The following is a 230,968-nucleotide window of genomic DNA, read 5'->3' on the forward strand; positions in this document are numbered from 1 at the left end:
AATAAACAAAAACACTGAAGCACCAATGAGATTTTGAGATTTTGAGATTTTGAGATTCCCTGATGCAATTCGCAGAACGCACTGTGTTTTTTGTTTGCTGGCGCATCAACTAAAAAACAAAAAAGCTATCAGAGAGCTTTCTCCAAATTGAGGTGCCGGGTTGCGTTTCCAGCCAAAATGGAAGGAAATCAGTCACATGTCTTTGCCTCGAGAGCAGATTAATTTCCTTCCCCAGGGCAGGTGCAGTAAGAAAGGAGGCAAAAGCTTTAAATGAAAGATTTTAATGTGTCATCGTCACAAGTATCTTTAAGGTGAGAGGCGTCACTGTCATCGTTTCACATCCTGGCATCTTCAATGACATTATACCGACACTGTGGACACAGAAACATACGTCACTCAACACGAGAGAAGACGTTGAGATGGGAAATCAAAAGTGACTGTGCGACAGAGGAGGAAAGAGAAAGAAAAAAAAAGATGAAGTTTCATGGATTATCACAACCACCAACTTAGGTGCACCGTGTAAAATATGCCATGTCATTCTCTGTGGCTCTCAGCGAGACGAGGACACACACACACACACACACACACACACACACACACACAGACACACAGACACACACACACACACACACACACAAACTTCTCTCTCTTAGTCTTTGAGAGCGGACACTGCCTGATTCTCTAGGTCAACAAGAACAAACTGAAGAGGAAGATTACACAACAGACACACACACAAAAATATACGTATATATATATATATATTCACAACACGCACACGTACTGGCCTCTGCCTGTTCTCGCTCTGACAGACTGAACTGGGGAGGGCGAGGATGTGTCATCACCTGACCTCTGACCTTTTGTGTCCCAGAGGGCATTGGGGATATCTCTGTCGGGCCCAGTCCTATACCTCAGCTTCTCATTCTTAGGGACTGTATACTTTTGTAAAGGAATGTACCTATGAAGAAAAAAAAGAGTGTTATTAAGTTGTCCCCTTGTTTTTTCATTTGATAGTGGATGTGTATATTGTATGTTCATAACCAAGAGTATATTTATTTGTATTTTTTTTTCCTCTTTAGGGGGAAAAGAGAAAAACTTCAAATGGTGCAAAATTAATGCTATGATTGTTGTTCTTCTGATAACTCCTGTATTCTTTTAAAAAAAAAAAAAGTCTACGAGGCAAAAATCCCCTGGTTTGTTAGGTGACCACCAATGACTCAGCTCAGTTGATTTTATAAATCACTAGTGCTTTACAAAATAAGCCATAGAAAGAACTAACTAGAGAGGGCAAAAAGTAGAGGGAAGGGTTAGAAACCTGCTGGTAGAAAATAATTTCATCATCGTGAATGTTCCACAGCAGTAGTTTTATGTAGCTGGACTCGTTATTGATACTTGTTTGTGGTCGATGCAGCTTCATTCTCCCCCCCCCGCACCGTGCGGACGCCTCGCTGCAGTTCATCCCTTCGCTTCTAACAAATTATAGACGGGGCTCCTGTCGTACATCAACTTCAGTTTGATCCCAGCTTTTGGAAAAAAGCCGAGGCGAGGAGAGCAATTACACTTACTCATGCTACATTCCATATTTCTGTCTTTCAATCGATAACTCATTTGAATGTCCACTGGCTGCCTGGGGGGGTTAAAATAAATTATGCATCTGCCAATTTTGATAGTTGGTCATAAATACAGTCCTCAGCATTTGCTTCCACGTGTAAGTGTCAGTAGCAACAGAAAAGTTCTTGCTTAATGGGGGAATCAGGAGGAAATAGCCAGAAAAGAAGCCATTTTCAGGTACATTAAAAACAGAGAAGACCAGCCAATACGAGGCAGTAATGTAACCTTGATGGAAACCTGTGTGTGTACTAGGGAATATTATTGCTCGGGATAGCAAAGATACATTGATGAATAATGCATACATACCCCATAGCCTATAATGAAGATAAAGTGGAGGTTAATGTGCCTCTTTCACTTAAGATTCATAGGAACCCAGAAGGGTTATAAAAAAAAAAAGGGCTAGTAAATAGCTATTCTTTTGTAACACATCAACTGTGAATATGACACCTCCTGGAAGAACTCGCAGGACTACTGTGGAAGGCTGGTGAGTTCTTGTCGCCCCTGAACCTGGAAACAGCGATTCTTGTCCGAGTTCTCCTTGTGCAAAGTGTTCAGTGTTTTATTTTACACTAAAAAGCAGACAAGAGAAAATAACATCTGAGGCAGTAGTTTGTCATTTTCCTGCAAGCCAAATCTCCATGGCCCTGAGCCCAAAGGAATGTCCACACACAAGTAGATGTTCCCACAAGCATTTTATTGTACCTCCTAGGTAGGTAACGTTTCGGGCACAAACCACTTGCCTGAAACGTTATAACCATAACATTATTAGTCCTCTTCGTCCCTTAATGGGGCATAAGGCATCAACTACTTCTCTCCTTGTCAGACTTGGGGCAATCCTTGGTATGTGGTTCTGGTACATTGTACATAATGCATATTTATACACCGTCGGAAGAAAGGCCTGTGCCCAAAAAGTTAACTACAATGTAAAATAAGAAGTTTGTGGGAGCATCAACTGGCGTGTGAGGATAGTTCTCGTCTTCGGGTTTTGTCGCTTCTGTCCACCACCTGTATTGTTTATCAGGTTTTGAATGTGCTCGGTTTTGTATATTTCCTGAGCCCGATCCAGCCATGGCAGCAACACACCTTCAAACAAACTCAAGTCCTCTCCGAGAAAAGCCTCTCGTCCTCTCAAGCATGCAGCTCATGACAGAGAGACAGAGGCCTGACTCTCATCCCCTCGCTCGAACAACACGTGAAGGTTTAGTTTTTTGTGAGGGAGGGAGGCGCCCACACCCTTCACATTAAAAACCTCAACGTGCTTCACCATCCTGTCGCGCTCATGTCCCATCAGTGTCAGGATGATGCATGGCTGTGGCGAGGAAACGCCATTAACGGGATATCTTCCTTTAACAAGGGGATCTGACAGGTTGCATGATGTTTAATTGAAATGAGTGAAATGTTTTCTACAGTGTATAAGGAAGGCATGTGATCCATCACTTTGGGTTGACACGCTCCCCTCGATAGGCTCCACTATAGACCCGACTGTTGTAGGAGATGATGTTTAAAGGTTTAGTGCCAACTCGGAGCAAAATTCACTGATACACGGATCATTGTCGGTGGGACTGTGCCCGTATAATAATAATATTGTTCATATCTGTGCTCGTGCCATTCCAACTTGCAGCGTACTTGACATTTCTGCCGCTTCTTATTTCCTGCTCCTGCGTTTTTATCATGAGCTGTCTTTTTATTTTTTGCACTTATTATATTGTAGTCGACTGACATGTTGTCGTGTGCCATATTTTCTACTGCCATTACCCATTCTGTGATGCTTTTGTACCTCCCTATGCCAATCTATTGTGCTGTTATGCCCTATGCCTTGTTATATATATATACTGTATATATATGCAAGCTCAAGTTTGATCGCCCGGCAGAAAGGCTGCTTTGCTGTTATTTATTCGTCATAATCACACACAGGATCCATGAGAAAAGGAGGTTGGGCTGCAAAAACAACTTTATATCCAGTAGCTGCTCTCAACTGCTGCTTGCCAACAAGCCGGCCAGGTTGCCCTTTCTTAGTGTTTAGTGCCACTTGGATTTGGGTGACAGTCGCTGTAACGGTGCACATCTGGAGCTCCAGAGATGGATTTTACAACAGGAGTCGTGAGGTGCTGACCAGTGCATAAATTCTCACTTGTGGTTTAAGTGAAACCTGCAGAGTTGGTCTATAGGGAACGTAAGGTCCTTTAAATGTACGGGCATTTGGCTTGAGTTCCCAAATTATACCGGCTATTGATACTGGATATCGTCACAATGTCAGATTTGTCATTTGTGCAGATCTGCAAATAAAAATTGTCTTCTGCACAAAAACCCAACATGCATCTATGAAACCCAAAACCTGAGGATTGTGATCAAGTCAACAATCGATCCAAACTTACATGTTTAGAGGAGGAAAGAGTGTTTTGGTTGTCATGTGGATTCTCTTGAAATAAGAGTTTGACTTTTCTAAGAGCAGCTGCAAACCTCCTCCAACGGTTCATAACATCGCTCAGAGATTCTCCCTATGTTCACAAATACTGCCTGAGCCACTCGAGGTCACGGAGATATCACAGGTGGTTTCTTTAAGTGCGAGCCGTTTCCCTCTGTAGCTTTAGAATTAAAAAAAAAAAAAAAAGAAAAAAGTCATATCTGTGCTGCTGTGGTAGTTTTTCATGAGCTGCTTACTTGTATTGACAACATGGTGCCAAGCTTCAGAGGTTCGACCTCTCACGACCCGACAGGAGGTCGGACCGACGCAGCGTTTACAAAAAGAAAAAAAGCAGAAGAGCCTATTTTTCTCTCGGTCATGAGGAAACTAAAGGAAAACTAAATTTACATATGGATAATTTATATCAAAGTCCTCATTAATTATTTCACAATCTATTGTACTTTTTAAATGTTCTGAACGGAACCATTTTATATTGTATATATATGAATATATTTTGTTTTATTTTGTACTGTTCATTGTACTTTGCTTTAATTTAGAAACAATATAAATAAAGAACAATACTGTGGCAACATCCCACTGTTTTTCATGTGTTTCAGCACAAAGACATCATCATCATCAATCATCACATAGTAAAGTAACAGAAAATAGATCAGCAACAATTCTCATAATTTTTAGGTAAATAACCAAAAATTTGTATTTCCTTAAATGTAGATATTTCCTGGTTGTTGTATTATCTTGACATCCCTGGCTAGACTATTGGTTGAATGAAAAAGATATTTGAGGAAGCACCTTGGAAATTTTTATAGATCATATTTGAAGCTGTATGTTAAGATTCAATTAGTCAATCCACAAAATATGAAATGAAAGCAATCGTTTGTTGCATCCTTGATTATCACCATTAACAATAACCCCTCAAGAAATGCATGGTAAACTAAATTTAAGTCTTTATTACATTGGAAAAATACAAAAACTGACAAACATCCAAGATTAATACTAAAATCTTTCATTTTGTTTTGAGCTTCTTCTTTGGTCTGTGGTCAGTGTCGGAGTCCGAGCCCTTTGCCGCCGTGGCACCACCTCCCTTCACATCGACTTCCTTGATTAGTGGGAGCTGCAGCTGAGTGGCGACGCGCATCGCCCACAAACACAGCTCCAGCCTGTGGGGCGTCCAGTCCCGCTGCGGATCCACTGAGGAGAAGAGGAGGGCAGATGGCGTCAGTGCAGAATATTAAGGCAAGTTTATTTATACACAACCTGGCGGTGAAAAGCGTCCAGTAGTAGGAGTGTCTTGATTTGTGTATTAAATCTTCCCGTCATGACCTCACCTTTGTTTAGTTTTTTTGTTCTCTCGACCATCTTGCCCAGGTACAGCGCGTAATGCTTGGCTGTGTACTGGATGGGCTTCAGTCCCGGCACACTCTCCATGGCTTCATCAGACATGAATGCAGTCTGTTCTGGAGCTCCTGCAGCCAACACAGCTGGAACCAAAATTCACAGGTCAGCAACAAGCTATGCTGAATGAAGCTGAACTTAGCTTTGCTTGTCCAAACAGTGAGTCCCAGTTACCAGGGCCACCAGTATGAACACTCATAAACTCAAGCTGCTTTCAAAAGTGCACCGGAAACTTTCCTTTAACGTTCCTGCCAGTGCCCTGGTAAAATGTCAATTAAAATGTACGAGTGAGCCTATGTGAGAATACAGAAGGAAAAAGTTCGGGAGAATTCACAGCATGAGAGTGGGCGTGTTAACAGAAAAGACAAAAAGAAGACCAATATGTCTGGATGAAGAAGAGGCGCCATATAAGATGCAGATAATGAATTGGGTCAATTGGGAAGACAGTGAGATTTAATAGCTTTTGGTGATAAAAGCTGACAAAGTGTCGACGTGCTGTGATTTAATGTCAGAACTCTTGTCCTGCCTCCCGCATGCTCTACCTACACCTAACTGTTCCAGACATTTTCTCGACTTCGTGTCTGAAAACGTCTTTATTGATCACAGAAACCTTTTTGTTAGAATGAATTCTTAGACTTTCTCAATTGGCTGGATCCAGGTTTTGCACAGCGAGACAATCAGAGACAGAAACTAGACGCTGTGCTAACCTGAAGCAGTGGCTGGCCCGACTCCTTTGAGGGAGCTGAGCTCTGCGATCGCTGCCTGCACATCAGGCAGGAGGCTGAAGGCCTGTCTGGAACATTTCTCCACGGTATCCTCCCCGTTGGACGCCACCAGCTGCTGCAGCCTCGGCCTGAACTTCCCTCTCTGCAGAAGAGAACACGGAGCCACTCAAGGACACGGCTGAGTGCTGTTAAGACTATCGGTGCACACCCACACTAAGGAGAAAATCTCTCGTGTGGGCGTATTTTCTGTTTCTTGGGAATGTTATGATTTAGTGTCTAGACTCGACTTACTGTGAGCTTCCACTCCATCAGCTTCACCAGCTCTGACAGAGTGACATGTTTGTCAGATCGACCTGAAATGAGCATGGGCAGCTCCTCTTGGTACCTTACCAGGGACACACAGAGATTAGAATCAGTTAGCTTTAATCCCATATCCATAGCAAGGGTAACATAACTCAATTCATATCTTAGACGTCATATACAAGAAAGACAACAGATAGTCTGTACTGTGCAAACTTGATGTTTAGAGACTTGTACATGAGGGAAGTGGCTAAAACTGTATTGAATTAATTCTGCCGCCTGAAACAGTGAGTGCAAACATACAAGTAGATAAGAGGAAGTCAATATATAATATTCAGGGCAACACTGTTGTGTTCAGGTCCGGATCAGGGGGGTGGACCTAGCAATTATATATTTTTACCGCTGCAAGATGGGGTATTTTGTTTAACATTTTCACAATACTCCTGAAGAATAATACATAGATCTTGATCAAAATAATTTGGCACATTAATGGAATTGATATCTCAGAGTGGGTGAAGTCTGCTGCGGCTTGAGTGATCTTGAATTTTATTTAATTTGTGCTAATGGAGATATTGACAATACAAGTATTTTAAGTATAAGAGGCTTGAAAGATACAAGTAACCGAGGCAGATTATAGAAGCCAAATATAAATACAGATTTAAAGATAAATAACTAAAGCATTACAAAGTTTTAACCTCCATTTTTCTCTCTGTTAAGCACTTTGTAACCTTGTCGCGAAAAGTGCTGTATATAAATCAAGTTGATCACTAAGTGTGGTGTTGTTACTGTAACTCTAAGATGGAGGAGGACAGGGGAGGAGGATCACCACTTCTCCAGGATCAGCAGTTTTCCAGGTTTCTTGCTTTTGGACTTAGCCTCCACTACATCCCAGTACTTGTCTTGCACACTCCTCCATGCAGCTGGCTCCTCACAGGAAAACAGATCACTCATAGTGGAGGAGAGAGCTCACACACCAATAACCTGTGAACACATGAAAAACACTGTGTGAAGGACCTGCCACTTAGGAAAAGCTGATTTAAATGAATGGACTCGAACATTTAACACCTTAAACTGCCTCTGTGTGGTGTAATCCTTTAAATCCAGCTTTCAGCCACGTTTGAAGGACACACACTATAAAACAGCACATGGGAGTGAGCAGAATTCCTGAATGAACTGTAGTGTCTTGATGCTTCCGCTGTTTCCACCCACTCAGAGCATCATGGTCCCGGAGCCACGAGGTTTCTGAAATCTCGCGATATCACGCTGCAAAACTACTACTTCCGGTACCTCGGGCTGCGAGCAACAGTTTCTCAAGGTTCGTCCCCCGTCACTCTTTGTTGTTTTTCTTCACGTGGAAGCGTTTTCTATCAAAACACCGCATTCACGACAGATCGCGAATCTTCTGACACGCCTGGAAACTTGGCGTCATGCGCGTTTCGCCTGTGGGAGGAAGGGTGCTCGGGAAGCTATGCTAGTTAGCATTAGCATCACATTCCAGGGATGTTTATGGTGCAGCTCCAGTAAAGTGTGTGTGTGTGTGTGTAGCAGATGAACACAGCTGACGGACGTTCAGCTGGTGGAGTTTAACCGGAGATTTGACTTTAACGAAACGCCATCGAAGCACGAAAGCAGTGGTGCACGTGGTGTTAGGGTTGAAGCGCCCACCTCTGTGTGAAGTCACATGGGTTGGCTTGTTTTCCTCTCAACTGTCATTGTTTACTCACGTGAATATTAGGCAGAGATGAGTCAATCGAACGCTCGCGGAGGTGAACGAATCAAACCAACCCGTTTTAAGCAGCTTTTCAATGCTGGAGAGAGAAGGGAGCGTTTGATACATGATACACCAGCAAGTCTGCAATCGTTTGTTTGATGCATTATGATGGTTTATGTTTAGAAAGAAAATCAAATGCGGATTTCTCATATTTAAATCTGTGAAAGATGAAGCATAACCTCATATTAATCACTGTTAAATAATAATTTATACTTATTGATATCTGTGCACTTCAATAGTGAAAATTGTATAGATTTATTTGTCATATATGAAATATTTGCCCTAACAATAAATGCAGATAGTTTCACTTTGTCCATTGCATTTGTCTCTCTCCAGCTAACAAGCAAGTTGTCTCTCATGGGAGCACATGAGGAAGACTCTGTGCTGCTGCAGATACTGAAGAGGCCGGTGGTTCTTCATCAAGTAAGTACTGTAGATCCTTCATTGTCTGAAGTGTTTAAGTTTGCATGAAACTGTTCATTAACTCTGTTTGATACAGTGCCATCCCTCCTGCATCTGTAAGGACTGTATGAAGTTAAGGTTTTATTTAGCTATAGTGCCACCCTCTGGTGGATATCAGGAGTTTCACATGTCTTTTTCAGCTGGCACTAGGGCAGACGTAACCACAGCAAGTAACAAGTGACGGTGTTGTTTTCCTGATGGTTCTGGCACTCAATTTTATTTTTATTCTGTCTACACCAGGAACGTGGAGAAGATGTCACGTGTTACCACAGCCCTCAGCAGCAATGCCATCACCGGCCGAACAATGTTCTGCCACTTGGACGCGTCGGCCAACGCCATCAGCGTGTGCCGCGACGCCTCGCAGGTGGTGGTGGCCGGCCGCAACATCTTCAAGATCTACGCGCTTGAGGAGGAGCAGTTTGTGGAGAAGCTGAATCTCCGTGTCGGTCGAAAACCCTCGCTCAACTTCAGCTGCGCCGATGTGATGTGGCACCAGATGGAGGAGAACCTGCTGGCCACAGCCGCCACCAACGGGGCGGTGGTCACCTGGAACCTGGGGAAACCGTCTCGTAACAAGCAGGACCAGCTGTTTACCGAGCACAAGCGCACCGTCAACAAGGTGTGCTTCCACCCCACAGAGGTGTACATGCTGCTGAGCGGCTCGCAGGACGGCTTCATGAAGTGCTTCGACCTGCGCAAGAAGGAATCTGTCAGCACGTTCTCAGGTAGTGATATGAGGCCGTCAAGGGGATCTAATGCTAATAATCTAATCTAATGAAGCATTGGATTGTAATTATTTCTTTACTGCAAGTATAACTTAACTTTTCTATGCCTGAAAAAGAACAGAGAAGCAGTGATATAAAGAAAATCCTCTTAATGTCTTTTCAGTGTGTGATCCTATGGAACCTGGTTAAGGTTAATAATATATATTTCAGTAATTTTCCAGTGTTAGCCATCAGGAATACATTTTCTCTATATATATATACAGCTATATATATATATATATATATATATATATATATATCGTATAAAGTTTGTATTTAAATAGTGCTTTTCTTGTCTTGATGACCACTCGCTTTACAGCACAGTTTTCCATTCACACAATCATACAGTACATCTATTAGCAGTACCTTTTTTCTATGAGAGGCAATTCAGGGTTCAGGACCTTGCCAAAGGGGGATCAAACTGCCGACCTTCTGGTTGGAGGACGACCGCTCTACCCTTCAGCCACTGCCGCCCCATACATCCATAAATCCCATCCTTCCATACCTCTGGTTTAGTGGAATGTTAATTTCCAGGGGTGTCATAGCACTGCTGCTTGTTTTATACAAAGAGTCACATTTCTGCCGGTGCAACATATGAACTGTGTAATTCTCTTCCAAGAAAAGAGCGACTTAATTAATACAAGTGAAAATATACGTACTTTAAGATTTAAACTATTGACACCGAATTTATGAGGTAATTCTTACTGATCCATTAATGTCCTCTCGCTACACTCCGACTCATTAAATGTGTAGTTCTCCGAATCAGTAATAACACTTAATCATCCGCTAATGTCCCTGTGGATTTTTTTATAACCCTTTTTATGCGCTCTCCTCCAGGTCAGTCAGAAAGTGTCAGGGACGTCCAGTTCAGCATGAAGGATTATTTCACCTTTGCTGCGTCCTTCGAGAACGGCAACGTCCAGCTGTGGGACATCAGACGACCCGACCGCTACGAGCGGATGTTCACTGCCCACACCGGCCCTGTGTTCTGCTGCGACTGGCACCCTGACGACAGGTCAGACCGATGACCATGATAAATGAGACCTGTGCTTGATGCGCTGTTTTGGTGTTTGAGGAGTTTGTATTCAAGCATGATTTCTATTTTAGGGGATGGCTGGCCACAGGGGGCAGAGACAAGATGGTGAAGGTTTGGGACATGACTACTAACCGGGCCAAGGAGATCTACTGCGTCCAGACCATCGCCTCCGTCGCACGAGTCAAGTGGCGGCCTGAGAGGAAGTACCATCTGGCCACCTGCTCCATGATGGTGGACCACAACATCTACGTGTGGGACATTCGCAGACCTTTCATTCCCTTTGCCACCTTCGAGGAACACAAAGACGTGACCACAGGGATCGTGTGGCGCCACCAGCACGACCCTCATTTCCTGCTCTCTGGCTCAAAGGACAGCACGCTCTACCAGCACATGTTCAAGGACGCCACCCGTCCAGTGGACAAGGCCAACCCCGAGGGTCTGTGCTTTGGACTGTTGGGTGACTTGGCTTTCGCAGCCAAGGAGAGTCTGATCAGCAGTGACCCCAGCAGAAAGCCTTACCCCGGAGGAGACCGCCGCTACCCCATCTTTTTCTTCAAGAAGCCCGACCCGACGGAACAGTTTGCCCACGTGTCCAGTGCTCTCAGCGTCTTCGAGACAGACTTGGCCAGCAACCGCATGGACTGGTTTGTCAAGACCGCACAACTCTACCTCCTCTGTGGGAAGCCATTTGCTGAGCTGTGTGATCACAATGCCAAGGTGGCCCAGGAGCTCAAGAGACCTCAGGTGAGACCTCAGTGCGATTGGTCAACAAATTGTAAATTTTAATACAGATTTAACAGATTATGACCTGTGACTGCAGTACACTACGATCAATTCTTGAAGTACTAATTTGCACTAGGGCTGCAACCAGCAATTGTGATGCTCAATAATGTATTAATCAATTGATTGGTCTATGCTGGAGCCCAAGGTGACAGACCAACAACTCAAAGATATAAATCTATTCAGTAACAATCATAGGAAACTACAGTCAGAATACATTTAGATTTGAGAAGCAGTGAATCCTTGTTGGGGTTACTTACATGAGATGATTCAATAAACTGATCGATTAAATCCTACCCACAATTCAGCAGTAACACAGGAATGCAAACTCTTCCTTTTAAGGTTTGACAGTAAACAGAGCGCCTGGAGTATTTTAATCCAATTTTCTCAATCATGTTATATAAACATTTCACATAATCTTTAGTATTTTCTACATCGTTTAAATGCAAGACAAGAAAAGTATATTTTATTTGTTAATAACTAAAAAGGTCACAATCCATCGATCTGTAACTATATTGTGATACTGGAAGTGTCCTGCAGCCATATTTTATTTATTGTATTTTTTTCTTAACTCACAGGTTTCCACAACTTGGACCATGCTGAGAATCATGTTCTCTGACCCTGCAAACCTCACAGCGTCCGGTCAAAACCTCAACCTGAGTAAACTTGGCACCTTGCCTTTAATGAACAGGTAAATTTACTTTTTATTGTATATCATTACAAAATATTAATAATAAATAAGTAATGCAACTCATTTACAGCCTAATCCTGGTCAACGTTATGTTTTCAGCTTCAATTTGAAGGAGATTGGCGCCGGGATGGGCCCAGAGAGCAGACTGGAGCGCAGTAAAGGTGAGAGCAGGCAGGACAACAGCCACCTGGAGCCTGGAAACCTGCACATCAGCAATAATAATGAAGGTAAGAATAGTTATTAAACATCTTAGAAGCCGAATGAAACATTGACAAGATCTTGGTCTTTGTGTTTCTACAATATTCATCGCTTATATACGTTCAATTTCAGAAAATGAGGAGACGGAGGGCAGTGAGGGCCAGGCTGAGTACATGTTCGGTGATGCTGAGTTAGATGATGACGACCTCTATTCTATGGAACATGACAACCCAACAGGTCAGTCCCAGTCTCATCACAGAGGAAGCTAAGGGCTTACCCACATCAGAACCTGCTATTTATAAGTCTCTCTGCGCTCAGCACTCTTTTGTCTAATATTATCTCTGCTCCCTTTCTAACAACAGAAGAGCTCGAGTACACGCTGCCCCAGGAGGCCTTCCCGCTGCGCCACGAGATCATGGACAACCCCGCCGCTCCCGAGCACCTTCAACAGGACAAGTCGGACTCCCCGCACGTCAGTGGCAACGAGGCCGAGGTCACCTGCCTGACGCCCATCGAGTCCTTCTCCCTCATCTCCATCTCCCAGCCCCTGTTCAGCCCAAGTCTACCGGCCAGCTTCTTCTGCCCCATAGTGCGGGAGATGCTGAGCTACTACGCTGAGCAGGGCGACGTGCAGATGGCCGTATCCGTGCTCATCGTCATGGGGGACCGGATACGTAAAGAGATTGATGACCTAACCCAGGTCAGTGAGGAAAAAAATTGTGTCTTCATCAGTTTTCTAAAATGTGTGTTTCAATGGGTCTCGGGCAAGGAACTTCAATTTTGTTGGCTGAGGCAAAAAGCAAGTAAAAATGCTTTTACTGTGGTAATTTTAAATATTTGAAAGATGTTATATTTGTTTTCTGAACAGATATCAACTATGTCAGGTCTTATATATTTACTCTGATTTATGGGGTATCATTCATGGTGATCAATTTAAAGAGATACTGAGATACCTAAATGTGACTATAAGTTTTAAATATTTTGTCTATAACTAAAACATTTGAATAATGGAATTTTAATAGATAGATAGATTAAGAAACACTGACCGAGATGTGTTTCCGTTTCAGGAGCACTGGTACATGTCCTACATAGACCTGCTGCAGAGATTTGAGTTGTGGAACGTCTCCAACGAGGTCATCAAGCTGAGCACGTGCAGCGCCATCACCTGCCTGAACCAGGCGTCCACAACACTACACATCAACTGCAGCAACTGCAAGCGGCCAATGAGTAACAAGGGCTGGATCTGTGACAGGTATGAACACTTCACCACCATTTCATATTAAAGAGTAAGGTTTGTGTGTTCAGTTCAGTGTGATACCCTTGTGTAATAGCCATAAGGTGCTCGGGCCTCTTTCATGGTAAATGACCCTGTTAACATAAGGATTGGTAAAATGATAAAATAACACCACTAAATCCATACGACCACCTTTTAAAGTTAATCGTTTACATGTATCTTGTGTGTTTTACCTCGACAACAATCAATCGCACAAATCGTTGGACAAACATAGATGTAAATTGTTATTTTATTGGCTGGCAGAGTCATACAATTGCAAAGGAGAAATTCTAGTTGTGTGTTCTTCCTTCGTCTCTTGCTTCACATGTGTTATTAAATACAACTGAATGCTTCTTTAACTCTGACATGAAAACAGATTCTGACAAGCGCCCTGTGTATCTCTTCTAGGTGCCACCAGTGTGCCAGTGTGTGTGCAGTGTGCCACCACGTGGTAAAGGGACTGTTTGTGTGGTGTCAGGGCTGCAGCCACGGTGGACATCTGGAGCACATAATGAACTGGCTGAAAAGCAGCACTCACTGCCCCGCCGGCTGCGGTCACCTGTGTGAGTACACCTGAGCCCATCACAGCTGCTGCTCATGCAGGTACTTCTCTGTGGGAGTGGGAATCTGTCCACACACAGACCTGTATCATCATCAACTCACCAGAGTAACATGAGACCTCTTCATCCCTCTGTGAGGATCAGACTCCTCAGGCTGCGGAGTCTGAAGGAGGATTCGTTTTCTGTATGTTCCATGTTCTCTTCCGGACAGCTACTCACAAGAAACACAATCATGAATGGATTCACTTTTGAACTTGAATCAATTTTTTAACCTGTCATATTATTTTTTTGTCCGTGAACAGATGTTACGATACATATACATAGAATTCAACAACATATTACTTGAATTCACATTTGCTGCATTTTCCATACATTTTAAACCTCTCAGTAAAACATTGAAGGCTGTACAGGGAGAATTGTTTGTCTCATCCGACGTGGATTGTCAATGTTTGTACATAATGTCTAAAAACCTATTTTTTAAAAACTGTAGAAATTAATTTATGAAAGATTGCTCTTTATTCAAGAAGTGCATTAAAGCAATAACCAGACTAGACCCGTTCAGTTGTCCTTGATGTAACGCCTGTTGTGTCCACTGCATTCGCCAAAGAAACCCTTCACTACATTCACATGTATGGTGGTTAAAATGGTGGTTTTCCTCTACTACACTTTACATGGGCCCAGAAATCCAAACTGGCAGCCTCTAATCCACCAGCCAGACACAGTGTGTGCTGGTCAGAGTAACCTTCATTGGCTTGTCACAGTTTATATGTGATGCTGCTGGTGAGAAACACCACAGAAAAACGTAGAAGCCAACAGAGACGTCTTCTGTTCACATAAAGCTCAAAAGAACAGCTTCGGCTCGGGTGAAATTTGACAGAGTCTTGTCCCATCAGGCTCTGCACGGCCTGATGGCGACTGGTTGGAGGATTTTACAGCCTAGTTGTCAGTTTCACTGGCGGTCTTTCAGGAGATGAGTAAATCATCACTGAAAGATGTCGAATATTTTATCAGTTCTGTCTCAACAGATGCTGCTCAGCTTCACAAGTGCCGGTCTCTCCCTCCTGTTTGCCATCAGCAGGAGAACATAACTACTAGAGTGAGAGTCGGGACACATGGGTCATTTTAAAGCTACGGAGTAAGTGCAGTTAGTGGACATCACTTCTTACCCCTATGGCAGCTTAACGTAACATTAGTGCAGTAATCCATATTTCCTGGTAATCAATGTCATAAATCAATATTTCACTTTAAGTAAAAGGATGTTCTGTCTATTACGACGGCTGCGCTGGTTGGAGTTTGTGCTGATTTTAAAAACCTGCGAGCTGGAGGCTGTTGTGTCTGGATCAGCTGCTGCAGCCAACAGCCGCATCGTGCCAAGGTTGTTACTGAACATAAACTGTCATCACATCAATTTGCAGCCAAGGCCCTGGGCACAGTAGCTGAGTTCCAGATGTACTCCCTAAGAGGACATCCCAACTACCAGCAGGGGGATTCCTGACCTCCAGGCTCAGTCAAAGATATGAAGATCTATTCAGTGGTGGTTGAAGAAGCAAATATTTAAAACATTCACAGACTCTTATATTCCACAAATCTGCCGCAGTATAATGCAAAGCTCAGTGAGCACTGTAAATCCAAAGTGGTCTTGGAGAGTCGGTTTGTTTAATTTCTATGTAAAGTACATGTATGTGTCAATTTAAAACAAACCCGAAAAATGACAGAATCCATCTTTACTGTAAGGAAACTGGGATTTATTTGAGTTTAAATACATCCACGGATATCCAGCATTGAAAAGACTTTGACGGAGTTCAGGGTAAAACAGGGTCTTGCTATAGAAGACACAATGAATCCACAAGATGAACTACTTGACAGCATCACTGAGTGAAATCTGAAACTGCTCTATTATTTGTGCTTTGAAAAAGAATTAAAACTTGTATTTTGCACAGATAAAAGTCTCAGCTCCGGGGTTATTTGACTCCTAACTGTCCACAGTAGGGTGGGCATCGAAAAAGCGATTCTAGATTTCCAATTCAAATGGAATCATTAAGAAATGTAAGTTCTGATTCTGCTTATCGGTTCCTGAAAGCATCACTGCATCTCCCAAGCTACACTGGCCCTGGCGCTCTCTCTGGACTGGACAATTCTGCCCTAAGCAGAACTATTTGAAGATAACTTACAGGCAAGTACAAAACTCTGGGATAAGCCGCCCATGAGCATCATGATGGACCCAGGAAGTGTTCAAAAGACGAGGGGGTCTGCACAGTGCCAACTTATTTTGTGCAACTAACATGACCACACACCAGTCTCCCTCTCCCTCACAAACCCAGTCATCCTCCTCAGTCAACAGCCAGGACCTTGTTGCAATCAGGTAAGTGAAAATTAAGTAACATTTGTCTTAACCTTATTTGGTCCAATTGCAAGCACCACTCACAGACGTTCCTCCTCCTCTCTCATAAACACCCACACACTGCTCTCTGTAAAGTGGAAATGAATGGACTGTTGCTTGCTGGAAAAAAATTTAAAAAAAGATTGAATCATATCATTTAATAATCTAAGCAAAAACAATAGGATCCTCCCACTGTCAGTGCTCCGAGCCCTAATAACAGAAACTGTTTGAAATTCATTTCCAGGTTCCCTGCACTGAAGTCAGTTGAGAAGGTGACTTGTGCAAAGGTTTTTAAAAACGGTTTCTGTTAAAGCATCACGTAAAATGTTTTGACCCCATCCTTTAATGAATTGGAATCGAGAATCATTAAGGACCCGAACTGGATTCATTCAAATACTACGATACCTAACCCTAGACCACACATGGATTGAAAAGTGTCTAAATTGCTGTAACTTTAACGTCTTTATCTCCAGCTCCTTGAAATGCATTCAGCAGGACATTATATTCAAACAGCATACAAATGAGAAGATTTCATTCCAATCACGAAGTTTCACTGCAGAACTTATTCGAACTGAACTGACTTCTCTACTTTTAAGAAATGTACCTCTTCCCCTGGTGGCATATTCAAACCACATTTCATATTCAGGAGAGAGAAATGTTTCACAGTATTTCAGCCACTGATCCATGATCAGCTCCTCCTCCTCCTCTCTGTGCATTTTCACAACGCAACTAGCGGGGTCAGGTGCCCTGCCTGCCTGTCATTTCCCTGCAGCAGCTGCAGTTAACCGTGGCCTTGTCCACATCCGTCGTGCTCGGGTCTATCAGCCTTAAACAGACGGCGGCAGGTCTGCTGTGTCAAGCCCATGGGTATGGGGGGTTGGGGGGGGCTGTCCTCATCTTTGGCCTTCTCCCATTGCAGTGCGCTTGTACAGGGTGGTGGTGAGATCACCCTCCGTCGAATAATGTCAGAGATCCCTGAAGAGAACAGCGAGTTACTTTGTCGTCTTTAAGCAGCTGTTGAATTCTTCCCGCAATGTCGTGTCCATCCAGTCCAGACTCACCTGGACATGTTAAGGCCGCTCCCAGCTGTCGGACACTTTTTCAGGGGCACTCAGTCGCCTCAGGCTCTGCTGCACTGTTTTCAGGGTCCCTTCTGTTATGATGAACCAAGCAGCAGCATTAACAACAGCCCCAATAACACGCAACACATTCAAATCACTGAGCATTACAGCATCTTACCGAGCTGATCTTCATAGGAATCCAGCTTCTTGATTAGCTCGACAACACTGGAGCATTTCAGGCTGTCCGCGGCTACCAGGAAAAAAAGAATCACAAATCGGAGAGAATCAAAAGTGTTATTCAGTCACTCGCACACAACTGGAAGGGAGCTCTGAAAGTGCATCCCTCCACCAAGACTAATGCCCTATCTCATCAAAGAAGAATTTTCCATTAAGAATCTGGCCTGTGGCGGCTCGCCATATTTAAATTTGTCCTGCCACCTTTTCATAATGAACCAAAACATAGATTGAATGAATTCTGTGGGAAACGTTGCAGAGAATGTGAAATAAAATTCCTGGATCGGCACTAAAATGTCATTGGTTCTTTCCTGAGTCATACCTTCCACCAGGTTTAATGGTAATCTGTCCCGTAGTTATTGCGTAACCCTGCGACCTCACTTGCCTGGGGGGGGTAATTCCTCACCTTTAACACTGACATCATCCTTTGCTTTATCTTCCACACCAGTATAAGCGCTGCCATTGCCATCAGTGGTAAAGCAGGAGAGCAGGTCAGCACAGCAGGTCCTAGCCTTCGCTAGTGTGGCGCTCATGTCCTGAGTCAGCCGGTGATTCTCCACCAGCTCAGTATGGACCCTCCTCCAGGCCATCTTGTCCTCCATCAGGCATCCCTCCATCACAGTGCGCAGCTCCTTCTCCTGAGACACCTGGCTCTGCAGGCTCTCGGCCTCCTCGCAGTGCTACAGAAGGGAGAGGGAGTCGGTCAGATGTGGATCAAAGTGTTTGTCTGGCTGTTACATTGTGTTTACTCTGTCGTTACCTTGTGTAGTTGAATTGCCATCTCTTGCATCTCAGCCTCAAGTTGGTCGGCGTAAGCCTGTTCCAGAGCATCACTGGGGGGTCGAGCGCTGCTGTGCCACCTTGCAATACCCGAGGTCATCTTACGCTTGGGTCCAAACAATCTTGACGAAAGGAATGGATATTACTCCCTGCCATATATACACATACTGCATGTGCAGGAGTATATATGAAAGCCTGAGGTCTCTTACGTGATTCCTATTTCTTTGAGATCGTTTTCAGTTAGGGTGAGAAATATCCTCAGATCAATGTCTTGCTCCACAAGTAACGGTAGATACTTTGAGAAGCCGATTTGCTCCAAAAATTCTGCCAGATCCTGCATTAACAAGAGAAGAAGAGAACGTCCTGAATAAACTTGACATGAACCACCAATTCAGGTCTCATTATGAATCAATCAAACCCACACATGCCTTTGGGCCGGAGTAGGAAGGTGGAGGGACAACATGAGGGCGGATCCCACAGTTCCCTGCAGCACTGGACTGAGCTGCCTCGCTGATTCCATGTCTCTTGCCTTTTGAGTGGTATCCCTTATTTACCCGACGCGAGCTGCTCTTTTTGCACTGGTCGGAGTCCTGGTGGACAAAGGCACATCTGTCTGTCACAGCGCATCAATACACAAACACAAATCTGGTGTTTGCCTCCATAACAGTGGGATTTCTGTGTTCACCTCGTTGCTTTCCACAGAGCCTTCCCACTTCAGGCCGATCACGTGGGGCAGGCCTTCGCTGCTGCTACTGCTGCTCCTCATGGTGGGCATGTCATTGTCAAAGAATGGACTATCATCTGCAGCGGCAACAGAGAAAAGTATTTACATCTCCAGAGTTCATGTCTGAAAATGGCTTATTGCAGATGTTTTTCGGAGGCCACAAAACACTTGTAGCTACGCTTCTCACCTCTGCTGCTGTTGCTCTGGCCATCCAGCTCATTGATAGGCGAGGTAACGTCCCGGTAGCAGAGGCCCTCAGTCTGTTCACCAATATCACGGAAGGTCACGTAGCCTGGTGGAACAGCAGGAGGCTCTGTGAGGAGGAGACGCACATTAACAAACTGTCAATCCACCTCTGTAATTCACAGAAGCACCACACTCTTAACATGGCTACCGGCTGGCAGACTGGGTAATATTACGTGACGTTACCACACGGTTTGCTGGGGCCTCCTACTCGAAACTTGGCGATGGCCTGGGGCCCATCGTGGATGCTAATGCCTTTAGCTCGGTTTCGACTGGGCCTTATCCTCGGGGGTGCACTGTCCGAGTCTTCAGAGGAGCTCAGGTCTTCAAAGTGTCCTGTCGGGTTGGATCGGATAATGACAGAGAAAAGATTATTACAACTCATTCTGTAAAAATAAACGGTGTGATGTTGGTGGAGAAAGGCACCTGGTTTGCTTCTGGGAGAACGTGAGTCAATGAGGCTGACGATCTTGGTGTAGCCGTACATCATGGCTAGGGCACGGGCAGTCTCTCCCTTAGCGTTGCGGTCATCTACTTTAACTTTCTGTAAATGAATAAAACCACATAAGGCATTACCGCTATATCAGCAGAAGGACAATTTGGTCATCACACATTCCCAACGAGCAGGCAAGTCCATGAGAGCCTGTTTTATAAATGGACACCCACTCACGTGATCAAGCAGGTACTGAAGTATGATTTCATGTCCAGAAGCAGCAGCCTCCATCAGGGGAGTGAAACCAGACCCTGGCTCCCTGTTATTGAAAGAAAACAACATTAAAAAGAACGTTTCTTTGTCTGGATCGAGGTGTTGGGAGGAAGGAGGAGGCTCACTTGACATTGGCGTCGGCATTGTTGTCCAGCAGGAACTTGACCATCTGCTGGTGGCCGGTGCTCGTGCAATGTAACAGAGCCGTCCAGCCCAGAGAGTCCCTCAGCTCCAACTGCGCACCATGCTGTTTGAGGTAAGAGAAAACAAAAGTCTAAGTGGTAAAACATTAAATTAAATAAACGGAATTTGTATTTCATTCATTTTATACTGTGAAAATCAACTTGAAGATTTGAAACTTCTTGGAGACGGATACAAATTCTGTTCTTATGTGTTAATTTGTCCTCAGCTGTCCTTGTCTAACATTTGTTTCCTTCCGTGTCTCGCGCTGCATCACTACAGTTAACTGATGCAACGCTTCTCACAAACAAACGATCCAATCACAGTGAAAGATTTTATTTTCTCCTGTGCAGCGGTGGCTCTCAAACTTCCAAACTCCAAGGACCCGGTAACCGACACTAACTAGACCACAATACAGGAAGTGAATGAAAATCAGGACCAAAATCTTCATACATCCTAACATTTGTGCTACTTATGGTGAAAATAAATAATTCCCCTTTTTGCCAGGGACCCTCACAACCCCTGAAGGACCAGTGGATGTCCCCTGACCATGCCTGCTGCTGTATGCATGAACCGATACTATCCGGGGATCATGTTGTACCTGAAGCAGGAAGTAGGCGATGCTTTCATTGCCACAGCTGGCTGCCAGCATCAGTGGGGTTAGACCTTTGTCCGTGGTGGCGTTGACGTTCACTCCCGCCTCCAGCAGGAGATTTGCGATGTTGTCGTGTCCGATGTACGCTGCATACATGAGCGGCGTCCATCCTCCAATGTTCTTGCCGTCCAGATTCACCTCACGTCTGCAAACAAACCACACATTTTGATTAATATGTGTGTATATATAAGGAAGTGGACATCCCAGGAGAGTGTGTGTGTGGGGGGTGGAGGATAGTGAGACACCCACTTCTTGATGCCCTCTGCCACCACGTCGTACTGGCCGATGGAGCAGGCGGTGTGGAGGTCCAGGGGCACGTCCAGCTCCTCGGGTCGCACCAGGGACTCTCCCAGCCACAGGGAGAGGCTGACCCCCAGCTGCTCGGACTCACTGGCCTCGTCGCTCAGCTCAGACATGTTTCCTCAGACTCTTCTTCTCCTCCTTCTCCTTCTTCTTCTCTCGTGCCTCCTCACACCTGATAACAGAGGGGATCCTGTGGCTCAGCGTCGCCATGACATGTTCACAACCGCTGGATTCACTCTCTCAATGTGTGTTTCCGGAGCCGCAGAAAGCAGGAGTCACAGCTGGTGCAGCTTCAGTTTGTAATAAACACACAAATAAAAGCCTCCCTCAGACTTGCGGTTCCTTTAAAAATACTTTTAGGCTAAGCTAAACTGTAACTTCTTTCTCATCCGTCTCCAGCTAACTCCAACTTTGCTCTTTTAGCTACTTTCACGTTAGCTTAGCGAGAACACGTCAAGCCCAGTTTAGACTTTACCCCATCTTCAATCAACACAACAAGTAAACAACAAACTTACTCGCATTAGAACAGCGGATGTAAACACAATGGGTTCAACACTTACAGGCAGCAGGAGTTTGTTTTCTCAGCGGATCTAACTTTTTGGTGTTGGGTGTCACACTCAACTGTGTCCGTGTTGAACCACGCCCCACCTTTTCCTGTTTGAAAGGCACTGGTGAACCTTTTTTTAAGCTGCACCGGTGTAAGTCAGTGCCTGTACATGCATCTACTGTAATCTTATCCTAAACCTGCAGCCCTAGGATTTTGGGGGAAAGTTTGTTTGTTTAAGATTTTAGTTTCCGTCTTAGACACTCGTTCCAAACCCCGGAAACAAATCTCTACCCAATAACAGAGGGTCTCACCCCCCAGTGCCTTTAAGAAATATAAAGTATTTAAGAAAAGAAGATAACAGTTAGACGTCTCACAGCTCCTGTCCACACTAAAACATCCAAGAAAAGGTCTCAAGTACACATAACTTTATTTTGAGTCACAGGCCAAAAAAATGGAGCGACACTATGTACAAACATAATTTTTCTGTCAAGGAAAGCATTGGCTGATTTTTGCTGAATAAGGAATCAATAGGTGATGCACATTATCAATAGATATTTCAGTAGTCTGCTGCTGATGTTGGACCAAAGCAGCTTTTTATATCTTCCACATCCAAGAAAAGGAATCTAGCTGAATTTATGAGTTTAGCGAACGGCTGTAAGCTTCTGTCATTACAGCCTGGTTACGCCACCATGACATTCCTGATAAATAAAAACAATGCAAACAAAAATACAAATTTATTTATTCAGACCAGAACAGCAATGAGTAAATGTATTTGTTTTAAATAACATTGCGATTGTAATATTCAGTTTTCTGCGGTTATCTCCGTATTTTTCTTTCCACAAAGAATGTCCAGCTCAGATCAGACTGTTCAGTCACAGTCTGCTCACACGTTGTGAAAAGTCAGTTTTTAGAGTTTAAAAATGAAATCAAAGAAAATCAAAGCGAAACTCTTCCTTCGAGGGAGTGAAGACAAAAGCTGCTGTCTCCTCCTGAGTCTTTGCCTTCCGGTCTGTGTCCAGGGCTTCAGCTTGCTGCGGGCCGTCCTCTGTGGTGGGGGTCTGTGTTTTGTCTTTAGCCCTCTGGCGAAACACAGACTTCTTCGGGGAATCTGCCACAACTTTGACCTGAGCTGATGCAATTTCTGTTGGGAACAGAGAAACATGGCGTGTTTTGAGTGCACAGCAACCAAACACTTCCACAGTCCCAAAGCAGACCTTTTCACACGAGTAAAATGTTTTACCTCTGCCAGGGAGGTTGTGTTTTAACCCCTTTCTGTTTGTTTTTCAGTGAGATTATGTACAAACTACAGAAAGAATATCCATGAAACAGTGAATGGAAGGGACATGAAAGAACCCATTTAATTTTGGCATGAATCTGGACAAAGACCAGACGAGCCATTGTCGTTACTGTTCACATTATTCTACTTCTACAATCCACACTCACCACTCTGAATGAGTTTGAACTGCTTGTTCTTCTCCTCGTCCATTTTTTTCCTGTACTCTCCATTCATGGCCCTCATCACCTGCCTCTTCTTGGCCAGGGGAGCTTTGGAGCTACGCAGAGTCTTCAGGGCCCGAGAGGCCTCGTCCTCTACGGAGACAGAACACATGCACGGGGTCACACCTCAAACACAGCACAATAAGCTGTGTTTTAATGTAAAAGGTTAAAATCACACCAACTCTGTTTCGGTGTTCCTTTTGGGGATCTCATTCCCAGCTCCAGCTGCTCGATGCACCAGTCCAGCTGTCTGTTCAGCTGCTCCTCTGCACTCTGTAACACAAAGTCACATAAACATTTAATCAACTCCTCAACCAGAACCCAGCATGACTACTCTAGAGAACAAACACTAGAGTTCAACTGATATTTAGGGGCCGACAGGTTTTGGGGGACTGATCCCAAAACCGATACATATGCTGTTAAATATGTATTTAGAAGTAAAAAATGTAATTATCAAACTCTTAAGGCAAAGAAATGCAACTAAGCTTTGATATTTTACAGTTTAAATGTTACTATATTATGAATAGCAAATAAAGAAATACAAACTTGAATTAATAAAAAAAAGATGTGTTCTTAACCTAAGAAACAAACAAATGCAGAATTATTTCTGCATTGTTTATTGTGTAGTGAATGTCCATTAAAGTCTCATATTGATCGTTGTTTAATCAGCTTAGTGATAAATCAACCAGGCTCTGAAGAAGTATTCACACTGACCAGCTCTGTGTCTCCAGCTCCTTGACTCCCTTCAGCTGGCTTCTGTTGTGCCTCCTTGCTTTCTAAGACTTTTTTCGGTCCAGATTTCTTCTTCTTCTTCTTTGTTTTGGCTTGCAGCTCAGATTGAGAGTTGACCTCCTGCAGCGAGGAAGGCTTTTCCTCCTGGAGGCCGCCCTGGCCTCCTGCAGAACTTGCACCTGGGGTCTCTCCTGTCTCCATGTCTTCTACGGGTGTAACAGCAGGGATTTGGAAGTCAAAGGCAAAGGCAGAGCCCCCTCCGGTGAAGGATACCTGGCTCGGTGCTGGCTCTGCCCTGTGTGGTGAGGAGTTCTCCTGAAGTGCTGGAGCGTTGTCAGGGAGGAAGTTGAACTTGAAGGGTGGGTCGCTGCGAGTCCAGAGGGTTCTCTCAGTCGGAGCGGAGCCGCTTGACTGCGGTTCAATATCTGTAGAATGAACACACACACAAAGAGGGAGACAAATTACTTTGCAAGGTACTGTATTGACTTTGAATTGCAATAATTACCTTTAATTCTTAATCATAAACATTTATCTAACTCCAGGTGTTCTTGTTTGAGTTTATATATATGCTTTAAATTGAATTTAAGGGAATGCTCTGCTTTTACTTTTGCTCTTGCATTTGCTATTTAGCTAATTTTACTGTTTCTAATTTGTGTTTTCTTGGTTTCTTCAATGTTTTGTGTATTGATTCTCCCTCAATGAATTCCCGAGTTAAAATACATGTTTAATAAATTATGACAGATAAAAATTATGAGTTTATTCAGCTAAATCAGTTCCGCACTTAAACCAAGTAAATCCACATGTTGTCACTGAAAACCATCGGTAACGTGATGAACTGGTGAAGTACCTATAAACTGCAGCCTCTGTTCGGCCATGTTGTTCAACTATTCAACTCGTCGTCTCGAGGGATGAAGACATGTTCAGCGGAGTAAGCCCATTTTTTAAATACTCATATGTTCTCAGTCTTCTTTAATGTTTGGAGCGACTTACCTCCGGTTGCTCTGGAGAAGGGGTCCGTCTGGTAATATCCCTACAACGCCACTAGTTCCGCTTGAAGATCGTTCCCCTGAATGATTAGATTGACAGACAGACACCAAACTTCTCCGTTTGAATTAAATAACATTATCATATTAACTTGATAAAATATATTTTAATTAATAGATTGAGAAAAAAAAAACTTTAAACACATAGAAACGTGGTTTTAAGTTAGAAGAGCAGGAAAGCAGAATAAATCCATCAAGTGCAACAGGAAGAGGTTGGGGGCTGCTCTCTGCTTCCCGCTCTGCCCTCCTCATTCAAAATCAACACAAAGGCTGAGACTTTGTTTCCTCGCTCCTTTGTTTAATGGCTGAATACCAGAAACATCCAGGTTCTGTCTAAGGGAACGTGGTGATTGATTTGTTGTATGTTGTTCTTCTCACAAACACTTGTGGAGGTCCAGAGGTTTGGTTATACAGCCTAGGCTGGTTACAATGGGTTTTAACAAAACAAGACAAACATGGCTTCCTCCCTTTGGTTAAAAAAACACCAAACTGTGTTCTCTCATCAGTTTACATATATTTATAATGTGATTGAGATGTTGCAGTAGAAGTGCACACAACCAGAATACCCCCCCACCCTGTGTTAACATAAACTCTAACTTCTTCTCTTACATCATAACCACATGTTTCCTCTTCTTTTTGCAATGAGAGAGAGATTTGTCCCTTTCTCCCACAGTGTCACCTTACAATCATTTTAAGGAAGTGTCATTTCAGAGATCACTTCATAATAACGCGGAACTAAAAGCTGATGATTGTATAAAGAGTAGATGTATTTTATGAATGATGCTTATGAATAAATCATTCTTGCTGCTCAATATAAACAAAGCCATTTTCTTCTTCTTCTCTTTTTACTTCAAATGCAGAGGCGCCCAGACCAGTTTTTCGTCTTCCACCAATCAGACTCGGAGAGGGGTTATCGTCAGGGCGGGACTTCAGGCGGCGCTCCTCTCACACTATAAATAGCAGCCCCGTCCTCCTCCTCAGGCAACACAGTCTGCTACTACAGGAGAGGATCTACCCTTTAAACCCGAGAATCAACACAAAAGGTAACATGTCGCTTCTTACTCTTTTAATCATGTTTATCTGCCTCGTTTGTTGATGATTATTCGTCAAATGACTGATTTTATCATCAGTTGGTCGTTTTAGGCTGAAACACGGTTTGTCGCTGCTCGCCAGTCAATTGACAACAACGGAGCGCGCCATAGCTAGTGAGCTAACATTAGCCGCACCGGAGCCGCTCTTTGCTAACTTTAAACACTAAAACTCTACTTCAGCACAACTACACGGCACATTACAGGTCGCTCCTTTTTACGTGGTTGTGTATTTATTGTGTTTAGGCGCCGGAGGGACTGTACAATTAACGCAACCCTCTGTGGTGGCTAACTGGCGCCATTTTGCAACCGTCTCTGCTATCTTTAAATTTGCTCGCCAACGGCAGAGAGGAAACGTGTGTGTGTCTGGGAGCTTAATGGTGGCGGCTCCTCGGAGCTGTTTTTAATTAAAACCGCGCTTTCCCACCGCGCTACACCGCACCGACCCACTGGGAACCATCACATCTACTAATATCGAGCTGTTGATGTTAACGATGCTGGATTTATCCTCATTTGTTGTAATATCCGAGATAAATACCGTGTATTTATATTCTGTGAGGGGGGGCGGGGACTCCTGACAGTCATCGGTGGAACAGCTTAGTGTGCGGTGTACTTCCCCCCCCGAGGCAGGGACTCGAACCAGTCATTACCAGGGTTTCATCTGAGAGTATTGAGTGAGAACTGTTTGCCAACCCGGTGTTTTGTGTGTTTTTCCCGATCTGCAGGTGAAGCATGGCTCGTACCAAGCAGACCGCTCGTAAATCCACCGGAGGAAAGGCGCCGAGGAAGCAGCTGGCCACCAAGGCTGCCAGGAAAAGCGCGCCCTCCACCGGCGGAGTGAAGAAGCCCCACAGATACAGGTATGTTTGGTCAGAAGGAAAAGTTTCTCTTGTGTTGGGCAAGTTGTGGTTTTGGTGTTTTTAACGAAGCATTTTGTCTTCCTAGGCCCGGAACCGTCGCCCTGCGTGAGATCCGTCGTTACCAGAAGTCGACCGAGCTGCTTATCAGGAAGCTGCCCTTCCAGCGTCTCGTCAGGGAAATCGCTCAGGATTTCAAGACAGACCTGCGTTTCCAGAGTGCGGCCATCGGTGCTCTGCAGGTGGGATACCTTGCCCACATGTTGCCTGATTGTGGATGTAAAGCTTAATTATGTAGGTGACATGTTTGTAATATGCCTCTTTTTGTTCTCCTGTAGGAAGCCAGCGAGGCCTACTTGGTGGGACTCTTCGAGGACACCAACTTGTGCGCCATCCACGCGAAGAGGGTCACCATCATGCCCAAGGACATTCAGCTGGCCAGGCGAATTAGAGGGGAGCGTGCATAAATGATTGGATTTTATATTTTTACCATATGGGGGTGGGAGGGGCTGTCTGGGGTTTTGTTTTGTAAATCTTGAACTCTTACCAGCATGTGTATCACCTGACTTGTCGTCTGTAGTTTCAGGCATGTTTTCTTTTTTTTGTACTTCATTTGTCATTAAACTCTACTTTATTCTCACTTGTCCTGTTAACTGTAGAATAGAGCTTCATATCTGTAAATTCTGAAACCATATTTCACTGCCTCTCAGGTTTGCAAGTCTATTTTAGAATCTGTACCTGTAACCCTGTGTGTGCATGTCATAGGGTTTCTCGTGCTGTAAATAAACTATCCGCTACCTCAAATTATTGGCAAGAGTTTTTATTTTATTACTATAAAGATTTGCTTTAGTAGCTTCTTTAAGTGCTTGCAGAGGTACTGAATAACACTTGTTCGGTCGGCTTAAAATCATGCTGGGCATCTGACTCATAACAAACGTGCTGCAGCTTGTTAATGTTGACAGTCCTAAGACAAGTGCAATTGTCAAAAGATGTATCTGAGATTGGCAAATTAATTCTCACTTTGCTCGGAATCTGGAGAAACGGCAGGCAGTGTTATTCATAAGCTTGTACATCAAGAGGCTTGGAGTTCAGAAAGTCAGGCCAAACTTAATCAAATCATAATTTTAATCCACACTGATCACTCAAAGAAACTTGACAAAGCCATATATGGTCATATCCACAAGAGCCATAATTGATTTCATTGACGCTGGACGGCTTTATGACTGCACTTCAGACATTCTCAGAACAATGATTTGGGCCCCACCGCCTACAGAACCCCATTTCTCATTAAATAGGACCAAAAATATATATATATACACCATGTTCAACATTTGTTAACTTGATTTATTGACTTGCTCCTCATCCTCCTCCTCCTCCTCATCTGAAAGCAAACCAGGTAGGTGCTCATACAGCTGCTTCTCCAACCGTACATCAATGTCCGTCTCCGACCTCAAAACACACCACAGGAGGAAGCCGGTTAAAACCAGGCTGACGGGAAGGACTTTCCACCAGGGCCGCTCATACTGACTGCCCAGGCCGCGGTCGACCTTCCAGGTCCTGTGACTGGCTTTACTGGTAGAGAACTTGATAGGCTCATTTTTCACCTCCTCGTCTTCATCTGTAGGTGTCTTTGTTTTGGCTGGCCTCGGGGAGCTCAGAGCTACTGACCGCACACTGTTCAATCTGTAAAAGAAAATGACATAAGTATTTATTTACTAATAAAATAAAACTGAATGGCAAATAGAAAATGTCATCAAGGGAAAGAAAATATCCTTCAAGGTGAATTGAACTGGAGCCAGATGCTATTCTTAATATGGAGGAGGAGCTCTGATAATGTGGTGCTTTTCACACTATGTCTATAAAGTTGTGACTCTTCACAGCTTTAGAATTAGACCAATCAGAATGTGTGTATATATGGATCAAATAATTTTTTTTATAAAACCATCACCATTGCTATACAATAATGGCAAATATTTCACTTATGCTACATATACATCAGTCAATAAGAAATTCCAGCACTGAAAAAGGCAAAGAAAACATTTGATTTGTAATCCAATCTAATTAAAAAAAATCCACTGACATCACGTTAAAATTTAAAAATGTTCTAACTCACAAATGTTTATATAAGTACCAAAAAATACTGATGAGGGCTATGCTGATTTTTCTTTTAAAAACGATCTACCACAGTATCGGTTTGTCTCCTGTAGGTAGCCAGGAAGTAGACAAGACCATTCAATAATATATAAAAGGACAGGGCACAGTTATATCATCTATAGACTAATCCTACACAGGTAAAGAAATTAACACACACATAATATATTAACATAGTGATAATTCCATCAAACAACGGTTTCAGGGATACAGGTCTCTATGGTTAGTTGGTGTTGCGTTCAGTGACCAGGACAAGAGGAAGTGATTTAGAGGTTAAATCAGGTCCTGGTTCAGGAAGCGGCTCGTCAGAAAGGCACCTTCTCTTCAAGCTGTAACAGGCCGATAACTAGATAATAAATCAATACATTCTGAGCTCAAACGTAGTTTACACGCTGTTGCCTGTGAGGTTAAAAACACTGTCATTGAGCCACAGAGTCAACACGCTGTCTGTCTATCCATCCTCCATCCACCGACACTCACCTCACACCGGAACTGTGGCTGAGAAACACGCGTGTCACACCGGAGAGAACTCGTCCTGCTGCTGAAGACATCTCGAGCGAATGACCATCTTACGGCACACGATCGTTAGGTCATTGAATCTGGAAGTTTCCTTACCAAACACTCTTTGGTTAGGTCATGTAACACGACGGTGTGCAACCGCTATTTCACTCCGGTGCAGCCGCGGAACGCTGCCGGGGAACGTTCCGCTGAAACGTAGACGAGGGATATGACGTCACGTATAGATTTGGATGTTTCACGCTCACATGTTAATTACCTCATTATTAATGCCCTAGCACTGATAGGCACTGAGAGACAGTGAGGCCCTATTGAAATTGTAAGGATTTTTATTATTATTCAGGCAAATGAATTGGCTTTTCGAGGGCTACAACATGCTCAAATTCTTACCAAATTTGCAGAAAATTAGAAAGTGGTGAAAATGTAGGTATTCTGAAAGAATTTCCATTTTATACTATTATTTTAATAATATGCAGACAAACTAAATAACAAAACAATAAGACGTCTTTCACTGCAACATTATTATATACTATTTAGGTGCCTCGAAAATAATTAGCACATTAATATATCATTAAAAAAAAAATATTTGCAGCCCAAGTTGCTACTATTTAGTTTTTATCGTACAACTCTATATTCATAAGCAGACGGAGCTTGTTATGGAAATATAGATAATACAACTTCTTCTCAGAGTTAGTAAATGCACTATTGCTGTCATTTAATAGATTTTGACCCTTAAAATATATAATGTTATTTATTTTACTAGATAATATCCATTGTATGATAATAATACAAGATCCTACATTACATTGATTCCAAATCCCCGTAACTTAAGTCATTTAATATAAATAAATAAATTATCATAATTTGTTCAATTTAAATAATTTTATAGAAATACATGAATGATCATAATTTAGGAAATTTCACTCAGTTTTAGATTTGAAAGGCTTCATATATCCTAGGGTCCTTGAATCCCTCACTGCCATCGACCAATCAAACAGCACGGACAGATATTCGTCCAATCACGCGTCACCTCGGCGACTTCACTTCCCGTTTGAGTTCCCATGCTTGTTTGGTGGTTTTTCGGGAGGCTAACACGTCCCTGTCGCATTTCAAGTAAGTTTTTACAGATGTGTATTTAATAAAATAACAATATGATACAATTATCTATTGGTCGAAAAGCTTTTAACAAGTTTTACCATAAGACATTAAGCGTATGTTTTTATCTTGTCCTGATCAGTTGCACAGGTCGTCAGAATAAACGCAGCCCAGTTAGACATTCTTCCACAGTTCTGCTTGAGTGTGTTCATCTTTTTCTCAGTGTTAGTGTCATGTGATGTTTACTACAAACAGGTGTCTGTCTCTACGGCTCATGATCTGTGCATCTATTACTTCCTACAGTATTACTATTTATCTGAATGAATGTGTTCCTGTTCTTTCTAACATGCAAAGGGTTTTTTAGTTTGTTGCAGTAAATCGGATCATGGCCAAAGATAAATCTCTGAAATCAGCCTCAGATCTTTCTAAGAAGAAGAAGAAGAAGCTAGGTTCAAATGAGGTCGATGTAAATATAGAAGACACAATGGATGTTGAGGTAAAGGGGAAAAGAAGAAAGAAGGAGGTAGAGGTGAGTGGCACAGTGTCTTGTACGTGTGTTTAGACGACACAACCCTGAAAGGACTCACAAAATACTGAACGTGTTTATTTCACCCAGGAGGCTCCGGAAGAAATTCCTCAGGAAACCATCACAGATGAGAAAAAACAGAAGAAGAAGAAGAAGAAGCTGAGTTTAAATGAGGTCGATGTAAATATAAAAGACACAATGGATGTTGAGGTAAAGAGGAAAATAAGAAAGAAGGAGGTAGAGGTGAGTGGCACAGTGTCTTGTACTTGTGTTAGACGACACAACCTTAAAGGACTCACAAAATACTGAACGTGTTTACCTCACCCAGGAGGCTCCGGAAGAGAATCCTCAGGAAACCATCACAGATGAGAAAAAACAGAAGGGGAAAAGAAGAAAAAAGAAGGAGGTAGAGGTGAGTGGCACAGTCTCTTGTACGTGTGTTTAGACGACACAACCTGAAAGGTCTCACAAAATACTGAACGTGTTTACTTCACCCAGGAGGCTCCGGAAGAGATTCCTCAGGAAATCACAGATGAGAAAAAACAGAAGAAGGAGAAGAAACGCAAAAAGAAACGAGCGGCCGAGGAAGCACAGGTACAAGGTTAACTGCTGAAGATGTGTCCTGTAAAGGGGTCTGTGAGGGGTCAGCTGAACTGGGACAGCAGATTTTTTATGCTGATAACTGAATATTTATCATAAAAGTTAGCAATCCTTTAAAACAAGGAGCCAAGATTTTTGGAAAACCTCATTTAAAGCAGTTGTTCAGTGCATAAGGTTTTTTATTTTCATTCTAATGAGAAAAGAGATCAATGTTAAAATCTGAGATCTAAGTTTTCGTTTGACAAGACACCATGTAAAAATAACTGATACCACATTTCCAAGACGACTACTTCTAACAGTCACTTTTTATAACTTATTTTTAAAACCTTACCGCCCCAGACTGCAGAAGAAACAGTTTTTACTGGTTTAAATTCTCTGGTCGGATGGTTTTGGAGAGGAGAGATCCTCTGTGGACAATTCAGCTCCTGGTAAAAACGTCTTGAAGGATGAAATCTGAAGGAAACTTATAAATACGATTTATTAAAAAAAAAAAAAAAATGAAGAAAACAACTCAAGTGAATTTTTTCAATCAAAAGAAATGTTAGATTTTATGCATTATAGTTGAACACCCCGTTGCTCGCTTTCTTCTTTGTACAATGTCCATCACTTAATGTCTTTGAACTCAGCACAAATGTCTGTGAAGCTACCATGTGCAGCTGGTTTTGATTTAAAGGGACAGTTTATAACAGTTTGTGAGAAGAGGTCAGAGCTGATTGACCGGCGTGGTCTGTCACACGCTGCATGGCCGCAGTCGTTTGCAGCGGGAGCATAGGTGGACCTTTCTGTGGGGGACCTTTGCAGGTTGACCCGCATGCTCTTCTGCTGGAGGAAAACTCTCATTTTATCCTGGAACGTCTCCCCGAGGAAGCTGTAGATGAGCGGGTTCAGGCAGCTGTTAGAGAAGGCCGCCAGCCTGACTGTGTGACCCGTCAGCGGGTAGTCCTGCCAGAGCGCGTCCCCGCTTGTGCCCCCTCTCAGCAGGTGGACGCATATAAAGACGTTCTCTGGGAGCCAGCAGAGGAAGAAGACTAACACCGCCGCCGAGATCATCCGCAGGGCTTTCTGCCTGCGAGGCCTCCGCTGTCTGACCCTTTGGTCTTTCTGGCTGTGCCAGAGAACCTTTGCTATTCTCCAGTAGCACAGGCCCAGGGTGCAGAAAGGCAGAAGGAAACCCAGCATCATCTCCAGCCACTGGACCTGGGTCACATTAGCGAAACAGAAAGTGAGTTCTCCGGCGTGCTGAGCTTGAGCTATGACGAAAGGCAGCAGGGTGAGCAGGGAGGAGGACACCCAGACGAAGCAGCAGCTGAGGCGCGCGTGCGCCATGCTGCGACCCACGCTGCTGGTCAGTGCCACGAACCGATCAAAGCTCATCCAGGTCAAGAAGAAGACACTGCTGTACATGTTAACCTGCTGGAACAGGTTCATGAAGGTGCAGAGGCCGGGCTTGTCATAGTAGCCCTTCTTCAGGTTGAACACCTCGATTAGAGAGTCGGCCACGAGGAAGAGGTCGGCCACGGCCAGGTTCACAAAGTAGAGGTCCGGGGCTGTCATGCGGCCCCTGTGTTCCAGGTTGATGACTAAGATGAGGATGTTCCCAATGAAGCCAACGGGGCAGAGGAAAATGGCGTAAAGACAGGAGAGGACGAGGCTGATGATGTAACGCCGTTGATTCTCTAGGACCGTCTGCAGAAAATCAGGGACGACTCCCTGTGTGTCATTTACAGTGATGTTAAACTCGGTGATGAAGCTGACGCCCAAATACATTGTCATGTCATATTACACTTCTGTTTTGAGCCGCTGGTGGTGGTGGTTGTTGTAAGCCATTATTTTGTCATGGTCCTTTGTTGGGTGAGGTTGTTCGGCCCCTGTGGAGTCTGTGGTGCCATCTGCTTCTTCTCTCTGGTCTTCTTGGACGTGTAGTGGAGTTGGTGCCTAATGTGGTCTCTATAGAGAGAAGAGAACAGCTTGATTTCAACATTTCCATTTCTAGATTTAATGTTGAAATTTCTGTACAGAGAAGAATTAAAATATATGTGTATACATTTGACAACGCAGAAAATGCATCAATGGATAGTCAGTTTGGAAGTTACATCAGAAAATTGCTTTTGTACATTTTTTTGCTGCTGCTTTTGAAAATGAGTTCAGTTAAAGATTAAGATTGAATGTGAAATGAGAGGGAAGACACTTTATGACTTTTGTAGCATTGTTTGATTCATCTGTATGAGGAAATAATAATGACAATAATGTGCCCAAAAGAAGCTAAATAAAAAGAAATAATCTCGTGGCTGCAAGAATGCCATTATATAAAAGGGTTTAGGAATATAAGTTTACTTAAAGGTTCAGATCCCAAGCCCAGTAAAAGCACATTTATAAAATAAAATCTTTTAGAGGATAAGGAGTCAGTCAGTCTGATCTCTACAGGGTGTTTGTTGCATCGCGCCGGCGCCTTAGTTGAAACGGATACAGATATACAATTGTGATTCTGAAATTCCTCCTGGGATGTCTCTGGTGTTAATTTAATGTGCTCTATGAACTTCTTGGAATTTACTGTTTTAGTACCATGTTTAAGTTCTAGTATATGTGATCTTTTTCATGCTTCTTCTGTCACTCAAATTTACGGTACGTTTGACAGCAATAATGGTTTTATTCGAACACCAAAAGACAATGCAAGTCTGTCATAAACTGAATTGTAATAACTAATGTAAAATGGCTCGAACTTACCGTCAGTTTCTTTTCACTGCACGTAGTCTGTCAAATGGTCTCTGTCCTTCGGTTGCGACTATGAAAGCAGATGTCAAAGTAAATCTGGCGGAGTGTGGCGGTGGCTCGCACAACAACTTGGACGGCATATTTACACAAAACAAGACAAAGGACAGACGGGGATAGACTCACAAATCTTTGTTTTTACACCTCTGCCCTTTTGTTTGGGTTTACAACCACGACTTTCTGACCTTCTCTTAAAGAGTGAAAATGCATTTTAGATTTACTTAACGTCTTGTTACTGTGATTTTTTTACCTCAGTGTAGCTCGGGTCTGACATTTCACATGATGCCAACTTATGCAACACAGCTCCTGTATTCGTTTTCCTGCTGGTGCCTGGTTTTGGTGCCACTCTGTGTTGGCACTGACACAATGCAGGTCAGTTATTCGTAGAACTGGTGTCAGGTTCCTTGGAAAGCCGTGGAAAGGTACTGGTCTGAGTCCTTTGTAGTTTAACAGATTTATACATAAAAATACAAAAGAAAATGAAGAATGTTAGCAATGAATTTGGCATCTGACTTGTATTTTCCCAAGACTTAATATTTCCTCTGTGGGAGGAGGTTTTTCCAGAGAGCTTGTCTAAATGGGCCTCTGTGCAAATCCCGTCTCTGTGAGCAGAGGCGGTTTTCCAGAGGGTAGATTGTCTCATTCTGGGTTGTTGATTTAGAACAACTTTATAAACACAAAAACACACTTGGTTGAAGTGCATCCTGGACTCAAATAGAGTTCTCTTTACAGTTGCTCTTTGGATCAAACTCATGAAAACATGTAAACAGAATACTACAAGGAATTTTCTTTCAAAAGAAAAGTTAAATGCCTTTATTGTACCTTTATTATCCTGGCGTGGTCGTGTGTAAACTGAAAACAAACTCCTCAGGGTTGGTGGCGAGACTTGTTGACGTTTGTTATGAGGTCAAACACGAGCATGTATTGTACAATGGCATTTTAATTTCTTTATTTCCTAAAGAGTAAACTGTATAAAATGCAAATATGTTTTATAGTTCCAAGGATGTATAGCAACACATTTATTTTTTGTAAAATACACATGTACAGAAAATAGCTTTGTAAACACATGCATGTACATAGTCGCACAATTACAATGCAGAACTACAATGGCCCTCAGTAGAGTGCTTACGTCTGCCAAGGCCCATCCGTCCCCCAATTCAAGCTGAACAAATTTATACACACTCATAGATATCAGTTCCCTGAATATACCTGATGATGAAATGTCCCAAAAAAGCACTTAAAAGTACATTCGTTCCTCCCTGATCCATAACACATGCTTCCACCAAGTTTCATGGAAATGTCTTCAAACAAACGGACAGGGGTGGAAAGCTCCTTGGTGGAAGTAAAGAAAGAAAATGTCTAATACATCATATGAGAGGTCGTTCGTTTATTGCAAAAGAGAGAGAGTTTTTTGTGGCCTATCACTCAATGTCCTGCAGGGTGTCTGTGATCTCTATATGTGGAGCAATGATGTTTCTGTTGGGCTGCGTGCGCCCTGGGTTTCGACAGCAGTCACTCAGTTGCCTCAACGCCCCGTGGAGACTCTCCCGACTGGGCCGGTGCATGAAGAGTACGAGCATCAGGCTGGCACTGCTCCCCGAGAACAGCACAAACTCGGCCACGTTCAGAAACGCCTGCTCGTGGTGGCTCAGCCCCCCCTCGCTCTGCAGCCGTGCTCCCCTGACCAGCGCCACGCTGTAGAACAGCAGGCAGAGAAACGTGACCACGGTGACAGCCAGGAACACGGGACCCTCCTCGGAGCCGGAGAGGAAGCGACCTTTAGATTTCCACTGCCGGACGCCGCCGCATATCAGAAGTCCTAATTGGAGGATGTAGGGAATCAGAAAAGCCAGACACACCTTAGAGGCTGCATACGAAACCCCAGCTTGGACTGGATCCATAAAACACTCTGTTGTTTCCTGCAGGCCCTCGCTGGGCCCTCGAATCGCAGCCAGCATCAGGGAGATGAGGACAGAAGTCAGGATCACCAGAGCCACACAGGCCCCGGGCTTCCTCAGCAGGGCGTTGGATGGCGGATCGAGGGTCAGCACATAGACCATGAGCACTAACACAAACAGGCCGCACAGGGAGGCCGTGTTGATGACGAAGGAGAGAGCAGCGCAGCCCAGAGCCGTGGTCTCCAGGTAGTCGGGTCTGTAGGCCACAGCATGGAGAGAGAGGAGCAGGAGCAGCAGCTGGACGCCACAGAAGGCCCAGAGCAGACAGTCGAGCCAGGCCAGCCGCCTGTGTGCCCTGTACGTCTGGACCAAGCCGTAGAGCAGAAAGCAGCCGGCCACGAATCCCAGACCTGCAAAGAAACTGTAGACATAGTTCGCTCTGGAGGTTATGTCGCTGGCTGCGATTTTGTCCAGCACAGAGGTGTCGGGGGAGCTGTCGACTGGGATGGCAGAGCTGTTGGAGAATGGAGATGAGGTGCTTTCCTCAGCGGAGGCTGCGCTTTGAGACTGGAAGAGAAAAGAGAAAGCACCCACTGACGAATTGTTGTCCATCACTCGCCGCTTTTAGTCAAGAGTTTCCTCACATCCGAGGATAAACAGGAACTGAGTAAACTACCAGCAAAGGTCAGTTGATTCTGAATGTTTATCACCATCTGTCATCAGAAACACTCTTCACAGCTGCCTTGCTTTGGTTATTCTCAGTAGGGCTGATCAAACAATAATAAATATCACAGTATGAGTTCAATAATAATACATACAAAATTCTATGTATATCGATATATTGTTTAGGCATTGTGCAGACGGACTTGATCCAGCTCAGAATTTGTTTCCCTCCGTATAATTTGTCTATATTGCCCAGCCCCTTACTATTGCACAGCCGACGCATCGTTAAATGGGTTTGCCCCAGGAACAAACTGTGACAACACGTCCTGCACTTCCTTCCTAAAGTAACTGAAGTCTCAATTTATCTGTAGGACTCCTATATCTTGAAATATGTGTAAAGAGAGAGCGAGAGGGAGCACGAAACGCTAACAGTTATGTTTGTCTTTTCCTGAACTTTATGTCCCTGAGATTCCCTCTTTGTCTGCTTTAATTTGGGGGAGCTGCCTGCTCAGTTAAAAACACACACACACACACACACACATCTCCACGTACCATTTCTGCTGTCGTCACCCGCTCGCCTCCTGTTTCGAATCCACCGGCCAGATGTTGCCGATTGACTCCGGGCTGTGAAAACGATGCTCGCTGCGTGGACGCGGCCGCTCACTGTGAAGGGCTTTCACATTTCTGTGGGCAGTACCCCCACCAGCATACTTTCAGAATGACTGCGTGGCCATGTGACCAAAATCTTTTCCTCCCCTCCCTCTTTTTTGTTTTTTTCTTTATCACTGTGCTGACTGGAACCGTTAAATCAGAGAACATACTGTGTCCCTTGTTTAACTTCCCCCAAGAGTAGAGTGCAGTATGGAGGCTGTGCTGTGGCCCCTGGAATGAAAAGGCTTCTATAATGACTTTAAATTCTAAGTTTTAGTAAATGGTACTATTTATTCTGCAGACAAATGTGGAGGGGGAGATACTCCATTACCTCCAACATGGAGGTAATGGGTTCACCCCTATCTGTTTGTTGTGTGTTTGGGAGGAGCCCATTCAATTTGAACTTGTTTTCACTTTCTTCCCATATTGAGGTGAATCTTACATAATAGAGTGTGAAATTCTGTGCAGTTTGTTTGAGTTTAAAGAGACTGTTGGGCCTTGGATGGATATTTGCTCTACCGAGTGACCTTCTGTTTTCATGCTGTTGTAAAAAGATTTTATTGCACTTTGGTTTTTCCCAGAAACGTTTCTCTGTCACGTCAAAAGTCCAAATTTGGTTGTTCTATTCTAAAGTCACTCTTGTCACTTGTGTTTTTTTCTAACTCCTGACAGGAAACTAAATGAACAGATGGTTATTTTTAAAACATGCAAGCATGTTCTGTAAACTGAGCGTGCACCACCTCAAACGCAGCACTGTAAGGATGCAGCACAACATGGAAGTGATACAACCACAATATGCATTTAGCTTTCCTTTGTCTTGTAGCACAACAAAAGGTCACAATCATTTTACACAGTCAAATTCAAACTGGAGCGACGATAACAGAAACTTGTATAAATACAAAAGTGGCAGGAACGTACACAAAAAGTGAAATCATTGTTTCAACTTCTCTTATCATTCAGTCTCGGCTATTTATGGATGATTGAGAATCGTTTTATACAAACACCGACTATAATAAGGGTCTAAAAAGGAAGCTCTGCTAATGTAGATAACTCCCGGGATCCTTTGTTTTTGCTCTGGTATGACAGATTTCAGATCCACCCAGTCCCGCCGAGCCGACACTTGAGCTGGAGGGTGAGGAGGACCTGAGTCCCGAAGAGAAGCGGGTGATGGAGAGGAAGATGAAGAAGATCCTGAAAAAGGAGGAGAAGAAGAAGCTAAAAGCTGAGGGAGAGACCGAGAAGAGAACTGAAGAATCTGGACCCACGGCTCCTCAGCAAGCTTTACTTTACCTCACCTGGTAAGAGCCACTCTCATTTGGTACCAGACAGATGAATCCACATGCATCAGAGATTCTAATTCCAAACCATCCCCATATATCTCTCCTCATAACAAGAGGAAAGGAGTAAATTACTGAAAAACAATACACACAGGCAGTTTCAACATTTTCTCTTCAGTCTTTTCACCCATTGTTTGTATCCAAAGGATCAAAAAGAAAGATCCATCGATTCCTTCCCGCGAATTTGGTTGAAAACAAAATCCTAGATCTGAAATTAAATTAAAGGTGTGCTTTCTTGGCCCAGGCTCCTTTCTGCCACCATGTTTCGTGAAAGTCTGTTGCTTAGTTTTTGCATAATCAAATAAACAATCGGACCGACATGGGTGAAAACATAACCTGTTGTTGTGTTAGTTGTGAGGCTGCACTTTTTAATGGGTGGTGAGTTGAATTCTATCTTTGAGGAAAACAGTTGTATAGTTTCCCCTCTGAACTTTTCTCTGTGTGAGAAAAAATATCCCTGGTGTGGTCATCAGGCTCATCTCAGCTCGAGACAGAACATTTTGAACAAAGAGATTGTGATTCATCAGGAGGGCCTGCTCAAATAAAAGGCCCAGGTTGCATCATGAGAAGAGTTGTGTGTAGTGTTATATTCCTATATAAGGGATATTCTTAATTTCTATAAGTAATCAAAAATAAATAGTAACACATTTTGGTTGTTGTACTATACACTAGAATACCTTTCAATGGGGTTGCTATTCGTTTGCTTTGTGTATATAGAAGGACAACATACAGCAATCATTATGAAACAAATTCCCCCTTTTGAGCAGTACAAGATTTTTTGTATTATTTACCATTTCCACTCCCTGTACACACAATGTCGGCTTTTTGCAGTCGTTCACTGTGGAAATGCTGCAGCATACACCTACACAACACTCTGTCTTTGTATCTGCAGCTGGGCTGAGAAGCGAGGAGAGTGGAAGTTCCAGAAGACCAGGCAGACGTGGCTGCTGCAGCACATGTTCGACTCCGACAAGGTAAAATTAAACAGTGTTGAGTTACATCAACTCTTTAATCTCCGTTTTACAGAACAGTTTGATCACCTTTTTATTTGTATTTTGTGAAATACATTGTGAAAAGGTACAGAGAGATACCCGCTCTAAGGGCTCTTTTAAAATGACTTGATCATAGAATTACAAAATACATTACTACTTCTCTCAGATATGTACATTGCTGGACAGAAAAGAGAAAAATGACACAATCCCTTGTAAACACTTGTCCCCAGATTCCAGATGAGAATTTCTCCGTGCTGCTTCAGTACCTGGAGGGGCTTCGTGGAGGATCGAAGGACATGACCGTGAAGAAGGCCTTAGCACTGGTAGAAGAGTCGGGACAAGCACCAGAGGACGAGGCTGTCCAGCAGAGGGCGCACAGAGCCAGAGAAGCTATCCAGCTACTAACCTGACCCCGGACTACTCACATTAAACAGAGATAAGACTCAAGTCTGTTGATCTATGGACTGATGATTGGCTTTGAACTGTTGCTTTATATGTATAAGTATGTAATTGTCCTTAGGGGGAAAGTTTTGATTTAATCACATCAATCGTTTATATTTGGAAATAAGAAATCCAATAAGTTCAGTTATGTACTTAAAATACAAGTATACCCTGGGGGGCAAAAGTGTATTGTTTTTCTACCCTAGATGTTAAGAATTCAGAAGATATTGTCCAGTTTCACGAGTGCGTACAGGTGTAAACCCCAGAGGATGAAACAAAAAGCTGAGAAACCTCAGGAGTTAGTGTGTCAGGAATGTTTGTAGTCAAGACATGTTTTTGCATGCTGAGACGCTCAGCCAGTGGAGCCACTGATGAGAGTAACTGCTTACACATATGCTTGGTATAAACATATTGAGCCTATTATGTTTTTACAAATCTCCTGTAACAAAAAATCTGTACCTTTTTAGTCCCTGTTCAAAGTTTGTGCATTTGAGGTTTGTCATTTTTTTTACAATGTTGTAAAACCTTTCCTAAATGTATAACATTACACCCAAATACAGTACGATTGACATTTAAATGCTTTTCGCCCACTTTATTCAGCCGCAAAAATAAACTAGAAGTGCAGTACTTATCGCTTCCAAAGTCCAACAGTCTGCTCAAACTCAATCAAGCTCCAACAGATTACACAAGAAACCAGCTCCGTAAAGATCCTTGCATTATCCCCTGGGAAAGAGTGAGAATGTTAGAAAATGTCCTGTCTCACAATGTCAAAGAAAAATAATCCAAGATCCGACTCTAATCCGGATCCTCACAAAAATGCAATGGGTTCTTCCATGACCCATATCACACTTTTCCACCAAGTTAGTTTCTTTTCATAGAGTCACTTATTTAAATAAACCTTCAGTGCCCCCACCAGTGACAGCAATGGTCATAGTGTCTCTGCCGCTCAATAAAATCCAGCCGGGTGCTTGTAAATGCCACAAAGCCATGATTTGCTCCGGTTGATGATTTTACTGCAGATCGATGGGACCGTTGTCTCCTCTTAGTTGTTGATCCTTAACTGTCACACTCACTGTACCTTTTGCTTCATCTGTAATAGATGTAGACAGGAAATATTACACACAGGATTGTAACTATAGTGTGTTTAAAACAAGTGAAATTTGTGGGTTTAACTTACTTGGCTCCGAATCAAAGGGAATGTTGTGTAGAGTGAGGAGGGCGCGCAGTCTCTCCATCTCTTCTCTCTGCTTTTCAAAGTCCTGATGTAGACGAAGCAGTTTTGTAAAAATAAATTTTCTGTGGGCTATCATTTAGAAGAGTGTGTAAATCTCTGTATAAACGCACGTACCTCAGTGCATTTCTGTAAGGGGCTGTGTGTGTCGGAACTGGCTGCAGCCTCTGGCAGCTTGACCTTCACTTTGTGGCTCTTCAGGAGACCAGCATCTTCAAAAATGTCCCTCAAAAGATTGGCATAACCCTGCGGCAAACATACACATGCATTTATGTACTAGACTTAGATAAATTACTCAAACTGGAATAGAAAAGTACATTTCAAACGAGCAGATATTCCAGAAAGAAACTCTGGGGTTTTTGGAATATGCATCTGTATCATCATCATCTTGCACGTGACCTAAACTGTCAGTGACAAGGATCAAACCAATCATGTGGTGTCCTCTCTCTGCCCAACTGCTCCTTACCTGCTCAGTAATGAGACCTTCATACCGAGCCTGCTCAATTTCATCCCACTCCCTCTGCAGTTTCTCAGTCAGTGTTGGATACACTTTAAAAAAAAAAAGCAGTCAGAATGATGAAAAAGAACCACTATTATCACTGATTTACTCCAATGATTTCTGCTGTAAGATTGTTCTAGAGTCTTACCTAAAAGAGAATGTGGATGGCAAACAAGCGGCGTCTCAAAGGTCAGCAAGTACTCACAAGTACTCGGCTCTGAGACTTTAGCAAGCTTGCTACTTGCACTGCAGACGAAGACCACCTACAAAACAATGTCAAAGTCTTAGTTACACAAATCAGACTGTTGATTTAATCATGACGATGTCTTTGAGTTGATGTGTTGTTAGTCATGTGTCCCAGGGGGGACAGTTTGGTAGTGGGAAATTAAACCTGTAGACTTGTAGGTTAATATTAACTAATTTCAGTCATTATCTCCACAGACTCACAGACACTGAAAAAGGCCAATAGGAGCTCCTGCATCCTGCAACATGAGGACCAGAATATGCGCACATTTCTTTTAACCATCCTTACCTTAGTTTCTCTGTTTCTGGTTCCACAAGTGTCCCCGTCTCTCATCCACATTGCTGTAAAAGTGTTGTTTGCCATTTCCCACTCGTTCCAGATCCTGTTAGGAACACAACATATGATGCTCTCACAACAAACCCACCTCACACTGCCAATTATTCACATCGTGACATCTGCAAGAAAAGGTTCCTCTGGGTAAGGGCAAGGTAACTAAAGATGCTAATCAATGAGCACTGAAATCTATGTACCGATCTGATAACAGGTCTTAAAGTATTTTAGTTTCACTCAGATAAAACTGCTATTTTTAAAACAGCAGTTTGCTGTATTTATTTGTGTTTCAATGTCTTTAAACCAAAGCCAGGCCATACAGCAATGATCCCTTTCATATAGGGTTAGAAGCATACAGCTGTTAAAATATATCATATAGAATTACATATATTTTTTTAATTAACTCAAAGTCCAGGTATCGAAGGTAAAAAGGGTATCACAGTATCTCTTAAGGTAACAGCATCTTACCCCAGTATCCCACTGTAGGCATTCCACCGGAAGGCCTGCTCGTGCTGGGTGATGTTGTGAAATGGACAGAATTCATATTTATACCTGTAAAGTGAGCCAGACAGTCCAGTTTATTGCAACAGTCCAGCAATCAGCGTCCTGATTGGTTAGTAGGAGAAAGCCTGAGGAAAACACAAATGCCAACCTCGGGATGATTTGTAACATACTCACGTCGACTCTGTGAGACTGAAGCACTTTCCTGCGAGCCCATGCAAATGCACGGGGCCTAGAGGATAAACATTAATGTTGACATGATGAGAGAAGTAGGTGATTACATTAAATGACGGGTTTACGCTGAGTCACGCTGAATTACCAGACACTGGAGAAGGGGTCGCTTTGGGTTGAAGTCTGCTTCCTTGGGCCAGAACATGATTGTTCAAGCTGCACACAGAAGAAGCTCAGTCACACAGGAGCTCATGTCAACAACACGATACAAAGATGTGATCTGCTCAACGAACCCAAATGTGTTCGGCTCCTCGACTATCTTCATTTTACCGGCGGACACATGGTTAACTGTGTGAAAACAGACTCAGTTTGATCAACACACAGCAGCACGGCAGCGGCGTCTGACACATCTGGCTTGGTTTGACTCTTATAAACCGAAATATATTCAATAATATAATAAATATATTCAGGTACTTACTGAAGAGAGACACATAGATTGTCCACAGCTTTATTAAACCACGTGTTCCGTGACACAAACCGTGCATGGCGAGTCTCTGGATGTTTAAAATCTCACATCGGTTTGTTTTCTCGATGCACTTCCTGCTTCGCTGGTCGCTCGTCACGTGGCGCGTCAGGTGTGAAATCTGAGCATGCGCAGTGAGCTCGTTGGGCAACGGCGTGTTCTCCACGATACGAGCATAACAAACTAAACCGGATTTAAAACGTTATTAAATGTAGTCCAGGCTCAGTGAAGACGAAGGCTAGTTGTGCGGTGACATCGCCTGTGAGCTGGTAAAGGATATACAGACGGATTCAACACGAAATATTAGTTGTATTGTCAGAAATGTTGGTGGTGTTGTTAGCTAGCTCATGTGAAAGCATGTAAACAGCAGCTGGATCGTTTTAACACAGGCTGTAATCTGACTGTGATCTGGTGCAACATGGGGAAGAAGAAGCAGGGCAAGTTTGTGCGCCCTGACCACACGGGCAAAGACAAACGACACAAAATGAAGGGGAAGTCCTTGGAGGCCTTCACAGAGGAGATGCACACAGCTTTAGAAGGTAACTGTTTATAATTCAAATTCACGTCTCAGTTGATTTGTGCTCGACTTCTGTTTTATATATTGGCAAGTGCAATATGTCCAAAATGCCTAATGAAATACTGAAGGATACATACTTAAAAAAAACAAAAACTCTACCTTAGTTTCTACGATGAAGCATTTGCATGACAGTCATGTGTTTTAATGTAGAGACACACGATCTTAATCTAACCAACTTCTAAGGTTGTGTTTAAATGATTTTTTGTTATGTAGGTGAATTAGTTTGTATATATATGAACAAATATATATATAGCAATATTTTTATTACATTATATAGAATATACAGCACAGGCGAACAACCTATTTATAGATGTAAAGGAAACTGGTTAAGTATAAGCTAATTATTAATTAAAGACTTATGCAGACTTCTCACTCTTTTTCGAATATGTAGATTAAGTCGTTAAGTGTTTGATTTTTTTATTTACGCTCATCACTGTCTGTAAATAATACTTTTTTGTGTTTCACTTGTTTCATGATTTCTCTGTTTTTATTTTTATGTTCGAAATAAATAAAAAGGAACTGTAATAATAATTGCCAGTCGCGCTTATTTATTTTTTTGCCGACGTGAAAGAGGATCACACTCAACTTTGTTACCTTGCAATTTGTATTTTTTATTTGATTATTTGTGTCGTCAATGTGCCTACTTTATGTCTTAATAACAATTGGTCCATGACAAATGTATTTAAGTGGAATTTTTTTTAGAATCTATATTTGGTATAATATTCGCCTTTCATGCTCTTTTCAATGTCAAATTATCGCACACCAATGTTGTCAACCACTGCTATGGTGATATACAATAAATAACGTAATTGTATTGTTGAAGATCGGTGTGGTTGAAGGAGAGCTGCAATAGACACCTTGAACTTGAGTGAGTTTGTTGACACTCACATAATAATGTGCCCTATGTCCTCTGTCACTGTCCTTTTTTTCCAGCCAGTCTTCACGTCGTAGAGGAAGGAGCGGAGGCCCCTCAGGTGAAAATGCCATGTCCACTCGCCATGTGGGAGTTGGGTCACTGTGATCCTAAACGCTGCACTGGCAGAAAGTTGGTACGCAAAGGGTTCGTACGCAACCTGCGTCTCAACCAGAGGTTTAATGGACTCGTACTGAGTCCGATGGGCACAAAGTATGTTACGCCGGCAGACAGGTGTGTTGAGTCTTCTACTGCATCAACTACAATGATCAAAATAAATGCAGGCCTGCAAATGATCTGTATGGTTTATTATAGTAAAAACACATGAGTATGATATATAAGATCAACAGTCAGACCGAAAATAGATAATTTATCCCATAAACAATTATTTACACTTGTGATAGTATGAAAGTAATTGTCTTTGATTTAAAAGAAACCATGTTGCCCCTTAATGCACAGAGAGATTGTGGCTCAACATGGTTTAGCGGTGATTGACTGCTCCTGGGCCAAACTGGAAGAGACGCCCTTCAGCAAGATGGTCGGAACTCACCCCAGGTTACTGCCGTTCCTCGTGGCTGCAAACCCCGTCAACTACGGCAAGCCTTGCAAGTTATCTTGTGTTGAAGCTTTTGCTGCAACATTCTGCATTGTAGGTGAGTGTGTGGCTTCACTTAACCAGGATTTCTGTTATGCATTGACAGCTTTTTGTATTCAGTTTTGACGGTGAAACTCAGCCACACCTTTTTGGATTTTGCAGGTTTTGAAGAACTTGCAGTGCTCGTATTGCAGAAATTCAAATGGGGGAGAGGGTTCCTGGAGCTGAATAAAGTTCTGCTGGAGCGCTATGCTGCTTGCCAGTCAGAGGAAGAGCTGCTCGCTGCAGAGAAGGATTATCTCACATCCAAACCAGAGGAGGACGACTTTGGTAAAATCAGGAATAAATATATTGATTTACATATTTATGTTGCAGTGGTAGCTGTATTTCTTTTTTTTCTTTTTTCTTCAATATGTGCTGGGTTTTTTGTGATGTTCTTCCTTCATGTAAAATTCATAGCCCTCAAATGTTTTTTCAAACATTATAATAATGAAAGCTGTCTCTCAGAACAATTACAGCTGGATCATGAGTAACTGCATTTTATGGAAACTGAGCGTACTGACTCAGTCTTTTTATTTTGAAGGTTCTCCAACATTGGTTTTAGTTTTTTAACTGTAGTGACTCACCACTGTAAAGTTATTTTTGGGAAAAACCCTGGTTTCATTCCTTTTAGGGATGTAGAATCCTAAACACAATTTTAGTCAATAATTTCGGTTATCTATGAGTAAAATAATTAATTAAAAACTAAAGGTCATTGTTAGTTGCAGCATCTGACTCATGATTTTATCAACAATAATGTGTTCCTTGCATTGTTTCCTCTAATGATGATCAATAATCCGATGTAATTAACTGCTATGCTGTACTTCCTTAATTTGTTTTTGATTAATGTGATTATATTTGGCTTGCCGAACAAATCAGAGATGTGGGCAGTGATTCTGGGACAAGGGTGATTGTTTCCTTCATGTCTGGAAAATTGCCCCACATGGAGAAAGCTGCATGCTATTGCCTAATGTTGACACAATTTTCTATTGAATGAAATCATCTCCCTTGTCCACAGATCCTTTCGATGTTGATTCAGGAGTAGAGTGTAGGAATCTCAACAGACACCAGTGGTAAGTATTTCTCATGAAGGCATTAAATGTATAACATCTATCAGAAAAAGGCAATCCCTTATACTTACTGCAAAATCTTGTCGTGATGTACTTGCCTTTAAATGAGCAATTACTTCTGATCCAGTCATTTTAAAGCTGTCAAACTGTATTTTTTTTTACTTGACACAACTTCTAATTTACAACAGAAAGTGACCAAAAATAAAAAAAAAATCTATAAACTAAGATATAGCTGGTTTTCCATGAGTATGTTTACTTAGCTCATTGACCTGTCATGTCTGTTTTCAGTGAACCTGAAGACGATGATTCTGATGAGGACACCGACACCTCTGAGGAGGACGAAGATGAGGCTAAAGATGAGGACGAAGATGAGGCGGAAGATGAGAAAAAGGAAAGCAACGACGAGTCAGGAACCTCCTCGCAACACAAAGAAGAGGAGAAAAGAGAACCAGGCTCATCACAATAAAGCATCTTCTAACCATGGGGGATTCTTTCTAACACAAGAACTGGCTGATCTCGTTTTACTCCTAAATGAATTGATTGCAATTTTGTGTCAGTTTTGTATTAAATCATGACAATAATCCAAATAAATATATTTCTTGGAATCAAATGAGTGCCTGCAGTCGTCATTCAATTTAAGGTGCATGGATTCCTTTTTACACATTAAAGTTAAAATAGTACAAAAAGACGTGTAGATAAATCTCTGTGTGGTGAATTAAGATCACATCTAAAACACTGGCGCAAACGCAGCCTCGTTGCGTTTGAACGTGACGAGCTGCGGCCGTGCGGCTCCAGGTCTCTGAGGAGGAGAAGTTGAGTCGGTTGTAAATGTGGCGAGGGGGGCGGACACAGCGGGACTCTCCTCTGCTGTCCTGCGTTAACATTGTTGTGGAACGACGTCACAGCTCGAAAATGAAGGCGCAGAGGCAGCCATTACTGGAGCTTCTCTAATTATTTTATTCCAAATAAATACTCGAGGGAAACTCCCATGGCAAGAGCTACAAGTCAGTTGGTGAGTGTTGCAGCTTCGACGCGAACGACGACTCGAAGCCGGTGTTGAAAATGTTGAGCGCGGCGGCTGTTTGACAACAAATAGTTCGGCGGGGCCTTCATCTGGAGAGCGGTGCTAGCCGCAGAGGACCCTTCAGCGTTACGAGTCACTAGCCAGCAGCGCTAGCTCGCTAATGTTTGCTAACACAACACAGAATGATTGCTGCGTTCATCGGGTCCGTCTAACACTTGGCTTGTTTCACGATTACTGCTCATCGGGAACATTTGGTGCTGACTTGTTATTTAAATACACTTGCTATAAGTTTTATGATCCGCAGAGCCATTCCCCATGGCCAGCATTTGTCGGCTAGCGTTAGCTACACGGGTTCGCGCTTTCGAACGATGATGCTACTTGCTAACGAGCTAGCTTTAGCCTCATCGCGTTCCACCTTTAGTTGGTAGGTAGCATTTTAAGGTTATCGTGCTGTGGCTCGACTGTCAACCCATTAACTCTCACACTTTGACATTAGCCTCAGCACACAGACTTTGAACGAGACTCAGTGATGTTCCGTGGGAACTGCAGCATGTTTAGAAGTGACTTATGTTACCTGGCTTGCTAACGTTAGCTAATTGCCTGGCTGTTAGCGGTAAGTTTGTAACTCGCTGTCAGCGATGGCCGGCATTATTTGACAAGGCAGCAGGAGCTAGCGTTAGCCGGCTAGCATCCCTTAGTTAGCTAGGAAAGTTCGCTCGGGCCTGCTGCTCCCAGAGTACGGGCGATCACGTTAATGCTACGTATGGTTTTCTGTCAGCATTTCCATGTTTTACCAATGGCAGTGGATCAGTAGATAGTTATGTGGCGAGTTGTCAACCCTACAGTCTAGTCCGGATAAGGCAGCTAAATGGCCACACCTTGGTTTTGAATGAGAAGAAGCTAGGCCAACTGTACTAACTAACGCTAACTGAGTTGTACGATGAATAACACAATCGCTGACTGTGTAAATAGTCCAATAAGTTAAAATAACGAAGGTTGGTAGAAGCCACTAACTATAAGAAAGTCCAACCTGTCGCTGTGTGTTATGTTTGAGACCTAAGCTATACATTGGTGGGTGTCTTGTCAGTGTTTGTTTGGCAACTGGATCATTTACATACAAATCAGATTGAGTTCAGTGAGTACACCTGTCACATGAAGGCTGTAACTTTGACGCTGTTTTTACTACTTTAGCCCTGGTGGGTGGGACCACCAGGCTCAGGAGCTGCTTCTTCCAATGGGTGTTCCACGTCCATATCAGTTCCAGACTTTGCTCCTCAAGTGGTCTCCCTTGAAATTATTTATTTAAGTCATTATATTCTACAAAGTATTGCGCGGTTTAATTTGTATTGGTCGACCTTGGAAAGTGAATTTAACCTACATGACACAGATACTATGTTCCATCTCTTCTAGAGTCATTTACTGATTTTTTTTTTTTATGGATGAGTTTTTCAAACTTTTTGTTTTGTTGATTATGTTCTATAGTCTTTAGCTTTATATTGTATCAATATTTGCTGTTCTTTTTCTGAGTGTTATTGTCTTCTCTTGTTTTAGGAAGTTAGAAATGTTGTGTAGTATAACCAAACATTGCTCGCAGTTCAAAGGGCCCAACAGCAATACATGTCAATTTCCATAAACAGTTATTCTTTAAACAAATTGTCCTAAATAGCTGTGGTCACTGACACACTTAGGCCTAAACTTTGCAGCATATTTAAAGCTAATCTTTGTGAAGAACAGTATCTTGACTTGTAGTTTCGAGTTCATTAAAAGGTGTGTTTTGACAGTTTTAGACTAGGAAGTTCCCCAGATTTGAAGAAACTATTTAAACCACATATCTATGTGGCAACAAGCTAAAACCGCAATACTCTCACGAATATATTCTCATGCTTCCTTTTCTTGTTTCAGTATGATGTTGTGCCCATTCAGCCCAGTGTTGTCATCTGTTCCTGCTCGCATCCATCAATGGTAAGAAACCACCCTGACTCCTGCTCGCCACTTGCTATCCCAGGCGCAAGCAGTAGCCACTGTCCCAGCATGGAGGGCTCAGCCTCAGATGCTCGAGCTGTGGGAACGTCTGCCAGCAGCCAGGTCTCAGACGTCCGCGCACAGCCGGCTGTGCAGACCCCTCAGCCACGCAAGAAGAAGCCAGAGGACTTCAGATTCGGCAAGATACTGGGAGAGGGCTCCTTCTCAACGGTATGTAACTTGCATTCCATTTAGTGTTTGAATTATACTTGGGTAGATGTTGCTACATGCTAGCATTCTTTTTATTAATATACCTGGATGAGTCATCCTCAGTTCAGCTGTGGTGTAATGACAAAACAGGGCCTAAGATTTACTAGATTCTGGCATAAGCTGCTTTCTTCCGTATTGTCTCTGCAGGAGGTGCTTGTGAGAAAGCAAATGTCTGAGGGAGACGCTCCAGTTTCTGTGGATTTTATCCACCGCGCCTCCTAGTATAATGTTTGTTGAAATTCAGTAGAAGTCTATGTAAGAACACAGTAGGGGATCCCTGCAGGATTCACCGCAAGTGAGTTAGGGGGGTTGATGACGCTTCTAACATGCGACAGAGGTAAAATTTCAAAAAAGAAAAACAAATATCTCCTGGTGACAAACATGTGGAAAACCCTGACAAATGTGTCAAGAGAGTTTGCGGTGACGAGCTCACACCGGTGTCTGTTGTCGAGAAAATCAAGTGATCGCCGCACCGGACTTAATACATCGCCTCCTGCTACACAATCCCTCGTCTGAAAAATGCAGAGGATTTGTTGCTGTTGTGAACACGTCTGTGCTGAGAACCTGCTGCTGTGTTGTGCATGTGTGAAAGTCAGACTGTGGGTAACCTCTGTTGCCAATTCTCCAGATTTTACCTGCAGGTCATGTCTGAAAACAGCTTAAGTAACATGCTGTGTTTTCCGTTTTTTTATCTTAAGGTTGTCCTGGCAAGAGAGCAGGTAACGGGGAAAGAATATGCAAGTAAGTAATGCTGCAGCAGTTTTCAATGAATGCAGACAATTGTACTTCATTAACAATATGAACAAATTACTGTTTGTTTTTACTAATATACTGAAATTCTATATTCTCTCCTCCAGTTAAGATTTTAGAGAAGCGCCATATTATGAAGGAGAACAAGGCCCAGTACGTGAAAAGAGAAAGGGATTTGATGTCAAATCTAGATCACCCATTCTTCGTCAAACTCTACTTCACATTTCAAGATGATGAGAAGTTGTGTATCCTTTTAACATGTACAATTTGACAAGTCGTGTTTTTATATAAGCAACATAACTGAATATGAAAAAAGTTGTGTTCCAACATTTTATTAACATTGATTAAAGTGATCCTTAACTCGCTGTTCTTAGATTTTGGTCTCAGCTACGCCAAGAATGGAGAGCTCCTCAAATACATTCGCAAAATTGGTTCATTTGATGAAACCTGTACTAGATTCTACTCGGCTGAAATAGTTTGTGCTCTAGAATACTTGCACAATAAGGGGATAATACACAGGTAAGACTTTCTGTTTGTTTTCATCTGTAATGATAGTTATGTCCTGCTTGCTGTTTCCCTAATATAGTTGTTCAAACAATATTAACTGTTTGTTTTCCCACCATAACCTAATCCTTTAAGAGATCTGAAACCAGAGAATATTCTTCTGAGCGAAGAGATGCACATCCAGATAACAGATTTTGGGACAGCAAAACAGTTATCATCAGACAGTAAACAAGGTATATTCACATCAATGATTTTATATATGCCATGAGTTTGCAGTTTACTTTCTGTGAGCAGTATAAATGTATTCATGTCTTAAAATGATTTATTGCATTGTTTGGCAGCAAGAGCAAACTCCTTTGTTGGAACAGCACAGTATGTGTCTCCAGAGCTGCTAACAGAGAAATCCGCCTGCAAGAGGTAACTAGAATTGATCATCCTGCAGCTCGTACACTTGCTATTCACAGTTCTTTTTTAACGTTTGTCAGATAAAAATGGCTTTACGTCTTAACTTTATTTATCTTTTTCTTCTCGTAGCTCGGACCTCTGGGCTTTGGGATGTATTATCTATCAACTGGTGGCTGGTTTACCACCGTTCAGAGCTGGGTAAGTACTGAGGGGATGTTGCTTTCACAGTTCAGTTCATTCTCATTAATTCCTGCTTCAATAATTGCTGATCATGTTCTATTGCTGTTTTTCCCCATTTAAGTTAACTGTTAATGATTATTTCAAGTGCAACAAATGCTAAGTGAGAGAATAACCTTGCCTCAGCAAACAATATCTCACTTATGGCACTCTTCCCTACAGGCTTGTTAATGTTGTTTTCCCCTTGTGTTTTATTTATGTAGAAATGAGTACCTTATATTCCAGAAGATAATCAAGCTGGAGTATGAATTTCCAGAAAAATTCTTCCCCAAAGCCAAGGATCTCGTCAGACAGCTCTTGGTGAGTTGTCAAATAAAATATGTAAACGGCGACCAAAGGTTACTGAAATTAATTTTTCATGTTAGTAGTCTTTGCTGGTCATATAATTTAAAGAGCATTGTTTTTCTAGTGAATGAAAACATTTGTTTCTCTCTTACCATCAGTCACTGGACCCTTCCAAGCGGATTGGCTGCGAAGAGATGGGAGGGTACGACCCTTTGAAACAGCACCCTTTTTTCGATACCATCTCCTGGAGTGACCTACACCTACAGACGCCCCCCAAGCTCACCCCCTATCTGCCAGCCATGTCCGAGGATGATGAGGACTGCTACGGAAATGTAAGATTCCAGTGTTATTTTTTATGATTGTCACGATTGGTGCCTTAGGTGTGAAACCTCGTACAAACCCACTTTATCTTCTCTCTATCTCATTTCCAACCTTAGTACGATGATCTCCTGAGCCAGTTCAGCAACATGCAGGTGGCCCAGTCCAGCTCATCACACTCCCTGTCGCCACATGAATCCACGCCCCCAAAGAGGTCCAGCAGCAACATCGAGCAGTACATCCACGACCTGGACAACAACTCCTTTGAGCTTGACCTTCAGTTCACTGAGGAGGAGAAGCAACTACTGCTGGATAAACAGACCACTGGAAACCTCTGGTAAACTCTTCTCTACATGTTTCACCCGTATAGACCTGTTTGCATGTATGTAACAGTGGCTCATGTTTAGTATTTGAAGGAAAAGTTGTCACTAATCTGGTTTTGCTTCTTTACTCAGGCACCAGTTTGTGGAGAATAACCTGATCCTCAAAATGGGTCCAGTCGATAAACGAAAGGTGTGTAAAATCAAGCCTGTATTAGTTTTATTTTGCATTATTGTAGTGTTATACAGCAGTCCAACATCATTCACCTTAGTGAATGGTCAAAGTCATCTCAGATGTTTGGACCCCACCGTAGTCATAAGTAATTAAATGTACATTTTCTTAGAAGATCAAATCTGTCCAACCTTTGTATGAGGTAACTGTATTTCTCAGCAGAGTGACTTCATATAACATTGCTCAGCCTTGTGGCAGTCAGGAAGTGAAGGGGAATTCCCTGCTGTGGTGTGGAAAATCTATTTGGCCTAACAGCCCCCTCTGTTGGTGATATAATGTTCTGATCTGTGTGGCATTCCATTGCAGGGTCTGTTTGCTCGGCGGAGACAGCTGCTTCTTACGGAGGGACCACACCTGTACTACGTGGATCCTGTTAACAAGGTCCTGAAAGGGGAGATTCCATGGTCCCTAGAGTTACGCCCTGAGGCCAAGAACTTCAAAACCTTCTTTGTTCACACGGTAATTGATTGTTTATTTCTGATGTCTGTGCTGTACACTTCCCTCCTGCGATATGTTGACACTTCCCCCTTTAAAAAGTTATCAGGTTAAGATCACTTTTTAAAATATTTGTCTTCCTCTTCTTCACGTTTTCAGCCTAACCGAACATACTATTTGATGGACCCCAGCGGAAATGCTGACCGATGGTGCAAGAAGATCCAGGAAGTGTGGAGAAAGATCTATCAAAGGCACCAAAACCCTGGCCTATAGGAGTACAGTTCCTCCTGTGGCCACTCCTCTTTAGCTCTGAGGCCAATCACTGAGCAGAGTAACACCCTCTTTAGTGCCCTTCATCACCGCAGTGTAAACAAACTCTTAGAGACGCTGGCATCTAGACCTTGTTTGTTTTCCTGAGTAGAACCATGGGAAAAATACAACTTTGGATTCAGGGTTGCTTTGCTTGTTCTTTGTGCTCTCTGTGAGGCTTCTATTGCATTTTTTCCATGTATGGATGATAAGACTGCCACCACGCACATCTGCTTTTTGTACAGTCTGCAGGAGGAATAAGAAGGGCAAGCTTGTCCTGTAGAGTGAAACAAGCTTGGGTACTGCTAGGACTATCTCAAATGCAAGGACTGGTTTCCTGCTTCAATGATACCATAACACAAAATCTAGCTTTTGTGAACCAGAGCCTATCCTGTTATCTTAATTAAAACCATATCCTAATCCTACATCGTATGTGCAAGCTGTAGACAGGCCCCACTTCTAGTGCATATACTCCATAGTTGTAACTAATAGTGTAAGCTGATTCAGTCTCACACATTTACCAAACTCAAATCCTACACATATACATACATATATATTTTTTTGTCAGAGCCCAAATGTTCCCACGGTATTTGAGTTGTTTTTTTTGTCTCTTGGTACTTGCTTATTGCAGTCCAGTTAAGGTCTCTAGGTAACAAAGCAGAGTGCTGGTCTGCAGTGAGACATGGGTCTGAATAAGTCTCTGTACAAGTGTGAGCCTTCCGTAGCTGTTACTGAGGATGTATTGCTAACAGGGGGTGGGTAAACATGCCACTAGCTTGTACTTTCTAATCATAACTTGCTTATCTTTCCTGCATGGCCAGTTTTGTAGCTCAGCTTTGTCCGCTTCTCTCTCCTAGGGCACTGGAGTTATAGGTTATTCAAGTTTAAAGGTGGGTATTTTTGACTGCATTGGCAACCATTGCGAATATTATTGGATGATTTGGCTGTTCTGTACCATTCACTGGCTATTTCTTTGTGGTGTGAATTCTTTCAATTTCCTTCTTTTTTTTCCCCGGTGGGATAGTCGGCTCATCTTCAGTACGTCCTATTGAAAACAAAATCTTATGTGCTGACCACCCCATGCTGAACAGAAAACTTTCATCAACAGAGATACATACACATACTATCATTCTCGGAAGCAATCACAATAAAGCTGTCGTCCCTGGACAAGGTGGCAGAACTGCCTCGTTGGGCTTCTTAGCCCATATTTTTGTTTTGTTTTTGTTTTCATTCTGACGTTTGGCCCAATAGAAATTAAAGCGATTGATTTAACTTGTGCTCTTGTTTTAGCAATATGTATTATCATGATGCTTTTAATTTTTGACATAATACCTTAAGGTCCTTCCCAAAGGTCCTCTTCCTTCAGCTGAGTCTGTTTGTGCAGTGTGTGACTGGAGTATAGGTGAATAGGACCCTCAGGCCCTGGGGCCCGGGGCTCGATGTGGTTGGATGTCAGTTAAAGGATATCTATCTGATCCAAATAACCGATGAAAATTGCTGTATCTGTCTATAAAGTTGAGAAAGCACTAGAGAAGTGTTTTCCTCTAGTTAGAGAAATTGTTTGAATCAAGTCGATGGCAGTCGGTTACATTGTGTATGGAAAACTCTACCTGGCTTGTAACTGACTAGAACTGTGATGTACAGATGATGTATTATTAAAATCTGAAGCAAGTAATGCAATGATATTAGGATACAGTTTTTGTATTTTTATTCTTGTATAAGGTTATTTGATGGCTATTGTTTAGCCTCTAGTTCATTCTGTGTTATTTAAATTCTAATATATGAATCATATTTGGATTGAAGTCATGTTCAGGGGCCATGTTGTGTATGTATTGAGATGTAAAGCCTTTGAATGTGAATAATTATTGTAAACTATAATATTTTACAGCTTTTTTCTTACTATATCATACATTTTCTATTTGCTCAGTGATTTAATCATATTCTGATAATTTAATGAATCTGTTCATTCTCTCTCTGATTATTTGTGCGCTAGGTCAGTAGATGTTGAATGATGAATTTTCCACTTAATGCTTGGTAGTCCAGTAATTAAAGCATGTAGGGATTTAGGCAAACAAATAAAGCCATGTGTCCTGTCTTCTGTTAACAACCACAGTCAATGACACGGAAATCAGTGGCAATGGCATCTCACGTTTTTTTGTTTTTTGTTGCAGCATGTAAATAAAGTACCGGCCCCGTTCTCAGTGCTCGTGTCGTGGAAATGACTTAAATGCACTTTAACCCTGCGTGGTCTAAATCCATGATCTGTGTAACAATCATAAAACCCTGCACACTCGACATAATGGTCTCAGCAGCAGGGGATCAGTGCTCCATATAGAAGTGGCTCAATCCAGGGAGGACCCGTTTCTTCTGGAATAATTTATGCATCTGTCAGTGCTGGTGGAGTGTGTCAGTAGGAGTGGCCCAGGCGCTGGCTGCCTGCTTTGCATGAACCGTGGACTCCCCAAGTCAGCGGCTGCAGCTCGGATATTTCCTGTCAGACAGATCCGAGCCGAGCCGAGGCAAGGGCGGAGGAGAGAGAGTGAGGGATGGCAGAGAGTAGCTCCGAGACGAGCGGCTCCGTTCACCGGAGATGTGTGGCCCATTCCTCGGCGGCGGAGAGGAACATGTCACCGGGCGTCGGGGCTTCGAAGTGGATCCGCCTGAACGTCGGGGGCACGTATTTCCTAACGACGAGACAGACGCTGTGTCGGGATCCCAAATCGTTTCTGTACAGACTGAGCCAGGCTGACCCCGAGCTCGACTCCGACAAGGTAAATGCTAAGCTAGTTAGCACGGTAGTTGGGAGCCTTACTAAGTTAACTGCATTTTATCTTCCGTGAAACCAGCTTTTTATACCTCACCTCGTCCTCAAGCGACTAGACTTGTTAATAACTGCGTCTACCAACTACTTTAGCAACACAACGACCCTTGTGGAAACAAGGGTTTATTCAAATATTCAGCGTTAACTCGTTTCTTTTGTCGCTAGCTAGCATTAGCTGTCTAAGCTAGCTAGATTCCGACAGTCACCACATGACATGCGATGTTGCCTCTAGCCTGGTGAGCGTTGCTTAGTCTTTATGTTTTAATGATATAAGATACCAGCTGTTGTGGTCACCAGAGTCTGGGGTTTAAAGTGTAAAGTGTTGGGGAAATAACTATTGTCTCTTATTTAACATTAGTTTTGCATGTAATTAGCAAGTAGCCACAGTAATTGGAAACTTTCCCCATCTGAAAACCGATTAAATGCGAGTTGTCAGATAGTGACAGTAAAAACGATTATCTCATTATCAGCGTATTAATGATATGAGCTACTTCCAACCAGTTACTGGTCAGTTCCGTGTAAATAGTTTTTCAATATTTAAACGAAGGGTTGGTTAATTTATTCAGTTTACAATTGTAGCTTCAACTTTATTTTGGCTGGATACCAATAAACCAAATCTCCCCCCAAATAATTCAATATTATATCATATGGTATTTGTCCATCTATGTCTTTTATTCCACTGATCACAGCATCTACTAGCCTTGTTCCAATAATTAACCAACCTTCACGTAACAAGAGTGTGTGTGTGTGTGTGTGTGTGTGTGTGTGTGTGTGTGTGTGTGTGTGTGTGTGTGTGTGTGTGTGTGTGTGTGTGTGTGTGTGTGTGTGTGTGTGTGTGTGTGTGTGTGTGTGTGTGTGTGTGTGTGTGTGTGTGTCTTCATCTCCTGAGGTTCGCCTGTTTCTTGGCTCTGTTTGCTGTGTAGTAATCGGCCTCTGTGCTGGTGATGAGGCTCCCCTAATGAGTACATAAGTCACTGCCAAGTGGGGTGAGCTGCTGCTGAGAGCTGGGGGGGGGGGGGGGTTGGTGAAGTCACTCATCTCCCTGTGAACGGCCTCAATATCTCCAGAATCAGACGTCTCTCTGTTCGTCCATCTGCCTCGCTTAAAAGCAGCGTGCCTGCTTGCAAGGCCCCCCCAGCTCTGTCAAAAACAATTTGTTAGTGTCTGTATACATAGTGGAACGTGCCCTGGTTTTCACGGCTCATTTGACTGCCCCATTACTCATTGTTTTTTCATTTACTTAATCTTCACCCCTGCCACCCCTTCACGTTGAGCTGAAAGCAAAGCTCGTCTCATATTTTCATGCAAATATCTTAATCTCTGAATAATCAGCTTGCTTTTTTGCTGCTTTATCCTCCCGTGAGCTACGGATCAGTCCATCTCAATCCCTTGTCTTAAGTACGCATCAGTCACTCAAGCCATTACTGTACCTTTCTCCGGCAGACAGCCTGGTTTAGGATTTATCCCAGTAAACGACAGGTTATTATTGGGCATTATATTTCTTGTCCCTGGGTCTCAAACTATATACTTTGACCTTATTTCCTCTTATTTGCAAGTGAGCCATGTTTTTTCATATAACACTGCTTGTGAATAGGAAGCTCAGCAGAGTGACAGATCAGTGGAGAGCTCTGTTTTGGGGGGATGCAGTATTGTGTTTCCCAGCCAAAGAAACGAGTGGTTCAGCTCTCAGTCACGCAGGCTGACGTGCTTCAGCAGGACTCTTGAGGAGAACTGCATTATTCATGCTGTTGACTGGAGCCTGTTTTGCACATTGGGGTAGACCAGGGCGAAAGTGGAGGAAGTGCTGTCACGTGCTAAGCCTTAACAGCTTATAAGTCTTTCTAGGTTGGTTATCCTAAAATTGACTAATGCTACCTCTTGCTGTTGTGCGAGTGATATTGTTTGTAAGTTTACAAAGGTTTGGTCACTAATTTATGAGCTGGAATTGCTCGTAAAATTGTCAGCTGTCAAGTCACCAAGCTTGAGAGATGCACACCAGTGGGCATTTATCCCTTTGGCAGACTTCTGCTCTCAAACTACTCAACTCGGGGCCACTCAAGTATAGACCCGGCTTTCCAGCTCTCAGAGCCGCATACATTTTTCAAGTGCTCCCATCACAAAGAATCCTTGTTTCCTCAACTTATTCTTTTCATATTCATATCCATTTGCTGCCTGAGCCCCTCCGCAGCATGTGTGAAAAAAATATGGCCATATTTAATACCGGATTCAGGTTGTATGTCATGCCTGAGGACACTGTGGGAGGCAACGTAAATATTTAACGGTAATATCGTCTCCTACTGCTCCTCTTGCAGTAAGTGCTCAACAGGACACTGCAGAGTGCTGCTGGCAAATTAGATGCGATTTAAGCCTCTATCATTCTAAAGAAACTTTACTTACACAAGCCAGGCACCTTCAATTGATTATTGCCTTGTTGCAAGACATTAAAATGATGATTGTTTGAATTTCTGCACAATCTTATTAATCAGTCAGTGCATCTCTTTCACTTTAAACTTCTGTTTCTCTATTTCACGTCACATTTCTCCTTTTGCCATCAGAGAGCTCCAGGTTGCAGTGACTTGTCAGCTTAGCTACCAAACTGCTTCTCATCATGACAGCAAAGCTTTTAGGGGACTTTGAAAATGAGCTGTTCATTTAGCAACCGAAACACTGTGTCCTACGGAACTCACCAATGATGCTGCTTTGCCGTGCTGAAAATGTTAGAAAGGCGAGTAGCTCCTCTCAGCCTCGGTGAAAGGTCAGGCACACGTTCAAATGATGGTGTTAAATATTGTAAAAAATACGAGAGTTTCACACAATATAGCCCTGCTGTGATGTGTGTGTGTGTGTGTGTGTATTATTTAGAAGATGAAGGCCTGTTTGACTATGCCATTACTGCCTGTACTCCAGAGAGACTCCTGGCTCCCACTCTACAAGGATCCGACTTCCACTTGGCTAAGTAGCTACAGTCATGTGACTTCAAAGATCTACTGCAACATCTTTACTCACTGTTTTCTGCAAGGGGCTTGTGTTCCGGCTCATCTGCAGTGAAGGCCGAGCTGCACTTGATAAAGCTCTCATTCTTTTTCTCCTTGGCCTGAGCAAATTGGAATGCCCTCACGTGATAGTGTCATGTTTTTGTATCACGTTGTTGTCGTTTGCTTTATAATTACAATTAGCCATCTGTCCCACTATAAGAGAGCCTATGACATTTTGCAAAGTTCTGTTCTTCACCTTTTGTTGTAATCAGAAGGAAGTGTGTTACGTCTTGTGAATTTTGTTGAATTAAGGATTGACTTTCAGTGTTAATGTGACTGCAGACAGCCTCATTGGACGTCATGTGCTTGGAGGGTGGGTCGCCATGGTATTTCCTGTTGGAGGATATGTAATGCATGTAGGAGAAGAAAGATAACGTTAATTCACTGCTCTTTCCTCTGGTGTGAAGGCCGCCCTTCTAGTTTGCTTTTGTTTATGTAGATTTATAGTTGTCTTCAGTTTAAACTTAGTCATGGCCTGGCCTCAGGTTTCCATCGGCCTAGTTACTGTGTACGGAATGAAACAGCAAAACGCCATAAAGCAAGCCTTACTGACACTGAACTGACCTATTTCTGGTGGTCATTGTAGCCAGTGTTGAAACTTTTCCGTGTATTTTTTTTGTCTGTGATAATAGTTTGTTGCTTTTCAATTTCATTGTGATGCAGACCTGTTTTGTGACTCGTTAAAAAATTCATATTTCTAGATTGTTGGTTTGGGGCCAATGCTGAAATGTTCATTCAGCCACCATCAGCCCAACAACCACAGATTGACGATAAGTTCACCCACGCATGCGCAGGGGCATTCACCAGTATCGGCTGATGCAATTCTGTAAGAGCTGTGTCCCCTTGTGATGGGATCTCACTTCACTGACCTGAGTGCAACTAAACACAACATTTGTGCCCATGAAGACCAAATTATGTCTTCAGGCAGTCTCCGTTGTGTGATGATATCTGCTTTCAGACATGCACTGAGTTCCCCAGTTCCTCTGTATTTTCTCTGGAGTTTCATGTGTGAACCTTGGGACGCCAACTAAGATGCCAACTAGGGAAGATGAGATTCAAGAGGTTTTAGTGGTAACAGCTGTTGCCAGTGTGATGTGGTGTAAACAAAAAAACAATTTTATATGTAGCCTCCTGCATGCTGCACCCATCTCTTGAACAATTGGATGTGTGAAAGGCAAAATACCAAGAAAGTGCAACATGTTCCGGACTTTGTATCTGATAACAGCTTATTAGTAGTTTTGTTGTTTGCCATCCCTTTTGCTGTCTGTGTACGGTTAATCCCAGCAGCGGCCCTTCTCTTATTCCCTGACTGTCCCCACTCGTCTGTTGCCCAGTGCTTCCCAGCTGGGGCCCCTAGAGACATAGCCTTTTGTTTTTAATTAAATACACTGTTCCCTTTGTGCATGCTAGTCCACATCAGAGCCCCAACAATCATCTCTCTGTAAATGAGGGACTGTCGCCCCAAGTTCCCCATATGAGCCTAGAGGACCAGCTACAGGCTTGTTGGCACAACAGGGCAGGAGGTAGAAAGTTTACAGAAGTGTACAGTTTAAATACGTTAGCTTTCTGTGTTTGTACAGTGGGAGTTTTTTTTTAAGCAGTATGCAATAGTATATTTACGTAGTGCACTTGATCTTTTTCACCGCTGACATTTTGACTTTTATCATTGTAGTAGGATGAGCAAAGATATTAATAATAACACAAACAATGACCCTGTTATTCTGGTTTGATAGTGAGGTGGTATGCACTTTACCAGGAACTCTGAAACCAACCTACTTACTAATTGTCAAGTATGATCTGAGAAAATGACATATGGTCTCTTAGCGCTTCCGCAAAAAACGCTAAACATATTTCTCAGAAAACCGGTCGAGGGATGGGGCAGGGACCATGAAAGAACCCATTAAATTTTGACATGTGTCTGGACAATGAGGCAGATCCAGGATGTTTTTTTTTCTTTCACTCTATAATGGCTCGCCAGGGCATTTTTCCCCAATTTCCCAGAAATTAATGGATCTTAATTACAAACAAAAGCAAGCATATTTAGAAGACTGATATTGGACTGTCAGAGTTATGCAGCTTTGGCTTTGTCTGTCTCCTCATGCAGGCCCACCTGCACCTGTCCCTAAACTCTAGCAACTATAGAAGTGTAAGGAACTGACACAGGGCAATGGGACCAGAATAGTCCTCCACTGGGCTCCAGTTTAATATTTTTGCCTCAGAAAGGAGGTCAACCAGCCAAGAGGGTTCTGAAATTCATTACAACAGAAATGCACTGGGAGCTTCTCTCATTATTGGAAACATTAATGGGTTTTGAGTTGAATCCATCCTCTTATTTGCGAACGGGAGCTGTATGAATGCACATATGGTTGTCTGTGAAGACTAAGCTTTCAGTTTAGTTTTGGTCATGGCCTGGAGTGTGACAATACTGCTCTGTTCATGTGTAAATATTGTCAGACATTGCAGCAAAGTGCTATGCTGCTATTTTACCAAGATTGCACCGGTAGGAAAACACTCATGCAAAGTTAAACATCCTGTCAAATATGAGCTTTTTACACATCGTCAGTATCCATGTTAATATTTGCCAATATGCACCTGTATGAAACCTACCAAACTTTATTTTACAGACTAAACGATACAAAAACAATTTCCATTTAGGTTTACATTTATTGTAAAATATGTATTTTCTTGATTCAAGTTCTCTATTAATTGTTTTGTATTTGTTTTATTTTTAATTGCAGTTATTTATAATAAAGTGTATGGTTAAACTGTAAAAATGTCAAGCCTCCGTCACATTTCTTTATCAAAGGTTTGATACCAATAAGAAACTATTCCCATATTCCCCATCTACTTTAAAATGGTTAAAATGCTATTAGGCTCGTAACACATGGTAAAGCTGTTTGCTTTGAGCAGCAGGTCCCTGGTTCAATTCCTGGCTGTTGAACCATTTACTATGTGTTATTCCCCTGTAAGTCCCCTTATTTTTAGTCTCTACTTTACTTTTTAGATTCAAGTAAAAGCAAAGGCCAAAATATACTTCAAACTAATGCTGAAATTGACTGAATTGTATGTACGAGGCCAACTATGTAATAGAGCCGACGAGGCTGCACATCGGTTCTAAGCCAAGGTGCTTTCTCATGTGCCCCTTGATGGATTCAGCCTACTGTTCCAAATCTTTTTCTGTTCTGCTCTAATTGTTATATCCTCCTGTTTCCCCACGAGACAAAGACGGTCTAATCACAGTACTTATAGAAATAGGGGAATACCCAGCGGTTGTGATAGAATCAAGATCAAACCCAAGGCCTGTGGGAGTAGTGAGATGATCTCCCAGAGCTGCTGTGTGCGTGTGTGTGTGACTCCGTGTGCACATCTCTTGTCAACCTCTGTAGAGATTATCGGCATTGGAGCTGACCTCATAATGATCTTCCCTTGAGTATTATTCATGGCTGCACAGTGTTGGGTTTTTGTCCCCAGATTAGGTTTCGATGAAAGTATACGCCTGCTCATTGACCTTCTTGTTTTAAAGGAATCCACTGAGTCGGTTGAGAGGATCAAATTCACTTGTGTCACCTTCTGTCCACAACTAAATCCAAATAAATCAAATATTATGTGGGAAATAAATTATTATTGTCATCCTCCTCTTTTGTTTTTCAGGATGAAACTGGTGCCTATCTCATAGACAGAGACCCAACATACTTTGGACCAGTGCTTAACTACTTGAGGCATGGCAAACTGGTGCTCAACACGGACTTGGCAGAGGAAGGTATTGTCTTAAACTATTCCAAATCAAAATATTTGTGCATTGCAAGTTTTTAATCCATTGCAAATCTGTTAACATCTTCTGATTTGATGCTTTAATATCTGAAAAGACTGTGATAGCAATAAATGAACATCCATATTTAAATAACCTAGATGACATTGTTTACATATTTTTTTCCATTAGTATCTCTGTTAAACTCTATCGTTGATGCCATTGTTTTCATTCAATCTTTAGTGGTATTTGAAGCAGCAGCATGATAATTCCTCCAAAAAAGCATAATTGTTTATTTTCTTACAATTTAAAGGTGTGTTGGAAGAAGCCGAATTCTACAACATTACATCATTAATAAAGCTCCTCAAGGACAAGATCAGGGAACGCGACTGCAAAACATCACAGGTATAATTTTGTGAAGATGAGCGATTTTCTTCCTTTTCTTTATATCTGTTCCGTGAATTGAGGGAACGGTTTATCTCTCTCTCCATCTCATTTCTCTCATGTGTCTGTTTGTGCTCTCAGGTTCCGGTGAAACATGTGTATCGGGTGCTGCAGTGCCAGGAGGAGGAGCTGACACAGATGGTTTCTACCATGTCGGACGGCTGGAAGTTTGAACAGGTAAATCTTCTTCTTCCTGCGAGCTCACAGCAGCATTCCTCCTATTCATGTGCTTCACCCACTGCGCTATGCTCAAAATGCAAGGGGGTCTAATCCTCTATGTTGGAAATGGCAAAAAAAAAGCCAGCAAACAGCAAATCATATCTTTCTCAATGTCCGCATACGTGATCCGGGCATCCCTTCTGTGCTCTGATTGGTTGTTACAGTTTGTCAGTATAGGTTACGGGCGAGCCCGCCAGTCAGAGTTTCTGCTGATTGTGTCAAGGGAGGTGGAGGGAGAGGAGTCTGCTTTGCCAAACAACAGCGGAGAGGTGTGTCCCACAAATTTCTGTCCACGGGCTGGTCACTGCATGGTCCCCTTGTCAGCCATTTTTTATCCCAAGTAGCCACTGAGCTGTTTATCGTTTTCTTTTCAGTTGATTCCTTTTCAGTGTTCATTTGTACCGCTTACTCACCAGTGAGGCTTAAAGAACACAACACCTTTTTCTTGTTTGTGAATTGATGATTATATTATATTTTTATTCATACCGCATTCACAGTCTGTAAGCTTTCTGTGTTCTGCTGCGATGTCGCCACTTGGCTGTTTTGGGGGCTGTGCTGTAACATAGTGGTGGTTCTTTTTTGAGAAAAATGTTTTTGATCTATCAAATAGGTACATTTTCAAATGAGAATACACATTTCTTGAATGTGTGATTGAATCTTTCTTTCTGAGACGACAAACCGCATTAATCTCCTTACACTAGTCAGATGTGGAAACTGAGAGAAACACTCCTGCAAAGCCTAGAGCCCGGTCCAGAGAAGATACGCTTTAATGACCTACTGTCATCCTAAGGACTTAATATAGAGCATTTACCAAATATCCATGATTAGATTCAGTTGAAAGTCATATTAAGTGTGTTTTGAATCCTCTGCAGTGTGACAGTTTAGAATCCACGGTAGCCAGTTGAACTTATTTCTCTTTTTAGCTGCGTTGATAATGTAAGCTAAATCATTTAACAACAACAAGTCTCCGGCAGCAGTGGCTAATGAGGCCATGCGTGTCTGAACATGCACACCTGGCTACTGAGGGTATACATCTAGCCTGCAGTATGTACACACACTCTTAACATTCAGCAGTAAAAGCAGGAAGAGGAATTCTTCAGGAAGAGGAATGACTGTTTTCTTTTGAAGGTGTGCGCGCAGATTATTTATAAACTTGTGTGCTCTGTGTCTCTTTGATTTTGTGATTTGACTGGCAACAGGAAGCGTAGAAGTCACTATGATAATTTCCGCAACAACATTTGTAGGAGCTTCTCACACCACTCCTCTTTTGTGTCTGACATTACCACCTAGCTTTCTGGTGATTCCATCTGGTTGAATTTGGATTGCCCCCTATTTCAAGTAAACACTTGTAATATACTGGTAGTTAAACAGTAGGTGCACACAATAAGAAACTTACAGAAACCACTGTAGAAATTTCAGCTCCATCAATACCGAGCCAGTTATATAGATCTCAAATTATGTGCTAATTGAAGCATTTGATAAAATCCTCCACACTCCCTCTGTGTCATGGTAACACTGAAACTAAACAATGAATGGATGTGCCGTACTTTGTGGTTTTCTCCGTTATTTGCTTTGTGGAAGATTATGTTTTTCACTTTTACTTTTATTATGTAAACCAAGTCAACTCCACCAGTCCCTGTTGATTTTCAACCAGCACGTATGCTTCCTGTTGTCCCTGCACTTGTAATCTGTCAGTGACTATCTGCTGATCATGTATTTTTCTTTTATAGTGTCTTTGTACTCTTTCCCTTTTATTAATTAGTTTATTTGTGTCGACCCCAGATTATTTTATTTCTGTGTCTTTGCCTCGGTCAACCCTTGGAGTTTTTTTATCAGTAATTTAAATCAGCGTTCTGACTTTGGATTTTCATGTTGACATGTCTGCAGGTCCTGAAAAAACAGCCATTTTGTAGCACACCTCCATGAAACATTCAGGTTGATCTTGTTAAGGTGGGGATCCCTGTTTGCCTAGTTGCCTCATTTAAATTATATCTATTCAATCTTGGCAAAACATGTGTGGTAACATGTTCAAAAGGGGAAAAATTTCCAAATTAAATATATACAGGCAATAATTAGATTGATCTTTGTAAAAGGCCATTTTTAATGTAATACGGAATATAATTTGCAGGAACCTGTCGACTTTCTTAGCCTCTTGTTTGGTCATTAACCTCTTTACTTTAAACGTTCTCTCTACCTGTTTTCCCACCATAACAAACCCCGTTTTTTTTCTACTTCCCTACTACTTTCTACTCGTTGAAGGCTTAATCTCCCCATGTACTCTGCTCTTGTTTCTCCGTAGCTGGTCAGCATAGGCTCCTCTTACAACTACGGAAACGAAGACCAAGCCGAGTTCCTGTGTGTAGTCTCCAAGGAGCTGCACAATCAATCATACGGGACAAACAGTGAGCCCAGTGAGAAGGCTAAGGTAAGTGTGCTTGTGTGTGTGTGTGTGTATTTCAGAGTGAGAGTGAGGGTGTGCAGAGGCCGTTTGAAAATCTAGCCACAGCAAACATGTGTGAATGATGGCCTGTGCTGGAGGTTTTAAAATTGCTGCATTTATGAACATGCCACCAGGGGACTGAGAGCACCTCTAGTTTATTGATGAGAGATCTCTATGAAGGAGAACATTGTAAATATTTAGAGCTTCGGTTAAAACTAGACTGCCTGTACCACAAGTGATAAAAAAGAGGGTGGGAAAGGGGAAACAAACTCAGTATAAACCAAGCTAGGAGGGTTAGAAGAGCCCAGGTCTGCATATTAGCGGAGTACGGTCTGTCATTTTCTCCAGGGCTTTGGGAGCGAAGCAGGAGGCACGCCCTGAGGAATTCAAACTCCCATCAGCGTGTCCCCGCGGGGGCCTCACTCCTTGAAGGCAGCTACACATGAAGAAGCACACCGCCAAACCTGTATTCACTCTGCTGTTTATTTTAAGAGGATGATGAAAAGCTACCAGTGCATCTTTTGAAGTGGAAGACTGTTTTGGTTTCCAGCGGCTCTCTGCCCAAACACACTGATTTCCAGCTTTACTAAAAAAAATGAATTGAATTCTAAATTGCCTTAGTCCTTCGTATATGCTATGTAGAAGATATAGGGGATTGTAGTGCATGAGAAAGGTGCCGTTGTATAACTGGTCCTTGTTTTTCTGTGTTCTGCACTAGATGAAGATGTAAATCCCCTCTGAATATGACCCATTAGTTGTAATTTTCTCCCCTTCTGTGCTAATTCTTCTCCTCTATTCATTTCCATCATTTTACAACGTGCCTTTCTTGTCTTCCTCTGTGCCGTCTGCATGCCGCATGTTGCTCAGAGCGAGGACGAAGAGACGGATTATGAAATGAATGACTCTGATTAGGGTTGAGCACTTATGACTCACTGGTGAGCGCTCAACTGCTCGTAGTGCCTCTTCCTCACCTCCCGAGCTTGTCCTCCTCTTCCTCTCCCGTGCCTCCTTGCTGCATTTAGCTAGAATCTGATAGCCGAAGCCAGATGCAAAATCCAGATGGTTCTTGCTAAGAGAGGTTGAGTATGTCTTTGCAAGTGCCGCTGCCTCTTTGAAACTAGATGAGACAAACTCTGTTTCAGTAGTGTAAATAAGCCCTGTGCAATTATTTTCATGCTCACAGCCTTAGTTAATGGAGGGCTATGCCGAATCATCAGTCGCTGCACTTTGACCCTTGTTCTTCATTCAGTGACATTGTAAAGGACGGGAGGGGTACACCACTCGGCTATTGTTAAAAGTAGTGGTAGTTGTAGTTTTGCTGGACAATAGTGATAGAAATTGATGCAATAGTAACTAGAATCTAGCTTCTACAAATTATTTAACATGCATCACATGTTTTTTGTGTTTTAAATAAATTAAACTGAGTTGCTGCTATTCCAGTTGGATCAGTTTAAGATTTAACTGACGCTAAAACAGTATTTACCGCTCAGTGTTTGTGTGCGTGCATGCATGCCAGTGACTAATGGATAAAAGCAAAGAGCCAGGAGAGAAGGAGCGCATGCAATATAAAATGAACTGTCTTTTGAGTGAGGGAGGATAAACGCAGGCAGCTTGTGTGGACTGTAAATTGTAGTGAAGTATTAAAGTAAAACCCTTCGACAGATGTGGACAGCTGCAGAGATTTTCAGATGCACGATACAGTTAATAAAGACCAGTCTTTAAAAATAAAAAAGAAGCTAAAACATGATCACATTCATGCATCCTGTTCTCTACCCTCATTCTTTTCTTCTTTCCCTCTTTCTTTTCCCTTCTCTCTTTCACGGTCCATCTTTCACACTGCTGTGACATGAGCCATGAATGTAGCCCGAAACCACCGTTACATTGATACACAACGTAGTGGTGCACTCAGGTCCTGGTAAATGTAGCTTTTGTTTGTAATTTCATTAGCAATTGTTTTTGGAAACTAATAAGCAGAAATTCAGCTATTGAATTTTGTTCAATTCCTGAAATTCTGATATTTATCTATTTGGATAATATTGTTTCAATTTGAAAATAGTAATCTTAAAATAAATTGAGGAATATGGCTCATCTGCAAGATTTAAATTGTATTTAAAACATCATGTTACAAAAAGCTTTTCAGGTAAAAACCTTTTTTTTCTAGCGGGGCATTAGTACCCGGCTGATGACTCCTATATTGTCTGTATGTGATTGCCACAAAAGTAAATGAGAATATGTGAACTAGCAATAAACTAAGGAAAAAAGTATGAAATTTAGTGTTTTGGAAAACCCAGATAAAAAGTTGCATGAAAAGAAAACCTAAAGGTTTCCATCATAATTCCATCGTGTTGCCTTGATAAGACCCTCAGGTTGAACTTTGCTCTTCCTCGTGTCTCAGAGAGTTCAGGGTCATTGAGGGCTCTGTGGTTGTCTTTACGGCATCAAGGTTTATGGCAACACTGGGTGCATGTGTGCAGCATGTGAGGGGTCGGCTGGGGGACTTCTGCGAAGCGGCTACGTGAGGTTTCTGGTATAACTGCTGTATTTCCTGGAATAAAAGTGGAGCTATGGCAGAAATACCTAGCCTGGATGCCAGACGAATTTAGCCCCGCCCACAACAGATTTGGTCGGGCAGTTCGGTCTGGAGTCGCTCCATTGGGAAAAAATTATGGCCGGACCGGGCCAATCAGATTGTCAGGGCGGGCTTTATACGATGATTGACAGATGATCAACGGTAACGTAATCAACCACGTCATCACAGTGCCCTCGGGTTGAATTCGTTTTCAACAAACATGCCTGCCGCTGGCGAGCTGAGATGTGTAGATGCTGCCATTGAGTCTGTTTTAGAAGACATCGACAGCGCATTCATTTTGAAAGAGGAACACAGAACGTGGAGGCGACGCCAAAGCACCGCGCTAATCCCTATCGCCCCGGCGCTTGGCTGTTCACAACGGACTCTGAAGCGACGCTGAACCGCCGGGCAGCGCTAATAATATCACCCGTTGATCCAGTAGATCGCCGCACGGCTTTGTGCCAGTCACACCGGAGGCTGAAGCACCGCGCTGCGCCAAGGCTGCCTCGCGTTGCTTCAGCCTCCGGTGTGACCGGCACAAAGTTTTAACATGGGAGTGGATGGGAGCCAGCTGTTATTTAAGGCTTGGCGCTGCGCTGAAGCGTCCGGTGTGAACCCGGGTTAGTAAATAACTCACAATGCGTTGCTTAGCATACGTCACATACTACGTTGCTCTGATTGGTTGTAGGTCTATCCAATTGAGCGAAGAGGAATTTTACTTCCTGGTCAGTTGAAACACGCCCCATAATTTTTTCCCAATGGAGCGACTCCAGACCGAACTGCCCGACCAAAATGTTGTGGGCGGGGCTAAATTCGTCTGGCATCCAGGCTAAGAAATACCAGAAAATAGAGTCAGAACTCTATGAAGCTGAGCATTCTCCAAATCCTGCAATAATGATAATAAAAACCTGTAGATGGATTCCTTCAACAGAAACACTAGAGTGAATTTACTTTAAAGCGGATACAGGAAGTGTTGCAAATATTTGTATGTGACGTATTCCACAGATATAAACATTGAAACTGTGGTAAAAGATTATTTCCACGGTCTGATTTGCTGTGAACCGATGCGTGGAGGAAATGGGCGAGACCCCGACCCTCTAGATAAGCATTGCGGCTCATGAGCAGGAAACGTGCCTGAGACATGCGTCTCAATCAGGCAGTGTGGTTGCTCTTACCTGAGAAATGAAAAGCAAGACGTTCCGTGATGCACCCCCGCCGCTCACTCATCCAGTGTAGCCCCAACCGTTCATGTGAGCTCACCCACAATTTGCTCAACAGTCACGTACTGCATAGTTTCTGGCACTGCTTTTAGTTTTCTTTACCCATGCAAGCATTTCCCCTTTTCTCTGCTCTGCATCCAGTATGTTTGAACCAGCACATAGACTTAAAACGTATGAGTGCGACTGATTGAGTATGTGGGAACTTTAGTAAAAGAAAAATGTCGGCTCCTAAGGCAGAGGGAGCTGTAGAGATTGTGGAGAGCAAATAACTTTCTAAGCACGTTGTATTGTGTGTTTGTCTCTGCAGATTCTTCAGGAAAGGGGTTCCCGGATGTGAAGAGGACTTAGTATTATGAGCTCCAGGTGTTATGAGGAAAACATATCACCTCCGTGGAAGAACGTCGGGCACAATGGAGATTTAAAGGGGGGGTGTACATTTATGTTGTTTTCCCCTCCACCCTTATTTTTATTTCTTGATGTAAATAAGTCTGTTTACTGACAATTTGTGCCTGTACACTTAAACTGGACGTTTTTGAATTTGCAGTCAGTTTTTTTTTTTTTCTTCTTTTCTAATCGAGATTATGGAATAGCAATCTACAAATTTTTTATGCTATAAAAATGGCCGTCATCATATAAGGCCAATGATTCACTCAGGGTCATCTGTTGAGTTAATTCTCCTCTCCAGCTACAGGGTCTGGTAAGGGATCAGTATGGTCTTTATAACTCAAAAGTATCAACTCAAAATTCATTGTTTAAAGATGTTAAGAAGGGAATTGTGCATTTCTTTAGTGCATGTTTGAGAGTCCTGCTATTAAATGTGAACTTCCCCCCGAAAACCAGTTGACATGTCTTTTCCAGAGATTCAGAACCGTTACACTGAGAATTGTGATCATGAGGATCCCAACCACACGTCCCGCATTTTGTCGGCTGTAGTTGAGAGGTGGCATTTTACTTTGAATTTGAATAATTTCTTTCCTCAGTAACTGTTAATGGTCAGAAAAATATGTCCCTGTGATCTGACTGCAATGCTGAAGGGGCATTAGGTCATTTATCACGTACAGGTCCTTTTATTGGTGATGAGAAAATGACCTTGAATGAAGAGACCTCCTGTTTTCACAGATTAAATAAGCTCACCTGAGAGGGACGGCAGATGCAGGACACTTCTTTTTTTCATTCACTTTCTTCATTGCAACCTTAGTAACCCAACTACCCGCTGATAAGGTCATTGTGAGGTCATCCAATTATTACATTTCCAGGAAGTCCACTTATTTGTACTATAAAGGTCAAACCTTTTTTTAAGAATTGGAGACGCAAATTCAAAATATTGCTTTCAGATCCTGCAAATGCAGAATTTTCGGTCGTGTAAAGAGCGAAAGATTTAATGTTGTAAAAGTGCAAGTTTATATCAATCTTCCGAGCCTGTAGTTTGGTTTGAGACCTCATGTTCATAAATTTAAAGTTAACAGCCAAAAACAAATATCAAAGGTGTTTTCATAAAAAAAATTGGTTTTAATGTGAGTTTTTTTTTTAATTTTTTTTTTTTTACATAATAGTCCACCAATAATTTCCTGTTTACTGTGTGGTTGGAAAAAACATCCTAGAGATGGAGGTGTTTTTTAGATTTTTGCCACTGACCTCAGCGTTTTCCTTTTTTAATGGCTTGTTTCATATGTTTGGGGAACATCTTGTTTGTGATTTCTTTTTCTTTTCCGAGGGGAAGTATTTGTTTTGTTTGAGGGTTTGGGGACTGGAACTGTTTGACGGCAGTGGCGAAGGACTCTCTGTTCATATCCAGAGGATTTTTCTTGTTTTGATGTAAATAATCCAAATTCAATATTAATATTTAACTCTTAACAGAAAAACTGCACGTTTTGTACACTGTATAGAAACCACAACTTAAAAATGGAAGTTGTTTATACTGGATCTTTAAAAAAAAAAATAGAGAAAATCTGAATAATGTTAACTTCTGTTTTGCATTGTTTGTACAGCACTAGAGATTTCCAAGTTTAGGGTTGAAACGGCTGATGCTGACTACGGTGTCTTTCACTGAGAACATACCTGGAACATGTTTGATAACCAATAACAAAGCTATACTTGGCTGGCTATGAAGTTGACTGTTACATTTAAAAAAAAAAAAAGAAAGAAAACATGTATTTTTTTCCTGCAGTGGTATAGATTCTTCTAAGCATTTTGAATTGTGTAGATTTCGTACACAGCATTACATCCACTACAGTGAAAACCCCACTGTGCACATTGCTTACAGCCTGTAATGTTAATGTAAATATTGCATTTTAGAACACTTCTTTTTTTTTATATAGAAAGTTGTTTTCAGGTTTGATGTGTTTATTTTATTTTTTTTGATAGGTTGGATATTTCATTCACAAATAATCATTTAGTGTTGCCTTTATCCCGACGACCAAAATCCAATGTCTTATGTGTATTGCGCACATTGATCTTAGTGTCAGGGACGAGGTAACTTTTCTTAATGCTGGCACACTTTGTACATATAGACTTGTTAACGACACACAAACCTCCATTTACTCACATATACATTTGACTAAAACGATTTTTATATTGTCGGGTAAACTAGTATGGATGCATGTTTTTGATATAGACTCACACACACACAAACACACACACACACACACACAAGGGCTTTTAAAGTGCAAAATTTGAGATCTGCAAAGAGAGTAGACTGGATTTCCTGCCAGGGCTAGGCTATGTTTACATTTGCTATGGTGTTTTAAAGCCTTCCAAATTTGTACCGTCTTGCACTCCCTCACACACGTTAACATACTTGTGTGACCGCACCAGGGGCGACTCGTGCGCCCCGCTCCACGTGACCTGATCCCCACGCAGACATTTTTAAAGATACTCCATCCAGATCTGACAGCCTGTTCTTGAGCGTTGCAGACAATCTTGCTTTTTCGCCCTCTCCGACGGCAAAGTTGCTCACTTTTAATAGGATGAAACTTTCCCTGTGTTGTTTCACGGCTCAGATTTATCTGGGTCTTGTTTAGACTTCTTTTTTTTTCCTGCAATGGGATTTTAAGTGTTACATGTTTTAATTTGCTTGTTTTACTGGTAAAAACAAGTTGTCTGGATGAGCATTCGGCATTGGTAATCATTTCACGTGATGGACAAACTTATCAAAACTGTAGCCTAATACTTTTCAAAGTGCCCAGTTTGTTTTCCAATCAAGTTACTAGCCACAGACCACTGTCATGCATGATTGAAGAAGATCACACTTGTCATCAGAGGGAATGATTGTCATTTTTCCTCAATCTAACAGATACATCAATGAATAAGGTTCTCATATCACACATGGATCACTTCTATACGATCTTATGCAATGTTAGAAATGTATAAACTAAGTATGAGATTAAGGGGGTAGATCTATATGGTCATGCATAAGGTAAACAATAAAAAATGTTGTCATTCAAGCCTCTGTGTATATTTTTTTTTTTTGAGAAGTTACAATTTTTTATTATAACAGTTTGGTTTATACAGAATATTAAAAGATGAGGTTTATTATAAGAAGTTTCCATATTATCCATGTGACATGTGAATAACACGTTTACACCTGAAGAGACTTAAGTCGTGACAGCAAATATCATTTTTTGTTAATTCGCGACCTCTTGTGTTAACTCGATGCTACGACGTAGTTGCCTGAAGACTTGCCTGTTCAAATGTACTCCTAAAATTACATTTTTAACCTGCATTGGATTATGACGGCAACATTTATAACGTGTGTTTTACAGCCAAAAACCTAATGTCGGTTTGATATTAGTTATTTTGTAATTTTGAACAACTTTTGTTTTATTCGTCTGAAGTCGCCGTTTGGGTTAACGGCCTTCAGTGTGGCCAAAGATGTTTCATTCAACAAGATAGAAATCTCCCGGCCTTCCTGTTGTATGAAATCAAACTTATTTCGCATCTTTAAAAAAGGTTTCATATGAAGAGGGCGAATCAAATCGAGAAAGAAACACAACGAGCCTCAGGTGAATTTCAAACACGTAAATACAAATTGTTCTGATTTCTAGACACGCAACCCACTAAGCCACGGCGCGCATGCGCGATGAGCAACAACCGCAAAGGGCAAGATTAACGGCTGTTTTCAACGGGACGGGCGCTTTTAGCAGAGGCTATGCTAATCCACTAGCATATAAATTAATGAACGGTTCAGCAGGTGGAGTCTTTCTGCTGACTCCACGACAGCTGGAGAGATTCACCCAGGAACCCGACGATCGACTCGTACTCCGCTCTTCCTATGGGTATTTAAACGAAGACGGAAGTGAAGGACGGATGACCATGTCGCTGCGTTGTGTGTGTGTCTAGCTGGAGTCGGAGCGGCTGGTTTTTCAGGAGGGAAACTTTACGAGGTTTAACGGGATCTGAGCACGATTAATTCATTTCGCTTACTAACCCGAGCAAGTGCAGCCATTCTGAAAGGTAGGAGCGCGCCTCCGCAGCCCAGCGGGCCCCTTTTGTCGTGTATTGGGACATTTTACCCGCTTCAGTTTGCGCCATTTTCGCTAGTTTGGTAATGCACAAATGTGCGCCTTTTAGCTGTGGCGTTCTTTGTCTCTATTCTTAAATGGCTTGTGGTCTGGGTCCCCCCCCGAGCCGCATCTCACACCCCCGTTTGTTGTTTCGGAAGATTCGCCGTGAAGCGCCAGTCGAAAAGCAGCCATCACCTTTTCTCACCCCCCCAAAAAAACTGCGTTCAAATCAAGTGCATTTGCGCAATTTTGTGCTGCATCAGGCCGTGTCCGCCGCTAACAGCGCCAGCGCCCGTCGGGATGTAGCACGATTCTGGCGCACATGAGTTAGCTCGCCCGGCTAACCGGCTAGCCCGCTGATCAGTTAGCTTTGATAGTTAAGTGTTGACAGCGAGTTTGCACCAATCGCCCAGAGACCGCGATACAAACCTGAAGCTAACGGTGTCGCCTCCCGGGCCCATGTGGGTTTTAAAAGGGGCGCGTAAAGAGCGGAGCGAGCGGCTTGTGTGGGCATGTAATCACCGCTTGCTAGCTTGATTAGCCCGCATAGCTTTACAGAAATGTCCCTACAAACCCACTTAAAGGCGCATTCACAACGTGGTTGGTGGACAGTAGTTAGCATTCTGCCCTGAATATAACACTGTGTCCAAATTAAAGCTGCAACCCTCCTGTTGAAAAGTCGGTTAATGAGGGACCAGTAACTAGTTGTTGCTTGTTTTGTTGTTTCCACTCGGGACATCACACCCAGAGCATCGTTACTGTCGAGATCTTTATCATCACAGAGAATTCATAATAAAGTTCCATATACTCAAGGATAGTGTATTTGATTTACTTGTGGATCCCTGTATATGAAGATCTTTATCGTTTACATGTGTCACAAGGATAATGTCAGGTTTCATCCTCATGTGTCATGTCGCCGCATGAAATCACTATCATCACAGTGAAGAAGAAAGCACGTACCTTTCACCGTTATAGCGAAACCAAACCTTGTCTGGGAACTTCTCCACAAATTAGAACTGCGATTGTCTATAATGAAAATGAAATCATGCACTGCCGCTACCAATTACATTGTTTTATTAATGATCAAAAAGCCCAAATGTTTGTCTTTCATTGATATAATGCCGAGAAAAGCCCCAAACATGTATATGAAGGAAACCATGGCCGGCAAATGTTTATGATTTTGATTTCATTCTGACCAGTGTTTCCATTGAATTGACCTGGTCTCTTTTGTCGTTACAGGAGTCCACACATCATGTCAGGCATTGCATTGAGCCGGCTTGCCCAGGAGCGCAAGGCATGGCGGAAGGACCATCCTTTTGTAAGTGGTGTATTTCTGACTTCTCTATGAAAGTCTTCTTCCAATTTCCATTCTTCTATAAATACCGGTGTCCTAACTGTTTGCACTCGTCTGTTTAATTTTTCCAGGGATTTGTTGCTGTACCAACAAAAAATCCAGATGGAACCATGAATCTCATGAATTGGGAATGTGCTATTCCTGGCAAGAAGGGGGTAACGTTTTTTGAATGTGTTTGCATTTGGAAAATATTTGTCTTGCAGAGCAGCTACTGCTAAATGAGCTTGATAAAACAATGACTTTCCTGCAGCTGATGCAAAGAGTATGTATAGTTTGAAACCGGCTCTAGTACAGAACAATCACAGCTGTAGAGGTGTGTCTCGCATTTCTTAATGTGTCAGCAACATTGGTAGTGAATAGGAAACCAATTCAAATTTATAAGGAACAGAAGAGAGTGATAGTTCATGTTGTTTAAGTTAAACAGGTTATTAGTATAACAAGGTCATCTTTTGTGTTTTTGTGTGTTTCCTCAGACTCCGTGGGAAGGAGGCCTGTTCAAACTGCGCATGTTGTTCAAGGATGACTATCCTTCTTCACCGCCGAAATGTGAGTTGCACTGCCGGACCTCTGTCCACCGGTATCACAACGTTTAGCATTTTTTTAATCTCTATCCTTCAGATTGAACAATTAACAATCTGGTTTGTTAGTTTGCTAATTGACAATCACAAATATGAAAATGAGCAGACCTGGAGTTTGAAATGGCCCAGGTACAGTCAACCCTGTCACAACAGACCCTAACTCTAATGGCAGAACGAGACTGTCTGTGATGAAGAAAATGTATATCCACGGCTTTAATAGATTTTGCTAAAGGGTTACTATAATAATAATGAGGTAAAACTGTAGTAATAATTGTTGTTGATGTTTAGGATTTCATAATTAACATGAGCAGTGTCTGATCTGCTCCTTTTCATTTTAGTAGCAAATCATTTTCCTTAACTCATTGTTGCTTGATTTGTCGAGCTCAATGGATCATTTCTAATGGACCTGGATGCTTTTTGTTATTATGTTTCAGGTAAATTTGAGCCTCCGCTCTTCCATCCAAATGTGTATCCATCAGGCACAGTATGCCTATCTATTCTAGAGGAGGACAAAGACTGGAGACCGGCCATCACAATAAAGCAGGTTTGGATTGCCCAGCACACATTATTTACACCACTCTGCTTTTCCCTAAGTCTTTTTTTCTGTGGTTTCACTCTTCAAATCTAAACACCCACTTGTATTTCTGGATGCTCATATGACACACTTCAACAATTCTTGAAGAAAAATTGAATAATACAGTTAAGTGTTTATAAATAGTTTTGGATACCTCATTTATGTTTTCATAATCTGCTAAATCTTAGAAGAAATTACTGAATACGTGATATATTAAGCAGTAAACTACATTTATTGATATTCAACTTGAATTACGTTCAAGTGAAACATTGATTATTTTCAGCTTATTATTCCATTTATTCAACTCTTTAATGTAACCTACTGGAAAATTAAGATAGAAAAAAAAGAGACCTGACCCCATAACAAAATTAATAAATCATTTTATTATGACATAAATGCATCTCTTTGGTTTATGTATCCTTTAGATCTTATTAGGTATCCAGGAACTCCTAAATGAGCCAAATATCCAGGATCCAGCTCAAGCAGAGGCTTACACAATCTACTGGTAAGTGACGCTGGAGCTCATATCTTTTCAAACATGGTGCTGACAAAGTGAAGTGTGTGTGAACTGCTGATCTCTTGTGTACAGTACCACACAGACACAATTCAATTGTATTTGTACAGTGTCGAATCAAAACATCTTTAAGATGGAGAGCTCACAGTTATAGAGAGAAACCTATGCGGCATGATGTTGCATGACAGTAGGCAGATTAGTAAACATTCATTCAGTCAAGTGAACACCGCAGCTTGTGGGATACAGTCATGTTTTGAGTGAACTTTCTGGTGAGTGCACAGCAATTTGGATTTGGGACACTACCATGTCTGAATTTACACAGTACCCCGTTAGAGTACTATGTGTCCACAGTATACTGCATGTGAGAGAACTGATGAAGACAGAGTACAAATCTATAAGGTGAATTAAATCCCGACACTAGGCTAAACTAGGAAAGTTATATAAGTTAATAAATTAAACTTGCAGATCTACTTTTATCATTATTGAAGTACATTTATTTCTATGTCACTTGAAATGTGTTTTCCTCCGCTAACCAGTCCTGTTGGCAATGAATCTCCTTCCTGATGAGAACACATTGGTAAATGTGACCAGGATGATTAGTAATCAGTTTGACGAGAGTCTTAAAACATGCCTCACATTTAAAACCTACAGAGCCTGTGTATGTTTATCTGAACCTAAGGATGCTTTTATTTTGTGTGTTCAATATCTTAAGTCTTTCCCTGTTTAACACCCATCTAAAAAATGTGTCCTGCTTTACAGCATGAAAAGTAATATTTACAAAAAATATGACGCCTGGCTTTTGGTTTCATTGGTCAAAGCTGATAGTTTCATTTTTTTGTATAAATATAAGAATATATTATTATTTTTGAATAAAAGATTATAACATCATTATAACCTTATTTTTTTTTAAACTCCTTTGCAGCCAAAACAGAGTAGAATATGAAAAAAGAGTCCGAGCACAAGCCAAAAAGTTCTCCCCATCGTAAAGGAGAAGACTTGCTCCGCTGCAGCAGAAGGAATGGGTTTAACAAGAATCACCTCCCCTCTCAGTCTCTCGATGAATGTGCTCCTCTCACACCGGGACTTGCTTAAAGACTTCTATTTAAACTCCACACATTCTGTGCCATCCGCTCTCTTCTGACCTATCATTTTTTTGTCCTTAATTGCCGGTTGGCGCATAATGCTGGGAGGGGATGGGTGCTTCAGCACCCTGGTTATTTCTTTTTAAACAATAATTGTCTTATGTGATGCAAGGGACACAGCTCGGTACCAGTTTCATCAACACAATGCAAACTGGCTGTCATCAGTGTTCAAGGAAGAAAATGTCCCTTGTTTATTTTGCTCTTTCACAGGGTCTATTCCTTTGTTTTCCCCTTTTATTTTCCATCAAATTAATGTAAAATTAGCTTATTTCATTGTCAGTATTTCAACTGCTGTATAATGAATGGCACTTTTATACTGTTGTATCTCACTAGTGTCTCTAGATGGCTCTGTCTAATTCTCTTTCCCAGGTTTTCTATTCAGCATGCTGTAATATATGATAGAATCTGCTGCCTTGGCTGTCTTTTTGTTATTCAGAGTGTTTGCTATGGAATAAATAAAAATGGCCACAACGACTGAGGCAGGTAGGCTTACTTCTGTATCAGACTTTAAGGTTATATGGTGCTTTGTTCATGTATGTGTTGGCGTAAATAAAACTTTCTACAAAATGTTTGCAGTATCTTTATTACACAAGGAAAATACAATAAGATTGTTGCCGGTAGGAACAAAGCAAAATATTCAATCATGTACAATTAGTCTAAAAAATAGTTTTGCCTCAAATCTGTGAAAGCTATTTTTGCAAGTGCTTAACAAAGGTTATACATTGATATATTTACATTTAACATAATGCTGTAGCATCTTATAATAGCTGATTGGCATAATGGCTTCTCACCACTGGACTATGAACAGTTATAAAGCATTTAAAGTAGCCGTTTGCAGCGTTGTGAAGCACTACATGTCTGGAGGTTAAACTTATGGGCCAGCTTGGTTTACAACTAGATTTGTAACTATTATCCTGCCCTAGTTACTTCACACACACTAATCACTGTGTTTCCCCAGTGGCCTCCATGCTGATGATCCGCTGTGAGGAACATTTTGTTGACAAGTGGCCATCATGCTCTGCTGTGAGTGGATTAGACTGCGTGAGGCTGTCCAGGGTGCAGTATTTACTAAAGTACCAAAGAGAGTCCTTCTGCAGGGAGGAGTCGCTGCAGAGCCAGCACCCTGAGTCCCCCTCAGCTGGGCTGCCAGACTGATAACAAAGGGTCAGACTCCCTGGAGCTGACAGTGGCCCCATGGTGTTCACAGCATACGGGACGCCCAGGCAAGAGGTATCACACTCTGGGTTGATTAGGTTACTGTACACGCTGCCTTCCATCAGCCGGTGGGGAAGGTGGGGGTGGAGCTCGTCCTCTGGGACCTCTGCACACTGGGTCAGGGTGTCCATTTGGAGCGAGGCCTCTGCTTTCGGCGTGTCTGCTGTGCCTTCTTGTGTGATCACCCATCTCTACATTTAAAATCATGGTTAAAGGTCCAGTGTGTGAGATTTAGGCTAAAGGGATCTATTGGCAGGAAAGTGAATATGAAATAATCCTAGTGATGTTTTTACTGTTGTGTTTCATCTAAACTAGGAATTGTTTTCTTTATCCGAGAATGGGCCCTTTATATTCAAATACTTTATATTTACATCAGGAGTGGATCCTCTCTACGGAAGCTGCCATGTTTTTTTACTTTTGGAGTTTTTCTGACAACTGAAGGCTTCCACTGGTTCTCTCTCATGTTTTGGAAAGGGGGGCTTTGAGGTGAGGGGGATTCAGCTGCAACATTCAACTTCACCACTAGGTGGCAATATATTCTACACACTGCACTTTTAGGCACACTCTCAAGACATGAATATTATTATTATTACTATATGGCAGGCTTAATTTACCTTAAAATCTCCTTGACAGTCGGAGTACAGGGTGTGGAAATAGGGAGCTGGACTTGGGATGAAGGCCCTCTGCCTCCACCTGTAAGTATGAGGGATATAAAGATAGTATATAGTTTATTGATCTCTAAAAGTGCCATTTGCTATCGTGTGGTTCAGGATTTGAGGAGGAGGAGCTTGAAGAGGGACTTGCCTCTTTACAGGAGCATAGCACACAAGGAGGATGAGTGGCACCAGCACACATAAGGTGAGGAACACCTTCATCCCCAGCCTCGTAAAAAATGTGTTTCTGGGAAGTTCTGCAGTGAGACAGGGAAAGGAGGAAAGTCGTCGGTTGAAATGCATGCAGAGACATTTTGAAGGTTAGAATTCTTGAAATGCAAAATTGAAAATGCAGCTTTCTCACCAGGTTTCCTCCAAAACGATGGCAACAAAGAAACTCACTGGTTAATAAAAAAAGAAGACAATATACTCTGTGCTTTGCAGGGGATTTGTTGATGACAATGGGACTCACCAGTGATGGCCGACCCCGTCCTCCAATGAACCTCAGCGGACCAGTCGCTCCACTGTCCCTGGTAAAAAACCAGGTTGGGACTGGACCGTACACTGGCAGTGTACTCTGCGTTCAGCATGAACACGTCATCGTCCACAGAATAGTTTGTTCTTTCTGTGTAGATATCATGAGAGATCACCTGCAAGAAAAGAAGAAGTGGGTAGGATCTTATTGGAAATTAGATAAATGTCCTGCACAGGGCCCTACTTTATTGTATAGCATATACTAAACTATTACTGTGCTTGAAACTATAGTATTTTATCTTATTCTGTTTTGGATTGTACTACTTGCATTGTTCCTTTTCAGATGTGACAGGCTATTGTTAATATTGGAAATTGGAGATTAGATCATTTTACTCACAAATACCATGAGAGGATTAGTGAGTGAAAGTGTTTGACTGAATCAATAATGGGATTGAAAAAGGTTTAATCCTACAAAATTCTACAATAATAATTTCACAATTGACAATATTCTTTTTGCTCTTTGAAACGCGGTGGAAAGGAGGCGTGTGGGTCAAGAAGGAAGCTTTGCATTATTCTCTATGTTTACCTCATTGTCGTCGTGTTCGACTCCTCTTCTGAAATAATGAAGCTGATACTTGAAGTCTTGGACCAAAGCCATGTAAGGCTCATATTCCTCATAGGTGCTGCTCCAGGTGAAGTGGTATTGACTTGAGTTCCGGCTGAGCGTGAGGCAGCACGGTGCGTTTGGTTTAACTGTGGAGAGGACTCGTATCAGACAAACATCATGCACACACATGTGACAACCCAAAATCTGTGGGGTCCTTACTGTTGGTTTGAGGTGTGTATTCGCCATCCAGCTCCTCGCACATTTCAGATCCATCAGTGTGGTTGCGACAGAGTGAGATTTTAAAAGTATCTGTGTCTGAGAACGTCTCTGGAGAATCGTCGTCAGGCGTCATATCGTAGGTTTTAACAGAGCAGAAATAATCCCTGTCGGTGTTTGTCAGCATGCACTGAAACATCCTCCTGCAGGAGGAGGAGAGGAGAATCAGAAACTAGAGAGACAACATCGTCTCATTTAAATTAAAGCCACGCTGTGTAACTTTTACAGAGCAACAGCGCCCTCTGCAGAAACCCGGGGGGATTCATTCTGTTGGACGCCCACAATCACCTGCAGCCTCTTAAATAGAGGTAATTCAATCAACGGGGAACAGGACCGGGGGTGCACGCCCTTATATTTAAAGGTAAAGGAGTTGCATAGTGTCGCTTTATGGTCATTTATCATTATTATGTTTCAGTTGAAAGTGACTCACGGTTCAAATGTTTCTGTGAAATTGAGCCAGTAGGAGCTGTCGCTGCCGGATGTGTCTTCTGATGGTCTGAGGCTCATGGTGCAGTTGACCGTGAACAAGTAATCATTCACACAGTGAAGATCGTGGTCGTCTACAGAGTAATTATACAAGCACACAAGTAAATATAGAAGCATGTGTTGTATTTGGTCTGTCAGGTGCCAAAAATGAGTTGTGTCGCTTTGAGGAAAGGTCAGTTTTTCTTAAACATTAGTTTATCGCATTAATATAATTTGTATTATTATTAGATTATGTTTTTAATCTTATTATATAATATTACTTTTTATTGACTTTTTTCTTCTAGCTATTGAATCGTTCTATTAGTTTTCTAATTGTTCTTTAGCTTTTCAAATCTATTGTATGTTTTTATTTTCATCAGCATTTAGATTTGTTTCTGTCTTATTCTGGCTCATCAGTCAATTATGAAACACTTTGATCTGCGCTGATCTGAGTGAAAGTGACTGGCTCCAATTAGGGCCATTTTTAGAAGTGTTGCATGAATGTGAGTGTGACTTGTATTGTAAAGTGCTTGGGTGGGAAATAACACCAGAAAAGTGCTGTATAGACACAATCCATTTACCGTCAGTTAAATCTGGTAGACAGTGATTATCCTTTTTTCTTTGTCTATTTTTAATGCTGTTCGACTTTGTTCCAGAAGATGACTTTACACCTTCCAGTCCAAGAAGAATTACTGTTATTATCATTACTTGTTATAAGATTTTAAACTTTGAATAAAAGATTGTTACAGTTTTTAACACATTAGGAGTCACCATGAATTCACTGGTTACAAATACTGATCAAAGGACATCAATACAAAGACTTTCCCCACAATTTAAAAGCTTGTCAGCCTTTGCCCGAAGGTCAATGGTCATGTAACCCATACCTGAGGTCCCTTCAAAATCAGAGTCAGCGAAAGAGATGTTAACATTTTAAAGAATATTGGAAGAGATATCACCTGAGATAGGATTCCCATGCAGACAGATGATGCTGGCGGACAGGAGCAGAACCACGTTCAGCCGAATCATCCTCAGTCTCAATGTCGAGCTCCGATCCATCACATCACCTCGGCCCCCAGGCGTCTGAACTGAGCCAACCTGTCAGGACGCTCTGGTAAAACCTGTGTTTATCAACGACTGAGAGAGGCAGAGTTGTTTTTTTTTCAGTTTTTTTTTTTCTTACCCTGATAGCTATCACTCACATGTTGGTGATAGAGGATGTGCTTTTTTAAGAGCAGTCGGGGTTAAGGCTGCAGTTTGACAAAGGTAGTCTCACGGCAACACAGTCTCAGAACAATGAGTCTGGTGCCTTTTTATAAAACGTGGTTAAGCCATAGAACACTTTCACCAGTGGCTGACCCCGTTTTAAACACCATTTGCAATACATCTGAAATGTTGCCAGTTTCAGATGTATTCGATGCTTCATAATAAAACTGGAGGTGCATGCAAATTCATTCCCTCGAACTTGTATTTACCAAACAGGCACAAAGCTGGAGGACATTCACATCAGCACTGTTGTGGGATTCGTTTTGATTGGTTGGTAAGACGCCGAAAGAACGTGCAAATACACATGCAACAGTGAAGGAAAGGTTCTGCTCCGGTTCTATACGTCCTTTATAATCACTCATCTAAAATAAATCTGCAGTTTAGGCCTATTCTATTTATTATATGTCTGCTAAATGTCAAACTAATTTGAAATTCATAAACAACAATTGCACTCAAGTGTCCAAAATATCACATTCTTAACTATTGCACAAAAACATTATGATAAGGTTTTTAAGAATACAAATTTTGCTTCACCAGTCCAGGAGTTTCCTCTTTGAATTAAATTGAGTATGATTTATACACTTATAGTAAGTAGGCATGTACATGTCCTACGGCTCTTAAAGTTATTCGAAGTTGTCTACTTTGTCAAAAAGTTCTAAAACCTGACACTTGAATCTACTCCTCACTGTGCAGCCGACAGGTGGGTTGAGCAATGTGTTGTGTACCAACATGAGAGTGCTACAGAGATTCCGTCCTAAGATAAGGGTTTGAAAGCAAAGCCTATGCCTTCCTCTGAGGTTAGTGATTTCGTTGATTGAGAGATTGTAAACCCACCAATGTGCACGTACGTACGCTGATGTTCGATCAGGGCCTGGAGTCATGCAGGGACAGATAAGCAGGAAGTTGACGCCGTGCCAGTTTGGTGTTGCTCAGGCTTTTTGCAGTATTTTTAGAAGAAAACACAAATCATACTTAAGTCCAATTTGCAAGACTGTTCACTTGTGGTTCAAGAGCGCGATGCATTACCTTTCCTCACGTGTGCAGTGTGTACCTGTGAGGCCGGGCAAAGAAACATATCAGTAGGAAGTAAACACAGCATAGGAACATGCAGGTGGTCCTGTCATTGTGAGAATTGAGGTTTCAGTGGGTTTTTGAGATCCAAAATAGCTGTGCACCCAGAGAGCCTATTTTCATGAGTTGTAGCTGGGCCCCACTCAGTGTGCAACAGGGTGAGCTTGTGGTGAAAGAGTGAGCGAGATGAGCTGATGAAGAATTTTACAAGTTTCTATATTGCGCAAGAGCAAACATCCTGATGCGGCTGGCAGCGTTATCTGCATCTGATACAAGTGAACACCTGAAGATATAGGAAACAGCCAGATATGCTACTTTAGGTTACAAATAGTGAAGACATCTGATGGAGATTGCAGCTGCATGAATTTGTATTTTTCATTAGATTTTTTAAAAATTGATTCAGATTTGAAAATTAAACAGACACGAGAGAAAACATGTGTATATTGTAATTCAATAACTGGAGCAGAGGAACACATAGAACTGAGCCACCCTTGAGATTTTAAGAAAGAACAACTCACAGACAGAAACTTGTATCATTATTATAATTTAATATTTCACTGGTAGTGTTGACACGGTTGTCCTCCATATTTTATTGCACGACTCCTTTACGCCGATATAAAAAAGACCATTAAATTCACCTGTACTAACTTACACCACTTCAATATAAAGTGAGTGGTTAAATAATTCGGGTTCTCCTCAGAAATCCAAGTCTATACATTTATTGTGGACACGTGAAAAGTGATCCCGCGAGGAAAACGATGGGTAAAGTTTTAGTGCAGATCTCTACGTAGATGGAGAATCTAGTTGAGCACTTGAGGCGCACACCAGCGCCGGTCACTCACAGGCCAGTTTGCCATCGAACGACGACAGGGTGATGGCAAAGGCCTGCAGGGCACACAAGGGGAAACTGTAGTCCATGGAGAAGACGTCCTCGGCCACACGGCCAAACTGCATCACTATGTAGTCGTCTGGGAGAGACAGCAGAGGGAAGAGAGAGAGAGAGAGAGAGGAGAAGGAGAACAAAGACAGCTGTTCAACTCGTGGTTGTTTCGAGGAGAGAGAGAGAGAGAGAGAGAGAGAGAGAGAGAGAGAGAGAGAGAGAGAGAGAGAGAAGAAGAACAAAGACAGCTGTTCATCTCCTGGTTTTTCAGAGGAGAGAGAGAGAGAGAGAGAGAGAGAGAGAGAGAGAGAGAGAGAGAGAGAGAGAGAGAGAGACAGAGAGAAGAAGAACAAAGACAGCTGTTCATCTCCTGGTTTTTCAGAGGAGAGAGAGAGAGAGAGAGAGAGAGAGAGAGAGAGAGAGAGGAGAAGTCAGTCTCATCGTTTACCGTTGTCAGGGTGGATGATCTGGAAGTTCTTCACTGAGGCCTGGGTGACGCGCCCATGGAAGTTGAGCACGTAGGACTGAGTCTCCTCCTTCCAGCTCGGGGATTTGTTCACCAGTGTGACCAGTTTGTCCGTCTTGCCGTTCGCGTGGCATCCCAGGAGAGTTTCGAGCTCCTGAGGAAAAAGAAAGAAGACGTTTCAGATCTATTTCAAACTTTCACCACAGGTTTTTAAAAGTTTAGGATCTGTTTTCTAAATGATCGTACATTCTTTGGTAAGACGGAGACCCGTTCGTCATTTCCCAGCATGCCGGGGATGACCACTGTCATTTTCCTTGGACCCTTGAAACCCAGCACATTCGTCTCCTGGAATGTGATAAACAAAGTGTGTTTAATTATTTTGGATATGACCTTGATATGACCCTAAACATGGGATGTACATTTGGACTCACATAGCAAATTGCTGCCAGCTCTTGCCGCACTGATTCACTCTCTTTAATGAAGGGCTTCTTCTCTGGGTTTTCTCCTCCGTCATAGACTGTGAACTTTGTACCCAGGACATTGGACCTATAGACAGACTGATCTTATTAGTTCTTGCAGGGTCAGGGTTAGGGTTAGGGGGGAAAGATACATGATGCTGGGGCCAAAGCTGGATACGTCTACTTTGCCAAAATTAAAGATAAGAAGCTCTGGGTTTGATTTATTTCTTGGCCAATAATATCAGCCCATATGAGCCTTTCATAGACATACCAGTATCTGTGTTTTTATTTGCTGATATGAAAACCTTTATTTTACAGAATAAAAAAAGCAGAAATGTAAAGATCATCTGAATTCAAGTTTTAAAAATTGGGTTGTATTTGTGTTTCCTTCTCATTCATAATTATTTATGATAAAGTAAGATCCATAAAATAATAAACCTCAATTAGATTTATTTTTTCAGATAATCAATGCCAAATCAGCCAACATCTCGGTGTTGGATTTTCTTTTACTACATAATATAATAACACCTAAAATCTTAATCTAATAATTCCTAAAATACCCTACTGTCTTAATCGGGCACAATTCATTTCTAAATCAAATTATTACATCTGTCAATGAATGAATCCCAAAAGAATATGTTTTCCAATTCTAGTTTATTTAAGAAGGTTCCCTTGTCTTTCCTCTCCATTTAATGCTATTGTACATATGCTTTACTTCAGTATGAATTTCATACCAGAATGAAAAGTTTAATGTAGTATGATGAGAAATATCCGATCCAAATGTTGAAATTGAAAAGTTAGGGGTCAGGGACTTGGTTGTGTTTACTCAGGGACGAGAGGAACAGAAACTTTAGGCTTCTGGAGGCTGTATTTTTAATTCTGTCTAAGATGCCAAAAAGGGAGGCCATGTAATCTCTATTCCGCTTTGACAAAATAGCATTTGAGATTAAACCAGGGACAAATCAGCATCGCCAACTGAATATTTTCACAGGGTAGAAATAAAATGATCATACCTTAGTTTTCCTATGTAGCAGTTTGTGTCTCTGGACAGATTTGTCGGATCCGTGGAAATGAGGTAGTTGGATGTTTTACACTTCTTCCGTTTTCTACCCGCCATTAGAAAAACCTTGGAGGTGGCGGCGCAGGGAAAAACACATTGTGCAAGAAGCAGAAGGGAAGTTTGATAGAGAAATGAAAGGATCCTCATATTATCAGAGCTCAGATCTACATGCGCAATGACTCGGTTCGGATTGTGTGAGCGCACTTACCCTCTTTCCATCCTCCTTCTCCATGTGGAGGTAGTACGTCGGATAAATGCCCTTCTCCATACCTCGCCGGTCCCTGGTGACCCTGCACTGGATGGTTACGTCCCTGGGAGCAGGACGCAAAGCAAACTTCTCCAGATCCTCCACTGACATTGGAGAGGTGGACTGAAATGAGAAAAAAAGTAACAATGACCTGACAAAACAAACACAATAGGAATGTTCTCCCAAACAAGGACTCACTCTTTCATTCGATTCGCTGCCTGAAGATGAGCTCGCTCTGTAGTTGGAGTTCAGCGACGCCAGACTCGGCGTAGTTTTCTCCGTTTCCTTTGTCTTTTTCTCCTTTTTCTCTTTTTTCTCCTTTTTCTCCTTTTTCTCAGATTTCTCAGATTTCTCCTTTTTCTCCTTTTCCTGGACTTCGTCGTCTCTGCTCTCGTCACTTATTTGGCACCTGGCTGTGGAGTTCAAACATGCAGTGATGCTCTTTACCACGACTCTACTGTTCAGTTGATCATCAGAACAATGGGGCCACACTCACATGTGTCCAGTTGTTTTTTCTTCTTGGACGACTCAGGGACCGGCCTGTTTGACCTGTCGTCCTCTTCATCGTCACTCTCATCACATTTCTTCTTCTTCTTCGCCTCCTCCACCACCGACTCTGCCTCTTGAGTCGAGGCCTCCTGCAAATGCGTCTCTGAAAAAGACATTAGATCTTAATGCAGAGCCTTCAATGAGTGAAAAAAAGTTTTTCTGTCTTTAAGAACCTTGACATTGTTTTTGTCTAAATGATAAAGTCACAAACACTGATGTTACTTTTTGGTTCTTTGCTCGTCTTGTTTGTCTTCTGGGAGTCTTCAGATTCTTTCACTTTGTCCTTCGTCTTTGTTTTTCTCTCCTTTTTCTCCAGGTCTTTGTCTTTTTCTTTCTCCTTCTCGTCGTTCTGTTCCACCTCTGTAAATAGCAGTAATTTGCAGATCAATCATTAATCAGTAATTTATGTCATTTCCAGACCGTCTAAGCGCCAAAGTGAACACGTACCTGTAGTTCGTTTCGCTTTTTCTTTTTTCCCATCTTTCTTCTTTGTCTTTTTCCCCTCCGCCTGGGCGTCGCTGTCCACCTCACACTTCACCTCAGACTCTTTGTCGGTTTCCAAGTTCGTTTTTTGCGGAGTAGCCGGCATCTCTGAAAGAGTTTCCTCTAAAGTCTCACTGGCTGTCAAGTTGCATTCACCCAACGTGATCACATCCATTGGGTTATCATGGGCGTGCTCCACTTGATCTCCAGGATAAAAAGAAACAAAGAAAAATCTCTTCAATATTATTAAAGAAAGTGAACATTACTAAGCGGTAATTTATAAAAAAGTACCTGATATTGATATGCTTGATAAAATAATTAATTATTCAAATACCAACCACTCAGGGAAGCGCTGCTCAGGGATTGGCTGATCAACAGAGGGGTCTCATCAGATTGGGAGGCTTTGAGCTTCAGGTTCTTTTTGCGAGTGTCCCAGTTGGCCGTCACCATTTGGGAGTCCGCCCTCTTCTTTTGCTGCTTTTTGATCAGAAGGGTTCGCTGTGGCAGAATGAAGATTCGATTTCATTAGACCTCTTGTCTCTACACGAGGAAAACTGTGTAATTGTATCTCTTTACATTCAGCACAACAGTAAAATCTTAAATTTATGTTGCTCTGAACAAATTTTAATTTCAGAAAAAGACAATGTACAGTTAAACTGATAGTGTGTGCTCTTTCCTCTTTCAGGGCGTTTTCTCATACCTGTTTAAAGTGTTTGGTAAAAGCTATAGAAACGTTCATTGCATTTGAAGATACCGCCAAGGCCTGTCAGACACGCATTTAAATTCACTAGATCTGGATTTTTGTTGTTGTTGCATATGCACCAAATTGAACACACTCATATCAGTCTCTTAAACATGCCTGATTTGTTTCATCAAGATCCGTGTATTATTGTCTGAGAAATATTGAGAACGACCCTCTCACGATGCTGAAGAAAGGGGGGAAATAATATCTGGATCCACCCTCTGATCCAGATCAACACCATGATTTAAAGGGTCTTTTCCGGACCACATCCTCCCACCCAGTTTCACAGTTATCTGCCCAGGAGCTGTTGCAATAAACTGACTTAATGACAACATTACTTCCTTGATGGAGGTGATGACATAGGTTTAGCTAATTTAACTTTACTCACAACTTTAAAAGAAACAACTGGTGTAAGGTATTATCACGGCACTCTAAAGGATATAAGCCAGGAGCTGACATACGGTGGAGTATAGTAGCTCTACACAGCAGGTGGTTCTGACACAAGCAGCCATGATGTCATGGGACTAAATGAAGCTCTATGTATTTGCAAAGCTCTGCCTCTATTTAAACTCCTTCAAACTGCTCCAGCTCCGGTCTTTGCTCCACTGTGAACTATAATTATCACGTCACAAGAAACACTGCAATGATCACTTTATGATTGAAAGTTATTTGAAATGCATTAGAATTATTGCACCGCTTTGAAATACTCAAAAACACACATGCTGAAATTTATTTCAGATTAATTCAGACACAGTTTTATCAGTCAAAGTCAATCTAAAATAAAAACAATAAGCAGGGCATTTATATAAATTGTATTTTTTGTAAGGACTGTGTACAATCGGTTGTGGGCTACATTTGTTGGCCACTGCTCAGCTGTAAATTCGTGTATAAATGTGTTGCTTTGTCTCCTTTTATATATGATCTAATAATGACTCATCTCATTAATGGAAAAATACTATGTTCATAAATTCAATTCACTGGTAGGAAAACTTCAGCATGCGCTATTACATGTAAACAACATCAGAGTATCTTGTTTTTTTTACCTGGTTGTCCAGCTTCTGTTGTCGCATATCCGGCTCCTCCATGTCTGATCAAAGATAATCAGAGTTACCAATAAGCAATCAAGAAAAGAAAAAAAAAATATATATAGTATAACAACAGATCTAACGCAGCACCAAAGGTCAGTGTCTATAAGAGAGAAAAGCACCCAGAGTAATTAATTGGCAGCAGTGTGACAGTGGCCGCCCGCTCCATCTGACACTCTGCTCACCTGCATGTGGCAGAAGGCAAAGTGGATTAAAAGGGGATAAAGTTCTTAAACTGCAGCGCACGGCTCAGCCGGTCGTCTGGGCCTCCCTGTGGCGGCAGCGCGGAGAGGCTGAGGCCTCGGTGCGTTCAGATGAAACTCAGTGGGTTTCTGTCCCCTGCCATTCTCCATCAGCAGCCAGTTTGCAGTCACACACGGGCTCGGCAGTGGCGGCCCATTTCTGCAAAGCTCCACAGAGTCGTCCAGTGTGTGTCAGTGGTCACACAACATGTCACCCAGAGAGCCTTTAAATCACAGACGGCTCCGTCAGTTAAAACCAGGGCACTCTAACGGCTTCATCTCGTTGCTATGGATACAGAGACCATCTGCTGCCATGACAACCATTTTTCAAACAGACTGAAGACCTGCATTCTAAAGATATAACTGTCATCGCTGGTTATTATTTTTGCAAAATAACAGATTCATAAACTGATTTCCATATAATTGTGTCATTACCTCTTATTACTGAAATTTATAGATGAATCCCTAAAACCCTTAATGTGTTTTATTTCAATTTTCTTACATATTATTATATATGTATTACTTCATACTTCTGTTCACTGTCGATATCTTTGTACACTTCAATAAAGTTGTTAAGAAAAGATATTAACACCTGTACTTACCCCACTATCTCATTTTAAAATAAATACTATTCCTCATGCTCATAGTAATACTTCACAGCTTGTACTTTTATACTGCTTTAATGCTTCCTCTACCTTACCAACAACTGATACTACTGATTATTAACGACTGTGTGCTCTCTCTTGTTGCTTTAGTAGCCATGTTTTTACTTGTTTGCACTTTTATTGCTGAATATATATCGATAAAGGTTTAGTCTTGCTATGGGGAAATGGTTTTGTTTGGTCTCCTTGAAGAGTGTCCACAGAAAGACACCTTTTATATGAATAATGTTTAAATACTAATGTATTATATTATATGATCTGGAAGAATTGCATTTTTATACCTGTTTATTAATGTGAATCAGGAAACCGTTTGTATCATTGAGTAAGGTTGATTGGATTCGATAAGAAATAAGACAAAAAGTACACTGCTTGTAATAAATTGCATACTTTTCCCATAAATAATGTAGATTATATTTTACTTGAATTTATCCTCTTTCTTCAACATATACCTTTATTTTATTTTGGTGAATTCTATAATTAGTTTTTATTTTCATTTTTGAACTTGGCTTTTTACATTATTGTTGTTGTTAACTATCTACAAATTTAGATGGAAACAAAACAACTTATTTTTTGTGTCCACAGTCCGCGACTAACGTTGCTAGGATACAGGTCAAACCGGAAATGGTTCGGCTTTACTGAAATTGATTTGCTCGACGTGAGTGTGTTCATACATTTAACGAATGTGACGCAGTAGCCGGTTGGTCGCTTTATCGTTTTTAAGTATGAAAACTACATTTCGACTTGTGTGTTTATTTATGAGAGAACTATGAGCGTTTTTTAGTGCGACAACAAACTCGTATCGTGGCAGCGGCAGCTCGTAGAGGCACTTCCGGTGGCACCAGGAGCTGCCACTGATTTGTTATGGCAGTTGCAGCGATTTCAGGGCAACTACCGCTGTTTGTGACTTATTCTCTGAGATCTATAGGTAGTTTTTGAATGTTAATCAGCGTGTTACTGTTCTGTGCACCAGGAATCATTGATCTGTATTGTAATGTGAAATATGCTCGTTTATGCGGCTTATTTCTTTGTCATATTTGTACCGTTTCTGCTGAAGTGCTGTTGATGCTTTGCCCATGTTTTGTGTCATTGAACTGGAGCTTGAAATCCCCCTGCTGCCTTCACATCTGTTTTCTTCTGTTCGTCTTTATGTGCTCAAATGTATTCGATTTAATTCGGCCGAATTCCCCAATAAATAGAGTCTTCCTTTGCTGGGTGGTTACACAAAAACTCTGAATACATTTATTCAGCCTAGAGAGAATACATGTAAATGCGGAGTGTGCCTGGTCCTACCGTTAGTAAAAACTCTGTAACGTTGTGGTACTTCCATCTTCTTTGGTACAGTTGTTGTCAAGGACTTATGTAGAATTTAAGGCAAGGATACAAATGTAAATCTTTCCTTTGGTTTATCACAGTTTACTCAGGCACAGTATCAGTCCCACTGTAACTGATACTGGGAATACTGGGTTCGATCTAATAAACGTTCATAAACCAGTATTTAGGTCATTGAATAAATCCCAGCCAGCTGTGGTTGCTCTCGGACAGTGGGGCAACAAAGGCAGCGGCTTCTAAACGGCGTGGTAATAAAGGAAGCTGCCTCCAAACATTGTGGCATCCCCCAAAAAACGTATCAGTGGCAGTTTCTTTTGCCACCGGAAGAGCCTGTACGAGTCACCGCTGCCACGATTTGAGCTTTATCACGTCATCCCGCTACAGAAAATATGGACGTGACAATAAAGGTAAACATCTGACATATTCTTCGTTTATTGGATTCAAGTATTGCCTTGAAAAGTTTTGCATATAAGTGTTATTTTATTTTTCCAGGTCCCACAGACCCTCAAAGCCAAAGTGATGCTGTGGTGAGTATCTGCAGGGGAGATGTTTATTTGGGTTGTGTGCCATGGCAACGTGTTGTGTAACAGTGAATCCACTTGTTCTCAGGACGGATGCAAGCTTCCATGACATGGAGGTGATCGACAACACGCAGTCTCGTCCTGATCTCGAAAGGTTTACGGCCCCCGCCAGGAAAAAACACATTATTTCGGACTTTATTCGTCATGACCAATTCTTCTCCCTCTCAGAGTTGTGGGCAGCGTGTTTGGAGTTGACCTCGCTGAACCCAAACGAGGAGTTCTGCTGGAGCTGTATGTGCAGACTGTGATCTTCTGCAGAAAGTTCAGCTTCAACATGGAACAAACTTCTGCCCTGCTGTCCATCATTAAGTCCATCCATGAGGCTAACATAGGTAATAAAGTCAGATAATTATCATTGCCCTTTGGTAGTGGAAATGGGAGTATGAGCTGTCTGGAGTTTGAATACACTTCCAGGTCAAGTCTATCAAATAAAAGTGTTTGGATCTAATTCAGCAGCTGCAGATATGCAAAACACTTTGAGTACCAAAACAATCTATTTTGGTGGTGAGCACTTCAGGTCCTCTTATCTCTTCCTGTCCTTGGGCTTGAAGTGAAGTGCTGGGGCTCGTGACATGCAAAAGATTGTAAAGAACACCGTATCAGATGGAGACAAAAACATTTACCATTTAAGACAACGAATAAGTAAGAAATTATTAACATTTAGAATTTCGAACACACTGGAGACTGAGTTCAGATCTCCGACTTCAGCCTCTGGATAAATATTAGTTCTATTTGTTTTGGTAGTTCATAGAAATGTTCTTTTGAACTTGTTTATTTTTTAAACTCCTTTACAGAAACGCCTCTCAACAACCTGGAGCAGTGTTTCGATTACTGCAAGGAGCTGCTGCTCTGTCACTCTGTCAGGGTGAGTAAAAGACATATCTTCTCCACTCACTGTCGTTTGAACAGCCACAGATTTCCTCGATTGTAAAGTGACAGCTCTCCATCTTCACATCTCTGTCTCTGCACACTTCCAGCGACCCCCCTTCAGTATCAACCTCTTCAGCCCTAAGGAGGCCGACTTTATCCTGAACTACATCTACAACAGCTACATGAGACACTACAAACTCTACAAATATATCTTCACTCCACAGGCAAGAGACCAAATATTTGTTATTCAACACACATTGTTTACATCAGCTTGTGTTGGAATCATGTTGTGTTATTCCCCTCAGGTTAAACTGGATTTGTCACTGACTTACGTTGGGATCCCTGATGAGGATTCTTCTGCTGCAGGTAATGATGCCAGTTTTTGTACCATCAAAGTTCTCAAAATAATAATGACATTATGACATACATACATTTGTTCAGTTGCATGTTAATTCACACAGACATTAAAATATTCAGGACTTTTCGAAGGGCTTGTGACCAGATTTAATAACTCTTTCAAATGTTCTTTTTGTTTTTAAAAATTTGATGATAGAAGGAGCCGAAGATGCACCGATGAAAGAGGATTCCACGGACACACAGGACACTTCCCTCACAGAGGAAGAAAAAAGCATGCTGGGTAGGTTTACATGTGATAGCAGGACTGAGTGCAAATGTGCAGCAATGACCTTTTTATAGTGAAATGCATCTCAAACTGTGTTTTATAACTGCTTCCTTTCCTCACACTCAGGTCACACGTCGGACCTGAAGGCAATTGTAGAGACAGAAGTCAGGGATCAGATGATGCTTCTGTCAGGACAACTCGACAAGAGAATGAATGAAATTGCAGACCAGCACAAAACGTTAGATTCTCCGCAGCCCAACCACAAGGCCAAAAAATGACACGTGATAAAACTTACAGCCTGCAGAACAAGATAATTCTGACTGTAATGTGTTTTATTGTCAATAAAACCCTTTATCTTCTTTTACAGTACAACATATATTTGCATTTGTACATTAAAATGTACATTTCTCAGGCAGGAATCAGCAGGTAACGTGCCACTAAGCACACTGGGAAATGAAATAAGTAGGGAATGGTGTTTAAGGGTCTTCACAGTTAGTTTAAGTGGGTTCCCTATTGAGGAATGACCGCATGCATTATGGGTAAATGAGGCTCGACCGAAAAAACACTTCAGATACTGTACTTGAATGTTTCACACATGTCCACATAACACTGGAATATATGTAAAATCAGTTTCAATATGTTAATATAATCATCTACTAAATATTTAACCACAGTGATTTTAGTCCATCTCAGCCACACAGTGCTTAAAAACGCATCCTGTCTTCCATTATTACTGACGATCAACAGGTAAAACTCTAAATATACATATATTTTGTACCTGCAGCTTATAATATGTGATGGGTTTTATCTAGTGATTGCCAACACTATGACCTGAAGAAGGCTTTCAGACAGCAACACACTTAGATCCAAAGGCAGATGAGGAGTATTAGGGTGTGCATGCTTATCAATTCAAACCTCTGTTGCGCATTAATGCAAACAAATGTCCTGGTCCCTGAATTTCTCATCATAAAATTAAACATGGTAAACTAGAGTAAGTAAAAAAGACAGAAAAAATGGACGTCACAGGACATGCAAACGGTTGAATACAAATCAAGTTGGTTAGGAGTTACGTCGACCTTTTCAAGTTTCAAAGTCCTCCAGGCCCAGCAGCATGATCTTAGCTGTGTTCTGAAAGAGGGCGGCCCTGTTCTGCTGCTCCCCTTTCTTCACCCAGTGGCCGTAGATGCGGAAGGCGCAGCCATCAATGAGTTTGCGCACGCCGCGGAGGGAGTAAGGATCTCTGGCGAGCACCTCCCGGGTCAATGGGCGAGCTTTGCGGTAGCGGCTGTACATCCTGATGCAAGCCAGCACGCTGACTATCAGCACCTGAGGAGGAAGGAAAGGAAAACCGATAAAAAAAGTCAAGCTAAGTTTGTTTCTGCCTCTCATCATGTCTCTGAACGGACATTTCAAGGCTTTTGTTTAAAATAATCGAAATGTAGGTCAGGTGACTCACCCGAAACGTCTTTCTGGGGCTGAAGTGTCGCACGTCCTCCTTCTGGTACAGTCTAAAGAAGGGATGAGCTAATGCTTGTTCAGCAGTGAGACGGACAGCTGGGTCCACCACTAGCAGCCTGGATATCTGAGTGTCACAAGCAAAAATAAACTGATTTTACTAATACAGGTATTAGAATATATTGTGTTTTAGCACAAAAATACCAACGGCATTTGAACATTAGGACTAATGTAGGGGAAGGTAATTAATGAGATATTAATTACTTATGCAGTCGGCCATCATCATCCCCTTACCAGGTCTTTCACAGTGTCCGACCTGTCGTCCCATTCTGGGGAGCTGAACTGGTAGCGACCCTCCATGATCATCCTCAGCATCAGCATCTGTTTGCGATGCCAGAACGGCGGTGAGCCGGCCAGTAAAGTGAACAGGATGACGCCACAAGCCCAGCTGACCAAAAAACAAAAGTGAACAGGAATGAGATCACATCCAGCGTCAGGCATCGTAATTATACAGAGATTGATGTTGCGTCATTGACCAAAGAAAAGACTCACAGATCGACCTCCTGGCCATAGCCCGGGTGCATTTCATCCATGGAACATTTGAGTATTTCAGGGGCCAAATAACCAGGCGTCCCACAAAGCTCTAATTAGAAGAAAAGTTGACACAATAGGATTTTCAACCTCCGTCCGTAAGAAATAACAACTACAGGATTCACATAACCGACGATATAAATGTTCTCGCAGTGATCTCCAGTCACACAATATCACCTCGGAGTTTCTCTCCAGGCTGTAGCTGCACTGAGAAACCAAAGTCAGACAGTTTGATGTGTCCCTGATCGTCCAGGAGAATGTTCTCAGGTTTCAGATCCCGATGGACGATGTGGAGGGAGTGGAGGTACTGCACCGCTTCCAGCAGAGCTCGCACCATACTCCTGCAGTCGAGCAAAAAGAAAACCCCATTCGTCAAACAGTAAAATACTCAGTAGGAAAGACAGTCGAGCACAAATCATTATAATGCTACAAAAATAACATAATAACAACTGTGTCAAAACCATGACAAATTCACTTAGCTGACGCAGTGTGTTGATGTTGGAGCTCACCTGGTTTCCTTCTCGCTCAGAGTAACTTTTTCTGTGAGGTAGTCAAACAGCTCTCCTCGCCTCATGCTGAAAAGGAAAACAAGGATCTTATTTAAGAGTGATTTCATGACTATTAAAATCTATATTTTAAGGTGGAATCAGAAAAACGGACACTTTTGCTATTTGATTTCATACTCACAGGTCAAACACCAAAAATATGAAGGTTGTGGACTCATAGGAATCGATGAGAGTAACTAAAAGGGGACCATAGACACACAGAATAGTTTCAACACCATCAAACACTCAGGAGAAGAGCATGTCAAGTGTGCTGCAGTCCAAAAGAGCAGAATTCCAACATACTGATGGACGAGTGTCCCTTCACCATGTCGAGGACTTGGATCTCCTTCAGCGTGGAGGTTTTCACCTCCTCCAGCTGCTGGGCCGTCATCTTCTCCGCCGTGATCTCAATAATCTTCACCGCCAGCTCCTGAGTCGTGTGTCTGTGCACACACCTGCGCACCACGCTGCTCACACCCCTGAGTCACCATTCCACAGAGAACACATAGATTACAGATTGGATTTGTATTCATCCAATTCTCCTAATTATAAACAAAAACATCACAAAAACATCACAAAACAAAAAAAGCCCCCCCAGCAGGCTTGTCTACTGAAGAACTCTATTTTCTGGTCTTTCGATAATGTAATTATTCAGTTTCCATGTTGATTGCAAGATGATTTTCATGGTTTTAAAGCACTTTGTGGTTGTGCATCAAAGTGTATGAACCAGTACGGCTTCTCAGGTCTGCTGCTACTGACCAGTTAGCTGCTCCAAAATGTAAGAGAGAGATCTTTGGTGAGGAGCACTCAAGAGGACCTGAGAGCAGCTGGAAGTGTTGAAATGTTTATCAGTATTTTTTGTATTTTTAGCTTAGCGGTTGATTACGTGTGGTATTTGTACATCATCATTTAGAAATGTTATGTCTGTTGATATTATCAACCTGTGTTTTTTTTATCCTACTTAATTGACTTTTATGTATTGTAGTTATTGTCCACTTTTGAAATCCATTTAATGGAACCATTTTGAGTGGTTTGCTCTGTTCTCGGCTCATCACTTTGAATCTGCACTCACTTGTATGAGAAGTGCTTCACACAAGGAAGTTTGATTGATTGGATGGACTCACCTGCCAATCACTTCTTTGGGGTCGTACTTCTGGTAAAACTCCTTCGCTCCCACCCAGTCTGGTAACTCATCTCCAACAAGTATGTCTTTAGTCATGGTGACAGCTTAAGGATCTAAAACAACAACAACACACTGTCAGTCACGTGTCGTGGTGTGTGACAGGAACTACCTAGCTCACTCATGACAGGCACGATGTTTTGTTTTGGTCGAAATGAACTTTGGCAGGACAATGTTGTGACCTGCTTGATGAACTAAACACGTATCCACAAAAACAACACATGTGCCCCTTGGTCCATCGTGACCGGGAGCTAGCACAGCGGCTTTAGCTTGGTCGTGTAACAGCAGCGGGTTCACTGACCCTCCAGGAAGCTACTCACCGTGTGCGCGCTAAAACGACAAGAAGGGGAAGATGCCCGATAAGAGATCAGATCGCAAGCGCCATATCCGTTCTGGGCCACTATCTTGATGCCATGACTGTGACTCAGCGGCGCCTGGACCAGAGTTAGCTGCCTTTGGTGCTAGTGTCACTCAGCCAGCGCCTGTTTACATTCTGCTCACTCGATACAGCTCGTTGCTGAAGGATGCTGCAGTACTGCCCCCCTGAGGCCGGGGGGACGGTTGCAGTATTGTGATTTATTTGTATTATTTTATGTCTCTTGAATAACGATGTTTAACGGTTATGGTCACATGTAGCCAAGTTCACAGCATCACACTATAAAAAGTGTGACTGTCACTTTATAAATTTGTATTATTTCTTGATGTGTAAAAAAAAAAAATACGGAAGTACATTGTCATCACTTCCTGTAGCTTCCCCAGCTACATTCTCCATCATCCCTTGAGCAGGTTTGTACCGATGAATTAGGTCAGAAAACGATGTGTACTTTCTCGTGCATGTAGATTTCACTCACAGAGTTTCTTCGATCCACGGGGGTGGTCACTGAATAAAAATACCCACCACTATTTATCAGATACGCTGGACAAAGAGCGACGCTTAGTCAGGAAGATCCCGGATAATCATCCGCTTAGCATTAGCATAGCTGGCGTTAGCAAGATTGCTAATGCGGCGTAAATCGTAGCAGAAAAGCCAAAATAAATGTTTTGGGTGCTTTCCAGTCCGGGATAAACACGATGACCTTCAGCATACCCCCTTAGCAACACGTGTTTTAATATAAACACCAGACGATCAGTTTTTCTCAGCCGGTTAATCCGTGGTCCTTGTAGCATGAGACTATAGCCGTTTGCTAGCTGTCAACTAATGAATGAGTTCTCCAAACTGCTCCGCTGTAACAACTCAACGATCACACGTCGTGTTTGATCTCTTGCAGGGGAAGGAACGATGTCAGGTGTTGGGGGAGGAAAACGTCCCTCAGGGGGGGACAGCCCCCCTTGCCCACCTGAGAAGAAAAGCAAGAAGGAGGAGAAGACCACCACCACACTCATCGAGCCCATTCGAATAGCTGGGGTCTCTTCTACGGTCAGTCATATTCAATGTTTACTCCCTCAGGTCACCATGTCTTCCGTGTTCTTCTGCTTCCACCGAGATGTCCCTGGTTTCATTTTTTGCTAAGCAAAGTTCAGCATCTCTGAAGTTTATTCTTGTTGTCTGTATCTGTTTTTTTGCAGGAGGAGATGGACATGAAGGTGATCCAGTTCAAGAATAAGAAACTATGTGAGCGACTGGAGCAGAGACAGACTATGGAGGACGAGTTACGAGAGAAAATTGAGAAGCTGGAGAAGAGACAAGCCACCGATGACACCACCCTGCTGATTGTCAACCGCTACTGGTCACAGGTGCGGTCTGCACTCAAGATTACACTGTTATAACACTATTAAGCCCCTTCTGATGAATTGTATACTAGTATTGTGCAGCATGAGTAAACATGTTCCATTTCCCAATTATCTACAGTTACAAAATTAGCCAATAAGCAGGACTTTGCTCGGTGCAAAGTCAGTTTGTGGAAGTGCCACTGTTGAATGACTTCTAGATAATACAGCAGTCTTTCAATCCTTGTGTTTCTAATTTGCAGTTGGAAGAGAATGTGCAGGTTCTACGCAAGCTTATTAAGCCAGATGCTCCAGTGGCGTCTACTCCGCCCTCTGCACCTCTCCCTGATCCCACACCAATGGAGGAAGATGGCGTCAATCTGGTTTCACCAACCTCAGCAGTTCCTCCACCTCCCCTTCCAGAAGTCCAGGATGAGGGCGAGCAGGCAGAGAAACAGCAGGAGTGTCCAGAAGAGCGGCAGGTGGAGAAGCAGCCTCCTCTTCCTCCTGGGGGGTCAGAAGAGTTGATGACAACGACAGAGTCGTCAAAGAACTCAACAAAGGGTAAGACAGAAAGTCTTAATTGCTGAGTGCTTTGATGAACTTCTATAATTTGTCCACATAATCTGTAATCCATCTATTTTATACATATATGTATTTTACATCATTAAGTTTTGTGTATGTAGACACAGAGGATGCCTGTGATCCAGCGGCTTTCTTAGCAGGTTGTCAAATTTATTGTATTTTGACAAACCACATTGTTTTTTGTTGTTTTATCAACATTTTAGATTGATAGACCGAGTTTTCTTATATATGTAATCCTACTAGTCCACAATTGTATTTTTGTTGGAAATGCGGTGAATTTGACGCAAAGTGTTGAAAATATCCAGCCTCTGCAGAAACACATGAATCGTCTTCCTGGGGGGGGGGGGGGGGTCTCTGGGACTGGGGTGTGTGACATCCTTAAAAATGCTCAGCCCCCAGACGGTTTTTCCTGTAAACGTTTGTTTAGGGGATATACTGGTACAGTTGAGGCCTTTGATTGGGATTACTGTAGGGTTCGGGGTAAGTAAGTTTTTATGGTGGAGACTCTCTCATTGGTGCTTAAGTTGAAGGTTGTCCATCCCGAACTCCCTTGGGTTGCTGGTCACAAAGTGCAAGGCCCAATTGCAAAGCCTGGTGTGTCCTCTGGAGTAGAGCTTCACTGATAATTTGGATGGGAGGGGCGGTTTTGAAAGCAGAGCTATAATCCCTAAAAAGCATCCAGATGTATCCTCATGTATTTTCCAGGTGTATCTTTAAAGAAATCAACTGTTATAGCTTCCTTGTATGTCTTGGCTCAATCTTCTGGCAAACAGCCTGTCTAATTCCAGGCTATTATAAAGCAAGGCTAACTTCTCCGTACCTGTATTTGTCTGATCCATTGAGATTTCCAATGCAGTTTCCAGATTTTCCAGATTTTTAGGCAGGCACAAACTCTTTCCTTTTTCCTGGATAAAGATTCAAGTTTAGTGACATTGATATTTCACTCTCTACTGATTTTAACCAAACCTCCTGTTCTTTTTTCAGATGCGTCACCACCTCCTCCTCCACTAAGTGATAATGCCAAGGGTTTCCTGACCACGCTGGAGCACAGCAGCGAGGAAGAGCTCACCCTGCACCTCCAGGACCGCATGCAGTTCAGCAAGGAAGCGATTGCCTGCCTGGTCTGTGTCTTCGACAGGCTGCACAGTCGAATTGACAGTATGTGCAAGCAAGTCCAAGCTTCAGGTAACTGTTACATTCTCTTAATAGATTTTTTCATATATGTTAAGCCAGTGTCAGAAATTTTCCATCCTGCATGAGAAATAACTAATAACTTGCTGCTCTTTGACTTAAATGTGTCATTATGTAGTTGTTGTTGTACGTAAATGTGTACAAGGTTTTCTTAACACCCTTTAGCTCCATTCTAAGTGGACTTTGCTAACTTTATCTTTATTAACAGCATGTGAGGACAGTAGCCAGTCTGACATCATCAATGCTAGCCACACTCTGCTGGATGAGAACAGTCGCCTGAGGGACCTGGCCACTCTCCTGCAGGGTCGTCACCACAAGATGTCTATGGAGGTACGATGACCTCGGCATTGATTGTGTCACTGTGTGTTGTGAATGTGCATATGTGTGGGTGTGAGTGTGTGACTCGGAGAAAGGCTAGAGACTGTTGATTCATTGTAAGATTGCACGTACTTGGCCCCTGATTCTCTGCTATGCCTTGCTGTCTTGCAGTACAATGAGTTGGTGGACAAGGTGACCAGCTCAGAGACCAAGGTGTCTGAGATGGAGACGACAGTGGAGGACCTGCAGTGGGACATTGAGAAACTCCGCAACAGGGAACAAAAGCTCAACAAACACCTGGCAGAGGCCATGGAACAGGTGCAGTTATGGGATCTATTGTCTGCTAAGTGTGTATCAGTGTGTCTGTGACCTTCTTTTGTCGGCTCTCTCTCTCGCATACACAAGCTGACACTGATAAAATCCTAACCATCAAAGCGGTCCAAGCCAGCAGCTCATACGGTTGCGCATCCTGTTCTGGATGCATGCATTGATGCAGTTGTACTGTTTGCATTTGTTAGCTGAACATGAAAATAAGACCAGAATATTTTCATAGGATTTGTGTAGTAGTGCTGTGTTTTTTTGTTCTTCCGTCCTTTGTTTTTCATTTTTCCTGATGTGTTCTGGTGTTTGTGTGCAGCTGAAGTCTGGATACAGCAGCACTGGTAGCTCAGGCGGGCTTCCTGGAGGTCAGATTACACTGAATATTCAGAAGGTGAGCATTCATGTTTTTGGCACCTCATTAATTTCATATCTCAAAAGCAAAGTATGGTTTTTCGTACCGTGCAAATTTCTCCGATAACCCATTGTCCTTCTTCTCATCTTAGTTTGAGAGTCTCAATGCAGAGTTGGAGCACAACCAGGAGTTAGCAAACAGCCGCATGGCAGAGTTGGAGAAACTGCAGGCGGAGCTCCAGGAGGCTGTGAGAGAGAGCGAGAAGCTCAAGGTAAGGAAAGGATGTCGATTTTAGGAGTGAATGTCATAGTGTGTGTGTAGCTTGGTTCCATTGTTCAACCTTAATCCACTTACTGATTTTTCAGATTGATTTGCGCAACATTCCAGAAGAGGTTGTGAAGGAGACCATAGAGTATAAATGTCTGCAGTCTCAGTTCTCCGTGCTGTACAATGAGTCGCTCGGGGTCAAAACCCAGCTGGATGAAGCACGGGCGCTGCTGCTCACCGCGAAGAACGCCCACCTCCGACAGATCGAGCACATGGAGGTAACACTTAAAGGATATGTGTGTGCAAATATGAAACTTTTTTACGATGGAGATAAACACGGTTTATACATCGGAAAATACAAGACCGCTGACATTACACGTCTTATTATAGATCTTCAACTTTTACATGTGTATTACTGGCGTTACTAGTCAACATGATCTGCAATGTCTTGGTGTTTTCAAATGTTCAGAGTGATGAGCTGTCCCTTCAAAAGAAACTGCGTACTGAGGTCATCCAGCTGGAGGATACCTTGGCTCAGGTGCGCAAAGAGTATGAGATGCTGCGCATCGAGTTCGAGCAGAACCTGGCAGCCAACGAGCAAGCAGGTACATTTTGAACTTCAAGGCTCAGTTAGTGAATCGATCAAATTCTTATTTTTGATTTAAAGTGAGAAGAGGAAGACTTTTGTTAGTATCTGTTAAATGTCTATCATGTGCATCATTGCATCATTTACAGCTCTGTATAATATTGAATGACTCCTAACCAGACCTCATGTTGACTGTGTGTGTTTGTCTGTGTGTGTCTGTGCACTTTTGATCCTTGGTGTCTGCTCTCAGGTCCAATCAACAGGGAGATGCGACACTTAATCAGCAGCCTTCAGAACCACAACCTCCAGTTGAAAGGGGACGTGCAGCGTTATAAGAGGAAGTTGCGGGAAACACAGATGGAGATCAATAAGGTAGATAATGGGTTTCACTCTCTGGTTGAACGGTCACAGTGTTTCGATGTGAATCAGCAGGATGTCAAAAGCAAAATCGAAACCTTGGTAGTGATACGTCTCCTCCAACTATTGTAATTGTTCATCATTGTCAAGTGAATAATGGCAATTGTGCTTTATCGACAGTTGCGTTGTCAGAGCGGCGACATGGCGGTTCTGATTCTCGAGGAGACAACGAGTGACAGCGTCGACGTGAAGAAAGAGGACGATGAGGATCATGAGGAGGAGGAGGAGGAGAGGAGGAAGGAGCTTGAGAGACAGCGGGCCAGGGAGCGGGAGAGGGAGGCTGAGCGAGAACGAGAGAGGGAGCGTGAGAGAGAGAGGCAGCGCAGCGACGAGCTGAAGAGAAAAGACTCAGACACGCTGAAGATGCTCAGAATAGAACTCAAGTACATCCCCCTTCTATTTAACACCCCATTTGTATTTCCAGTAATGGTCTTAGTCACACTTTTGTATAAAAAAGTTTTGCATGATTTAATATTTTATTATATTAATTGTTAAAATACAAAATAAGCACTTTAGTATAGTTAGCAGGTGTTGAATGGGATCCTGGGCCCTGAAGCACTAAATTAATCCCATTGATGTGATTGCTTATGTTAATGTATTATATTTTTCTTTTTCTAACTCATCAGAAAAGCCCAGGAGTCCCAGAAAGAGATGAAGCTCTTGTTGGACATGTACAAGTCAGCTCCCAAGGAGCAGAGGGACAAAGTGCAGCTCATGGCAGCTGAACGCAAATCTAAAGCTGAGGTTTGTTCTTTGGCATCTTCTGTGTCTCTTTTTCTATTTTCTCTTCGTTAGCCGGTAACCACAAAATACTTTACCCTTCTCTCTCCTGAACCATCCAGGTGGACGAGCTGAGGATGAGGGTACGAGAGCTGGAGGAGAGGGAAAGGAAGGAAAGCAAGAAGCTGGCTGATGAAGATGCCCTCAGGAAGATCCGAGTCGCAGAAGAGACCATTGAGCATCTGCAGAAGAAACTTGCCGCAACCAAGCAGGTAGCTATTTGTTCCGTTCTCTCAAACAAGCTGAGAGGCCGAACCGATCACATTTAAACCTCTTTCTAAACAAAGACTGGTGAGAAATGAGTCATTACTGATCAGACCTATTTGGAAATCTGCTCAAGATATGACTTGCACAATCCATCTGTGCAGAGAATGAGTGTAGTGCAGTGAGTCAAACATTTGCCTAAGAAAGGGGTTTCCTGACCTTAGAACACTAAAGAAGAACTGAAATCTGAAGCTGTGGGCCTGTCATTTAAATCTTCACAGCTGGTTAACTTCATTCTAATCTCCTGTTAAAGTTAGTTTTTGCTCTTAGTAACACGTTAATGCAAATCTTTTGAAACCTTGTTTTTTATGGCTTAATGAAGGCAGATAATTCAATTAAAGAACTATCTGTCTATTCAAGCATAGTAACATGATTTTAAAAGAAGATGGTATTGTATAGACTATAAGGCAGGTTCCCTACACACCATATGCTAGACTAATTTTCATAAGAATGTCTGCTTTCCTTCCAAGTTTCATTTTTCATCAACATAGTTGTGCTGTTACGTGTTCAACTTCTAGTACAGAATAACACTTTTGTGATTATTGCTGGCTTTATGGTAAACAGGCTATGATATAACATATATAGCTTTTAAGATCATGTCAGCATTGTTGTTCCTTCCTTTAGTTAGTGAGATTTTAGTCGCTATGAAAAATATCTGTCGAGTGGATCCACACTGTGACACTGATTTACTACAAGACAGAAGGAGGGAGTTGCTATGAAATGATCATTTGACATTTAAGGGGGGAAATATGTAACTCGATAACTATAAAAATGTTGTATGAGCTACTCTGACACATTCTAACTAGGACTGTGATAAAATCCTGTCAGGTCTGAGCTCACTTGCTTGGCTGTGTCTTGACACTCTCAGAGGGAATTTCATTAGTAAATCACAAAACTCAGGGACAGACTCCTGAGACTCACTGAGATAGAAAACATAAAACCATTATTATCTGACCAGGGTCAAATGTTGGTCAAGTGGTGTCACTGTAATGTCTAAACCTTGTTTGTGTAGATGGTGGACACACCCATGCTGGGTTATGTAATACTCTTGTCTTGATTATGATCATCCAGCTGTTTCCCTTTGGTGCCACCTTGAAAATGAGTCGCATTACTTAATATGGATTATCTTCCCCCATGTCAACCAGTCTTTATCATTTATTCGTTTGTTTTTTATCCCCTCCGTGTTTGTGTGAACTCTTCTGCAAAGAAAATGACTGTTCATTAGCACTTAAATGTAATTCAATCGAAAGGTAGGCTTTAATAATGTAGTAGTGGTCAGATTTTATTTATAACTTGTTTAACTGTTGATCCACGCCCTTTTACGAGCCGAAAGTAGACAGCTGTTGAGACCTGACAGCCTGAAGCTGCTCATGCTCGGCAGGTCTCACAGAAAAGACTTGATGGAAGGAGAGACACAGTCTGAACTGATCATGATTAATTCACCTTTTTACTTTTGCCTCCTGATCAGGGATTGTGTTTTATGTAATCCCAGCATCCTGAATTCACTTTTGCAGGGTGACTGATTTCCCTAAACTATCCAATAAACAACCAACCTGTGAGATCATGTGACTTTAAGTTTATAGGCCCAGGTTGGCTTGTTAGTAGGCAGTGAAACAGTCCAGTGAAGATGTAAAACATTTCACTATGTCAGGTTATATGAAGGTGTCGCATTCAAATTTAACAACTCTGCACATCTGTTACTCATCACATCCAAAATACAGCTTAGATTTAACACAGTTTTGGATTTGATCATACTGTCTTTGTTTTTTGCCAATGATAAGTTTTTGATTGTTTATTTGGAATCAGGTAAGAATTGTATATGTTAACAGTTTAAAATCTATAAAAATTAAGTAAATTGAGTGATTTTTTTTGTTTTATATACATATATTTGTTTTAGTTGTGATTACAGAACATTACGTGTGAAAATGCTTATCTTATTTGGAGACTCGCACTGTACTTGCTATGAACGTTTACTATTGGTGAAGAAACCAGGCCCCATTTGTTCAGAGCCACATACTGCCTCATCTGTTCACTGATACCTGTGCGTCTCTCGAGGAGGAGGAAGCCCTGCTGAGTGAGATGGACGTCACGGGCCAGGCCTTTGAGGACATGCAGGAGCAGAACAGCCGACTGCTGCAGCAGCTGAGGGAGAAGGACGACGCCAATTTCAAGCTGATGAGCGAGCGGATCAAATCGAACCAGATCTACAAGCTGCTGAAAGAGGAGAAAGAGGAGCTGGCGGACCAAGTCCTCAGATTCAAAACCCAGGTGAAGTGCTGCTGCAGGGTGGATGCTCTCCCACAGTGTCGAGGAGCTGAAATATTAACTTGCTACTGCCTCTTGTCAGGTGGACGCTCAGCTGCTGGTTGTGCAGAAGCTAGAGGAGAAAGAGGGCGTCCTCCAGTGCACGCTGGCCGCTCTGGAAAAAGAGCTGGCTGTCCGGACGCAAGGACTAGAGCTCAACAAGAGGAAGGTGAGGAGACAGATGACGCTCATCATGTTCTTGGCTCTTACACTGATTAGATTGCTGCCAGATGTCTGTGGTTCTAAATGTAAACATTAAAACACTGTAGGAGGATCTTGGTGATTGCACGTTCGGAAAACTATACTCGTTTCATTTGATTCTCTTGAAGTTAGGTGCTCTTTAAGATTTCTGACATCCGAGTTGCGTGGGGTTGCTGCCACAGAACGTATTAACGAGCTACACTGTTAGCAATTAAACCCAGAGTCTGTCCTCATTCCCACACTGCCATGTTCTGTAAGTGCCTACTCCCGTGACGTCTCTCTGGTCATCGCCAACATTGGCCAGGCTCTTGATTTCTTTTTTCCACGTTTAATCTTATTTTTAAAAGTAGAAACAACCTCCGCACTAAATTGAAAACATGACCGAAAAGACCCAAAAGCAGCTGTTCACTTGAACTGAAACCAGCGATTGCGTGGAAGCGGTGACGGAGCTCTACAAACGCATCATGTGCTGTGGAAAATGGTCGTCAGAGCCGGAAAGTGAACACAACGTGTAGTAAATATGAAAATTACAAAATCAGCAGTGTTGATGTTGAAGTTAGCAAACAGCAGAATATCTTAAGAATGAAGCACAGGGAATAGATTCGAAATATAAAGTTTTTCCCAGAGCTTGCTGCAGCCGCAGCACATTGCAGCGCAGGAATTTCATCATTCGCTTTGAGTTTTTTTTGCTATTATTATTATTATTGAGTGTGTCCGGTTCCTTCCCTGCTGCAGGCGGTGGAGGCTGCCCAACTGGCAGAAGACCTGAAGGTGCAGCTGGAGCACACGCAGGCCAAGCTGAAGGAGATCCATGTCTCTGTGGCAGAGAACCGCACGGCCCGGGAGAGGGAGAGCAGCAACCTGAAGCGAGCACAGGTATGTTGTATTTCAGGAATGGGAGGGGGGGGGGGATATCACTCCCTACATTATGTCCAAGTTCAGATGGGAGGAACACACAAGGCTGCAGCTCTCATGACTCTTCCCCCCTCCGTGTCCTCCAGGAGGATCTGTCCCGGCTGAGGCGGAAGCTGGAGAAGCAGAAGAAGGTGGAGGTTTACTCTGACGCTGATGAGATCCTGCAGGAGGAGATCAACCAGTACAAGGTGAGAAGGAGAGAAACTTGTCTTGATAAACCTCAAGTTGGTGACAAGGGAGTTACAAAAAACACCAACACCTCCCTGGCACAATCCGACGCAGGCAGCAAATACATTCTGGCCCAAATGTAATGTGGTAATACTGCAAATACTAAAGCTTTGTGATTTGTTCGATTGGCTGGCAGTGGCAGTTTTTTCATTTGCGAGTGTGAGCCAGAAAGTGAGCTCAAGCCTCTGTAAATGTTACAGCCACTTTGGGCTTTTGGGGCTACAAAGACTTGTTACACCCTCAAGCATTAGCCGTATTACCTTAGAACAAGTGGAGGTAATAACACTGCCGGCAAGTCGGTATTTGGCCCATAAACCACGTGTGTATCTGTCTCCAGGCCAAGCTGCGCTGCCCCTGCTGCAACACCCGAGACAAGGAGACGGTGCTCACCAAGTGTTTCCACGTCTTCTGCTACGAATGTCTGAAGATGCGTTACGACACCCGGCAGAGGAAGTGCCCCAAGTGCAACTGTGCCTTCGGAGCCAACGACTTTCACCGCATCTACATTACCTAACTCACGTGGAGACGGAGGAAACAGCAGAGAGAGAGAGAGAAAAAAACAACCAAAGGAGAGAAGAGAATAGAGACACAAGGACTGAAGATTTATCTAAAGATGGGAGATGTTTTTTAGGTGTGGGGGGGGTATAGAGATGAGTTTGTTTGCCCGTTTTTATCTCTCTTTTGAAAAGACTTTTTACTGCGTCATTACCAGTCGCTGATTAATGTGGTGACCAAACAGTGACACATCTTACTGAGAATTGTGCTGTAGCTAATAAACACAGTTGTTTGTGCAAACCGTGACGTTCTTACATGTTGAGCTGTTTTCCCGTCTTTGCATAAACATCCTCTCCTCTAACGGACTGAGCCGACCTTTTTAACCATTTCATTTTTCTTTTGTATGTATAGGAGAGCGTGAACTGCAGGGCCACACGGTCGATCTTCCTGACGTGTTTCCGTGAACGGTCTTTTTTTAAATCCTGCTGCTTCTGGAACCCCTGTAAAAAAAATCAGTGGAGCGGAAGAACAAACTTCAAAATTCAAAGAAGCCATCCTCCACTGACTCCAGGGTTGCGTGTCTGAACCTAAATATGTTTCTGATGTATGACGTGCAACCGGCAGATTTAGTCTAACTTCCTCAGTGAGGCTATAGTATTAACAATGCCCCCGAGAGACATCAGCCAGTTTGGCATCCAGTCAGCACATACAGGAGTGTGTGGATCACCTTGGGCAAGGTCCTCTGTGTGTGTTCATCTCGTTGCCATGGCGCCTGCCGGAGAGTTTTGACACAACATCTGCAGCTTATAGTGCCTCATTACTGATGAAATCACTCCAGTGGAAAGTCAGCTCATATGGGTGTCCTTAGTGGGCCGTGCTGCTCCAGGTCCTCGCAGGCTGCTCCGCTGAAAAGGCTCGCTACGACAGCAAGTACAAAAACATCTGCTTGACAACATGCTTCGTACCTAATTGAGCCAACGCAAGCCCCTTCCCCTGCGCTCAGATGATGTGATCTATTTACTGGGAGGCGGGGTCCGCGTCTGTTTGACGTTAGCGCTTGTGGGAAAGGCAGTTCACACCGTGTAGCGCACATAAAAAAGTTCCAGGCTGCGGAGAGAAAAAGTGGATATCTGAAAAAAAGAGGGGGGGGCATTTGGTAACGGTTATGGAAGAGTCGCTGCAGGATCTGGCTTTTGTTGGCAAAGATAAGAATCGTTTTTACTGTTAATAATTCATGAGCATTGGTTGTTTACTCATATATGAATGTGCATAATAACCTGTCTAAAATAAATGAGTAGTTTCCACTTTTGTTGCAGCTGATCATTCTTCTGTGTGCCACTCGTGCTGTGTAGTGACCGATGGTCTTGATTAGTGTATGAGACAATGCTGTGTGACAGGGGCCAACCTGATAGGGCTGCAGGCAGGCGTCCACTGCTCTCTCTCTCTTTTTTTTTATTGCATACTTGTGCTGCAGCAGCGGGGCTACACCCAGCCCCAGACATCAATAACACCACCATGCGTCACGGACACTCGCTGTTCACACGTCAAGCTCTGAAAGCAGCGGCCCGGGGACCCCCGGGGGGTCTGTGGCCCGCTGCCAGGGGGGTCTGCAGATTGTTTCCAGATTCCTCCATTAAAGGCAAAAGCACTACCCTGCGTTGATGTGGTGCAAACGTTTTTTTTTTTTTAAAGCATGTCTAATAACTTTCAAGAGCTGTTTGCAGACATGAACTCCAGAGAATGTCTGGATGATGGGGATCTGGAGTTTCTCTTGAGGTTGTCGTTCGAACATGAAGAATGCAGCGGGGAATTCTCTGGTCAGACGTGTTCACAGCAAAGAAATGTCCACATGGTTAAAGTGAGGCTCAACAGACAGAGACGGGACGTAACATTTTGCATCCACACCAGCGTTGGCCCTCATCCCCAAAAAGCTCTCGGGACATCTTGACATTCGTTGGTGTCTTCTGTCTTTTTTGTCCCCAGATATTCATGTTCATTTAGTTTTTTATTCATTAGTTCAGCGTCTTCCAAGTGTTTCAAACGTCATGTGGCTCGCGGCGAATCCTGCGAAAAGAGGCTCATGAGAAAATGATCCCGCTGGCAGGAACAACTCGGAGGCTCTCACTCGGATGCATGTGTTCTCACATCCAGGCCCCTCTGGAGAATGTCAGGAGATTATCTGGAGGTTGGTGCTGAAAGCGGCTCAAGACATTTCTCTCTCACATAATTAGGAATCAAATTATTCCAAGGGACGTACATGAGGGGGTCCTTGGAACCTTTTCCTGTCTTGTAGGGGGGGTCCTTGGCTGAGAACAAAAAAAAAGATGAGAAGTGAAGAACACCAGAGCTCTCCTTTTTGTGCAGGAGACGGTGTTCTAGAGAATAAAGACACAGATTATGTGCCTTTAACTCTGAGCAGACTTTCCCAAAGGCCTTAGAAGCCAGAAAGTTTTTCCTAGTGAGTGTCATCTGTTTCTGCCTCAGTTGCTGTTCCTCTCTCTCTCTCCCGCTCTCTCTCCCTCTCCCTGTGTGTGTGCATGGGACCAGTCTCCTGCCAGGGCCTTGTGTTTTTTGGCACAGAGCTGGGGGTGACGTCGACAGGCGTGGTAATAACAATGAGAACACTATTAAGTCCAGACTACACAGACTCTCTGCTTCGTGGATGGAGGAAAAACCAAAAAGGGCGTGGCTGTGAAAAATGTAATAATATGGGTTTTTAAAGAATACAAAACACACTTCATGTACCTGAGCTGGGCTGTGGAGAAACTTCTCCCCTGGAGCTGAGACACAAGAAACCGCATACTATGCTCGTGGAGTTTCCTGTGAGTGACCAGCACCGCCAGTACAGTACATAGGAAATGACTCATAGGAGTTGAACTGTGAGCGTGGGTGTGTGCGCGCTATTAAAACAAGGAGCAGACTCCTGCGGGTGACTCACTCTGATGCTCGCTTTTCCATGCTGAGAACCAGCACCGGGCCGACTGCGCATCACATGCACTTTTCGGGAATCGTGTAGCCGACGGAGAGCAGCTCCCCCCCCCTCCATCGGGCACACACCATGGCTCCCGACGCTCTCTGCGCGCTCTGCGGACTCATCCTGGCGGCCGTGGCCAATCTCCACGTCGCGAGCGCACAGAAAAGTAAGTAAAACGCTCTTATTCACACAACACGTGCATTTTTCAAACTGATCCTAGAATCACCACTTTGATGGTTTTCACGCTGTGGGGTTGTTTCTGCTGATCCTATGTCTGTTTTACGCGCAAAGGCTGGCGCGTCTTTTGTTTTTGTGCGAACATGGATCAGAGAGGGGCTGTGGTGCGGTCCGCCTGTGTAATGGAGGCAGATAGTAAGGGGTCCGCTTACAGTGCCGCTTCCTCAACCAGCTGCGTTTCTCACCGGTTCCGCATTCCGATCGCCTTATTTCACCCCGTCCATCCATCCGTGCCCCCCGGGCGAGAGAGGAACCGGCCGCATGGAGAGAGGGCGACCCAGCCTCGTGTGACCATTTTGCGCCAAGCTCCATTTCCACTATCTCACAGTGATAAAAAGGGAAAAGAACGAGGAGGCTTTGGACTTTGTTTCCACAGCCCTCTGAAGTTTGGATGTGATCCCACAGAGTCAGATTGCAGTGAGAACATGAAAAGATGGAATAATTATAAGGATCAGGATCATTTCCTCGGATTTATTACAGTCCCCCAAATGTATTTCTTTTTTGAACAGTAAACTCAAAGCATGTTCGGTTTAGGCTCCATCCGTGTGAAAGCATCTCTACATCTGGATATCAGCTGTTGATCCACCCACCCCCTTCCACATTATGACTAAATGCAGCACCCCCACACCCTAAAGCACCCTCTGTCACGCTAGGTGCTGATATTTGCCAAGGTCTTCTTGTCATGCACACAGGGGGGAAAAAAACGATTCCAAACTGTGTGTGTTTCACAGATTTTTCACATCCTGAGCCTTGAGAACGTTTTGTGGCTGTCAGGTGGCCACACCTCTGCAGCTTCCTTTTTTTTTGTTTTTCTATCAAACGCCTGCTGATGTGTTGTCATACACAAATTAGAGAGAAATGAAACCACAAACGCTGAAACAGAGACTCTAGAGGTTTCAGCTCCGGCTCAAACATGGTTACCATACTCTCATCTGTTTAATCAGCACTTTTATTGTCGTTTGATCTGAGCAACACAAAAAAAGCCTCCATGACCTACATGTGGCTTTTGGGGGTTATGGCTGCGTGTCAACCAGGAGTCAAGGTTCAGTTCCTCCCTGTGACTTCTTGAACCCCTCCAGTGTGAGTCCAGCTGGATCTGATGGACCTGGCCCCGCTGGAACCATCGGGCTCACAAGAGCTGTGACACATTTTTTCTCTGTGACCGCAGCGTTTATAATGAGTCAGGCGAGCTGGCTGTGGAGGACGGAGGGTCCCCGGGGGCCTGTGCATGGGGCTGCAACACATCCAGAGGCGGAGAGGTCAGAATGCCTCAAACATGACTTCTCCAGCAGGTGCCTTCTTGAAAGCAGCCGGTGAATAATGACCGGCACCGACTGGTTGTCAACATCTTATGAATCCTGTGGAATGTGACCAGTGAGAAACGCACACAGCACAGCCTCCTGGACATGTGTGATGTAAGCCCTGGACCTCATGGGAAATGGAAAATATTCCTCTGGATTTGAATTTAAAAATGTAAAAATGCTCCGGTTGTGAGCGATGACACAAGCCAAGTGAATCCCAAATGTTTTTCACACAATGGGGCATTCAGCTCTTTATGTCACGCAACCTCCAACTTGAGAAAGAAGCTTTTTCCACCTCTTCTATTGAAAAGGTATTCTTGTTGTTTAGTATTAAAAAGCACAGACAACTAGAAAGACACTGAGAGAAAACATACGTCAGCCAAGGCCCAACATTCCTCGAATGAACCCACATTTAACTTAATTATAAAGTTAAATATGTCTTATTTTAGATTTATTCCTCAAAATCCATCAGTTGTTCTCTGTCAACACTTTATTTCTCAGTTTTTACGAATGTCTGAGGGAAATCCTGATACCGCTTCCTCATCCGAATCCACACCAAACTCATACCTCTTCCTTAAACCAAATTTCATGCTAATCCGTCCAGTAGTTTTTGCATGAACTTGTGTACAGACAAACCAACCAATCAATAAACAAACAAACGGACAGGGGTGAAAACATAACATGACATGACATGACATGATTTGTAGTCGGGCACAAGTATAAAGTCATATTTACTATGAATATTCATGTGAGGCACAAGTACCTCAAAGTTGAGCTAAACTACAGTATTTATAAAGAAAATGCAAATCAGTGTAAATATACTTCCAACACTGATGAGATCACGTTGTTTTCTCAATCATTCAATCGATAAAATATACAAGACCTTGCTTGTTTTGTTTTTCACCAACAGTCCGGAATTTGGAGAAATAACTACCGACACTTGATTGATTTTACACATGAAGTTAAGTTTATTTGTCACAAGAAATCGTTTTCAGCTGCAGCCTGTGGAAGCAGCAGATTGACGTTTCCAGGGAAATCCTCTCTGAGGTTTGAATAAACAACCCCGATGAGGTCACAGGGATGTCATCTAGATTATCTCAACTCGGCCTTGGGACTTTTTTTTTAAAGTATTCAACTGAAAGCAGAGGCGTAAACTAAAGGAGGCGGGGACATACGAGGCAGGGAGTGTCAAGTGAAAGATGTGTTTGAGTTGCATTATGGGAAAACGAATCGTGCAGTTACAAGGGATCAGAATGTCTTGGTCTATGTAATTAAGATTTTGATTTGTTTCTACCTCCCCCAGTGAGGATGAGGAGGTTATGTTTTCGTCTGTGTTTGGTTGTCTGGCTTGGTCTCATGGAGCAGGAACTACTTGACTGATAACAGGAAGTTTGGAGACAGGGTCAGGAAAGAACCCATTAGAGATTGGTGTTGCTCTGGATCAGGATCTGTCGAGTTAAATGAATAAATAGATTTAAATATGGTTTGGCCCAACAGCTACTGACGTTTCTGTTTTAACCTAAACTTTATACCTCATATCTAGATTAAACCAGTGGTACTCAGAAGGTTACGACACCCATTCCAACAGCACATCCATGAATGGCTACAACTGCTGTCACTCTATGTTACATGTAGGTGTTCACATCCTATTGGATAGTGTAGCCTAAAGTATGGACACCTTAATCACATTGAGTCCTTCTGTCTTGCCACTGGTGATATAAACAAAAGAGTTGAAGCTGCTGTCTCTGTGTCTGGGGCATCTGAGTTAGATATGAAAGTCCCTCAACATAGACACTACACTGTATTGTTGGTTGGGCCTTTATCTTTAACCTGACCTTGGTACTGCTTAGAGCGGGAAGGGAGTGTCTGTGGAATTAGACAGACACTATTCTCCTGTACGGATATAATACACAATATATATAGTGGTTTAAACAGTAATGTGTGAGGATGGTCAAAAATTCCTCAACCCTCATGAAATACTGGTGTCTAGTGGGGGGGTGTTGTCAGGAGTTGTTAGATGAAACATTTCTCCCTGCGTCATTCAAACAGTTTTCTAATCATTCAGACAGTTTTTGTCTTCTCGACACCATCAATCCCCTTGTTACTCCATCACCTCCTCACTACCATCAGATTTATTAAGTGACCCAACAGAGCGACGCTGCTACAACAGTGAAAAGCTGCCTAGAGTTCTGCATCAGTGGAAATCTATATCAGTCACAGGGGCCTTTTGTATAACGCTGACAATCCTTCTGCACTAGGGCTTAAACGTGGGTTTAATGCAGAGATTCGACAAGTAATGAAAAAATACTCCATTACAGTAGAAAATCTCAGATATCAACATCTTGTTTTTGTAGCATTTTAAATGAAGTACCGGTACTATCATTTATTCTGAAAATTTGAACAAAGACTGGCGATCCTCATCTCATCAAACATCTCTCTGTTTCAATTGGTCGTGTTATATTCTTTCACTCATTATCTTCTCACCGCTCTGCCGGCGGAGGGGTGGGTGTGAAGTGTTTGAATCCACAAAACACAATACAACTGAAGTCGATGGTGACCTAGACTTAGAAAACAACAGGAAAAAACATAAAGTGCCAACATACTGCTCGTGCGGTGTCTTCCAACCATTCAAATTCAACTAGAATCAAAGTCAATTACTGCTCTAACACTGTTTACCCCTGAAACACCAAAGGGGTTCCGTGGACTCCAACGCGTCATCGTCACAACGTTCATTTACTGCGGGTTGTCATGGCAGCACCTCAGCGTCCCACACATTCTTACGTCAAACCCGCCCCCCCGATGGCTTTGATGTTGGTCTCGATGAGGATTAAAGCCGCTGCGTGTCGAACATGAAAGTCACCACAAACTGTGACGCCAATCAGGCTCGGTGGCGCTCTTCTTTATCACGGGGGAACACAACAGAAGTTCACATGCAAATACTCATGTGGGGACGGTTACGGAAATATGCAGATGTTCTGGGTAACTCTATCTGGGATGTGTCGGTTGTTGTTATCTTTTTCTAGGCTGACTTCATGTTGTAACGTTGCTTTGCAGAGGTTTTGTTTTTCAGCTTGATGTCACAACACTGGCTACTTCATTCATGACCTCGGGGGAATCAGCTCCAAGGACGTGAAACCCACAAACACTATTAAAGCAGCCCTGACTTCACTCCTAGCTGTGTCACAGCCTCGGGGGGGGGGGGGGGGGTCTTCATCGTGTGCACAGCTTTAATTGTTCAGCTGCCACACAGAGAGAGATGAGCAGCTTCTCTCTCGTGTTCCAGTGAAGGTGGACCTTTTCTCCCGGAGCGCAACCGCCCCGACCTCTTTCTCACAGGCGTGTTCGTTTATTCTTTGGAAGTCGCACACGTCCGCTGAAGGCAACAACAATGCAGCGGAAGCACTCTTCGAAAACACACATCCTGCCCTTCGCACACCGCCCCGGCCCCGCTCATGCAGCCCAGAGAGTCGCTGAGTGATCCTCTCTGGTGCAGTTAGGTTGCATCAGCGGTCTGACTCCCCAGAGGAATTTCCCAGTTTCGTTTTATAAGAAGAAGACAGCCACAGAGTTCCTAGTGTGTCCCGCTGCAGGTCACAGCTGCAGTAACTGAGTGCAGCTGGTGCAAGTCAACAGATTGCGGTTTATTGTATTCAAGCATTTTCATTTTATTGCAGTGGGGCTTGTGGTTGCTCTCTGAAACTTTAACATCAAATGTTGTGTCCGAATATTACCCCATAAAATTGCATAAATAAAGAAAATGTTTGGCCCTGGAAGGAGTCATAAGCCCTCCAGGCCCAAGCCTTGTTTCCCAGTAAAAATGTCTTGGGGATTATGAAGTGTCAAGATTGTTTATGTCTGTTGTGTGTGTGTGTGTCTGCAGGTCAGTGTGGCAGGTCCGAGTTTTGGAACTCAGATTTGGACATGTGTGTGCAGTGCGCGTCGTGCAAGCAGTACCCCAAGACCCCGTCGTGCAACACATGTAAGAAACCCGCTCCGCTCAAGACTGATTCACACATTGGTTCACCTTCTGCCAGTGCTGCAGGCTAAGCTGTGTTGGTTCTATCCCCAGGTATACCTGCCGAGGTCACACCGGATGTGTGGAAACTTGCGGCCATCACCAGTTTCTCGGTGCTCGCCGTGGTGCTGGTCGGCGCCGCCTTGATTATCGGGGTCATGGTGCATCGACGCAAGTCCCACAAACTGCCTCTACGTGGTGAGATCATCAACACGTGAAATCTGATGTTTAGCTTTTAAGACAATCATTGTTAGACATTGTTTTCCCGTACTGTGATGTTGTAATCCATCGGTGTTCAATAAAACTCTGCAGTGACAAGTTAGAATTTATACGTTAGTTAGAGAAATCTGAAATGAACTCTTGTTCAGGTCAAGAACAGGCCTAACAAGCCACCAATAACATCTTGAAATCAATTCTCAAATTCCTCGGAAAGTCAAGAAAGTCAAGTTTCTCTTACAGCATCAGGAAAATAACGTATTAGTTAGTATTCACAGATCATTTTAGAAGTTGTTTAAAGTGCGTTCCCTGGAAAAGAAACTGCTGTATCAGAGATTTCAATGTAAATACATCTGTGAAGACATTAAACCCTAACATGGAGGAGATGTTAGTGAAAAAGATTATTCTTGGGGTTAAGTTACCTAGAAATTCTGAAAATATTTTGGGATATTTATTTGGATCTGCACCAATTTAAGCAGTTGTCATCTGTCCCCTAAATATGAGTGTTTTTTTTCATCATGATCAAATGGGGAAAAAGCTGAAAACAACCTACTGAAAAAACATTCCTGGAACTGTATTCTGATTTGAGTCCTCACCAAAGTTTTATGTCTTCTTCCCTGACTCATATCAAAACCCTCCACCCAGTTTTTGCGTAATCCGGCTAAAGACAATAGCTGGCAGACGTGAATTTCACACATTTGTGGTATGAGCTGCTCTGAAGCCTTTTCGCAGCTGCATCACAAACCATCACAAATGGCAGAGAACATTACTCTTACTTGGTTTCTATTCATGCTTAGAAATGAGTTGTATAAATTTAAAAACACATTACATACTGGGAGGGTTCACGTGTTTCTTCTTTATTTTGTATTACAGAACCCATTGAAGAAACTGCGGGGCCACTATATCAAGCTTAAACATTTCAGTAAGTATGATTTTCATTTTCACTAAGATTTGTCGCTCCTGAACATCTTTTAAAGACCAAAAAGTAAAGATATGAATATTAAAAATGAAGAATATTAATTTGACCTGACAACAGTTTGATGAATAAACAGTTGTCTGTAATGTGAGAGCGAGTGATCGAGAGCGTGCAGGATTTTCTTGTGTTCTTTAAGAATTGATTTTGGATAAAAATGCTTTGGTCTCAAAAGTCCTCCGACCACAGCGGCCTGATCCACCATGGCTGCTTCAGGACGCCACCAGCGTGGACTCAGAGCCACATGCAGCGCTGCTTTTAATTCCACTCAAACCTGTTGTCGTGAGACTCTAGGCTAAGTTTTGTTTGGTGCTCAGGTGCCGAGTAAAAACAGAGATATGATTTCACGCATGAGTGAAAGTATGCAAGATGAGGATTGGTACAAGCATTGCGTTTAACTAAATAGTCTTTGTTATATTGAAAAAACATGGCATCAGCCCAGGGCCTCCTATTGGTTAATTGAAATTGAGTAAATTCATCAAAATAAATGTTATTTAATTGAGTAACTTCTCGGAAATAGATTAAATAAACTTAATTTAAATAAATCAATAAAAATGTTTAAATAAATGAAATGTAATAAACTTCAGAAACATCATGAGACCAGATATCTGTCCACATTGGTCAAACCTCAGTTGTAACATACAGTTGATAATAAATGTGACTGTAACTTCAATTGCGTACACGTGGGTGAAATTATGTGACTGAACGGTTGTCCTTCCCTCCTCAGCCTCATCTTCGTCTGGAAACAGATGTGACGGAACCGAGCAGCGACCCGGCTCACAGCTGGACGCAGGAACCTCTGGACCACGAAGCGAATACTCTGACCAGTATCTCCCGACCAGAATCGGACCAGTACTATTTATTAGACGGTTGAAGGGATCCCACTCAGTCCCGTAGCGACCACAGGACCTAACAACGAGCAACTCTCACGCCTTAACATTATATTAGAGTGGTTATCGTTCTCAGACCACGTGTGCCTCTATATTCCATGTAAATGAGATCATGATCCAGAATATCCTTTGTGGGCTTATATAGATTTTTGATTCCGCATCAGGACTAACCCTACAAACCCACGCTCCTGTTTAGTGTCGTGCTGTTCTCCAGCAGGAATCCAATGAATGTAACACAGCTAGTGCCTTCTGCTGGGCTGCAGTCCCATCCCCTGCTACCCTGCAGGGGGACAAGGGGTCTCCCTGCCGGTTATCTACCACGACAGCCTCTTCAAGATAAACCATATGTGAGCAAGACAAACTGTTTGGCACATTAAGGCCATTTGAATGTAGCTATATGTAGGTGAAACGTATTCTAGCCTCTGTCCCTGACTGCACCTCCAGCTGTTCTAAGTCCCTTTAGACCAACACAGGCCCTTTACTGCAGGTCACAACTGTGTGTGTTTTCAGTTTTAAGGTTTTTAGCTGACTTTTTTATATTCTCCTACTATTTCATCCCCAGAATTCACGTTACCATCCCAGCGTAAGCGGCACAGGATGCTTGAAACACTAGAAACACACAATGCCAGCCAACTAACAAGAGCAAAGAATGTACTGTACTGAAAAGAGCGACACCCACAGTGTTTCATGGTGAAAGTTACACAATCGCAACTAACTCGGACTTGTCGATTGATGATCCTCAACAACAACGGGGGAAAAAAAGGCGATACATCATGTTGAGATGTCAGTAATTTTGTGGCCATTGAAACCAGTGAAAAACATGGCGGGGCAGGATTGTTGTTTTCATCTTTTTCTTATAGTGCAAAGTGTCTTTTTTTGGTTTTGTTTTTTCATCTTCCGACCATCTTGCAGTATGTGGTCACTGACAATGTTTCAGGTCTGCTTTTTGGATCTGTCTGCTTGTGGGTGAAACGCTTGCCCTGTGGCAGCGGCATTAGGGAATCACTTCAAATACAGATCCGTCCACATTTCTATGTTTGTGTTTAGATGTTTATATTATTTATTTGTAAGTGTCTCGCAGTGTAGCATCGTTTCCAACTGCGAGGGACAAGCACATGTGTAAAGGGACTCCAGTGAAGATTTTTCTTTTAAATTTCTACTCGGCCAGCCAGCGATGTTACTGAGCAATAACTAACACTTCCTGCTTATTCCTCATGCTTCCTGTCTAACTGTATATACTGTACATGCACTGGCTTATTTTACTTAACGCAATCCTATAAACCGCTTTGTGTACCTAAAGTATTTTTCACAATAAAACTGACAATTTAATAATCCCAGGTGTATTCATGACTTCATCAGTTGGACCAATACGGACAAGAAGCAAACACATTTCGTTTTTCCAAGTCTTTTAATTCATGTCAACTAGTTTTATCAATAATTTGCTCATATTTCTAAACTACACTCTAACAAATAAGTAGAAATCTACACTTCTGAGTGACAAAATAGTTATATAAATATGAATTAAATACTGAGCAGACATTTTTGCGAGCACTGAAAACGCATTCAATCAGAACGTGTGGTATATGTTGTTTTTTTATTACACAATAGCTAATCTAGTAGTTTTCTCCCGCTGAACAAAATCTTGCATTGAATGTACAGGGATCCAGCCGACAGTTTTGTTCTCATATTTACAGAGAGCTCTGAGATTAACGCACACGCCACCAATACCAGGCTGTGATTGTGATCAATGACAGAGGATGTGAATGTGTTAAGTGCCACAGGGAATCAGGACGTGAACCTCGTACAAAAATAAAGTCAGTTTACAGTTTTAACTGAAATGCGTATCCCGTCGTTTTACATGTAGGCTACCATGGCATGTGACAATGTCAGTTAATACAGATGAGCTTTTAAATAATGTAACAAAGATGGCAGATGGGAAGTTATCGTGTGGTTTTTTCTTTTTCTTCCAAGGCTTGTGTCAGAATACCGACTCCAATGAAGACAAATGAGATGAGCTCGGTCTGTGCACTGAAAAACAATTTCAGCGTATTGCTTAAATATTACGACCCACAGAGCGAGCGGAGGTGAACTACCAGGTGGCCGACTCGGTTCCTCCAGTCCTCCTCAGACTCAAAACGTCGCAATACGCAAGTGCAAATTGAACTCAACAACGGGAGAAACAACCACAGTAGGATTTCCGCCTACGACGAAAGTAAAACCTTAAAACTGATGCTTCATTCACTCCACGTCTTACAATATGTAACTATCTGAGTTTGTGTGGATACAGTGTATTCCCTACAATTACGCTGCGTGAGGCAGTAAGTAGCAGAACTACGTAGGCAGGGCCCTCTGAGGTATTTCTTACTTCTGACCAGTGCTAAACAAACATACGCACACAATACAATGTTAATGGCATGAGGAAAATCTAATTTCAGATTGTTATATAAAAAAGAAAGGCCATGTGTTCACTTAATGGAGATTCAGTTTTTTTTTCTTTAAACGGAACTCGTTTCAGGAACAACATTCACCTCAGACAACTTGGCAAAAAGAAAAATTGCACATTTTTTATAGAACACGAGTGATTCATGAAATCGAGACAGTAAATCCACAAAGCTCTGGTATGTTGGCAGTGACGCTTGTGCTTAGCAGAAATTAGGCATCCCGGCCACATGTGTGTTTGAATTTACAGATGCAAAGTCATTCTATATGATTCATATACAGCATTTGTGACAGAGAAATAAAATGATAAAGAACGAGGGGGAAAAGGAACCACTTCCCCCTCAGGGTTTTTTTTTTCTGTTGTTAAATGCTTAAGACATTTTAAAAGTTTGGTGGCGGAAAAGATTCATAAATCATCAGAATACTTAAAAAGACAAAACAAATGTAGCAGACAAACAGAAAAACATTGTTTTACAGTTTAACAAGTAGAGTGAGAGGTGGTTTGTCTACATTTTACTGCTACAATCTGTTTATCTTTTAGGCACTGGCTCTTCTACACGACTGAGGCTTTTTAAAACTCTAACATGGATAACGGCGGGCGCTGCATGTTGAAGCTGCAGCGACACGGAGTGACTTCGACCGTTAGACTAGATCAAATAGAAACACGTGGAAATGGCACGAGTACAAATAAAAAAATGCTCTGTTTGCTTCAGACTGATTATCTACAAGGTTTTACACGTCAGGTCTGTTCCTTTTGAAGGTTTCCCCTGAGTGCCGCCAATAACACACCCTCCGTGGCTCAATTCATTCCTGCCTGTTGTACCCGATGAGCGTTAAGGAGTCAGAGATCCACTGATGAACTTCCTTACAGGCTACACGAGCTCCAGAAGACAGATTTTTCTCTTTGTACAACATTCATAAAAAGTTTTTTTTCTAATAAAATATGGACATAAAATAACAGGAAATAAATTAATAAATACATCAATTTTTAGCATACAAGGTCACTCAACTGGATTATTATTAGCAGTACAACTATTAATATGATTTCGGTAAATCACTTTGCCACTGACCTTTGGACACACCCAGAGGTATTTGACTTTATAATAACAGGCTTGCCCTATGTGAGCTCCCAGAGGAAAAAGCGAGCAGTCCTCCGAGATTGACGGCAAAGCTAACAAAAGGATTCAAAGATAAATATAGTTTGTATATTTTGTTATCTAAGGAACTTACAGAGGCACTGAACACATTTGTACATAGCAAGAGAGGAGAGCTCACCAGTAGTCTTACAAAAAAACATGGTATCTGTGTTAATATTCGTACACGGACCTGGGCTGCACTTTTCTGTTCACTTTGGTTGGTCATTGAGGAATGATAGGCGATCGTTTTTTTTTTTTTTTTTTTTTTTTTTTTTTTTTTTTTTAAAATCGCCCGCCCTGTATTCTGGGATCCTGTGTATTCACAGAAAAACATTCAGGCCGTATTAAAAGATGACTCTCTGGAGACTTTTCAGTGATGCTGCCGTCTGTTGCCGAGGTAAGACTGGGTATCAGTAATGAAATGTGCGTTTTCAAAAAGGAGCCTCTGTCCGGACCAAGGTGCACTTTCTGAAGAAAGAAAAAAAATACTGTTTTACAATTACTGATAGAGGGACAAATGCAAGATCTGTAAGAGGATCAGTTGTCCTCTTCTCTTGTTTAGTCTGCACCACTACTTCAGAGGAAAGACCCCATGTCCAGGTCCATAAACGTGTCAGCCTCCATGCTGAAAGAAGAGTCGTAGCCCTGCGTGTTCTGGTGCATCTTCTGATGGTGCCGCAGGTTGGACTTGCTGGAAAAGCTCTTATCGCACAGCAGGCAGGCGAAGGGCTTCTCTTTGGTGTGGATCCTCCGGTGACATATGAGCTGGGTGGACACGCGGAACGCCTTTCCACAATCCAGGCACTGGTAGCGCTTGGGCTCCGTGTGAATGCGCCGGTGGTTCTTGAGGGCCATCAGGTTGGTGAACTCCTTCTGGCAGATGGAGCAGAAGAAGGAGCCCGTCTTGTGGCTGTTCTTGTGGTTGAGCAGGGAGCCGGCGTGGCGATAAGTGCGGCCACAGTGCTCACAGACGTGGCTCTTCTCCTCCGTGCCGGCGGTGTCGCTCGGTGATTCGGGGAGGCTTCCTGGAATGTGGGACAGAGGTGGTGGAACCGGCTTGTGCAGGCCGTCGATGCCCAAGGTCGGATTTATTCCTGAGTCCCAGCAGAAGTTGTTAGTTATGGGTTCCTCCACAGCTTGTTGATAGGGGCCCTGATCCCTGTGGTGCATGTCGTGGTGCTGCTGGTAACTGTCTGTGGTGGGAAAGCTCTGCTGGCAGAGGTTGCAGACCACAGCCCGCTCCTTGGCGTGCACCTCCATGTGGTTCTGCAGGTGCGCGACCAGGCAGAAGGTCTTACCACACTCGGGGCAGCAATGACGTCTCATCTGCGAGTGAATCTGCAGAGTGAGAGAATCAGGAAATGTCTGGAGACACAAGGTACAATGGTGGAGGTTTTCGGAGTGTGTCTTTTTATGGTTGAGGAGGGAGCCGGCGTGCCGGTAGGAGCGCCCACACAGGTCACACCTGCAGCAGGGATATGTGTATGTTCAGTCCCTAACACAAACTGCAATCCAGATCATTCAAACAAATAGCAAATTACTTCTAACACAGCAAATTACTGATACTAATATTTCTTTACTATCTTTAAACATTACAATACTGTCAAAACTAAATATTTAGGCCAATATTGCTCATTTAAAAGTTGTTGTTTTTTCATTACTTAAATCAATATATGGAGTGAACAGGACATTTCGCAGCTGAACAATAAACTTGTCATTAATTTCTGGTGAATAAAATAATCAAACTATTTACATACTTCAATTTCTGATAACTTATTGGCCTAACTTATTCACTAGTACTGTTACATCTGCAATAAACTAATATTGGCCAATATGTCTAATCAGTCGGGTCAGGATAGTTTTCTTATATAAAGACAAAATACATGATAACAAAATGTTGACACTGAGGTCAAAATGGAACTTTCACTCACGTGAAGCACTTGTCTCCTCTCTCCGACTGCTGGACTCCAGCTCTTATCGAGCTCCCCTGACCTCTGCGGCAGCGGTGTCTCTTCAGACCGGACCGGCCCTGGAAACTCTTCCCACACGCCGTGCAGCTGAAGTGACTGGCCATGCGGTTGTGGACCCGCTGGTGGTTATGCAGGATGCTGGCGAGGCGGAAGGCCTTTCCACACGTGAGACACACGTACTTCTTCTTCTGCGTGTGGATGCGCGTGTGATTGCGCAGGGCCATGGGGTTAGTGAAGGGCTTGGAGCAGACGGTGCAGCTGAAGGTTCCGGTCTTGTGGGTGTTTTTGTGGTTCAGCAGGGAGCCTGCGTGGCGGTAGCTGCGATTACATATGTTGCATGTGAACGGTCGCTCCTCCTTTCTTGGAAATATATTCTTTTGGGCGTCCGTGCTGCCTGAAGGTCCATCGCAGGTGTGGGCTGCCAGTTGGTCAACGGAGGGAAAGGCCTGTTTACATTCCTTACACTTAATGGCTCTGGGTTTCAGGCCCCTCCTGGTCCTGGCCCCTTCGTTTCTGAGGGCCACACAGACGTGAGCTGATAGCTGCTTCTTGCCTCTGAAGCCTTTTCCACAGTTTTGGCAAGAGTGCTTTTTGAATGCAAAGTGGGTGCGCAAGTGGTTTTTCATTGCTAGCTGATTGGAGTAACTGTTGTTACACACAGAGCAGTAATATTCACCAGTTTTATGGGAGTTTCTGTGGTTGACCAGACTTCCTGCATGGCGATATGTACGCCCACACTGATCACAGGCGAAAGGTCGTGGGTCGCCCGTTTCCTCGGACTTGACTGGAGTCTCATGCTTCGTTGGAGCCGGTCCCCCGGCCGGTAGTCGCCTGGAGCGCCGAGCGGAGGTAGAGGCCTGATTGGAATTTGAAGTCAGGGGCTGCATTCCTCCATCTGGCCTGGTCCCATTCATCTGCATGAGGGCCTGGATCTGGCTGTTGAGTTCCTGGATTTTGGCCTGGTTCTCTTTGTGCCGTCGCTGGTGGTTCAATAGCTGCTTCTGGATTTTGAAGGCTTTCCCACACTCATTGCAAGTGTGTCTGTGGGAGGAGAGAAGACTCAATGATTTCATTCGGAGTTTGAAATACAGGGAACCGTCTACGCAAGGGTAAACGCCATGATGACAAAACACAATTGTGACTTTACAGGCCAATTTTCAGTTTTCTGCCATAACAACTATTCATGAGTTCCAACAAACATTGGAAATTTGTAACATGCGTGACAAATGAAATAATTATATACCTATTATTGATGTTACTAACCTCTTAATGTCAAAGTGGGATCTCTGATGGTTTTTTAAGGCCAACAGGTTGTAGAAGCGTTTCTGGCAGACGAGACATCGGAACACACCGGTTTTGTGGGACTTTTTGTGGTTGAGGAGGGAGCCTGCGTGTCTGTATGACCGGCCACATTGATCACACTTGTACTGACGAGCCTCTGTGGCGCATGTTTCTTTCACGTGACTCGTGTCCTCATGCTGGGCAGCGTCGTTCACTTTCATTTCCTCTTTACAATTGGCCGACTCATCGGCCCTCTGTGGTGTGCAGCCGTGGCTCTCAAGATGATGGTAGCTGGTGCAGAATATTCCACAGCTGCCGCAGATGATGCTCTGCGGTTCCTCCGCGCCTCCGGACACATCGCTGGTGTTCATATGTAAATGATTTCCGCCGTCTACCTGGTCCTTGTTATGTACAAGCTGATGGGTAACCAAGTCCTGCCTATTGGCAAAACTTTCCCCACATGTGCTACAGATCATCATCTCTCCCAGCTCGTCTTTCACTTCTTCATGGGAGGACATGGAGGAAGGCCCCGAGCTCGCAGGAGTGCCGTGAGCCTGCGTGTGCCCTCGGAGGTGGCTCCTCAGAGCCCTCATGCTGGAGTAGCTGTTTCCACATATAGAACACTCGTAAAGATCTCCATCATCATCATCCTCCTCCTCCTCCTCCTCGTCTTCCTCGTCAGCGTCATCCTCCTCTGCGTCACCATTCAGCGGATGACTGCTCATATTTTGATGGAAGTTTTGTTCAAAGTAACTTTGATCATCATGGCTACCATTCAGACCGTGAAAGCCGACATTGCTCACTGGGTTTCCAACGGAATAGTGACCATTACTCTCCTGGAAGTTTGCATTGCTCTCACTGCTGGTTGTGTCGTGCTGCTGTTGTAGCAGTGGACAGCTGTGAGACTTAATCCCTGCGATGTCTGAAAAAGTCTCCCCGCAGTCTGCACACATGTGCCTCTGCATCAGGTGTTCACTGTGAGGTAGATGCACCGTCATATCCTGGGAGAAGTCCTGATTGAACTGCTCATGGTACATTGATCCGTTGTTGTGGTCAAGTCCTTCCTTCGGATCAATATCGAGCTGGGGCTGGGTGTCGTCTTCCTCTTCATGTGAGGAGAAGCATCCCTGTTGATTCTCCAGAGTCAGAGGCTCCGAGGAGAGCCAGTCCCCCTCTGCGTTGAGGCTAAAAGATGGCGACTGACCTTTGTGGAGACGAAGATGACTCTTGAGGGCAGCCAGGTGAGGATAACTCTTTCTGCATACGGAACACTGGTAAATCCCGACCTGATGGGACCTTTTGTGGTTGATGAGACTCCCAGAGTGGCGGTAGCTTTTACCGCAGATTTGACACTTGAAGGGACGCTCAGCGGAATCTGCAGTGGACGTCTCCTCGAACTCCGCTGTCATGTCGTTGTTCTGTGTGTGCGCCAGGACAGGGTCGAGAAGGCTTGAGTCTAGGATCGGGGGTTCTCCCTGAGTGCTACTGGAAGATGGAGTTTGATTATTGGAGCAGTCCGAGTACACGTGACCATTACTTAATATTTGCTCCTGGTGTGGATCCAAACCTCCAAGATGATCTACTGATGATACTGAGGGAATATTATTTATAGGCGATGCATAAAAATTAGACTCAGGCGAAGCAATACTGTTGTCGTATGATATATTGTGGCTCTCTGACATGGGACCCTGAAGGCCAAATGTCATAGATGAAGAGTTATGCATCTGGATGTGTTCTTGGAACTCTTCATCGCTGGGGAACAGTACCTGACACAAATGGCAGAAATTGACTTGATTCTGGTTCTGAGGAGAAAACCGGCCTAGGGGTGGGCCGGTGAAGGACCCGCCCATCGGACCGGGGTCTGTCCCGCTCCTGGACTTGTGAGTTCTCTGGTGGCTGTACAGGGCAGCCATGTTATTGAACAGCTTGAAACAGACCGTGCACTCAAACATTCCCACCTGGTGAGTCTTTTTATGGTTGGTCAGGCTCCGGTGATGAATGTATGCTTTGTCACACAGGTCACATTTGAACGGTCGATCTGCTGCCTCATCAGAGGACTCGGCTTGTGCATTATAAACGTCCTCCGCCTTGTCCTCAAACGGGCTGTCTTCTGTAGACATTCCGACACCGGCTAAATGCTCGTTGAGGTGATCATCCTCAATTAGATCACTATTTTCATGTGCAGGATATTCCCCGTCTATCTTCCTGAACGTCTGCTCTTTTACTCGCCTGGTGAGATGAACCTTCTCGTGTGTAGTCAGCTGTGATGCCAGACGAAAACTCTTCCCACACTGTACACAGGAGTACTTCTTCTGTGAAGTGTGGCTCCGGAGATGACTCTTCAGGGACAAGGCGTTGGAGTTGTCTTTGCCACATATGTCACACTGAAAAGAGCCCACTTCGTGAGTCTTCTTGTGATTAGCCAGGCTACCAGCGTGCCTGTATCCACGGCCACATTCGTCACATTTAAACTTGCGTTCCTCCTCTTCTAGAAGGTGTGCATCCATGTGTTCAAGCAGACTGGGCATATTGGGACATACCAGGCCACATTGTTTGCAGGGAAAATGTGACGTCCTGCCACGGTCTTGCGCCATTACGAGCTATCAGTTGAGTAACGTGTGCCAGACACAGGGTGTTGGGGTATGCAGGGAGGAAATGCATTAGATGCCTTTCTTGTCTGTTTACAACTAGTTCTCTTTACAGTGAGGTCCAAGGAATGTCCTGGGAGGAGACAGGGAACGTTGGGAACCAGTTCCAGGCGACCAAGTGTTGACTTTAGGAGAAGCAGGCAAATAAAGCTGTTGAGGACAAAAGACAGGACGATTAGAGCGGTGGTAAATACATGCACTAAATAATAGAATTCCCAGTTGTGCAAGTCAAGTATACGTTGACATTTTTCATAGATCATTGTAGTTTCTCTCCAAAGAGTCCCTCTCGCTAACATACACATGTGGCTGTTAAGGATCAACAATAATCAAAACACATGAATTACTTAATACTGATCCCTTAATCGAATCTTTCGAAAGTAAAACAAATAACAATATGTTGATCTGACCAGCAGGTGACCTGAAGTAGAGGCAGATGTATTAAGCTCGAATGCACTTAGCTGGAGACTGTGCCCAGCCTGAGCCGGTTCGTTACATTTGTGCACCAGCATGCTAACTGAACGGCCGCTAGCTATGTCAATAAACCGGGAGACCAACGCCTCTCGCTCGCTCTCTCCGGGTTCATTGCACAGACGAGCATCCACAGTAACCGACATTACAGACCAAAGCTGAACGGACACACTCTTCCACACGAGGTTAGCAGAAAGAGCCGACAAGTGCATAACTGTTCAAAACGGTTATAGCTGGGCAGGGAGCTAGCCAATGTTAGCAGCACCATCGCGGCTAGCTAAACAAACATTGCACCAAAACGCCTGGAAGTGGTTTCAAACGCGGAAACGCGGCTAAAGCGAGCGCGTCGGATTAAATACCTGTAGCAGCGGCGATCCGACGCGAGCCTCCGAACCGGTTCCTTCATTCATTAGTATAAAAACAGTATTTGGTGTAGCGGGTGCCCCCCTTCCCCCCCGATTGTCTTTTTTTCTTTCTCGACCATCCCCGGTTCCCACATTGCTCTTGTTGCTAGGAAACAGGAAATGTGCAGCAGTGAAATGCGTCCCCTCTGAAGGGAAACTCGGTGGATGAGCTGAAAGTTGGCGTGAAACAAAACGCGGCGAACTGGGCGATGAACCCACAGCCCAGCGAGCACTAAACCCAAATACAAACACGTGTCCGTCCCGACACCACGCCTCTGCTTCTCGTATAGATGCCAAAAACACAGTTAGCTTCCCCGGTGTTAGCACTCTCAGCTAGCTCTGTCACTGACTTGCGAGCCTCGGAGGGGAGGGGGGTGTTTACACATCAGCGAACGTGCCAACTTAATCGGAGCTGTCGTGTGTTTGCCCGGTGGTTCTCACGTGTGTGTTATGAATTTTATTCGAGCGTGTTTTACCATCACACGCATTAAAATGCTGCACACTCGTCCGGCCGAGGGCTTTCGTCATCATGGTCCTAGAGCCGGCCCCCATCCCGCAGCCAGTCACCGCGTCTCTCCGTAAATACACTCGTGTACCAGACATTTTTTTTCTCTCCAGGCATCACCCACCAGCCGTTAATGTGCCGATTCAGGTAAGAGACGCCGCCGGTTTCCCTCCCGCACGCACGGGGCTAAACGCAGCTATTGTTAGCGGAATGCAGCCCGTGGAGCGACGATGGCACTGTGGGTGCAAGCGGTCCTAAAGCCAGCCATTTTGAGTTAGTTCAACACACACACGAAAAAGGAGCGTAGCAGTCAAGCTAGCGGAGAGGGATACGTACAGGTCGCGTCCGGTCGTTAGCACCATCGCAGGGTCGTGTGATGTTCGAGCCTCGTCTCCGCTCGGCCCCACGTCCGTCATTCATACACAGCGATCTGAGTCATTGCCACTTCCTCTGGCATCAAAGGCGGTTAGCTTATTGTCCCTGAGGTCCTAATGCCAGCCATTTTGTGATTGAATGCACACCCACATATCTCTGCTATTATGCGATCATGCACATTTGTTCCTCGTTCCTCACCAGCCTCTGTCACTGTCACTATTTGAGCAGGTCATACGTTGTCTTGTAGAGATTTAACCTGAAGCCCCTTGGAGCAGATCTACAATCTCTCAATCTCACTCTGCTGATGTGATGTTTATTTACATGATTATTACAAAGTCTTTTTATGTCATCCCTTGGCAGATGTAAAGATGGCCTCTCCTCAGCCTGGCAGCCCACGTCTCACAGAGCAGCACACTCCCCCTTCTCAGGATGAAGAGAGCCAGCCGGAGGAGGAAGAGCCGCCGAGGGATCGGCCTGTGAAGAAACGTGGCAGAGGCAGGCCTCCAAAAGCCAAAGCTTCCTTCAAATGCTCCGCGTGCACGGAGGCTTTCAAGAGTCTGTCAGCTCTGCGCAGCCACAAGCTTTCAGCGCACGTGAAGGACCGCCAGCCGCCGCAGCAGCCGCACACATGCTCTCAGTGCACCAAAACATTCTCCAGCAAGGCTCAGCTCTCGAAGCACGAGCGCACTCACTCGGCCCAGCGTCCCTTTCAGTGTCCCGACTGTCACAAGGCGTACAAGACCCCCACAGAGCTACGCAACCATAGCCGCTCTCACACCGGGGAGAAACCTTTCATATGCACCGAGTGTGGCAAGGCCTTCATGCAGGCCATATGCCTGAGGATCCACATGACCCAGCACAGCGGCGAGCGGCCTTACTCGTGCCGTCAGTGCTCCAAGAGCTACCCCACCCTGTCTAAGCTGAAGGTGCACATGCGCTCTCACACAGGAGAGAAGCCGTACTTCTGTGCCGAGTGCGGCAAGAGTTTCGCCGACCCCTCCGTGTTCCGAAAGCACCGACGGAACCACCAGGGCCACCGGCCGTACGCCTGTGACGAGTGCGGGAAAACGTACACGGAGCTGAAGGACCTGAAGAACCACGAGCGCTCCCACACCGGAGAAAAGCCGTACCTGTGCTCGGACTGCGGCAAAGCGTTCTCCCGCTCCTCCTCTCTGGCCTGCCACCAGCGCATTCACTCTCAGAAGAAACCCTATCAGTGTGAGCAGTGTGGCAAAGGCTTCACCCAGCTGTCCTCCTACCAGTCCCACCTCCGCACTCACTCCGGCGAGAAGCCCTTCCTCTGTCCCCAGTGCGGCAAGATGTTTTCCGACCCGTCCAGTTTCCGTCGCCACCAGCGAGCCCACTTGGGTTTCAAGCCCTACCCCTGCGACAAGTGTTCCAAGAGGTTCAGGCAGCCGGCCGATCTGGCCGTGCACGAGCGTGTGCACTCTGGAGAGCGACCCTACAAATGCCAGAGCTGTGACAAGGCCTTCGTGGCATCCTGGGATCTGCGGCGCCACATGCTCGTCCACACGGGACTCCGGCCCTTTTCCTGCACCGAGTGCGACAAGTCCTTCGCCGAGCGCTCCAGCCTCAACAAGCACCGGCGCGTGCACTCGGGCGAGAGGCCTTTCAAATGTGAGGAGTGTCTGAAGTCGTTTGTCGTGTCCTCAAGTCTGCGCAAACACGAGAGAACTCACCTGGCTGAGCAGGCTGAGCAGCAGCAGCAGCAGGAACAGCAGCAGGAGACAGAGGCCGGATCAGCTTCAGGCTTCCCCCCCCACACCACTCTCCCTCAGTTCTCCTGTACACACTGTGATGCTACATTCGGAACCTGGGATGAAGTTCAGGCCCATGAAAACCTGCACTCCGTCGACTCCGCTCCCCCGAATGTTGCCAAAATTGTGCCGCTGGGCTCGCACGTCTGCGAAACCTGCCAGGCCGAGTTTGCACAGCTGGCCGATTTACAGGAGCACGAGAAGCAGCATCCCAAGCCGAGGCCTCATGTCTGCAGCAGCTGCGGCAAAGGCTTCCTCAACAAATCGGGCCTGCGTAAACACCAGAAGATCCACTCCGCCAACAAACCCCACAGCTGCCCCCACTGCGGCAAAGCCTTCCTGTTTGCCGCCTACCTTCGCAAGCACTTACGGACTCACGCAGACCCGGCCCAGCAGCTCAGTGACTTGAACATCATCCACACGGACCCGCTCCCCTCTCCTCCCCCCCCCAGCGAGGTTTCCCCCTCCACGGTCGAACCCAGCGCCATATCGCTGACGGTCCCAGTGACTGTACCAGTGACTGGTTTTCAGACTCTGCCCGAGTACTTGGTGAAAGAAGAGGGACTGTAAGCCGTCCGATTTTTGGTTCCACAAACATTTAGACTGTTGCCTTAAATCTTTTGTGACGATTGGTCTTATTTAGAAAAATATCGTATTATATTTCAAAATATCTTCCTTCAAAAATGTCAAAACAGATTCTCCTACAATTCATTTCACTGCTCTGTCCCTGTTTTGTATTGCCATGATATTTGTAAGTTGTTACATATGATGTTCATATTTTAAAATATACGCGCTACTATAATTAGCTGATTAAGGAATTGTCTTATCTGTTGTAATCTCATAAAAAAGTGTTGTTGCAAAAATACAGTAAATGCTGATTACCGTAAAATTGTTGTGATATCTGGCAAACATGTTTTTAGAATACATTTTAATCATATAGCTTCTCTGACATTTTTTACATTCTGTATATTTCCATCTTATAAACATAATTTCTTTTACTGTATGAGATATTTGTAATCACTGTCATCTGATATTATATTAAGTGTTAAGTTAGAAAAAAAAAAAGAAGAGAGGAATTCCTGAATATTAAATCAGTGGAATTAAATTTTTATACCAATAAAAAATGTGTCCTGTGCAAAAACTAGTTTTATTTATTGTTTCTGTAAATTCAAAACCAGCTGTTGCATAGGGAGTTGCCCATGTAATGTGAAGTGAGACTGACTCAGCACATCATCTGGTGGGAAACTGTAACACATATATTGATGACATTGAAAACTCTTGCAAAAGTATTGAATGCAAAGAGCGTGGCGTCACTCCATTAGCCGACTGCAACCCTTAAAGGTAAGATGTCATCAGTCACGCTTTATTCCAGTTAACTTCAATCCATAAAAACAAATGGAGTGAGTGTGTATATGAGCAAATGAGAAAAAGTACTTAAGCTTTTGTGTGTGTGTGTACTGCAACCTATTATTCAGACAAGTTTTGTAAGTTCTACTAGGATTGTGAAGTAACTTTATATTTTTCTCAGCTGATATAAACGTTAAACTTGAAATTAAAAATTCAAATTTCTGCCGCACACAGAAAAGATATAGAAATGAATTATGAAATGATTCACAAAGCAGGAAATAATAAAAAATCTGAAGGCAAAAATTTTTTCAGGCTTTTTTTCTGAGATGTTAATAACTCGACTTCTCATATGTAACAAGATGTCACATACACTGATGTTATTCCACATGGTCCTATGCAAAAAAATTGTTACCATTAGTTTAATCTTTAGAAATCTTCTGTATTTCATAAATATTTGGACCCGAGAATGATCTTGTAACCAAATTGTCAAACAAATGTAAAATGAGGAACAATGTACAATAAAAATACAAGTTTATTTTTTAAATGATAAGGAAAATAAGTATAGAATTGAAGTAGAAAGTATAAGTACCTCAAACGTGATCAATTATATACATTTTTTTAGCATAGTTCCAACCTTTCCACTCTTAGATTCTAAACAAGAACCAGTGGTGACGATGGCAGCGTTGGTAACCGGCCTCATCCCCATCCTGCGGACAGCAGTGGATGCCACCACCAACTACACGGGCCGCTCGCTGTGGTTCGGCTTCCTGTGCATCCGCGTGGTGATCCTCTTCCTGGCTGAGCTGCCCTTCCACAAGATGGACTCGGACTTCACCTGCAACGGCACCGGGGACAGCCTCTGCACCAAAGCCTGCTTCAACGGACTGTTCCACAAACCCATGGTGTCGGCCTGGAACTTCCTGTTTGTCCTGGTCATCCTCTCCGTCATGATCATGGAGCTGTTCACCTCTCACCTGCGCTCCCGGGCCGAGAAGAGGAGCGGCCAGGTGAAGGCCGACATGGAGCTGGCGGGCCAGGGAACCGGGGAGGCTCGGGTTGGGACCAAAGACACCGAAGACACCCCAGGGAAGATGGTGATCAATCTCCGTAGAGACAGAGGCACAGTGGGCTTCTACCTGCTCAGCATCACTCTGCGTATCCTGATTGAATCCTGGTTTGTCTTTGTTCTGTTGGGTTGGAACCTGCCGGCTCTGGATAATGGTCCGTTCAAATGTTCCACGGATATTTGCCCTGAGTTGCGTGTTTGTGTTGTGAGGGCCGCTCCAGAGAAACGCATGTCGATCTACGCTTTGGCTTCTATTTCAGGCATGATTGTGGTTTGTTCAACATCATTTTGTATCTATGCCATTGTTCACTATCTTTGCCACTTTTAAACACTGACACAGCATGTTTACCTTGTAGCATTATGACAACAACAACAACAACAACAGGTTAAAATGTTTCCAGGCAAACAGCAGATACCGTGAACTACAAAACAAGCCACAATATCTTCAATTTAGCCAGAATTAATGGATACATATCTTATTGAGATCTAGAAAAACACATTTCCTCCATAAGCCTCCTCTCGACATTTAAAGGATAAGCAGTCAAAATTATGGATGAAGGTTCCTACTTGTCTATTCATCAGTTAATGGCTTATGGACAGATTAAAACACTTGCTTCCACAATATGAACCCTCCAGAACTCTCAGCTCATGTTCCTGTAGAATTAAAACAAAACATGATAATGCTGCATTCACTTGCAAAGTGGAAAAAAGATATTAGAGGATCCCACAACAGGTTTTATCATTTTTGTTGACCTCACGCTTTTAATTTGAACTGTAACATTGTATGAGTTTGAATGTTTTAATTCTTTACAGACCTCACACTTCTCAGTCTTTTAGCTCCGTTCTTATTTCGTGTTTTCATGTGAAGCATTCTGATGATCCCCTGTGTCCTGGGAAATGTGCCTCATAAATAAACTTGACTTTTAATGATCCTCAGCTGCTCTGGTGTTATTAAGTTTTGGTTGCATGATCCAATTTGGTGGTTACAAATCACATGTTTTACAACACAATTAAATAATCATCACAATCAGGGTTGGACGCTGTGAGATGCATTTTTGCTGAAACCAGAGGACCTGGGTGTGAGCTGCATGATGTGTTTCTGAGTCAGGTTGTTTTTTTTTGTCAACACAAAAGCTCTTACTGTCACCGGGAAGGTGTCAAATACACTGTGCACGGCCTCAGCAGTTTGTGTGTGCAACGTGGACAGACATCTTACAGAGAAATGAATGTTTTTGACACAGATGAGCTTGTTTTCAGCCGATTTATACAGTGATACATTTACATTGTATAATATTAAAAGGATATTTATACAGTCAGACAAAGTCAAACAGCAGTTGTATTCATCCCTGTCGCTCATGAGTTTCCTCCAGCAAGGTAAAAAAAAAAAGTGTAGAAACTAGAGTTTAACTTTGTTCTTCAGTGTGATGGACTTCCTGTTGCTGTGCTTCATGGTGTAGAGCAGCGCCGCTCCAGCATCTGTTAGAGACTGCTGACGGGTGAAGAGTTGGAAAATTATCAGAAAAAAGATTGAGCACAATGGGCAATGCAGTATTTTAGTACTACGCTGTGTAAGGACAGTATAAGGACAATGTGTTACCTGTGAGTCTGAGATGACTGATTGTCTCTGGGGGGGGGGGGGGGGGGGAATAAGAATTTAATTTCGGTGGTTTTGATTAATGTGGAGCACTGAATCAAAGAAACGTGCAGTGTAAACTCACCCGGGTCAAGCTATGAATGTTGTTGTATATCGGCTCCATGGTTAAAACCCATTCTTGGTAAGTCTGTTGGTCCTGGGCACTGTGATTATATTCACTGCAAACACAGACAGCACATGAGCTGCACAGCCTGGGAAACACTGGAATACACTCCAATACAAAGAATGCAATGAGTTTATTGCAAAGAGGAAAACGAAATTAAAGGGGATACAGGCATAAAGTTATATCTTTGCAATCTAACCCTTCAATTTTGTAAACATTTATTATACGTTGTTTACCTTTATTTCATGAATATTAATTTTTTGGTAGAATTTTTGTTCTAAAGTAATATTTTTTAAGTTAACTCTATATTAATGCCTATTTTGTCTGTTGGACACCCAACACCATAGAACATTCCTTGCAAGTTAAAAAACCTACTTGGACACTTAAGGTTGTTATCTATAAACAATAACAATAGTTCTTCAGAATAAGATTCATTTGTACATTTCTACTGTGCAACTAAACCAAGTGTTCAGTCTCATCTTCAAATGCAGGAATAATTATAGGTTCGCTCATGTTATTTAATAAAAAGTGATTTTACACTCGCCCCCTTTTAAAACTTCACAATAAGATTTGACCTCTCTTATATTTTCTAATTTATACTGTATATAATAATGTATACGTAGACATAGAATCCCCCTCATTTAAAACCAGTTGTCAGATCTCAGTGTAATTTATCTGCTCACTCAGTTCCCCCCCCTCTGTAACTCACATCGCTCTCTCTATCAGCTTCCTCTGCAGCTCCCCTTCCCTCCTGGCGTCCAGGATGCGGCCCCTGACAGCCAGGGCGGCGCTGGCCTGTGACGAGTTGAGCTGAATGATGGCCAGGGACAGGGAGGACAGGGCCGCCGAGCTGCGAAGGACGGTCACACTTTGATCATGAGGGTGCGTCTCAGCGTTTACAGCTTCAGCCTTGCCATTGTGTCACAGTGCAAACACACACACTGCTTTGTAGCCGCTAGGACGAGGATGTGATGGAGACAGACTGGGTTGAGAGGTTAACTTACTGGGGGACTCAATGTTAGAATTGATAAGAAATATGATTTACACATTTCTTCAGGGTGAGGGGGCCCCAGTGTCTCAGCCACAGCCGCTCTCGTTGGATTTTCAAAGCTGCTTTTCCCAAAGCTTCTCCGAGATTGTCGTGAAATAACACATCCAATCAACTGTTGTCCTGAGGGCGGCTCGTTGATGAGAGGTATCAGAAGATAAAGACTTTAAACCCCCGACGCCTCAAGAATTCATGAAGCTGAGTGCAGCACAGCAGCGGTGTGTGTTTGTAGGTGCGAGTGCGTGAAGCGCCGCGGTTATGGAAACAGCATCATCACCTGTCATCGGTAACATCTCGGTTTGCAGTTATCACCCGGAGCATCCTCTCTCCGTTCCTCTGCCGGTACCTGATCAGCAGCTGGATGCACACACGGCTTCCAGGGGCTGGAGCCGACGCTGAGCGGAAGCAGACAGAACACAGATGTCAGTCCAGAGGGTTCATCGTCTTTTAAGGACTCCATGCCTGTACGTCCCATCCTTTTGAACATAATATCTCAAGATCGCATGGAGAAAACTCCTTCAATTTTTGCTACAAATGTTCGGATCGACTCAAGGATGAATTGAATAGAGTTCGGTGATCAAAGGTTAAAGGTCGGGGTCATCGATCTTCATTAATAGAAGTGTCTTTTTCTTTTTAGAGAAATAACAGGTTGTTACATGTGCATCCAAATCCCTCTCTGACCACAATTGGCACCACTTGGATTTCTTCTGTTATTCATTACAGCAGCTTTTTTGGCCTGGTTAGCTTTTGTTTGTCAGAGCCTCCGGCTCCCTCACAGTGTTGCAACAGCAATCAGCATCCTGCAAGACCTGGCAGCGCACACATCAGAACACGACCTGCGACAATCCTGAAATTGATTTTTTCAGTTTTTCTAGTCGCAGATCTAACGCTTGTTAGATCTGCGACTAGAAAAACTGAAAAAATTTATAAAAATACAGACTGTCTGTAAGTGGGGACGGCTGTTTCTTTTCTCACCTTCTGTGTCCAGTTCGTTGACTCCAAACTGGAATGTGATCTCTGTGTCCGGGGCCACATTCCCTAACTCTCGGATCACTCTGTGTCCAGACTCCTTCTCTCCTCTCATTCGTCTGCAGCGAAGAAGAACATCCATCAATCCTGCAGGACCTAGTTAGTAATGCAATTGAAAATGCTTCCAAATTCTTTCATGTGCCAAATATCTAGACCAATGTTTACCTCTGGCAAGGAGGTTATGTTTTCACTTTTGTCAGTTTGTTTGTTGGTTGGTTTGTAAGAAAAACTACTTTATTGCCATAAAACCTGGTGGAAGGATGTGGTACGACTCAGGAAAGAACCCTGTTAAGATTTGTTACGGATCCGGATCAAGGGCTGGATCCAGGTTTTCTTTTTCACTTTCTTTATCATTGTGAATTAGGATTATTAATTTGTTTATATCGTCACCGATTTCCCAGGAAATTATCCATGGATCTTGATGAAAGAAAAATCAGGTTTGGTACAGCTTGTTTGAATTTGATGGGACTGCTGGTCCTTTGCGGAGGAATCTGCACTGAGTGTCATTCTTCTTAGTTATATTGAAACACGGTGTGGCTCTTACAGGGATTTGGGCAGCAGTAACGTGACGGTACAGTGTGTAGCTGTGGTCCTGTTGTCAATGATCTGTTCGAACTCTGGGTGCAGCCGGTTTGGACTGGATATCACCACCTGGAGGAAAAGAGTCAAAACACAAGGACATTAAAAATGCAAGACTTGATTTGTAGAAAGTAACGACGGATCTGGTGCGACACTGGTTTCCTCAGCTCACTTACTTTGCCGCCGGTGCGGTCGGCGAGTCGTCCCAGCTCGTCCAGCCTGCAGTCTGTTCCCTCTATGGACAGCACAGACACCGTCACACTAATTGGGAGAAGCATATTTCAGCATCATCTTCATCACAGAGAAGTTGTGTAATATGCTTGATCGCACATTTCCATTCTTGATATTGATTTACAGATGTGTACAGACCCCTGCTTAGCGGCGTACTCGCCCAGCTCCTGGTAGAAGATGGTGGATGAGAGGAGGCTGTGGGCATCATTGTCCTCCATCTCCAGATTTCCCAACTCTGTGTTGGCCTTCCCATCTGTGCAGACAATGACCTTCAAGATCAGGAGTTTATTGTTTTTAGAAAATAGAAAAACGAAGAGGTGACACATCAAAACTGTGTTTGTCACAGTGCATCTAGTTCAAAGTGCAGCATTAAAAGAAAATATGAATGAATCCTCTGATAAAATAAACAGAAATCTATACAGGCCTGTTCAATGCAGGGGAAATAAATTGTCTGTACATCAGGGTCAACATGCAACGCTTAATAAACTTTGAGTGATTCCTTGATGCTTTTCACTCAACAATGTTGAAAAGCCAAACCTACATTGGACCCTGGCTGTCTTGAGGCCATTGCAATTGCCAGGAGAGCAGCTGGACCCAGAGCTGTGGTCCCACTTTCAGATAATCTTTAAAAAAAGAACAGAACAACATTTTTGTTATTTGAAAATAAAACAGGTATCATCATATGAACATACATACATACATACATACATACATACATATATACACACACACACACACACACACACACACACAGAATCAAACACACACACATACACACATGCACACAAACACACATAAATAAATATAAATATATTTATACCCCATAACTTGTCCCTGTAAGAAGTCCTTGGTCTGCGATAGTGGAGGTGGACTGGGGAAACTGGCTGCAGCCTCTTTCAGACGGTTGCTGTCAGTCAACTCATCTCCGCTCAGGAAATGTGATGTGACGTTATCATGACCATGCATCGTAACCTGGCAATACCAAGATCAGGGCATAAACAAAAGCAACAGCAATAAAACATACTGTTCAAAGTGTTTTTCCAGATTACAAAGATGCTTTCTGATAGAACTGAAGACTGAAGAAATTCCATTTCGCTGACATCGAATCAGAGAGAAAAAGACGCGGTGACTCACAGAAATACAGAAACAGTAAGAACAAGAAAAGGATGATATATAAACAGGAGATAAACCTGAAAGATTGGAATACAACATATACCATAAGAAATAGATCGCTATCAGGGGGAAAACAGTGTGTACCTGATGGTTGAAGGTGATGAGCCCCACTCTCACGTCTGGTCGCTGTTCACTTAGTCTCTGAACACACTGTATCACAGCTTCCTGCACAAACTGTTAAGAACACAATATTTTTTTATTCACCAGAAGCATCTTCATTTCATTTCTGGACTATAATTTTGACATTACACTTTTTAGAAATGTGGGAAATCTCACCTGGAGACGGGATCGGTGGACGAGCTGCTCACCTACTGACACCTTCAAAATGAGAATCTGATCAGTTGAAGACATCACATGTTGAATTTGTGAATGTCGGCCAAGAATCCACAGCGGCCGTGTCAGGTCTGTGACTTTACCTGGGAGGTGATGCTCATGGAGCCTGAGGTGTCGATGCAGAAGAGCAGCAGAGCGTCGGCAGCGCACAGGGGCTTTTCATCCGGGTTGAGGAGGAAGTTAATACAGGGAGCTATACTGGGAGGGCTGGTCGACTCGCAGGTTCCACAGAAGTGACACTTATTTACCTGCAGTTCGGCATAAAGTGAGGAACATTAACTGGGCCCAATGTCTGACACAAAAACAGACCCACTTAATCCCAATTATTTATTATGTTAGGATCAATAGCGCTTATGCTCGAAGTGATTACAGGGAGATTTACAGTTGTTCTTCACATTTGAAATCAATGACTTTTGGTCTTACCACGTTGTAATAGCAGGAGTCCAGCACAGAGCCACACTGGGAGCAGGAGGTAGGTTTGCCTACAATGGGCTGCACTGGAATTATGCAGACATCATTGTCATCATTACAGATAATAATACTGAAAATGAAATTAGAGGGCCACTCATGAAGGTTTTATGGCGATGATAAAAGTTTACTGACCTCTTTCCTCCGAGAGTAATTTCCCTAAACTGACTAGGACGACGTTAGGATTTCCGGGAAGAGGCTCCTTCTCTGCTGAACCTGAGTGGGAAGAATTCAAAATCAGCGTTTTGTGTTATTCTAGCCTTTATTGGTGTTTTCACAGCTTGACAGGTGCTTACCATCAGAGTTGGAAAGTGATGAAGTTGAGGGCGATTTCTGGGAGGATGAAGGAGCTGAGTTTGACGAGGGTATCAGCACCAGGTACTCTGGCATTGACTTCATGAATGAGGGTCTTGGTGGGAGGGCTGGGGCTTGGGTTTGAGATGAGAGCAGAGAAAATGAAAATGATCTTACCCTTCCTTAAATTCGTTAAATCTAGGTACAATTAGGAAAAAAAAAGATGCCTGCTCACCTGGTGTCGGACCCGCCACAGTGGTAGTATTTTCTGGCAGCTTCACCTCGCCCCCAGTGCCTTCTGGTATACTGTATAAGTAGTTTGGATCCCAGGGCTGCGTGTTTAAATCTAACTCTTTAATTGGCAGGTCATAGACAAATGTCTGATTGCTGTTGAGTGGCTGGCTGCCAGGAGGGGACTGGCTGTTGTCTGCAGGTTTCATGTGCGGTGGAAGAAGGGCTGCGTGAAGAAGTCAGGAGCAGACGGTTAGGAATGGATTGATCGACCAATCTATGTATGGATCAATGTATCTATGTAACAATCTACCTATAAATCTCTATAACAATGTATTTATGCAACAATGTTTCATTGTATCAATGTATATATGCAACATTTCATCTATCTATCTATTCATCTATTCATATATCTATCTATCAATTTATATATCTATTAATCGATCTATCTATTTATCTATCTATCTATTTATCTATCTATCTATCTATCTATCTATCTATCTATCTATCTATCTATCTATCTATCTATCTATCTATCTATCTATATATCTATCTATCTATTTATCTATCTATCTATCTATTAATCGATCTATCTATTCATCTATTTATCTATCTATCTATCTATCTATCTATCTATCTATCTATCTATCTATTAATCGATCTATCTATTTATCTATCTATCTATCTATCTATTCATCTATTAGTCTATCTATCTATCAATTTATCTATCTATTAATCTATCTATCTATCTATCTATCTATCTATCTATCTATTAATCAATCTATCTATTTATCTATCTATATATCTATCTAGATATTTTTGTCGCTTGAATGTTCTGTTTTCCCGGTTCAGTTTTTGGTTAAGGGACTCTTTATGAAGAGAAAACGTTATTCAAAGTTCTCCAAACAACTTTTGCATAGGGTTAGGGTTATACATTCAAACATTCAGACTAAAAGTAACATTTCTACCCTTTACTTCAAAGTTCATTGTTCATATCAATATGCACATCACAGAGAATTGTGTATGGTTGTGTATGGAAACTGATGGAGCTGTTCTAGTGCGAAACTCTTCTAGGTCTGAGATATATGTGTGTAATTCTGAATGTGAGCAAGCCGTTTCTGAAAATGAAATTGAATAATTACCTTCAATAAGTGTAAGAGTAGTGGCTAACGTGTTTGGCAGCCATGGATAACACAGAATTTTGGGTGAATTACTCCTTTAAGATATGGTGTTAAACTGACTGTGCTCAGCCAAAGATTTACAAATTCATTCTTCCACATTCACTGTACCTGCCCTTCGACGAGATGCCGTCTGCTGGCCTGTTGCACTGACGGATAAAGCTGCACCAGTTTTATTGTGAAATTCTTCATTTTCGTAGAAGACACTGGGCTTCACAACCTTTTTCAGTAGGCTCTTCTCCAACTGCTCAAAGATTTTGGAGGTTGTTGTGGGGAATTTTGGCGATTTGGGTTCTGCAGAGTTTGTTGGCGGAGGAGGGGGGGGCATCCGAGGACGAATATGGTTACTAGGAGGGAGTAGAGCTGAAAGACAAAGAGAAAACTGATACAAAGGCAGTTAATGCTGAACAGTTTCCTGCAGGAGAAATGTGCATCTCAGACAAAACAACTTCCTCTGTGAGAAAATGTGACCCATACAATTCTGAGCAAGAAATCTGAAAGGAGTGTCTCCTGTGTGTCTCTGTGTCACTGGTTACATTATACATGACAGTACCTGACCAACCAGTCACTCAGGCAGCTTTCGAGGAAGGAAGCAAGGGACAATCCAGCTGTAGATACTTTTACATGCTTACCATCAGTCTTTGATATGCTTGGCTTTAAACTGTATCTTTCTCTCAATTCATACTTTAGACAATGATTTCCTAAAATTTCCAGATTGCCTTTTGACGGCTGTCAGATAATGGAGCTGACAGCGGGAGAAATGAATCACAGCAGACACAGCAGAGTGAAAGCTCTTTTCCTCTTAAATGGATTTCTTCAAAGAGGGTCTTTCAGAACGATGTTAGAATCCGATGTTTCCTGTTCATGCTTCAGCTGAAACACTTTTCTGGTGTCAAACTCCAGTGAAGCTACGGAATACCTCTGTGTCTGGATCCCGCAGATCACAAAACCAGGAAACTAATACTTAAGAGCAACTGGGAGCCAAAAATGTCACATGAGTGTGTCAAGACAAGTTAAACTGTGTTCGGTATTTTTTCTTTTATACGAGTAGAAAGAGTTCACACCTGAGCGTTTAACGACATTGGCGTTGGATCTTTGGCCGTCCATCTGAGTCACTGGCGGGACATAAACAAACCCACAAGCAAATTCCATTGTGGATCTGCCTGTGTGTTAGGAAAAGGACAATAATTAACACGACACCTGATAACAACAACAAATAGTGTACGGTCACAACTTCAACTCATAACGAAGAAAATTATCCAATCCAAGCCATAGCAAATAAAGTTCTCAAAGTAATAACAGAAGGATTTTCCATTGGGAGCATGTGGATATTGATACAGCTTTTAAGAAGCAGTCTCAAGGCATCCAACGTCTTTATGTGATATAAATTGAACCAGTTCTCTTAAAGAAGAGATATATTGTATATATTGTATACTCACACACGAGGAGAGTGGTTTGAATGCCGAGGGTACAGTGCAACCATAAACAAGAAACTATCCCAGGTCTTACAAATGTTTCAACTCCTGTGTGACGTCCTGTCACTCATTGTTTGAGCCACGGAGATGTTGTCCAACCGGTTTTCTTTCTAACTATAGATACTGTAGAGTGGAGGGTGTTTGTGTGTGTGTGGGTGTGGGTGTGTGTGAGAGGTTGGGTGGTTAGTCACAGATTTATTGCAAGACAAGAGTTAAACATTCATGAATGTGAATGCAATGGGTGGATGAGGCAGAGCTGGAATACAGGACAGGAAGATGTCAAGGGTTTAAATCTTTCAAAGTAAAACAACGACCTACATTGATGACCCTGTGAAATTCTTCTATGTACACAGATTAAGGAGATAATCTACACCCTTACTGCTACTGAAATGTGGAAGTACAGGCACATGCACAGACATTTTAGGGGGGCAGATGCTCAAACCCCCAAAAAAGGGCACCCATCGCCCAAATTATGTATGAAATTAAAAATAATAATAAAAAACACAGTATGAAATTTTTTACTTTTATATTTATTTTTGTTCACAAATTAACTAAAATTATCAATTTGTGAGCGCCGCGGAGCATGTTGGGGTCTAATTCTCACAAGAACTCAAATAAATGCCCGACAGATATCAAAACACATTTGGGGGGAATTGATGACAGAGAGAGTCATTGTTATTCTTAAATATTGATGAATGAAGAAAAAATTGGGCTCAGGCAAAAGGGGCACTTTTCTCTTCCAGGGCAAAAGGGCCAGTGCTTGAGCACCACTATAGGGGTCTATCTGTGCACGTGACTGTGGAAGTATATAAGTAAATTTGGATGAGAGTGCTCATAATATAATATTATTTGCTATAGCAGACCTCTGTATGCTGGACGATTTGAGGACAGTGGAGTTGCATTCTTAAATGAAACATGTATTGTAAGCCAAATGACAATTCTTTTATAAAAAACTTTTTTAGATTGAATCTGTACATGTAGGTTTTTGCTTCTGCTACTCAGTCTTCTGTCAGCTCTGTCTCATTGTATACAAATTGTAAAGAGCTGACGAGCCATGTTAACATCTCTGTAGTGATGTCGAATGAAAATCAGTTTTGCAGGGATTTGGCCATAAACCCAAGTATTGATATAACAGCTCATCCTGTTGGCAAAGGGATATTTCAATCCTAAGCAAAGAGGGGAATTGTCCAGCCAACATCTCCATCCCTGAAACCACACTGCTTGCATTGCAAGGAAAAAAAAACATTGTGTCAATAAGATGGATCACAGGCAAAACAAATAGGCTTTTATTGTGAAAATCCATTCTCCTCAGTCAAACATCTGTGTGCTGTGGCTTATACATCATACGTGAGTAAACATTAACCTTGTGAACACTCATGACTGTAAACCTTGTGTATAATTATCAGTTATCTTCATTACAGTGAACTAGTACCCAGACATGGTTGCAGTAAATAAATATCCTCTCTTCTTCTCTTTTGTTTCATTTGAATGTGCACATGTGAATAAACACACTCAGACACACACACACACACACACACACACACTGACACATACACACACACACACAACTCAAACATTACATTCTAGTCATTCATAAGTTAATTCATGTTGAAGAAGTACTCAAACTAACTAGGTTAGAATATTAAGGCCTTAAAACTTGACAGTTCAAAAAGAGCTGGGAACAGATTACATCTGACTCAACTCAGAGTCACAAACATCTCATATATCAAATGAAAATAATTGTTATTTTTTAGAAGGTTTTAAAAAGAAAAGACTCTTTTTGAGAAATAACTTTAGGACAGAAACTTTCCGACAGTGTGATTTCACTCGGCAACTTCGACATAATTGGCCGGGTAGAAGCCCTCCTTCCCCCCGCTCAGCACCCCTCGACACCAGCCCTGGTCATCCTCCTCTTCAACCTTAAGGAACACTTCACCTGAGGGCACAGCAAATAAAAACGTTCGTTGGTTGAAATGCATCGTCCTGATTCTGTGATGGTCTCACTCAACTCTCTTTAGATTTCAGAACTTTACCATTCACACATGAAAGTATTAAATGTACTCAAAATATCTCAATTTATGCAGCACAATGATAGTTGTTTTTGTTTCTGTAAAATGCAAATGATATTATAGCCACAACTCTTATGTTTAGTTGTGTAGATTTGTGCCATCTGTATGATTAAGTATTTACGTGTTATATGATGAGTATCATGTGTATTTACACATGATACTTTATCCTGAAAGTTGGTATCATCCTTTCCACGAGGACACTATCATTTTCAGATACCAGAAACATCTTTATCAGTATTCTTTATATACAGTGCCTTGCATAAGTATTCACCCCCCTTGGACTTTTTCCCATTATGTACTGTTACTAACTGGAATTCAAATAGACTTAAATAAACTTTTTCCCGTTTGATCAACAAAACATGCATAGTACTTTGGAGGTGCAAAATAAATTTTATTGTGACACAAACAATAATGAGAACAAAAAAGTTGACATCTGTTGGGTGCATAAGTATTCACCCCCCTGTGTCAATACTTGGTAGAACCCCCTTTCGCTGCAATTACAGCTGCAAGTCTTTTGGGGTATGTCTCTACCAGCTTTGCACATCTAGAGATGGAAAGGTTTGTCCATTCTTCTTGGCAAAAAAGATGAAGCTCAGTCAGATTGGATGGAGACCGTCTGTGAACCGCAATCTTCAAGTCTTGCCATAGATTCTCTATTGGATTCAGGTCTGGGCTTTGACTGGGCCATTTTAAGACATTAACATTCTTTAATCCAAACCATTCCTTTGTAGCTCTGGCTGTATGTTTAGGGTCATTGTCCTGCTGGAAGATGAACCTCCGCCCCAGTCTCAAGTCTTTTGCAGACTGCATCAGATTTTCTTCAAGGATTTCCCTGTATTTGGCTCCATCCATCTTTCCCTCTATTCTGACCAGTTTCCCTGTACCTGCTGAAGAGAAGCATCCCCACAGCATGATGCTACCACCACCATGTTCCACTGTTGGGATGGTGTGCTCAGGGTGATGGGCAGTGTTGGGTTTTCGCCACACATAGCGTTTTGCATTGAGGCCAAAAAGTTCAATTTTGGTCTCATCTGACCAGAGCACCTTCTTCCACATGTTTGCTGTGTCTCCCACATGGCTTCTGGCAAACTCCAAACAGGATTTTTTATGGATCCCTTTCAACAATGGCTTTCTTCTTGCCACTCTTCCATAAAGGCCAGATTTGTGGAGTAGACGACTAATAGTTGTCCTGTGGACAGATTCTCCCACCTCAGCTGTGGATCTCTGCAACTCCTCCAGAGTAACCATGGGCCTCCTGGTTGCTTCTCTGATTAATTTTCTCCTTGTCCGACTCTTCAGTTTGGGTGGACGGCCTTCTCTTGGTAGGTTTGCGGTTGTGCCATATTCTTTCCATTTTCTTATGATGGATTTTATGGTGCTCAGAGAGATGTTCAAAGCTCTGGATATTTTTTTATAACCTAACCCTGTTTCATATTTCTCCACAACTTTATCCCTGACCTGTTTGGTGAGCTCCTTGGTCTTCATGATGCTGTTTGTTCAGTAATGATCTCCAACAAACTCTGAGTCTGTCACAGAACAGGTGTATTTATACTGAGATTAAATTGCAGACAGGTGGACCCTATTTACTAATTATGTGACTTGCAAATGTGACTTGTGAATGCAATTGGTCGCACCAGATCTTTGTTAGGGGTTTCACAGTAAAGGGGGTGAATACATATGCACTCAACACTTTTCCGATTTTTATTTGTAAATAATTGTGAAATCCATGTAATATTTCCCCCCACTTCCAAATTATGCACTATTTTGTGTTGGTCCATTACATAAACTCACGATGAAATAAATTTTAATCTGTGGTTATACCATGACAAAATGTAGAAAAGTCCAAAGGGGGTGAATACTTATGCAAGGCACTGTATATCCATGCTGAATGTAGCTTAACATGAAAAGGACTGTAGAACACAATGTATTTAGGTGTTGTGTATATAACACTTTGCATCACCTGCTTTAAAGGACAGCTCATCGCCCTCCTCTCCCACATAGTCGTACACAGCTCGCACCTTCACTCCCCCGATCATCACACTAACAGCAGAAGACACAGACATTTAATTGGTGAAAAAACAGACCAGAAGAAAAATAAAAAACATTTAGAATTGACTATAGTTATATAATTAAAATAGCCTTTAGGTGTAAAGTACTACTTACGGTTGGCCCTCTTTTCTTTTCTTGTCTCTTTTCTTTCTGTTAAGCTTTTTCACTGGTGGGACCCATTCCTGACAAAGATAAAAGTTTGGGTTTTAAATAAGACACTTTGGTTATGTAAAACATATACAGATCTTCACACATATCAAGTTAAATGTTATTCTAGGTCTGAGAGAGGTTGTTTAAATGGGTTATAGTTCATGTGTAAGAGCAGGTTTTTCTTTAACTGAGGGGAGAATTTGAAAAACACTGAAATGTTTCTGATTTAATTTGATATTGTCACCTTCAGTTTCTGGTGTTTATCTGCTTCAGGAAGTCTTATGTACGTATAATTCTACTGTTTAGTTTTTTTAATTGTGTTTTTCTGCATGTGTACACAGTTTCTCCTCTGGTTTGCAGTGTAACTTTGTACCACACCTCAATCTTCGGCCAGTCGGTGGGCATGCCGGGGCCTCGGTTGTTCCTCCACCATTTGAGATCATCCTGGTCATCGATGGACATCAGAGTTTGATGGAGCTCACTGTACACCGCCTTCACACTGACACAGGGACACAGAGCTGGATGTTTATCACAACACAATAAGCACCTAAACTGTATGAACCCATCCATCTGCCAGCTCTACAAGCACCCAGGCCTCTGATTGGACGCCTGCTCACCTCTCATTGTTGGTGACGTCCAGGTGCCTGTGGATGGAGAGGAAAGCCTGCTTCAGAAATTCGATCCTCTTCTTCTCCTCCTCCTGCGACTGTTCAAAAATGGCCTCCATCTCCTCCATGTAGCGAGGCGTGTAGGACGTCAAGTCTTCCAGCATTTTCTCGTAGCACTCTTTATTCTGGGGGCAGGTCAGAGGAACAGTCTTGTGATGAGAGTTTGCCATACTGCCTCCCTCTGGAACAACATCCCCTGTGTTTCTTAAATGGAGGGGGATCTAAAAAGTATAAATCATCGGGTGCGCTTCCCTGTTCCCATGCTGGGCTCCATAAACACTGAGCAGAGTAACAATAACACATCTCCATACAAGGAAAATGCCTGGAACAGATATCTAAGGCTGGGGCTTGTGTTTGGAGTTCCTAGTTCCTGAACTGAATAAATATGGCAACATGCAGCGGGGCCAGCGAATCTTTCTTGGAAGGCAACATGTTGATCTCGCGGTGAATCCGGACGTGTGATTTAAATGGAAATGTGCTGTGAATGAATTCTTTATTGAACATGCACGGCTAACTCGGAGTGAGACGGCGAAGTGCGTGAACATCTCTCCTCACCTGCTCCTTCTCCTCTCGGGCCTTTTCTCTGGCCTCTGTGATCTTCTGCTTTTTCTCCGGACTCATCTCAGTGTTTTCATTTGCTTGTTTTTCTTTGTCCACCGCTGCTTGCTCCCTCTGACACGACTTATGGTATGCGACTCGGACCTTCTCCAGCTGTGGAATAAACATGCACACATAGATATTTACATGAGTCAGGGGTCTGACATTATGGGAAATGTGCCGAATTGTTGTAATTGTTGTGGAAAGTGAAAAGATTGATAGCGCTCTCGTCTGTATATATGCAACATCTGGCAATTAGCTTATAAAGCTCACTAATTACCATTTATATATTAATATATATAACATCTGTTATCTTAATATTCAGTGTCTGCACAAAAATAGTCCATTGCATCATTCCATGTAATACTGCAACATATCATTTATGCACAATTTGGATTTATTTAATCTTTTTTCCAAAATTCCAAGTAAAAGTTAAGTTTGCTTCTTTTGATGATTTTATAAAAACATTTTTTATGTAATTTCAAGTGCATGTACTTTAAATATAGAAAACATAAGTATAATTTCGAGAATTTACATTATGGGTAAATTGATTTCTTGCTTAAAGTTACAAGACAATTATTATTACCACTCATGTTTATACGTAGAAAATGAAGCTAGCAGGTGGTCGGAACAATTTATGTTGGATTTATTTTATCTTGTATATGTAATAAAATCATTACTTTGTATGAAATGAAATAATTACAAAGTAATCCATTACTATGAAAAAGCGGAAATATCTTATTTCGCTAATGAAGACCATTAGCTATAGTCAGAAACTATAATAATTGCTACTTATGATAACCATTACTAGCATGCACACACACACACACACACACACACACACACACACACACACACACACACACACACACACACACACACACACACACACACACACACACACACACACACACACACACACACACACACACACACACACACACACACACACACATGATTTGTATTTGGACCTTTATGAGCTTTTTGGACCAGGGCTTTTGGGCTCGAGAAAAGCTGGTCTTGTTGTTGTAGCTCTCCCTGAACCCACAAAAGAGTTTTTTGGGAAAGATCTCCTTCTGCCAGGTCTTCACTCGCTTCCCCTCCTCAGCGGTGAGTGACTGGGAGATGGAGGAGTGGAGGGTGGACAGGCGCTCGGTGGAGGTGAAGAAGCACTGCCACGCCCTCATGAGGGAGCCATAAAGTGGCCCTGGGGAGGTGAAAAAAGAGACAGACGGAGAAATGAAATAATAGCGGTGAGTCATGGAAACAATAGAGAAATAATGGCCTCCATTTGTCCACTGGAGCTTTTCAAACAAGCAACACATGCACTCATTTAAATGCGACCAAAGAGGCAATTTGAACTTGATGAGAGCAAGCTGAGCTGATCAAAAGGGCCCGGGAGTGCCTGTGCTCTGATGTTGGGCCACCGGGGCTGTGCAGCAATCACGCGGTTTCTCATACTTACGCGAATCGACTATGGTCTTCCACTTGCTGCTCCATTGGCTGAGCTGCTGGGCGTACTGTTTCTCTACCTTCGCCCTCTCCGTGAAGCAGGCCACGATGTCGTTGCAGGCCTGGAAGGACTGTTCAGTTCTGTGCACCGTGCGCACATAATTCCCCGTCTGCAAGGAGAGAGGCGGAGATCATGTGTAACGAGCCAGCCACAAGCACTCGGGTACTGTTTTGGATTAACAAGCGGCTCCTAGGGCGGCAGTTTTCTTAGATTTGATGATAAATATAATCCTCACCATCCAGAAGCTCTGTTTCTTGGCATCTTCGGCGGGATCTTTGGGGAGGCTCGCCATTTTTGGAGAACGTGTCTGTCTCGGAAAGCAAACGATGGCTGCTTGTGTGATACAAGAGAGTTGCCAGACAGGTTAAGATGCATAACGAGCATGGAAGGAGAGGGTTTTTATTGGCAGGCAAGTGACACTGATTATCATGGAACAGGTTGGACGTCTACGCGGTGTAATGTGCAGATACGGCAGGCCTCCTCATAAACAGAGCTGTCTCTGATAGGAAATGATTGGCAGCTGATGGCTTGCGTTGTGTGTGTGTGTGTCTATGATCGTGTGTGTGTGTGGACGTTGCTGAGCTTATTGCCATAACAACTTAGAAGATTCTGACGAGGTGTTATTTACACTGTACAGTACTCGGGAACATCCGAACCCGCTGCGTGAGTAAGGGGAGTGTCGCTGCAGTGGCAGACTGGAATTCACAGGGGTGGGATCTGCCAGCAGGAATAGAACAGCTGCTCTGGCATTCTTCCTGTTGCCTTCCCAAAATAAACAGCACAGAAAGGTCATCTTTCCCTTTGCTCTGGCTAATAAAGGCCTATTAGAACCAACTGTCTCCGGCTCTGACTCGATTCGATACAGAGATCCGGAGCGCATCAGGGGTAGATTTACCGATCTGGCAAACCAAAACGGAATGTAGGATTTAGAAGGAATAACTTGTCCGGAGAGCACACATTTCTTTTTCTGCGCAGCATGTAAATTGAAGCACATGTGGCAGATATGTTGGCGGGTGAGAGGCATCTCGAATAAAAGCAGGGAAATGCATGAACAGACACGCAATCACATTGGGGCCTATTTCTGTCCAGGCACACACACACATTGCTGGCTGAGTAATATGAAAGTGACTAACCACACCTCATCACAAGACTGAGCATGACGGAGAGTCAGGCTCATGTAGGACCGTCTTTCCCTCAGCTAACTGTTCTTCATATTGTCTTTTCACGATTCCTTTCTAATCTTAAACTTTATCCTGTTCCGGTAGTTGTCCATGCAAAGGGGAAAGAAGAGGTTTGAGATAGAACTCAACAGCTCAGCCTGCATCACCACAGCAAAGTATTTCAACGCCAAATAATCTTCTACCCTCAAGCCAAGAAGAAGCAAAAGGCAGCAGAGCAGTCAAGCCTGTGAGCAACCGGCACTTACATGTCTCTCTGAATCACCAGTGATTACTCAAGTGACCACTTGTTACTGTAGTTCAAGGGCTACAGAGGATTTCCCTTCATTTCTCTGTCCGTCTCCCCCTCTCCCAGTGCGTCTCTCCTCCTCCAACGCAGGCTTCTCTCCCCCTCTCCCCTCTCACTGACCCAATTTTCCCCTGGCACTTAAAGTTACACACACACACACACGCGTTGTTGATCTGAAAGTGGGCGTGAGACGCAATGACAATTCAAACACACGCCGGAGAGAAAAAAAACATTAAACATGCATTTTCATGGCAATCGCTCTCCTGCTTATTGGCTTCGGGAGGAGGAAACTTACCTTACTTTCTCCCACGTCAGCTGTGATACTCTAGCTCTCAATCATTCCAGGATGGACCTTTCTTCCTCTTTCCCCTCTCTGCCCTCACTTCAATCTCATGCTTTGCCTCTTTAACTCATTGGTGTCCTCCGGTCGGGCTGCTCAGGTCTCCCTCCTATCTTTGACAAACACCCCTCTCACTTTCTCCACTGTGCTATTAGAAAAAAGAAACAGCTGGAAGAACCCCCCTCCTTCTCTCCTCCCTGCCCAACCCTCCTTCTGTCTCTCTAAATATGGTGCTAATGAGATGCTGGACCTTCATTTCGACCGTCCGCCGGTCACAGTATCATGTCAGTGAGGCACACAGTCATGTGAGCTTATTAGTGAGTGTGTGTGACAGCAGAGGCGAGGGTGGGCGCAGGGGGTTACCCGTGAACTGCCAGATTAGCCCTGTGCTCCTCTGTGACCTGCCATTCTCTCTCTGGTCAGGCCCAGATAGAAGAGGCTGGAATATGCAGCATGTTCTCTGTTTACTCATTCTGCATCTGCACTCTCCTGGATATTTGCCAGCGTCATCCAGAGTTACACTTTGTTTACTGCTGACGGCATCTGGTCTCGATTTCTTCTCTGCAATAAATACTGTTTAAAATTAGACTTTTCAAAAATTCACTAATCTCCACAGCTTCTTCCAACATTATCTTGGGAACCACTATTCCACAACGTTTCAACTTCGGAGCATCATCTACGTATATAGCTCTTTTTTTTCATCCTGAGATATTTGTATATTTCCGTTCGTCATGTGTTTAGCAACATCAACATTCCTGTTATATTCTCACATGGGCCCCTTCGGGACATTTTTACGGTGCAACTAACTCGGACATATACGCTCGCAAACAACAGCCCCTCTGGGAATTTCCAGGAAGATGAAAACTGGAATTCAGTGTATGTATGAGAGCAGCGTGAGACACCTGATGGATTCTACTTTAACTTGCTAGGGTCGTCTGTAGCTTCTAGCAAATGAATTGTCTCAATGAAAACAGTATGGAGTGACCTGGTGACTGAACATAAATGAGTCAGATCAAAAAAAAAGAATTAACATATAAAAACCTAATCAAACCCACATGAGTAGTGGAAGTTGTTATCTTCTTGTCATACTGCGAGAAGAGCAAACCCAGATATCTGAACTTTTACTACCTATGAGCAAACCCCATCTACAGAAACACAAGGACGCAGTTAACAGTATTTACAGTTTTCAACAGTGAACTGGCCACAGCTCTCGAAAACAATATCCCAGTCTTCCAAGTTGTTTATCATCCTTCTCCATGCCTTACAGGCGTCTCCTGGTTTGCTGCATGAACGCAGACACTGCTCGCTTCGAATAAAGCCATCTCATCGTCTCCCTCCCCACGAGCTCCCCTCTCTGGTGCCTTTTACCTCACTGAGCACCATGGGAAAATAATCCAGGAACCTGAAAACAATGTTGAGCCGAACGACCGTGGGGCTAAAACGAGCCGCTGCCAATTGACTCAGTTCAAACACAGCACGTTAAATTGGATCATTATGTGAAACTGTCAGACGAGGGAATCCAAGGAGAAATGAGAATCATGGCAGCGTCACAGTTTATCTTAGCATTTATTTCAACACCTTAGTTGTATCTCTATCAACTTTTATACGGTTTTAGTTAAAACAAAACTTTATATATATATAATTTATATATATACCTTTTTATCTCTGCATACTTACACTCATACTGCATGAAGTCATATTCATAATGCATTTGGCTAGACCTAAAATACTCTAATTCATAGCATGTTATGCTTTCTACACTACTGCTCAGTCCTTCCACTTCTCTGGAATAGCATCCAGCGTGTAACAGAGTCATTATTTGTATACTCACAAATAGAGAATACACATTAAATAACGTGTCAGCTTCACCGGAGAGCAGTAGAGAAAGCATTGACTGAAAACCCCAAATTAAAACATAAACCAAACAAAGCTTCAAAGAATTTGTCCACACTATCTGGAGGACAGAGATTCTTAAAAATGATTACATACTTAATAATATTATCTTTATTATACTATATTTTTTATCATTGTCATCATCATCATTACATATAGATCTATAAATGATGTGTTGAATTCTCTGCAAGGAACGGCTAAACTGGCATGTTTAAAAAAAAATGCCGGGTGTTTTTGTTCACCTCTATGAAACATATACAGTTTTGACTTTGGAAAAAAATAACAACTTTTTTTTAAAGTGGGTCAGAGTTTTTTCTTTTTGAAGGGTTATGTGTGGAACAGGGAAACATGGGATTGTCAACTGGTGAGAAAAGTCTTGTTCGCTGACTGTTATAAATATGTTTTGGAAAAGGCCTTAGAAATCGAAAAAGGTGTAGGTCAGGGGAAGCATTTAGCCACCGACGCAGGCCGACGAACACGCACGCACAAAATCAGACACACACGGACTCACAGGGGCTGAAGGTTGAGGAAGTCAGGCAGACAGAGTAGCCGTAAAAAGCCCTTTTTGATCACCTGCTGTGTGAGAGAGAGCGCTCAACATTATGGCATCAGAGAGGATGGATCCATCCCTTGACCTGTGCTATGGCCGTGAACGCCCATTAAGTCTAAAGAGCGATTTGCAGCTTGAAGTGACATGCAGACCTGTTTCAGTGGCTCTCAAACACTGTCTCTCCTTTCTAGAGGATGATTAGGAAAATAAAAGCAGCTCATTTCCTACCAACATTGTATCAACATCTGTATGCCCTCATTATTCATACCTTCACTTCAACAGTTTAAAATACCCTGACCTGTTTGAAATGAATGATTGCGATCAGCACTTAGTACAAAACAAATGGTTCTACTAATAGTGAATCCAGTTTAACATGTAAGATATATTTAGTGCTCGCAAAGTACGTACATACAAAGCCTACTGGGGGAATCCTTTGGGGGTATATGGCAAATATATATATATAAAAAGAATACTATTGTTGTCTATCATTTTCCTCTAGCATCATTTACAAACAAAACCCCTTTATCTCTTATTCTGACTTTGGCTGCAGTACTCATACCCATATGTTTAAAGCTACAAAACTGATGTCATGATGTGGCTCTAATGTTTCTCTTTTCACCAGAAAACAACACTTTATAGGGGTTCACCCTTTAAGATGCAACTTTTCTTCGAACACAGACCAAAGTTTTGTCAGTGCTGCTGAGCCGCAGACGGTGCGAGAGTCCATCCGTGCACTCGATGTGAGCGTACTTGTCTTTTACAGCACAAAACGGTGTGTTAATTAAATGCCTGTCCATCTAAAGTTTTACAGAATCCTTCAGTTGGAGAGCGTTGTTTTCGTGTACTCTTCATTTCTTCCTACCCTTCCTTGACCAGAAATCCACAAGTTTCATAACAATAGTCTTTACATGTGAAGCAAATTCTAAACAGCCCCCCCTCAAATGTCCAGAACTGTCTTAATCCAGCCTGTTGATGTCCACTGTTCAGTCTCTCCCCTTCGCTCTGTCAGTCTGTGTCTCGGGGAGAAGTAGTGAGATGAAAAGGAGAGGAGAGCCGCCTGGGAAGAGAGGGAGGGCAAATCAAAGAATAAGAATGGGCGGAAATGAAATAAAGATGAAGCAGACTAAATAGGGTTGATAAAACAGATTAATAAAGAGAGAGAAAGGGATGGAGGGAAGATGGAATATCTTATCAAATTATATGCATCGAATGAACAAAGGGGGAAGGTCCAGCTATGGAAGGAACGAGACACTTTGACTTTCCTTCACCTTCCTTTTGGACCTTTTGATCCCGTTGCCTCTATGTGTTCCAGAGTCTAGTGGTCCTCCCTCACCTGTCAGTGAGTTTCTTCAGTGCCCTCTCGATGTTCATTCGGTGTCCCACACGTGTCACTCCCAGGTCCAAGAAGTCGTCCTTGGTGAGCGAAGGCAGATGCGATCCATCAATCTCATTGTCTATAAAACGCTCCCTGTGTTCACTCAGGTTTAGATAAGCCAGCCAGTCTGCAACGTCATACTTGGTCCAGAAGGGCAGGGGTTTGACGGCAAAGGGTTTGGCTGGTGGAGGAGGGGTGAGATGGGGATAGTTGAGACAAGACGGGCTGAGGGGCAAATGCATTGGGGAGGAGGCTCCAGAGAGAAAGTGGGTGGGAGAGAGAGAGCGGGAGACAAGTAGGGGATTTTGGCTTGGAACGCCGGCTGGGGAGTACAATGGAGATGTTGAGGCCTGGTAGTTGTCTCCTAGAGGGAGGCCAGGTGAAGGAGGAGTGAGGGGCCCGGGAAAGTCAAACGGATTGTTGTAGACAGGTGTAGTGGGAAGTATGGGGAGCGAGGTGGGCCTAGGTGGGGTGGGGTTTGGTTGTTCGGTGTTATAGATGAGAGGGCTTGGGGCACGGCGCCGAGAGACTGAGGACCGCATCTCCTTAGTGGGACTGCACTGGAAATCAAAAGTCTGTCTACGGAACTTGGAGCGATGCTTCGGCGATGTTGGGTATGGGCAGTAGGTCGGGGAATGCGGAGGGTGGGAAAGAACCGGAGATGTAGGCATTTGTGGGGAAGGGGATCGGGTCCAACTCCGCTGAACTGGTACTTGATGAGTAGGGGACATAGTAGGGGTGGCCGAAAGGTTGGGTGTCAGAATCTGACGGTGCTGTGGGGAGTAGGTGGGTAATGGCGAGGTGGAGCGGCCGGTGGGGGGGCTGTGATACGCATCAGTAAAATCTGCTGAATACCTGAAAGACACAAAAATGCACCTGTGAATATCAAATTCTTACAACAGATAAAAACAGATATAAAAACTGTTAAATTGTGGACAACAAACACACCTATGCATGGTGGGTGATTTTGGAGTGTGGCTCCAGTCATCCATGCTCTTCATGGTACTCATCTGTTGCAGCTTGGAGCTTAGTTCAGTGATGATGCTGGCCTTCACACCAGAAAGAGGCGAGTGCAGCCTGCGGCCCTCCAAGACCATGCCACCTCTTTGGACTCCTCCACCTTGCTCATGTTCCTCGACCTCACCCCAGCCAACCGACCGGGTGTCAATAGGTCTTTCTAAGCAGGCGGCCAGAGCTGTGCTAAAGCCATCTTCCATTTTGGATCGACTCTGCTTAAGCTTCCTCTCATCTATGAGAGCTTCATCTAACCTGGCGTCCTCTAGGTTGCTTTGTCTGTGCAACTGAAGTGGAGCAGGGTTGGTGCTGTTCTGCCTGCGTAGTGCTACTGACTGGCCCCTCCCTCCTCCGTCCTTGTAATGAGTCATCTTTGGAAACACAGGGTTTGCCAGTTTGGCACTGTGCACCTCAAATGTTTGCCCACCTGAGTAGGTTGTACAGGGATCCTGATGTTCGCTACTTTTCTCCATCTCTCCTCCTCGCCCGTCTCCTCCAACCCCTCCCCTCTCTCCTCTCAAACCACTTAGTCCCAGCATTTCTAAATGGTGGTCACTGCTGCTGTGACTGTCCAGCTCCTCAATCCCAGAATCCACCACACCGTCTTGCCAGTCTCCGCTCCTGGATATAGTATTGGTGTGGTGAGTGTGGTCTGCAGCTTTTCCCCCGGCGGTGAGGCCAGCCTTGGGCCCAGCCAGGCCGATGCTGTAGTCAGAGGATGCATGTGAGGTTGTAGTGGTGGCGGCAACAGTGGCTGTCATGGTTGTGGTAGCATATGTCATGGTGGGGGTGAGGGCAGCCGTACCTCTGTCCTGGGAAAGAGTGTGGCCACCTACTGAGGGGTCATTAACGCCACTGTAATAGGCATGAGAATGAGACATAGGCTGAGGTCTGTGTAGTGAAGGAGGCAGAGCAGCATTAGAGGTGTTGGTAGTAGTGGACGAAGGGGGGAATATCTGAGGGGATGGATAAGCTGGAGAGAGAGCTGACTGTGTTAGGTTGGCTACCTCGCTGTCATAGGAGGTAAGGCTGGAGGTAGCAGAGTCACCACCCTGTGAAGAGGACTGGGGAACATTTGAGGGCTTGGGAGATGGAAGAGGTGGTGGGGCAGGTGGAGCAACAGCAGCAGAGTGTTGACTTGGGTGTTGATAGCGCTGAGTAAACTCCTGGCCTCTCTCTCTTTTACCATTAGCAAACTGTATAGGCGGGGGCAAGGGATCAGCAAAAACAAACTCATCATCTGCGTCTATTGACGGAGCTGGTGGAGGGAGAACCATCAGTCCTAGACTTCCACCCGACCCTACTCTTACATCTCCCATAGCTTGATCTGTCTGTGCTTGGGCTGTGGGGACAGTGTACTGAGGGATGTAGCTGGTGTTTGAAGTGCTGTCCATCTGCAGAAAGGAAGGTCTGCGGGGGGCAGGTTGAGCCGGAGGTGGAGGAGGCTGCATGGATGAAGCAGGTCTGCTGTCGTACAACTCCTTTTCTCTTTCTCTTTCCCTGGGACTCTGCGGGTAATACTGAGTCGAATACTGATTGGTTCTGTCCTCTGAAAAGCGAACTCGAAGACCCTCTCTGGGCCCTCCTTCCTTTTCTCTCTCAGTCCTATCCCCACTTCCTCCTCCCAAACGTAATATCCTTGGTGACTGTGGCCGGCTCAGAGATGCAGGCGAGGTGGTGGTGGAGCTTAGTTGGAGCGACACAGGTGAAGTGTAGGTCGATTGCGTGGGGGTTGCAAACAGGGAAGAAGCTGGGGTCTGAGCAGGGGTTGGGAATGCTCCCACAGTGGACATCTGCCGACCAAAGTGTCTGTCTTCTCGGCGTGTCCGGCGGTCATCTTTTAAGGCTCTTTCTCTTGCAGCTAGGGCCAGGCCAAGCGGTGATGAAGGATCGAGAACTTTTCCTGTAAGTGGATGGATGAAAGTAGTAGCTGGCTGGGCGCCGTACACTGAGGGAGCAGACTTGGGCTGTCCATCCTGACCAAGGACAGGGGAGGAATACTCAGGCAGGCCAAAGGCTGGGGGCATGCTGCTGGAATAGTTGACGTAGTTGTCTCCAGAAAACATGCCCTCATCTATAGACTTCGAGGGCCGGAGTCGAGGCATGGGTACATCCACTTGTGAGCCCTGCAAAGGCTGAATTCTTACCCCTAGGGCTCCTCCTCCATCTCCTGCTCCTCCTCCTGCCTCTCCTTGAATATCCTCCTCAGATGATAGGAAGAAAGAAGCGCTCTTTCTTCTCATATCTCGAAAACGTTCTCTTTCCCTGCGTGCTCCTCCTCCTCCCCCAAAGGCTGTACCAAAAATTGAAGTGTAGTCCAAGTTTTCCAGGTTTTGAGGTGAGGAAACAGAGGGGGTGACAGTTGACGAAGGCAAGGAAGAGGATGTCTGGGGCTGAGGTGGTGAGGAGGTTAGTGGTGATGGTAGACTGGTGTTGGGGATGTCTGGGGTTGCATCAGCTGAAGTGTGGTCTACTACATCCTGGGAGGCATCAGCTTCCATGCTGCTTCCCTGGCTGCTACGGCCACTGCTGCTTGTTGAGGGCGCTTTGACGATAATGGTAGGAATGGGGATTGAGCTCTTCTCTTTTGCAGCAGCTCCTTTACCTCTTTGTTGTCGCAGCCCATCTTCCACTTTTGACTGCTTCATCAAAGCCCCTCGACCACCCCTCCTGGCTCCGCCCCTGCCAACTCCTCCACCCTGCTCCCGGTTGGCTGTGTGCGCTTGATGTTGCGGTGCCTGTGGGGCCTTAGGTTTAGCGCTTGTTGGTGGCGTAGCGCTGCTATAGCCTCTCCTTAACCCTCCCATCTTGCCACCCCCTCTCTTGGATGCCTCCGGTCCCTCCGATTGTCTCCTGAGAGTAGGGACCTGCTGGTTCATCCCACCAGTGCCTCCCCTCTCCCAGCCAGCTTGAGTAGAATGCCCTGGCTGGGAGTGGGCCTGGTAGTGGGCTTGAGATACAGGGGGTATGGGCATAGCAGGCCCTCTCCCAGGATGAGGGCCTGCAGATAATGGCGGTTCTGGAGCAGATGTGTTAGGGGGTGGGGGGATTTCCTCCGGTCCCGGCACTGACAGGCTGCGAGCCAGCTTCATAGCAGGGGGGTGTAAGTATTGCCTCTCCTCCTCGGTTATACCTGAGCACACAGAAACAGGCAGTTACAAACAGACACGTATACACTGAGCAGGCAGAAATCTTTTCAGAATAATTGCCGTTACCAATAGATTTTTGACGCATCATGACTGCATGCTGAGGACCGTGGCCTGGTTGAAAATGAGCTTGGTTGTAGCCAAAACCTGGTCCTTGCTGCACCATGCTCATGGCTGACTGCTGCTCATAGGGTTGCTTCAGGCATCGAAACAAGGGAGCAAAACAGAATTGCAAAGGAAGGAGGGAGTAAAGGAAGAAAAGGGAAACATTAACTCAAATATAATCATATAAAAATGATGCTGGCTGTTGAGCTGATATTGATTTCAAATACGGTAAAATGCAATGCAGCAAAACCAGTATTAGTGTATCAAGCAACAGAGCAGAGATGAATGGACACAGGCTGACTCACAGTTAAACAAACGTTTTGATGTGGGTGGTCCATTGTCAATCATTGTCTCTAGGGCAGGACAACACACAGGGCTAAAAACAAGCTAAAGACCAAGCTGATTTATACATAGGAATCATTAGTCACTTCCATGACTCAACATGTGCTGCATCCTGAGAAAGTGTTGTTTATCTGAATCTGATACTGCTGGACTAGGAGAGAGTTGTTCAGTATTTGATAATATTTTGTACATTACAGTGAAAGAGTGTCTAAGATGCGAGCAAGATGTTATGGTATAATCATCCTTAATAGGACAATTTCCTTCCAATTCCCAACAATACCTCATTGGAGACATTGGGAACAATGCTCTTGCTCCGGTCCCTCTTGCCTCCGTGACCCCTCTGGCCCTGGTTGTCTGGTGTAATAGTGTGTTGGGCAGCAGCTAAGATTTCATCCAGTTTATCTAAAACAAAGACGGAGCAGGGCCAGGCCAGAGGAGAAAGGTAAAGAGTTAGTAAGAAGGAACCTAAAGGGAGAAAATATGCATAGGAGGATTTCAGTGAGCCCCCTCCCATCCCCTCAAGGTGTAAAAACACTGTGCTACAGTAGGACAAGAGTGGGAAGAGTGATTCCTTACTTAGTGCCATCTGATAGACTGTCCTTTTCTTATCAGGAACCTGAGAGGACTCGTAATCTGAAAAAAAGAGGAGGAGAAGGGAGCATCAAACAGGCTGACTTTTAATTAAAGCTCAGGGGCTGATGGGGGCAGCGATAAAGGCTGATGCTCACCTGCTTTCTTTTTCCATGGAGAGGCCGCTGTAGCATGCATAATTTGGGAAACAGAAAATTAGGTGTGACTAGAATTGCTCTGCATGTGTATAAAGGAGATGAAAGGATGAAGTACATACTCAGACACATGTGATGATGTGAACGCTGATGTGATGAGAGGGAAGGTGATGGGGACAGACATGATAATAAGATTAGATAAATCTAGGATTCTCCCACCTTTCTCCACTGTATGCAGCGCATGTGGTTCAGAGGGGGGGGAAAGCAAAGCAATTGGTGATTGATGGCATCAGGCAAGTGGCATTTAACAACGTGTAATTGCTTTTATACCACGTAACTTTATGGTTTAATTATCACCAGGTATATTATTAAAAGTGCCATTGAATCAAATAACTACTTCCCCATCAAACAGTGCTAATGAAAAAAATGAAAAACACACCCACACATCATTCTCTTGGCTTTCTGCATCAACTCCGTAAATATTTAATGCTGTGTTTTCCTAATAGTGCCATAGTACTGTCATCCTGCAGAGGAGCAACTAACCCATCAAAAAGAGCCTTTTTTTTACTGTGCCCCTCACCAATAAATAAAAAAAGTATACAACAGTGGGGGGACATAAATTTCATCTCTTTCTCATATGTTCTTTCCTGTTTTATGCTCCTTTTTTATGTTTCTTTCTGTCTGAACTTTCCTATGTCATCTTACCCATGTCTTCCAGCTCTGATGTCATTGACTTGGAGCGCAGGGCAATGGCAGGAGGAGTCAGTCTCTTCGTCTGCTGCGGGGCTGCCAAGGGAAGCCAGCCAAATGCAGACTTAATGTTTAGTATTCTTGTGTAAACATTAAGTCACCAAAGACAACCTCACTGCAAAAGGCTTTTAGGGTGAAGTAAACATGGTAACAGTTTTATCGTCACATCAGAAACACATGACAACGTTTTAGGAAAGTTTGACCCCCCCCTACCCTTCTTCCGGGTGGTATCCTCCAGCTCAGGGTTCCGAGCAACCATCACAACTTTCACCATGAGGCTGTTGCCTCCCTGGCGGATCATGTTGACCACCTGCCGGTGGCCAACCTTCACCACATTTTGGCCGTTGACCTGACAGACACAGAAACAAAGAACAACTGAAGGATTCAGAATGAGCTGTTGTGTTGCCTTCATTTCCATTTAAATAAAAAATCGAAATAACAGAGACACCACATGCCATGTCATCAAGGGTTAACTTGTTTCCAGTGGTTGGTATTTGGCATAAAATGATGAATTTTAGGACTTAGCTTAGCTCAGGTGCAACAGCAATTCAGACAGCGACTAAAGTACAACGGCTCGGCAGCTACATAAGTGAGTCATATTAGGTTGAATACCAATTAGCTGTTCATGTCAGATTTAATAGAGGTTTGACGATTTCCATTTTTAGAACCGACTTTTCACGGCAACATACGGGGACTTTTAAAGGCACAAAATGGTCGAGAGTTGCTGCGTCAACTGCTGTTGATTTATCAGAAAGGAAGAGCAATAACAAATACAGCAGTTCCTCAACAACTCAACAAAAATTTACTACACAAGGATATGTTTTTATACTTAAAAACATGATAAACACTTGAGTCTGAAAAAATACCACTGAATAAACTATAACACGTCCACCCAGAAGATTTCCATATTTAAAGATTTGCCTCTTTGGTTCAGTGCATCCATAAAGGGGTTAGTGTAGTTAATGTGGTTTTTTCATGTGCCCACTTTTGAGCCTCTTAAAGGAGCATAGCTGCACATGTTACATTCAGAACGCTTCAGTGGAGAAAGCACTGGTGATATGATTTTTTAATACGCGTGTGGAACATCTCACTCTAAATGTGGTCTGGTGCATAGTGTAGCTTGTTGCATAATCATCCATTTAAGCTCTGTGAGTTGGAAAAAATGTGTACGCCAGCTCTCGTTCCACCACGGAACTCTTCCTGTTTGATTTGTGAAAGTGCATCAGTAAGGTCTTTAAAATGTTTTTGTATCCTTCTGGACAGCCCATGTTGTTATTAAAAAAGTTCTGTGTGCGTTTCAGTCCAAAATGTATCCTGTTCTTACCTCGATGAGGAAATCCCCCATCCTCAGGCCCGCCCTCCACGCCACACCCCCTTCATCGACTGACTCCAGGTACTGCAGCGCGGGAAACGCTGGCGTTGGAGTGAACTCCTCTATGGGAGTCTGAGCTGGGGAGGATAAGACAAAAAGGAAGAGAATGAGTGGACACAGATGAGAGAAAATGAGAGAGGGATGGAGAGAATACAGAGGGAGAAAACGAACATGTGAGAGGGACAAATCTATAACGGCAGAGGAATGTGGTGAATGTTGAATAAGAAGCTCACCTTTGGCTCCCCTGAGCACAAAGCCAAAGCCCTCATTGTCTTTCTTCTGTAGGAGCACTGTCTTTTCCTTAATGATGTAGTCACTTAGAGGTAGGAAAGAGGGAGGAGAAGAGAGGGGGTAAAACATGTAGAGAGACAGGGAGAAAAGGAGAGAGAATTGGAGAGGAAGAGAGCTATATGACTTCTATAGCTAAATCATAAAAAAACGTATTGTCATGCAAATAAAGCATCTATTAAGCAGCTACACCGCATGACATTATGAAAAATCATACTGCAGCAAATACAGGTTGGCTTGAGAATGTCACAAAAAGCGCTGGTGCACAAAAATGGTCGATGGCAGGGACACAGTTATTGTCACAATGGGCGGAAGTGTACATGAGATGATGTTCCACACAATGGACTAATCCAGCTCCAGCTGACGAGCACTGGGCCAGGGCACATTAGAAAATTGTGCACATACACATCACCGATAATGGAAACTTCCAAATTCACCTAAATCGCTGCATTAGCTTTCACCGCCTCTGGCAGCTTTTGCGAGGATACCGCTTTACTGACTCCAGCGCATCGATACCGGTCCTACATGACACGTCAATTTATGACCAAGAACAAGTCGGACAGGCCTCTCCTCTCCCGCCATAAACAGCTCCTCTCGCTCAGAGTCTGAAAACGTGGAGAGCAGGCCAGAAACGGCGATCACAGACATTTGTGATGCAATCTTGTTACGAGACAGTTGGAGTAGTGTATCGGCTGGCCTCGCACACTCCTTCATTATTCTAATATCAGGACTTTTGGCCAAGCTGCTTTACAACCCTTCATCTAATACGGAATTGTTTAAATGGACTCCGAACACACAGCCACATCTCATGACTCATTCCTGGACTCGACTTTCTAACAATGTCATTTCACCCTGGTTCTGTAGCAGAGCCCGGGGCTTTAGCGGAGCTGTGTGATTTAACAGGAATTTCGGATATTTCTTTTTCCTGGGCAGCTCATTTCTGTGTTAGCTGGTGCTCATCAGCGTAACCCGAATTGACACTCTAACTGAAATCAAATGAGAGGATTTGATTTCCCAGAATGGCTGAACGAGGGAACAGGGCAAGTGGCCTGGTTAGAGAGTTGCCTTCATATACAGTAAAAGCTTGACTGGTAAAACAGTGCAGCAAAATCCCAGGATATACTCAAGGACATCATTTCCAATGGACAGTCTGTTTTTATGCCTCCCTCTTTTAAATCAGGAAGTTGGAATTAAAGCAACACACAGCTACTTTTTTCACCATAAAATAGCAGTTTCAAATATATTTTGAAGCACACCGACTTGTAAAAGGCAGAATGGACTGTGTCACGAGAGTAATGCCAAACTGTACATCAGTTAAGAAGACTCAGAAGTCACGTAAAACCAGCGTTTATCTCCGATATTCAACAATAAAACTTAAGAATTCTAGACAGAGATTGATTTATTTGTTACCGGAGCAGCTCTTCTAGGGATCCAGGAGTAATATCCGCTGTTCAGCTGTGTTTCAGTTCAGTGAGTTGGACTTTGCAGCCAGAGCTCCAGGCAAAACATTGATAGGGTTTTTTTTCTACAAGAAAACCACTTAATCGCTCAGACATGGAAGCCAACAGAATTAACTACCACACGTGGCTGCAGGGGGTGCTGTTGCTCAGTCGTATAGCATTGCTTTAAATGTGCCAGGCATCGCTTTCTAACTTCTTGAGTCCACACACACACAAACTCTGCCTCCTTCGTGGCACCAAATTGAATCGTAATGCCTCTAAACCCAATGTAAACACAATCATTTGATTTGCAGCCTGGCAGCCACTCGTCGGGGTAACTCGGCCATGAAACCACTTAGTCGAAAATAAATCAATGTATCTTTTAAAAGAACCACTGTGATATTTTGATTATATGTTTCTGGCAGCAAACACCATCACTCCAGCTCGAAACTTGACCGACGTGTATACTGATGCTAAATTAACATTAAAGCAGTGGAAAAAAAATTCTGCCCCTTCTCTTACAGCACAACCACAACGAGCCCTTGTGTATTTAATCCAACACAGCATCAATAAACAAAGTTGTGGTTCTGGAGTCACCGAGGTACAGCAGAGTCACGAGCGTCGGCCTCCAGGCCTGAACATCCAGACTTCGACACCAAGCCGCAACTTTAGCACTGAACAGACGACCGCTAGTTTCCCCTACTGAGGTCCGTCCCTCGTGTGTTCTCCATCAATGTTACTGTTTCGCCAACGCACAGCCGCCTTCCAGCCATCTGCTCCTCACACCTCATTCCTTTTTCTCTCACCCTGGCCTCCATCATGCTTTCCCTTTCTGAGGATCAAAGGAACGTCGAGTGGGTGGACCGATCCATCCACTTCTATCAGGGGGAAACATGGCAGGTGGCTCCAAGTTGCCGGTTTGCAGTAATTCACCTGGTTAACTTAACATGCATGAAAGTGTTCACCCGTCACCACATTAATCACCGTGGCCAATTAGAAGCATAAAAAGCACCAACGTCCGTGTTTAATCTCTGTTGGCTGCGAGGAGCCGCTCGCTCTGAACTGGCCGCAGTAGAGCTGTGAGCCTACTAGAGAGCAGAGTTATTATGTACCCTACTGAGTCATCCTCTCTCCCAGCTACAATTACTGAGAAAAAGGCAACTTTTTAACCATTAACCTGCTGGACGCACACAAAGAGAGACTGGTTATGTGGGGACGATACCCAGACACCTCAAGTGACAGATGTTAGTGTGGATGGAGAGAGGGATGAGCGGCGCGTACACACACATACTGTACGTACAGGAGAGATACTCCCACAGCAATCAAGCACGGTGACGTACACACTTATATGTGAAAACCACATATATGTGTTATTCGCTGCTTACAGTCCTGTGCACGCACACATGTAAAGGCAAATGCATGCAGACCCCGAGACATGCACAGAAATGACAGGTACCTCAATAGGAACTGACAAACTGCACTCTTACCACTCATTGACTCATTCATCCTTCTTTACAGTCACAATGCCTCACATTTTTAATGACACACAGGGATACATGAAAAATTACAGGATGTGACAGCAGCATTTTAAAGCAGCGGCGAGAAATGGGAAGTCCTGGTGAATGGAGAATATCTGCTTAAAGAAATCATGACTCAAAGAGAATGAAACACACCCACACTGTCTGACTGAAATGCATCAATATGTGCTCCCTTTCACGCACTGACACACAAACATTCAGAGACACACCGGAGGAAGACACAGAAATAAACATGCTGCAGAGTCTCCATTCAATAGCCACTGCCGTCCCACAGATATTCACACGCACAGGGAAAAATTCAGTCTTAAGACGGACACACGGATACACACACGCCGATCAAGAGACACACACGCACAGAACAGATAGCTTATTAGTCTGTCTTTGAAAAGGCACGGCCTCTCAATAGCATCATCTACCTCTCCCCTCTCTCCATTGTCCTCTCCTCACATCCATAGCCAGCCAATGAATGAGGAAACAGCCGCTACCTGTAAATGAACCACACGCTCCTGTTTCTGGGGCCCAGTGACGGCCACGAAGAAGAGAGGGAGAGAGAGAAATCTCTCTCTCCGCATCCCCCCATTGCCATGTCTCCCCCCCCCCCCCCCCCCCTCCTCTATCTCGCGCGCTCTCCACCACCTCCCTCCTCCCGCCTCCCTCCTCCTCACGGTCTTCCAGCGAGAGCTCAGCCGGAGAGAGCCGCGAGAGTGGAGGAGAGAGGTGGGGAACGAGAGAGGATGGAGAGAATGTGCTGCTGTGCCCCCCACATGCATCAGACGAGGGGAAAGACAATGTCAAAGATGAAGAGAGACAGAGAATACCAGCGATCATCACAACAGGGGGAATGTGTACTGTATAGTCTGTGTGTGCGCTGGCGGAGGACAGGGAGAGGGTTTGGTTGCAACATCGTGGAGATGGAGAGATGAATTTGCTGGGTGGGGATGCGGGGGATGGGTATAACTGTAAGGCGAGAGAGAGGAAAGAGAGAGAGACAGAGAGCCCATCCACTGACTGGTGTTTCACAGATATACTAACAGCTGATTTCCACCCTGGATTTACTCTCTCTCTCACTAACACACACACACACACAACACACACACAGAGAGAGACACACACACTTGCCAACTTTCATCTCGCCCCCTCCTCTCCTCTAAAGCAGATCTGTCATCACCACCCAGGCTAACAAACACTCTGCCACTCTTTCTGTCTCTCTCTGAAATAGTAATTGACATTCTCCCAAATGCCGAGCCGCAGCGAGGGAACATGCACCGGATCACCTTGCTCTTAATTGAGCACCACTTCACCACAGTGCTGCAATTACGCTCTGCCAACTTAACACAGGTAACACAACCCCAGTGGCCACTTTTTCCATTTAGAAGGCAAGCGCGGCTGCATTAAGGCAAATCCCTTTTCTGAATGACAGTGAGAGCTGCTCAGCACAAGGGTAATGCCGGCGACTGCTTGTGAGAGGCTGAAAAACCCTCGGGTGGCAACTGCAAAGTCCTTCTCAGTAGCCATGGGATATAACCAGTGCCTGCTGCTTTCAGCCTCCATATGACTCATCAGGAGAGTGATGTATGTACATGGAAGGACACATGAGCACATTAGCACTCGGACAAACATGCACAAGCGTCGTGCAGCACCTGCCCTGGGCTGGGCCGAGCTGCGACTTTCGACAGATGTCATGGAGGAGAGAACCCCAGCCCAACCTTTCATTAAGCCATTGTTGTGCTCAGTGTAAACAGGCAGCACGACGAGAGAGGAGAGGAGAGGGAGGAATATGGATGGAAGCGACAAGTGTGTTTGTCCGGGGGAGCCAAAAGGGGGCAGAGCCGAACGTGACATGGCTGCTCTTTAGGCTTTCTGCAGCGACGTGCTCACAGAACAAAACAATAGAGATGGGACGCCGTTCAGGATCAGAACAAATCAGATGCGTGAAGCGCAGAGGACGACATGAAAGCATGGGAAACGAGTGACCATGGACACACACACACACACACACACACACACACACACACACACACACGAAGCTCCTCATACCCACAAAACAACTGTGTGTCATCTTCTTCAATCACCTTGAGGCCTCACAGTCTTAGCTCACAGCTCAGTTGCTGCCCACACTGGCAATCTACATCAGAGGCTGCAGCCAATCAGCTTTATTCAGTTTTTTTTTAATCATTATATTTGTCTTATTCCTCAACTTCTCTGGTAAGTCCGGCCTCCTCCCACAGTCCAAAGACATGCAGATTGCTGGAGACTATACATCTGTGTGAATGCGAGCGTGAGCGGTAGTTTTTCTCTTTACGTCGGCAATGCAAAGGGCCGGCGATCTGTTCAAGTTGTAACCCCCCCTTTCGCCCAATGTGAGCCCTCCCAGGGACCCCTAAAGGATGAGCGATATATGGAAGGATGGATGGATATATAACGGTTCAGGGTTTGGAGAGGCTTGGGCCTGTCCCAGAATGCACTGGATCACATTGCGGACAATTCAATTTACCCTTCTCCAGCATTTAGGTTTTCAAGTTTTGATCCCCTTTACATCAAGCTTCCTTACCTGGGGCCGTCGGTGCCGTCGTAGGCTCCGACAGTGACGTTTCGGAAAAGCTTCCTCTTGGCTTTCTCGCTACGCGTCTCTGCAAGACACACGGAGGCAAAACAGAAGCCGGGAATCAAACTCTCACCTTCCGTCACGACACCGTCCCCGTCTATTCATAGGAGCGGCACGTTTTGAGCACGAGCCTCAAGTGAAACAAATGTAATTACACCATGTTTCTGTGTCTATAAACGTCGCGACATATGGTTTGCTTGCTGTGCGAATGGTGCAGCTGGGAAAATATGAGAAAATGGAGTGCCTGTGCTGTACATGTGCCACTGTCTGCTGCGATGAAGGGCCTGCTGGTGAACACGAGTGTGACGTGCTGGGTGTTACAGTGACTTAAAGGATAATGCCAGCCTGAGGGGGTATGTAACCCATTTCCCTGTGCGCCCCCTTCACCAATCTATGAGCTATTTAAACAATTACTATACATCTTGTTAACCTATCTCTTGATATAATAAACTTTAGGAAAACGATCAAAAATATGTCACTTAATTATTTATTTAAATTTTTAAACAAGACTCAAACTGTTGGTCAGCTACAGCGAATCTCAGAAGATTACCACAAAACCGAGAGGATTTTATAAATCAGCCCACAGATTTGCCGTGAAGAGATTAATATTTTAGAATAACGTCGTGAGACGAAGCTCCCACTGGATCCGTCTTACCTGATCGATTGTCTCTGGTGGGAGCCGCCACTTCTTCCACACAGTCTGAGGGGAACCAGCCAGTGCGACCTTTCACTGTTCCCTCCCAGTATCCCCCCTCTCCCACACTCAATACTGAGGGAATACAGACAGATAAACAGATAAAGGAAATAGTTAGATGAATAGAATATCATTTTGGGAGCAAAAGCAGTGTCTCTTACTCTCTGTCTGTTATACATCTTTCCTCCAACTCTCCTAGTTTGTCTTTATTAACCTGTTTTATAATAACGGTGGACGATCCACTGAGAGGCTCGGGACACGTATTGCTTTGTGATGACTGGATGCTGGTTCTTCTCATTTCTCTTGTTTACACTCCTCTCTTCCCTCATGTACGTCTTCTCCTTGTTGATGTTTTACAGAGTTTATCAACCTGCCCTGCAGCTGCACTGACGCTTTCGAAACATTTCAGCAGATGAGGGGAAATTTAGATAAAGAAAAGTACACCCTTTAGGAAAATAGACAACTTTTGTGTGATTGTGTGAGAATAACTGTAGTGACCGCAATGCTTATGCAGTGTCAATCGTTTGGGACCTCGCTACAACATAACATTTATTTGGATTTTAAAAAGTTTACAGCCTCTCATCAAATTAGGAAATCTATAAAACTCTGCTTTGCTGAGACTAAACCCGGAAAACCACCATATTGTCCATCATTCAGAGACGTCCCCCATCCTCTCCTCTCCCTCGCCTGTCTCACACACACCGTTTGAGATTGAGGCTGAGGTTGAGGCCGAGGTGGGCCAGCAGTTCGAACAGCTTGTGACGGCCGTCAGGAAACTACAGAGGCAAGAAGCCCTCCACTTAATGAGAACATTCTATAGCAGCACTGTGTCTGCTGCTACTGGAGATGTCCTACATTACTAGATAACCTAGATAACTTAGATTGATCAAGCTATAATAGTATGTTGTTTAAGTGTGTGTGTGTGTTGAGGGGGCAATCTTTGTTGATGATATGAGCACAGTCAAAAACTGTTTACTGGCATGAACTTAGATTTGCTCTGGCCAGCCTCAGCCTCCGACATATACCCCCTACTGCTCAGGAGGAACATACAGTGGAAAGTACAAATCAAATATATGGCTCCTACAATAATAATATGATTACAATTCTGTTTAAACCTTGCGGAGACAACTTCCCTCATTTGTCAGCTCCCCATTTGTTGATTTGGCTCCATCTCACCTTTAACTTTATCCCCTTTGCTGATTGAGAGCTCCCTGTCTCCACCAGCAGAGTGGGCGCGTGTGGCCACATACACCCGACCCGGCACCGCACTGTACATGCGCTTTATGTGACCTCCCCCGCCGCCCGCAGAGGTTGCTCTGTGGAGGGAGAACGAGAGAGAAAGAGGGAGAGTCTCTTACCAAACCAGTGAGATCAGACCGTGTTACACACTGTGGAAAACCCAAGCGAGACAAAGTAAGACGACACGCAGGTTGTCAGGCCTCATCACAGACAGCCGGCGTGTTGAGTCTTACTCATCAGTCATAGCAACAGGGAGAGAGCCTGCTGCAGCAGTGTATTTACTGACAGTCTGGCAATTGATTCATATGTCATGAAGAAGGCAACATTTCTGCTCCGTCCTGCAAGTACAGACTCGGGTGTTGTTTATATCCAAGTTGTTGTCATTGTGCTGTGATACCTGCCCTTTTTTTTTCGGCCGGTGAATATCTCTACATTTCCGTTGCCTCGCAGAACAACAATGTACAGTGACACCACACCTAAAATATGTGACTAGCAGTTAAAAATAGTGCATAACCATGCAACTGAGACACAAATAGTAATTTCTCTGCATACAGCTGAGGGTAACTGGAAATTAGAGACGCCCCGTTGGTGGTTGTCCTCACAGGACCTTGGTTAGAATAAGAGTTAATCAGAATCAGAATCAGAAAGTATTTATTGCCAGGTAGGTATACACCTACGAGGAATTTGCTCTGGTTATTGGTGCATACAATGAACATAGAACATAAAAACATACAAACACAATAAATACAACACACATAAGAAAAGCAATAAAAATAAACAATATATATTTACTCACTATTTACTTCTTATATACTCCCTTTTTCTAATATTTATACAAAGTAACATCTATTTAGACATAAACAAATCTAAATAAAATATATATAATAGATAAAAGATATAAAAGTGAAGTAAAAAGTGAAATGTAAGACAGTGAACAGTGTCAGATTGCAATATGCAATGTAATGCAGTATAATATAATATAATATAATGTGTTAATTTAACACATCCTTGAGGTGTGGGGGTACGTTCATCAAGTGCAACTATGTGCAGCACTGTCTCTATCAGACACTAAGGGCACAGACATCAGGGGGAAGTTGGCGTTCAATATTTTGCCCAAGGACACTTTGGCAATTGGGAAGGGGGGAAACTAGGATGGAACTGCCGACCCTCTGGTTAGTGGACGACCCGCTCCATCTCCTGAGCCATGAGCTGCTTTCAGACATGCACTGAACTCTGTATAATCTTCTTGCATTCTCCTAAGGGGCTGTATTTGAAAACACCAATGAAGAAGACCCTGATGAAGACTTATGTTGTTGTGAAAGCGTCTGACCGGAGAATCTCCTGCTGCATTGTTCATGTATGAAAGGCAAACTCCGGAGAAAGTCCAGACCCCTTTGTGTGGACATTCTCCGGAGTTCATGTCTGATCCTCCCCACAACAGCTTACTTACCCCTGTCTACCTCGCGGCTGCCGGTGCCTCTCCTCCGTGTCACTTTGGCCTCCTCTCCCTCTGGATGGGGAGCGGGTCCGAGTTCTGGGGCTGCTGGAGCTTCTCATCCCGATGGAGGCTCTGCGCTGGGCCTGCAGAAACACACCCATAACGACAGAATGTCAAAAGCTGAACTATCAATTCCTGTAAGAGCCTGAGAAGCAATACATTGTCAGTGATCATATCTAAGAGCAGTCAGTGGATGACCATCCACCTAATGGTCTTCAGTACCTGTCCTGGGTTGGGATTGGTTGCAGCCTTGATGGGGAGGGCCAGAGGTTCAGACTGGGTCATGGTGCTATCACTGTTAGCACGCAGTAGGTGGTGGGAATGGAGCGAGGGGAGAGGCAGTGTGTGGGCGCTCTCATTTCTTTTGGGAACAAACTTTGGCGATTCCAAAAAGGGCACTGGAGATGGAGGTGTGACGGTGAGGGGTCGGAGGTGAGGAAGGGGAGCAGGGAGGATGTGACAGGATGAAATGGAGGGAGAAATAAGGTCGATTAGGGGGAAAAGGAGATCATATAGGGGCAAAAAAAGGGCAAGTGCTGGGATTTTTTAAAATATTTCAATGTTTATTAGCTCCTTCAGAAGAGGAAGTCTGGCTCGAATGCTTACCTACGTCAGAATCTTTGTGGTTTTTGATGATTTCCCCGAGTTCAAAGTGACCAGAAACTACAGCTAGCTGCAAACAGAGAAAACAAAATGAAGTTTATAGTTATTCTAGCTATTGTAATGACTGTTATTTTTGTCTAACTATCGCTCTCTGCAATAGAATAGTGTGGTCAAAGCCATATGATTAAAACTTCCAACTATATTCTCAAGAAAAATAATAATTGTGAATACACTTACCTGAAAGGGGGTCTGACCATGTTTGTTCTTTGCCTCCCTGTTTGCTCCCCGGTACAGAAGAACGCGGACACAGCTCTCCTGGTGATTCACAGAGGTGTAGTGATTGGTTAGCACCTTTAGAAGAAGCAGCAGTAATTATTATGGTAATGATAGTTTAATATAAGGGATCTATTTCCACACTCACCTTGTTGTACAGGGCAGAAATGTGAAGTGCACTGTTCCCTGAGGCATTTTGAGAAGTGGTGTCTGCCCCATAAAACAGCAGATGCTCCAAGTGCTGGGCAAAGCCATTCTGGCAAGCCTGTAATGTCAAGGGTGTGATAGAAATATCCACAAATTATCATTGTTATTAAGTATGGAAGGAGGAAGGTGGGTGGGGGTTACATAGGGCAGTATAGTACAAGAGAATTAGGCAGATAAAGAGAGGGGGGGAAAAGATTTTGTAGAGGAGATAAGAGAAAGAAAAAGGAAATGTTGTGTCCTGCATCCACATTTAGATCCATAATTACTCTTACTGGAAAAACAGCTCAGAGCCACTTACATTGCACCATGGAGGAAAAGAAAGGAAGCAAAAAAAACATTTGAACAACAGAAACGAGCGATCAACAGCCTGAGAGGTTTCCTCATATCCCCCTGCAGGGACTAAAATATCACATCATACGTACAAAGTAAAGAAAGAAAGCACAGAGCACGGCAAAACCAAAATAAGATACCATGACAACCGGCTCGCAGCACAAACGCAAATTTACCATAATGTCACAGAGACATGGTGGAGGCAATGCACCCATACCTACAGCGAGAAAGAGATAATAATACAATGCTCTTTCTGAACTGGACTCAGCTCAAGATGACTCAGATTTGAACATTTAAGGAGACTATGTGGTCGTCTTATCCACGGCTGTTTAGTGACATTTTTTTTAATGTTTTTTCATATCCTGATACTCAGTGAGAGGCTGATACGGATGGAGAGATGGTGGGATGAAAGGTACCTTATGCATTTCTTCCATTCCAAACTCCTCTTCATCCCTGTGCTATAGACAGAGAGAGGGAGGGGAGGAGGCAGAGGGAATGGAGAGACGGGTGAGGAAGGCCAAGAGGAGAGGGGTGTGAGAAAATGCTGAGAGAGAAACTGAGGGCGGCACAACAAGAACGACAAAGATAAGAAACAATGGTGCATTGCTCAAGTTTACATGAAGAGACAAAACAGACCAAAGACGGTTATTGTTACAAAATGAAGACAGACAGACGAGATGGAGAGATAGGTAGAGGGAGCTAAATGTAATATGTAAAAATACAGAGAGAGAGAGAGAGAGAGAGAGAGAGAGAGAGAGAGAGAGAAAGAGAGAGAGAGAGAGAAAGAGAAAGAGAGAGAAAGATAGAGTGAGCAAGACAGACAGACAGACAGACAGACAGACAGACAGACAGACAGACAGACATATGGACATATTGACAGATCTGCCCATTACCTGATGGGACTCATCCCAACCATTCTCATCCCTTGTCCCTAGTCTCGCTCCGTAGTAGAGCAGGGTCTCACAGCAGGACGTGTCGCCCCCTATCAGCACAGTGTGGTACAGCGGGGTCAGGGCACAGCGGTCTTTGTAGTCAGGAGACGCTCCGAGGGACAAGAGAGCCTGGCAAGAGGAAAGGAAAGAACTTCTGACTTTGTTCAGTGTGTGTTCGGTCTGTTTGTAATGAGAGACAGACAAACCGAGGAGAAGGAAACGAAAAGATGATTGCTGTATATAGTTGGGCATTTTTCTATTCCTCATGATGATGCTGCTTTTAAACACATCATGTCAATATATAATAATCATATAGCTTGATTATTACCAGCGCCGAGTTTATGTTTTCATCAGCGTTCGTTTGTCTGTTTGAAATGTTGTGGGGGGGGGGGGGGGGGGGGGGGCATGACACCAGGAAGAAGCCATTAAACTTTGGAGCAGATCCGTATAAACAGGCAGACTAAGGAGTAGTTGTTTTTTACATTTCTTTAACAAGCGAGATATGGTATTGGCCCCTGGCGGAGGTATTCTAGTTTAACCTATGATCTTGTATACAGCATAGATTGTTATAGTGCATGTGGAAGTTGCACCGGGGGGTAGACAAAATAACGTAAACATGTCAATACCTGTAGAAGTAGATTTTAAATGCATGGAAACTAAATAACCATGTTATACCCACAAGATTCAAGGTACTAATGCTTCAAATCTTCTTTAGATTCAATGGGAACCAAATTAATTCAACAACATTTTTATAAAGTCTTCAAAATTGGCTTGATGTACACAAACCCTATAATATTTTATAATCTTAGGAACGCTCCATCCATTGCATTTGTTAAAACCAGATAACAGAAACATACAACCATCTCAACTTTTTTATTTCTCTTTCCACTGTTATTCTACTCTTTGCAATCTCTTCAGTTGCTTAAAACTTGTATTAAACTTTGCTTTCTGATCTTATTTTATTTTTTCTTTCATTTCGATCTACTGCTGTGTATGAAATGTGCTTTATAAGTAAAACGGCCTTGCCTTACAATCATCATTCAGTTTGTGCATTTGCAACCTACAGTGTTTGTGTGCAACTTAAAACCAGTCCTTACCAGCAACCCAGCGTGATTATGAATCCTCACAGCTTTGTGCACTGGTGTCAAGCTGTCTCTGCTCCTAAAGTCCAAATGAGCGCCGCCCTGAACCAGCACCTTGATGCCCTCCACTGGCAGACCAGACTGCACCGCCACAGACAGCGGGGTCTCTGAGTGATAGGGGTTAAGGAGGGATGGCAGGTAGAAAGGTGAAAATCCTTCCTGGAATATTCTCACAGTATTTGAAATCACTCAATATCACAATATAATTTATTCGAAGGCAGAGAATGAATCCTTATATTATACATAAATCCAGAGTTAGAAGTTGCACAAAAAGGTCTGTGAAAAACTCACCTCCGGTGTCAGGATCATGAAAATTTGGATCAAGACCTTTATCAAGGACTTTTGCTATTTTCTCCGTTGCTCCAGTCTGAATATAATCCAGGAACTTCTTCAGACTGGCCTGGGAGTTGTACAGAGGAAGGAGACGGATGCCAGTTAGTGGAAATGAACAGTTTACAGCAGTAATGTTTCATAGAGAAGAGAATAAATACCTTTGTGCTGAGCTTTCCAAGAGCCTTCTCATCCAGGTTGGTCTGTTTATAAACTCGGGTCTTGTACCTAAACTGAGGAGCAGAAAAAGATCCGTGTGAAAACTGTGAAGAATCCTTCTGCAACACAGTTTATCACTGAAGGTGTAAAAAGAGGAAAATAAGAGAAAAGATCATTGTGCTGTACATCTGTGGCTCAGATGGTGTTAAACAATGAAAACATTAAAAGAACAGAAGTCAGGCTGGGGATTAGTTTTAGAGCAAATAATTCCAAATAAAGCAGAACAGCCAGTTCTATGAATTTCTTCATAAAAAGGTAAATTGGGGGCATGGAAGCAAAGAAGACCGACACAGTAAAAGAGTTAATTCAGATTATTCATTCTAATGATGATTAAATACCAGAGCCTAGAGCAACTATCTTTAATTAACAGCAAATATTGCATAAACTACATACTGCAAAGCCATAGTATATGTCAAACTGCATAGTACTAATCTATAATGTACTCACTACAGGCTATTTTGATATCTGCACTTTGTTTGGAGGGGGGCTCTGTACTGAGCAGCACTAGCTAACTTAGATTTATTGCTGTTATATTAGTGTCTATCTAAAAGCTTTTAGAATCAGATGACCCCATAAATAACAGTGTCAGAGACAATATGGATACAAAAAGATATTGATCTGGAAAAAACAATCAATTCAATGACTTGTACATGTCGCAATTTTCCATGTTTTGATTTCAATTATGTCACATATTAACTGAAGACATTTTGAATTGTTTCTAAATTGTAGTTGTCATCTTAGACCCCTTCTCTGTGTGGTGACCACCCTCTGAAAGCACTGGCCTTAAACATTGTCTACAGAACCAGACTTTGAAAATTCAACTGAGGTCTTGTCTGTTTACCGTCTCTTCCTTTCTGAATACTCCGAGGTGGCAGTGAAAACAATCTATCTGAATGTGGGGTGTCCACACCTTTACTGCAGTGTGATGACAAACCGTTAAACTGCAGAGAAGCCGGGAGATGAGAGTAGAGAACTAAGTTACTGCTGAACTGAGGCACACACTGCACCGCGGAGCGGCTGCGTTTGTGCAGAGTCAGGATGAAGGAAATCAACTTGAATAGAATCAAATAAGTACACCGTGCTCACTGGTATGTGGTGGTACACACTCAGAACTAACTGTGAGGATGGAATGTGCACTAAGCTGGCTTTACAAAATGGCATTGCTGGTGTTATAAATACATCCACTCGCGGTGCTGTGAGATACATTCTGCTGTGGAGTGGAATCCAGTTACGAGGCCTCATCACTACACAGACATGTACTAATCTGGATCCTCGTCCAGAATGTAAACATGCCGCTTTGAAGCCAAACCCTGAGAGCAGGGATTCGATTTCAGCCCCACCCAGCAGCACTCAACATTTACAGCAAGCTGGACCAGCAGGGGGCGCTGTTAGATAATCAAAACACAGCATGAAACTTCTCACTAATGCCTCCAACAATCCACATCCCAACAGTGAAGAAATACAATATAATTCATATGTTACATAATGAAATCTATCAAATCAACAATGTGCGTCTTCTTTTGCTGTTTTTAGATGATGTTCTTTCTGAATAATCTATTCACAGTTATAAACTCTGGACTGAATATTTGATAGAGTGATTCTTAGTATTTTATAAGAACTTGGTTATTAAACACACAAACAAATGAATGAAGGGTTTCCCAATCAGATTCTTATTCATGCCTGTGTGATTTTGAAGAGAAAATAAAATATATAAACAATGTAACTTAACTTAGTCCTCACTTAACAAGCATATTTAAAAAAAACCCTAAATGCTCTTTTTTCTGACTGAACTTGCCGACCCTTCCCATCTCCATACCTCCAGGTAAGGCACGCCTTTCTCAAAAGACTGGGAGTAGTCTCGCAGGGCCCGCTCCTCCTCCAGGAACTTGGCGTCCCGTCCGTCTCCAGCTGGCTGGAAGAGGCCGTAGTTGTAGACGTCCCACAGCGACTCGCTGAGGGTGAGGACGATCTGCTGCTTGGCGCTCCACACCGTGCAGTCCTGGTCAAACTGGAGACACCTCTGACAGACAAGAGACACAGGGCAAAGCAAAGGTCACGTGTGGGAGTTTTGGGAGGCAGAAATTATAATGGCTGAGCAGAACAAAAAGCAGAAAAAGGTGGTTCTATGGTGCAGCAGCTCCCAAAACTAGGGGTTGTGAACCTCAAGGGCAGGGAGGTGAAACATGATTTCCAAATATCCAATTAAAAACTCTTTAAATTGCATATTTAAGCCATAATTGATACAATAGAGGAAATAGTAACAGTAAAATAAAACTCGAGTTCATACTGACAGATTAGCAGCAGCAGGTTAAAAGAACCATAGGAAACGCTGCGACATGACTACATGAAGGTGATTTCGTCTCCAAGGATTTATTTCATACAATGATGAATGATGGGTAATGTAAATGAGCTGTAGATCATTGTTGGTTGCAATAGTTAATGCATTACTATACTATTCATCTGAAGTCACAAAGACATAATTCCTACTTTATGATCATCCTTTTTCAAGCTTTATAACCTTTCGGTCATGTCTGTAGTTCTATAGGAGGCAGAGATACCTACATGTAATTTTTCTTTTATGGGACTTATTCAAGATGACTTATTGCATGATGAAAAGAGTCAAATCATTTTCTGCTCCACATGAGCCCCAGATTGTCTCTCGATTCTTATTATTAACAGAGATATTTTAGAAAATGTGTTTCTTTCGCGCTGCTACTTTTACTGAAGTAACAGGTCTGAATACTTCCTCCACCACTGTGGAGTAGCAGGAGTGCCAGACTTCATAAGCTGCCTCAGCCTCCCTCCGTCTTGTTTTGATCTCTGTCCCTTTTCTCTGATCTTAGAACGGAAATTGGACTGTTTCTCTCTTTAACTGCAGGTGTTTAAATCATTATGACAACAGCTTTTTTTTAATGCTCAAGTTTCTATGTGTAAACCTGTGTCTCAATAAATAATACTATATAGTTGCACTTTATCATTATGGATAAATAATGTAGCATGATGGTTTTAACATCAGCTGGCGAGTGATGAATGCACGAGTGTGTGGTGTGTGCAGAATACGAACGCATTACTTGTTAATAATTAATCATCTGTCAAATCAGTGGAGAGAATATGACTTATATGTTTTCCTCATAGTTTGAGCTGACACTCGGGTCTGACTCTGACTTACATTCACAACATCATTTCTCTTTTACCCTGAATGAAGAACGATTCCACACCGGGATAAATATTGCATGTCACATTTGCACCCTGATCCAAGAGAGGAAGTAGTTTGGAGAGAAAATCCTCTTTTCCCTCGTCCTGTATGTGTGTGAAGAAAAATACCTTGGATGTATTATGATTTCACGGTGATTTGTGCGCTGCCCATTCCCTCATATTATTCCATTTCCACAGGAAGACAATCTTTTCTCCCCTTTTCTTATTAGGGCCTGGAGCCGCAGGACGGAGCTGGAGTGGGTCTTAACGACGGAGCTGAGACGTCTCAATGAGATGTGTGCATCTACGCCATTGTTCCATCTCAGCGCACTGTAAGTAAAATTGCACAGCTCAGCACACTTCCATGTCCCTCCGCTCCCCTCGAGCCCCCGCCCTCTGCCGCTCCCCCCCCACCTCACTAGTTTGCACAGTTTGATAATGTAGCCAACTCTATTGGCATGGCAACCGATTCATTAGTGGAGGCAGGCACCCGTTGCCGTAGCAATGTCTCGGTGGTCCCTGGGAGGTAAACCACATGACCATATATAAATGAGTTGTAAAGAACGTGTGTGTGTGTGTGTGTGTGTGCGTTTGTGTGTGTATGTGTGTGTGTGTGTGCGTGTGTGTGTGTGTGTGTGTGTGTGGAAGACACAGAGTGCATAATTCCTGGGAGAGATGTCTAATGTAATGTATACTTTGTATTACAGTGACGCTCCTCTCCCCATCGTTCTCTTTTATACAATCAGGGATTATCTGACACTTTTATTATTACGGTTTATATAAACGCGCAGTGTAAATCTCCCACTTTGTTCATTCGCTGCCAACTTGCTCTTCAAAGCATCCGTCTCCCCTCTCTCCCTCTTTAACCCGCTCCCAGCATGTCCTTCCCTCTTGTCGTCTCTCTCGCATTTGACTCAATAATATTTTTCAGCTCCACGCGTTAGGTGCTGAGTGTCAGTCAGCGGTGTGCGGAGCCGAACCCGACGCCTGTGGCTGACGGAGACCTACGAGCAACACAGAGGCCTTCCATATATTCCAGAGCAACTGGCTCTCCCCAAACTCATTAAAAACCTATTAGATAATTAGCAATTACTGTTATATTGAGGGCAGATCAGCTGACATGTAGAGCAGCCGGCAAGTTCGGGGAGTTGAAATTGCAGCAAGGAAGATGGTGGGGAGGGGGTTTACAGTCGGGAACCCATTCTCACCTGGATGTGTGGGCTGGCCAATTCACACCTGCCACCACCGCTCAGCCGAGAGCTGTACGTGTGAATTGATGCCAACTTCAGTTTTGGAAACTAATTATGACGATACATGACCGAGACATGGTGGTGTTGACGGAAAACACGTACATCTGCCCTCACAGGTGACGCAACACGAGCGCCGTCTTCTTCCTTCAGGGACGTATCCCTGGGCTTGTGGGACGACTGGAGTGAAAAAGGCTTTGAAACAAGAGATGCGCCAGTACAGCCGTGAACACAATTTGGTTAAAGCTCAACGATGAACGCACGGAGTACTCCCCCAGTACTTTTCAGAGACTAATTTCCAACAGATGTGGAGTCAACACTGCAGCTATAAACCTGAATAATGTTTTCATTTAGGGGATGCAAAATAAACCGGCTTTGGAGTGGAAACAGTTGTGAATCATTTCTGCTTCCATCAGAAAAGACAGCAGGCTTGAAAACAAAGAGGAGGAAGGCGTTGAAAAAAACAGACGACGAACGCAACAACCAAAAGCAAACCTGATGAGTCACTGTGAGAATATAGTGACCGAGGTCCAAGGTTGTGCTCTTACCTCGTCTCTGTGGATAATTTGTTTTTTATTATCACAAATCCAGGTTATATGTTTGAATAATAGAATTCCTCTCTAAATCCACATGAAACCCCCTGCTTCACTAAAATAACATTTACAGGTTTAGTTATGTCCACACAGAAACAAGACAATCACTCAAGGTTATTGCCTTAACACTGTAAATGAGTCTGATGTCTATACTGTATATGTTTCTAACCTTTCTCAATGCGTGTTCATGTAAAGCTTTCAGTTCTGAGGCAGTAATATCAGAGACACTTCCCTCAAGTGGCGCCCTGAGGGAGACTTGTTTAAATGTTGGATTTTGATTTGATTGTACTTGATGGTTCATTCTCAAAGATTTAAACACGAGGAGCCAAACTGTACAACAAAGTTTTAGAGTATTTGACTTTTTTGCTTTATGGATTTAAATCTGTGCTTAATTAGGAGTCTAGAAGAACTAGATTCTGTCATACGAAGGTGTCTTCATGCCATGAGTGTTTTTGCAATGCATTTGGCCATAGGGAGGACATGCACCTACTGTTTGTTTGATGTCTGGAATTCCAATACGAAACACCATCATTGTCAGGAAGGTGTCCTCTAAAGGAGCCATCGTGGTCATGCTGCGTTCCATGGGAGCTCGTCTCTTCTGCAGCGCATTCAGGCCCGGGTGATGAGGCTTCTGATTGGCTGCATTGAAAGGATGCTGCTGCTGCTGCTTATTGGCTGCTTGGTGGTGTAACGGAGCTTGATTTGACATGTAACCGAATCCTCTGTGGCCCGGCCTCAGCGGCCTGTCCGCTCTCTGTCGGCCGATCACTATGGCAGCTGGTTTCACCACCTCGCCACCTTTCCCTTCCCAGGATTGTCGTCCTCTCGTCATGTCCTCCTCATCCAGACCCTCTAACCCTCCATTCTCCGAGTCACGTCCATCTTCCCCGTCTGTGTTTTCTCCTCCCTGCTCCTCTTCCTCCTCCTCATCCTCCCCATCTTTGTCATCCTGACCGGGATAAAAGTGCTCATTATTTCCCAGCATCCTTTGCTATGCAGGGGTCACTGCAGAGAGGGCTGATTGACATAGCTGTCATGAAGACAAGTCATGGCTATCCCATGAGACTGGCCTCGTCCTTAGAAACATGCTGTGGGAGAGAAGGGAGTAACCTTTGGTCATTTATCTCTGGAACATTTCAGTGATACTCTACAACATTAGAAAAAGACACGTGCAATAATAGAAATACTAGCCACGGGCAATGCTAATAGGTCCACATGTGTGAATGAGCACAGAGCTGGTCCACATTTTCCATTTAGCCGCTGGGAATGCATCGGGGAATAGCAGGCTGATGAAAGACGGACTATATATAAACTCTGTGAATTTGCATCACAGGTTCTTTGCGGGAGGGAATGAGTTGGATATGAAATTTAGCTTCGCATGAGGTCAAGATCATTGGTGCTTTGTGATAATGGAGCCGACCCATGTCTGAGGCACGACCCTGGGCCGACAGCTAACTGTGAGGTCCTTAAAGGGAAAGTCCACCCTCAGCTCAGTGTTGTTCATCGTCACAACTCGATGTTCACTGTGCAGGTGTTATTTTTAAATGAGCTGTCAAAATGGATCATTGGTTTCTTTCCCTCCAGTCCCTCCACCTGTCTGGACAATGATGATGTGATAAAGACAGGGGGACACTTTACTCACAATACATTTTGGCAACCCTCCAGAAACAAAACTGACCTTGCTTCACAAAGTTATATGAAGCTATCTGCAGTATACTCCAAGCTGAATCCAAATGGGTTTATTTGTACATGCAAGATCGTGGAAAAATGCTACTTTCACCTGCAGTTGTTAAGAAGTGTTTTCTCACATTTGATGTCTGTGAAGCTTTTGAGCTTCCAGTTGCAGTTGGCAAATCAGGGTTATTTGTGAGTCATGGCTGCATGACATCTGAAATCTTGTCCTTGGACAACTTTCCAGCTTTCTCAATTAATTGACAGGACTTATTCCGAGAAGCAGATTACCTAGACGACCTACTAAAACATCAGGCAAATCTACATTTAATGGGATTAGCAGAAAAGGTATCCAGATAACTCATGCTCCTTGTTGCATCTGAATGCACTGGCTCTGACTGTCCAGTTGTCGAAATAGTTTGAGAATGTGCCAAATTCAATTTAGTTTGTAGAATCCTGCAAAAGTTCAGGAGGGTTTTCAGCTGAGACGAGCAGCAGTCATGACCCTTAATTAAAATTTAAAGTGTTGTGGCTACATGAGGCTCCGGTCAGATGAGGGCTCTCTGAGTGGAAACGTCTTATGATCGATTGCTTTCTTCCTTGAAGACCCTGTGTAAAGTCTGTTAAGAGGACCTTGGGGAAACCAAGATTGTTACTGTGGATAGTTTTAATGGCCAAAACGCTTCGTGCAACATAACTCAACTGACATTATGTGAAAAATATCTTGGCTGACATGGTGTCAGGTCCTCTGCATTTTGGCCAGTTATCTGCAGCAGGGAAATAAGTTTGACCAACAAAAACAAGCTGCATCACCAACAGAAATTTGAAAGTGTCTTACTGGATGTATTTGGGGCGTTAAGACTTCATTGTGCTTCAGATTTGGCAAACTGGTACCTCCATATGTACTGGCCTGGTTTTTCTCTGGTGAAGTCTGGCTACAGGGGCTTTGCCATCATGTAGATCTGGACCATTGCCAATAGCCGCCTTAATAATGGCGAATGACGCTGGGAATCTCCCACTGTCTCCCTGGCAATGTGGCGCTCTGAATATAATATGAGTTGGGGGTCTGAAATAGATGATTATCTGAAAGATGGACAGATGGAACTCATGGAGACAAACTCAAATTAGGTCCAAAATCATTCAATCCCAGATTACCCACATGCAGTCAATAAATTACTGATAAGATATCCAGAAATACTCTATTGATGACCAAGGAACATGGCCAAGGTGGCCAAGGTGTCTGGCATTATCAGCTCGTAAATTAGTAGCTTAGCTTATTACACCCTCTAAAACCCAAGTTCCCCTTATGGCCCTAAAGGGCTTAAATGTAACTCTACACCTTCCATCCTTATTTTGTGACTGGGATCTTTTTTCCTAAATTTCATTTGGGCTAGATATCTATCCCAAAAATCCGGTTTTGTACTTAAATTAATTTATTTGGCTCCACCTCTGGTTGTTGTTCGGTTTAAATGTGTGAGCATTGTATAATGTGTTACATAAAGAAAAGTAGGTTGGTTTAAATAAGTTTCTAAATTAACTTATGTTAGGCATTAGACTTTGACTCTGACAAAATATTATTGCGATCTATCGTCCATGGTTGTATCACCTACATTGTAGATCCTACAATGTGTTCATGATTCACATAAAGCAATAAAAACAAATTGCAGAATTATAGAAAAAATTAAGTGTGTCTGCTTTCCCTAACTGTTATTTCTGATACCTTTTGGGGAACAACAGGGTAAAGATTGAAAAATCAGCGCAACGCATTTGCAGCAAAATATAAATATTAAGAGTCAGCGAGAGATTGATCTAAATCAGATTTTGTTCAACAACAAGACACAACCAAATGAAAATGGTTGTTTTATGAAATGGAACAAAACAAAATAACAGTTACTGCACCTATAAAGGCGTCCATATAAAGACAGCAGTGTATGAATGATTGATGGGATGAATGCAAAACAGTACCGGCCTGGTATGTTCATGTCTCACTGGCTCAGAGGCAGTCTGCTAGTTGAGCATTCCTTAGAGGATACCACAGCAGGAAGAGGACTGAGCATGGTTGATTCCCCTAGATGTTCTGACAGTGACAGGGTGGGCCACTTCAACACAAACACAATGTCTGTCAGAGCAAGTAAACTGGGAACCACAGGAAGAGGAGAAAACTGACGGTTTCTGATAAGAAACTGCAGCAACTTGTGAAAAAAAAAAGATAAATGAAAAGGCAATCAAAACAATAAGTGTTTAGTACAAAGTGTGAGGCTAGAAAGCCATATAAAAGTTTTTCATTAAGTTGTTCTACTGCTGGCTTTAACACAAAGGACCTTACTGCCCATCAATAGCCACAAAAGAGCTCAGCTTTAAATGGCTGGAAACCCATACTCAGCATACATTTAACCATAGGGGACAATCCACTCTGGCCATTGTTGTTGAGTATGATTCACACGCTCAAAATGTCAATAGCTGACAAAACCCTCACAAGGTTTCTGGGGATTAACACTACCATTCAAGCACAACAGAAGGGAATAGAGAAGGTTGATTTATGACAAAAGTCTCATAAAATATTTAACAACATTGAGTCTGCACCGGGCAAGATAAGGAACGAGGCGGACAGGCCGAGAGTCGACAGGAGCCAACTAATTGGGATGTAAAAGCAAAAGGAGGAGACACAAGAGAGAAAGACAGGGAGAGTTATAGTTTGCATAAAGCAGAGTAATCAGATTGAGAGAGGAAAGGGAGGAGGGGGTGAGAGGACAGCTGTAGCTGGATGAGGGATGAGAGGGTGTTGAGAGCCATAAGACAAAGTATAACAGGTAAGGAAAATCTGTTTGATAATCTTACAAGAATGGCACTTAGTAGAGCGCAGACCTCCACCAAGGCCCAGCAGTCATGTTTATATCTAAGTCCAGGTCTTAGAACGCTTTCACACCTATCTTGTTTGGTCTGGACCTTTGGATTTATCAGTTTAGACCAAACCGAAACAAGAGTGAAAGGTGCCACTGGTCAAAAATATAGTCCAGACCAAAAGACGTGGCCTTCGTCCGGATCATGGTTTGATATTTCTGACTTTCGTACTCAGAAATCCTATTAAAATGTTGGATTTCTGAAGCTTAAATCTGGTCACAACTTAAATTCTAGTAGTCGGAGAGGATCAGTGTCTAGTTCATGTAATGTATTGCCAAGGTAAGTATATATGAAAATGCTAAATATCATATTAATTAAAAAATATTACTAAATACAATATTTCCATCGGACATCCAAATCCGACAACGTCATACAATAGATTTGTTCTGATCTTATGAGCTTCTAACTCGAAACTTAGACAATGATATCTGAAGATTGGAATGGGAGAGTTGCTCTGTTCATCGGACCCATTCAGAAGCTCAACCTCTGATCCTCAGACTCATGAGAAGACTGGGAGAGGTTTTCATTCTGGGTCAACAGACTCTGAGAAAATCCAAGATGAAGAATCAGGGGCTGATTAATCATGATAATGGCGACAGTGATCGATGCCCTTCCTTGAGACATGGAAAGATGGATGGATGGTGATATTTGCAGAGGTCCCTTACATCTCTCCTCTCTCTCCATCTTTGCCTCTTTTGAGATATTTTCCGTACGCCCTTCTTTCTTTGGAAAGTGTTGCAATAATGACTTGGGGGCTCATTTGGCTGCTTTCACTCCTTGGGGTTCCATATAAACAAAACATTATGCCTGTTTTGGGGCAAATAACTCACACTCAACTTTACTGCATTATAAATTATGAACAATGGTGACTTAAGCCTGTCACCCCTGATTTATTGTCTCTGTCTCTAGTTATTGACATATATCATCTTTATCTGTATTTAGTAGTTTTCTCTGAGAGCTGGTGTTACTGGTTTTGAGCTTTCTCCCCTTTCTTTCGTCAGTCTCGAGGGAAATTCGGTCCAGTCCTGGCACGATGTACTGTACAGATCTTATCAGTTCATCTCATATTCACACTTTTTGTCAATCTCTGTCTCTCTCCATCTCTCACTCCGCTCTCTCCCTATGTAGGCCGGAGCATGTATATAGATATATTTTCAGTGTATCGGTCCCCGGAAAGCAGATTTGGAGACGGTCCAAGGAACAGATTGTCCCACTTTTACGTCCTGCTAAAGTGGAACGGCCAAGTACTGTCCTCTATATCGCTCCCTCTCTCTGGGTCTCCACCCTTCAGCCTCTTTTACACCGAGGAGTCGTTGAGGACACTCAAGGCCTACTCCAACAACACGAGGAGTTACTAAACTCGGGAGGAGAGGACATTTAGCTTTATGTGAATGGTGCATCAGATCTCGAGGTGGGGCTCGGATGTGGGAGATTACGGGGGAAGGGGCCAAACCGGGGTATGATAAGTGGGTACCTTGTTGTTTAATGCGACAGGATTAATAAATTCAACTTAAAAAGGAAATTTCAATGGGGAAAAAATCCTTTAGATTTCAATGTCTGCATTCTTTATTATATTATTCGTATGCCTTCCTGTTGCCATTACTAGGCTTTGTATTTTCAAGCGCTAATTAAATCTATGCTTGATAACAATCAGATGAATTGCAGGAGCCTAATTGAAAGTTATGGTGTCTTTGATTCATTTTACCGGCAGATAACACCAGCCACACAATCATCTCCTACAGTCGGGCATTTTCCTCAGCAGGGGAGATATTCTCCCATGCAACACACACAGACGTCGATTAATCAATTGCATATCAGATGCCAATCAAACAGAAATGATAACCCTGCCAATCAGGCATTAAGTGGATGATTGAAACAATCAGCTCCCTCTCTCTCCATTTCAGGAGGAACATCCTGCTCGTTTGATCGCTTTAATAGCCACCTCACCGAGGACACCCTCTTGTAAGGGAAAAGCAGCTCCAGCTATAGGTTACAAACTGCTCATCAGCTCCACCCAGCATGTGTGTTCCCGGCACACAGTGTACCCTGCCCAGTTTGACTCATTAGGCAGCTGTCAAACACATCAGGCCTGGTAAATAAAAAAAAACGTGGAGCAGGTAGCAGTAAATGCCAGACCAGTAAGCCCGAGCTTCGCTTTGCTGGCGGTCTTGTGTCGATCAAAGTGGGCTATCTTTCCCCTCAGACTGGATATAATTGGGTCAGGTGGAGCGTGCGCTCAGGGCCTCACTTGGGCTAAACTTGGCTGTATAGGCTGGGAGACCTCAATGCGGTACGGATTTAGGAGTGAACATCTCCTGGGCTGTTTTTGAGACTTCCCCAATCATTGTTTGATACAAAGCTACAGCGTCCCTGCACGATTACACAACAGAATTCAATAAACCAGGGTTCCCTAATTTTTTTCCTTTTTCTAACTGATGACCAAAAAGGTTCACGACAGCATGGTATTTTCTCACGGATCTGGATAGAGGGCAGATGTACCCTAACCCTAACCCTTTCTTTAAAATTGCGAGACTGGGTTAGCTCTTCAATATTTTCATTGATTTCTCAGAGAATAATTCATGGATATTGATGGAAAAGCAGTCAGGCATGTTAGGGGGAATGACATGTATGTGAGTGTGTGCAATTTGGTGCAGGATCCAAATAAAATTCTGTGTGTAGTCAATTTGAATGTGGTTTTATAAGGGGACTGTTGGGCCTTGGTGAAGGTATGTGCTCCACTGAGTGTCAATCTAGCTCTGCACAAGTTTTACAGATCTCCTGTGGCTCCTTCCGCATAACATATAATATTAACGAAGCACATTTAATGTCTTCGAACGACTCATTTCAAGTGTTAGTGGAGGTTATGATTGCAAGTTAATGAGCTAATCCACACGGGCCAATATTTGAGACGCAATGTTCTTGTTCTTTTAGTATTAGAATGTTCCCTTCGACAATGCAGCAGCACTGAGACCGAACACAGCAACTAGTGTGAGTTGGTGCATTATGGCCAGTCTCTTGATAACGTGGACATGACATACATACAAATAATGAATTGGTGCTCTGTTCTTAAAAGTAAAATGCCTTATTTCTATTGTTTCCCATAAACTAATTAATTCAATAAAACACAAACTTCCCATCTGCTCTTAGCACATGAAACGAAAGAATTGAAATGTCATGAAATTCTTCCTGAATCTTAAAAAGGCAACGGTGCAGCAGGTTGCCTTCCGCTAAACAGCAACAAAGAAGAAGTGCAGATGCAGGTTCACAACATTTCTAAAACGTTATAAAATTCCTAGACAAATAACTTTTTTCAAGGACATCTTTTACTTTTTATACTTGTCTCAGAGCTCCTGAGTACAGAGCTCATGACAAACTGAAAGCAGGCCACAGACAGACTAGCTAGACACACGCAGATGAGTGCAGCTTCGAGGCTTTAGGGTGGATTCTATGTCAGATAAACAGCCACAAACAGACCGTCCAGCAGTGACAGTTTCACTTACCTTGTGTGTCCATTGATATTAAGGTAACACTGAGAGACAAAAAGTCAACACGATACTAATAAATGCTGTTAGACATGGCTAGCAAAGTGAGGACCATGTCAATGCCTGTCAGGCCCCATTTCAGCTCGTCCATCTTCCGTGTAATGAGTCTAATTGGTTTCCGCGTTGGCTGCATATATAAAGATGGACGACATGACAGGTCCATAAAAGTGAAGCCAAATCTGCTGGCTGCAGTAAAGATCATACAACCTGCCTCCTCCATGTTGGCAGATGGGACATTGACTCAATTTGGAAAACATGTTTTCAGAGCACACATTAAATATGATTTCTGTAATTTTAGAGTAGTTCTCATAATACAGATAAATGCAAATTTTTCCGTACATTTTTAATTAGTTATTTGATGCTGTAAATACAAGGTGAAATATTATGATTGACAGCTGTGACTGACTTGTGATTGGTCGCACGTGTGTATCGGCGGGACCTTGATAGGGCTCCTCCATACCGCGATCACTACTACTACAATACGACGTCCATAGGCAGCACCCATATCTGGAATATTGCAGCTTTTTTGTACAGTGAGAGGAAGTGGAGCCGTGTCCCCTATCTTTATATACAATCTATGGGTTTTACAGACAAGGAGACCCTTGCGTCTTCTTATGACTATTACCCTGCTATCACTATTAACACACTTTAAACTAAGAGGGCGAAATAAAGTGTGAGGAAACAAAGGCAGTGAACATTCATCACTGTTTGTTTTGGGAGAACACAAACTGCAGTTGGATGCTAAACAGGGAAAAGCAAGAAGGGTACTAAATGAGTCCTTCAGTCCAGGTTCATTTGTGGAAATTGAAATCTACACTCGGTTGTTACTGCCCAAAAATGAGCCAGAATGTTCCCAGCGAAGGACCATCTGACCCTGCTGGTTGGGAACGGGCGGCTCGGCAGCACAGAAGCTGGATTACATCAGCAAACAGTGAGGTTAATGAGGCAGAGATAATTACACCGAGACCTAAAGGGGTTTGATCACCCACTCGCTCTGACATCATATTGTACATTGCTCCTCGTTTCATGTTAGATGGTAGATTTTCATACTTTCATCTCCAACTAAGTGAAAAGTTGCGATTCCTCGTCGCTTCCTAAGCCATGCGTGCATTCGGAACACAACTGTGCTTTTGACTCATTCATTTGAAGTTGCGTGCAAAATGGTTCAAATCTGGAGCTATTTCCGTTCTTCATATCGGTGGATCTGTTGCAGTTTGCTGGCTTTTGTTTGCATGGCTTACGGCAATCCTCCAGATCTTTCCCCTGGGGCAAATATCTCTGTATGTAATAATGAAAAGCCTGCCGAGTCAGGGGAAACAGCCCTTCTCTGGCGTTCTGTCTTAATGAGCAGAACAATGGGACTCCATCGGTTCCACAAATAACAATTAGAGGTTCATTAAAAATCATATTGGATGACAATTTTTGTTTAAACATGAAATCACTTCTCAAGGTTATTTGATGAGACCTGTTTTAAATGTCAGACAGAGGATGGTCCGTGTGCCGATTTGGCAGCTTGTCCTTGAATTACAAGGTAATAATAAAATGTGTATGTGTGTGTGTCCATGTGTATTTTGCTTATATTGTATATATGGAGTTTTCATAGCTCTCCACAGCTGTAGCCTAGTTTACTTCTCCCATGGGACTGATTTAAGGAACATTTTGTTGAGTTTTACGTTTCTCCTTCACAGATACAGTAGCACGTTGCAGCTAATAGAGTCTGGCTGTATTCCTCCTCAGCAGTGAGCTGTCAATGGAAATAGTCTCTCAGCGTGGGTCTACCGCTTGTCCTACTATCTCTCCCCACACCAAACCCCAGAGAATTACTGGACTATATGGCTCTGTCACATCTGCTACAGGAACCGGCCTGTTTATCGACTCCTGCTCCTCCTGCAGAGATGATGCAGGACAGAACAGGACCAGGCAGGGAAGAGCAGCATGAGGCAGGGCAGGATGGAGTGGAAGTAAGTAGGCAGTGGTGGTGGAAATGTTCTGAATCAGGGAGACACATTAAGCTTTCTGCCAGATCCAGTACTTCTCATGTCTTTCATCCTCCATTCAATTGTTGCCTGACCACGTTCTCCTTTGGCATAACACGCAGGTCATGTATAATCGCTCCGCTGCTCTGGCATTGATAACGTCAACCGGCCTCCTTTGTTCCATAATGATCAATTGTTCTGCGTTTGAGAGGAAGCCATTAATCTCAGTGTTCCCACTCTGCTCTAAATTGGCCAGTTTGTTTGTTTTCTTTCGTTTCCAAATGAATTTCCCTCGGCGCAGCTCTCCAGCTCTCCGATCGAGAAATATGCTTTTAAAGGCAGTTTTGCTTGTTATGCATTTCAGCCGCGTGGGGCAGGTCTTAGGAGGCTGTGCAAAGTCAATTATGTTGCATCCAGGGTGAAAGTGCAAAGAGATGGTACACACCACTGGTGCAGAGGAGAAATAGGAAATAAAGGAGGTGTGTGTGCATGTGTGCACTCGTTTTTTCACCTCTTTAGGAGCTTTTCCAGCACAAACACTGACCTTATCAGGACCAGTAGACCTCATGGGGATCAAAGCTTGGTTCTGATGAGGCAATAATTTCCTGTTTAAGGTTAGTGGTAAGTGGAAAAGCGTTTATGTTAAGGTTAGAAATGAATTTGTCATGGGCAAGGTTTAGTTAGTGGTTAGGCTGTACATAATGAATGGAAGTTAATGCAAAGTCCTATTAGGGAAAGCTGCGCAAGTGTGTTTGTGTGTGTGTGTGTGTGTGTGTGTGTGTGTGTGTAGAGGACATAAATCTGTTTAACACGTCGTATTATGAGGACAAAAAGCAAGTCCCCATAACGTAGATCATTACATTTTAAAAGGTGAAGACATTAAGGTAGGGTTTTTAAGGTAGGATTAAGATTAGGTGTAGTTTAAGATCTGGTTTAGGTGAAGATTATGTTTAGGTTAAGGTTAGGTTTAAGCAAGTAGAAAACTGTCGTTAAGGTTACAGTAAGTCTCCAGGAAATGTAGGTCAATGAACTGTACGTGTTTGTGTGTGTGTTTGTTTGTGTGTGTTTCCATCAGCTGACACCGTAACTCACTTGCACGTAATGATTTTGACAAGTCGCAACGGAAGGAGCTTGTAAAGTGTGGGTGTTGATGAGCTCTCGTTTGTTTACGCTTAACATTTCATATCAACTCCTATCACACCATCCTGTAAGTGTCTCGTTGGTATTATCATTAGAATTACACAAATGTACATTTTTACCCAAGCATTATTTTTTCCCCCTACAACTCCCAGACTGATTACTAGCTTATTATAAATTATTCCCCCCTCCATTTCCTCTGTGCACAGATCCCTGTAATGCAGCAGGTCATAACCTACTTTGTAACTGTGGGGGAGCAGTTGTACAATGTAGAATTCTGATTAATAATGAGCACGGAGTCATCTACATGGAACAGGGTCTTAACTAGTCACAAGAGATTCAATTATGGCCATGAAGTTGGATTCAGGATTATTTTTCTAAATCCTCATCCTGAGAAATTAACTTTTTCACCATCACGGTCCACTGTGTCCAGATTTTTTTTATTTCTATGATTTCACACTAACTACGAGAAAACAAATCAACATAACCCTCATCACAGCCGCATCATGCTCCAAATAAAGCTTTTAGAAAACAGTGTTAAAGCTGCTCTGGAGTGAATTTTGAGTTTTCTTTGAACGCTCTGTGATCTTTGTAATTTTTCTTCTTATCTGTTCCACTTTGCTTTTTCTCCCCACTTACATGAAAAATATGAATCAGACCTCAGAGGACGTTTGTCTCCCCCCTCCTCTCTCTCTCTCTCTGCCACAATTCCAGCAGCACCCGCTTCTTTTTAAGTGCTCTCGCTTTTACCCTCACAAACCTGGATGCTAATTAATTTCCAGATTTTTTGTCCTAATACTTTTTTTTCATATATCAATTCACTACATATGACTTTGATTTCATTGTGACATACGAAAGGCAGTTGCTCTTATTAGGGTGAATACATTTGTATTATGAAAAAGTCAATACCTTCCAGTCTGCAGTTCAGTCTGTGTTGCTCCTCGTTGTATCCGCTGCGACCTCCTTTATAAACCACAAAGAGAACAGATGAGATAAAGATCCGATGGATAAAATACAGATGAGAGAAAAAAAAAAAAAAGATTTGCTTTTTCCTCTTTCAAAAATCACATTTTCATGCCTTCTAGTGTTTAAATGTGCAGCGGTGAGAGCCAGCTTGAGCCACTGTATTCTGCAGCCCCTCTTTCTCTTTCACACACACACTCACTTTCACCTACTCTGTGCCCTGGTATAGCCATCTCTCCCTCTCTCTCTCTCCCCATCTCTCCCTCTCTCTTGCACTCTCTCTACTCTCCCTCTCTCTTCAGCAGCTACATTGATCTCTCTCCTCCAATGTGCAGCCTCCTCACCATCCGTCTGTCAGTCGCTCTCACGCTCAAGTGCTCTTCTATTCAATTATCCCAAATTTTCTTCATTACTCTCTCTCTCTCTCTCTCTCTCTCTCTCTCTCTCTCTCTCTCTCTCTCTCTCTCTCTCTCTCTCTCTCTCTCTCTCTCTCTCTCTCTCTCTCCTTTTGTCACTGTCCCGCTTGCATTCCATCTCTCACTCTCCACTCTTCAGCATCCTCCATCCTCTGCCTCTCACCCTCATTATTTCTGTCACTCTATCAATCAAACACCCTCACTTGTCCCATGATATGATCCTCCCTCTGTCTTTCTCTTTCCCATCTCTCTCTCTCTCTCTCACACACACACACACACACACACGCGCGCGCGGTGGGTGGATGGATTCAGGCCACCTCACTGTTCTCTTTTTATCTTTGACGCCCAGAGGTCGTCGCAGGCAAAGAAAAATGGTTTTGACTTCCCTCCATTGATAAAATGGGGCCTTTGTGAAGTCAGATGTCGCAGCTACACGTTTGTTCAGTGGTCATCGTTCATCATCACCACCAATTAGTGGTCAGGGGAATGGTCTGACTTTGAACGAACTAGAAGGACAATGCCGTCTTCTCTCATTCAAAGGGTCTATTCACCTGAATGAAAAGAAAGAAGCACGTTGTCTCGGTTACCTCACCATGTATCGGGTGAGGTTTGAGACCGTGGCTGCTGGGAAAACTGAGTTGAATGACATCGTGGTTGTTGTGCTCATCGCATTGAGAAAACCGTTGGAAAACTCAGCAGTTAACAGTTTCCAGTGGTTCAGTTGGCACAATTAAAAGTGAGGCATTAACAGTTGCTCTTTGCAGTGTGGAAGTATCACTCAATTACTTGATGCTGAAAAAAACTTCATATAAAATACAAGATTCTCCGGCAAATGCTTAGAGGACTGTTTCCCCCCATATGTTGAGCTTTGACATTGAGAAGAAGTGGTATAAAGAGCAGCACCAGGCTGAAATGTAGTATATTTGTTGCTCTCTCTCGCCAAAACTTTAAAGCCTGTTTCACCCATAGACTCTAAATAAAGATGGACAATTGTCTCCACTTCCTTCCACCAAAATATCCAGAATTTGAACGCAGCCATGTTGTGTGTTTGGAGTCGTAGCGAATGGGGGATGGAGACGTGGTTTTGGTGTCCTGCTGATGCAAGCAATCGACCAATCACAAGCCAGCCTGAGCTGTCAATCATGATGTCTCGCCCTGTTTTTATAGCATCAAATAAAAAATTAAAACTACATCACTGTGATAAAAAGAAACTACCTGAAACAGCAGAAACCTCCTTGAGACAAACATTTAGTTTGACCTTGTAATTGGCCACAAATATCCATCCACAAACACAGAGGGGGGAGGATTCATCATCTCTACTGCTGCCGTCCCCCAGGTGTCATTTTAAACAATTTGGACTCAACTCCGATGAATATTGTAGATGACCGATGGTGGCGTGAGGCGAGGGTCCTTCGCAGGAGTCCAAATGGGGACCTTCTGATTATGCAGTATGCATTTTAACACTGTGTAAACACTTCCAGTCTATCTATGATAAATCCTGGTGATGCATGCTTGTTTGTGACAGGCTCAATGAGTGACTGCATCATTATACCACTGGGTAAAGGATTGGGAGCTACACATGATGCTCTGCAGGGCTGGCAGGTGTCATGTGTAGTTTACTCTAGCACACACACACACTTCCTGTCCATACCTACACTGTTAAGCCTTCCAGTAAAGGAAAATGCTAAAAAGAAAACAGTCAAACTAAAGCAAAATATCAAGACCCAAATTATAAATTATAAATAGAAAGTTATTTAGTGCTCTAATGTTGGTAAAGTGAGTTTACATAATAGGTATAATATATAATTCTGCTCCAGTGAATAGCAGCAGCTGGAGGGTTTCAAGTGAGAAAATGTCCTTCTGTTTGCTTTATGGCAGCTTTTAGAGTCCATCAAGAGAAGTTGGAAGACGGAGGACGGTGAACTTGAAAAACATTAATACACACTATGCTACACTTTGTTAAGGGGTGTTGTAGATGGATCCTGCCATTTCCAGCCTTTTAAGGACGCCATTCGACTGGATTGTACCCCTTGATGGGAGCTCTAGTGGGAGCCCTAATGGTGTATATTCACCACAATGTCATCCTACCTTGGGAGCCTCCGCAGCCATAGTTGCCCGATGTCCTTATTCTGAGAAACTAGCTTTCCTCCTGCTTTCTGCGTTAACCCATCTCATGCCAAAGGCGATGAGGGAAAAGTGGGTCACGGGCAGATGGAGCATACAGTAGTAAGACTGTGCTGGCTGGGATTTTGTTTGTTTTGGTCTTGTTTTGTGTGTGAGTGTGGTTCACTCTGCTTTGGGTGAAGTAGAGTCAGAATGAAAAGATGAACTAAAGCAGAAGCAGAGACAGGAGCTGAGGGCAGAATGAGAGAGAAATATAGATTCATAAAAATCGAAGCTGTGAAACAGAAAGTGCTGCTTTAAATCAATCACTGGTTAAAAGGATTTCTATACATTTTAGTGAGAGTATGTAAATCCAATTTAATTTGAAGATTTAAAATGTTTCAATCCCATTTCAACATTTGCTATTTATGGATGCTGCACTCACACACTTTCTGTATCATGATTGCCCAATCAAACGTTTTCTTTCTGTACGGACACACAGTGAAATACAGGCTCAAACCTACTGTAAGGCATCAGTCATGCATTGTGCTTGTAATGAAAACTGATGCAGTGCTGGACTCTGGTGGCCAACTCCTGTAACTGAAACACTGAACTCAAACTGATTTAACATTTGAGCAATGAAGCAGCAGTGCTGCTTTTCATGTTATAAGTAGCTCCTGAGCATTACCAAAGTGCAAACAGGCAGGTTTACAATGGGATATGCACCACTGATTATTAAGGTTGTAAAACATCCTTTATGTTGCAGTACCTAACAATTGTTACCATTTCTTAATAATTAATTACACAGAATATTCTGTCAAATGTAACCATGTGTAAACCAGAACAGATAATTTCGAGACATGAACATTCAAAATATAAGTAGCCAATGTTCAAAGTCAGTAAAACCTTACATTCAGTTGAGGTGTAAAGTGAACAGTGGTATTGATCAGCTTGATGGATGGTTCAGCTCAGATCTGGTCAACTCATTTTTCAACCCTGATACTCATCATACACCCAGTACTCCCAACAAGAGCATTACAGATGCTTTCATTCGACTATTGAGTTAAGGACAAACATGTTTTTTTTTCTGAAGCCCTTTAGTGTTTAGCATATAATATAGAGTGTTTGATAAAACTTATCAACTTTCATTGATTGAAAAAGGTAAGCAAATCATCATTAATTTTGCTTACACCTTGTCATAGTGTAACTTGTACAGGGATGGATAAGCTAGTGACCTGTTCGTTGTCTCAAAACGTATCTGGAACATTTTGTGTAATACATCAGATGTACAATTCCAACAATGTACAAGATAACATTATTTAGCTTTAACATGTAATTTGTTATAAAACCTTGTACCTTGAGAGGCTTTTATGTTTTTTTTGGTAAATCTCTTAAAGTCCCAACCTTTGAATGAAGATTCTAAATCCAACCAGAAAGTGATTTATGCTCAAGGGCCATTTCACATTAAGATTTAAGTGGTTGTGTTGCTATGGAAAAAATGAAGGTAAAGGTCACTTTTTTTAGAAACAGACAAATTCAGTTTAGGGCAAACAGCAGAGTGGTTTTTATCAGCAACAAGACCAGGCAGACTCTGAATATTATAGAGTTGGGCTCAATATTTTCAAAATTTAAAGCAATGCCCTCATGGCTCTTATGCATAACATTCTGTTTCTGAAAGTTATAAAGCTAAAAAACTTACTATAAGTAGCTTTGACAACCCAGTGCAAAGAGAAAGATGATCTGAGCAACAAGAGGGAGCAGGCTTACTGAGGGCTGGGGCTGGCGAGAGTTGAACACAGGAAGAGGATCTGTGCAAACAAACAAATCCAAAATGGAGGATTCCGAAATTAAAATGCAGGAGAGTCAGTCCAGGAGTTCACAAAAGGAGAAGAAAAAAAAAACGCAAGTAGAGCGTTGAACTGAAACAGAGGCTTAGATGCTTTATGTCATCTGAACATCAGCAACACAAGGTTTAAATACACTGAGGACTAAGTGGCAAGGGAGCCACAGGTGCATCAGAAAACTAGCGGGAAAACCTACAAGAACAGGAAGTCCAATCAAACAGGAAAATAAAACAGGAAGTCCACAACAGGAAGAGGAAGTTCACACATGGGAGCAACATATTCCAAGAGTGAAGCCAAAGCAGCTTGCTCGCCACCAGGTGGAAGAAAATAAAAGTCCAAGTACAGGTCAAATAATCGTTTTCTCAACAATTGTTTTTTGTTCTATATGCAAGTGTTGTTTTTTCTCTATATTTCAGCTGTATTTCTGGATAGTGGGAGAAAGTGTAGACATCCATCCATCTTTATATACAGTCTTTGGTTTGAAAAAAAACGTTTCACATTTGCCAGAGAAAGGTTTCGATCTAGCGGAGCCGTTCCAGATCTCTTGACATATTTATCACTGAATGGTTTCATCGAGCCCATAAAGATTCTCTTACCAATATGTATATGAAAATAGAATATCATAAACAATCATTGTTTCAAATTAGACAAAGGTTGTCTTATATTTGAACCAACTTGGTATCATCCAAATTGGTATAGAATTCGTCTTCTTCTTGTATTGGCGTAAAGAACACAATAAAAGTAACTGGTTTTCGTTGAACATGAACACGAACCAGTAAATTATTCCAGAATCTGTGAGCAAACAGAAGAGAAAGGGAGTTCTGGGTTAGGATACGCTTTTAGGGGATTACATGATTTATCGTTGTTTGAGAGCCAGTACAATGATTATCACTCGACTTGCTGATAACAGATACTCTACTTGTTGATATTTAGTGTTGTTTCTTTGCAACACCTCTAATCATGGTGAAGAAACCCAATTTCCCAACAAATACCCACTGGGAACTGCTGGCTATTATAAAGTTGCTATAGTGGATAAAACACCCTATAGATAATGATGATAAAGTGTCCAGAAAGAGAAGCAATTATTCAATGTTTTTATGCATCTGTGGTAGTGGAAGGAACCTCATTGCTTACTGGTTGATATTGACCACATTGCCACTTATTGGATTTGTTCAAGAAAGCAATTGTTGGCCCATTAAATCGACAGTTTGCTCTAATCCCACTACAGTTCTCCTTGTTCTCCTCTGTCCCTTTATTTGCCCTTTGTGTGTGTGTGTGTGTGTGTGTATGTGAGTGTGTGTTTGTAACTTGATGCTGGCACAAACAAACTGCCAGGAACGTTCCTCCCTGCAGTGTTATTAGATGCCAGTGATGAATATCTTTCTCCCTCTTATTCTCACTCGTTCTCTCGCTGACAGATGGACGCAGGATAATCCCATTGATTTCAGACACCAGAGCGGGGCAGCGGGGGTGAATCCCTGAGCCTCGGTGCTTCTTACCGCCTGAGGAAACGTGGTGAGCCCCCTCGTTCTGGTGTCCTTCTTCTTCATTTTCATGCTCTTATACTCTGGCTCAGGGATCGACACACGCCGTCTGGGGAGGAGTGGCACATTATGGGAAACACGACACCACTGTGTCCAGAGGTTAACATGGCTGGCACCTGGGTCACGATGAAGAGGAAAAATGGCTTGAAGAAGACAAAGGGGGTTCTGTTATTAGATCAGAAACGCATCGTTAGGCTGTACAGCACAGTTTATGTGCCATCACATAAAGAAAACATAAATATAGGAGTAATCATCAATAATATCTATGATTAGTGTTACAGGAATCATCCCCTCTAGGTTTTATTATCCAATTTGTCACATGTACAGGATTTTTTTTACATTTACAATTTGAGTTAACAATCCAGAACAAAACATGAAACAATATATTAATGAAAAAAATGACAAAAAACAGTAAAAACCCTAACATTGATTTCATATATAATCAGTGAACTCAGTTGATGAAACAGTAACAGCCAGTTCCCAACCCACAGTCTAACACAGGGATATATTAAACCCTAACTTTGGGGTTATAGCTAAATACATTATACATCAGCTAAGAAAAATGTAAGAAATTGCTCATGTACTATGAAATGTTACGTTGTCCTTTAACAGCCTCTTATGTTTAATTGGCCTTTGATTCACTGATTTGTTTCACATATCCTGAGACTTCTGCACTATAGATTTAAGCAAAGCAAAAATGTCCCCCTTCTATTTTTGCTCGTTAATTTTGATGTATGCTACATAAGCGCCACCACACGGCTGCCTCGGCCCACTGCTGTGAGAGACCGGCATGGGGCTGGGGCTCTCAGGGTTATTAATACTGTGGCAGCAGTTTCTCACCTGAAAGGGAATATGTTAACACTTAGAGCATGAAGAGCCTGAACACAACAAAGACACAATAGAATAATATGAATGAAGAATATGTTACATGAGAAGCATTTTTGAGAGAACGTCTTTTTAAAGGACTCATCTACGGCTAAATCCACTCTACTAGGGTTTTTGATGAAAATGGCGTTTTTCAAACAAAGATGATTTATGTCCACATGAGCATTTTGGCTCTGAATCAGCTTTAATCCCCGTCCATTCCAACATGCCTGAAAACACAAAGGACGTGACCACTCACGTACACATTTTTTGCACGAGGAATTCAAACGTCTGCATCTAGAAATAATCCGTATTGAGGCTATCAACAGAAAACAGTAATATTTGCAGTTACCTTCTCAGTTGATAAGTAAATTAATACTAGAGAGCAAAAATATTTAGTTGTATTGGCACAAGGAAAATGCTTTTTCTTAAAAGTGTGCACATTAGGGACAAAACTTTAACTTCAGTGGAGGTACAGTACATACATGGCTATGGGTTGAAGAAACTCCACAACTCAGTAAGTTTTCATCCGTCAACAGATGCGCTAGTGACCAATGTGCGCCTAGAGATTTCGGAATGACTTTAGTGAGAGGGTTGCTAATGTCCTGTCTATTCTTATATAAAGGTCTATAATTATTACAATGGATACACGTCAACGAAAAGCCACACCAGGCCTAAAACACAGCCCGTCTCCAACAGGTATCACAGGGAGGCTGACAGGTCCTACTACTCTCCTACTTAAAGTGTCTGTCACACAAAGTACACAATTGCAATCACAAACACACATTTTACATCTACTAATTTTCTTCACCTCCACTGTGCAGTCTCTTTGAATTCAGTACAGTTGTATTAATATTGTCAGACTTGCTGAGAATCGTCCTTCCCGGCTTCCGTTATAAATCCGTCATCTTTTAAAGTCATCCGGTGAGATGCACAGTTTCTGCCTCACTACAGGCTGTGTGCCGAGGACCTGCTGGTTTTATGTTAACTCCCGGTCCCCCTCTCCTCCATAAAGGTAATTATTGGCCCCGGCTGGTTGTACATACTCCTCAGTTTTGTCCCAGTCTGAGACCCAGCCTCCTCCTCCTCCTCCTGCCATGCCACCGCCTCCATTAGGATCCGCACCTTGGTTCATGGCTCCGTAGCCCCCCCCTCCGCTTGTGCGATACAGCTCCTCCGTCTCGTTGGCGAGCTCGTCCTCGTCCAGGATGCCACACTTCTCGTCGCTCGTCTGCTCCGGCTCGGCCCAAGCCTGCTGCTCTCCGGATGCAAAGAGTCCTGCAGCAGAGACACACAAAATATGACTTTTGGCACATATTTCAGATTTGTAAGAAAACAGGTTTGATTGTATGAATAACAACACACAGGGGCATAAATAAACCTCCCAATGATCTGGAGGTGATTATACCCACCATAGAATATAACACCTCCGTAATGTACAAGTGAGGCAATAAGGAACACGCCCTGCCACTCCTCTCGAGTCTGTGATGGAGAGAAGAAAAAAGGGACAAATGGTTATAAGCATACTTTTCTTTTTTTTCTATTAGGACTTTGTAATAAAGTTAAATTTAAAAGTGAAACCAATCCAGTCAGATATTTAAACGGACATTATCTTATCAGGATATAATGTCATGCATACTATACCACCTTCTAATATGAATCTGTAGTTAATGACTGTTCATACAAATACACTATGATTTAGTAGAAATCATTTCTCACCTTGTGCTTTGTCATGGCACCAACAATAAGTGGGCAAACCATACCAGACAAGGTGCCCACACCGTTGGAGATACCCATGAGGATACTGGCATATCGTGGTGCAATGTCCAGGTGGTTGACATTGAAACCTTATGAGAAAAAATTTATATGATCAGTGATATATATATATATATATATATTTCATAATTAAAGCAACCTAGTGGAGTGCCAGCTTGGAAAGTGGCAGATTTCTTGTCCATGCACCGAATAAACATGAGAATTATTTTCACCCACATACCGTTAAATGTCTGTGTCGGTTTAATAGGTTGAAATAAAAATGATCCAACTATCATAAGCATTTGGCTTTAGAGATTTTGACCTGCCCAACTGCCTTGCCCCCACTGACTGCTACAGAGTGAGGATCGCCTGTTTATTCCATTTTTTATCAGTATTGAAAATATCAGGTGTTAAAATCGCACAAAATTTGACACTGTACTTCCTCTGGCTATTAAGAATAAACATGGTACGTGTGGCGCCAATAAGATGGGACCTGGTAAGATAAGTGCCCGGACAGCGAGACAGAGGATTGTGGAAATAGTAAATAGATATAAATGGGCAATAGGTTTCAAGGAAAACATTACATGCAGGCTCGTAGAATAAATAGACTCAAGATATGTTTTCACCTGAAATGGCAAAGCCAGAGAAACCCACAGCTAGGACGAGGAATGTGATGGCCACAACTTTAGTATGAGAGAAGCCCACCACCAGCAGCAGAGTCGCCTCCATCCCAAACCCTGTCGGAGATGAAGAAATCACAGAAATCAAACAGAGAGCGGGGTCTCAAAGGAAGACGCTTTGAAAGTCAACTGATGTGCATTTTATTCAAGTATTTGTGTCTTTCTCTCTGTTCACAAACTGCTTTTCTCTGAGCTGAATCTGAAAATAGCTTCCAACAAAGTGATATGTGCACTGCTCGCTTCTACATTTCACTCTCTGCTGGGGACGTTCAAAAATAGCTGACAGGCACGGAGCTTCTGCTTTACAGTGAGTCACCATTTGTCTTATCCAGCAAATGTTTTCTCACCAGGGCTGAAAAAATACTTTAGTTTACACTTTACAGAATAATCAGTCAAGGAGTCACCGTGATGTTTATCAGGTTTACAAATCAGTTTATCAGGTTGACAAACCCCAGACATTAAAATTATTTCCTGTCAGATTATGCATATTGATTAGCTTGACTACACATTTGATCTTTGGGAATTAAAACAGCAAACCAGCGGCATTTCCTCCGTGCAAGTGTAATTTTGCTCTCCCTTCATTTGGCCCCTTCTCACCTCCACAGTTCATAAGTTTCCTGACATTAGTGGTGGTCATGATGTGGTTGCAGCGCAAATAGTCAGCGAGCTGGCCACCGATGGGCACGATGATGGTCATAACCAGATGGGGCAGTGCAGAAACCATGCCAACCTACATGAGAATGAAAAGAAAGACTGAAAATGCAGTAAACATGGAAAGTGACAGGGAGGTTATGTTTTCACCCCTGTCCGTTTGTTTTTGGGTTGCTTTGTATGTTCATTTAATCTTTTGCAAGATTACACAAAAACAACTGACGATCCCAATACAATTTTGGTGCAGATCCGGATCAGGGGGTGGGTCGTGGACATTTAGGGAACTGACATCTGTGAGTGTGTGAAATTTGGTGCATCTTTATGGAACTCAAGGGGCGGTTGGATCTGTGCTATTCGAACGTTATGTATTGGAGCTTTTGTCCCTGTTCCCGTTACCTTGCTGATCTCGAACCCAAACACCTCCTCGAAGTACGCGGGCTGGCTGATGAGAAGCAAGTAGAAAGTCCAGCTTCTGCAGAAATTAGCCACGATGATGGCGTACACTGGCATGGACGTGAAGAAGGCCCTCCATGGGGTGTTGAATTTCTGTAACCAATACAAATGTGTTATTTACTAACTCCTCAAACCTTTTGAAGGACGGTGTCTAAATCACACTTCTGAGGGAATCTACTGACCGTTACTGCGTGTTGGGCAGTCTCTCCTATGCTCTCTTCGATATATGTCCTCTCCTCGGGAGTGATGGTGGGATGTGCTGCTGGACTCTCGTAAGACACCAGGGTCCAGAAACAGTACCACATGATCCCAAAACTTCCTGGAGCGGAGGAAGGGCAGACAGGCAGGGAAAAGAAAGACAAAAATGTAAATGTCAAGTTCAGTCTGAAAATGCTGGTTCATTTTTTAAACATGCTAAAATAAATGTTAAATTCCTTTTAGCAAAAAGAGTTTGAAAAGCAAGATCAGTGAAAAAGCCGGATGTTGTTTATCTTCAGTTCAAGTGTCGCTAACCGTAGACGTAGAAGACCGAGGACCATCCTGAGTACTGGACCAGGATTCCAGCTAACGGCATGGCAATCACGGCACCAGCATAAGAACCTGGGGAGCACAGAAAAATTGTAGAGTTTAATAAAATGAGCGACATTTTTGTTCTTAAAGTGAATCATCAAAGTGAAAAAGAACCCGTTATAAAGAGACTCACCACAAAACGCTGTTGTGGCCAGGCGACTTCTTTCGAGAGGTGGGGCCCATTTCGCCCAAATACCATGACAGGCAGGATATGAAACACCCTGTAGTAGAGTAGAGAAGAAACAACACAATGTTGAATGATCTGAATAAAAGGTAAAATCAGTCCATCTTGTCCTGTTCTTAGCTCAGGAGTAGAAGTACCTCTACAAGTCCTTGACATATCCTGACGAGGATAACGCAGCCAAAGTGCGTCCGGGCGGCCGCGGGGATGAGCATGTTCAGGCATGATGTGGCTACTATGGCGAAGCCAAACACTCTGGGAATGGAAGGAGTAAATAATGAAAAAGCCATTCGGTGGGTATAGAAGGATGCGCCCTTATCCCTTGTATATGTAAAATACTGAAATAACAGACCTGTTTGCTGCAAACTTTTGACAAATGAATCCTCCTGGAATCTGAGTTACGATGTATCCCCAGAAGAAGGAGCCGTGGATCATTCCCACTGTCTCTGGGTCCCAGTCAAATTGAGGTTCCTGTCAGGACAGACAGGAAGACAATGAACAATCAAAACAATAGAATCCCAGTGACTGATTCATGGTCCTCTGAGGGCATCCAGTTGACCATAATCACTTTGAACTCTTCAAATTACTGATGACAATGCTATGTGACAACTTTTTTTTATTTGGCCACTTCCACATCAAACATCACGTAAGATTTTGAAAATAATTAAGTTTGAACACTTCCCATTGATCTTGATCTGAAATGCCTGTTTAAAATAACCCTATATGCTGTAGTAGTGGCCACTCACCACTATGACCTCCTTGTTGTCTTTGTAGATCTTGTGGCTGTTCACCATGCTGACGATGGCCACACCCAAGTTACACCGGATTCCAAAGGAGATGCAGAAGCCAATACCGGAGAGAATGGCGATGATGTAGCGCCTGGGCAGGCCGAAGCACGTGCAGTCCACCACCGGCATCTCCTTCTCCTCCACCAACTCTGGCCGGCCCTCCGCCGACAGCTCGATGGTCTCGCCATTTTCCTGCTTCTTCTCAAGAGCTCTGAAAAGGAGAGTTTGGAGAAAGGGAAAAGTGAGGGAATGAAAAAATCCCTCCCTTCATCCATCCGTATATTATCAACATGATTATCCTTTGAGGGTTGTAGGAGCGCTAGAGCCAATCGCAGCTGACATTAAGCGAGAGGCAGGGAACACCCTGGACAGGTGGCCACTCCATCACAGGGCCAACATGCAGTCACAATGGGAAAATCTGATTCTCCAATTGAGCCAAGGGCAAAGTGTTTGTATTGTGGTAATACCTGGTAAAAAAAAAACATGCAGACACCGAAAAGTATGAAAACTCCAAACAAAAAACAACTGGTTGGCCATCGTGTTCAAATCACTGCACCACTATGCACCGTCCATGTTAGTAAGTTGTTTAGATGCTGGGGCCCCTAGAAGTTTTTAGAAATTCCATTTTTGCCGTACAGGATTGACAACAGCACTCTGTCAACTCTTACAGGATAAGCATTATAGATAGTGGATGGATGGATGGATGGATGGATGGATGGATACAGCTTTCTCTTCTATCAGATTATGATGGTGGGATCAGGTTGTTTGGGCTCTTAGCAACATTGTGGAAATGATTGGTGGAAAGATGCCATATGGGTCAGGGTAGAACCCATTCAAGTTTGGTGCAGATCCCACTTTTTTTTTGCTTTCGTTAACATTAAAAATAGGACGTTTTTCCCCATTTTCCCCATTTCCCCAGGAAATTATACATGGATCTTGATAACTGATTTGTATGAGTTTGTGGAATTTGATTTTTGACTTTTACATTCTAGATTGAATATATTTATATTACTCATACCTTAACTGAACCAGCTCCGAGAAAAGAAGAAATGTGTGAATAAAAGACAGACAGTGTTGACAGACACGTCTCATCTTGGTGCATCATCCTCCTCTTCCTCCTCCCACTCCTCCTTTCCTGCTCCTGTCTGTGACTGATGTTCATGAGGCTTGCTGAGAAACCCTGAGAAGCCGTGACCTCTGCCAAGCTTGAAGTCTAACAGCCATCAAATATGCATCTAAACGTGCAGCGGATAATCTATTAAACATGATGCTTGTTCTCGGATCAGACTCGAGAGCTATAGGTCCGCGTGATGGAGTCCGTTTGCTGCTCCTGCTGCTATGCTCAGGTAAATATAGCCCCTCGCCAATGTCGAAGGATGCTTTCAGTACCTGAGAGCTGGTTGTGCTGAAGCAAAAAACAAATGAGTCAGCTCAGTCCTGCCGTTTCTGTATCTAAAATACAAAAAACACCAAACAGTGCAGAACATGAGCAAAGCTTTAGGGAAATGGGGGTGTGGGCTTTTTTCAGCAGCTGGTTGTTCAAGACAGAAGAGGATGATTTTAGATGGAGCTCATGGGCTCGAGTCTCATCTGATTTGTTAGGATTCTTTGCTGACTGAGCCACATAGTTCTCCCCGAGTGAACATTCATCACGGTGGCGATGACAATCCTCATACCTTGCAGAGCGAGTACAGCCTGGATACTTGATGTCTCACTGCAGTTCACTAACACACACACACAATCCCTGATCACAGTTTCAACCACCGCAGTCCTGGTGTTTGTTCAAGTCTTCATTTTAATGGTGAGTTTGGTTTTATTAGTTATTTGATGAAACAACAACAGGGTTAAAAGGTCATGAGTGCTAAACCCTGACTCGCGAGTGATCAAGAGTGTGTATCGGCAGGTTTTCACCACCGTGGCTCAACACCTCAATCACTACTGCACAGACATTAGCTGTGTCTCGTCTCAGGGGCCGCGTCCATCAGAGGCTGCATTTGAAGACCGATTACGTCAAAGCAACACGACTAGACCGTCCTATTTGGAACGCCCCCCTAAAATGTGTCCTTCCATCCCTGAGAGATGAAGGCTTCGACAAGTGGATCCTTCTCTGCCCCAGCCTATCCCAGGATCCATTGCGGTTCAGTGACAAACCGTTTTTCAAAATGGTAATGGCGCCTGCAAGCGAAAACTTTCTCGTTTTGTCTAACTGCAGCTCTGTTGTTCACCGACAGCAATGAGGGCAGGACGAGCTGGTGATGGCAATCCTGGAAATCCTCTGTTGACCAGCTCGTCTCATTTCAGTTCAACCATTGCGGTGTACCCAGCCCACAAAGACCGCCTCCTTAGTGGGCTGTATAGACCGCGAGGTCAATGAATCGGAACACAGAAATTGGTTCCTATTAAACTGAATGAGCCACCATGGTCGATACATCACTGTGGTGAATATTGGTTTAAAATTTCAGGAAAGCAGCTCAAACCGATGTTTGGTAGTTTTCATCGGATTACTCCTTTTATTCAATCCTTAGTATCGTGATGTAATTCATATTTTCATGCAATTATCTTGCTTTTACAGTAAACTAAGAAATTATTCTGCTGATTTCAAATCCATCTTGTTCTTGACGTTGCTATAAATTGATTTTATAATGATGATTTTATGTTTCTGGCAGAGCTGCGTTGCCTTGTATTGAGACAGGACATATCAGGGGCGAGGGAGACATGTGGTAAAGAACCCAAACAAGATATAAACCATCCCAGAAGTCCGTGTTTTGACAGAAAGTGTATCTTAGCTGGTGAAGTGTGGAGTGTCTTCTCTAAACTCTTAAGATCTCGATTCAGAATTTTACAGATCTTTTACGCCACCAAGACAATCCTATTTCTGAACAGAGCCCCGGCTGTTCATCAAAAAAACCTTCATACATACATTATGGAAGCTCTTATAAAAATGACCTTCCTGGAGACAAAATGAGACTGATCCGAACATATCAAGTGACAGCAAAGACTCTGTGTTCCTGCCAATAAACCAGTTCAGATCAAAACTCCAGCGGTAAGCAGGCTGATGGGAAATAACAGCGACGCAACAATAAAACATACAGGCTCTATTAGTTACTGTACAGCAGTGGATCTAACAGTCTTCATCACTGATCAAGTATTAATGATTCTCCATCCTGAATTATTAATATCTCTGGCTCGCTTGGACTATTTTTGTCTGGGCGGGCCTCTCTCCTCCTTCCTCCTGTCTCCTCTTTATCTTTAACCCTTCCTTTCAACGCCAACTCCCCCGGCTCCCGCTCAGTCTCGCACACAATTCACAACATTTCCTTTCTCCTCAACACCAATTTATTTCCCGGTGTCCAGAGGACGTCCACGCGGAGCTTTGTGTAGCTGCTCAGATTTCCACTTTTGTTTTACTACACATCATACATGCTGTAGTTTCATGATTGACCCGGAGTTAAGGAAAATCCGTTGTAATCCTCACAAGCTACCTGACCTACTCCTCATTGCTCTTGTCACACCATGAGGGAAGTTGAAATGATTAGTTGTGGATCTTGACGTCGTGTAAGAGAGCTGAATTCATATGAACTACTGAATATCCTAGTTAATCTTTTAATTCATGGGTCAAGTGTGGTTCAGCAGCTCGGTTCAGAGTAGAGTCTGTATGTGGATAAGAGAAAGTCAAATAACTATTACATGAACCTATTGAATTCACTTGTGAGTAAATACGGCCTAACAAAGCATGCACTGAATAAAAACATTCAATATTTTGCCTCCAACACTCCAGTGTGTCACTCGTACTGACTCTGTGACAGCGGATCAGTCAGAAGAGACACACACACACTGTTAATAGAAGAGCAACAGCAGAGGGTCCCTGAATTTCTATTCTACATGGAGACACCTTCAGAGAATACTCAACAATAAATAATACAAAGTCGATATTCTATTCAATTTCTATAATTTGATTGTTATTATAAATTTTAGAATTGAATAGAAGAGAGTAGCCCAGACATAGAGACACCATCAAAAAACACCTGACAGTAAATAGTACAGGATAGTAAAGTAAAGAAGAGTATACTATAGTATAGTGTAGAATAGAATAGAATAGCATTGAATAGAATATTATAGAATAGAATAGAATAGTATAGTATAGTATAGTATAGAATAGAATAGAATAGAATAGAATAGCTACATAGAGGCACATTAAAAAACACCCAACAAGCAGTAGATATTCTATACAATTATATTCTATCATGCAATTATTGTCTTGGTGTTGTTGTTATTATAGAATAGAATAGAATAGAGACACCTTAAACATCCACCACCAAATAAAACGGAGGCAGCTTGTCACAGTGCGTGCCCCTTCGTTAAAGTTGCGTGCAGGGAGCAGCAGCAGGGAGCGGGGTTGGTGCGTGTTACGCACGGCAGCGATGTACCCAGGGAGTGCATCTACCTGCGAGCACGTGCACGCCTCACTAAAATGACACCCCGTAGGCAGCGGCGCGCTCTCTGCCATGGCCTAATCTTGGCTGTGAGGTGCCCTGTGAGAGGGGGTGGGGGTGGGGGGTGGCACGATGACGAGCTATCGGGCTACTTAGGGTGGGAGGGAGAGAGAGAGAGAGAGAGAGAGAGAGAGAGAGAGAGAGAGAGAGAGAGAGAGAGAGAGAGAGAGAGAGAGAGAGAGAGAGAGAGAGAGAGAGAGAGAGAGAGAGAGAGAGAGAGAGAGAGAGAGAGAGAGGTGTCCAAGGTGTGCGGCCTGCGGGGATTTACGTGGGCCGACAGCTTGGACGAGGAGAGGCTATTTCTGGAGAGGATTTAAGTGTTTAGACGTTCCATCAAATCCCGAGAGAGGGGAGGAAGAGGAGGCCATCAATACCTTCCTCCTCCTCGGATACCAATCACCGGACAGACTCCTGACCACCTCACACACCCCGGTGTTGGCTGCATGCGGAGAGAGTGCCACCAAGTTCAGCTAGTTGCCGATAGAATAGTACTGTGGAACAATGGCTTTTGCGCAAGGTGGCATGCGCAATGCGTAATAACGCACGATGGATGTTAGATTTCCTCCCATGTTCCAAGTCCCCCTGTCCTCCATGACACGTTTGCTTGCTCTTCTATTATCTAACACAAAAAGGTGGAGCCTCCACTAGAGTGAGGTTTTAAGTGGAAGTCGCCCTGAGCCTGCTGTCCCGTGGAGGCAGGTGCGACAAAATAACAGGCCGCAGAGAAAGAAAAACCTCACACACGATATAAACTGAGATACGTCACTTTGTCCAGGCATGAAGTCCCCACACAAACCTCCACATGAAAAGTGTTACCGTGCCTCTGTGATATGACAGCGCTGCAGAAAGGCCTGGATGAGCTGAATCTGCTTATTGATCCAAGGCTTCATCTTACACCGATCGAGCAGTTTGGGTCTGAAATGAAACTTAATTCTGGAGCTCAGCGGAGGATAATTCACTTACTATGTATCTGCGTGTGGAGGAGATTTTTACTGGCTCACCTACCAAAAATACACCTAAATCGCCGTTATAGGTTCGACCTTGAGATATATTTTTATAACTTTGTATCGGGAGTTTTGAATGACTGTTATCATTTGTATAACAGTTTGTTATGTGATGGCTTCGGCTGAGACACAGATGTGGTGCGAGGTCATACAACTCCACACTAATCCAGCTCCCTTGACACCCTCAGCTTTAAAGGAGCAGTTTGCTTAAAATCAGAAACTTACACGAGAAGATCAGGGGACTAGATTTAAGGTAGCACACAGAGGTCATTACTTTTGCTCGTGGTTATTCTACATACCCGTATATTTTCCCGAGAGTCTTGGCTGCCACGGCCTTAAACCTGTCCGGCCGGATCTCCATCTTCACGACTCCAGGTTCCGACCAAGGTGCAGTCTTTGCGCGCTCCCGCCCAAGCGCACAGGCTTCTCCTCCTCCTCTCCTGCTCCCTCAGCCTCGTGTCTCTCACTGACACATGCACAAAAAAAAATCTAAAAACAAAGAAACCTGATTTTACTTGATCACCAGCCTCCCTAACCTCGCAGGTTCCAGATGGAGCTGCAGTCAGCAACTCTGATTTTCCACAAACGTCCTCCACATGGTCAGTGCCCCTTTGCCCTTTTCTTTTTCTCCTCGGTGTCCTGAATGAACTTTCCTCACACTCTCCGGTGGCCCGTGATGTTCAGGAGGAGCAGGGGACAACTTTCCACAGGAGTCATGGCCCGGGGCGGCGTCTCTGGCCGTGGTCCTGAAACCAGATTACCGCTGCCTGCGCGCTAATCTCTCCAAGTGTGTGTAGTGAGTGGAAGGTAGCATGTCACTTCCTTCCCGGCGTTTTAAGCGGCGGCTATTCTTGGAGCGCGCAAGCCGTGAATGGCGAGAGTCAGAGTAAATACTGTCCGATCGAAGCATCTCACCAGAGTTCCCAGGTATCTGTGACACAGGGAGGGGCAGGCTGCCGCCGGGAGGCTGCCGAGGAGGCTGGGCGGCGGATCACTTGCGCTCTTTTGACCAGTGATTGTATTATTTCAAACTATACGGACCCAGGCTGTGCAAGTGTAGGATTTAAAAAAGTAATCTGATTTGTAGCGTCAAATTTAAATAATCTAGAAATTGATTTTATTGCAGCTTTTCCTTTGCGCCCTGACGCAGAGGAAACGCTGCCATGACGAAATTGCATTCTATTATTCATTGTTTTTTCAGTGAATAGCCACTTGACTATAAACAGTCAATTGTGACACGTGACTTTTGTCAATTGTGCGATTTAACTGTAAATCGGGAGATGTTTTCAAGATTCAAGAACTTTATTGACATTGTACAAGCACAACAAAAACGTGAAAGTGTCATTCTCAGATAAAATTGTGCCTATAAAGATAAAGAAGGGAATATGCATATAAAAATCAGCAACTAAATAAGAGAATATAAATACAAGCAATGGAAGCATGAAATAACGTTCTTCAATAAAATATAAGTAAATACAAGTTTAGTTGTTAAGAGTACAAGAGGATAGTATCAGTAAAGTGACAGTATCAGATATATTTAAGTATGTTACATAATCTAAATAATATTTGTTATATGAGTGTTTTAAGGGTAGGATGACAATAAATTGCTAAGTGGAGTCTTATTAGAATCAGGAAAGACAAAAGGAAAGAATGTATCTATCTTTTGTAAAAAATGTTATATGAATAAGAGCTTTTTCTGAAACTAGGTGTATTAAAATCACTTTTAACATTAATTTTTACAACATGAGCATCTATCTGAAGAGACTCAAACACAGATCAAGGACTGTCAGATACTTTCTGATCACACCCGTTCACTGAAAGTCTCTAGGAAATTTATTTTTAGCACAGGAACAAGTGACTCTTCTTGGATCTGGGATTTTAGATGTGCCTTGTTAAGATTTTCAGTTTGATTATGCGTTTTTCTTTAGACCTTGGTTACAACTGGCATTGAAGCTCATGGGAACATAGTGAAAATCTATAAATCTGACAACAAGACTGTGATTATTGGTCATAAAGAGCAGAAATGTGGTGGCAGTGCTGAAAGGACGAATGGTATCATGTGCAGAGAAGATCGAGTTTATTGTAACTACAAACACACAAACACAAATAACTACAGTTTATACATATAGGTGTGATGCACAGACAAATGTAGAGGGGAGATTTGTAGTTGGTAGTGAGACGACTAAAGGTCAGGAGGTCACAAATACAACAGTGTCAGGTTTATTAGGTGCATCAGGTGAATGGGATGTTTCTAATAAAACGAGTTTTGTATTTTCCTGCAGGTAAGTCAGTGGACTGTAAATAAAGATGAAAAACATGCCATCTGCCCAAGAGTGAAGCCAGACCATCTAGATCGCCACCTGGTGGCTGGCTGCAGTACAGGTTATAAATCCCAACTCCTCTATGTTAGTGGAAGGGACAAGGACCAAAATAAAAAGTATACTTAAAACACATTTTTCAAACGGGTGTATTTTTGTCATTTTAGGTATTTCTTATCACACTTGTGAAATATCATGATTGACAGCTAAGAGACTAACCTGCGATTGGTCAATATTGTGTATCGGTGGGATCTTCATGTCCTGATAGTAACTACACAAACTGTCGCGTCAAATGCACAAGATGGCAGCGTTTTCTTTATTTACAGTCAATAGTCCAAACTTACTCTTCAGGTGTGAAAATGATTATGTGTCTGAAAAAACTAAAAACCGGTTAAGCTAGATTTTGTCCACAAAAGATTTTAAATTGTGTCAGATGTGTTCAGATAATGACAAGCGACGTGCACAGGGAAAGAGAAACTACTTCTTTACGTCGTTGAAACTTGTCAGACTTCTCACCGAGCATTTAACATCAGATGCAGCCTTTCTCCAGATCCTTGGCCGATATAGTTCTCAGAGAGCGAGAGGAGAGGAAAGGGGGTGGGAAGGGCATGGCGGAGGGAGGGGGGGACAGGCAGGGTGGGACAGAGATGATGGACGGAGTGTCTGAGAGCGAGCCGTAACCGGCTTTACACACATCTACTGCGCTGGAGTTAACAGAGGTGTGGAAATACACAGGGGGCGGGTCCATGGGGTCTGTCGATAAATCTGCAGACAGAGATATGAAACACTTTGACACGTGTAGATATCTCCTGTGAATTCAAAGGTTGATTTATTTTGATATTTTTTCACAGGATGAGGCAAAAGAAACGGTCGAACTACTGTATTTTGTTTAATCCTTAAAGACACGAGAGAAAGTTGAAGAGTCCAGTTTCCTCTGGATGGGAGAGTCTCTCTCTCTCTCTCTCTCTCTCTCTCTCTCTCTCTCTCTCTCTCTCTCTCTCTCTCTCTCTCTCTCTCTCTCTGAAGATGCTTTAGGTTTTCCTTTATTTTTAACTAAGTGAGAGACTTTCCATGTTCGTAGATGTAATTATTACTTATGCCAAGGAGTTTATTATTTTACCTGAAACTACTAAATGGATGACCATGACACTTGGTTTAAGGAATGCAGAATGGGTGATGGATCCAAATAAAATCCAGATCTAGTGAAGTTGTGTATATTAACATGTACAAAAAGATAAGCCCACAACAATTATTTTCCATTTAGCTGCTTAAAATACAGTCATACCAAAGTCATGCCCATACCGGAAAGTGTGCATCTCAAAGAGCCTCCAACTCAATAAGGATTTAATGAAAAGCACGGATGTACCTGGGTCGTCGTTCAGCTGGGTGTGCAGGTACTGGTGTTTGCTGTAGAACTTGTTGTAGATGCAGTAAACAGACGCCATCAGGGTGAACGTTCCCAGGGCCGCAGCGACGAACAGGCCCACTTTGGCATTATCTCTGTCTCCATGCCCGACTATGGAGACACACACACATGACACTGACACACAGAGTAGGAGTTATCTGCCTTTATCAATAATATTGTACTGTCTTTGTTTTGGCATGTGCTGCTTTTCATAGATTAACACTGTGCAGGGTGGGTGGGGAGCAAGCTTACATGTCCGCTTTGTATTTAGGTGAGTGGTTTCTTCCTTTCTAAGAAGGTCCTGTATGTGTGTTGGAGGAGGAGCTGCCGGCGCTGGACGGCCGTTGATCTGCTGCTCAGACTGCAGGGTGCTCTGGGAGCTGCTCAGTGGAAACACCAGCAGGAGACACAGAGCTGCCAGGCCTGCCATGTGGGAACGCCTATAAGTCACACACAGGTTACTGCAAAAACTAAACAATTACCTGCACTAGGGCTGTGAGACATCAGATTCTCACTACATGATTATCACAATATATTATAATAATAATTTACGAGTTGTGTATTTTTGATGTGAGAGAAATTGTTCACTTGGATGTCCTCATGCTCAAACAAGTTTCCCTGCGCTTCGCCATCATGTTTGTTGGTCATGCTTTCTACTTCAACGTTAAGAGTTTGTGCATCTGTTTATATCAACTTCACGAGCAATCTGTATTTTTTCCATTTTGCCTTTTGAGCGGAATATAATAATTATACTTTTGTCAAAGTAAAATTGAGAGCTATTTATTTCCTGGGGAACAGAAAACTGGTTGATCTGTTTTCCACCGTCCAGGATGATGGAGGAGGGTCAAGGTTTTCTTCACCATGTGGATTTTCCCCACTAGTTGTCAGCAGAGGACCCTGAGTGATGAAGCCTCTTAAATTGATCCTGCTTCTACTTTTGAGGCTTGTCAGAATACACTTGGTTTATAGGAAAAACAACACTTGGTTTCTGGTCCGTTCCACTCACACTACAAATCATCCTCCAGTGCAAACCAGCAGAAAACGTAAAGAATAATAATAATGTTTCCTGTCGCTTTAATTTTTAACTTTACTTTCTTTTGTCTCTTTTGACCAAAATATTCCGCTGTTGGCATGTGTATAGATATTTAATGCAAAATGATGGAGAGGAATTAAACAGATTTAAGACGCATTGGATAATTTCCATATATTTCATATTGAATACCAATATATCACAACACCCCTAATCTATACTAAAATCAATTTATTTTGTAAGTAAGCTTATACGCCCTTTCTAAGAACAGACTTTGCCAAGAGGGACCAGAATTCACTGAGCCTAGTGTAATCAGTTATTTACCTCCATCATCTTTCAAAACATTATTATTCATAATTATGAAGCAAAGCCTTCCTGGCCCTGAAACCATTCACGTTAATCAAAGTTGTAGCATTTAAAAAGCATCTTATTCAAGTAGTTTACCTGAGGTCGAAGCGATGATGTGGTGTTTCTCTCGGCAGGGTGTTGGTCCTGTCCTCTCTGCCTCCACCTGACGGAAGTGAAACTGCATCCAAGACAACTGAACTCCCCGGACGCATCACTTTTCCAAGGGGACCAGTATTCTTCCACATGAGCGTACACTTAGTACCAAGTGACTTACACGAGCTAATTGTGCAGCCAGACAAAGGGTAGGAAACCTCCTCTCTGTGCACATTTTGCTTTGGCAATTAAGTTTGTACACTTTTTTAAATATTTGACATTACATTTGTAGTTTGACAGAAAGTTAAGGCAAATTACTGGAGGTCAGTGGTTCTTGTGTTTACCGAGGTCTTTAAAAGTTGTGAAATGAGGATAGACATCCAACACAAAGATGACACAACAAATAATAGTGATGGTGATGGTGCTCAGCAGAGAAACAACAGCAGCAGAGCTCCCTACTGACATATAACAGTACTGCTCCGGTATCATCTGGATTCTAGTGTGTAGGCTGAATGTGCTCAATATGAAGTCCGAAATCTGTTCAAACTATTATTAATAAAATAAAATATCTAAGATGCAGTAACCAGGAGGATTCTCCGGACAAATATATCAAAAGTATGTTTTTGTGAAATTAATCAGCTTATCTAGTAATATATAAAATATTAAGTTCCTAAAATGCATCATTATAATGTAACATTCAATTGTATTTCTGCTCTTCATTCAGTCTCCACTGTTAAAGGATACTCTCAAGGTAAAACCTCCTCTCAAGTCAGCTGCTTTGAAACAGTTTTCAATGAGGGCAGTATATTTGCCTGTCGTCTGCACTGCCCTGCAAGGACACGCACACTTCCCAAGGACTGATGGATAAGAGGGAAAAACAAAGAGCTCACTGTATCCAACAGTGTAAAATTAGTTTTAAAGCTACAGCTACAATAAGTCAGCTGCTTTTCCACAGCCTCTCACGTTTCAGGCCACCTGCACTTACGAACTTACGAACTCTACACCAGTCAAAGCAGTTTTGAACTAGAAGTGTTTCCCCAGATCAGACACATGCAGCTACAACCTGTACAATCGCACGCCTGTAAGAAAAGCAAATCCTCAAACTGCTGCTACGTGTTGTTTCTACTGCTGCACAAATAAGTCGTGATGTGATTCAACTTCCCCAGTGTGCAGACGGCAGGAAATGAAAGTTACGGCTACTTCACTTAGTGCAGTTGTGATTTCACCAATATTTGCAGCACTAACTGTTACTCAAGTGCTTCCTTTGCACGGCTGCAATTCAGACACGCAGAAGTCATTTGGATTTAGTGCCACCTTTTTGAAAATGTAAATCAGGTAAATTGTCAATCTGAGCAGTTTAAAATCATAAATTACAAGCTAAATCCACATTTGAAAAACAGACTGTTTAAATACAATATGATGCTGCAAGTTTTTAATTTAAAAAAAATGGCATTATATACAGTAGCAGAGGAATTATATTACATTTTCTCAAAAGTTCATTTCATACAAACTAACTACAGACAAGATTGAAAAGTGAAACAATTTGATGCTGGAATGTTTTTGACAATTAGTTCATTTGGCCTCATTGAATATAAAGGCACTTGATACAGATATGTTCAACAGCATTGAAGTTCATAAGGTCAATTCATTTTCATCGTAACCCACCGTACATTATCAAAACATTTAACTTCAGAAAAATGGCTGATAAAAATAGACAAAAGTGATCAAGGACTGAAGACTAAAAATCATTTTGTACAACATTTTAAAACACTAATTACTTGATTAACAGTCACAGTTAAAGTATAAAAACTGTCTGGTTTGGACTTTTAGTTTCTACTTAAACCAGAAAGAAAAGAAACACTAGAAATAAACAAAGCTTCATGCTAAATTGATTTACAAATAAAGTCCCACAGAATGTCTAAAACATTTGTTCTTGAGGAGTCTCAATGTATTTTATACATATTTACAATTAAAATGTGAGTTTCCGCTCAGTGTTTGTATTCCGTCACCCATTCAGAAAAGAAAATGAAAGTGCTGCGGATGTTTTGCTGCTACTGTTGGAAATCACAGACACTTTCTTAAACCTGACACGTTTAAACACAAGGAAGACACAGTGACGCTAAAATAAATAAATGTTTTGAAACATTTACAACCGAGTTGAAATGACAGTAGGATTTCAACAGAGCATGTTACCATACGACGTGTGCAGGTACCTCTGCATACATACATGTAAATATGAAACTCAGGCCTCAAGTGTGTTGAGCTGTAAACATTGTGTGTGGTTAAGAACACTTCACTGTACCAAATAACAGTTTAGTGTCAACACAACTGAATTCGCCGACCTGATGTAACAATCTCACTATCTGCTAATAAAAGTACCTGTGGTTTCTGAGCTTTGAGAAGAGAATGTGGAGTAATAATACAACAGATCTGTCTCTAATACAACAGATCTGTTTCCTTTAACAGAATCTTTTCCTCACACTCATCAGCAACAAAAAACAGCATCTGTGTGGTGCTACGTGCACTGTACGAAATGCTGCCTAACGCACAGCTACAGCAAGGCTATAATCAACTATCATTATAATTATAATGTAGTTTTCCTGTTTGATTTAAGGCCCCATCGTTTATATTGGTGTTACTCACCCCAAGACATAACTGATAATCTAAAGCAACACATCTTTTAACATCAGTTTACTGTGCTGTGAAAAGTTTAAGATAGAAAAATAAAAATAGCACGTAACAGCTCTGTAAAGTTCACATGGAGGGGGACACTGTTTACTGTAACACGTTGGGATTTTTGTCTAAAATACAATGAGGAGCAAAACTTGGCTTTTTAAGATTTTATACAAAAATAAAAATGCAGGAAGAGGATGTGATATGTTATGGCTTGTGCAGATTTTTTTTTTGCTCATTTGGACAACAACGCTCAAAGAATCTGTTGTTGTAAATGGTTTGTTCTGTATTTTCCATATTACACTCGTCTGGAATCTCTCAGTTAATTTTCAGTTTCCAGGCAGAGTGATGTAACCAGAGCGACAGAAAATATGTAAACAGACAACAAGGTACAGGTGTTTGTGTTTCTCCCCTTAGAGAAAATAGACCAACCAGTTTATTTTAATACTGTCTCAATAGCTGAGTCATCACACCTCTTCACATCAGCAGCAGCCATGTTGGTTAATGATCAGGATTCAGTGGCGCTCTAATTGGACACTCCTGAGAGTTATGGTGTAAAACCTGCCCCACTTTAGATAAATGGTTGCGATTGCTTCAACCAGTTTGAAGATGGACGAGTGTTGCTGGATCAGCAGTAATTATAAAATCATCTGTATACGAGTGGACTTCATAAAAGTATTAAAAGAAAGGTTTTAAATAATAAAATAGGGAATTTTCTTTTACAAACTGCAATAGTTGTTTTGTGTCATGCCTACACTGAAGAGAGAGATATGATTAAACCATCCTTGAAAGTGGCACACTGTATCTTTGACTGGGTGCTGAAGGTCATTTCCCACAAGTTCAATATTCACGATAAGGAATCGGCGGTCCCATTCCTTTGGTCCAGCTGTGTCATGTCGGTCATCGGAGTCTCGAACTTGTCGTCCGTGCTCACAATGCTGTACTGACCATTCTCTGCTTCTCGGGATCTTTTCTTTGTCCTTTCCTGCAGGAGAGCGTGGATCAAGGCGACGGGCACGGGCAGCATGGCAAATATGATCAGTAAGGCCAGAACGGCCAGAGCCCAGTCAGGGTACGGCAGGTGCTCCTCGGTGGCCTGGAAAAAGAATCATATTCATTAAGCTTTAAGCAGCAGCCTGGAAGTTTGTATCTAAATATATGTTTAAGTTACAGCCACAATATCAGGTTAAATAAAAGGTGATTCAGCCAGTCGCTCACTGCAAAATACTATTTATTTTATACATATTTTGTATATGCTAAACCGATGTGTGAACTGATCATTGAGAGCATCTGACAAATCACAAATCAGCAAATCACAAATTGACTTTTACGTGGTTTTACTGAAAGGAAGTACAATGTGTTTTTCAGTGAGCTTATCACTATCGTCTACAGGTTATACTTCAACAAATTTATGACATGAGAGGGGAAATGTCATTAATTATTTCCCCATGGAAGAAGGTGTGGAGAGAGCAAGAGACAGCTTGTTTTACTGTGACTTGTAGTTTGTGTAGCAGCCGTTTGCCTTTTTCAAGAATTTTTTTCCTGTGGCTGTGCTGACTAAAGCTGTTTTAGATAGATGAGGAAATTGTGTTCAGATTCGACAAAAACACTAAATTCCCCGTACCTTCTCTCGGTTCCATGCCATGTAAGTTGGTCGTGTGATGACCATGCGAATGCCAGTGGCTCCCAGTAAACCCAGCATAGCAAACAGGCAAATGTATTTCCACAGATATTTGTAAATCACAGAGGGACGCCAGCCCAGCATTGCCTCGATGTCGTCGAGGAACCTTCGCAAACAGAGAGTGGTCCACTTTCAGTCTGAGTGAACTGATTAACTGAAAAACAGATTGAATTGACCCACAGTGTTCAAATAGAGCTCACCTGTCGGCTCCGTATAACCAAGACACACTGAAGGTCTCAAAGACCACCACGATGATGAGGGGCAGCGTGGCAGAGTAGTCGTCGAACATCATCACAAAGTAGTTCCCACTGCGCTGGGTGAAGAGCAGGCCGATCACAAAGCCAATGATGCAGCTGAATACTGAAACCAAACAGACATGTCAGGGTAAAACATCATTTCTATGGAGAGATGACGTGCAATCAAGCAGAGGGAGAACCGTTGTTATTCTGCTTTAAGGTGTCAGAAATCATCTAATTGACTGGTGGCTTGGTAGGAAATTATGTTTATGGATTTTTGTTAATCTCAATGACACGAAACGAGACACTGATCCACTGGTTGTAACTTTCAAGGCTGAGAGCCATTGTCCAATTTGTCCTATCACAGTTTCATAATGATCAGAAGGTCTGTATCGCTTCTCATAACGACATAAAAGATCTGTTTTGAACCGTTGCCCTCCATTGTAGAGCCGGGCGCTGCACACCTTGTCCTGCTCTCTCTCTCTCAAAGCAAAGGTGTCCCATCAAAACATCCATCAAATCGTACCCTCCTCTACAGACAGACTGATTCCACAATAACATTTGTAGATGTCGCTTTTGTTTTGCATGTGGTCGCAACAAGCAAACGCTTGTCAGCAAGAAGTCAGACCTGCCCTCACTGTGCATTGGGTACACACGACAGCATTCTGTGGGAAACACCGTTAAAAACCTCCTACTGCCCGTACATGTGCTATCTTGTAATCAACACAACTCTGTCACCACTCCTGAGTCAGGTCATGTGGTGTTGAGGTCAAACGAGTGGAACAGGTATTCACTTGTGAATTTGGTCTTGTTGTTGGCCAGAGTTTTGAAGCGGTCAGTGAGGGGAGCGAGGATGCCCTCCATCGTGCCGAACATCGTGCTGAGCCCCAAATTGAGCAGCATGAGGAAGAAGAGCGCCGACCAGAAAGGACTTCCAGGCAGAAGTGACATGGCCTCTGTGAAGGCAATAAAAGCCAGGCCCGTGCCCTCCACGCCCTGAACACAAATAGAGTCAGCTTTAGTTTTTGTATACAATATACGTAGCAAATAAAAACGGAAGTTAAGTGCTTGTTATTGACACTAGTCCAAAAAGTCTTTACCTTCTGCATCTCTTTTTCCAGGTCACAGTCTGTTAAATTACCAGGGATGCTCGCTCCATGCTGTTTAAACCAGGCCTTGTAATCCTCCAGACTCACAGAACTGGGGGCAGAGTAGTTGAAGCTTGGCATCCGGCTTAGGTCCACATTACTGTTGTGAAACTGTTCTGACAGCTCCTTTACATTACTAAGCACAAGACAAAAAGAAACAGATAAATATGTAATTAATAACACGCATTGGGGTAAAAAGTCTGGGACCACTTTTCCAATTAAGGTAAAATGGAAATCAGTTTCTTTCATAAACAAATACTCTTAATTATGTCAAAACACTGTTTGCAACTGTCCATTACAAAAGCTCATATTTTTCCTGTATTTAAACCTACCTGACGACACACTTCATGACATTGCCTTTGGCGCGGAAGCCAAGAACCGAAAACACCACCAGAGTGGCCAGCACGGATGTGAGGAAGTTGATAGAGGAGACAGTGAAGGCGTCACGGTGGCAGTTGTTGTTCCTTGGATTATAGGAGGAGTAGGCAATAATGGACCCGAAGCCGAGACCCAGGGCAAAGAACACCTGTGTGGCCGCCTGCCGCCACACCTGCACGTCAGCCCAGATTTCCAGCTAGAACGTATAGAAGGAACAGCGGGTGCATCAGGGAAATATCCAAATGTGATTCACTTCCACAAACTCAACGAGACATTTCATCCGCAGCTACCTTGGGATAGAACATGTAGCTGATTCCCTCTGAGGCTCCGTCCAGCAGGAGTCCTCGGACAAGGAAACAGAACAGAACCACATAGGGGAAGATGGAGGAAAAGTACATCACCTAAGAAGCAAGGATGAAATATTAGATTAACAAGCACATACACACATAACCAGTATTCCCAGTATACGTCAGCTATTTGGTTTGGCATGTACACACAGGTGCTTTAGGGTAAAGGGAGCTGCCGGGTGGACGGTCGCTTACAATTAATTTACTGAATTGCACTAATTTCTATTAATTTTGTGTGTTTTTTTTCTTGTTGGCAAGCTCTGCTTCAGTAAAGACATCACATTTACATATCATATCGTTTTTGACAGTTCCCTGCTGAAACCTACTAATTTAGCTGCAAACCCATACTCTGAGAGGACTGACGTTTCATTTAATCTTGTGTAAGCCTGCTGCTTGTTACACACTGGACATATGGCCCTTGCAATTGAGAAGTGCTTAAGTCAGTAGTTGCGTGAAACACCTGATGTCAGCCAGAGTGGGATTAAACCTCCGCTTAGATGTTGAACAGAACACAAAACATGATTTATGCTCCAAACATGTTTTAAAAGTTATATTTGACTCATTGTCTCTTGGACGTTGTGAACACTGACACCTGCTGTGACACTAGAAGGAGGCAGGACCCTTGTAAATTAATTTGCTTTATGCTCCTTAGGGTACACGATTGGGAATCTGCACATGGAAAGTGACTGTGTATGCTCTACGCTATTCCTGAGTCCAACTTCCTGCTCAGCTCAATCTGCTCCATACCGGTTATGCAGAGTAAATTAATTAATACATTTTTCACGTCCTTGAATAAATAGGATTATTCACACTAGTAAGAAAAGCTACACAGTTCAATACCTCATAATATTGTCATCAAGATGTGTTTAAACGTCTTAAGAGTGCTCAATTGATTTAACAGTTTCTAATACTTTTAAAACCCTAACAACCTAGTTAGGGGAAAAGAAACAACCCAGTATTAAATCAAAACTCACACAGGAACTTTGCCGTATGAAGTTGGGTCAACAACACTTAAGCTTAAACATTCCAGAAATTCCATCAGCCCCAGTGATTTAGTAAGTGTAAGCCCAACACATGAGTGGGATTAAACCAAACTGAGGATAACAACACGGGGCAGGAGTAAGTAAGGGCTCCCCTTTATATTCTGTTTAGTTAATGCTTCTGCTCAGCTGGTTTCAAAGACATCGACATCATGGTAAGAAAAACTGAAACAAACCAATTACACATTTATCACAGAACTCTCTCAATAATCCTCGACAGCACTATTTCAAATACACACATGGGTTTGTCCTGTAAATACAAACAAACTGAGTTAGGCGCCACAACCCATCGCACACTTGCCTTCACAGAGCTCTTGATACCCTTGAACATTCCCAGGCACACGACGGTCCAGGCCGCCAGAAGGCAGCAGGTGATGTAAGGGTTGAGAGAGGCTGTGTCATCAATCGAGTCTGTAGTATCCAGAGCTTTGCGGTACCAGAAGTAAGACGTTGGGGAGCTCTTCTCACATTCTTTAACTGTTTTGGAAAAATAAAATAAAAATAGTATTTTTTAATGATCTTACACGTGACACGGCACATGTCTAGTCGGTTTTGAATCGTCGTGTGTTGAGTGTTTACCTGTTACATTCCCCTGTTCTGGACACTGGCTCCATGGTAAAGGGTTTTGGAACGAGTTCCCAAGATAGAAAATACTCCACGCAAGGATCACATTGTAGTAGAGAGCCACGAAGAAACACACCTGATGATATTTGAGAACAAGATGATCGGGATCATTACATAAAGATATGATTTGTTTTGAAATTCACAGTTCAAACACAATTTACCATACATCAGACACTAATGACACCATGCAGGAAATAGGTTAACAATTTATCCTTGTGTTCCCAGGTCACGGTGTTGAATCATTTCCAGAAAAGCGTTTGTGCAAAACAGTGTGGTGTCCCAATGAAGTTGACCTTTGACCATTAGGATATAATCTGTCATCGCTTCAATCAAAGTAGATGTATGTAGCCGCAGTTGATAGTGTCTCAGCCACGTATGAGGCCTTGTGGCCTTATCTCTGGCTGTGTGATAAGAGAGTGTGGACATTGAGTGAACGGTGTGTGAATTCTGCTGTTTTAAATCTGTTCCTGTCTAGAGGCAACAACAGATAACAGCTGTTTGCAGATCTCAGGTGGAGGTCTTGTCAACGTAGTCATTGATCTGTCTCAACCTGATCATTAAGGTGGATGTGCTTTATGACTTTCCCCTAATGGTCAACATTATAAAATCAATAAACGATATAATAAATTGAGCTGAAGTGAAAATGTCATATCCCATTTCCAAAGCAAAGGTAATGTGAGGTATAATAGAAGTCAAAGATTTTAGTTTTTAAAAGGTTTCCCCGCTCTCGTGTTTCTATCTGCTTCAGAGGATGAGAAATAAATGTTTTCATTCATTTCAGGTTTTTCTATAACCCCTCTGTCTGTCTGTTTGTTTTTGAGAAATATACCATTGCTCTATTGCCAGGCACAAATGACTCATATAACTAAACTAACAACTCAACTAATGTGCTTTTCCAGAGGTTGACAAATGTGTTTATGCAAAGGAAACTTTCTTATTCGCATAAGTGTACAACACAAAAACAACTATTGGAATGCATGCAACACTATATATTGAACAGTTTTAGTGGGTGGGGTGAACATATATCACAACTTGTCTTACCACACAGCTGGAATAGCCGATCCCTGCGAGCCTGGGAGAGATGTACTTCCACACGCCAATGCTGCCCTGTCGGATGGCCTGACCGGCCGCCAGCTCCAGGAAGAACAGGGGAATGCCCACAACAAGCATCAGCAGCACGTACAGGAGGAGAAAAGCTCCTGAGGAGAAAGGGGGAAGAGGGTTCAGTTGGCAAATGAGCTAAAATTACAAAAGAAGAAGCAGATGCTTGTGCTCATTTGTATATTTTTGTCCCAGAGCAGCAGATTTATCATTCTGGTAACTCCTGCCTGCAATATTAGTTCTGTTGAAAATAGGTCGTATCTTACAGGTTTTTACATTTATTTTTAAATAAATCTCATATGACATCCGAAGAAAAACTGTCTGCAAGCTTATTTTTTGTTTTAAAAATAAAACAACTTCATATTGAGGAAGTAGGAACCAAAAAGCAGGAAAAAAAAAACTTACAGATATAAACCTAACTCTAGAACATGGGACTCCAGAGCATTCGTGTTATATGTTGTTCACAGATAGTTTAAACACCCAGGTGCTGAGATTTGGAGGCTTACATTTAGAACATCATGCATAGACATGCAGTGTAATGCACATACAATATATGAATAGTCTCTCTGATCACATGCACACCCTGTGACAGCGACCTCCCCATCTCCCATGTGACTAAATACAGTATAGTCTGCACCAACAACATGTGTTTACTTGGTTGGAACCCGATTTAACATGGGCAACAACAATGGGGTCTCACCTCCTCCATTCTGGTGGCACAAATAAGGAAACCTCCAGACGTTGCCGAGACCGACGCTGAACCCCACCTGGGCCAGGAAGTACTCAATTTTACTGTTCCATCCAGCTCGAGCGGGACGCCCCGATAAGGCCTGCTCGTTCTCCTCACCAGCGTAGCCGTTGACCTCTGACCCTGTGGTTCCTGTCATGTCGTCGTCAGTTGGCAGTGGCTGCTTCTCCATCTGAAACAGGAGGATGGATGCACCTGTCAGAGTCTGACTCCACCGCTGACTTCAAACTTCAACAATAAACACCATCACTTAGCAGAAGTTGTTAGGACACCAACAGGACTGATGTTTACTTTGTGTTTGTTTGATCCGCTCTAGATTTCGAGAGACACACGTTTAAACCTGCTGCACAACACAAGACATGACGTGATGAGCAGTCAGGACATCAGGGTTAAAGGGAACGGAACGATCCGGAGCCATGATCCGACTTCATGGAATAATCACAAAATACATGTGATCATCAGTTTGTGTGTGAGGAGGGACAGGGACGAGCAGACACACATACACACACACACTCCTGCAGACAGAAGTTACTTAAGCAGATAATGACACAACACAGGGTTTTAACTTTTAACACAAATATGAATTCAGTAGGTTGTAGAAAGATCAGTTCTAAGTGTGATGATTAGAAAATGTTTTAGAGAGGTCTTCATTCAAATATATGGTCATATTTTTGAGGCTGTTGTTGTGGTGCTGTTGGAGTAAAACATGCTACATTATAGGAATGGGTGACATGACCAAAATCTCTATCATGATAAAAATGACAATCCCAATAAATGTCACATCATTATTTCTCGTAGGTTTAAAGACGGATATATATATATTATATTGTATTATTTTCCACTCCTTTTAATTAATGAATATATTGTGATAATAATGATATTGTTTTTACATACTGATACAACAAGAGGTGTTGATGATGTGTCCAGCTCAGTTGTAGTAGTGAGTTACAGGACTAGCTAACTAGCATTAGCTTTAGCCTGATAAACATACACAGTCTGTTACCACAACAGGTGTCTAAACACACTCGTTCTGGTCAACTGGGGTAAAAATAATCCCAAACTAGACGACACGTGTCCCGTCATACTTTATAATAATCTATATTTCTAATCAATAATATAATCTACAGTGATAATAAATGAAAGCATGTAAAGTGTAACACACCACTGAGCATCAACGTGTGAAACCACAACCCCCGTGTGTGTGTGTGTGTGTGTGTGTGTGTGTGTGTGTGTGTGACTGGACTCACAAAGGGAAAAAACACAACACAAACACAAACTCACACACTGACCTTAGCACCGGAGAATGTGGCGGACAAAGCCGCGGAGGAGGCACCGGAGGCGGCAGTAAACCCGGAGCAGCTCCGGTGGTACTGTCGGTTATTCTTC

At 43.0% G+C, this 230,968-nt stretch overlaps 28 protein-coding genes and 1 long non-coding RNA gene across 61 annotated transcripts in view; 13 read left to right on the forward strand and 16 right to left on the reverse strand.

Moving 5' to 3' along the window:
• Positions 1-4,568: 4,568 nt before the first annotated feature.
• On the reverse strand, positions 4,569-8,144 carry zgc:112496 (uncharacterized protein LOC541336 homolog). 2 transcript variants are annotated; one of them, XM_053413924.1, is made up of 6 exons: positions 7,660-8,144; positions 7,277-7,431; positions 6,442-6,535; positions 6,133-6,292; positions 5,359-5,511; positions 4,569-5,221 (listed from the first exon to the last, which is right to left on the reverse strand). In XM_053413924.1, the coding sequence occupies exons 2-6, from the start codon at positions 7,399-7,401 to the stop codon at positions 5,037-5,039; spliced, it is 717 nt and encodes a 238-aa protein (XP_053269899.1). In that variant the 5' UTR covers positions 7,402-7,431; positions 7,660-8,144; the 3' UTR covers positions 4,569-5,036. The 2 variants fall into 2 exon arrangements, with proteins under 2 accessions (XP_053269899.1, XP_053269898.1); XM_053413923.1 differs by lacking the exon at positions 7,660-8,144 and adding an exon at positions 7,516-7,650 and having other exon boundaries at positions 4,581-5,221.
• wdr24 (WD repeat domain 24) lies at positions 7,693-14,536 on the forward strand. Its single transcript, XM_053413919.1, has 11 exons — positions 7,693-7,765; positions 8,558-8,644; positions 8,924-9,408; positions 10,285-10,462; positions 10,555-11,227; positions 11,842-11,954; positions 12,054-12,181; positions 12,285-12,389; positions 12,515-12,852; positions 13,220-13,404; positions 13,834-14,536. The coding sequence occupies exons 3-11, from the start codon at positions 8,937-8,939 to the stop codon at positions 14,000-14,002; spliced, it is 2,361 nt and encodes a 786-aa protein (XP_053269894.1). The 5' UTR covers positions 7,693-7,765; positions 8,558-8,644; positions 8,924-8,936; the 3' UTR covers positions 14,003-14,536.
• A 1,172-nt stretch (positions 14,537-15,708) lies between these two features.
• anks3 (ankyrin repeat and sterile alpha motif domain containing 3) lies at positions 15,709-21,873 on the reverse strand. Of its 3 annotated transcripts, none has more exons than XM_053413921.1 (16): positions 21,812-21,873; positions 21,198-21,423; positions 20,895-21,093; positions 20,239-20,360; positions 20,078-20,159; positions 19,834-19,951; positions 19,594-19,743; positions 19,352-19,477; positions 19,126-19,241; positions 18,869-19,030; positions 18,650-18,774; positions 18,421-18,562; positions 18,067-18,340; positions 17,605-17,676; positions 17,427-17,518; positions 15,709-17,340 (listed from the first exon to the last, which is right to left on the reverse strand). In XM_053413921.1, exons 2-15 carry the CDS (start codon positions 21,362-21,364, stop codon positions 17,436-17,438), a joined length of 1,938 nt encoding a protein of 645 aa, XP_053269896.1. In that variant the 5' UTR covers positions 21,365-21,423; positions 21,812-21,873; the 3' UTR covers positions 15,709-17,340; positions 17,427-17,435. The 3 variants fall into 3 exon arrangements, with proteins under 3 accessions (XP_053269896.1, XP_053269895.1, XP_053269897.1); XM_053413920.1 differs by having other exon boundaries at positions 21,767-21,862; XM_053413922.1 differs by having other exon boundaries at positions 21,198-21,541; positions 21,812-21,838.
• A 647-nt stretch (positions 21,874-22,520) lies between these two features.
• c21h8orf33 (chromosome 21 C8orf33 homolog) lies at positions 22,521-25,011 on the reverse strand. The gene is made up of 5 exons (XM_053413128.1): positions 24,875-25,011; positions 24,010-24,452; positions 23,478-23,568; positions 23,242-23,388; positions 22,521-22,939 (listed from the first exon to the last, which is right to left on the reverse strand). Exons 1-5 carry the CDS (start codon positions 24,900-24,902, stop codon positions 22,725-22,727), a joined length of 924 nt encoding a protein of 307 aa, XP_053269103.1. The 5' UTR covers positions 24,903-25,011; the 3' UTR covers positions 22,521-22,724.
• A 950-nt stretch (positions 25,012-25,961) lies between these two features.
• Positions 25,962-27,819, forward strand: h3f3d (H3 histone, family 3D). The gene is made up of 4 exons (XM_053413144.1): positions 25,962-26,113; positions 26,884-27,018; positions 27,104-27,257; positions 27,354-27,819. The coding sequence occupies exons 2-4, from the start codon at positions 26,891-26,893 to the stop codon at positions 27,480-27,482; spliced, it is 411 nt and encodes a 136-aa protein (XP_053269119.1). The 5' UTR covers positions 25,962-26,113; positions 26,884-26,890; the 3' UTR covers positions 27,483-27,819.
• A 303-nt stretch (positions 27,820-28,122) lies between these two features.
• LOC128426315 (protein ccsmst1) lies at positions 28,123-29,874 on the reverse strand. Its single transcript, XM_053413143.1, has 2 exons — positions 29,647-29,874; positions 28,123-28,698 (listed from the first exon to the last, which is right to left on the reverse strand). Exons 1-2 carry the CDS (start codon positions 29,715-29,717, stop codon positions 28,350-28,352), a joined length of 420 nt encoding a protein of 139 aa, XP_053269118.1. The 5' UTR covers positions 29,718-29,874; the 3' UTR covers positions 28,123-28,349.
• An 830-nt stretch (positions 29,875-30,704) lies between these two features.
• LOC128426311 (uncharacterized protein C7orf50 homolog) lies at positions 30,705-41,231 on the forward strand. Of its 9 annotated transcripts, none has more exons than XM_053413131.1 (8): positions 30,705-30,795; positions 31,142-31,306; positions 31,394-31,546; positions 31,632-31,715; positions 31,802-31,897; positions 38,971-39,182; positions 40,114-40,195; positions 40,444-41,231. In XM_053413131.1, exons 2-8 carry the CDS (start codon positions 31,163-31,165, stop codon positions 40,621-40,623), a joined length of 951 nt encoding a protein of 316 aa, XP_053269106.1. In that variant the 5' UTR covers positions 30,705-30,795; positions 31,142-31,162; the 3' UTR covers positions 40,624-41,231. The 9 variants fall into 9 exon arrangements, with proteins under 9 accessions (XP_053269106.1, XP_053269108.1, XP_053269107.1 ...); XM_053413133.1 differs by having other exon boundaries at positions 31,805-31,897; XM_053413132.1 differs by having other exon boundaries at positions 31,635-31,715.
• Positions 32,110-34,960, reverse strand: LOC128426308 (G-protein coupled estrogen receptor 1). The gene is made up of 2 exons (XM_053413129.1): positions 34,628-34,960; positions 32,110-33,850 (listed from the first exon to the last, which is right to left on the reverse strand). Exon 2 carries the CDS (start codon positions 33,674-33,676, stop codon positions 32,507-32,509), a length of 1,170 nt encoding a protein of 389 aa, XP_053269104.1. The 5' UTR covers positions 33,677-33,850; positions 34,628-34,960; the 3' UTR covers positions 32,110-32,506.
• LOC128426310 (uncharacterized) lies at positions 35,595-37,985 on the reverse strand. Its single transcript, XM_053413130.1, has 2 exons — positions 37,786-37,985; positions 35,595-37,137 (listed from the first exon to the last, which is right to left on the reverse strand). The coding sequence occupies exons 1-2, from the start codon at positions 37,786-37,788 to the stop codon at positions 36,094-36,096; spliced, it is 1,047 nt and encodes a 348-aa protein (XP_053269105.1). The 5' UTR covers positions 37,789-37,985; the 3' UTR covers positions 35,595-36,093.
• On the reverse strand, positions 41,220-44,268 carry gnptg (N-acetylglucosamine-1-phosphate transferase subunit gamma). The gene is made up of 11 exons (XM_053413142.1): positions 44,109-44,268; positions 43,924-43,978; positions 43,779-43,846; positions 43,637-43,691; positions 43,427-43,510; positions 42,917-43,010; positions 42,533-42,647; positions 42,352-42,434; positions 42,003-42,131; positions 41,832-41,913; positions 41,220-41,744 (listed from the first exon to the last, which is right to left on the reverse strand). Exons 1-11 carry the CDS (start codon positions 44,173-44,175, stop codon positions 41,665-41,667), a joined length of 912 nt encoding a protein of 303 aa, XP_053269117.1. The 5' UTR covers positions 44,176-44,268; the 3' UTR covers positions 41,220-41,664.
• On the forward strand, positions 44,263-47,957 carry tsr3 (TSR3 ribosome maturation factor). Of its 2 annotated transcripts, XM_053413141.1 has the most exons (7): positions 44,263-44,422; positions 44,543-44,692; positions 45,664-45,877; positions 46,103-46,296; positions 46,401-46,568; positions 47,296-47,350; positions 47,636-47,957. In XM_053413141.1, the coding sequence occupies exons 2-7, from the start codon at positions 44,572-44,574 to the stop codon at positions 47,811-47,813; spliced, it is 930 nt and encodes a 309-aa protein (XP_053269116.1). In that variant the 5' UTR covers positions 44,263-44,422; positions 44,543-44,571; the 3' UTR covers positions 47,814-47,957. The 2 variants fall into 2 exon arrangements, with proteins under 2 accessions (XP_053269116.1, XP_053269115.1); XM_053413140.1 differs by having other exon boundaries at positions 44,263-44,692.
• Positions 47,958-48,203: 246 nt separating this feature from the next.
• Positions 48,204-56,599, forward strand: pdpk1b (3-phosphoinositide dependent protein kinase 1b). The gene is made up of 14 exons (XM_053413612.1): positions 48,204-48,359; positions 50,274-50,564; positions 51,302-51,344; positions 51,461-51,598; positions 51,728-51,872; positions 51,993-52,090; positions 52,199-52,274; positions 52,392-52,460; positions 52,703-52,799; positions 52,943-53,116; positions 53,222-53,439; positions 53,558-53,615; positions 53,961-54,113; positions 54,249-56,599. The coding sequence occupies exons 1-14, from the start codon at positions 48,336-48,338 to the stop codon at positions 54,360-54,362; spliced, it is 1,698 nt and encodes a 565-aa protein (XP_053269587.1). The 5' UTR covers positions 48,204-48,335; the 3' UTR covers positions 54,363-56,599.
• Positions 56,600-56,810: 211 nt separating this feature from the next.
• Positions 56,811-74,337, forward strand: kctd5b (potassium channel tetramerization domain containing 5b). 2 transcript variants are annotated; one of them, XM_053413662.1, is made up of 7 exons: positions 56,811-57,169; positions 63,906-64,014; positions 64,316-64,407; positions 64,528-64,623; positions 64,830-64,934; positions 66,965-67,090; positions 71,202-74,337. In XM_053413662.1, the coding sequence occupies exons 1-7, from the start codon at positions 56,945-56,947 to the stop codon at positions 71,229-71,231; spliced, it is 783 nt and encodes a 260-aa protein (XP_053269637.1). In that variant the 5' UTR covers positions 56,811-56,944; the 3' UTR covers positions 71,232-74,337. The 2 variants fall into 2 exon arrangements, with proteins under 2 accessions (XP_053269637.1, XP_053269638.1); XM_053413663.1 differs by lacking the exon at positions 64,830-64,934 and having other exon boundaries at positions 56,824-57,169.
• An 845-nt stretch (positions 74,338-75,182) lies between these two features.
• On the forward strand, positions 75,183-80,127 carry ube2ib (ubiquitin-conjugating enzyme E2Ib). Its single transcript, XM_053413812.1, has 7 exons — positions 75,183-75,346; positions 76,636-76,714; positions 76,822-76,905; positions 77,224-77,296; positions 77,763-77,872; positions 78,328-78,407; positions 79,339-80,127. The coding sequence occupies exons 2-7, from the start codon at positions 76,649-76,651 to the stop codon at positions 79,400-79,402; spliced, it is 477 nt and encodes a 158-aa protein (XP_053269787.1). The 5' UTR covers positions 75,183-75,346; positions 76,636-76,648; the 3' UTR covers positions 79,403-80,127.
• Positions 79,652-84,381, reverse strand: LOC128426774 (interleukin-21 receptor). Of its 2 annotated transcripts, XM_053413809.1 has the most exons (8): positions 84,205-84,381; positions 83,214-83,343; positions 82,727-82,926; positions 82,487-82,653; positions 81,899-82,076; positions 81,578-81,683; positions 81,388-81,466; positions 79,652-80,964 (listed from the first exon to the last, which is right to left on the reverse strand). In XM_053413809.1, exons 1-8 carry the CDS (start codon positions 84,302-84,304, stop codon positions 80,500-80,502), a joined length of 1,425 nt encoding a protein of 474 aa, XP_053269784.1. In that variant the 5' UTR covers positions 84,305-84,381; the 3' UTR covers positions 79,652-80,499. The 2 variants fall into 2 exon arrangements, with proteins under 2 accessions (XP_053269784.1, XP_053269786.1); XM_053413811.1 differs by lacking the exon at positions 83,214-83,343 and having other exon boundaries at positions 84,205-84,339.
• On the forward strand, positions 81,544-84,303 carry LOC128426777 (uncharacterized). Its single transcript, XR_008333286.1, has 3 exons — positions 81,544-81,746; positions 81,871-82,093; positions 83,012-84,303. It is a non-coding gene; the product is annotated as an uncharacterized LOC128426777 (long non-coding RNA).
• A 2,005-nt stretch (positions 84,382-86,386) lies between the features above and the next one.
• si:dkey-220f10.4 (tubby protein homolog) lies at positions 86,387-91,552 on the reverse strand. Its single transcript, XM_053414020.1, has 12 exons — positions 91,511-91,552; positions 90,064-90,223; positions 89,706-89,929; positions 89,465-89,591; positions 89,190-89,345; positions 88,892-89,106; positions 88,655-88,816; positions 88,400-88,512; positions 87,360-87,474; positions 87,175-87,273; positions 86,911-87,082; positions 86,387-86,550 (listed from the first exon to the last, which is right to left on the reverse strand). The coding sequence occupies exons 1-12, from the start codon at positions 91,550-91,552 to the stop codon at positions 86,417-86,419; spliced, it is 1,719 nt and encodes a 572-aa protein (XP_053269995.1). The 3' UTR covers positions 86,387-86,416.
• Positions 91,553-93,776: 2,224 nt separating this feature from the next.
• On the forward strand, positions 93,777-96,230 carry cfap119 (cilia and flagella associated protein 119). 3 transcript variants are annotated; one of them, XM_053413490.1, is made up of 9 exons: positions 93,777-94,192; positions 94,278-94,312; positions 94,395-94,460; positions 94,535-94,698; positions 95,161-95,231; positions 95,344-95,460; positions 95,542-95,602; positions 95,793-95,873; positions 95,985-96,230. In XM_053413490.1, exons 1-9 carry the CDS (start codon positions 94,175-94,177, stop codon positions 96,134-96,136), a joined length of 765 nt encoding a protein of 254 aa, XP_053269465.1. In that variant the 5' UTR covers positions 93,777-94,174; the 3' UTR covers positions 96,137-96,230. The 3 variants fall into 3 exon arrangements, with proteins under 3 accessions (XP_053269465.1, XP_053269464.1, XP_053269466.1); XM_053413489.1 differs by having other exon boundaries at positions 93,784-94,192; positions 95,790-95,873; XM_053413491.1 differs by having other exon boundaries at positions 93,785-94,192; positions 94,395-94,422; positions 95,790-95,873.
• phkg2 (phosphorylase kinase, gamma 2 (testis)) lies at positions 96,150-100,169 on the reverse strand. Of its 2 annotated transcripts, none has more exons than XM_053413487.1 (10): positions 99,950-100,169; positions 99,574-99,685; positions 98,753-98,928; positions 98,592-98,646; positions 98,414-98,479; positions 98,082-98,245; positions 97,866-97,956; positions 97,608-97,761; positions 97,315-97,440; positions 96,150-97,184 (listed from the first exon to the last, which is right to left on the reverse strand). In XM_053413487.1, the coding sequence occupies exons 2-10, from the start codon at positions 99,666-99,668 to the stop codon at positions 96,939-96,941; spliced, it is 1,173 nt and encodes a 390-aa protein (XP_053269462.1). In that variant the 5' UTR covers positions 99,669-99,685; positions 99,950-100,169; the 3' UTR covers positions 96,150-96,938. The 2 variants fall into 2 exon arrangements, with proteins under 2 accessions (XP_053269462.1, XP_053269463.1); XM_053413488.1 differs by lacking the exon at positions 99,950-100,169 and adding an exon at positions 99,816-99,945.
• A 164-nt stretch (positions 100,170-100,333) lies between these two features.
• Positions 100,334-110,860, forward strand: rnf40 (ring finger protein 40). 2 transcript variants are annotated; one of them, XM_053413485.1, is made up of 20 exons: positions 100,334-100,415; positions 100,898-101,046; positions 101,196-101,363; positions 101,600-101,900; positions 102,906-103,106; positions 103,321-103,442; positions 103,602-103,748; positions 104,068-104,142; positions 104,255-104,374; positions 104,469-104,648; positions 104,840-104,975; positions 105,207-105,328; positions 105,494-105,756; positions 106,000-106,117; positions 106,216-106,365; positions 108,473-108,685; positions 108,765-108,890; positions 109,658-109,798; positions 109,924-110,025; positions 110,403-110,860. In XM_053413485.1, the coding sequence occupies exons 2-20, from the start codon at positions 100,909-100,911 to the stop codon at positions 110,577-110,579; spliced, it is 3,000 nt and encodes a 999-aa protein (XP_053269460.1). In that variant the 5' UTR covers positions 100,334-100,415; positions 100,898-100,908; the 3' UTR covers positions 110,580-110,860. The 2 variants fall into 2 exon arrangements, with proteins under 2 accessions (XP_053269460.1, XP_053269461.1); XM_053413486.1 differs by having other exon boundaries at positions 108,476-108,685.
• A 2,269-nt stretch (positions 110,861-113,129) lies between these two features.
• Positions 113,130-122,498, forward strand: LOC128426531 (tumor necrosis factor receptor superfamily member 12A). Its single transcript, XM_053413443.1, has 5 exons — positions 113,130-113,700; positions 118,953-119,051; positions 119,142-119,285; positions 120,177-120,225; positions 121,004-122,498. The coding sequence occupies exons 1-4, from the start codon at positions 113,619-113,621 to the stop codon at positions 120,215-120,217; spliced, it is 366 nt and encodes a 121-aa protein (XP_053269418.1). The 5' UTR covers positions 113,130-113,618; the 3' UTR covers positions 120,218-120,225; positions 121,004-122,498.
• Positions 122,499-122,555: 57 nt separating this feature from the next.
• Positions 122,556-132,530, reverse strand: znf646 (zinc finger protein 646). Of its 4 annotated transcripts, none has more exons than XM_053413438.1 (4): positions 132,354-132,530; positions 127,975-130,790; positions 126,673-127,752; positions 122,556-126,206 (listed from the first exon to the last, which is right to left on the reverse strand). In XM_053413438.1, exons 2-4 carry the CDS (start codon positions 130,584-130,586, stop codon positions 125,318-125,320), a joined length of 4,581 nt encoding a protein of 1,526 aa, XP_053269413.1. In that variant the 5' UTR covers positions 130,587-130,790; positions 132,354-132,530; the 3' UTR covers positions 122,556-125,317. The 4 variants fall into 4 exon arrangements, with proteins under 4 accessions (XP_053269413.1, XP_053269414.1, XP_053269415.1 ...); XM_053413439.1 differs by lacking the exon at positions 132,354-132,530 and adding an exon at positions 132,142-132,285; XM_053413440.1 differs by lacking the exon at positions 132,354-132,530 and adding an exon at positions 131,989-132,134.
• znf668 (zinc finger protein 668) lies at positions 131,154-135,311 on the forward strand. Of its 2 annotated transcripts, none has more exons than XM_053413442.1 (2): positions 131,154-131,293; positions 132,753-135,311. In XM_053413442.1, exon 2 carries the CDS (start codon positions 132,761-132,763, stop codon positions 134,738-134,740), a length of 1,980 nt encoding a protein of 659 aa, XP_053269417.1. In that variant the 5' UTR covers positions 131,154-131,293; positions 132,753-132,760; the 3' UTR covers positions 134,741-135,311. The 2 variants fall into 2 exon arrangements, with proteins under 2 accessions (XP_053269417.1, XP_053269416.1); XM_053413441.1 differs by lacking the exon at positions 131,154-131,293 and adding an exon at positions 131,685-132,164.
• Positions 135,312-135,453: 142 nt separating this feature from the next.
• On the forward strand, positions 135,454-137,515 carry gjz1 (gap junction protein zeta 1). Of its 2 annotated transcripts, none has more exons than XM_053414454.1 (2): positions 135,454-135,511; positions 136,166-137,515. In XM_053414454.1, exon 2 carries the CDS (start codon positions 136,192-136,194, stop codon positions 136,909-136,911), a length of 720 nt encoding a protein of 239 aa, XP_053270429.1. In that variant the 5' UTR covers positions 135,454-135,511; positions 136,166-136,191; the 3' UTR covers positions 136,912-137,515. The 2 variants fall into 2 exon arrangements, with proteins under 2 accessions (XP_053270429.1, XP_053270428.1); XM_053414453.1 differs by having other exon boundaries at positions 135,463-135,511; positions 136,140-137,515.
• LOC128427350 (circularly permutated Ras protein 1) lies at positions 137,067-146,529 on the reverse strand. 5 transcript variants are annotated; one of them, XM_053414449.1, is made up of 21 exons: positions 146,344-146,529; positions 145,969-146,063; positions 145,016-145,267; positions 143,731-143,952; positions 143,498-143,629; positions 143,337-143,417; positions 143,157-143,230; positions 142,817-142,981; positions 142,677-142,718; positions 142,485-142,574; positions 142,048-142,199; positions 141,769-141,850; positions 141,366-141,496; positions 141,173-141,257; positions 140,962-141,068; positions 140,364-140,476; positions 139,666-139,783; positions 139,050-139,190; positions 138,302-138,395; positions 138,181-138,207; positions 137,067-138,069 (listed from the first exon to the last, which is right to left on the reverse strand). In XM_053414449.1, exons 1-21 carry the CDS (start codon positions 146,385-146,387, stop codon positions 137,980-137,982), a joined length of 2,337 nt encoding a protein of 778 aa, XP_053270424.1. In that variant the 5' UTR covers positions 146,388-146,529; the 3' UTR covers positions 137,067-137,979. The 5 variants fall into 5 exon arrangements, with proteins under 5 accessions (XP_053270424.1, XP_053270423.1, XP_053270427.1 ...); XM_053414448.1 differs by having other exon boundaries at positions 137,067-138,072; XM_053414452.1 differs by having other exon boundaries at positions 137,067-138,072; positions 145,016-145,286.
• A 1,113-nt stretch (positions 146,530-147,642) lies between these two features.
• On the reverse strand, positions 147,643-155,390 carry LOC128427407 (protein kinase C and casein kinase substrate in neurons protein 2). Of its 6 annotated transcripts, none has more exons than XM_053414519.1 (10): positions 155,188-155,390; positions 153,661-153,732; positions 153,378-153,534; positions 152,884-153,119; positions 151,871-152,026; positions 151,265-151,440; positions 151,026-151,146; positions 150,612-150,679; positions 150,409-150,488; positions 147,643-148,315 (listed from the first exon to the last, which is right to left on the reverse strand). In XM_053414519.1, exons 2-10 carry the CDS (start codon positions 153,715-153,717, stop codon positions 148,203-148,205), a joined length of 1,164 nt encoding a protein of 387 aa, XP_053270494.1. In that variant the 5' UTR covers positions 153,718-153,732; positions 155,188-155,390; the 3' UTR covers positions 147,643-148,202. The 6 variants fall into 6 exon arrangements, with proteins under 6 accessions (XP_053270494.1, XP_053270491.1, XP_053270492.1 ...); XM_053414516.1 differs by having other exon boundaries at positions 153,661-153,755; XM_053414517.1 differs by having other exon boundaries at positions 153,661-153,758.
• A 1,389-nt stretch (positions 155,391-156,779) lies between these two features.
• Positions 156,780-197,268, reverse strand: LOC128427115 (SH3 and multiple ankyrin repeat domains protein 1). The gene is made up of 28 exons (XM_053414205.1): positions 197,013-197,268; positions 185,367-185,964; positions 181,658-181,861; positions 179,784-179,855; positions 179,584-179,692; positions 179,248-179,399; positions 178,112-178,279; positions 177,635-177,676; positions 176,830-176,946; positions 176,646-176,723; positions 176,412-176,478; positions 176,028-176,203; positions 175,758-175,888; positions 174,245-174,384; positions 173,030-173,143; positions 172,321-172,399; positions 166,738-166,820; positions 166,457-166,581; positions 165,346-165,481; positions 165,088-165,168; positions 164,602-164,610; positions 164,386-164,412; positions 164,234-164,290; positions 163,938-164,059; positions 163,280-163,406; positions 159,999-163,197; positions 159,009-159,905; positions 156,780-158,732 (listed from the first exon to the last, which is right to left on the reverse strand). Exons 2-28 carry the CDS (start codon positions 185,859-185,861, stop codon positions 158,681-158,683), a joined length of 7,059 nt encoding a protein of 2,352 aa, XP_053270180.1. The 5' UTR covers positions 185,862-185,964; positions 197,013-197,268; the 3' UTR covers positions 156,780-158,680.
• A 6,131-nt stretch (positions 197,269-203,399) lies between these two features.
• Positions 203,400-214,773, reverse strand: LOC128426847 (vesicular glutamate transporter 1). Its single transcript, XM_053413897.1, has 13 exons — positions 214,712-214,773; positions 208,874-209,126; positions 208,480-208,598; positions 208,268-208,382; positions 208,080-208,167; positions 207,890-207,976; positions 207,559-207,695; positions 207,320-207,469; positions 206,870-207,002; positions 206,219-206,329; positions 205,557-205,684; positions 205,250-205,319; positions 203,400-205,115 (listed from the first exon to the last, which is right to left on the reverse strand). Exons 1-13 carry the CDS (start codon positions 214,771-214,773, stop codon positions 204,817-204,819), a joined length of 1,752 nt encoding a protein of 583 aa, XP_053269872.1. The 3' UTR covers positions 203,400-204,816.
• Positions 214,774-221,023: 6,250 nt separating this feature from the next.
• LOC128427340 (sodium-dependent neutral amino acid transporter B(0)AT2) overlaps positions 221,024-230,968 on the reverse strand; it is an 11,609-nt gene continuing 1,664 nt past the window's right edge. The window contains exons 2-13 of the mRNA XM_053414433.1: positions 230,872-230,968; positions 229,535-229,754; positions 228,775-228,932; positions 227,689-227,809; positions 227,411-227,586; positions 226,013-226,123; positions 225,677-225,918; positions 225,297-225,480; positions 224,991-225,192; positions 224,161-224,320; positions 223,904-224,066; positions 221,024-223,375 (exon numbers count right to left, since the gene is read on the reverse strand). The exon at positions 230,872-230,968 is cut by the window's right edge and continues 84 nt beyond it. Coding sequence (XP_053270408.1) covers positions 223,127-223,375; positions 223,904-224,066; positions 224,161-224,320; positions 224,991-225,192; positions 225,297-225,480; positions 225,677-225,918; positions 226,013-226,123; positions 227,411-227,586; positions 227,689-227,809; positions 228,775-228,932; positions 229,535-229,754 — 1,986 coding nt within the window. The 5' untranslated portion in view covers positions 230,872-230,968 and the 3' untranslated portion in view covers positions 221,024-223,126. The remainder of the gene's footprint in view (positions 223,376-223,903; positions 224,067-224,160; positions 224,321-224,990; positions 225,193-225,296; positions 225,481-225,676; positions 225,919-226,012; positions 226,124-227,410; positions 227,587-227,688; positions 227,810-228,774; positions 228,933-229,534; positions 229,755-230,871) is intronic.

This window comes from Pleuronectes platessa, chromosome 21 (assembly GCF_947347685.1).
Source record: "Pleuronectes platessa chromosome 21, fPlePla1.1, whole genome shotgun sequence".
NCBI classification, from domain to species: domain Eukaryota; kingdom Metazoa; phylum Chordata; class Actinopteri; order Pleuronectiformes; family Pleuronectidae; genus Pleuronectes; species Pleuronectes platessa.

What these genes read in the sequence shown, in the direction of transcription:
- gnptg (XM_053413142.1), bottom strand. Translation starts at nt 44,175, where the DNA reads ATGCACGGTTTGTGTCACGGAACACGTGGTTTAATAAAGCTGTGGACA. An exon ending in GCCTACAGTGGGATACTGGG is followed by an intron (nt 43,011 to 43,426) that starts GTAAGATGCTGT and finishes TGTTCCTAACAG; the next exon opens with GATCTGGAACGAGTGGGAAA. An exon ending in CCATCCACATTCTCTTTTAG is followed by an intron (nt 42,435 to 42,532) that starts GTAAGACTCTAG and finishes TTTTTTTTAAAG; the next exon opens with TGTATCCAACACTGACTGAG.
- tsr3 (XM_053413140.1), top strand. Translation starts at nt 44,572, where the DNA reads ATGGGGAAGAAGAAGCAGGGCAAGTTTGTGCGCCCTGACCACACGGGC. An exon ending in GATGCACACAGCTTTAGAAG is followed by an intron (nt 44,693 to 45,663) that starts GTAACTGTTTAT and finishes CTTTTTTTCCAG; the next exon opens with CCAGTCTTCACGTCGTAGAG. An exon ending in ACCAGAGGAGGACGACTTTG is followed by an intron (nt 46,569 to 47,295) that starts GTAAAATCAGGA and finishes CCTTGTCCACAG; the next exon opens with ATCCTTTCGATGTTGATTCA.
- gjz1 (XM_053414454.1), top strand. Translation starts at nt 136,192, where the DNA reads ATGGCAGCGTTGGTAACCGGCCTCATCCCCATCCTGCGGACAGCAGTG.
- LOC128427407 (XM_053414519.1), bottom strand. Translation starts at nt 153,717, where the DNA reads ATGGCGAGCCTCCCCAAAGATCCCGCCGAAGATGCCAAGAAACAGAGC. An exon ending in AGAAACAGAGCTTCTGGATG is followed by an intron (nt 153,535 to 153,660) that starts GTGAGGATTATA and finishes CTCTCCTTGCAG; the next exon opens with ACGGGGAATTATGTGCGCAC. An exon ending in CCCGAGAGGAGAAGGAGCAG is followed by an intron (nt 151,441 to 151,870) that starts GTGAGGAGAGAT and finishes ACCTGCCCCCAG; the next exon opens with AATAAAGAGTGCTACGAGAA.
- pdpk1b (XM_053413612.1), top strand. Translation starts at nt 48,336, where the DNA reads ATGGCAAGAGCTACAAGTCAGTTG. An exon ending in GAGAGGGCTCCTTCTCAACG is followed by an intron (nt 50,565 to 51,301) that starts GTATGTAACTTG and finishes TTTTATCTTAAG; the next exon opens with GTTGTCCTGGCAAGAGAGCA. An exon ending in CAGACCACTGGAAACCTCTG is followed by an intron (nt 53,440 to 53,557) that starts GTAAACTCTTCT and finishes TTCTTTACTCAG; the next exon opens with GCACCAGTTTGTGGAGAATA.
- LOC128426308 (XM_053413129.1), bottom strand. Translation starts at nt 33,676, where the DNA reads ATGACAATGTATTTGGGCGTCAGCTTCATCACCGAGTTTAACATCACT.
- znf646 (XM_053413438.1), bottom strand. Translation starts at nt 130,586, where the DNA reads ATGGCGCAAGACCGTGGCAGGACGTCACATTTTCCCTGCAAACAATGT. An exon ending in TCCCACTTTGACATTAAGAG is followed by an intron (nt 127,753 to 127,974) that starts GTTAGTAACATC and finishes CTCCTCCCACAG; the next exon opens with ACACACTTGCAATGAGTGTG. An exon ending in AGAGGAGACAAGTGCTTCAC is followed by an intron (nt 126,207 to 126,672) that starts GTGAGTGAAAGT and finishes TCCCTGCTGCAG; the next exon opens with GTGTGACCTGTGTGGGCGCT.
- c21h8orf33 (XM_053413128.1), bottom strand. Translation starts at nt 24,902, where the DNA reads ATGGCCGAACAGAGGCTGCAGTTTATAG. An exon ending in ACAGAGGCTGCAGTTTATAG is followed by an intron (nt 24,453 to 24,874) that starts GTACTTCACCAG and finishes TTCATTCTACAG; the next exon opens with ATATTGAACCGCAGTCAAGC. An exon ending in GTTCAAACTCATTCAGAGTG is followed by an intron (nt 22,940 to 23,241) that starts GTGAGTGTGGAT and finishes TGTTCCCAACAG; the next exon opens with AAATTGCATCAGCTCAGGTC.
- anks3 (XM_053413921.1), bottom strand. Translation starts at nt 21,364, where the DNA reads ATGTCTGAGCTGAGCGACGAGGCCAGTGAGTCCGAGCAGCTGGGGGTC. An exon ending in TTCTCCCAGAAGCAAACCAG is followed by an intron (nt 19,744 to 19,833) that starts GTGCCTTTCTCC and finishes CCAACCCGACAG; the next exon opens with GACACTTTGAAGACCTGAGC. An exon ending in TGGCAATTCAACTACACAAG is followed by an intron (nt 18,341 to 18,420) that starts GTAACGACAGAG and finishes TCCCTTCTGTAG; the next exon opens with CACTGCGAGGAGGCCGAGAG.
- phkg2 (XM_053413487.1), bottom strand. Translation starts at nt 99,668, where the DNA reads ATGACTAAAGACATACTTGTTGGAGATGAGTTACCAGACTGGGTGGGA. An exon ending in GAAGGGACACTCGTCCATCA is followed by an intron (nt 98,647 to 98,752) that starts GTATGTTGGAAT and finishes GTCCCCTTTTAG; the next exon opens with TTACTCTCATCGATTCCTAT. An exon ending in GCCCCAGAAAGACGTTTCGG is followed by an intron (nt 97,185 to 97,314) that starts GTGAGTCACCTG and finishes CTTCCTCCTCAG; the next exon opens with GTGCTGATAGTCAGCGTGCT.
- kctd5b (XM_053413662.1), top strand. Translation starts at nt 56,945, where the DNA reads ATGGCAGAGAGTAGCTCCGAGACGAGCGGCTCCGTTCACCGGAGATGT. An exon ending in CACGGACTTGGCAGAGGAAG is followed by an intron (nt 64,015 to 64,315) that starts GTATTGTCTTAA and finishes TACAATTTAAAG; the next exon opens with GTGTGTTGGAAGAAGCCGAA. An exon ending in GCGACTGCAAAACATCACAG is followed by an intron (nt 64,408 to 64,527) that starts GTATAATTTTGT and finishes TTGTGCTCTCAG; the next exon opens with GTTCCGGTGAAACATGTGTA.
- h3f3d (XM_053413144.1), top strand. Translation starts at nt 26,891, where the DNA reads ATGGCTCGTACCAAGCAGACCGCTCGTAAATCCACCGGAGGAAAGGCG. An exon ending in AAGAAGCCCCACAGATACAG is followed by an intron (nt 27,019 to 27,103) that starts GTATGTTTGGTC and finishes TTGTCTTCCTAG; the next exon opens with GCCCGGAACCGTCGCCCTGC. An exon ending in CGGCCATCGGTGCTCTGCAG is followed by an intron (nt 27,258 to 27,353) that starts GTGGGATACCTT and finishes GTTCTCCTGTAG; the next exon opens with GAAGCCAGCGAGGCCTACTT.
- znf668 (XM_053413442.1), top strand. Translation starts at nt 132,761, where the DNA reads ATGGCCTCTCCTCAGCCTGGCAGCCCACGTCTCACAGAGCAGCACACT.
- LOC128426531 (XM_053413443.1), top strand. Translation starts at nt 113,619, where the DNA reads ATGGCTCCCGACGCTCTCTGCGCGCTCTGCGGACTCATCCTGGCGGCC. An exon ending in CGTCGCGAGCGCACAGAAAA is followed by an intron (nt 113,701 to 118,952) that starts GTAAGTAAAACG and finishes GTGTGTCTGCAG; the next exon opens with GTCAGTGTGGCAGGTCCGAG. An exon ending in CCACAAACTGCCTCTACGTG is followed by an intron (nt 119,286 to 120,176) that starts GTGAGATCATCA and finishes TTTGTATTACAG; the next exon opens with AACCCATTGAAGAAACTGCG.
- LOC128427350 (XM_053414448.1), bottom strand. Translation starts at nt 146,387, where the DNA reads ATGGTTGCACTGTACCCTCGGCATTCAAACCACTCTCCTCGTGT. An exon ending in CAATGTCGTTAAACGCTCAG is followed by an intron (nt 145,268 to 145,968) that starts GTGTGAACTCTT and finishes TTTGTCTTTCAG; the next exon opens with CTCTACTCCCTCCTAGTAAC. An exon ending in CGAGATGTTACCGATGACAG is followed by an intron (nt 139,191 to 139,665) that starts GTGATGATGCTG and finishes CGTCCTTCGCAG; the next exon opens with CTCGGCGGCCCTGTCCTCCC.
- ube2ib (XM_053413812.1), top strand. Translation starts at nt 76,649, where the DNA reads ATGTCAGGCATTGCATTGAGCCGGCTTGCCCAGGAGCGCAAGGCATGG. An exon ending in GGCGGAAGGACCATCCTTTT is followed by an intron (nt 76,715 to 76,821) that starts GTAAGTGGTGTA and finishes TAATTTTTCCAG; the next exon opens with GGATTTGTTGCTGTACCAAC. An exon ending in CTATTCCTGGCAAGAAGGGG is followed by an intron (nt 76,906 to 77,223) that starts GTAACGTTTTTT and finishes GTGTTTCCTCAG; the next exon opens with ACTCCGTGGGAAGGAGGCCT.
- LOC128426774 (XM_053413809.1), bottom strand. Translation starts at nt 84,304, where the DNA reads ATGGATCGGAGCTCGACATTGAGACTGAGGATGATTCGGCTGAACGTG. An exon ending in TGCTATGCTCCTGTAAAGAG is followed by an intron (nt 81,467 to 81,577) that starts GCAAGTCCCTCT and finishes TCATACTTACAG; the next exon opens with GTGGAGGCAGAGGGCCTTCA. An exon ending in ACTGTCAAGGAGATTTTAAG is followed by an intron (nt 80,965 to 81,387) that starts GTAAATTAAGCC and finishes TTTTAAATGTAG; the next exon opens with AGATGGGTGATCACACAAGA.
- LOC128426847 (XM_053413897.1), bottom strand. Translation starts at nt 214,773, where the DNA reads ATGGAGATCCGGCCGGACAGGTTTAAGGCCGTGGCAGCCAAGACTCTC. An exon ending in CAAAAGTTTGCAGCAAACAG is followed by an intron (nt 208,383 to 208,479) that starts GTCTGTTATTTC and finishes TTCCATTCCCAG; the next exon opens with AGTGTTTGGCTTCGCCATAG. An exon ending in GTGCCATGACAAAGCACAAG is followed by an intron (nt 205,320 to 205,556) that starts GTGAGAAATGAT and finishes TCTCCATCACAG; the next exon opens with ACTCGAGAGGAGTGGCAGGG.
- LOC128426311 (XM_053413131.1), top strand. Translation starts at nt 31,163, where the DNA reads ATGGCCAAAGATAAATCTCTGAAATCAGCCTCAGATCTTTCTAAGAAG. An exon ending in TAAGAAAGAAGGAGGTAGAG is followed by an intron (nt 31,547 to 31,631) that starts GTGAGTGGCACA and finishes TACCTCACCCAG; the next exon opens with GAGGCTCCGGAAGAGAATCC. An exon ending in GAGCGGCCGAGGAAGCACAG is followed by an intron (nt 31,898 to 38,970) that starts GTACAAGGTTAA and finishes CTGGTATGACAG; the next exon opens with ATTTCAGATCCACCCAGTCC.
- si:dkey-220f10.4 (XM_053414020.1), bottom strand. Translation starts at nt 91,552, where the DNA reads ATGGAGGAGCCGGATATGCGACAACAGAAGCTGGACAACCAG. An exon ending in AACAGAAGCTGGACAACCAG is followed by an intron (nt 90,224 to 91,510) that starts GTAAAAAAAACA and finishes ATTCTGCCACAG; the next exon opens with CGAACCCTTCTGATCAAAAA. An exon ending in AGAAGGAGGATGGAAAGAGG is followed by an intron (nt 88,513 to 88,654) that starts GTAAGTGCGCTC and finishes GCCACCTCCAAG; the next exon opens with GTTTTTCTAATGGCGGGTAG.
- zgc:112496 (XM_053413924.1), bottom strand. Translation starts at nt 7,401, where the DNA reads ATGAGTGATCTGTTTTCCTGTGAGGAGCCAGCTGCATGGAGGAGTGTG. An exon ending in TGATGGAGTGGAAGCTCACA is followed by an intron (nt 6,293 to 6,441) that starts GTAAGTCGAGTC and finishes TCTCTTCTGCAG; the next exon opens with AGAGGGAAGTTCAGGCCGAG. An exon ending in CGGGCCAGCCACTGCTTCAG is followed by an intron (nt 5,512 to 6,132) that starts GTTAGCACAGCG and finishes TTTTGGTTCCAG; the next exon opens with CTGTGTTGGCTGCAGGAGCT.
- LOC128426315 (XM_053413143.1), bottom strand. Translation starts at nt 29,717, where the DNA reads ATGTCTTCAGCAGCAGGACGAGTTCTCTCCGGTGTGACACGCGTGTTT. An exon ending in AGCCACAGTTCCGGTGTGAG is followed by an intron (nt 28,699 to 29,646) that starts GTGAGTGTCGGT and finishes TTTCTTTTACAG; the next exon opens with ATTGAACAGTGTGCGGTCAG.
- rnf40 (XM_053413485.1), top strand. Translation starts at nt 100,909, where the DNA reads ATGTCAGGTGTTGGGGGAGGAAAACGTCCCTCAGGGGGGGACAGCCCC. An exon ending in TCAACCGCTACTGGTCACAG is followed by an intron (nt 101,364 to 101,599) that starts GTGCGGTCTGCA and finishes TCTAATTTGCAG; the next exon opens with TTGGAAGAGAATGTGCAGGT. An exon ending in CAAGCAAGTCCAAGCTTCAG is followed by an intron (nt 103,107 to 103,320) that starts GTAACTGTTACA and finishes CTTTATTAACAG; the next exon opens with CATGTGAGGACAGTAGCCAG.
- LOC128427115 (XM_053414205.1), bottom strand. Translation starts at nt 185,861, where the DNA reads ATGCTGGGAAATAATGAGCACTTTTATCCCGGTCAGGATGACAAAGAT. An exon ending in CCAATCCCAACCCAGGACAG is followed by an intron (nt 175,889 to 176,027) that starts GTACTGAAGACC and finishes GTGTTTCTGCAG; the next exon opens with GCCCAGCGCAGAGCCTCCAT. An exon ending in AGTCTATCAGATGGCACTAA is followed by an intron (nt 164,060 to 164,233) that starts GTAAGGAATCAC and finishes TCTTTGTTTTAG; the next exon opens with ATAAACTGGATGAAATCTTA.
- cfap119 (XM_053413489.1), top strand. An exon ending in CATCCATGAGGCTAACATAG is followed by an intron (nt 94,699 to 95,160) that starts GTAATAAAGTCA and finishes ACTCCTTTACAG; the next exon opens with AAACGCCTCTCAACAACCTG. An exon ending in TGAGGATTCTTCTGCTGCAG is followed by an intron (nt 95,603 to 95,789) that starts GTAATGATGCCA and finishes ATTTGATGATAG; the next exon opens with AAGGAGCCGAAGATGCACCG.
- wdr24 (XM_053413919.1), top strand. Translation starts at nt 8,937, where the DNA reads ATGTCACGTGTTACCACAGCCCTCAGCAGCAATGCCATCACCGGCCGA. An exon ending in ATCTGTCAGCACGTTCTCAG is followed by an intron (nt 9,409 to 10,284) that starts GTAGTGATATGA and finishes GCTCTCCTCCAG; the next exon opens with GTCAGTCAGAAAGTGTCAGG. An exon ending in ACCTTGCCTTTAATGAACAG is followed by an intron (nt 11,955 to 12,053) that starts GTAAATTTACTT and finishes TTATGTTTTCAG; the next exon opens with CTTCAATTTGAAGGAGATTG.